The 243,793-nt window shown below is 41.4% G+C and overlaps 3 protein-coding genes and 1 long non-coding RNA gene across 20 annotated transcripts in view; 2 read left to right on the forward strand and 2 right to left on the reverse strand.

Moving 5' to 3' along the window:
* Positions 1-67,152, forward strand: part of CSRNP3 (cysteine and serine rich nuclear protein 3) — a 142,905-nt gene extending 75,753 nt beyond the window's left edge. The window contains exons 1-5 of one of the 3 annotated variants that reach the window (XM_007056627.3): positions 11,248-11,493; positions 21,647-21,817; positions 48,238-48,497; positions 62,287-62,583; positions 63,540-67,152. In XM_007056627.3, coding sequence (XP_007056689.2) covers positions 21,670-21,817; positions 48,238-48,497; positions 62,287-62,583; positions 63,540-64,586 — 1,752 coding nt within the window. In that variant the 5' untranslated portion in view covers positions 11,248-11,493; positions 21,647-21,669 and the 3' untranslated portion in view covers positions 64,587-67,152. Of the gene's footprint in view, positions 1-11,247; positions 11,494-13,290; positions 13,427-21,646; positions 21,818-48,237; positions 48,498-62,286; positions 62,584-63,539 lie in introns of those variants that run through there. The other 2 variants (XM_043525383.1, XM_043525382.1) reach the window with 2 other exon arrangements.
* A 9,796-nt stretch (positions 67,153-76,948) lies between these two features.
* On the forward strand, positions 76,949-108,589 carry LOC122462389. Its single transcript, XR_006284903.1, has 3 exons — positions 76,949-77,215; positions 99,517-99,753; positions 106,787-108,589. It is a non-coding gene; the product is annotated as an uncharacterized LOC122462389 (long non-coding RNA).
* GALNT3 (polypeptide N-acetylgalactosaminyltransferase 3) lies at positions 88,510-136,025 on the reverse strand. Of its 5 annotated transcripts, none has more exons than XM_043525379.1 (11): positions 135,925-136,025; positions 111,088-111,699; positions 106,484-106,656; positions 104,598-104,747; positions 102,604-102,838; positions 100,398-100,515; positions 99,450-99,650; positions 95,594-95,725; positions 94,517-94,618; positions 90,173-90,325; positions 88,510-89,565 (listed from the first exon to the last, which is right to left on the reverse strand). In XM_043525379.1, exons 2-11 carry the CDS (start codon positions 111,600-111,602, stop codon positions 89,443-89,445), a joined length of 1,902 nt encoding a protein of 633 aa, XP_043381314.1. In that variant the 5' UTR covers positions 111,603-111,699; positions 135,925-136,025; the 3' UTR covers positions 88,510-89,442. The 5 variants fall into 5 exon arrangements, with proteins under 5 accessions (XP_043381314.1, XP_037768895.1, XP_043381313.1 ...); XM_037912967.2 differs by lacking the exon at positions 135,925-136,025 and adding an exon at positions 135,716-135,855; XM_043525378.1 differs by lacking the exon at positions 135,925-136,025 and adding an exon at positions 135,615-135,756.
* A 959-nt stretch (positions 136,026-136,984) lies between these two features.
* On the reverse strand, positions 136,985-242,500 carry TTC21B (tetratricopeptide repeat domain 21B). 11 transcript variants are annotated; one of them, XM_037912956.2, is made up of 29 exons: positions 242,404-242,500; positions 241,853-241,982; positions 238,917-239,027; positions 236,200-236,366; positions 233,069-233,191; positions 228,482-228,639; positions 226,389-226,473; positions 221,759-221,857; positions 220,261-220,453; positions 207,811-207,908; positions 207,052-207,252; positions 204,759-204,888; positions 203,201-203,358; positions 200,906-201,130; positions 199,196-199,434; positions 191,690-191,762; positions 190,469-190,579; positions 184,353-184,491; positions 182,394-182,500; positions 178,949-179,137; positions 174,182-174,292; positions 172,763-172,844; positions 171,910-172,060; positions 171,308-171,469; positions 170,741-170,936; positions 169,669-169,893; positions 157,398-157,518; positions 148,020-148,087; positions 136,985-145,835 (listed from the first exon to the last, which is right to left on the reverse strand). In XM_037912956.2, the coding sequence occupies exons 1-29, from the start codon at positions 242,422-242,424 to the stop codon at positions 145,758-145,760; spliced, it is 3,951 nt and encodes a 1,316-aa protein (XP_037768884.1). In that variant the 5' UTR covers positions 242,425-242,500; the 3' UTR covers positions 136,985-145,757. The 11 variants fall into 11 exon arrangements, with proteins under 11 accessions (XP_037768884.1, XP_037768889.1, XP_037768885.1 ...); XM_037912961.2 differs by lacking the exon at positions 157,398-157,518 and having other exon boundaries at positions 242,404-242,489; XM_037912957.2 differs by lacking the exon at positions 148,020-148,087 and having other exon boundaries at positions 242,404-242,489.
* Positions 242,501-243,793: the final 1,293 nt, after the last annotated feature.

Raw genomic sequence — 243,793 nt, forward strand, 5'->3', positions numbered from 1 at the left:
ACATAGCAACAATGGGAGCTGTAGTAGAGACAGGTTCAGTTGTTTGTTATCCACCATGTCATCTAACCTTGCTCTGTTGTCGGCCTACAGCAAAATACTTGCAACTATGAACTACAGGGTAGTTGAACTGTACACCTCATACTCTTTATCTCTACAGCTGATAGGATGATTGTCCACTTCAGACAGGACCTAATTTTATATGACAATAGAAGCGTCTTAGAATGTGACTAGATTTGAGTACTGTGAGCATAGTGGTATAAGTCAAACCTGGGGCTTTATAGATTAGATATGGGCTGGGGCTGCTCTGTCTTCCAATATGTATTAAAAGTGGATACTTACCCACTATCACAATCCTTTGATGAAAAGTGCTGTAATTTGGTGGTTCAGTTCAGAGTTTAAGTAAACCCAGATGCATTCCTGCTATTTCTATTCCATCAAGTGTACCCAATTGCTCTTTTATTTCTTTATTTAGGCTTCCCTACCTAGTAGTCTAATGAGGTCAGAAAGGTCAAAACAGACAAGCAGGAAAGGTCACAATGGCTTATGCATGCATCCTTTTCTGTAGGCTGAAATTCAGCATGCTAGGAACGGGAGAAATTATACTGTTTGGATTGTGCAGCAAAATAATGACATGACCAATTAGACAAGTAAGTAGCCTTCGTTACCCTTTCCCACAGAATGTACTACTGTGCCTTTCACAATTAGCAGAGATTATCTTTGAGAGAGAGGAAATAAGTGGTTTTTTAACTAATTCATGTAAATTAAAATAATGTTTAGCTTTTTAATTTATCTGGTCCAGGGAATTTTTTTTTTACTTATCTTGGCAGGATATCACCCTATATTCAAAGAAATGATACATTTCCATCCCACTCCCTCCTGTTACTTAGACATAAATAAAAGTGAAGAGTGTAAAACTGGCATTAAGCTTAAATGTGCAGGATTCATACTGAAATCCACATTTTTTACAGTAATGCAAAAGAATTCATGTCTTCTCTCCTTGTCTCTATTTTTGGCTAGTTTGCCTTATCCAGTAAGAGTAATTATTAGGGATCCTTCGTATAGCCCCTTTCATCTGAGGATCTTAAATTACTTTATACATTTTAATTAGCTAAGCATAAGACCACAACAGTGAGGTAAGTAACAGTGGGTGATGGTATTTGCCATGTTACAGTTGGCAGAACTAGGGTACAGAGAAGTTAGTAACTTGCTAAAGGTCAGACAACTAGTCATTAAAGACAGGAACAGAATCGGCTCCCAAGCCCACTCAATAAGCTTCCTCCCTTTTATACTCAGAAGTAATATTTTGAACTGTAACCACTGCTAAAGTGTTAATGAAATCTGTGTAGCAAAAATAAATATTGTGCTGGGATTCACAGAAAAGGCTTGGCCCATACTTCATGGTTCAAACCTTGTTTGCAAGAATACTTAGCACAGCTCTCAACCTCCATTCCTAATCCCATTCTCTCTCAGAACTTGATGTTATAGAATGACAGTGTAATTCTCTTTTGATACATACCTACAAGGAAGAGTCAGAAATTATTAAAACAGATATACTTGTTCTCTCCAAACTTTACTGAGTGGCATGAACCAAAGATTCAATGCCTTGACCCCACGATCTTAGTTTCTTTTTGTCAAAATCAGAGCACAATACCAAATTATGCATAAAAAGGATTTGTCCCCACCTTTACCCATTTAACATAAAGATTACTGTCATATGGTTATGACAGACATTGTGCCAGGTCCTCAGCTAGTGTATACTGACATAGCTCCATTTAATTTGATTTGTACCTGCTTAGGATCTACTGTAGTTCATTAAGTTAATGATCTGGGTTCAAGTTAATTTGTGAGTCCTTTGCTGCATGAATATGCCCTTTTTACATTCACAGTGAGATCTGACTCTCACATTTTAGTTTTTCTGGTATGCTATGAAGTGCACACACTGAACATGTGTTAATATTGCCTTAACACTGCATGTGATAAAATGCTCACATGATTTTACAAACATGTTGGTTTAGTCTGCCAGACACAAGTTATATCCTTGCTTAACTAGAACCTGGAATTCTTCTGAAAACTCTATTATGAACATAAAGCTGGTTAAGAACAGTGGCTAGAACTGCTCCCTGCACTGTTTCCAAAACTGTCTGCATGTGCAGCCTCTTTTCCATGCAATCTTCAGTCTTGCACTAGACAGATCTCTAACTGCTGGAAGGTCAGACAGCTTAAGGGAAGGATCTTAATTCTGATTCTTTATTAGAGTTTATAACAACTTCTGCATTCAAATAGTATGTACATGTTTTACCCTTTAGATGGGTAATGGTACAGACAAAATGTACAAATATAAAAAAGATTGATTTGATAGAACAATCCATTCATACAAGGTTCAAAATTAATTCAGTACTTGAAACTTCTGTACAAACCACAGAGATTACTTAGGAACAGTTTCTTCAAACTGTTCTGTGTTGAGATCAAAAGGGTTCTGTGTGGCCACAGAAATCCCTCTGCACGTAGCAGTTTGCAGAATCAGAGCTAGCATAATCTTAATGCCACAAGTTACTAATAAATTATAATATTTCTAACCTTGGGAGCTCAAAACTTATGAGACAGACCAGAAAAAATGTGAAATTGGTTTTTAAATCATAGGATTAATAATTAAAAAAATCACATTTCACTTCTGTAAAAAGAAATGATACCTTAGAGTCGAACAAATTTATTAGAGCATAAGCTTTCGTGAGCTACAGCTTACTTTGTCGGATGCATACAGTGGAAAATATAGTGGGGACATTTTATATACACAGAAAACATGAAACAATGGGTGTTACCATACAGACTGTAACAAGAGTGATCAGGCAAGGTGAGCTATTACCAGTGCGGGGGGAGGGAACCTTTTGTAGTGATAATCAAGGTGGGCCCGTTGCCAACTGTGTCCACATATCTATTCAGGGGACACCATCATAGGGCCTAATCACATCAGCCACACTATCAGAGGCTCGTTCACCTGCGCATCTACCAATGTGATATATGCCAACATGTGCTAGCAATGCCCCTCTGCCATGTACATTGGCCAAACTGGACAGTCTCTACGTAAAAGAATAAATGGACACAAATCATACGTCAAGAATTATAACATTCAAAAACCAGTCGAAGAACACTTCAATCTCTTTGGTCACTCGATTACAGAACTAAATGTGGCAATTCTTCAACAAAAAAACTTCAAAAGCAGACTCCAATGAGAGACTGTTGAATTGGAATTAATTTGCAAACTGGATACTTTTAATTTAGGCTTAAATAAAGACTGGGAGTGGATGTGTCATTACACAAAGTGAAACTATTTCCCCTTGTTTATTTCCCCTCCTACTGTTCTTGTAAAGTGCTGGAAATGGCCCACCTTGATTGTCACTACAAAAGGTGTCGTTTCCCCCCCCATACCCCTCCCCGCTGGTAATAGCTCACCTTTCCTGATCAGTCTTGTTACAGTCTGTATGATAACACCCATTGTTTCATGGTCTCTGTGTATATAAAATCTCCCCACTATATTTTTCCACTGTATGCATCCGAGGAAGTGAGCTGTAGCTCATGAAAGCTTATGCTCAAATAAAATTTTTAGTCTCTAAGGTGCCACAAGTACTCCTTTTCTTTTTACGGATACAGACTAACACGGCTGCTACTCTCAAACATTTCACTTCTGGTTTCCCTTTGGATTTTTTAATTTATAAAAAAGAACACACATTCATGTTTTGGTTGAAAATTCAGAGTGAAATGCACACAAATGAGGGGGCCTCTTCCTTATTTCCTGACTGATTGGGATGGCCTTTTCCTCCCCTCATTCATTTCCCCTAGACTCGCTCTCTTTCTGGGCATCCTCCTCGATCTTTCTTTCCATTATAGGAGCAGCTCATAGGAGAGTAGGTGGGCAGTTGGTCCTGCAAGATCCTTCTTTCTTGGAAAAAACTGTTGGGATAATTTTCCCAACAGGGTTGGAAGTCCGTTGTGCTAGACACTATACAAACCAGAAGAAGTCATGGGGAGAGAGTGGTCTCTGATTGGGGGAGGTTGGAATTGTGTCCCAAACAAACATATCCAAGATGCCAGCAGCTGTTAGCGTGGACCCTAGTAGCCTGGAGAAATACCTCAAAATATTAATAATTTCCCACTTTTCCAAATATATATTATATTTGTAAGCTTTCAATAAACAAAGTAAAGCATTCAGTATATATTATGTATGTTTTTAAAAGTATGTGTCTTGCTCACAATTCCCACCTGAACTCACTATTTCGCTTGCAGAATGTAGGATTGCATTTGTCTGTCTAATGTGGACCTAAAATATATTTAATACAGTAACTCCTCACTTAATGTCATCCCGGTTAACGTTGTTTCATTGTTACATTGCTGATTTATTAAAGGACATACTTGTTTAAAGTTGCTCAGTGTTCAGTTATAACGTTGTTTGGTTGTCACCTGCTAGTACAGTACTTTGTCCACTACTTGTGAGATTCTCTGGAAGAGCAGCCTGTTGGAGCTAGTGGGTGGGGGCTTGGAACCAAGGTGGGCCAGCAGCCCCCCATCAGCTCCCCAGCACCTCCTGCCTCCTGGCGGGCCCTGCAGATCAGCGCCTCCCTCCTTGCGCCTCCCGCCCGCTGCAATCAGCTGTTTCGCGGCATTCAGGGGGCTGCGGAGGAGCATGGACGCAGCACGCTCGGGGGTGGGGATGGGGGTGGAGCAGGGGCAGGAAGAGGCGGAGCGGGTCTGGGGCAAAGCCAGGGGTTGAGCACCCCCAACACTTCGGAAAGTTGGCACCTGTGCAGCTGTGTATGTGCCGTCGGAGGAGGGAGTGGTGTGCTCCAGCGGGATAGCGTGGGTTCATCATCGCGATCAGTTTCTGCAGGGAAGTGTTTGCAGCCGCTGTCATGCGTCTATTGTGTCTCCTCCCTCCTGCCTCCGTCAGTGCTGCCTTGTAGAGTGTGAGGCTACATTAACAACAATGTGTTAACCCTGGAGGGCTCAGCTGAGTGCTAGTTCATCATTTAGCAGCAAGGCATTCCCTGGAAAAAAATTTCCCTGGAACCTAACCCCCCCATTTACATTAATTCTTATGGGGAAATTGCATTTGCTTAACATCATTTCACTTAAAGTCACATTTTTCAAGAGCATAACTACAATGTTAAGTAAGGAGTTACTGTACTATAGAGTGGCAGGAACTGTTCTGTGTAAGTGCCTGAGGGGAGTTGTATGCACAATGCATGTGTCTTTCTGTTACTTCACGTGTTCACTGAAGGTCTGGCCTGTCTTATTTTAAGTCAATGGCAAATCTCCTGTTGGGTTCAGTGGAACAGGATCAAGTCTCATCAATAGAGGGGAGAAGAGGAACTTCCTGACAAACACACACCATCACAGAGATCCTCCCCTTAGCCTGGGCGGAGGTCCTTTAGTAGTGGGTGGGCAGAAACCCGCTCACCTCCTGGATCCCAACAGGAGCGCTCTCTTCTATTCTTCTGGTCTGAATCTGTCACACTGACTTCCAGCACTCTCTTCTATTCTTCTGGTCTGAATCTGTCACACTACACAAACAAAAAAAATTAGTAAAAAAAAAAATTAGGAAAAAAGGTCTTAATGGTTAAAATAAATAAATAACTGTAAAATACTGCATACTGAACTGAAGTTTCCATTTCTGTTGCCCCACGAACATAGAATTAGGCATGGTTCCTACTGAGAGGAATTATAATCTAATACAAACAAGACAAAACACAGGACAGCAGTTCAAGAAAGAAAGGTTACAGAGAGATCATTGGAGAGGAACTCTTTATAAGAAGGATTCATAGCAGAAATGAGTTTTGACGGGATGATTTGAAAGAGATGGATGGCATTTGGTGAACAAGATGTGTTCAGTAGGCCAGGCTAAGAGGGGGCCATCAGTACATTATTAACTGAAAACTTCCTTTATAGTTCCTCCTTTTAGGTCCTGCAATGTCCATCCCTGCTGTGTAGCTCTGAATGATTCCCCAGCATGCATTATACTCTGATATCTGAGCTGTCATGGAAACTAGCTGGAGCATGGAGCTGGCTTATGAAGTGGATACAGGGATGTGTCAGGCAGCCTGTTTTAAATGTATTTGGCTTTTTTCAAAGTCTCTCTTTAAACAAAACAACATCTTATCTCTAAAACAAAACTAACATGATCCCTTGTAGACACACACCATGCTCCATTGGGATTCTCGACATTTCATGAGGGCGCAAGAGTCATATCTGGCTGGCTCTGAAGGGGATGGACATGGTTGTACCTTTTATTTCCTTCATGCCTGATTTATGTAATTTTTAGACATGATCTGTTCAGGTGATTGCATAGTGACTGGAGAAGGCATAAACCTCCACATTTTTTCTCCTGGTCACATTACAGTCAGAATTTGTTAATTCGTTAAAATAATTAATTTTATTATCTGATGCTGCAGCAGGTAATAGCTTCTTTGTCACCTACTCCATGTCACTCAGTACAATAGTACACCTGCCACGTAGCTAACGTGCACTATTCAGGCAGTCTAACCACCTGTGTTTAGGGAGCATGTGAGAGAAAACAAAGTGTGTTTACAGAAGAGAATCTGTTCATTGTCTGAGTATGCTAGCTCTCCAAGCTCATACAGCTTCCCCTGCAGTTTGCTGGATTAGGGTGCACAGTTCTCCCTTTACATTTGTCTCTCAGAAATCAGACTGGTGGGAAGAGCAGTTTCATTTTGATTTATGGTACCTGAATTGATCTGAAGTAAGAAATAGCACTTCCTTTTTTGATAAGTAAACATAATTGAAATTTTTTTGTGTTCAGGAATCACAGTATAAACAACAACAAAATAAACTGTATGGTTGTGCATAACTTATTTTTAATGTTTAATTCAATTAATATCTTTACATAGCTTTTTTTGGGGCCTATCGTCAGTCTCCACTCTGTCACTAAGCAAGTTAACAATTCCAGTAGTCTCTGCAGTGTTCTTCATGGAGACAAGAGGCAGGGTATAGTTATAATGAATGTATTGAAAGATTCTTTGTGGAGACCATGTGTATCTCTCTATCTTTCATGGTTGTCTGAACACAGCCTGGAGAGCTGACTCTTGCTCTGTGACCAGATAACCGGTACAAAAGGGGCTACAGACCCTTTGGGGGAGTAATCCCTGGTGCAAGAGATCTTTGCAAGAGTCACAGAGGCAACTCCGCTGGGTCCATGATCCCCTGCAAGAGGTCCTGGTACTAGGTACATGTCAAGGCAGTGTCAAGAGCAGGACTAACAGTGGCCAGGGCTTTCCCAGAGACCACATGGAGTGCCCTCCATGGGAATAAGATCCAAATAAAAGAAAAGGTGGGGCAGTCTGAATGACCCTGCCTTGGGTGACAGCATTGCTAGCTGGAGGCACATCATCACCCCATTGCTGTCACAGACATTCCCCCGGAAAAGTAAGTACAGCCTAAACTGTATTTTTTTTCCTGATAGCACCCCTTCCATGATAGAGGATTCCTCTAAGGGGAGTGCCTGGTGCAGTCATTATCAGAGGGAGTCCTGGTAGCACTGCTGCATTAGAGCTAGGGTTGCCAGGGGTCCAGTGTTTGACCGGAACGCCCGTTCAAAAAGGGACCCTGGCGGCTCTCGTCAGCGCTGCTGACCGGGCCGTTAAAATTCCAGTCGGCGACGCAGCAGGTCTAAGGCAGGCTCCCTGCCTTCCCTGGCTCCGCATAGCTCCTGGTAAGCAGTGACATGTTCCTGCATGCGCGGCCAGAGAGGCTCCATGAGCTGCCCCCATCCCAAGTGCCAGCTCCACAGCTCCCATTGGCTGGGAACCACGGCCAGTGGGAGCTATGCAGGTGGCTCCTGCAGGCCAGGGCAGCATGCAGATCCTCCCTGGCCACCCCTGCGCCTAGGGGCTGCAAGGACATGCTGGCTGCTTCTGGAAGCCACCTGAGGTAAGTGCTGCCCCCTCCTGTATCCCAATCTCCTGCCCCAGCCCGGAGCCCCCTCCCGCACCCAAACCCTTCATCCCTGGCCACACCTAAGAGCCCAAACCCCCTCCTGTGCCCCAAACCCCTGCCCCAGGTTGGAACCCCCTCCACGCACCCCAAACTCCTCCTCTCCTGCCCTACCCCAGAGCCCTCACCCCCCTGCACCACAACCCCCTCATCCCTGGCCCCCCACCCCAGAGGCCGCACTCCACCTGGAGCCCTCATCCCCCCTACACCACACCCCTGCCCCATCCCTGAGCCCCCTCCCACACCACAAACTCCTGCTCCAGCCTGGTGAAAATGAGCGAGGGTGGGGGAGAGTGAGCGACAGAGGGAGGGGGTGGAGTGAGCAAGGCGGGCCTCAGAAGGGGTGGGGCAGGGGCGAGGCCTTGGGGCAGAGGGTGTGGCAAGGGTGTTTGGTTTTCTACAATCAGAAAGTTGGCAACCCTAACGAGCTTATGCTACCATTGAGTGACAAGGGATGCCAGGATGCCAAAGCCAATGCAGGTTCTGTATTCAGATAGCTCTAACCTCCTGTATGTATTTGGTAGCCCCACAATGCCTACTGTGGGGGCCCAGACTCCACTTCCCCAATGGAATGATCAAGAACCAAGAGGGGGCCTTCATGGAGACTTTCTCCTTCCTAGCCCCGTCTCCAGAGCCATCCTTAGGCATACGCAGCTATGTAGGGCACCCAAAAATTTGGGGCACCACCAGGACAGCAGGTAAGAGCGGGTCAGCATTCTGCATGAAGGAGAGAAGGTACGGGGGTCTCTGCGTGGAACTGTGACTCTCCACTGCCGGGCAGCTTGGTATCCTTTGCTGCCTGCACCCCCCTCCCCCCAGGCTGCAAGCCTGGGCTGCCACAGCGTCTGCTGTGTACAAAGCTCGGTATGTGTCAGCAATGGACGGGGGGTTCTTCTGGAGGTCCGCGGGCACCGGTTTAATAATACTGCATAGGCCCCATAAATCCTAAGGACTGCCCTGCCCATCTCATATATTTTTACTATAGGAGGGAGAGTTTTTAGCATCTTAATTGTAATTTAACCTTTTGAGAAATCCCAGCGTTGAGCATAAAGGGGTGAAACATTTTTTTGGAACCTGACAAGAAGGGTTGACTGATGTTATGTATTTTGTGTGGTGTTAAAGACAGCTTGCTGCTATTGTCTCTTTGCAGAACCAAATTATTCTTGTTAAACTATTTAACTGTTTATGTTTCTTATTTATTTTTGCTCTAACCTCCTGTTAGTTTTTGTTTTTTTAATTTTCCATTTTGTGTAATGGTCCCCAGGAAATGTGACAATAACTTTCCTTTGTCTTGCTTTATTATTGTTCTTCTCCATCTGGTAAACCTTTTTATTTTTCTGTTTTCCTACTGCTGCAGCAGCAAAAATGTCTGCCTTTTGTTTATTTCTCTCTACACTAGCATCATGACCTCATCAATTGTATTAGCAGGGGAAAAAATAGGCATAGCTGTAGCTAAACCAGTTGTTCGTTAGCAACCTGTCTAGTCTGCCTTCCTTTGTACTTATTAATGTATACAGCTATAGTGTTTCCTGCTTAAGAGCTCTTGAAGGGTCCTCGGCCATGAGCCATCTGCTCAGCCACTGTCTTTAGGTGTGTTGGTGTGACGATATCAAAATGGTGGCTTTTAAAAAAAAATTGCTGACAATGGAATTCTGAGTTTAAAGAAAATGTTTAGAATCTGGATGCGATTCATCACCAGTTTAATCTTTTAGTCATGAGCAAATTTGGGTCATATCCCAGAAAATCTTATCTTTCAAACTTTAATCAGTTTGATAGTAAAATTTCTGTATGTGGAAGCTTTTTATTAAACTAGATAGCCAGGTTATTTTATTTGCGTCTTTAAACATTATTCTGATTGAGATTTCATTATAACTCACAGAGACTGCCCCTTGGTTGTATTACTTCAGGTGTGTGTTTGTCACAAGATGGGCCCATTTCTGATGCCAGTGAAGTCAATAGGAGCTTCACCATTAGCTTCATTGACTTGAGTGGCGGGAGGATCAGATCCATGGTTCTCAGTGTTCATAGGTGCCAGTCTCGTTTCTACAGAAGTCCATCACAAAACTTCCATTGAGTTCATTAAGACCAGGATCGGGCCCTTACTAAGCAACAAACTGATAATTATGTATTCTAAAGAGGGAGTTGTTGAAAAGGATAACAAGTGGGTATTTTTCATTTGTAGATTGTTAATGAATAAACAGCATTCCTGTTTACTCAAAGTGCAATAAATAATTCTAGCGTTAATTAACTACTTTTATAGAAAACCTTTACCTCTGCACTATAGATGTCATGATTAATTATTTATGAGTTACTAGTTTTCAGGGAAATAGAGAGGAATTCTATCATCACTTGCACTATGTTAAAATTTTAAATTATATAGAGTAAGAATGTCTCATGCACTCTTTTCGAAGTAGAAATTAGGCTGTCTCAAAATGTTCTGAAATTAATCATCAGTAATAATAATGTTAAGAATAGTCATTAACCATGTATTTTTTTTTATGCGTATGCTTTCCTTATTTTTTAAAATGTAATTATCAGCCCCATGTAAAATGCCTTAGGTAAATGGCCAAGAAAGTTAACAAATACAAATAAATTTATTTTATTTCTTTGTGTAATTATATTTATAACTAAAATACAGTAACTGGATATCATCATAAAAAGTAAAATCTCCATGGTGGAGTACAATTTATCATTTAGATTTTCTGAAAACTTTACTTAAATCCTTACTCACCTGAGTAGTGCTATTTGAAATCATTCAGACTAGTTGCATGAGTAAGGGTTGCCGGATCAGGCCCTTGACTGGTGACATAAATTTGAATTATGATGTCTCTTTTGGGGGAAAATAATCATTCAGTAGCTCTGGTCTCCCTAAAGGAAGAAATATTGGCAGCCTAAGTATTTAATAAAGTGTTTTGACAAAATAACAATTAACAGGAATATTATCTCTTTTTAGAACATTAATAGAAATGTATGTTATATGAGGCATAACGTAGTGCAAGATTAGCACCACAAAAATTATAATTCACTTTTAAAAATGCCTCTCAATTCCACCTTTTCTGTAATGGAAAAAAAGGTTGTGAGGGGATTTCCATAATTTTTGCTGCCTTAATGAGTTAAAGCAGCTTTATAATTTGTTATTCCTTCCTCATGGTAGACACCTCATCTGATAAAAATATCCATAGATAGTGAAATCAGTGGCATGCCTGGCTTTCTCAGACAAAACTCCCATGTGATCATATAGGCAGCCTCAGTGAGGCTGAAGCTGCTCAGCAAGCAGTAGGTAATGAGTCTTTGTGCAGAGTGAAGCTCTTGTCGCTGAACAATAAAGCATATGGTACCAGCAATAAAACACAGTGCTGGGAAATTTAAGAAGATTCTGTTGGAAGTAGGAAGACAGTGAATATGTCACACGTTATAAAATGATGATCAATCTATTTTGGTTCCTAATTAATAAAAAGAGTGCATGGATTGGAAAAACAACAATTTGAACAGGTCAGTTATTTTATAGATTATTAAAATGCTTCTGTGTTTTGAATTTAATCAGTGCTTTGGCTACTTTTCCTTTTTTTTTTTAATACATTTTTTTTTGCATTTGGAAAGGTGTGGCTTGAGTGATTCACATCATTTTGATACCTAGCTAAATAAATTGGTTAAGTACTGTAATCTGATTTGTTGTACAAATATTTTTACTATAACTCCACATCAGACTTCATTTATTCATGGAAAAACGGAATAGTCAGTAAAAATAAAATGAATGCTAAAATGGATCTGTTGCCAGTATAGAAATATAAAATATTAAATAGCAACATCCATTATTCTGATATGTCTTCAAGCTCAATATTTTCTTGATAGGAAATGTGTTGCATCACTGTTGTTTATTTTATTTTAAAATTGATTAATTTTGGAACATAAATAACAATGAACTTAGATTTTTCAGTGTTTTTTCTGGAGTATCTTAAAAATGGTGCTTTTAGAAATAGAAGTGTATATATACACACGTGAATGATTCATTATGAAACTGCATTCAACAAATTCTGATGGGGTTAACGAGATGGATTATATTTTACTTTGTATTTTTCAAACAGGTATTAATTTCAGTTAGTTATTCATGTAGTTGATATACTTTTTATTTTCAAAAACGGACCCAATGATCCTAATGGCCTATGATCACCTTAATACACAGTATAGATATAGTTTCTCTGCCACATTAGTGGTCTAGAGATTAGCCTTATTGAAACTTCTTTGTTTTTAAATGATTTTACAGTAGTGTTTTTCTCATTGCTCCAGCACTTTAAAAGGCACAAGATGCATATACTGGCAAATCTGAAAGAATTTGAATTGATAATTTTTAGAGAGCATTTCAGCAATAGGGAAGTTGAATGTTTGAATAGGGAGGATGCTATCTGTAGGAAGAGAAGGAAAAGAAGCAGAAAATAAAACATTGAATTTCTTCCTAGAGCCAGATCAGCATTTTACGTTCTTTGATATAATTTTAGTGATTTAAACTGAAATATGTATTTCTAAAAATAACATCTCAAATGGTTTAAAAATTTTAAATACTTTATATCCAGGCATCCACAGTTTTGGCACAGTATTTGATTGTGATTTATACTTGGGAGGATTAGCAGTCATTTTATTGCTGATTATTAGTTATAGTAATGATCCGTAAATGTAAATCATTCTGTATATTGCGTCCTTACATTAATACAGTTTTACTATTGTATCTGTAGCTGATACTAATTCATATTGAGGCATCTGAATCAAGGTGAGTAGGCAGTAAACGCCTGAATTTCAAAATACAATATTGAAATAGATCCTTTTTAAAATAAAACATCTGGTGAGCTATATTTAAAAAAGCAGAGGGCAGTTGCTGAGAATTGCATATCAGCCTTCTACATGTATTTAAATGAAGCATTTGACTCTTCTGGTCACCTTGGAAACTAGCTGCTGCAGACTGATTTTGTTTTTTGGTGGGTGCTTAATATACTTGAATTAAAATATCTGCCTCCTGATAATCACGATAGGAGACATGCTTTTGACTTATCACTATGTAGTGGCAATAGCCTTTTCTCTCCAGCATCCCCTCCCCACCCCCACCCCCACCCCACCCCCAGCTCTCCAGTGATTCAGGTATTCCGGCTGAACTGCAGCTCTACAATTTCTTACCCAGCATTCCCTTTTTGTTGCTGGCAGGCCTTCACCAGCCTTATGTAAATGAGACAAGCACAGTAGCTTTAACGGCAGAGGGGGGAGAAATGAGTTCAAAGGTCACCGGGCTGGTGGAAGGCTGTAACAGTTGACTGAAAAAAAATGTACTGGATACTGCAGCGGTCTGTAGCTGCTATAAAATGAAGCAGACTTTTTGTTTTCTGTGTTAAGAAGTTCTTACAGCTTTCCTGCAACAATTGTAGTACACTGTCTACAGGTATGGGTTGAAAGATTACATGTTCTGCATCATTTGCTTTGATTCATACATGAAGTTTTTTAAAAATTTTAATTGGTTTGCATTTGTTGCTTTGGTTTTGGAGTTGTAATTCTTCTGCTGTGCTGCTTTCAGGTGAAATACTCATACTTTGTTGTCTTAAATATATGCTGTTTTTCTCCTAATTTGAAAAACAAAGTTTAAAAATTTTAAATGTAATACACTCTAATTTGATTTAATGGTATTTAATCATGTATAAAATATTTCTTTACCTTTTGAACCTCTTGGGTGAGTGGGGGGAGGGAAAACCATTCGTTAACTGGATGTGCAGTTCTTTAATTATAAGACATATAAATCAAGGTGCCTGTGAATGGTTCTCATTTGGCAGGAATTTTTTAATACTTATTGTTTGTTTTTAAATTAGGGAAAAATATTCTAATTTCTTGGTATTTCTTTGACAAATATAGAATTCCCTTGTATACATCATTATTATTGATAAAATTTAAGTGCAGATGCTGTGAAGTCATCAAAGAAATCATGATTTTCTTTTGCTTCATATAAAATCAGATTTTTTTTTATTTAAACATTTCCTTAGAGAAACATCTTAATTTTGGAAAGAGTTTTCTGTATGCTATGTATATTGCTTTTAGTTATACAATATAGAGAGCAATGCCATTTTATTTATTGTTATACTGTCTACCTTATTAGTGAAACCCTTTTTAACTTTGAAAGACTGTTAGTGGTTTCCTCATAACCATTTATTTATTCTCTGGGAACAGACCTTGTTTTCATCTTAACATTTTAAACTTATCATGACTTTTTAATTTATCTTTGAGCTCTGATATGTTTGCTTTGATTAAAAACAGGTGAACTCTCATGGCTAATTTTGTGTGGTATGCTAACAGAACATTTAGGGCCAAATCCTGCTGTCGTGACTCAGTCAGCTTCAGTGGGATTCGGACAGAGTCTTTCTTGTCTTGTAAACTGTAGCCATACAAGTAGTCCTTATTCAGTGGTCCCAGCCTAAGGTGGTTTTATGAGTAAGCACTGCAAGATCAGGATCTACTTGTCTGAGTAAAGTGAGGAAAATTCTGCCTGAAACGTAACTTTTCATAAAATACCTGACTTAATTTTACTTAATATGTGCCACATCCTGTAAAGTGCTTTTCAGTCTGGCCCTGTCCCAGGAAAGTCATGTGTTTAAGTGCTTTCCTGGATCAGGACCAGAGTAATCAGGACCTTGCAGCATCAAAATATATGTACTATACATCATTTAGAATCCAATCCTGCAAGCATTCTCACTGGGATCTTCAAAGATGCTTTAGGAAGGCAGATGCCCGACTCCCATTAAATTTCAGTGGAAGTTGGGAACCTGAGTCCCTGAGGTGTCTTTGAAAATCCCAGCATCTACATTTGGAGCTCCTATCAAAGCCAATTTGGAACCCATGCAGGATCAGGCCCTGACATTTCTTTCTCTTTTGTACTACATCTTACATTTCAAATAATCTTTGAGAGTAGTGCATATATTTTAATGAATAGAACTGAGTGAGAAAAAATGCTCTAAAGAACTGTCTCAAAATATATTGTGTATATTCAACCATCACTTTATATGAAGCATAATACTAATGAACAAATAGGAGTGTTGTCTGCCCTGATCATTGGCAATTTTATTGTACAAGATTGAAAGAATCTGTTGCACAAGAAGTAACAGAAAAAATAAAGTTTTTTCTAGCCATATAATTCCCATATTGGTAATTACCATATTTGTGTAAAACAAACCTGATAGATTTTAAGATTAGATTTATGAGGTTAAGTACCTACAGTAAACATACACTCATATAAATTTAACTGCTTCCTCTAAAATTACAAGAGGAGCATCACTGTAGAACAGCATCCCCATAGTTCTAATGAAATCATAACATTTGGGTATGTGTCTCCTTTATTTATATATATATATGGAAACAGATGCAAAACAGTCTTCCTTTGGATACAATCTAAAGAAATATTGTTTTGTATGTTCTAATAGACTTGGTCTTTTATTCCTATTTTGGATGTTAGCTTAGAAAATGAAAGAACTTATTTCAGATTTTGTTCTGTTTTTGTTTTGTTCTGACTAGAGCTCACACAAGTGCCATGTTTTGCTGACAATTCTGATAGTTTCCAAAACATCCTACATTAATAATTTGGGCCTAGTGAAAGATAGATAGTTTATTTATATTTTGAATGCTAGCTAGTAAGATTTTTTTAAAATCATGATGGAATACAATATTTTGTTCACTATAGTATAACATTAGTGTGAATACAGAGGTTTGATTCTAATCGCAGTTACTGTTTACACTGTAATACCATTGACTTCAGTAGTTTTATTCATGATGTATACCAGTGTGCAAGAGGTCAGAATCTGGCCCAGAATGTCTTAGACTGGGTATTCATAAACCAAGAAAATAATCTAATCTAGTCCAGAAATGGCCTCCAGAAATTTGACCTGGTTTATTTAACAAAAGGATGAAACCACCATTGTTTAGAACTATCTATCTGATTTGGTCAGATAGATGGATTAATCAAACATAATTTACAGTTTCATGATTAATTCGGAGGCTAAAAGCCAAATTTTAAGGTGCATCATAATTAAATTTTTCCATATTTTTAAACACACTTCGTTTGCAATAATATTTACTAGAGAATGTCCCTACTTGTTGGAAGGCTCACCCCCTGAAAAATGGACATGTTTTCCTTAACAAAGCAGTAAATGAATTTGCTGTGTATAAAACTTTTTCTTGTTCTCAAAAGATACTTCTAATAACTGAACCTTAAAGTTTAAGCACTTATCTCTTTGAAGGAACAGATGGCAGATCATGCTGAAGTGAGACAGGTGTAATCTTTTGTGATATTAGTAAAGCTTTTTGAAAGATAAATTGTCTCGTTGTCCGTTAGCCGTCTATCTTTGTCATCACTCTGAACCAGTTACAAAGTTGAGACAAATTGTGCCATCCTCTCAGCAAAATATCACAGAACACCAGAAAATCTATACAATTTTGTTTCTATTTGAACAGTCTTACTAAGTGATCTTAGATTATTGTTATCTCACTTCTGCTATGTTGCTCTTGGTTCTGAAGAATGGTTGAATATAGCTAGAAGACAAAAATGACCTATTTACAAGAATACACAAATAGCAAAAATGATTTGCCAGGTTAAAATGGATCCAGCAAAAATAATATGGCTTTTATTTCTCCTGCTCCATCATATTTTAGGGTTCAACCCACAACCGCGAGAGATTGTATCACCACTTGTCCTGAGTGCCTTAAAATGCTCTGCTGCTGTAGCTCCTTGTCTGGATGCTCCCAGCTAGCAGACACGCATACATTGTGTGTCTGTGTTGAGCAACCTAGATTTAGCAAATCTGACTCCAGCAGCCAGTTTGTTACACCACAGTCGCACTCTGGTCTCTACCAGCTTTGGTTATTACTAGTCAAGTGACCCCAACACAGTCCTGAATTTCCCCAAACCATCTGTCCTGAAATGTCCAGCACTCTCCTGGAACATTTAAAGGAGTAATAAGGTCAATTGCTCCTTTAAGGAGACAAAAGCACAGCAGCTTGTTGTTTTTACTGGAAATAGTAATCATTTCAAGTTAAACACAGCACTGAGTTGATTTAGAATAAAAGTAAAACAAGTTTACTTCATCAAAAAGAGATTTTAAGTGAGTTCAAGTATAAGGGGTAAAGTCAGAAATGGTTACAAACATATAAAAGTGAAAAACTTCCTAGTGCCTAAGACTTAACAAAACTACAGTATTGGGTCAAGGTAAGATTTTTACCACATCTCCTTCAACCAAGATGACTGACCCCTGCTGTGATCAGTATCTCCCATGAAGTCCAAAGTGCTTGGTTCCTTTGTCATCTTAGGTAAAAGGTAACTTGGGGTTCTCTGCCCCAGCTTTATGGTCCAGTGAACTTTTGAAATGTATTCTCAAAGTCCAGTGGCACAGTTGTGAGGAAAGGTGCCTTGGAGTCTGATGGAGATGGTTCCATGCTGGGTTCCTCCCTGCTGTTGCTTTCTATAATGCAAACTGATTTTTCCCTGCAGCCTCCAATTTGCCATTGAATGTCCTCTTGACTGTGATTGCCAGTTGTCTGTGATTGCACCTGGATGAAGGCATCAACCTTTTCTTTGTCTGGAAAAAACCTGTTTACCCACTCCCCAAACTTGTGTGGTTCAAACACATAAGAATGGCCATACTGAGTCAGACCAATGGCCGGTGCCAGATGCTTCCATAGAAGTGAACAGAACAGGGCACTTTATTAGATGTTCCATCCCTTGTTGTCCAGTCCCGCTTCTAGAGGTACCCAGACCATAGCGTTGCATCCCTGACCATCTTGACTAATAGTCGCTGATAGATAAATTCACGGAGGATAGATCCAACTCTCTTTTGAATCCCATTATACCTTTGGCCTTTACAGGCTCCCCTGGCAAGGAGTTCCGCAGGTTCACTTTGCTTTGTGTGAGGAAGTACTTCCTTATGTTAGTTTTAAACTTGCTGCCTATTAATTTCATGTGTTATGTGGAGGGGGAAACAACACTTCCTTATTCACTTTCTCCATACTATTCATGATTTTACTGACCTCTATCATATTCCCCCTTAGTCTTCTCTTTTCCAAGCTGAACAGTCCCAGTCTTTGTAATCACTCCTCATATGGAAGCGTTCTATATTGGTTTTCCAATGATAACTTGCATGATGCTTATTAGATACAGATTATGACATAATTGAATTGGGGTACAATGAACTAGTCAGGCCAGTTGAAACTCACTACTTGACACCAGTGAACCTCTTGCCCTCTGGCACTTGGGATGACTAAAGTGTGACTCTTAGGGTCACACTTCCCCTAAAATAGCTGTATCATACTAATGAGAGCTATGATTAACATAACTTGTGAATAATTAAAAAAAAGAAAACTCTGGAAAATAGCCATTGATTTCCTGCTCCAGGCTTGGATGTAATTCTTCCCTGCACCTCTTCCCTCCACTCTTACCCTCAAAAGAAAGCTGTAATTCCAGTGCCTCTGCTTCTCTCTTTCCTATCACTTAATACCGGTTTTACACAAGGAAACAGTACAAAAAGAAAAAGAGAGGCAAATAAACCTGGGTCAGCATAAAATTTGCGATGAAACATGTCCAAAATGTAAGTTAGAGGGCATCTATAAGGGAAATTTGGATGTACCCATCAAAAGATACTCAATTTGTTTAGCTAAGTTTCACAAATCATTTCATAAATCTTTTAACTAGGTTTCTTTACTTAATTTGGGGCTGGATTGTAGTCTCTTCCCACAAAAGGAGAAGCTAGGGAGTCAGTCTTCCTTACTGGCTGGTATCAAGTAGGGAGTGCTAGTTCCAGAGTATTGACTGTGGAAATCTGATGGAAAGCTATTGCTTCTTAAAGTACTACCCAATTGAAGCAGCAAGAACTTCCCACTAGGCTCCATTGCCTCTGCTGCCACACAACAAAGAGGGAGTTAGAAAATGAGTTGTGTTATCAGGGGAAGAAAAGTAGCACAGAGGGCCCCAGCCTCCATATTGCTGCCTAGTTCAGAATGGGACTGGGGCTGAATTTTTGAGCAGATCCACGGCACTGGGAGCCTGTACATACTAACCACTGTGTAACCTTAATTCTTGGAAGCTCTGTGGGTTCTTACTGGCCCAGCTGTGGGCTTCCCTGTGGGAGGAGATTATTCCTTTAATAGGAGAGGCAGTTTTCAAAGCTTAACATATCTTTTTTCGGTTCTGTGATTTTTAGACTATTATTTTAGATTAATTTTCTTTTTAGAAATAAATAGTGCATTTAAAAGAAAATGAATATTCAAAAAAATCAGTTTTGATTGATTGCAAACATTTTTGGTTTCTTTAGCTGTGGGATAGCACTTCTTAGCAAATTTCATTTCTTTACAAGTAAAGAAAAATATAAATAATTACATTTTTTACTTTTCACATCCACAGAGAAATTTTAGTCATGGCAGACTTTCAAGGAACAGTTACTTGAAAGTCATGGTGAAAAGGAAAAAAGTCATGGACTATAATAAAAGAAAGTCAAAGCAGTAAGCTTTGTCTTGTGCCAGTTTTTTAAAAAATCTTTTCCCCTTTATTAGTGCAAATGACAAAAACAGTGATACCGTTTCCAGTGTGTGGTTTGACAGCTGAACTCTATAATCTCAAACTAACCCTCTGTATTTTCAAAATATTTTCCTGGGAGAGGGGGAGAATCTCATGACCCCTTGGGAAATTAAAGTTCTCACAGAAATTCCATTCATGTGCTCTTTTGTGTTGCCAGAATCATTGCAGAGCTCCTGCTGGTTATTAACTTCCAAATCAGCCCAGGGTTTAACTTTGTGGCTTTCAGTTAAGTTGATTCAACTGCTTATCATCACATCCTCCCACAAACACATTTACTCGCATATGGGAATCACATTTCTTGTCATAGATCTTTCTTTGTAAAAGCAAAATGAAACATGAAAATTACAGACTATCTAACATGCATGACAAAAGTTGAGCCCTTTAAAGGTAAAATTGACATGGGAATTTGAGAGAGAAAATACAGAAAAATAAATATGAACAAAATATCTAAAGAGAGACTTAAAAGTACAGCTTTTATAACTAGGAATGGCAGAATTTTATATTTCATAATTTCAACAAATAATATCAATGTTATGTTTAAGCTTTTAATTTTATTTAAATTTGCATAGTTGCACAAAATTAAGCATTTTAAGCATTTTAAATTTTGTTATTAATTTAAATTTTCTCAGTTGTGGGAAACTATGAGGGGGGGACAATAAATCAGACAATTATTTAATAACAGCAGAGATTAAGATTCAAAAAGTTAAAGTTTATAACCATTAAAACACAAATTGTCAACATCACAAGTCAAAATATACAAAGTAAATATCCTTAAATCAACTCTGAACCTTGCAAGCAGCATTTTTCTTTCTTTGCCTATCTATAAATTTCAGCTATTATCACTGGAAATATTTTTTCACTTGTGTATGTACAGTGAAATCAATGTGTACTGACATTTACCAATTAAAAAATCTACTCCTTCCAAGAGTACCCTACATACTTCCACAGTAATGCTTTTCACCATGGCATGGTGTAGATAATTAATTTTGTCCCAGCAGAGGCCTCTGAATAAGATGATGTTGGGCGGTCATAAGGCAGTTATAAATCAGCTAACACAGTGGGGAATGGGTTAGCTGTTTAGTTTCTATTCATCCCTGGTGAAAACACCGTCTTTTAGGAATTGGGTGAATGCACACTTCTTATTCAAACTGAGCCTCCTCTGTAAGCCCTCTGAAAAGGTTTTCAGCGTTGAGTTTTAAAACAAAATGAAAAGGATTGTAAAACTTTTTTATTTTCGAGCTGCCAGCTCATTTGAGCTACAAATATAAGATTTTGCTCTTTATTGCAACAAGGAGGATCTCAACATTCACATTCTAAGCAATTTGGGTCTACGGTACTTCTAAGTCAATCTCCTCTTGGTCGCTAACTTTGCACATGCACATCAGGCAAATACCCCTGTTTGTACATGTAGTTGCATGTCAGAATGGGAACTTTACTCTCCTTTCTATACAGTACCTTGTCTGGCAGTCATGGGATATTAAAACAGATGCATACACTACATCTTACACCTGAAACCTGAGGGTCATCTCATTAATCTGTGAGTCCCCTAGCCCTAGGCTAGTGGCATCTCCCTCTAGAGCCTGTCAAGGCCACTCATTCAGTCAGCCTGAGGAATTCTGAAGAGAAACTCAAGGCCCAATCCTAAAATGTTCTAAAATCAGTGGAAGTTTAGGGTGCTCAACACCTGAGGATCAGGCCCTTAATGAGATGCTTTCGCATTTCTGTGTCTCTTTTGGCCTGAGAACAGCCTGTTTTCAAATTAGATTTTAGTGCTTTCCACAAAGGGGGTAACTGTTGTAACAAAAGCTACCTCTCATCATGAAAAGAAATCTGTTATACTCCTTCTTCATGGATAGCAAATTGCTACTGGGTTTGGTGTTGTATTTCTTTTTACTTTCCTATAATGTATACAATACATCCCAATAAACAGTCATTCAGAAACAAAAGTGATAGTCTATTTTGTGAATAAAAATCCCCATAAAAATTACATTGTAGACCTTGATTGCATGGTCAGTGGTCAAATTTTTCAGTGCTTCATTGCTCTTGTTCCTGTTACAGGTACATGTGACAGCGTTGCAGCTATGAGTGGAATTTTAAAGAGGAAATTTGAAGAAGTTGACGGCTCCTCACCCTGCTCCTCTGTGCGGGAATCTGATGATGACATTTCTAGCAGTGAAAGTGCTGACAGTGGTGATAGTGTCAATCCATCCACTTCTAATCATTTTACCCGTAAGTACTAAAGTTGTATATAAGACACATTGTTTTTCTCTATAAGAGAAATCATATTACCTGGCTTAATAATAATTCCTAGCGCTTATACAGCACTCTTCAGTAGATCTGAAAGCACTTTACAAAGGAGGCCAGTTTCATTATTCCTGTTTTACAGATGGGAAAGCTTAGGCATAGAGAGAGGCAGTGACTTGCCCAAGGTCACTGTGATGGTCCCTGGTTTACAGTCACCCAGCAGGCTCAGGCATTTTGTCTTCATATTTTTAATTCACTTTAATATCTGTACAAATTCTTTATTAGTCTGATATATTTTGACTAATATAGGAACATAAGACATAGGAAGGAATCATTCCAGGTCATTGAGTCCAGTATCCTGCTACTGCAGGCAAACGTTATACACTGCAAGCCCTTTAAAACATGCCATTTGTCTTAGATAGCTACATATTAGTAGTCAGATACACTGAAATACTGCAAATTCTGAGGTTATCTTACAGCTGGTATAGGGAAGTACAAAGGGATCGTTTTGCAAGATACTGCAGGTAACCCTATCTATTTGTCTTGGATAAAATTGGCAAGTTTTTAAGCGCCACATTCTATGCAGCCAGTATCATGAAATATAGTGCTTAGTATCATCTGCTTTGGTGTACTATATATAATAATACTTTCTTTTTAAATCAGAATGGTCACACTATAAATGACTTATTGAAATATGCTGCAGATCAGACAGTGATCCTGGCAGCCACTGGTCACAACAGTAGTTTGCCTGCTCCAAATAGGAATATTCTTCTATGCAGTGAACAAATATTTTGCGGAGATAAGTATTTGCTTCAAGGTTAGCAAAAATGGGCAGATTATGGGATTAGAATATCTGATGAGAATGAATTTGTTTTTGGCAGTGGAGTGTTGGTTGTATTGAGTTTTTTTTTTTTAATACTGAGTTGAATATTTTAAACAGTCTAGGGCCAGGTTCTGCAACTCTTTGCACAAATAGTCCCACTGAAGAAGTCAATTGCTTAATTTTTAATTGGTTCATTTAACTGAACTGGAGATACCTGCATGAGAAACAGTCGCAACTCCTGATTTATTCAGGTTTTGTACATTGTTCCCCTTTAGTTTATACACAAAAAGTGCATGAAATTCCAAATTTACATAGATCCTAAACCAGTACATTGAACCTTGAGTTCACTGTGTTCACTTCTTCCTCTTGTACAATATAACCCATAACCATTTCAGAATATGGGAATTAAATTACTGTATGATTTAGAGACGGCATTCCTAGATCTCATCAAATCTTTATGCTAATTAATTAGTGGGAAAAACTACCTTACAAATTACTGAGATTTTTTAAGTGCAGACATATTATTTTATCCTGCTAAAGGCTATCCATAATTTATCAATTTGCCTCATATGCAGAAATTAACTACATTGTATATATTGTATCCTAGCTTTTTCAAGAAAACAACTCCATTGTGTCTTGATCATATGATGTGAAACACCTTTCTATAGAAACATATCTGTCTTTTAAGGAAAATATAGGTTATACATTCCTTTATCATATGGAAGAAATTACATATGTAAAATGAAAAAAAATCCCAGTCATCGTGTCATTATGTCCTATCTATAATTATGTCTATTGAGTGAAATGGATTACTATGACTTGGTTAAATATAATCATTCACCGAACTGGTGAAAAGCATTTTGTGTAACTAATGTGAAGAAAAGAGGGGGGGGGGGGAGGTGCGCGCATGCGCACACACGTGCAGACATACAATTTAAACACTTTTTAAGAGAGAAAATTTTGTGGGTTTTGACTTTGTGATAGCTATTGCAGCCCTGAATTATAATTCAGATGTTCTGATGCTGTTTTTTGATGGCAATACTCATGTTGGCAGATTCTCATTCATGCTGGCAGGTGACAAAGATGTGCAAGTGTTTTTGTGCTGAAACTGCTTATTTTCTCCTTTCCTTCATGCTTTTTACTTCTGCTGACGGCCATCACTCATCTCATGTGAACATGTGTTCAGCTGGCTAAATTAGACTTAGGAAAGGTATCCTGTTAACTCTGGTCACATATTTTCACTTCCAGCCACTTTGCTCATTAGAAATGTAGACACCTTTGTTGTATTTAGGTTCCTTGGAACGCTGGTGAGCTCTTACATCAACAATATACTTCAATTGTCCGGCAGTTCACTGAAAGGAAATAGTATACCTTATTTTAACAATATATATATTTGGTTATATTTCAATAAAAATATGTGTGATGAGTGATGGAGTGAACTGTCCTGTGGATGATTTTAACCTACTAATAAATCTCATTACCACTACAGGGTCAGAAGTGGTTAGTTACATTACCTTTTTCCTACCAATTGTCTCACAAAGGGCAGGAAAAATAGTGGGCAAAATGTCTTTTTTATTTATCTTGTTTTCCAATTAATTTAATGTTAATTTTAGCACAAGGATACTACAGCCTTTTGACCTCTTAAACACAAGAAGATATTAAATGTTATGCTACTTAGAACAATATGCTAATTAGAACAATAAAACCCCATAAACCTCATTGCTCTATATCAGTGGTTCCAAAACTGGGGTTCGCGAAATGTTACAGGAGGTTCTCGGGAAAAAATTCCCTAATGGCTACAGAGCTTTCCCTAGGGACCCCAGGCAGCACGGGGCCAGCAGCCTGGAGCCCCTGGACTTCCAAGAGCTAAGCAGATCAAAGCAAGCATATCTATCACACTGAGGAGATTTAAACTTCAAGACTCCTTATAAGAAATGGAAAGGGAGGTGGATATTTTTTGCTCTTTTTAAAATTAAATAGGCAGGTAGTATTGTTTTTAAAATTATTATGAAGAACAAGTTACAAGCTTTGTTGTAATGTGCGTTGTTTGCCTGGACTGCTCAAGACCTGAATGCTTGTGTAGGAGGAACTCTTTGAGTTGGCTTCTTAAATACCTTCATGCTGTTTCACATCTGATACTCCTTGATGAAACATAGGAGCCTTGTCTTATAACAGGCTTATTCAAAGTGATACAAGCTACAAAAGTGAGATCTTGGAAGAGTGTTGCTGTTTTCATAATGTAATAAAAATACTGTAATGATAAATGATAATTCATAATAAATAGTGTGTAATAAGCATGTCATAAAAACAAGTTGTATATTTCCAAGATCACTGCTTTTATAATTTATTCTCAGGTAAAGGAGAAAATCCATGGAAATATTCATTTTTAGGAAGGGGTTCGCAAGACTTGACATTTTAGTGAAAGGTTTCATAGGTTGTTAAAGTTTGGGAACCACTGCTCTATACCTATTTATAAATTTAATTAAATCAGACATTTTAATCAACTAAAAATAGCAAGATATTAAGTAAAAATGTTAAAAGTGGTATCTTTTAAGAGTATTAATATCCCCTACAACTTTTGGACATGATACCATGAAACCCCCTTCTCGTGTAAGTAGTCTTCACACAGGAGTCAATGATTCCATTGTGAGCTTCAAGCAGATAAGCTGTTAAACCTTCTACGTTTATCTTTTACTAACCCCAGGTCTGTATTAAATACAGTTTTGTGGTTGCTTTTAATTTTCCCACTGTATCCAACTGATGGAACATAAAACTCCTCTCAGATGTAACCTTCAGAAAATATCTGCCAGTCAGCAAGAACCCATTTGCTTGGTCAAAATTAACAGTAATAACCAGATACCTTTGTAATTTACTGAGGCATCCCAAAACTTCTGTTTCTTACTGTAGTTTTTTAAAAGCCATGACAGTTTCTCTGTTTTACAACAGAAACCCTTTGTATAATTCTACAGTTGTGCACAGCTTTTTTGTAAACTAAACTGATATAAGACATTCCTAAAATAAGAGTTTCCACACACAGATTTGTGCCAGAATAACAGAAAGTGTGAATCACAAACTGTGACAGAGTAGTCAGCCCCTTAAGCATAGAGGTGCCTAAAGGTTGCGTGGTGTGGCCATTTTGGGTTTTGAAATGTCTGACCTACAGAGTTGGCAATAGGCATAAGCAGACTAAACAATTGCTTAGGGCCCCAAGCAGCTTGGGTGGGGGGGCACTATTAATTGTTAGTATGTGTTTGGGGGAGGGGGGAATATTCCTGCTTAGGACCCCCGGTCGCTAGCACTGGCACTGATGACAAACAAGGACCTAGGAGATATTGGTAGAAAGGAAGCAGTCCTGGGAATAAATGGTGTTTTGGAAAAAGTCCCATCACTGTTTCTTTAAGGACTCCAGACCTAGAGCCTTGCAGAGTGGGTGGGACAAGGCTTCGCTCTCTCTCCTGACCAATGGAGATACGCTGTTTCCCCTTCCTTAAAGCTCATATGCTGCCTTCTCCCTCATAGCAGGACAGACACCAGCAAAGGAAGGTTTGTATGCTGAACCCTCAGAGCCCAGGGACTGATTGGGAAAGGAGACAGCTGAAGGAGAAGCTAGTTAAGGCCCTATAGTTGGCCTAAGCTGCAACCCAGCTCCAAGGAAGAGAGCTGGAGAGTCCTGTGTTAAGGGGAGAGACTATTGAAAGTACAGGCCAGCTCCAAGGACGAGAGATGCAAGAGCATTGTCTTCAGGCATTGCTTTTCTGAATTTGGTCAACAACAGTACAATATTACTGACCATATCAGGGACCAGATTCTTAGCTGGTATAAGTCAATATAGTTCCACTGAAGTAAAGGGGATGACTCTACCAATTTACCCCCAGACTTGCTTTTTGCCCATTCTCAACCAAGCAGGATTCAAGCACAGCTTAGGGTTAGGGCTTAGGGCAATATTGGTAGTATTTCACTGATATGCATATATTACATTTAGGGTACAATGTTGATAAGCTAAAATGCAATAGTTACTATTACATAAGACATTATTTCTGAGTAGCCCCATAGGAGAATATTGAAGTGACATGGTAACTTTCTCTACTGGTAATATCTTGATGACTGTGTACCTGTAAGCTGATTTGTGTTACCACAGCATCTACTTTAGTGTATGTATGATTCATCATAGACTGGGTTTGAAACAATCTATTTACATCAGATAGTCACCAAAACAGAAAATAGCAATTTGATTCCGAGTGCACCAGTTTATAAGACAGATTGTCACTAGTGTTCCTTATTTCTGAATATATTAAATTGTCAGACTTAGAAATAGAAACTTGAAAGTTTTAACACAAGTGCATAACATTAAATCTTGATTGTTTTTGAAATACTGTTCTAAATATTGTTCTTTAGCTTCAAGAACAATGTTTTTAAATATAGGCATTGGAAAACTACAGCTTTTAGTTAGTCAGTAACAGCAGATCTCAGAAATATTTGGCCAGAGCTACTGGCAATATGGAAATATGAAAAGTAAGTTGAATGTACATGCTTTAATTTTACTTTTACAAACAGTGCCCTGAGTTCATATGGTAAGGGTCTCAATTCAAAAAAACATATGTACGGTATCTTCAAAACAGCTTTATGCAATATTGTGAATAAGCACGTATTTGACAAGCTTCATTACCTTCCAGGTTAGGTTAGAATCAACACAGCTTGGAGACCCCAGAAGGAGGTGGTTATTGTATGCTAGTACATAGTCAGAAAGTGGCATATGTTCAATTTCTAGAATTCTGGTATATGTTTTACTATATACCATATATTTATACGGCTATAGGTACAGTATATTTGTAGTGGTTTGATAGGGGAGACAGCATATTTGTTACTAACAGGAATACTGGGGACATTGATCTTCTGTCAGATGAAATATCAGATGGAAGGATGACCTTGAGCCTGCTCAACTGCTTACATCTCATATTCAAAGCCCATTCAGTTCTTCTTTGTTGTTTGTTAGCTTTATCAATCAAACATAATTTAAATCATAGTGTAATTTGATGGGAAAATTGCATTTTCCCAACCTAACAGTAAGTTGCTAAGACTAAGATATTCAGAACTTTAATTTTTTCACCCTTAGTTCTGATTTGGATCAGTTTTCACTATATTCAGTCAATTAAGGTCTAGCAGTTTCAGTGTGCTTCAACATCATTATTGGAAAGCTGAAACTAGCAGAGCTCCGTGCTGGCCTTAGACATGTCTTTTACATGTTTGCTATAGAAAATAAGCCTGTCTGATGATGTGTGGTAGTAAATATAAACTGGGATATGAGGAAAGAACTGATAATATTTTTAGAAAAGAACCAACTTAACTTTTTTTCTAGCACTTAAAAATAAACATAAACAAACCTTTTCCTGTCTTGCTATTTAAAAGTGATTTACATTTTAGATAGTTACTCTGTGCTTAAAAACATTTGATTAATTTAAATATGCCAGTAAAATTGCTAGTTTTAGAAAAAGCCAAGATACTCTTTTCCAAAATTTTGTATTTCAGTGAGAAATTAATTTCCTATATTTTATCACTTCCACAGTTTCTAGGAAGAACCTTTATGCACTTTGGTTCAAGAAAGAAAATATGTTAATTGGGACAATTGGTGAAACAGGTTATATGCATGTAGAAAAAATTTTCATTTTAGTCAGCTGCTTGTGTCCTTGATATTTCTACTTTGACTTCCGTACACTCAGTAAATTTCCACTGGTGGTCATCCAGTCACCTTTGGTTGTCTTAATTAGATTGTAAGCTTTCCGGAGCTGGGAACATTTCTCTTTTTGTGTGTTTTAAAATACGGTGTAAATTTACAATGCTATATAAATTATTTAAATATGAAAACACTATATTATGGGCTTTAGATTGTGGTTTAAAAAAAAGCAATTTATTTTTATTGTAATGTCTGGCCCTTTCTCTCTTGTCACTCCTGCATATTTATTGCTTTTACATTTTCCATGGTCATATAGGTATATAGTTAAATTTTATATAAGAGATTAATTTCCATGTTTACTTTTGCTGCTTAGTACAATGTCATCCCTAATGTACATCATACAGCCTTTCTGCCTATTAGGAGATTACCTGGGTGAGGCAATGGGGGGAGTTGACATAGAGCCAGCATAACTGCCTAACACCAAGGAGAAGCCACTGCTGCTTCAGAAAGGGCTTTGAATAGGAGCCTCATCTAGTTATTAACCCAGACAACAGGGGGACCTTTTCCCCCATGGGAAGCAGTTATAAACCCCAGGCACTTTGAGTGCATTTGGTTGTTGCATTTCAAATAAGCTTGTACGCTAAAGTAGGAGAATAAAATCCAGCACTGTATAAACTGGAGTGTTTGGTCTCTCTAACCCAGTCTGACTTATTTCACTTGACTCACCACTAATGTAGATGTTTTACATGTACAACTGATACATTAAAACCTTCCAGTAAAATTAAATGATGGTTAGTTGGTAGCTATATCCAAGCGTGTATAGTAACAGAGTGAGGTCTCTTTAAAATATACATTAAAAATATATTTCCCTCATTCTCTTAACCCATCCATCTACACGAAGAAATAATGGAATATTGCACCAGAGGGTTGTATGAAACTCATTTGAACTAGGACGTACACTGAAAATAACATGGGCACATCATACGTCAGCCAGTTGCACTGCCTCTGTCACACTTGCACATTTCCTCTTCTCTGATCCCACGGAAGCCTTTTCCTTCCTTGATTTTTTTTTTTTAAAATATTCAGTTGCTACTCATTTTTCTGTCATTTCTTGATACCTTATACCGTTTCCTTTCCTCTTCTTCTGTTGGATCTTTGATCATCCTCCTGCATGCCCTTTGTCTAGCGCTCCCACCCCCGATGAAGTTTGATTTTAGATACAAATTGTCTTTCAAAGACCAGCAGTTTGGGGATTGTGGAGCACCTCGATGGCTTACAGTCAGCAGGCCCTTCTATATACTATTTCTATTACGGTAGCACTTAGAGACCCCAAGTGGAGATCTGGACCCCATTTCTGAAACTTGTCTTCTTTTTCTAATTAATCCCATGAGTTCTGAATAGTAGAGAAAACCTTATGGACTAATTCTCTTGCTCCTCTGAGTTAGAACTGGAGTAGATTAGAAGGAGGTAATTTTTTAATCAATAATGGAACTACAGCATATCGGCAAGCAGGCAATGTGTATACCTATGCAGGGTAGCTAATGTATCTCAGTGGCCCTTAAAGTACATATTGGATCAGATTCACCACCATATTCCAGCTGCTCTGCTCCACTAGCTATAAACTTAGTTTAACTGGCCAGTGCCAAGGATGCAGAGCGCCAGTTAAACTAGGTTTATGGCTGCTCTGCATCACTGGAGTGGTGCAAAGCAACCAGAGCATAGCAGTGAATCTTGAACTATTATGCCTACAGGTGAAATTCTCTAGTGTGGTGCCAAGGAGCTTCAGCTGGCTTTAGTCTCTAACCACTGCCTATGAATTAGAAAACAGATTATTATTTATGTAGTTGGTTTCATTTAAAACATCTTAAAAAAACCAAAACACTAGCCCAAGCCATTCAGATCTTTGCAGGAGGGAAAAAAATCATAAACTATCTGGAAATAAATGGACAAACAATGAAATTACAGAGTGCTGGTACATTGTGTTTCCAGAAAGATGCACTGCTTAATAAAGGGCTTGATGCCTGCTGCATGAGCTTCCATTGCAGGGTTAATTTAAGATGAAACCCAATGCATAGAACATCCAATATTTTGAAAAAGAAATCCAATCCATCCAAAAAGCATGGGTCACAGTTACCAGGTACATAGCCAAAAGAGATGGTTGTATTCCATTGGCCAGACACAGATGGGAAAAGACCTTTGTGGTCTAATATGATTGGGCTGGGCAGAATTCCATATTTATGTTTTTTATAATTTCAATGGGTACTAGAGATGTTTGTATTTTAACAGTTTTTAAAAATTATTTTTATAGACTTTAAAATTTTTGAAGTTGAAAGAAATTATGGGGGAAGTCAAACAATGGTGGGGGGTGTCAGACAATAATTGGGGATATGATTTTTTATGTTAAAGTTATGTGTAATTCATGGCATAGTCATGATAAAAAATAGATGATTTTATGCTGTGATTACAGCAACCTTGTGAACCCTGCTGCCGCTCATTAACAGTTCATTAGTTTTCTTTGATCTAGTCTTCTTTTGAAACAGGCTCAGAACTAAATCAAAGCACACTAACTGTTAATCAGTGCTCAAATTATGGGCAGGGTTCCCCTACCTCATCTGTCCCCCCATTCCACTCCGTCTCTCATCATAAGAACATAAGAACGGCCATACTGGGTCAGACCAAAGGTCCATCAAGCCTAATATCCTGTCCTCTGACTGTGGCTAATGGCAGGTGCCCCAAAGAGAATGAACAGACAGGTAATCCAAGTGATCCATGCCCTGTCACCCAATCGCAGCTTCTGGCAAACAGAGCCTAGGGACACCATTCCTGCCCATCCTGGCTAATAGCCATTGATGGACCTACCTTCCATGAATCCCCACTCTGCAGATCCTTCTTCCCACTGCAGAGCTCCTAAAAGGGGCAGGGCTGGGTCTTTGCCCCTCTCGTTTCCCATATCCTTTGCGTTGACAGCTCCCATTCTTCGCCCTCTTTTCTCCTTGTAGGTGCCCTAGTCCTCACCCTACCTCCCTCCTCCATCCCTGCTCACTACTGGCTTGCCTGATCTCCAACACACACACCCAGCCACCCCCAACCCCTTTTCCCATCTCTCTCCCCAGTCAATTGGTGGAGAAGGTGTGGTCTGGAGGCACACAGCAGGCACAGGATAGTACCAGTCTCTGCTAATCAGTGGGCCAGGGTACTGGGCCATGCCTCTCACTTCCTGCTGGGATGAAGGGATTCTCCATCAGAGATCGTCAGAGCCTGGGTTTTGCCAGTCAAGGTCCAGGCCTGGGCAGCAGGTCCCACCGGTGGGCTAGGGAGAGAGATGGAAAAGGATGATGGGGAGCTGGAAGCAGAGGGGACCATGGGAGTTTGAGGGCCTGGGGACCTACAAGGGAGAAAGAGACTGGGACATGAGGGGGCAAAGACCCAGCCCTGCCCCTTCTAGGAGCTGCACGCTGAACAGAGGGGTTTGCAGGGAATCAGAATGTCAGTGGGGGACAGAGATGGGGAGGGTCTAGAGCAGGGCTGGGAAGGGCAGAGGGGGTCTGAGATGCCTGGAGCTAGTGGATGTTGGGTAAGCGCAGAAGGCTTGGTGGGGAGGCAGTGGTAGGGGCAAGGAAGCAGATTAGAAATGGGGGCGGGGCAAAGGCAGACAGGATTTAAGGGTTAGTGCTGGGTAGGGGTGGAGGCAGCTGATGAAAGCAAACTAAGGAATTGTTCATATGGACCCTGCTGCCACACATCTTTCAAAGAGGACTTGATCAAAGCAAACTAATATTCTGCATGCATGATATGGCAAAATTCCTGGTTCTATGACAGTGGTGACCACTGTGACACAATTGCATCCCTAACAACAATTATTTAGTGACAGTAGATGTTGAGATTGAAAATGTTAAAACTTTATAACCATTAAAACACAAACTGTCAACATCACATGTCAGAATATACAAAGTAAATATATTAACATCAAACTCTAATAAGTTCTCAAGCAGCATTTTTCTTACTTTGCCTATAGGTAAATTTTGATTATTATCAATGGAAATATTTTTTGTCTGTTTGTGTGCGCACAGTGTATCGACATTTACTGCTAAAACCCTAATCTTTCTAAGCCTATCTGTGATCAACTAACGACAGCTTCCCTACACTATCTGCCGATTATAAACTCTAGTAACAAATGCCCCTTATAATAACGGGCAGGTATCTCAGTTACTTCTGCCAACAGCATCGTCTCGTTCTTATCTGGATTAAGTTTTAGCCAACTGGCTCTCATCCATGACCCCAGTGACACAGGTGTCACCATCATACTGAAAACGGCACAACCCACGTCTCCTCATTATCCCTCCTCACAGCCCCTAATACACATTGAAAGGAACGGTTCCATTTGGTTTTCCTGCAGAACTCCACATGTGAGTCCCCTAAGGGATGACAAGCCATTGCCCCAGCCCTGCCTTTGAGATTGCTTGGTTAGGACGGCGCATTAGCAGTCCTGTCCACTCCTGCATAGACCTGACACGTTTTTTTCCATATTTAACTGAAACTTTGTAATTTTATATATGTTTTGACCAATTATATAACTGTTCAAAACATGGGTGGGGAAAAGTTCTAGCAAAAAAACCTCCCAACATTTTCTGCCATTTTTCTAGGAAATTTGGAATGTTTCTAATTTTTCTCACCAATGTTAGTTTTTAATATGGCCTTTGAGGGTGCTAGAATTAATAGCATCCATTAATACTATATCCCCACTGCATATCTTTTCCTTCACCCAGATGATACATGTCCTCATGGAACATGCTGGTTACATGTAACCTCATACTGAGTGTTGTGTTCCACTTCCTTGTCTTTGTGGTGGATTGAGAATGTTGAAGAGTAATATCACGTTCTTTGAAATATAGGAGTATCTAAATTCTTCCATATTCTGTTTATGTAAAGGAAACAATGCATGTTTTATTTGGTGAAAGGATCCATAGCACTAATCATTACCTGAACCTACAGCTTTAACTAGTTGTTTAATACCTCTTAAAATATTTACGCTTAATTGTTGATCAGTGGTAGCAGTTTAAATTGGTTAAATGTGGTGATGCTGGTTCAGTATGGGTTTGAAAATATTTAGAAGGTGAAGCTGAAAACCAGGAACTTCTTTTCTTTTTAATGGCATTGTGCAATCATCTATATTACCTGCAGCCATGTTTGGTAATTGATAACGTCTTGTCATTAGCATTGGTGCAAAATGTATTAGCGTGTTGTGAAATCCCAATATTTTGAAGTGTTTTCAAAGATAGAGCAGATTAATATGATTGTTTTTAAAACAGTGGGTTCATCTGGATAATGTTAGTAAGTAGAGGAAATTCAAGAAAATGACTGCAGATAAATTCAGTGAACTGAAGAAGCACTCTACTAAACTTAAACACTCCTATAAATTGAAAGAAGATGGGATTCCCTTCGGGAATGTCCTGCCTGATATCTTTTTTTTTTTTTTTTAAATGATGGACAATAAAGGATAGTTAGGCACCCAACTCCCATATATTTTCAAGGGGATTTGTTTGTCTACTGTTGTTATTATTATTATTAATAATATTTTCATTATCATAGTACCTAGGAAACTAGTCATGCAGCGGGACCAACCCCATTGTGCTAGGTGCAGTACAAACATGGAACAAAAAGATGTATTATGTCCTAAAGAGCTACAAGCTACCTAGACAAGAGACAACAAATGGATACAGACAGAAAGGTGAATACAACGAAACAATGAGATGACGTTGTTCGACATGATAGGCTGCAGTCTCAATACAGCAGCAGAAAATCTCCCCTCTAAAATATTAGTGAATTTCACCACTTTGTGTGATCATAAAGACAGTTTTTGACAGAAATCAGAGAGGGTTTTGTTATTGTTTGCCTTAAATAACTTGCAACAAAAGTCCTGTGATGGAAGTATAACAGGTGCAACGACATGTTTGAAAATGTACATGAATGGGTGGCTAAATGAATTGAGGCATCCTTGTATTGAAATAAGTAATTACTGAGGTTACTGAAATGTTGGAAGAGAAGGATAGATCACAATGCCCTAGGAAATGTACAATATACAACCATAATGATATATTGCAGGACTAGAGTCACATGAGAGTAGCCATTGCCAATCAGACCTGTAGATTTCAAGTTGCACAGTCTGTTTAGACATTCTTTCACATGGAAAAGAAAGATGCTGCAAAATCTGATTTGGTTAAAGTAAAAAAAAAAAAAAAAAAGAGAGAGAGAGAGAGAGAATATACTATTGAGAAGAATAAGATGTTCTGGAAATTGAGGTAAAGGTTTGAGGAGGATGAAAGGTTTGAGGATGAATGGATCACAACTGTATTTAAATGGCTCACATATGCTAGCTTTTAGTACATTGCCCATTCTGTAATATTAAGATCTCCCATACTACTGGGATTCTGAATCTTTTGAAATCTGATCTAATGGTCAGTTGAAGCATAGAATATAGTACTGTATTTTTTTTTCTCAACAGGCCTCACTGAAGAATTTTTTTTTATTTGTGTTGTAATTAATAACTTGGTACATTGTGCTTGAGCAGACATAAGCCTATAGCGCATATACTGGCCATTAATAATCTTTTTAATAAATAAAATGAAACATTCACATTCCTGCATCTTTAGTTGTGTCTATAAATGTCACACCAGATTTGTTATCATATTATTTTTCACACTAATTAAAGCCCAAATGTGACAAATATAAGAATTCTTAAACTTTACCTTCAGATTAATCCCACTAGGATCCATGGTGGTAACCTGTTTTCTTACTCATCAGGAAACTATGACCAGGACAATAATAACCATCCAGTAATGACAGCTGATGCTTAGAATAAGTGGTGGACCTGTAGGTTGAACACATTTTCAAAGTGAAAAACTGGAACAAAGGGGCACCCTCTTCCCTCTCCCACAGTATTTCCCGTTTAGAGTAGAAATATTGAGACGCTTTACTGTAAAGGCAGTGTGGGAGAAAGTAGTTTTTATCCCTTTGTGACCCCATCACTGTCCTTGTCCCAACTGCTCTCACCCTATCCGCACACATTACCACCAATTCACTCTATTCTCCCCACCTCCATATTCAACCATGCCAACCCAACCCCACCCCCTCCCAGCTCTGCATCTCTCCATGCTCCCTCCAGCCCAGCTCAATCCCCTCTTGCTCAGAAATACCACATTCGCTATCCCACAGGCTGAGAACAAAAGCTGTTCAACATTTTTCCCTTTTTGGGGGCAGAAAATTCCTTTTTTTTTACCTAAATTAATTTTTTCATGAAAAGTATTTGCTTTCTATGGAAAATTTCAAGTTGTCATCAAAACTTTTCAACTGAAAAATTGGTTAGTCTATAAGGTGCCACAAGTACTCCTTTTCTTTTTGCGAATACAGACTAACACGGCTGCTACTCTGAAACCTGAAAAGTTCCAGTTTCGGCTGTAAAGTTTTGATTTTCAACTAAAAAGGTGAAAGTTTCTGCAGAAAATGTTGACAAAAATATATTTTTCCACTTTTGTCAAAGTTTTCCACAAGAGGGGAGAACCATTTCTGACCAGTTCAAATGAGAACTTGTCTTATTTCTTCCTAACCTCTCCATATTTCAAACTAGCCCTCTCAGCCCCAAAACTTTTTCCACCTGACACCCCCAGACTCAAGAGCATCACGCACCAGAGACACATGTAGCTTTCAAGCCTCAGAACATCTAAAGAAAGGTCCTTCTTTATGTAGGAGCCTGGACTATATGTTTTCAGAGGACCTTTCCAAACTTAACATCTGTAACTATGACATCAGGCAAACATTTTCATGAAGAACCTCTCTGGACTGAGCACATCTTGAACTTGGCTGCATAAGAGAGGGGAAAGTGCATTAGGGATATGAGAAGCCTGCTCTATTTGGTGTTGACAATCTTATTAGGTTAGAGGTGGAGCAGTGCAGTGCTATTAGAAGGAGCAGAAATGGTTACATTTCTATAGCATGGATGAGGGCTTATCACCATTGCCTGAGTCATGCCCAGTTTCTTCCCCTGAGCTGGCTCCCTTTTGGGTCCTGCACAATCAAGCAGTAATGGATATGGCCTTCTTGATGTGCTGAACACAAATCCAATTTCTCTGCACTATGTAGTTGATGCCTCCATGGATGCACAGCGTCTGTCTACACCACCACTAACAACAGGGAAGGTCTTGCGGGCTCAAGCCTCTTCTCAGAAAATTATATTGCCTTTCTCTAAATCAATATATATTTTTGAGGTGGGGTAGGGTTGTGCTGCAATTTTTCTTCTATACTTAGATTTTGAAGCCCAAGCATGTCGGAGAAGTAATTAAGGATTCCCTCAAGGATTTGGTATTCTGAAAAGAGTGTACAGAGAGTAGTAACTTCAAGCAGAAGCCAGACCGAGGCAAGGTGTTCGAGGTGTCCAGCAAGTGGGATGCCAGCAACCACTTCCTCCCCGGTGGCAGTTTCACCATGTTCGCCGACTGGTGGTTCGGTCCACTGGGCCCGACTCAACGGAGCCGTCCGCCATGGCAACCGGGACAAGCGGTGCAGGAAGAGCGGCTACACCAACGAGACCCTGCCTCACGTCCTGTGTGGATGCAGACACCACTCTGGAGCCTGGTGGCACCGCCACAATGCCATCCAGAACCAGCTGGTGAAAGCCATCCCACCATCCCTGGGGAAGATCACCATTGACTCCGCCATCCCCAGGACAGACAGTCGACTGCGACCTGACATCGTCGTGTCTGATGCAGAAAAAGAGAAGGTCCTCATGGTAGACATCACGGTGCCATTTGAAAACAGGTCACCGGCCTTCCACGAGGCCCAAGCATGGAAGGCGTTGAAGTATACCCTGCTGGCCGACACCCTGAGAACCCAGGGCTACAAGGTTTAGATCCATGCCCTGATCGTGGGAGCCCTGGGTGCATGGGACCCCCCACAATGAGTTGGTGCTGAGAGCGTGCAGAGTTGGTCGACGCTATGCCTGGCTCATGAGACAGCTCATGAGACATGACACATCATCAAGTGGTCCAGACACATCTGTACGGAACACATCATGGGACACTGCCAGTACCGGGTCGAGTAACTGAGAATGCCGACCAGGGCAATAACCCACTTCCTTCCCTGAAGAAGTCAGGGATGCATCCCATCCATGTACTTATTCTGTACACCAATACTGACTTGGACTCTTAATACCTTCCATGGGTGGCGTACCAGAGCCCACTTATCCACTGATACTTTAAAAACTCCCACACCCCAATCTGGAGCTATGCTGGTTATGTGATATGTATGTACCTTGTGAACCTTGTAACCAATACTTGCAATCCCCCATAACCCAAGCCCGACCCCAGATGTACAGTACCTTCCCTCTTAACTTGTGTCAATTTGATTTGAAACATTAACTTTAATAAAAATTTTAAATCTGTTCTTATCAAAACATCTTTTTGTGGGGTGGAGGGAGGGTAGGGGCAAAGTTCAAGAGCATGAACTCTTGCCCAGTTTTTCTTTCTAGGGTGATTGCTAAAAAGACTTGGACTTTTTAAAAATTTATTATTATTCTTTAAAGTGATATTCTGACCTGGATTATCATGATATGTTAGGCTTGACAGTTCTATATTGTTAGACTTGATGAAATGCTGTGTGGGAAAGTCATGGAGCAGGTGGAGAATGGTGTTAATCCTTTTTACCATAGTGGCTCATATGGCACTGAGAATATGTAAAAAGCACGAAAATAAGTTAGTGGAGTTTATGAATAGCAATGTCTCCTTCTGTCACTATGCTAGAATTTTAATCAAATGGGCTTTATATAGTTTTGAGATTTTCATGTCCCTAAAATATTTCTATGATGGTGGTAATGAATTGCATTGCCCTCTTGATTGTAAGAGTGCTAGCATTCTGCTGAGGAGCCATATGGTTAACATTTTTTTAATGTGTCTTTGACATCAGGAGAATAGCTGAGACAGCAGAGGAAAGTGCTTATGCCTTGGATTTCAGCCAGAACAGAGACTATTTATGTTTAGTAACCAAAGAACTACTCCTTTTTCAATAAGAAGTGTTTGAGAAACATTATAGGCTGAAAATGTCATTCAAGCTAGGATTTTGTAAAACTAGGAGGCATGCTTCACAGTCCCTATCCAGAAGTTATTTTTAGTTGAAGTTAGAATTCTCTTCCTGAGTGTGGAGTTCCGTGTTCTATCTTTGGGAAGTTTCTAAATATACACAAGGGCTCTGTCTTAGACCTGTTTTACATAGGCATAATCTCACTGACTGGTGAAAAGCCACAGACTCCAAAATCAGACTGTATAAAGGTAGAGTTGTGTGGGTGTGTAGCGTATTATTTGTCTACTGAGGTCCATTGAGGCTAATGCTGTGTAACAGTCTCATATTCCATTATTAATTTATCTACAATTTAGATCATTATTTAACAATTACAGTTTATTTCTGTGGCAAAGGAGACTTGGATCTGTATGGTAGGCACGTTATTATTGGTATTGGCACTAAACTGGGAGGAGAGGTAGATACGTTGGAGGGTAGGGATAGGATATAGAGGGCCCTAGACAAATTAGAGGATTGGGCCAAAAGAAATATGATGAGGTTCAACAAGGACAAGTGCAGAGTTCTGCATTTAGGACGGAAGAATCCCATGCACCGCTACAGACTAGGGACCGAATGGCTAGGCAGCAGTTCTGCAGAAAAGGACCTAGGGGTTACAGTGGACGAGAAGCTGGATATGAGTCAACAGTGTGCCCTTGTTGCCAAGAAGGCCAATGGCATTTTGGGATGTATAAGTAGGGGCGTTGCCAGCAGATCGAGGGACGTGATCGTTCCCCTCTATTCGACACTGGTGAGGCCTCATCTGGAGTACTGTGTCCAGTTTTGGGCCCCACGCTACAAGAAGGATGTGGAAAAATTGGATAACGTCCAGCAGAGGGCAACAAAAATGATTAGGGGACTGGAACACATGACTTATGAGGAGAGGCTGAGGGAACTGGGATTGTTTAGTCTGCGGAAGAGAAGAATGAGTCAGCGGAAGAGAAGAATGAGGGGGGATTTGATAGCTGCTTTCAACTACCTGAAAGGGGGTTCCAAAGAGGATGAATCTAGACTGTTCTCAGTGGTAGCAGATGACAGAAGGAGGAGTAATGGTCTCAAGTTGCAGTGGGGGAGGTTTAGGTTGGATATTAGGAACAACTTTTTCGCTAGGAGGGTGGTGAAACACTGGAATGCGTTACCTAGGGAGGTGGTGGAATCTCCTTCCTTAGAAATTTTTAAGGTCAGGCTTGACAAAGCCCTGGCTGGGATGATTTACTTGGGGATTGGTCCTGTTTTGAGTAGGGGGTTGGACTAGATGACCTCCTGAGGTCCCTTCCAACCCTGATATTCTATGATTCTATTAGTTTCTTTGTTCTGGGTTCAGTACTAGATTCAAATACTCCCCAGATTCTTGTGATTTAGGATTTGGGTTGCAGTTTAGAATTGTTACAAAGGCAATTCCAAGTCACTGACCTGAACTTTCCCAAAATTGGAGTGTGTGGGAGGAGGAGTGGTTTTCACATCCGTTTTTCTGAATTAGCCCATCTCTGTTTGCAGTTAATATTTCTGCCTGAAGGTATCCCTGTTGTTTTTTTGTTAATGTGAGGATTTTTCTGTTTCAGTATTTAATATCAGTAGAAAAAGACAGGTTTCAGAGTAACAGCCGTGTTAGTCTGTATTCGTAAAAAGAAAAGGAGTACTTGTGGCACCTTAGAGACTAACCAGTTTATTTGAGCATGAGCTTTCGTGAGCTACAGCTTACTTCATCGGATGCATAGCATATCATGGAAACTGCAGAAGACATTATATACACACAGAGACCATGAAACAAAACTTCCTCCCACCCCACTCTCCTGCTGGTAACAGCTTATCTAAAGTGATCATCAAGTAGGGCCATTTCCAGCACAAATCCAGGTTTTCTCACCCTTCCCCCCCCCCCCCCCCCCCCCCACATAAAAACTCACTCTCCTGCTGGTAATAGCCCATCCCTCTTTGAAACCTCTCTTTATAATGCGCATGATAATCAAGGTGGGTCATTTCCAGCACTAATCCAGGTTTTCTCACACCCCCCCACACACCCCCCTCCAAAAACCACACACACAAACTCACTCTCCTGCTGGCAATAGCTCATCCACACTGACCACTCTCCTTACAATGTGCACAGCAATCAAGGTGGGCCATTTCCAGCATAAATCCAAGTTTAACCAGAACGTCTTGGGGGGGGGTTTGTAGGAAAAAAACAAGGGGAGATAGGCTACCTTGCATAATGACTTAGCCACTCCCAGTCTCTATTCAAGCCCAAATTAATAGTATCCAATTTGCAAATGAATTCCAATTCAGCAGTTTCTCGCTGGAGTCTGGATTTGAAGTTTTTTTGCTTTAAGATAGCGACCCTCATGTCTGTGATTGCGTGACCAGAGAGATTGAAGTGTTCTCCGACTGGTTTATGAATGTTATAATTCTTAACATCTGATTTGTGTCCATTTATTCTTTTACGTAGAGACTGTCCAGTTTGACCAATGTACATGGCAGAGGGGCATTGCTGGCACATGATGGCATATATCACATTGGTGGATGTGCAGGTGAACGAGCCTCTGATAGTGTGGCTGATGTTGTTAGGCCCTGTGATGGTGTCCCCTGAATAGATATGTGGGCACAGTTGGCAACGGGCTTTGTTGCAAGGATAGGTTCCTGGGTTCGTGGTTCTGTTGTGTGGTATGTGGTTGTTGGTGAGTATTCGCTTCAGGTTGGGGGGCTGTCTGTAGGCAAGGACTGGCCTTTCTCCCAAGATTTGTGAGAGTGTTGGGTCATCCTTCAGGATAGGTTGTAGATCCTTAATAATGCGTTGGAGGGGTTTTAGTTGGGGGCTGAAGGTGACGGCTAGTGGCGTTCTGTTATTTTCTTTGTTAGGCCTGTCCTGTAGTAGGTGACTTCTGGGAACTCTTCTGGCTCTATCAATCTGTTTCTTCACTTCCGCAGGTGGGTATTGTAGTTGTAAGAATGCTTGATAGAGATCTTGTAGGTGTTTGTCTCTGTCTGAGGGGTTGGAGCAAATGCGGTTGTATCGCAGAGCTTGGCTGTAGACGATGGATCGTGTGGTGTGGTCAGGGTGAAAGCTGGAGGCATGTAGGTAGGAATAGCGGTCAGTAGGTTTCCGGTATAGGGTGGTGTTGATGTGACCATCGTTTATTAGCACTGTAGTGTCCAGGAAGTGGATCTCTTGTGTGGACTGGACCAGGCTGAGGTTGATGGTGGGATGGAAATTGTTGAAATCATGGTGGAATTCCTCAAGGGCTTCTTTTCCATGGGTCCAGATGATGAAGATGTCATCAATATAGCGCAAGTAAAGTAGGGGCGTTAGGGGACGAGAGCTGAGGAAGCGTTGTTCTAAATCAGCCATAAAAATGTTGGCATACTGTGGGGCCATGCGGGTACCCATAGCAGTGCCGCTGATCTGAAGGTATACATTGTCCCCAAATGTAAAATAGTTATGGGTAAGGACAAAGTCACAAAGTTCAGCCACCAGGTTAGCCGTGACATTATCGGGGATAGTGTTCTTGATGGCTTGTAGTCCATCTTTGTGTGGAATGTTGGTGTAGAGGGCTTCTACATCCATAGTGGCCAGGATGGTGTTATCAGGAAGATCACCAATGGATTGTAGTTTCCTCAGGAAGTCAGTGGTGTCTCGAAGGTAGCTGGGAGTGCTGGTAGCGTAGGGCTTGAGGAGTGAGTCTACATAGCCGGACAATCCTGCTGTCAGGGTGCCAATGCCTGAGATGATGGGGCGCCCAGGATTTCCAGGTTTATGGATCTTGGGTAGTAGATAGAATATCCCAGGTCGGGGTTCCAGGGGTGTGTCTGTGCGGATTTGATCTGAGAAAACCTGGATTAGTGCTGGAAATGACCCACCTTGATTATCATGCGCATTATAAAGAGAGGTTTCAAAGAGGGATGGGCTATTACCAGCAGGAGAGTGAGTTTGTATGTGTGGGGGGTGGCGGGGGGGGAAGGGTGAGAAAACCTGCATTTGTGCTGGAAATGGCCCTACTTGATGATCACTTTAGATAAGCTGTTACCAGCAGGAGAGTGGGGTGGGAGGAAGTTTTGTTTCATGGTCTCTGTGTGTATATAATGTCTTCTGCAGTTTCCACGATATGCTATGCATCCGATGAAGTGAGCTGTAGCTCACGAAAGCTCATGCTCAAATAAACTGGTTAGTCTCTAAGGTGCCACAAGTACTCCTTTTCTTTTTAGAGAAAGACAGAAACCCAAACAATGAAATATATATATAGAGAGAGAGAATATGCATTTCCCAATAAAGATCCAATGATGCTGAAGTCATCTGAGAAGGGAAAGAATTTAGCTGGTCTCTTTCTTGCACTGGTGTAAATAAGGAGTAATGGAGTTAATCTGGATTTATACCTATGTTAATAAGATCAAAACTTGCTCCTTTGGAGTTTGTACTGGTGCATTTTCATGTAGCTCAAGGTGCCTGGACATAGTTCTGCTTTGAATAACATATAGAAGTACCAGTTAGTACTCAGTTTCCAAGCAACCAACAACTGCCAACTCTTTCACCATCCCTAGTCCCAAAAAACTAATATACCTAAACACCTGTGTGAATTTTTAATTTTTCCTGCAGATGATCCCAACACTTAAATATATGGTGTTGGAGGTGAGAGATGTAGTTGGTTATATAGTTAAGCACAAAGTTATACTCTGTAGTGATGTACTATGGTTCTTATTCTGCCTTTTAACAAAAATCTGACATTCCATAAAAATATATTTTTTCTCTTTTTTTATATTCACAAGAGCTAAAGATGCTTGTGATACTGGAGTTAGTTGTATAGTATGAGCTGTTGTCTTTTTTCATTTTCTTTTAATTATTAAGATGTGTTTAACTGTGGATAAAACTGCACTTGGCATCACTGGAGGTTTTTAAGAACAGGTTGGACAAACAGCTGTCAGGAATGGTTTAGGTTTACTCGATCCTGCCTCAGCATAGGGGGCTGGACTTGATAACTTCTCAAGGTGCCTTCCCGCCCTACATTTCTGTGATTGTATAAGGAGGTGAAAGTAGACCAGTTGTGCTTTTTCATAAAGAGGACAACAGATATATGAAACAAGAATAGTGTCACTCCTGTGAGCCACTCATTCAGTATTCTTGCCACTAAGCAATAATGTCAGGAAATCCCAGTGCCCATGGGTAAAAGCATTTCCTTAACTTTAATCCCCTGATACACTGTAGTTCCAGTGCTTAAAGACTGTGTTGATTTGGGGGATCTGTCTATGTACAACTTACGAATTCCGTTCGATGTTGGGGCCCCTGCATGTCTGTGTCAAACTGCAAACTATTTGGAATGTGCAGTATTGCTGACCTCAAAACATAAAAAATCTAAAGTAATAAAAAGTCAGATTGGTCCAAAAATCATGTTGTTATTTTGTGTGTGTGTGTGTGTGTGTGTGTGTGTGTGTGTAAAAAATGTATACATTTTTGGTCTCTTTATTTTTGAACTACACCTGCCCTTCCCCAGTGTGTATGTGACAATTAGTATTGCCCACTCTCCCGGATTTATTGGGTGAAGTGATTTAGGACCTTGCTGAAGGAGCTCTCACTCCCACATCTCCCCAGTCCCTGCCCAGCAATTAATTCTGCCCTCCATTCATTCCCCTCCCCCTTCAGTTCAGCCCACCCATCAGGTAAGCCACCCAATCACATCTCTCCTCCTGGAGTTCTTCACCCATCTCTCCTAGGCCTGGAGAGAGGGCTGCAGCAAGCCCACCCCGTTCTGCCCTTTCCCAGGCAAGGTACTACAGGGCAGGGGAGGAGCAGAGGTGCCATCCTATTCCTGTTGCTCAGGGGGATAGGTGGCAGAGCCCCTTGAGTTGATGGACCCATTAGCTTTCTCCTCCCCCATCCCTTCCTACAAGAATGACTTCAGATAACTAGAAGGGGGTGGGGAGGAAAGCTCTGCCTACAGCAGCTCTGATTGGTTATTCAGCCCCAAGATGTGGGTAGGTGGGACAGTTAGAGGAATCAATTTGCTAGAGGGCTGAAGCTTCTTTTGTCATCACAAGACTGGTTCCAACCCCAGCCAAAATCACGTCACTTGTGAAAAAATCATGAGGGTTGGCAACACTGTGCGTGGGGCTGGTTGCTTTTTCTGTTGTGTTTTTACCTCCATGCTGGACTGAAATTCTAAAAGGTGATGACACAGGGAGCAGAGCCTACAAGTCTGGTCTTTGGAAGAGACTGTCATTAAGGACTATTTCTTAGTGATCAGACCTGACCCACAGAGAACAATAGGATTTCTGAAGGCTGGGGGAAGCTAGTTTGCCCTAACTTTTCTGCAGGAGGTTGAGGACTGGAGAATGGAATTTCCCCAGCAGCAGGAAACCAGATGGTGGTGGCGGTGGGATACATAAACTTGTGTGGGACACAGAGCAGTGACTGATTCACTCACTTCATAATTTGGAAGTGAAGGCAAGTGCAGGAGGAGAGATCCTGGACTCCCTTAGAGGATTCTGCCCAGGCCCAAAAAACTCTCCAGAGTGGTGAGGAAACTGAGCTAGGGAAATGTATTTATTATTTTGTCTAGATCTGTGTATCTCTTGTGCTATCTAAGTAAAAAGTAATTGTGTTTAGGAGCCCTTACAAAGCCAATTTGCTTTTTGCTATCACATGTCCCTGAAACATAGTGTAAATCAGAGTGCCCATGTGGATGGAGTTCTGGGAGAGGGTGTGTGAGAGCTATTAGGAATCTGAGGAGTTAGCACTGATCCTCGGGGCCTAAGGCTGCTGGACCACGTGGTCCCATTTCTGTGAAAGTATAACAGACAGAGCACCTGTGCTCAGGAGATGTGCCAAAGACATCAAGGGGAGAAACAGTGCTGCAGCCTAATGAGAGCACACAGATCCTGCAGATTGGACCCAGCACAGCAGCCTGGTGTGTGTCCAGCAGAGCGTGCTCTATTAGGGATGTGTGTGACAACCATGTAATCAAATATATTTAGTGTATGCACTTTATGGACATGTACATTTTCTTTTTTCATTTTGGACCCCTAAAAAATGTCAAATGGAGGTGCAGACCCCTTTGGAAAACATAGACATAGTCTGTGGACCCCCAGGGGTCCGCAGACCACATGTTGAAAACCACTGTTCTAAGTCATTCATTAAGTAAAATGTTTTTTTTCTTTCCACCTTATATCTTTAATTTTCATTCTTTCTATTTTATTTTAATCTTTAACCTAGCCTGTTGTTGTTTCATTCCTGTGGTAGCTGTAAACACTGCATTTGTTTACTTGGTTGGGAGGCAGGAGTGCAACCACTGCTAAGGATGAAAGATAATATCAGTGCTTCTCCACTGATTCCCTGCCACCAATCCCAGAACAGCCCACATGACTCCTCCTTTCATTGTCTGAGAGCAGGATTTCCGGGATGCTCCAGCCTGATAACTAGCGCTGGTTGGAAAACGAAATGTCCATTCTGCAGGAAATTGTGACATTTCAAAATTTCTTTTCATTTTGAATCTGAATGAAAAATTTAAATTTCAAAATTTACTGTTTTATCTCTCATTAAACAGTTTTATCTCATTAAACAGTTTTATCTCAGTAAGGCAGAGAGTTTTGTTTTGATAATGTTTAAACATGATTTTAGATAAAATTCTACATACAATATAATGTATAATGTAATATAATGTAAAGTTAAATGCAATGGATCAGTTTGATAAAAGTTAAAATGTTTCAACATTATCAGAATTATACTAGAAAGCTAAAATGATTTGTTTCAACTTTCTCCAGTCAAAAATTTTGTTAAAATCAACACATTCCTGCAAATATTTTGATTTCAGCAAATATTGCATTTCCTGAGGAGGAGTGGAACTATCCCATTGAAAATTTTTTGACCAGCTCTACTAATAACAGAGATCTTCGTATTTGCATCCTACCTATCTTTGGCATAGCACTATAAAGTTGTTTCAGAGTTGCAATTAAAAAAAAAGTAATAAAATATCCTCTGTAAAATAATATAGGGCCTCTTGCATTGTACGCAGTGGTTATATATTATGCCAATTAAATGTAGCACATCTGAAGAACATTTCTTGAGAAGTGTATTTTACTGGACCTCACGATATTTTGGGTCTGTGTGTGAAATATGAGAGGTTTACTTTTGTTAACAAGGCTATTAATATTTTTAATAAAAGTCAGTTTTTCTTAGCACTACTTCTTTAAGCAGGGTGAAAAATGTTTTATTTTGTTGTCTGTTAATTTCCTCATGTAGAATTGTTCTGTTTTTATTTCTGATCACAAATGTTTTGTTCCATAACAAAGGAGTTGTGGTGAGGAGGGGGGGTTGGGGGCTGGGAGCATCACCAGGCCAGCAGCTGGAGCCAGGGGCGGGGCCAGAGTGGAGCTGGGGGCAGAGCGGGGCTGGGTGGCACTCCCTTCCCACCCCCATGTGGGGGTGGCCTGGGCTCCACTGCACTCCCCTGCATGTTCCTCCACTCCCCACTAGGAGGGTGCGCACTACAGTTTGAGGACCACTACTCTATTTTTTCTGACAGATAGGTTTCTCATATCAGACCTCGTGCAATTGTTGTATCTAAATTGCATGGCTGTAACACATCATCTAGTTTCTTGCTTTCCTATAGCCATTTTATAATTCAAATCAAATAAACGGTCATATCTTAAAAAAGTCAAGGAACTAGTTTGTTGCTCTTATTTTGCTCTAACGGCCAACCACAGCCACTTGTGAGTGTCAACTACTGAATACCATTACTGGAATCTCTAAATATCTGTACAACAAAGAACAAATATTTAAAGATAGAAACAAGACCTGTGGCACCGTTTTTAAAGTAGTGCACATCGTGTAGAGCTACATTTGTATGCAAGTGAATTAAGGAAGGAGGAAAAGGAGAAGAGTGTGAGGGAACGGTGAAAAAAGAAGAGGGGAGATAGGCTTAGCACTGACTTCACATGTAACAATGAGCTGTTCACTGGGCAGCATCAGTGGGATTGGTGGAGAAAAAGGAGAGGAGTGTAGCTGTAAATCAGTATTATTTATATAGTATCATCCTGTGACAGGCTTCCCATTATTATTACGGATTTTTAGGTCCCTAGGTGACAGTAAAATGTTGCTTCACAGTGTTTTCTAAAGCTCCGTTCTCTTTTTCTGGAATACTGAAAGTGCTTGGCATTTCCCCTTACTCCTAAAAAGAGGGACAATAATTCCAACTATAAAATACTAGAAATCTTCAGCTAGACTCTTATAGACACAGTGGCAGTAGATCTATATTACACTGTCTGAGAAATTGGGTCACATTTCCCCTGCCTTGTGTCATGCAATCCTACTGACATCAATGGGATTTTATCATGTGTAAGTCAGTGGGCCAGTGTCTTTCAGGTGCTAAGTTACACTGAGATGGTTTCTTCCGATCTTCATTTGTTTTCCTGGTGAAAGATAAAACATTGTGAAAAGAGTATGGACTAACCGGAGTGTCCTGGCCAACACTATCTCCGCTCTTAAAATAGATGACAGCGTCCACAAGTGTATGGTTTTGTAATAGTGAAAGCAAACACAGAAGCTGTCCGACTCCTTACTTTGTTTAAACACTTTGGCTTAACTTGAGTAAGAAATATGTCGTATATTTATTAGCCGAATTCTGTTGTCTCATATAAAATGTTTATTGCAAATGTTTTATCTTTACTGTTATTTTTTAATAATACCCCTCTCACAAGAGACCTAATCCTGCAAAACTTTGCTTGTGTGAGTATCCCATTTGATTTAAAGTTAATTGGACTACTTGGAGAAGTAAAGATTTGCTATGTGACCAACAGGTTTTTCATTAATGTTATAACTGGCTTCCATTTTAGCTTCATCGATCCTGAAGAGGGAGAAGCGGAAAAGGACAAAGAATGTTCATTTTAACTGTGTTACCGTGTACTACTTCACAAGAAGGCAAGGCTTCACCAGTGTCCCGAGCCAAGGAGGAAGCACATTGGGCATGTCCACACGTCACAACAGTGTGCGCCAGTACTCCCTTGGAGAATTTGCAATGGAACAGGAGAGGCTCCATCGAGAGATGTTAAGAGACCATTTAAGGGAAGAGAAGCTTAACTCTTTAAAACTGAAGGTAAGAATGGCAAGGAGACCTTGCTTGCTCCCATCTCTCACATTTTAAATGGATACTGTCAAGACACCATAGGCCCAACATTTAACCTGATCACTTTATCTGACTTTATCAAATTTAAATTCAATAGAAATGTTCCTCTGATTTAAAAAAATCCAATTAAAACAGGTTTTTGTTTGGATTAGATACGTTAATCTACAGGCAATGCAATCAAAAAGTGGCAGCATGGTGCTAGTGATGAGATATGGAAAGTGAAACTGACCGGTTTCTTTTCTTGGCCAACTTGAGCTAAATGCAAAAAGCAAACATTAATGGTGAAAAGTACATTCCATTTTTGAAAAAATCAGTTTAAATTTCCACCATGTTATAAGCAGCACAGGTATGGATGTTTATTTTTTTAAAATATATTTTTAACCAGAAAGTATGCCTTTAAAGAAGAAAAACTTGCAAAATTTCAGCTCTTTGTTTGAGATAACTGCTTGATGCAAGTGCTTAGCTTATCAATACCAAAGATTTCTGATCATACTAATCCGGTCTCTACAAATTGGAGATATCGTCCTGGGTTGGCTTTTAAATACAGCATAGTAGATGTTCAACAGGTGTATGGTTTTTACATTCAATGTATCATTGAAAAATTATGTTTAGAAACACTCGTCCTATTCCCGAATCGTATTAAAATTCGTGGGAAAACGCCCATTGAGTTAAATAAGAGCAAGATTGGGCAAACTAAGAATATGTATTAATTGTTTCTGTTGTTCATTTATTTATTTTGGCATGGTTGCAAATTAATCTATGTAATTAGCTTTGAATTATTTTTAGAATTGTAGCCTAACTGCAGTCCTTTTCCCGCTATGAAATTATGCTGAGATTACGTCTCTCTGTTTCAGATACCACTAGAAGGCAGATTCCCAAAGCGACCTGGCATTATTCCCGGTTTAGAACATTACTCCTATTGCCTCCCAGGCATTTTTTCACAGGTTTCTGCCTCACCTCCTTCAGAAGTCTGTGTGGCTCTTGCTACGCAGACACTGTTGTAATTACTCCGCTGTCTACTAAAGTTTCTAGTTTGAACAGTGAACAGGTTGTTTTTTTTAATAGCTTCTAACCCTCAACTATCATGGTGATTAGGACACATAGGTGAATGAAAGACAGACATTGGAATGGATTTTAGGCGGCAGGCCACAGCTTTATTGACATGGGTAGGAGCTATATTTTCCCTCCCTCTCATACACCAGGCATTTACCTGGATCTGATGTGGGATTATGGGGCTCCCACCAGATAACCAATCATTTGGGATAGACCCCTTGCCCCGTCTCTCAGGACTCAGCTCACTTCTGAGTCCTCTAACCCTCCCACTGCCCAGATAGTAGAGGTTACCAACAAGGGCTTCAGGCTTCCCCTTCTCCTTATACAGGCACAAGATCCACCATGAAAATCCCAGATCTCATTTACTTCTAGTGCTCTCATCCCTTTTCCTCCCTCCTGGGAGTGGCAGATACTCGGTTTTTGGTCCATTGAGCAACATGCCCCCAGCCGGATGAAGCAAGAGGGGAGGCACAGTTTTTTTGGGGAGTACAGATTCTCTGACCAGCCATATCCTCTCCTACTGAGACTAAGTGGGGATGGTGGGGAGGGTTGTTTAAAGTAGATAGTGACCTGTAGTCAGGATTTTAAATTCCGGTAAATTCCCTTTCCAGATACTGGTGTGGCAATAAAACTTTGATTTCCATTCCATGCACCCCCTCCTCCCAGTCTCTAACTGCTGGATTAATTCCTGCAGCCAAATGGAAGGGCCTCACCTACAGATGGAAGGTTCTTCTCTCACTATTTCTTAGCAGCTGGTGGTGACTGTGAATCTGTTTTGGGGTAGTAGGTTTACTCTGTATTGGCATCCCCACACATTCAAAACTCATGAGTCAAGCCCCCAAAATCATGAGACTGATTTAAAAATCATGAGATGTTTTTTAAAACTGGTACTTTTTATTTGCCTTCTGATTGTTGAGCCTTTGGGGTATGTTTGGGTTTGTTTTCAAGCTTTTCTCTGCAACCATGAGAACTAGAAAGGTGAGATTCTTCCATAATCAGTTTAATTCAGGACCATGGCTTTAAGAAAATAACAAATGTTGTGATATTTACAGTAAAACCATGAGAGTTGGTAACACTTTCTATCACAGTATGTATTCCAGATAGTAGTTCTGATTCTCTTCTCATTTAAACCAGTATAGATCACTGAAGTCAATGGAGTTACTGATGTTAAACTGTTATCAATGAGAGGAGCTTTGAGCTTAGTATATTGGACTCATAATGGGAGCTCCACTCCCATTGATGCTAATGAGCACCATGTTGAACACTTTACTCCAATATTACTCATTCATGCCAGCTTCCTTTTTTCAAAAAGTGGTTGTGAGAAGGAAGAGGAGAAATAATGTTGTCAATGAGTCCCATTCAGTCACAGTCAATGTTAGAAGTTTGAGGGAACTTTTATTGTCTAGCCTTTTAGGCAATCATTGTGAAGCATCAAAGATGTTTTGTTTACTTATGACAGCTGGACCTTGTTGATTTCTGTTTATGGAGATGGAAGAGCTGTTTTGCCCTTTGAGCTGTGTCTCAGTGAAAACAAGGAAGAAAAACATTATGGTTCTTAGGTAATAATGTCAGTGATTATGATCTTGATTTGAGGTGTTCTGCCCAGGAGTTACACGTAAATTGCTATACAACTGCACAGAAAGCCATTGCATAAAATGAAGTAGGGAAAGCTTCTGTTTGAAAAGTTTTTTAAAAATTACTGTAAAAGCTGTGTGTTAAAAAAGAAAGTGTTATACCAATAACATAAAAACTAGCAGGATCTTATTAAAGGGGATAAGACAAAATGTCACATTTATTGTGAATACAAAAAGAACCATAGTAGGCAGTCAGTTATAACTATAACATTTCATTCAGTTTCACATTCATTCACACGTTTGTTCATATACACACACAGGTTCTGCAGATGCTGTAGAGTTATCCGTCCTGAATGACAGATTTCAGAGTAGCAGCTGTGTTAGTCTGTATTCGCAAAAAGAAAAGGAGTACTTGTGGCACCTTAGAGACTAACAAATTTATTTGAGCATAAGCTTTTGTGAGCTACAGCTCACTTCATCGGATGCATGTAGCTTGAGTTCGTGGCTTGGGTTCGTAGCTTGTGGCAGCTAACTGTCCAGGAAAGCCAGGCACAAGGAAGAGCTCGGTCTCTGTTGGGCACGCACCGATGCCCTTCCATGTTGGCAGCAGAATGTTACCCTTCAAAGTCTTCCATCTCACTCATCCTTTTTGTAGGCTTTAGTCTGAATCCAGAGTCTATAGGTTCTTGCTGTGTCATGCTGCCTCTGGGTTCGGTATGATTGATCACCCTTCAATTGCAGACATGACTTTCAGCCTAGGACCTGGCTTTGATGTTTCTTCAATTGTACTTTTGCTCTTTTCTTTTGAGGGTGGACTCCTCTTACTTTGTCAGGGCTGTTGTCTGCATTCAGCCGTTGGGTGTTTACACTTTATTTCATCAGGACAGGCTGGGGCTGGAGGTTGATTTCATCATCCATCCATACCTCGTTCACACATCTAAACTAAACCAATAAGATTACAGCAGGGTTTTGCAAAAATGAAGGTTGCAGCAAGCTTTTACAAAACGGAGTGAGCATTTTAAAATGGAGTTTGGGACAAGTTAAAATGGAGTTTGAGTTACAATATGGACAAGTGTAAGGAATGGCAAACAGTGAGCAGAAGTTACAATGTTGAAACAGTGTAAGTTTCAGCGATTTAAGCAGCAATTGGATTGAAAGTGAAACTCAATTAGCCAGTTGTTGGGGTAACCGGTTTTATGAATGAATGTTGTTTCATTCATAAAAGTTTGCTTATGAAGTTATATTAATAAAGTGAATAATTAAAAACAATTTCATTGATCAGTTCTACAAAATAAATTAATAGTTTTTATTTCAGTTCTCCTGGTTTGTTAATTTCTACATTGCATTAAATATGTGGACTCCTAGGTAGCAAAGGTGACTTATTTCATTCCAAAATGAAAATGTCTGATAATGAGTGACTATCTATGTTAGGTACTTTGTTTTCTTTTTGTTTTACTTGCTGGGAATAGTAGTTTCTTATTTAGCTCCCCATATTATTAAAATCAAAGAAGAATTTTTAAAAAGACAAAGATTATTTTAACGATTTAAGCACTGGGCAGGTTTGGCACTCCAGCATTGTTAACAGATCAGCAGTGGTTTGTGAAAATTCTAATTTCTGAGTTGGAGCATAAAAATCATCCTGCCTACAAGAAAGGGACATGGGAGGATTTACTTTAACAAATTGTCATTTGAGGAAACATTAGTAAACTTAATAAATTCACCAGCATGACCTGAGTGAAATAAAAGTTCACAGATCTGGGAACCAACATGTGTCAGCACATCTACCTTGCACCAAGCTAGACTTGGCTTTACACATTGCAGAGGTGTACCTCCTGAAAACAAGAGAATCCAAAGCAAAACCACTAGAAAAGAACTTAGTTGTCTACTGTACCACAGTATAGGAATAGAATTATTCTAGCAGCCCTTTTCCCCCTTTAAAAAAAAAAAAAAAAAAGGTAAAACCATTATTCCAGGCCTTCTCCATCTTTTTATGAGTGTCTAACAGACATCAGAGAATGTACTTAAAGAATAGCTGACAAGGAATAGTATATGTTCAAGTGCAATTTTCTAGTCTCTGAATATCTGTAGGGAAGATCTCTATGCTATTTTGTAACTGCTATATAAACTAGGTAAAATGGATAAAAAAAGACAAAATGGTATGAATATGGTGCATTTACCTTTAGCTTGTGGAGATACGTGTTTTAGCACTTTACTAGGAGAGCTATTAGCTGCATAGTAACTACAATAGACAGGTTTGAAAGGGTTCAGTTCATTCAAATCTGTCTTGGAAATGTCAGTAATGGGTGAACTGATTTAATATTTTCAGTATTTGGATTTCAGCATTGCAGCTCTGCATCTCTAGAAATTTTCATTAACCCTTAAACTCAAGGATATATATATTCTTCTCCAGTAAGCCCAGTTATGGACAACTCCTGTGATTTTAGGAAGGTCTGTTAGATTCCTTTGATTATGAGTGTCCCTATTTTTCAGCCATTCCCCCTCACTTTGAGTGTACTGTGCGAATAGATGCCATTAGTTCTAGCAGCCAGAATCAAAAGAAAAGAAATTCACCTGCATTATTATTTTGCCCTGTTTGCACTCTGGTGAAACCTGATGCAGAAACTAAGTTTCCTTTACCTACTTCCCTTGTGAAAAGAAGTTTTCAGCTAGGGGGACGGAGAGGAGTGTGGCATAAAGTTCAATTTTTCAGGTTTTATAGAGGCGAAGTGAATTTCACACCAAGGCCTTAAGTGTGCATCAGCCCTTGTTTGGTCCTTTGCACTGCCATGAATTTCACTCTGATAGCTTTAAAATATAGACTGTTATTTCTCCCTATACCATATTTTACTCAAATTAGCAATATTGTGACATTCACAAGAGGATTTAATGTTCGTCTAAATTCTTTCATGAAAATGTATTTTGTGACAGTTAATAGTCTCCAGCTCCCCTTTATATTTAGCTGATAAATTGCTTATTTAGGAAGTGGTCTACAGTAACTGGGAGAAAGTGTGTCACTTTTTATTCTGTGGTTATTCTGTGCCAACTAATTCAGAGTTGCTGTCACCACATAAGAGAAAAGATAATAAATTTGACTATGAACCTTGATTATTAGCAGTTGACTGTAAGTAAAGACTTAACTGTAAGTAAGAAGTCACTACCTTGCCTGAGGTATAGAACTGACTTTCGTATGTCAGACATGGGATTATATTATAAAGGCTATGATCCACATGTTGCAGATTCTGACTTGTTTGTTGACAAAAACACAATCCTGTTAGGAGCATGTGCTGGTTACCAATCACCTAGTTCAACTTCAATTTCACTTGCAAGCATTCTGAGCATATGAAAACTATGAAAATATTGGCATGGAGGCAACAGGTTACAACTCAAAGAGAGAAATCAAACTGGTATGAGCATAATCTAATGGGATGAGCACAGGACTGGGATCAGGAGACTGGGTTTAAATCATGGCACTGCCACTGCATGTGATCTTGGGCCTAATTTAAGATGTTTTCCCACCTGTAACTGAGAAGAAGTCTGGACACCATTGTAATATGGGAATGTTTAGCAGTATTAAATTAATTAGAGTCAAATCAGTGGTTTTAGGACTGATGAGAAAGCAGAGGAAAAATTAAACAGGAATAAAATCTTTTTCAGCAATTTTTCCATATACTTAACTTTTTACCTGTCACTGGCTAATTGAATTATTTATCTTTTTTTGCTAGAAAGAAACTGATTAGCATTTGATAACTGAATAAACCATGGATCATCATCAGTTCTTTGTTGGTCTTTGGAGGGTGCTAATCAAAAGTTGCCAGAAACTAACCCAGATAAGAGAGATTCATTCACCTGGGAGGAGAAATACGAAGATACAAACGTCTTCAAATCCCCCACATGACACAGGAACATGTTTGTGGCTAACGTGTTGCAGCAAAGAAACAGATTTTATTTTTATTTCTACTAAACATGAACCCAACCTACAAAATTCACCTCCAGATCCAAAGTCTCTGAATGTTCAGATCCAGGGGCCCACAGAGAATTTCTGTATTTTATCATTTCCTACTCTATTGTATTCATCTCCAAACATATACTGCTCTATCAGATACAAACGTCTAGGTAGCAGCTTGAAAATATTTCTCTTTCTGAATAAAAAACCTTATTTTTCTACTGTCATATCTTTGGACTCAGAAGAGGCAGAGGAAGAGCACCGCATTTTATATAATGGACACAGTTAATATCTGCTTGTTGTGGCTAACAAAATTAACAACGGGTTGGGGGCAAACAGAACAAAGTACAGATTTCTATCACCTCAGGTAATGTAAAAATGTGTGATGTTCCCTACACCAGCATAACTTTCTTTATTAAATTTCTCCTTGTATTATTTGTATTAAACTGCTTTTAATAGCCTTTTTTTAATTGGCTGCCACGAGCAGGAACTAAGTTTTAAATCAAGAATTATATTTTAATTTCGTACAGGCAACTGAGCAACAGTGCTCTGCTTGGTAAGTGGTTTCAGGGGGGAAAGGAAAGTAACTGTAATGTGTTAATGTAGAAAATTCTGTATGTGCAGGTATAGTAAGACAAGTATAGATGGGTCCATAGCTGGGCAGAGAAAACGTGCTCGCACCTCTCTAGCAAAAAATGTGTTAAAGCATAGTTCACAAGGGAAGTTTTATCTTTTGCTAGCTAGTGCGGAAAGGGCAGACATCTAGGGAAACAGAAAAAAAGAAGATTATGAAGGTTTTTCAAGAGAAGTTTTAAAGATGCCTATATATAACTGTGAAAAAGAGAACTGGAAATATCTGAGCATAAAAGATTTGAATATTATGGAAATAACAAACACGGCAGCTGAAATGCAAATCACTGGGGATTAAACTCTGAAGGTTGCAATTTGTTTATAAAAGTCAAAATACATTGGAAAGAGGAAGAAATAGTGTGTCGTAAGGGAAGTTCTAGAAATGGCACTCTAACTGTGTAAGAAGCACAGATAGTGATGAAATATTAACAGAGGACATACTACTGTACACTAAGGAAATATCTTCTTGTTAGTATATTAGTAAGTATGCCCACCTGCCACTCAAGTAGCGGGAGTCAGCTCCTTGATTGGGGCAGGGAGTTTGAGTTTGCAAGGAAATGGATGAATGATCTGTCAGGTCTTTTCTATCTTTAACATCTATTATTGTTACTACTCAAGACTGGAGGCCACAAAGACAGTAAACTTTTGATAGGAATTCACTCTCTAGACCATTTGAACAATGGCATGAAATGACAGCTATAATCCAGAAGGTTGTGCAAAAGGCAAACTGTTAACAAAAGTGGGAGACTTAAGGTACCTAAGACAAAGCAGAGCATATAGTAAATAAATGCAGCAGTAGTTATATGGATATGATACAGGACTGCTTCCTTATCCAGTATGTAAAAGAAGATACAACTAGAAAGAGAGTAACAGCGACGTCAAGATTAAGTAGTTGAGAAGGGGGAGTATCACAGCAACAATGGTAATATTAACATATATAAACATAAAAAACCATAACAGAATTGGAAGCACATGCACTGACTGTGAATTTAAGTGTTCAACAAAAATTCAAAAGTGATAGCAGAAAAGGATGAAGAATATCTGTTGTTATAATGAAAGTGCAGGGCATGTATTTCAATATATATTTCCTTATGGATAGGAAAATATTCAGATAAACTCACTGGGTACCAGATCTTGAGGTCCTTATGCTGATTTTACTCAATCCTTACTCAAGCATGCTCCCGTGGGAGTACAGAATAAGCTAATATGGACAAGGTTTGAGATTTAGTCTGAGTAAAATTGGAATGGGAACGTCAGGATTTGGCCCTGAGTTTGTTTATTGATGCCTCAAATTGTGACATTGGAGATCAGAAATAATAAATCCAAACAAAAGGTGCTGTATTGGTGAATGTGTGATCAAAGTTGTTTCCTTTACATTCACTGTTTTTTTATTTGAAAAATACAGTAGTGTGTAAATGTGACATTAAGTGAGTAATTAAACCTACAGAAGTCACAAATTCAGAGGTATGGGCCCTGATCTTCTGCGAGTGTAAATCAACACACCTTCACTGAAATCATTGTGCTTAGGAAAGATAAAGACTGGGAATATCTGCATTTGGTTTTCCACTTAAACAAAATGTTTTTTGATAACAATAGCAAAGGAAGCCTCACTTGACAAAACACATTTATATTACTGCACTTGCTGGAAATGTTTATGCTTTGTTTGTAAAAATATATTGAATATCTCAGTAGTATACCACAGTGTTCAATTTGTTTAGCTTGAAATTGGAAGGAATGTACAATTTGTGGGATCCAGATGTGCCCTCCTTGGGGAAATGTTTTTAAATACTTGCCATTTGGTCCACTCTCAAGTCAAATAGTTTTCTCTTCAGAAGTATTTTTATGAGCCCCAGAAATGTACTCTCTGGTAGTGATAACTAAGCAGTGAGCTCCATCATAGACAGAGAAATTAGTCCAACCCTACCTTCAAACTGGGAAGCCAGCCATATGTTAGAGCAGTCTAAAGCGCTGGGCTGGTCCTTGGATCCTGGGAATGTTAAGGTGAATTAAAGCCACCTTTTCCCTTACAATCCCAGTCGTTCACCTAGGCAGCTTGGCTGGAACAGCGAATCTGGCCCAATGCTCTCACTTGAGGCGCACTTACTCAAATGTGTTGCTGGGTTGGGGTGTTATAAATTTAAGACAATGAGTGCTAGTATATGAAAAGGCGACATTTGGATGCTTGTGTTAAGTCCTGCCAGATATCTTATTCTAAAATGATGTATTAATGAGAGGAAGAAGATACATTAGAAAGTAACAGAATATCATCAAGAACTCTTGAGTTTCTTAACAATACTTCTCCATCCGAAAGGATATAGCATGGTTTCTCGAGTCTTTGTATAACTGAGTTCTCAGAGGCATATATAATTCAGAAAAGAAGAGAAATTTAATATATTTATCCCTGAACCTTACACCATTGTCCTTGAATGTATACAATTGCATCCAAAGGGCAGGTATTGTCAAAAGGCCAAACACTGAAGTTCTTACTCAGCCTTTACTAATGTAAAACTATCACTGAAGTCAATGGTATCTTTGCCTAAGCAAGGACTTCAAGGTATCTGTGGCCAAAGATACTCCTGGACTCCACTACTGTCACTTTATCTTTCCTTCTGCAAATTGCTCAGTCAAAAGATTACTTCCATGTCCTCCATCATCTGCCAGTCCAGCCTTGAAAAACACATACAGCCAGAACCTAACGCTTAGCACCCTGTTGTAGCAAGAGGAAGAAAACATTATGAAAACATTAATACAAGTTTGTTTGTTTGTTTTGTTTGTAGAGAGGGGCATGAACTTTGGGGAGGGAAAATTGGTAAGGGATCCCCAAGCTCAAGAAGTTCAAAGCACATGGAAGTTTGTAATACAATATGAGAGGGTATAGCCAACACGGTTTCTGCAAGGGAAAATTTGTCTCTCACCAATCTCTTATAGTTCTTTGACAAAGAAGAACTGTTTGACATAGTTTCTTTAGGTTTCCAGGGGGGCTTTGACAAGTTTGCGCAGAAGAGGCTACTAAAAAGGTTAAGTAATCACAGGATGAGAGGCAAAGTATTAACATGGATCAAAACTACCTAGGAGACAGAAAACAAAGAGTAGGTTTAAATTGTTAAATTTCATTATGGTAGAAGGTTACCAGCAAGAAGCCTTGAGGTTCTGACTAGTCTTGTGTTGTTTAATATAGTCATTAATAATCTCAAAAGGGGATGAGTGGTGACATAACAAAATTTGCAGAAGACACAAAGTTTAATTAGGCTAGTCAAGACCAGAGAGTACTGTGAGGAATTTAAATCAGGGAGACCTAAATAGCCTCGGTTAATGGGCAGCTTGGTAGCAACAATGAATTTTGAAACTACTTGTACTCCTAGTAATGTTTTAAATTAACTGTATCAGCTCAGGAAAGGGACCTGGCTGTCACTGTAGACAGCTCAATGAAAACCTCTGCTTAATGTGCAGCTGCAGTCAAAAGAGGAAACAAGAAGTTGGGATGCATAAGGAATGGGATGGTGAATAATATGGAAAATATAATGCCATTATATAAATCCATAGTATATCGAGATCTAGAATATTGTGTGCAGTACTGGTCATCCCCTCTCAAAAAGGATATTGTAGAATTAGAGGGGGCTCTGAGAAGGGCAGCAAAAATTATTGAGAAAGATTGAAAAGATTGGGATTGTTTGTTTTAGAAAGGAGATAAATAAAATGGGACTTGATAAAGTATATAAAATAGTGAATGGTAATGAGAAGGAAGATCAGGAAATTCTGTCCTTCCTGTTTCATATCAACAAAAGAGCATACAATGAAATTAAAAGATGGCAAATTCAAAATTGATTAAATGCTTTTTCACACAAAGTGTAATTAGATTGTGGAACTCACTGCCACAGGAAATCATTGAGGCTTAGTTCTTAACAAGATTCAAAAAGGGATTGGACATTTATATGGTTAATAAGACTATCCAGAGCTGTTATAATTAATGATGATAAATTTTTTGGAAGGGATTTTAAATCTCATGCTTCAGAATTTAACAAATTTCTAACTATTATAGATCAGGACCAAATGACAGGGGCTGATCACTGCACATCTGTATATTCCAGGATTCTTGCACCTTCTTCTAAATTATCTGGTACTGGCTACTGCTAGAGGCAGCATACTGGATTAGATGGACCTCTGGTCTGATCTAGTACAGTAATCCCTGGGTTCCTATACAGCAATCTCTGTGTTCCTAAATGTAAAGCACAGTACTATATGCTTTGACCTTTCTCTGATTCCACGTTGTGACGGGATCCCCCCAAGGTGCAGCCTGGAACTGTGGAAATAACTGTGCCCCCTTAACTCTCTCCAGCCTGGGCTGTCTCTCACAATGCCTTGCTAGTGACCAGCAGCAAACCCCTCCAGGCACTGTTCTCGCTCAGAACAACAGCATGTGGAGCCCCACACCCAGAGCCACTCATGAATCACGCAGAGAAAGGCACCAGAGCCAAATCTCCCCCCCCCAACCCCCCAGCTCCCAGCACTGTACCTCAGGAATATACTGCCTTGCACTGCTCAAGATGGGCAGTGCAAATTTATTAATTGGTTCACCACTTCAACAATGGAAAGTGGATATACACCAGCCTTTGCAAAACCTGAGCAGATTTGTCCCAAACTTCATACAAACTCACTGGTAAAGATAAACAATTAAACAAATTATTTTAATCCGGCCCTCAAGCTCCCGCTGGGGAGCAGGGTCTGGGGCTTTCCCTCGCAGCCTGCACCCTAACCCCCTGCCCCAGCCCTGATCCCCCTCTGAACCCCTTGGTCCAGCCCAGAGCACCCTCCTACACCCCAAACTCATCCCTGCCCCCACCCTGGAGCCCCATCCCACACTCTGAACTCCTCATTTCTGGCCCCACTCCAGACCCCTCACCCCCAATCAGAGCCCACACCCCAAACCCAATTTTGTGAGCATTCATGGCCCACCATACAATTTCTATTCCCATATGTGGCCTTCGGGCCAAAAACTTTACCACCCCGATCTAGATTAAGCAGTTTTTCTCACCCCACTGGATATTGCCGTCTTTAATATGCAGGTTTGTTCCTTAAACCTGGGCCAATCTCCTCTGTTGGAGTTGTATCTTCTTCTCAGTGTCTTAGGACATGGCTACACTGGAAACTTCAAAGCGCTGTCACGGGAACATTCCCGCAGCAGCGCTTTGAAGTGTGAGGTCTCCCAGTGCTCCTGGTAATCCACCTCCACGAGGGGATTAGCTCCGAGTGCTGGGAGCATGGCTCCCAGTGCTCGGGGCCTGTCTACACTAGCGCTTTAAAGTGCTCAGACTTGCTGCGCTCAGGGGGCTGATTTTTCACACCCCTGAGCCAGCAAGTTACAGCGCTATAAAATTTAAGTGTAGACAAGCCCTAAGTTGCTTGTAGCGTAGGTGGGGGCAGGAGAAGGGCCCAGCATATGGCCTTTGTGTCTGTTTTATACCCTCAGTCAATGTGCTTGGAAAACACAAGTCCAGGCATGTCTGGGTGCATTGCTGAGTCTCCAGGCAAAGTTGAGCAATTGCCCTGGGGTGGCCTCATGCAGGAGAGTCATTGCATTGTAACTCCCTTGCTGGACAATGGTTGTTGATAGGTTGTTTAATACCCTGCCTGGGTGTTGGTTTCTTTCCTTGCTGTTGCCTCTGGGGAGCTAATATCTGGCTGATTCCCCAACATACAGATGTTTTAGTGACAGCCATACAACACAGTTCTCATAATTTCATATGCATTAATGATACATATATATGGAGAGAGAAATGACTTTCAGCTGGTCATAACCTTTCCCCTGATACCTTACAAGGCATGCTTTATATGTAAGATCACGATTATATAAAAATGAGGAATATGGGGGTTACAGGACGCTTCCCCAAGGTATAAAATGTCACACACATACTTTGCATCCAAATTCTAACTCTGGTAATGTTTTCCTTGGGTAGTTGTGTCTCAAATGACAACAACACAGTGCATAGTAGTATTTTTCTTCTGGTGTGTTTCTCCATTTTTTCTCCACTGATGGAGTAATTATTACTCCTGCAAAGACAGTTTAGTTTGTGAATAGCTGTCATGATTTCAGCCATGATTGTATTGTCTATACACAAAAGGGCATATTGATCCTAACACTAATGTTTCCTGTTGGTTTTAGTTAATCCTTGTCCAGCACTTTGCTGTCACCAGGAAGCACTGATGAATAATATTAAAATATCAACTCCTAGCAATATGGGGGATAATATTATTAATGTTTTTTCTTCCATATTCTGCAACTATTGGTGAAAATCTGAATTCTCAATTATTTATTTTTATTTCCATGACTATTCTGAAAGGAATGACATCTGAAATAAATTAGTCTCTTCAGAAGAAAATTATTAAGAATTCTTGACTCACTGAATATCAGTTTTACGGAACCATGTATAACACTCTATATTCTTAGTGTTCTTATAATTCACATGCAAACAAATAAATTATAACGAGTATGTTCTCACTAAAAGTTTTCGTTTCAGGAAGTGTATAGTCTTAATACTGTGTCAACTGCTCTGTATCACAGATGACAAAGAATGGTACAGTGGAATCGGAAGAGGCTGATACTCTGACGCTGGATGACATTTCTGATGATGATATTGATTTAGACAACACAGAAGTAGATGAATACTTCTTTCTACAACCCCTACCAACAAAAAAACGTAGGGCACTGCTACGAGCCTCTGGAGTGAAAAAGATCGATGTGGAAGAAAAACATGAGCTGCGGGCTATCCGCCTGTCCAGGGAGGATTGTGGCTGTGACTGCCGAGTGTTCTGTGATCCAGAAACTTGTACTTGCAGCCTTGCAGGCATAAAATGCCAGGTAAAAATCTATATTACAGACACTCCTTACTAGCAGGGCATAAACAATCCAAAACAGAGGTATTATGGGTAATGAATTACTAAGTGCTGAAATTTGTGGGTCTCAAAACCAATAAAACGTAATTTATGGTTTTTATTGTGATTAGTTTGAAGACATGCAGTAACTGGCATTTTTCCCTGTGAATACAAATGCTCAGCTCCTCATATTCTTCTATGGGCCTTTAAACAAACATTCTACAGAGGAGTGACTAACTTATATGACTGCTGATTTCATGAGATTAATTTTTATTTTAGGAATACTGTACATCTTTTCCCCTGAGTATAACTCTGCAGTTACTTCATTTGTATGTTTCCTACTTTATAATCACAAGCAGTTTTGAATCAAATATTAAAATCCAAACTCCTTTTGTCCCAGTTTCTGTTTCTAACTTCTGTGGTCATTTCTCCCCTTAGTTATTGTTTTGTCAAGCTGTCTATATTTCATTCAAAAAAAACACACACCTTTCTTCACAAGCCATTTCCTCCTAATCAGTAATCATTTTGGTTTCTTTCATCTGATTTCCATTCAGTTTATCAGCCTCTTTCTGGTAATGAGGGCCCCAGGAATGAACACAGTATTTCAGGTGTGGTTATAGCAGAGCCATAGAAAGATAAATCATTTATCCCTTGATCCACATTGTGATGTATCAAACTTAAAACTGTATTGTCTTTTTTTTCTGCTACACTGCATTGTAAATCCATGTCTAACGTTCTGTTTTTTTATGATATTATTGCTTTCCAGGGTTCTCCCTCTCAGTGAATATCTGTGCTTTTGGTTATTTTTCCATATATATTGTACTGTGCACTTTCCCCAAATGAATCTCATTTTGTTATTTTATTCATCTAGTCTCTCTCTAGTGTCTGTTGCATCATTGATTTTATTGTACATATGGTTAACCTGTATTCTCTTTTTTAAAGGTGGATCGTATGTCTTTTCCATGTGGTTGCACTAAAGAAGGGTGCAGCAATACAGCAGGTAGAATTGAATTTAACCCCATCCGTGTACGGACTCACTTTTTGCATACAATAATGAAGCTTGAATTGGAGAAAAATACAGAGCAGCAGGTTCCTGCACTAAATGGTTGCCACAGTGAGGTAAGTGCTCACACTAGTTCTCTGAGTACAGCACCCCACCCGGTAGAATATTCACTTGCAGAGAATTTTGAGATTGAAACTGACTCTCAGGCTGCAGTGATGCACCTGCAGTCTGCTGAAGATTTGGATTGTCCTGGGGAAGAGGAAGAGGAGGAAGAAGATGGAAGTAGCTTTTGTAGTGGAGTTACAGATTCTAGTACACAAAGTTTAGCACCCAGTGAATCTGATGATGACGATGATGATGAAGAGGAGGAGGAGGAGGAGGAGGAGGAAGAAAAAGCAGATGATTTTGTGGAAGGCATGGGATCCCATGCCGATGTAGTGCCTCTTCCTTCTGTCCTTTGCTATTCTGATGGCACTGCAGTACGTGAAAGCCACTCTAAAAATGCTTCATACTACACTAACTCTACAACTCTGTATTACCAAATAGAGAACCATGCCCCTGGCAGTAATAACCAGATCACTGAGACCTATTCAGAAAGGGAAACTGTTAAAAATGGTAGTCTTTCTCTGGTGCCTTACAATATGACTTCAGAGCAGTTTGTTGACTACACACGGCAATCAGAGGAAAGTTACAGCAGCTCTCATTACCCTTCTGCAAACCCCTCTGTGATAGTCTGCTGCTCCTCTTCAGAAAGTGATAACAGTGTTCCATGTAATAGTTTATACACTGAACATAGGCCAAGCCACCCTCATGTGGAATTTCACTCATACTTGAAAAGTAACTCTCAAGATGGATTTGTTTCAGCTTTGAATGGTGACAGTCACATGCCAGAGCAAGCTGCTGAGAATTCTATAAGCCTTTCAGAAAAGAGCAGACTGCATGAAGAGTGTATCAAATCATCTGTAGTGGAAACAGTCCCTGTTTAATTTATTAAGATATTCTAGGACTGAATCCATTTATTTAAATGCACTCCAATTGGATTTCCTAGAATCATAATTTTTTAAGCTGTGGACTAAGAAAACTTGGACTATGGTTAATATTCCAGACATATTTTGTTTTTTTTCTTTCAAGCTACATGGCTGTGGCATTGCACAAAAACAGTTCGTGTAAAGATTAAAAACAGAAATCAAACTGTCTTTTGATAGAAAATGTATAAATTAAAAATATATACATATTTCAAAGTAGCCTACCTGTCAAACTATGTGAAACCTGCCAAGCTATCTGAATCAAAGCTTCATGTTTTTGATTGTTGGGCCTGTGCAAGATTGTTAAATCGATACTTTGAAATAATCATGTTTAGAGTCCTAAATTTTCAACATATCTGAAAAAGATAGTGACTTTTTATGTAAAAGTAATTAATGTATGAAAAAGGTTTAAGTGTTCTGTACTGTATTTTATTTATTGTAGTTTAGTACTCATGTTTTGATAAAGATGAACAGCATGTTCATTTGAGTTGAAGATCCATAGCTAGCTCTGCAGAGCATGCCCACGTAAATTTCATCTGGTGTACCATATACATTTTTTATAACTACTCCTAGCAACTGACCTTAAAATACATTAGGTCTGTTTTTACTGTTTTTGACAGACAAATCTATGAGTAAGGGGGCATTTATATTTTGTATAAAGGTGAAAAGTAGGACAATCTTCCATTAATGTCTGATTCAATGACAAGCCACAGTTAACTTCCCCTGGAGAAAATTGATGTTGTGTATAAGGACAAAGCAGTAGTTTATAAACTTGCACAGCACCTTTTAGCCCTACAAATATTCAGCTTACTAATGCACTTTAGTGCCATTTTGCAGTACCTTATTAATTGTGGGAACTGTGAACCATTTTGGAGATATGCCATAGCTCCAGATTGTGAGATCTATATAATAGGCATCTTAAAATTCAGTGTAATAAAACTGATACAAGTTTTCCCAAGCCAGTATATGAATGCTTAAATAAGTAATTAGTAAGAGCAAAGAGTCATTCTGTTAGGAGGTTAAAGCAAGCATGGAAAACAGTTTTAAGTTTTTCTAGATTTTTCTACCTATTTAGCAATCTTTACAAATTAAGAGCCTGATCCAAAGCCCAGTGAAGCCATTCAGTGGGCTTTTGATCAAACCCTAAATGTACAAAGTCACTTAATTACTCTGATAATAACAGTATTGGGTACCAGAATCTGTATATTCAACAAGGACACGAGTGTCAGAAGTTTTATACTTGTGAAAATTTGTAGGCAAATTCTAATGCATTACATACATCATTCATTATTACCTGGTTTTCATTTTACTTTTTAAAAGGGACAATGAGAATTACAACACATTCTGCATCCCAACCCTTAAATTATCTGGACTTGGTTTTTCTAGAGAAGAACTTCTTCTAGGAGTTCATTTTCTACACATTTATTAGATATACCTAGCTGTACATTGCCTTATTTTAAAATTCAATAGGACACTTCTTAACCTGTTTTGATATTTTTGTCCTTCTACTGATATTGAAGTATCATTGTATAGGTGTTAGTTTGAAATGATTGTCTTTTTTGTCAAATTACAGCGTCTGCTGCTTAATTTTTATCTCTGTCAAATTTAGTTGTTTTAGGGATACAGATGTAAGCATATTGTAGATTTCAGCTCTGTACCAGTTACTCTTCCGTTGAGTCACTTTTTATAAAGTCAGCTACAATATTCCAGGTAGAAAAACTACCATGCTAAAAAGATGTTCTCTGAAAAAGAAGTTGTGACTTAATGGCTCTTTTATGAAACCACTGCACACCATTTTCAAGTCAGTTGTTTTACACTAAATTGGCAAAATATTTTTATATTTTCCACATAACATGAGCTGTTTTGTTTATTTGTTCCCACATTGATTCATGAATGCCTTCATTGGGATTCCTTTGAGATAAAAGTTCTGGTTCAATAAGAATTGCATACTTCATTTGCATGGCATTCCTATCTCCTGGGAAAGTGCAGCCCACTTTGACTTGCTGTCTAAAGTAGCCATTCTAGCAATTCATCTGGCCCTTGTTTGCCGTAGAAACTTCTTTTCTTTCCCCAAAGGGTGTGCAGTCAGTTAAGACAGGTGTTCTTCGCTTTTACACAGCAAATAGTATTCTTTATTTTTAAAGAGAAACAGATTAGAAACATTTGATAAAAAGAAGTATGCAGGTTACTGATAATATTGTCCTGATAACAGAGCTCTCTTAATTTACAGAGCCCTTGCAACAAATCACTGGGCACATGTGTACACATCACGGAAACCTGGCACACACCACACCAGCACTAAAAGCACAAACCTCTAGCTAACGGAGTAGCTGTGAGTGAGTAGCAGGTTCTTAACTTCAGTGTGGATTGGCCACTAGAGGGAGACATAATTATGCACATTTAACCAATGTATTAAGTTCAGGTGAAAATAAGATTTTTACTTCATTATTTGCCCTGCTACGGCGCAATAAGAAATTATTTTCTTAGTCTCTAACTTTCCACATGAAGAACATCTTCAGTGACATTAGAAAGAAAAACACTCAGAAAAATAAGTAATTATGTAAAACACATCTCAACTAGCTTTAAAATAATGAGATGGCTATTATTATTCTTGTTTAACATTTATATTGCAATAGAGTTCAGAGAATCTGATCGAAATTGGGGCCCCTTTGTGGTAGGTGCTGTATTACCATATCTAGGTACTGTGTCCTGCTGTTGTAGTACTAGAACTAAACATGGGCCCTGCCTGCAAGAGCTTACAATCTAAGTAGGGATGGGGTCAGGGAGGTGATTAAATAATATTTTGCTATGATGTTTTCCACAACTAAAGTGGGAACAGTTATGAGGAATCAGAGGATATGGTATCTGGAGTTAAGGTAATAATGGCAGTTTTTAACTTCCTTTAATTGTACCTGATCACACTATTTTGCAAATACCAGCACACTCCTTTGGTCATTCTCTCTCAGGCCTAACACTTCTTTCCCCAGAGTTTGCTCTCATGGTTTTACCAACATGCACATACCAAAAAGATCTTGCTTGCTTCTTGCTCAGAGTAAGGTCCAAAGTCAAGGCCTTGTCTATACTGGAAAGGGCTTGCCAATATAGCTACACCAGTAGAGGTATACCATCAACCCCCCCATATAGAGATGCAGTTCATACAGGCAAAATAATTATTTTGCTAGTATGGCTTAAACCAGTTCCCTGAACAAAGTAAGCTAGACCAAAAAAAGTACTTTTTTGCTGGTATAACTGTGTTGACAGCAAGGCTTTTCTGGCATAGCTCTGTCAGTCAGGGGTAGGAAAAAAATCAACCCCCATCTAGCTGGGCTGGCAAAACTTTTTAAGTGTAGACCAGGCCTTAGAAGTCAGAGATGAGTCAAGCTTACTTCCACTTTGCCATCCTTTAATGTTTGAATTTGGAGGAAAAGATGCCATTGGCTTAAGGCAATGCTTTTCAACCTGTGGTCCGTGGACCCCTGGGGGTTCACAAACTCTCTCTTAAGATTTCCAAAGGGGTCCGCACATCCATTTGAAATTTTTTAGGGGTCTGCAAATGAAAAAAGGTTGAAAACCACTGACTTAAGGAAAAGCTCTGTTTAATGGTTTGGTAAACCTTGAGATTTGTGAGTGCTTTTCAATCTCCTTCCCTTGGCCAACCTATAGTGCCCTACTGCTCAGTTAATTAAGTAATATATTTCCTGTGTTGGTTGCTAATACTTTCACTTTTGTGAACCTTATTTCTATGTGCTAAAAGGGTTATGTTGTTAAATTACAAATAGCCACGCGTGTCTTCTGTACAGATTTGGCACGTCATTTGTTGCCACATTTATTTTAATGATTGGTCTCCATTCCTTATTTGTGTTTAAAAAGCTTTACATCCATGAGATACTTGATGTCTGGTAATGGTCATTGACGAGAAGCAGGATAGTTTTGAAAGTCATTCTGTAAACTGAGACAAGGTGGGTGAGGTATTGGTATTTATTGGACCAACTTCTGTTGGTGAAACAGACAAGCTTTTGAGCTACAGAGAGCTCTTCCTCAGGTCCTGAAGAAATGTCCTCAAGAAGAGCTCTGTATAGCTCAAAAGCTTGTCCATTTCATCAAGAAGGTTGATGAAAGTTTCATCAATAAAACAGATTGCCTCTGTCACCTTGTCTCAGCAATATCCTGGGACCAGCACAACAACACTACAAACAGTCTGTAAGCTGGCAGGCAATTCTTTCTTTGGAAATGTGTTCCTAGTACTCTTTTTCCCCAAATAATGTATGTACTTGTAACCCTAAAACATTTTCTTCTGGTACAACATAAAAGAATTTGCACACTGAAGATTAGTAAAAACAGCACAGAACTGACTGCATTTTTTCCTAATGAAGTAAATCTTGCCTCTCTTGGAAGATATAACCAACTAGCTTGCATATTAAGCTTTAACTAAAGTTAAATATGAAGCTAGAAATTGTCTGGCAAAATTATGGCAATTGTAGTTGTTTCCAAGGAGCTATAACTCATGCCAAATGGAACATTCACTTAAAAAGAGAATTGGACATGAAAAAAATGCAACAATTATCTAAAATTTTATTGTTGTTTTTCAGAAAAAAATTCTGATTGAGTGCATGCCAAACAGATGAGTAAATTTTGATTTAAAACTATTGATAAAGACGGTCATTTAAAATTGTACAGATTACTAATTCTTTGTTTAGTTTCAACAACAATAGTTCCATTTTGTACCTTTGCATTTGCCTTGGGTCAGGTTCTGATCAAATTCTGATCAGTTATCAACAAACAGCACTCACACCTGCAAAGCCTATTGCTCAAAGAAACCTGTTATTAATAGTTATATTTGGTTCAGTCCTCCCATTGATTTTTTTAAAGAGCTCTGAGTTTCTTTAAAATGTCATACTAGTTGTAATAACATTATACAAAATGTCCAGTATTCATGGTTTTGTTACTCACTGGAATGCTGATAGATTGGGGGACAAATGCCCAATTTAATTTTGTGTAGCCTGCATCACCACATGTCTTGAGAAACTCATTCCCGCAACAGTAACCACTCATCTGGGAGCAGACTCTTCAATAAACCAAACCCGGTTGTTACAGGTTACGTACAAACCTCAGCAAGACAGAGAATTTATTTTGCCATGGTTTTTGATATTTAAAGTTGTGTTTGGCATTGTGGGAGGCAGCGTTGCCTAGTGGAGCACTGGACTGGGATTTAGGCGACTTAGGTTCTGTTCCTAGCTCTGCCAGTGGCCTGCTTTGTGACTTTGGAAAGTTACATTACCTCTTTGTGTCTCAGTTTCCCCATCTGTAAAATGGGGATGATGATACTGAGTCTTGACTCTGCTCCCCCTCCCCAATACGCTACCCAGCATACCTGAGCCAGGGCAGAGGGGGAAGTCATCTGCTACAGGTATGGATCACTAGCAGATTCCTGCCCCCTTGAGCAAGGGAGGAACCAGCCAGGGCAAGAATTATGTCTCTGGCTCAATTCTTTCCCCGGACTGCTCTGGGGCAGTGCAGCTGTGCACCACCCCTTACTCAGAGCTAGAAGGAAAGAGAAAAGGAGTACTTGTGGCACCTTAGAGACTAACCAATTTATTTGAGCATAAGCTTTCGTGAGCTACAGCTCACTTCATCGGATGCATACTGTGGAAAGTATAGAAGATCTTATTATATACACACAAAAAGCATGAAAAAATACCTCCTCCCACCCCACTCTCCTGCTGGTAATAGCTTATCTAAAGTGATCACTCTCCTTACAATGTGTATGATAATCAAGTTGGGCCATTTCCAGCACATTTCCACATTGTAAGGAGAGTGATCACTTTAGATAAGCTATTACCAGCAGGAGAGTGGGGTGGGAGGAGGTATTTTTTCATGCTTTTTGTGTGTATATAATAAGATCTTCTGTACTTTCCACAGTATGCATCCGTTGAAGTGAGCTGTAGCTCACGAAAGCTTATGCTCAAATAAATTGGTTAGTCTCTAAGGTGCCACAAGTACTCCTTTTCTTTTTGCGAATACAGACTAACACGGCTGTTAGTCTCTTTCCTTCTGACAGGTTTCAGAGTATCTGGCCCATTGTAGTGTTTTAAGAGGATCTGCTGAATAAAGGATTAGCCTGGTGGGTTAATGATAGTGCTCTACATTGTAGCCTGGTGACCTGGGCTTGATTATTGCTCTGTTTCATTTCCTGAATCATTCAGGGCTGAAGGCTGTGTACCATGGGGATAATAAAAAAGGCAAATCCTCAGGTCTTAGTCAGGGATGTACAGCTCCCCTGGTGGGGCCAAAGAGTAAATATAGCCTTTACTGTGCTTACAAATCATTTGATGTAAAATATTAAAAGTAATAAATGGTAGAATTAACTCAGATGATAATATATTCTATAGAATTTATTTCTAAAATATAAAGTCTGAGCAGTATTTTTTTAAAATTAATAGTAGAAAACTACTGTTATTTTCAGAAAATAAAACAGATGTAAGCAAAGAGCCCAGTTCCTTAACATGTTCCATAATGAGAAATCTCAAAATTTGCTTCTTAAAAAAAGTTTCCAACATTCTTTTTAAAAAAATGCACTTTGTTTAATTTTGCTGTTCTCAGTGATCACTTGACATGCTAATAATTCTCTTTTTTTCTCCAAGAAAAGGTATGCAATCCAAAGCAAGAAAGTTGTGATGTAAGAAACAAGTTTTCTTGATTAGTTAAGAAAATAGAGTATATGAAGTACAAGAGCTCTCCGGGGTCTTCAAGTATTTTTTTTCCTAGAATCTCAAGGCAACTTCCAACTTAACTTGGTATTGATGTGCCACAGGTAACATTGTTATCTGGGGAGAAGGGTTTTAAATTCCTTTCATGAGAGCTGCCTCAGTTCCCTGTCTCCCAAGCAACCTACATTATGGCATTTACTATAGACATCTCCGGTTCACCTGACACACGTTTTGAAGAATTTAGTGTTTGGTAGCTTTGCTCTGTTTGTATCTTCCCTGAAAAAGTTTTGCTTTGAGATGAGGCTTTACATTAAGGAAGAGCTAAAATGTGGGTCTAAAATGAGGTATGTCTCTCTGAAAAGGGAAGGTTGAAAGGCATATTGAATGTTAGTGTTCTGGAGGACCCAAGGTTGGCAGATGGTGCATCAGGGTGCACAGTAGCACAGAGGGGACACTGTTGTTTGGTCATGGAGGCTAAAGAGCCACACCCAGGAAGCTTTACAGCTTGGCTTCTCAGATGGGAAGTCTCCAGTTTCTCAAGTAGGCCCAGAGAAAATGAATGAGGCAAATGTATTATTTATTTGTTTAATTATTTTCACTTAGGCCTCAGCAGTGACTGAGTCTGTCAAACTGTTCATATTGAAGAATGTTCAACAGATGCTTTTGTTGAGCCTCAAGTGGTAACAAGTCCACAAGAAAATGAAAAGAACATGTTGCGTTGTGTTTAATATATGTACTTCCTTTCCCCCCCCTTCCCCACTCCTCTATAAAAGGTTTCCACAGCAGCCCAAGGAAAGCCTAAATAGTTTTCTATACTGTCTGGAGGAATAATGGAAAATATATTGACAAACATGGCTCCAGTTTTAACCGTGCACCCAGGTTAATGCATCTGCGCTGACATGGATTTTTTTGGAAGAAGGCCTTCATTATCTTGATGGCAAAGGAAAAGTTTCATAAAAAGGACAAAAATTGAGGTAAAGAGGGGCCCAGAGCAGGCACCATAAGTCTGTCTTCACTAGAAATTAAGTTGTGTTAGAACATGACATGAGTTGTGTTAACTAACGTCAAACACAACTTTGCAGCAAGTATATACAGGAAAAAGACATGTTTAACATCCTGTCAGCTGGTCATGAGCAAACATCATTGAAACCATAGGTTTAATCACAACCAGCGGATACAGTGTGAAACACAGCTTATCCCTGCCTACCCTGACTGCAAAGTCATGTTTAAGATTGAGTTAGTTAACACAGCTCCTCAGGATCCTGTTCTAACATGACCTAATTTTCAGGTAACAACACACTGTAAGAGTATGGAAGAAATATAGGGCCTCCTGAATAGTGACTTAGGTTGGGAGCCTAAAGGAGTTAGGCATTCAACTCCCAGTAAGAGTCAATGCTAGTTGGACATCTAACTCCCTTAGGCTCCTATGATCCTTATTTTTTTCTGGATTACTGACATGGGCCTACAGTTTTGTTTTGGATTATGGGTGAAAGCCAGCCCTTTTGGTATGCTTGGGGTTTACTGTGAAACCACCCACCGACAAGTGAGTCTTAGCTATGCAGGCTAAACCTGGCATTTCAGGCTTCTCAACAGGGTTATATTTGTGTGTGCACTGCCAGCTGCTCTTCTTAAACAAAAAAAGTCTTGCTGTTACGTGAACATGCGCCGCTGTACTTTATTTTCAAATTGCTCCACACAAAAGTACTAGAACTATTAGGGTAATTTTATGTGTCACTATTGCAAACTATGAAGTGTTGTAGTGAATGTTCAGATACCAGCAAGACTTCTTTTGTTTTATATATATATTATCTATATAATGCCCATAACTGGGCCCTTCTTTTAATTGACTGACTGTAGGCACTTCTATGGAAATATGTCTGAAGTGTAGTTTGTGAAAAATGTTTTAAAAGTGTTTGATGTAAAATAAGCGCTAGACATTTAACAGTGCAGAATTAGTCAAAATCTGTAGATTACAAATCTGTTCCTAACAGCCTCAGCCTGTAATAGTGTCTTAGTAAAGTTGATCTGCTTTATTTTAGTTAATCGCATTTCTGCTGTAATAGCCTTTTGAAAATAAAATTATTAATACATATGTACTGGTTAATACCTGTTAATATAGAACATGGCACTTTGTTATTTTGATATGGTTTCACTTAAAACTGATAGAGTATATAAATTTTGTAAGAAAAGTCATTCAGCATTTATTATAAAGACATTTTTCATGTTAAAAATACCTTTGGTTGGTCGAACAAATATCAGCTATGTGAAATTTATATTGTCTACCTTGGCCACATATTTTAAAAGATTCAGAAATATATGTGCAAGAATATTAACAGTGCTTCTGAAACTCTGTGAGCTCACAATTGGTGATAGAAAGACAGTAAATTAATATGGTTAATATTATATTAAATCACAGTTTCAAAAGCACTTTGAGTTATTTGTCCTTCAAACAGATATAACCAATTCAATTGTTACATACAATGGGAATTGCAGTGTAACAGTATAATTACAGTAGTTGATTTAAAAATTCTCTGTAACTCCTAACTAGCAATTTTTGAGAAAACTAGTTGTACGGCCATGTAGTTAAAATATTTTATTTTCCATTATAACTGGTCTTACATGCTAAAATTATGAGGCTTTCAACAGTAAAGCACCATTTTATTTATGTTTTCAAACTGAGACGTGAATGGAAAGAGAGTTCATCTTAAAATCAAAATACATACATACATGAAAATCATTGAACATTACAAATTCATGATGAGTTACACGTTTCCCTGATTGATTTCCTTTGTTTTATAAATTGTAAAATCAAAGATGCCAAAGGGTAATATAAGCTACAATAACATTCAACAGAACTTAACCTGGACCTTATGTTGTAATAATTTATTCAAATTACCTGTATTCTTCTGTATTTATATTTTCAGTATTTATTATGAATGATATGGAAATTGATGTATTTATTGTGGCTTATTACTGCAATGTACATATTATAAAATTAGCATTTTTAAGTCTTAACATTAGGTTTCTTTTTGTTTATTAGTGACACTCGTATTCTCCTGTATTTTTATTATATATTGTACAATATATATTGTCCATTTGTTTGCAACACAGTAAAACAGGTTTCTACGTTACATCAGCTACTGACATTTTTCCACGTGCATCTTATTTCTAATACACAATTTCTAACAGTTTTCTCTCCGGCTTACTGGTGCCATAATTAGTGCTGTATCTCCTTTCCAAGCGGGAGGAGCAGCATAGGGAACCTTAGAATCTGCCCTTTTCACGCTGATTTGTACTTCTTCCTTTCCTTGTGTTCTGAATGCATGTTTTCATGAGTTGTTTTTAAACCTTTAGGCCTTGGCTACACTTCCACGTTATACCGCAATAAAGCCGCCCAGAGTGCTCTAACTCACTCCCCGTCCACACTGACAAGGCACCTAGAGCGCTCTGACTCCCTGGCTAGAGCATGCTGGTACTCCACCTCCCCCAGAGAGGTAAGGTTTGCTGTGTATTGGGGGAGACGCTACAGCGTCAGTGTGAACGAGGAGTTACATGACAGCGCTCTGATTGCCCTCCAGTAACGTCCCATAATCCCATTAACTGAAGTGGCCTCTCTTGTCTTACTTGTGAACTCCGGCAGGAATGTGGAAGTGGCCCTTTCAAAGCTCCGTGCTGGCTGCTTATCAGTGCCAAGAAAAAAACAAACAGCTAATGTTTGCTTTGAGTGAGTGTGAGAGAGGGGGGCGTGGGGGCGGGGTCTGTACTTACAAGACAGCGTGCTGACACTCTCTCAGCACCCCGAAACCCCACTCTGTTCCCCCCCACATACACACTCCACCCCTCCACGTCCCCATTTGAAAAGCATGTTGCAGCCACTTGAACGCTGGTATAGCTGCCCATAATGCACCGCTCCCAGCGCTGCTGCAAGTGCCGCAAATGTGGCCAGGCCAGTGCAGTGTGGACAAACTGCAGCGCTTTCCCTCCGGCGCTGTACGAAGGCTGGTTTAACCCAAAGCGCTCTACATCTGTAAGTGTAGCCAAGCCCTGAGTGTAAGCAACCTTCAGATGTAAAGAAAGGGGCAGGAATGCCATATTTGGTATATCTGTTTGCATCTTAGTGAACAGTAGCACATACTCTTTAATTAAAATGGGCAGAAGGAGAAATTGCATGATTCAGCTGTACTTATTATCCTGGTAACTTTGTCATGCCAGTTTTCTTTGGGCTGAGGAAGAAAGATTTTTCAAACGCTGCTCAAAATAATTTTGCAATACTCCCTCTGTTGGCCATATTGCAGTAATTTTATACACCAAACAATTTAAAATAGATGAAGGTAGGTAAATGGCAGTGTTAATTTTTCAGCCTATTGCCTAATTATTCTGAAAACTACCAACTAACAAACATAGCCCCTTTAGGGAATTTATATTTTTATCATAGTGTTTTCTCTGATTATTCTATTATTATGTTTAGAAAATTTAAACTAATTTGAGTTTTATATTTTTAAATAAGTCACCTGTGGATCTGAATTTATAATATTTAAAATTATTGTGAATTGAAAGATCGGCTGTTGTTCTCTAGTAAAATCTGCTATGAAGGCCTTTTCATAAAACATCATTTTATCTTCGGAGGAGTTATGCAAAAGAAAATAGAGATGAACATCTGTTACCGGTCTGTGGTTTGCTTTTCCATGAACTATGATTAATTGCACTCCAGGGCTTGCCACTATAGTCAAGACATACTGACAGAAAAAAGGATAAACAACCTTTAAAACTAGTACTGTCATTAAAGAAGGCAGCACTCCAGTTTCACAAGTAAACTAGATTTAAGCTTGTAAAATAGGATTTGTATTCATTGTAAACATATAGTCTACACTTACACTGGTGTAAATCAGAAGTAATTCGATTCAAGTCAATGGGTCAGATCCTCAGCTACTGTAAATTGTCATAGTTCCATGGAAATTAATAAAGCAAGACCAATTTACATTGACTAAGGATCTGGTCGGTGTGATTTTGCTAATGTCAAACTGGTGTAAGTGGGAGGAGAATCAGCCCACATATTTTTGTAACAGTTCCAGCCTCTGTTGTCTTGGAGTAAGAGTGAGCCTTCTATAACTTAAATCAAGCGTGCTGCAAAGCCTGTTGTTTTCCTAGATGTTTGGAAAGGTGGGTGGGTTAACAGAGAATGGTGAGAGAGAAAATTACTGTGGATGTTAGTTTTGTTGGCAAATGTTAGTGGCTCATATAGCAGCCTGATCTAGTATACTTCCATCTGAATACATTGTGTATTTGGTAGTTTTAATCCCTTTTGGAGAGCAACAAACCCAAGTTAAAGTGCTTTAAATTAAATCAAAGGAAATAAAGAGCCCAACGAACCTGTCTGACATATGCTGAATTTCAATCCTCTATTTCAGAGGGGGGCAAACTACGGCCTCCGGGCCACGTCCGGCCCGCAGGACCCTTCCCTCTGGCCCCCGAGCTCCTGCCAGGGAGCGGGCTCAGGACAGGCTTGCGAAGGAGCCAGCCCAACTCCCCAGCAGCGTGGGGAGCGGGGCGGAGGCGAGCCCCTGACCCCTCCCCTTCTGCTCCCCTCCCTCGCAGTCGCAGTTCCCCCAGCGCCTGGGCAGCAGCTCTGGCGGGGTGGCCCAGCTATAGCGCGGCCAGACGTGGTGCGTCCCGGGGAGTTCCGGGAGCAGCGGGAGGTCGCAGGGGGGTGGCCAAGGGGCCTGGTCCCTGCTGGCGGGGAAAGGGGCAGAGCAAGCCGGGGACCCCCTCCACGTCCCTGCTTGTCCCTGCTCCCAGCAGCCGAGCCCAGACAGGGAGAGCAGCCAAACGAGCAGGGGAAACGCACAGGGAAAGGACTGAGCCCCCCTTTCCTCCACCCCACAGGTAACGTGGGGCGGGGAAAGCAAGGAGGGTTGGATAGGGGCGGGCGTCCCGGGGGGGTGGTCAGGGGGCGGAGAGCAGGGGTGTTGGGAGAGGATGCAGGAGTCCCGGGGGGCAGTCAGGGGTGGGGAGCGGGGGTGGATGGGGATGGGAGTTCCGGGGGGGCTGGCATGGGGGCGGGGGCCAGGCCACGCCTCGCTGTTTGGGGAGGCTTAGCCTCCCCCAGCCTTGCTTACCCGGCCCGCCCTACAATTTCTGTACCGGATGTGGCCAAAAAGTTTGCCCACCCCTGCTCTATTTAAATGAATCCCTATACTTAGCAACAGTATCCTGTTATGGAAAAGAAAAGCAAAGTAGCTAATGAATGGTACATAATGACCTTTTATTTTGTGCTCACACATTTGTTTTATGATATACTTAAGCATAAAAATCTATGACCCGGAGGGAGCACTGGTATAAGAATTTACAATAGGCGCACAGCCACATATTTTCAAAAGATGGTGTAGTTATTTTAAAAATTGCCTACTGAAAAAGCTAGGCAAAAAGGATTTCCAAAAATATTTGACCTGACATAACAAGTATTGAGAGGCCAGGAGTAAACTTAATACATCCTAGTGAAACCTTGCCCATAGTCAAATTGCTTATTTGTTCTAGGTATATTTATTTCCTGCACTATAGCATGTGTGTGTGTATATATATGTATGTATGTATAAAAATAATATATACATGCTAGAGAGGAGTATATCATTTCTGTACTTTATTACCTCATTAAGTAATTCAAAGCTCTATTTAGAAACCAATATTTCCTGGTTTCTGGGACACTAAGCATGCAGTCAGACTGAGGAACGCTGGTTCATTTTTGTTCATTGGTTTGTTTTATATGGTAGTATGATGTGGGTAATGGCAGAGCAGCATTAGAGAAAGAAGTCCTTTCCTGCTGTAGGCTACATTGCAAGTCGTCATGCAACAGTATTTGTAATTCTCTCTTGGGTTTGGATATTGGTGAACTCAGGTTTTAGGATTAATTACATGGCTTCCTGTGCTGGAAGAGATTATCACGTTGCCACAGAAGATTTGAGGTTGTTATGCAGAACAAGGGGATTAAAAGGGCTACAGCAGTGGTTCTCAATAGTCCACAATCCTATGTTACAACACTGAAGTTTCACCTCTCCCTTAGTTTTAGCACCTCCCTCCCACCTGGCCAAAAGGAGAGGGTAGTCCTGGTTGCCCTGGCCCTGCTGGTGACTGTCTCACCAGCCATGGTGAGAACCTGCAGGCACACATAACTGCATAATAGCTTTCTAAACGGGAGTGTGACCAGGCAGAAGAACCATAGTACACTTAGTAACTCCTCCTAGTGCTGGCATATTACAATTAGTGTTTTAAATAAAATATAATTGACTGTATTGAAACTAAGATTTAGCTATACTGTAGATCTCTGTTAATTTCACTAACCTGATAAAGTAATAGAAATGATTTAATATCTTAATGTTCTAAGGATTTAATATTATAAACTGGCTGAATACCAAGGTAATTTGTGAGGACAGAGTCAGGGCTGAGGACCGTTAGTAGCAACTCTATCAATAGTAAAGGACAAATGCTTATATTAATGTCTTTTCAGGCCAGTGACAGAATGGACTGTCAGCAAAAGTAGCGTTATGCCTCTGCTAAGCAGTAATAGGTCAGCGTTAGAACCTGGTGAAGGTGACTCTGCTGTTGCTTTTCTTTCTCCTTGCCTTTGCGCAGGAGGGATGGTTTGGGGTGAGGGGTGTCTCACAAGCAGGGTGTCTACAGTGCCCTGGGAGGCAGGGAGGTGATGGATGGATGTGAGAGATGGGTTTCAGAAGGAGGCTTTATGTGCCTAACTTAAACAATTAGCCACCATGGCCATTTACAAAACCCCAAACTCTGGAGGTTCCGAAACCCCCTCAGTGGCTGTTTTCATTGTTAAAGTCTTGAGGGGCCTAAATTGCAATAGGCAGCTCCTCAGCTACCAACAGTGCCCTGCAGCTTGGTGCCTAATTCATGTCTAAGCTCCAGTAGCATCCCCCTGTCCATCGTACAATTATGCATCCTTCCTCCAACCCCGCCTACTGGAAGGGAGGTGAATGTGAGTCTCGCATCACTCATGAGCGTGCCCTGACCACACTTGTAGGCTGGAGCAGGGTGTTCAAGCTCTTGTGTTGAAACTTTCCTACTGTGTATATATAATTAGCTGTGTGTTGGAGAAGCAAAGGACACTAAAAACCTGATGCCCACTGGTTAGTGCACTTACATATGCTGTAGAAGAACCAGGGTCCTGCAGGCCAGCTAAGCCATGTCACTCAGAAAGTGTTAGGTAACTAGCTCTACTTTGGTTTCATGCAGGCCCGCCTTCTTGTGAAGTCAGTCTTTTTTCCTTCAAGAAAAATGGAGATAGCTAAGTCCCATGGCTCGCAGCTTTTAATACCATCCTTTACTTAAGTTATAGAAGACATGGTGTGAGTGCTCCAGCCATCTGAAGTGGTGTAAGACCTTGACCATGAGTGGCCCTGGTCCCAGGAGAATGCCCTAACCACATGGCTATGGGATAGGCCTGATGCAGGAGCAGCTGCGGGGCAGGGCCTCCATTCCACCTGGTAAAGCTGTCACACCGTGTATAAGTAATTAAATATGCCTGGGACTAGCTACAAAGTACTGAGCCTGCTGTACCCCAGTTGCTGCAGGGGAGTGGGAGGTTCACCTAAGACAAGGGCAGGCAAACTTTTTGACCTGAGCAGGGCTGGCCTTACCATGAGGCAAACTAAGGTGGCTGCCTCAGGTGCCAGACTGGGGGGGGCACGCCACTAGGACCCAGAGTGTAGAAAAATGTGTCTGCTGCTGGTGCACATGTATTCTCTCTGCTCTAGATGCACAGAGATGGTGGAGTGCTGTGCTGGAGGAAGGAGGGCACAAGACACATAACAGGCAGGCAGGAGAAAAGGTGAGAGAGAATAACAGAAAGCAGCAGGAGCTGCAGGGACAGAGAGGAGGAGGAGCCTCTTATGTACCTCTCTCACGCCCTCAGGAGCCTGGACTGATTAACACCAGCTTCTCAGGGAGCTTCCTGTTTCCGGCTGCTTCCCTGAACCCACTTGAGGAGAACAGGCAGTCAACTGAGGTAGTAGGAGCCAGTTAGGCCCTTAAGATGCTGATATCTTCCCTCACTCAGGTCCTGCTACCAGCCTGCTTATTTGTCCCCTTCAATTGAGTGTTGAGAGCCACTATAGCTGGCACAGAACAGCAGTCATGAGTGAAAGAAGAAAACGCCCTTCTGGGGCAGCATTCAGAAACAGAAAGAAAGCAAAGGAAGCTTTTCTATCTAAGCAGGAAGGGGCTCTCCTGAGATACATAGACACAAGCGTTCACGGTGAGCCTTCCGGCCCCAGTGAGAACGTGCAGGTGACCTGGCAGCTACTGCAGCATCCATATCTCCGTCTCAAATGGATGTAACTGTGGACATTCCTGAAGAAAAGTATAGATCAGAGAAGAGTGTGGTGGAGGCACCAGAAACAGCTGCTGCTGAGTTTAGTTCCTTAAGTCTAGATGATCCAGGACTGTGGACCCACTTGAGTAGTAGCCTGAGGGACTTCCTTGTACCGCATGAGCCACAGCAAGTGAAAAACTTCTTGTTCCACAAAGACAATGAAAATAAAAGTTTCCATCCAACACATTACTGGCATGAAATCCCCAACGGTGACAAAGTGGAGAGGCCATGGCTTACGTACTCAAAAACCCAGAATGCTGCATACTGTTTTTGTTGCAAACTCTTCCAGTCTAATGTTCCAGCCACATTGGGTTCTACAGGAACAAAGGACTGGAAAAATCTGGCTAGAAATCTGGCATGCCATGAGAAGGCAGCAAATCACCAGAGAGCATTCCATAGGTGGAAAGAGCTTGAGATGAGACTAAGGTTAAAGGCCACCATAGAGGATCAGCATCAAGAGAAGATTGCATCAGAGTCTCTTTACTGGCAAAATGTTCTGAAAAGGCTCATTGCCATTGTGAGAATGCTTGCTACCCAAAACCTAGCACTGCGTGGCATTTCAGATCAGCTGTATGTGCCAAGCAATGGAAACTTCCTTAAAATTGTGGAGCTGATGGCTGAGTTTGATGCCGTACTCCAGGAACATCTAAGAAGAGTCACCACCCAAGAAATGTACACACACCACTACCTTGGAAAAACAATTCAAAATGAGATCATACAGTTACTGGCAACAAAAGTCAAACAGAAGACTGTGGCAGATCTGAAGTCAGCAAGATATTGCTCTGTTATTCTAGACTGCACACCTGACATCAGCCATATGGAACAAATGACTTTAATGGTGCGTTTTGTAACAACAGAACCTAGTGAAAATGTCCCTGCAATGGTGACTGTCAGAGAGCATTTTCTAGAATTTATTGACACTGATGATACTACAGGAGCTGGTATGACAAATGTTCTTCTTAAAAAGCTGGAAGATACAGGAATTGCGATAGCTGACATGAGAGGTCAGGGCTACGATAATGGTGCTAACATGAGAGGAAAGAACAGAGGAGTGCAGACACGGATCTGAGAGTTAAACCCTTGAGTTTTTTTTGTCCCATGCAGTTCTCATTCATTGAACGTGGTGGTCAGTGATGCAGCATCAGCTTCTAGTTAGGCTGCTGAATTTTTTAATGTAATTCAAAGCATCAATTATTTTTCTCTGCATCAACTCATTGATGGCAAATTTTGACACAACAGCTGGGAACATCCTCTCTGACACTGAAACCACTGAGTGCCACACGACGGGAAAGTCGAGTGGAGGCGATAAAACCTATCAAACACCAAATTGGGAAGATAGATGTTGCCATTATGGAGGATAATGCTATGACAGGAACTGTTCGTGGGAGAACAGTGGCAGAGGGAAATGGAATCATCAGAAACGTACATAACTTCAAATTTCTGTGTGGCTTAGTGTTGTGGCATGACATACTGTTTGAAATAAATGTTGTAAGCAAGAGACTCCAAGGTATTGACCTTGATATATCTAGAGCAATGGAATAACTGGACACAGGAAAGTCATACCTACAGTCTTACCGGTCAGATGAGGGATTTCAAAACGTTCTGAAGAGTGCACAGAAGTTGGCAGAGGAACTTCACACTGAAGCTATTTTCCCACCCATTCAAGAATACAAGAGTCACCGAAGAAGACATTTTGATTACGAGGCACGGGATAATCCCACAAGAGACCCCAAACAACAATTCAAAGTTGAATTCTTTAACCAAGTGCTAGATTGTGCAATACAGTCAGTTGAAGAACGTTTCATGCAGCTCAAGGAACACAGCAGTATATTTGGGATGTTGTATGATATGCCAAAACTCCTCACTATAGCTGAAGAAGACCTACACCAGCAATGCAGGGCACTAGAGACAGTGTTGACATATGATGACATGAGCGATATTGATGCGAGTGATTTAGGTGATAAACTGAAAGCCCTTTCAAGATACATTTCAGCAGGATCAACTCCAAAGGCTGTTCTGGAATATATGTGCACAAATATGATGACCACCCTCTTTCCAAATGCTTTTGTTGCTCTGCGCATACTTCTAACACTTCCTGTAACAGTTGCCAGTGGAGAACGCAGCTTCACCAAGCTGAAGTTAATAAAAACACATCTACGCTCCACAATGACACAGGAGAGGCTGGTCGGCCTTACAGCCATCTCAACAGAGCATGAGCTAGCCCAGACTATGGACCTTCATTAAGAAGCAGTTCAAACCTTTGCAACCAAGAAGGCACGGAAAGCACCACTTTGATTATTCGAACAGATAAAAATGCCAGTGTTTACTATGCAGACAAGAGAAGTTACATTTGCTGTTCAGGCATTTGAAAGTTAAGTCTTACTTAAAATTTTTGAACAAGGCATTTTAAGTTGTTCTCCTTTAGTGGGGTAGGTAGCAGAGCAGTAACATGAGAGGAGTAGAACAGGAAGAAGGCAGAATTGAGACCTTTCAAAGTTTTGGCCCCAGCGAGGGGGCGGGGGCGGGAGGGTCATTTGAGCTCCCCGCCTCAGGTGCCAAAATGTTGTGGGCCGGCCCTGGGCCTCATCGGGTTTCCAAAATTGTATGGAGGGCCGGTTAGGGTGCCTGGCTCTCCACCCCATCCAACCCCCCCCTTGCTTCTCACCCCCTGATGCCCCCCCGGGACTCCTGCCCCATCCAACCCCCCCGTTCCCTGTCCCCTGAGGGCCCCTCCAAACCCCCACCCCTGACTGCCCCCCACCACCCCATCCAACTCCTCCTCTAACTGCCCCCCTGGGACCCTTGCCCCAGCCAACCACCCCTGACTGCCCCCCACTACCCCATCCAACCCGCCCTCTCCTTCGTAACTGCCCCCCTGGGACCCTTGTCCCAGCCAACCGCCCCTGACTGCCCCCACTGCCCCATCCAACCCCCCCTCTCCTTCGTGACTGCCCCCTAGACTCCTGCCCCCATTCAACCCGTCCCCTATCCACACCACTGCCCCCTGACCACTATCCCGAACTCCCCTGCACTCTATCCCCCCTTACCACGCTGCCTGGAGCACCAGTGGCTGGTGGCGCTACAGCTGTGCCATCCAATCACCAGGACAGGCAGCCGTGCCGCCCGGCGGCGCAGTGAACTGAGGGGCTGGGGGCTAGCCTCCCGGGCCAGGACCTATGGGGCCGGGCAGGAGGGTCCCATGGGCTGTAGTTTGCCCACCTCTGACCTAAGAGACCTAGCATCCAGGTCACGGCAGAATATGTCAACTCTAAGCCTCACAGTGCTGTAGGTGCTTGTAGCCACTTGGGCTACACAGCTGTGAGCCCTCTCCTGGAGTCAGGCCCCTTAGCCAGTCATTTTTTCCTCCAAGACAAACAAAAGCAGATGCCCACTTCCCTCTGACCCCCAGTGTTTACAACTTTTAGGTTTGTTGTGCAGGCATTCCCCCAGAACATGGGGTAGCCACATTCAAAGGTGAAGTGTGGTGTGGTGTGGGGTTGGTCACGCCCTAGGAGACGGTCCTATCCCCCCACCTCTGGGAGACTGATCGTAGTTGAAGCTGATCCACCGTTTAGAAATAGGTAACTATGCATGTGAGAACAAGTTGCTCTGCTTTTTTTCATCACCCTGGTGCTAGTGCACCGGGCTGGCTTGTGCAAGATCTTTGTGCCACTTTCCTCTAAGAAAACTAAACTGTGCCTGCAAAGGGCATTAGGTGACTGCAGTATGTTGCTGTCATCCATCTCCCAGACTTCAGTTTCTTAGACCTTTCTGGGTTTTTTGAGAAGACCAGAGGAGGATGCAACAGGTCCCTTTAAACATCGGGTTAGAGAAGTCACACGGGATCTGAGAAACCTGCAGCCAATTGGCCTGTGCTTAGGGTTGCTTAGGGATTTGAACTTGAGTTTCCCACCACTCATCAGTATGCTCCATACACTGGGCTAGAGCAGTCTAGAATGCAACTTTGTAGCATTATGTATAAATAATGAACTAGGCCTTGGGCTAGAAGAGGGATTGACAACCTTTGGCACACAGCCACTCAGAGAAATCCGCTGACAGGCTGGGATGAGTTGTTTACCTACAGCGTTCGCAGGTTCGGCCGCTCGCAGGTCTCACTGGCTGCAGTTCACCATTCCAGGCCAGTGGGAGCTGTGAGCAGCCGAACCCGTGGTTGCTGCAGGTAAACAAACCATCTCGAGCTGCTAGCGGATTTCGCTGAGGGGTCGTGTGCCAAAGATTGCTGATCCCTGAGCTACACAAAGACAAAGAATGATGCTGTAGCACTGTGGGGGAGGGCTGGTTTGGATCTTAGAAGACAATTTTCCAGGTTCCTACAGCACATCCCCCTCAGAAAGGGGGCCGTGCCTATCTGACCTGGTGGGAGGTGCTCCTCGATACTTGGCATTCATAGCGGAGAGATCTTTTTCCAAGAAAAGGAGAGGCCATCAGTCTTTAGTACATTTACCCAAGCTCTTTTAGGGATCCACCAATCCTACACTGATGTGTAGCAAGACATTTACTGAGGGTTAGGACACCCATATTTTGCATGCCCTAACTCCAGGGCTATTTAATACCCCTGACAGGTGGGGGTTCCCTCTCTACTGTTGAACCTGAGCCCCTGTGTGTAAATAATTAAATATACATTGGGCCAAAGAGGCTCACACTATAGCCACGGGATTAGAGCGGAAACCTGGGTTTCTGTTTCTTCCAGGAGTCCAAATCCTGCTGGCACAGGCAGGTATGTGCCTACACCATTTGGGATGTGGCACTGTGATGACCCCCCTCTTCCAGGCTTAGGTGCCACACTCCTGCTGTTTTTCCATGGGGGTATTGAAAGGGCTAGAGCACCCTGATAATATCTCACGTAAGCGCCTTAAAAGGGCTTTTATCCCACAGTCCACGCCACCCTGTACATCTATCTTTATATCTCCCACAGCCGTGAACTTATCATTACCCCATTTTCCTCCCAGCCACACCATTTCCTGAAACACCTTGAAACCCTCACCTTCTGATGGTGAACTACTTCCTATCCCCAATCCCCAGCAGTTCTCCCATGAATGCCAGACTGCTAAATTAACCCATTGTTCTTTTGCTCCAGACCACCTAGCATGTTCCCCAGTATGTTTTAGCTAAAAGGCAAATGCTTACTTCTGCTGCCTGAGTTGTTCAAGTGTCTGTACTTTAGTGGTTAAGTGAAGTGCCTGCTGCTTTCTGGTTGTGCTGAGTCATGGATTCAAATGGCAAACAGGCCATCACTTTAAACCCAGGCTTGTAAAGCCATTATATGGCAATAATTGTAGGCTCTTTTAGGATAATTCTTTCAAAAGGCCACAATACACTCATCCAAGATGTTACATAAAATAGTGCTTTTTGGGTGGGGTAAATACTGTTTTCCTCGCCTCATGTTTCCTTTTCTGCTACTTTGAGCATACTAACACCGATGACCTATTTTGAGAAACCCACCAAGCGAGAAATAGAATCACAGTGAATTTATTTTATCACATTACATAAGAACGGCCATACTGGGTCAACCAAAGGTCCATCTAGCACAGTATCCTGTCTTCCACCGGTGCCCCAGGGGGAATGAACACAACAGGCAATCATCAAGTGATCCAGCTCCTGTAACGCCAATTCCCAGCTTCTGGCAAACAGAGGCAAAGGACACCCTCTCTGCCCAGGCCCGCTAGTAGACATCGATGGACCTAGCCTTCAGGCATTTATCTAGTGGAGTTCCATAGGGTGACTGTGCGTTGTGTGAAAACAACATTAAAATGACTACTAATTGGACCCTATTTTGAGGAAATTGTGAAAGTGCTATAATAAACTGGACTATAGAAACCAACTGGAAAAACAGAATGTAACTATTTGACCGGCCTGGCCCTTTTTTAATGGATTTGCCAGTTGCAGAAAAATAATTTAATCTGCTGGGATTTTTTTACGTGGATCTAAAGATTTGCATTACCATCACAATACACTGGGATATCTAATGTTAAAAGTTCCTGTGTCCAGCTAAAGATGTTGCAGTGTTCCCACGTCCATGATTTAAGGAATAACAGATCAAAACTGTTGAAAATACAGCAGCTGTCTGAGCACAAGCACACCGGGCATGTGTGAGAGAGGGTCTGAGTTACACCAGTGTAAGATGTATGATATTATCAATCTTATCTGTATGTGGGATCACTCTAGATACTATAAGTGGCTGTTGAAGGGGAGGGTTTGTGGAGTTGGCCTGTGATTGGGGTTGCAGTGGGCTTGCCTTGGGAGGGGTGGGTAAGAGCAGGTGGGGATGTAAATACCACCTTATTTTGTGGCAGAAAAATAAAAATGTCAAATTGACTGCACTCATACTATGATTGTGGTTTCAGAGTCAGGGCAGTGCTAGTGGGGCAGAAGAGTAATGTTTGGCTTGAATGTTGAGTAAGAACAGGAGGTGAAAGCTGTACTAGAAATGGTAAGTGCTAGAAGAAAAAGATACTGAACTAATAAGAGGAAGAAACAATGGTGTTATTTAAATGTCTGACATAGTATGAAATTAATTTTTAACTTTTAAGCCAACAGCTACACTAAGGTTTTGATATTAACCATTTCATAAAACAAAAAAGGTCATGCTTCCCCCCCCACGCACCCTGTTCAATGGTACTTTGTGTTTTTGTTTTCAATACAATGTAGCATTCACTGAAGGGCCAGAAATAATATTTTTATCCACAAAATAGGCACAGTACTTGCAAAAGCAGTGCAAGCCCTCCCCCGCTGTATCTTAATCCTGACGCACAGGGACGTCTGCTTTAGAGAGTACTATAATTTATAGTATCAGAGGGGTAGCCCTGTTAGTCTGGATCTGTAAAAGCGGCAAAGAGTCCTGTGGCATCTTATAGACTCACAGACATATTGGAGCATAAGCTTTCGTGGGTGAATACCCACTTTGTCGGATTCATGTAGTGGAAATTTCCAGAGGCAGGTATAAATATGCAAGCAAGAATCAGGCTAGGGATAACGAGGTTAGTTCAATCAGGGAGGATAAAGGCCCTCTTGCAGCAGTTGAGGTGTGAATACCAAGGGAGGGGAAACTGCTTTTGTAGTTGGCTAGCCATTCACTGTCTTTGTTTAATCCTCAGCTGATGCTGTCAAATTTGCAAATGAACTGAAGCTCAGCAGTTTCTCTTTGAAGTCTGGTCCTGAAGTTTTTTTGCTGCAGGATGGCTTCCTTTAAATCTGCTATTGTGTGTCCAGGGAGATTGAAGTGTTCTCCTACAGGTTTTTGTATATTGCCAATCCTAATATCTGATTTGCGTCCATTTATCCTTTTATGTAGGGACTGTCCAGTTTGGCTGATGTACATAGCAGAGGGGCATTGCTGGCACATGATGGCGTATATTACAGAGGCACCGCATACTGGCTCGGCTTACTTTCACCTCTGGAAAGGGGCAGTACAAGTAGTTGCAAGGGGAAATTTGGAGGCAAATGCTGATTTAAAGGTGTTTAATACCAGTTTATGTAATCTATTACCCAAGGGAGAACACTGGAAAAAAATGCTGTACTTCTAAAATACTCACATATGGAAGAATATAAATAAAACAGCAAATGTGCATCCAGAGTATCATCAAACTATATTTGCAAATTTATTTTCTATTAAAAGACAATATTTCATTATAAAATTCTGTAATGCAGTTGGACTCTCCTTCTGAATGATTAAAAACAGAAATCAGACACTCAAGGGAAAAACATAAAAGGAATTGCATATACGCATTAGAAACCCGAACAGTAGACACTACATGAATCACTAAGACAGGCAGACAAAACTGTAACATTTATTGACAGAATAAAAGAACAGTAATGAACAGAGCGCTAGCAACAAATAATAGGTTTAATTTATGAGAACTATGACAAATACAAAAAAAATCTGCAGTTTAGGAAATCTCTGGCAAAAACAGTAACGTGTATTGGATTCAAATAAAAAAAGCATACAAGATTAATACCAGGACAATACATATTTTCCATTTAAAGAATATATGAATTACATACTTCAATAAAAATTCTGAAGGATTTTTTTTCTTGCATTCAGCAAAGATTGATGTGCTAGAAATTGAGTGGGTTAAGATTTCCCATTGGCTTCATCTCGGGGGTCCAAATATTGTTTTAAGTGTGTAAAACTGGAGAGAGAAGTGCTAAGAATGTTTTTAAATTTTTCCTTTCTCATTTACTTTTAAGTGAAAATGTCAGCAGAAGTCAAACAACTGAGTGCTAAAACAATATTACCACTTATAAAGGCACAATAGTTTCCAGACACTGTACGAAGATCCATCTCCTGACCTTCATTGACCAGTTTTTCTGCAGTCATTACAAAATGAGAATATATAAAACCCTACACATTATCCCAAAATAGAGGAGATTACAGTATCTGTAAAATCAGTGGTTAATATAAAAAGCTAAGCTTATTGTGGAAATTACATTTCCAACATATTGTAAACATTTTTGTTACCTGTGGAGACCTCAAAATATTCTTTGGTATTTTTTACACGGATGCTTAAGGGATCTTTGCAACTGTGCAATTTTATACTTTTTTAAATAAGAAAATTGCTCTTGGAATATTTTACATTAGCTAACTTTGCATCATTTTAAAAAATGAAGTGTGCATATATGGTCACAGTTTTAAAGTGGATATATCCTTTTAACAAAGCGGATGTATCTTTTTAACCAAATATTTCCTAGTTATAAGTAGCTGTACTTAATTGTTTTGGCCAAAAACCCATTTTTGGAATAGATCTGATGGATTACAGGATACCAAACTTGGATGTTCTCCGTTTCCCGTAAGGCACATATTTAATGCTGCATTATGTAACAGTTGATCCTAGAGAGGAGAAGGGAGGGAAACAAAACAAAACAGCACACAGAGTAAGTTTAAATATTTGTTTGTAATTTTTTGTGAATTTACTGCTAGTTTTTTAGGGTGGGGCCCAACAGGTAGACTCAGAGACTGAAACCCTATTTATTCAAACAGGTAAAGCAGCATGCAATGGCACAACAAACTGCCCCACATTGTCCCACAAATTTATATCAAGCTGTCAGGGAGGGGCCACTTCTAGGGATGAAAGAAAAGTCCATTCTCTATGCCCAGTTGATCCTTGGCATTTCCGCCAAGAGAGTTCAACATGGGTGCTAGTGCACCAATTGTTTAAGTTTTTTGTGATGTGGACATTTCTCCACTGGGACGGGACTGAGGCCGTCATTTTACATTTGCCACAGCATAGCCAACAGAATGGGCTGTATTTCAATCTGCAACCTGAAGGTGAAAATGTCTATACACTTTTTTCCCCAGAGCTGAGCTATCCATTCTTGTCTTTTGCTATAAATAAAGTCATGTTAACCCTGTAGCAACTCGTAATTGATCAAAAACATCTTTTCTTTCAATTAAAATAGATACATCTTCATTTACTGCATAAATTGCTTGGAAATACCTTTCGAAGTTCCCACTTCTCTTCTCCAGGGGTGAATGTTTTTTTACCTCTGTAGTTACAGACCTGAAGCTGCACTGATCCTTGAGAAGCATACAGACAAAGCTCCTTCTGAATGTTATGTCGAATCTCAGAGTGTTCAGAGTATTCAAAGTACTATATAAATAAAAATTAAATACGTTTTAACATATATTAGGTGGGAACAAGCAACCACAGCAACTAAATTAATTCCTTGAAATTCCATGACAAAAACAAGTCAAGTTTAAAAAAAGTTTCAGAGTAACAGCCGTGTTAGTCTGTATTCGCAAAAAGAAAAGGAGTACTTGTGGCACCTTAGAGACTAACCAATTTATTTGAGCATAAGCTTTCGTGAGCTACAGCTCCGATGAAGTGAGCTGTAGCTCACGAAAGCTTATGCTCAAATAAATTGGTTAGTCTCTAAGGTGCCACAAGTACTCCTTTTCTTTTTAAAAAAAGTGTATCATTCTAGAGAGACATGGTGGGTGAGGTAATATCTTTTATTAGACCAACTTCTGGTGGTGAGAGAGACAAGCTTTCGAGCTACACAGAGCTCTTCTTCAGATCTGGAAAACTAACTCAATAGCTTGTCTCTCTCATCACCAGAAGTTAGTTCAATAAAAGATATTACCTCACACACCTTCTTTCTCTAATATCCAGGGACCAATACTCCTACATCACTCTTGCATACAACATTGTATCATTCTGTTATCTAACAGTTTAAATATAGAATCCAGGTTCAAATATTTATCATGCAAGTTATGCAAATATTTACATAAGTTAAATATTCATATACATTTGCTTACATGGAAACTTAGTAAGTATTACAGCTAGTATTTTTAATTATTACACAAAAAACTATGTTACAACCTTAATTCAGCCCCCTGAATTATAAAATCTTTTATTATATGATCACATTACTATTTTTCCATAGGCCCCTGCCTCATAAAAGGGGCCAAATTAAGGTTGCATGCACTACTTTAATTTTAGCATTAAAGCATAAATTTAGCACTTTTGATTACTTGACTTTTAATGTATTTCTTCTATGTAATTTACTATCATTTTTTTAAAAAAGCAACTGAAAAACACAAATTCCATCATGTGGAAATGTATTGATTCCCACTTGGTTCATTAGCAGGGTTATAACCTTTATGTCCACAGCACAGATCTCAGCCACTTGACTTCAGAGAGCAGGGGTGGGCAAACTTTTTGGCCTGAGTGCCACATCGGGGTGCCTCCCCAAACAGCCTGGCCCCCGCCCCCCATCTGCCCCCCTCAGAACTCACAACCCATCCAACCCCCCCGAATCTCCGCCCCATCCAACTGCCCCCTGCTCCCTGTCCTGTCCCCTGACTGCCCCCCGGGATCCCCTGCCCCTTATTCAACCTCCCCGCCCCCTTACCATGCTGCACAGAACAGCAGGACTGGCAGCTGCGCCGCCTGGCCAGAGCCAGCCCCACCGCCATGCTGCCCAGTAGGAGCTCGCAGCCCTGCTTCCCAGAACGCTGGTGGCACGGTGAGCTGAGGCTGTGCGGGAGGGGGAACAGCAGAGGCATGGCCAGGGGCCAGCCGGGAGCTCAAGAGCCAGGCAGGATGGTCCCGGAGTCTGGATGTGGGCCGCAGGCCATAGTTTGCCCACCTCTGTCATAGAGGAACTGATACCAATAGTAGATTGCTGTCCTCTATGGAGGCTAGTCACTAAAAGGATATGTAGGCACACATTTTGCCAGTGTGTTTCACAACCATTTGCTGACCACAGAGGAATGCTAAGATTCAGGAATCCCGGGTTATTATGGGAGTGCACTCTAGTTATTCCAGAAAATTCTGTCTATGTCCCCACCTAAAAGCTAGCCCTTCCAGCTGGTGCTTGTTACAGTTCCAGCCTCCTCTATTCTCATCTCCCTCATTATACCAGTCTGTTCATCAGCGCCAAGTCATGATCTCCCTCATCCCTTCAACTTCAGGTCTCCCACACCCACATCTCCCTAAGGCTCTTCACCCCAGTCTCCCCCACCCCAACCTATACCACTAAGTTTGGTTCTTCACTCCTATGCACTCCAGTCAGTCAGCTTCCTCCTCACTATCTGGACCCTAGCAGGGGGAGCACTGAGAATACAGACTCCTTGCTCTCAGCTCCTGAGCCCAACATCACGAAGGCCCCTGATCTCCAGGAGGAACAACTGCAGAGAAAGTCCTCTTCGGCCCCTGCTGACCTGGGATGCAGCATGCTCAGTGTACATGGAATATTCACAGAATTTAGCTCACAAACTCTAACATATCTCTACTGAGCATATGCTTAACAGAGATTTTAGACAGTCAAAAGTCAGCCAAATTTTGGCAGGTTTTTACAGGGATGGTAAAGGCACATCCCCAATATCAGTATGACCACCTTTCCAGATTTTAAGTCCCTACTCCAAAACACAGTTGCTAAATATAGAGTTTAGTATTTTTCCCTAATCTTTCTGAGATATAGCTGTACCATTTTTGCTGAAATAAAAAAATCACCTTGAGGCAGACACCCAGCATGGAAAATTTCAACCCAAACCAATAAAGTTTGGCAAAGTTTATAAGCAACAGAAAATGCATTGTTATAACAGGAAGTGCTGAGCATCTTTAACTTCATTACCAGCACCATCTATTATAAATACGGATCTTAAAAGAATTTTAACAAGATTCAGAATATTATGATTGAACAGAAAAAAAATGTGCAACTTTGCTTCACTTCACCAAGACAAATTGTTAAAGTAGATATGGCAGACTCGGCCTTTGTGTGGCAGATCTTTTAATACCATGCTTTTGTACCAAGGTTGGGTAAATCGCTAAAGAGATTAATATAGAATCATAATCCCTCAAGTAACATAGTGAATGGGATCCAAAGGAAAATGCTGTGTAACATAGCAAGTCAGCTAGCCCAGACCTACAACTGCCCTTTTCTCATTTAAATAAATAGGGAAAATTTCCATTTACTTTAATGGTGCAGGATCAGACCCCTCGGTTGTGCAGCTGTTAAATACTGTTAACAACTGAATATATCATAGATAACATCAATGATTTTACTGAGAAAAAGAGACTTATAAAAAAAAGATTTGAGGAAAAAAAACAGGTATCAAATCAGCAGTGAGATAACTTTTCAGTTACAACTATTTTTATTAAACATGTACTGATGTTTACAGTGGTTTTAGTAACATTTACTACTACTGAGTGTGTGAGGCAGCATTTAAGAAAGCAGCATAGACAGTTCTTTTTTGTTTTGTTTTTTAACACTACAGTAGTGGCTAGAGGACTCAGGATCAGAGATGCACTGTGCTGTATGCTGTACAGACACACATTAAAAGGCAATCCGTGCCCCAAGAGCTGTGTGTCAAGAAGAGCTCCTGTTGGGAAATTCAGCAATTTAAAATGTTATATTTCTCAAAATGCTAGATTGGCACAGGGCAGACCACTCTGACCTCCCACTATGAAGCTGTAAGCATGACAGGGCAGGTAGCTCAGGCCTGGCTGTTCGATCATACACTGACAGTTTCCCACCGGCTTCCTCCTTGACAGCGTGAGTCCTGGTGACAGAGAAAGAAGCAGTAGGAGGAAGAATAAGAGAAAAGAAGAGTTAAGGTAACATTTACAAAGGAAAAGCGGGGGAAAAGAAGTGTTTCTGTAGCAGAGACGTCAAATGAGGAAGAACTGCAAGTTGTGTGACAGAGCCAGTGAACTGGTGTCATGTGGCTGAGACATCTATTCTGTGCACTTTCAGAAATTTTTTCATCCAACTGCCCCTGTAAATTCCACTAAGGGAACGCTTACTGAGTAGCCCAGTAACCTCAGAAATGGAGGTTTAATCCTTCCTGAGAATACAGTTATACTAGAAATTTGCACCAACAATTTTCTAAATTCAAAAGAAATGGTCCTCCGTAATACAGTTTGCAATTATTGCAGTGTCAGCTTCTGCTATTATAGGTGAAGACACCCAAAGCTATTTCTTTTAACTAATTTCGAACCACTTCTATGGTAAAAATACCATTGTAAGTGTATGCAATTTCTCACTTGCATGAATGCACCTGGGTGTTTGTCTGTCTAAAGTTTCATGTGCAGTTTTTGTGCAAGCAATTTTGAAGAATTGAACCATAACAGCGAAAGATCACAGAAACTTCCTTGCAATTTTTACATTTACTATCCTCTCATGCAAGAATAATATAGGTAACAAAAACCATTAGCTTATCTTCATACTAAAATATGTATGCCAATACTACTAGAAGGAAAATTAAGCTTTAGATAGGGATATGTTATAGCTGTGTGGACTAGCTGCGAAAGAAATTAAGTACAACAACATTTTACCTGGTTTCCCCCAAGTCCATGACAAGTATACATAATTAATGGTTTGCCACCATGGTTATTTTCGCCAACATCCAGACATAGACGTCTACCTACATTTTTTAACTGAAGAAAACAGGTTATATTTGCATATAACTAAGTTATTTAAAACTTGCCAACAATTAAAAAGAGTAAACAGCTATTTTACTTAAAGTTCTATCTTTAAATGTACAACCCTGTCCACACTAGAAGTTAAATCTTTGCTAGACAAAACCTCATTATTGTATTCTGATAGTACCGACAATAGGTTAGGCATTGTGCACACACTCAAGTAGACATATTCTATATTCTGAACAGCTGGCAATATAAGAAGGCAAGCAACCTATTAAGGTTGTAGGAGACAGCTAAAACAAAATAGTTTACAATAAACATTCACTACTCCCAAATGCACCTGACCTTAACCAATATTAGTAGGCTAATATAGGACTATAACACATGAGGAGTAACATTGTGGCCTTATAGATAAGTGCTGAGAAGGAATCCACATGCAAGAGACAGTGTGGAAGGAGCCAAAGACAGTTGTGGGAAAAGCTAAAACAGGATTCTAGCACAGTTTCCCTCATCAGTTTGAGCAGGGATTTCTCTCTGAAAACCACGTTGCAGACCATCTAAAGTTGCCTTTATACTGACAGTTTCTGGAAAAATCTCTCACCATTTAACTAACACTGCTGCTGCAGCCGCTTCAAAGCTAGAAAATATAGGAGTACTAATGTTACTACCATCTGAACAGGGTTGTCAGACAACAGTCAAGTAAAAAGGGCACCTGTGGAGCTACATCTGTGCTAGTGATGAGGGAGATTTTCATAAAAAATACCAGTCTACACCAGGTTAAAAGAATCAGTCTAAAGAATGTTCTTCTAGCAAAATTTTGAGAAAAGAATTCCCACGCTAGTCAGGGAAATTCTAGAACCATGCTAACAATAACTGAATTAAACTTGCTAGTACTATTTTTTATTCTACTTTAGGGTTGAAATCAGGCAAACTTTAGTGGTAGGATTATATAGTGAAACAGAAATTAACCAAAATTGGAAATACACTCACAAATCCAGATAATGGAGGATTCAGGTCTGGTACATATGCCTCAGGATAAACATTATTTAGATACCAAGTAAAATTTTTACACTGTAGCCGCTGCCTCAAATCAAGTCTTTTTGAGATGTCTCCAAATGTTCTCTGTTGGGAAAAAACACCCCAAAACAATAATAAATCAGATTTAGATAACTAATGAAGATGCCCTGTGGAGTCGCACTAAACAAGTGCTTGAGTTTAACATTTAAATGTAAAACTATAAATATCTTTTAAAAAAATACTGGGTTGAAACAGAACACAGCAATACATTTAATAATTTAATACATAAAAATTGCATCTATTTGACTTATAGAGACAAAGTACCATTGACTTCTTGCACACACTTCCAACTACTACAGGCAGAGCAAACCCATGCTTCTTCTGAAGCAGTGCTGTAAGGGTCCTCAGTGGCAACAGGGAGCAGAGAAACATTGGCTTATTAAGGCAGACAAGTTGCTATTTACGCAATATATAAGGCCCTTTGTTTTCAGTTTTTACTGATTTTTACTGAAAATTTCCCAAGTTGAACAAAAAGCTAGTTGGATTTTATTTTTTTAATCAAATTTTCACCTAAAATTTGGACCACATAAGTTATGAAAATACCGATTATGTTAAGAAAATCTAACACATTATATTAGGTTAACAATAAATTAGTCTAAGTGTAAATGTGAGGCTGTCAAAGTAAGGCAATGTAGTGGAAGATACACACATATGCAGTGCAGTTTAATGCTGTGTGTATGTACCGTCCGTGTACCGTTCATGAAATAAAACACAGCATTAAACTGCTTCTGTTCTGATCTGGGATACAAAACTAATGAAGGAATATATTCTATTCATTGCTAAGCAGGGCTTAGGGCTGTTGTCTATCTGCGAAGGCATATCTAGCGGGGCCTGCATGGGGTTAGTCTTGACTTGGATAATAAAGTGGAGAGCGTGCTTATAAAATCTGCAAATGACACCAAACTGGGAGGAGTTGCAAGCACTTTGAAGAACAGAATTAGAATTCAAAATTACCTTGACAAATTGGAGAATTGGTCTGAATTCAACAAGATGAAATTCAATAAAGATAAGTGCAAAATACTTCAATTAGGAAAGAAAAATCAAATGCACAACTATAACATGGGGAATAACTGGCTAGGTCAGGGGTGGGCAAACTTTTTGGCCCAAGGCCACATCGGGGTTACAAAACGGTATGGAGGACCGGGTAGGGAAGGCTGTGCCTCCCCAAACAGCCTGCCACCCGCCCCCCATCCGCCCCCTCCCACTTCCAGCCCCCTAACTGCCCCCCTCAGAACCCCCCACCCATCCATCCCCCCTGCTCCTTTGTCCCCTGACCACCTCCTCCCAGGACCCCCACCCCTAACCACCCCCCCGGGACCCCACCCCCTATCTAAGCTCCCCTGACCGCCCCGACCTCTAGCCACACCCCTGCCACTGAAAGGCCCCCCGGGACCCCTGACCCATCCAACCCCCCACTTTTTGTCCCCTGACCGCCCTCTCCTGGGACCCCTGTCCCTAACTGCCTCCCCAGGACCCCACCCCTATCCAGCCCCCCCACTCCCTGTCCCCCCCCACCAGGACCCCCTGGGACTCCACCCCCTATCCAAACCTCCCTGCTCCCTGTCTCCTGACCGCCCCACTTCCCGAAACTCTGCCTCATCCAACTGCCCCCTGTCCCGCCCCCTGGGACCTCCTGTCCCCCCTCCCCCACCCCCTTACCAGGCTGCTCAGAGCAGCAGGACAGGCTTATTGGAAAGCCTGGGAGGTGGGCGGGCACAAGCCGCGCTGCTGGCATGACTGCGGGGGAGGGGGGATAGTGGGGGAGGGGCTGGGGGGGGGCAAGCCTCCCCCGCCAGGAGCTATGGGGCCAGGCAAGACGGTCCCACGGGACAGGTGTGGCCCACGGCCTGTAGTTTGCCCACCCCTCGGCTAGGTGGTTTACATCAGGGATGAATTTGGCCCAAAAGTTACTAACCATGGTTTAGTTTACAGCCTAAAAAGGTACACATGGACAAGATTCAAATCTCACACTAGATACTTTGTTATAAAACAAAATTAATAAATGTGAAAATGCATCTAAACAGATTATTCTATTTTAGATGTTTTACTGTATATTTTGATGTAGTACAGAGATTCTCAAGCTGTGATCTAGGGACCGCTGGGGTTCACAAACTAAGTCTAAGGGGTCCACGGAAGACAGACTGAAAACTGACTGAACAGAATTCAACTCTATATACAGACAACAGATTTCCAAAGGGGTCTGCACCTCCATTTGAAAATTTTTAGGGATCTGCAAATGAAAAAAGGTTGAGAACCACTGATGGAGTAGTTACAGTAGAAAACAAATTTCAATTAAGTGTCAGTGTTTCTTCTATCTCAAGGCAAAGAGATTTCAGTAGCCTGATGGTTGCCTAATAAATTTCCACTGTTCAGGAACTTAGTTGTAGTTTTTCTACAAACTTTCTGTTCACAAATCATTTGCTTAACAGCAGCAGCAACAAAAGGCAGCTTTTTGAAAGTCACCAAATTTTGGGCAGTGAAACCATTTACCAGTTTCCAGCATTTTCATAAAAATACACCAATTCAATTTTTTTTTGCTTACAAAGGGCTTTATTAATGAGCTGTATAAATGAGCAAAAACATTTTTTGTGATGTAAAAATGGAATTATGCCATTTGGTAAAATGAAAGGCCTGCAAAAACTGTTTTTTGAAATAGATCCATTTTTTTACTTTTTATTACTCCACCAAAAACATATTTTTGATCATCAACATTTTTCAAACAGCTCTGTGATGCGGCTTAACCCCTTCTCTAACAGGTGATAGGCGTAAGAGCCAATTAGTGCACCTGTGATTGATGGATTGATTGCCTCCTGAGCTGAGGGGGCAGACTTAGGTAAGGATCATTAGGCACCTGAATCTTATACAGAATCCAAGGAATTCAGTAGAAAGAAGACTGGACTCTTCTGTGGAGAGAAATCCACGGGGCTGGGGGGGGCAAAGATAGGGTTTAAGCAGGCAAGAGGCTCCACAGGGAGGAGGTTACGTTTCTGTGTGGGAGGTTCTAAGTTAGGGTAGTTAAAAGCACTTCAATGGAGTGAAAGAGGGATTAGTTCAGAAGAAAAAGGAGAAGCTGGGAGGATCTAGGAAAAAGCTAGGGGCCTGAGAACTAAAGGGAGGCTGTATTAAGCACAGAGTGTGGGGAAAAGGCACAAGGAGGCTTAGAGGTAGGAAGTGGCGCAGGGAAACAGCAGCATGTCTGAAGAAGCACAGCTAGCTGCTTCATACAGGGTCTCTGGGCCAAAAGCCAGAGTAGAGAGTGGGCCTGGTTTCCCCTAGTAGCCCCTGAGGCAGGGGCATGAAAGCGCAGTGGAAAGAATATTAAGCCCAGGGTGTGACTGAAGACTGACCCCAAAAGACAGGCTTAAGAATAACCCCAAGAGGTTTTTGGACTTAGTTACCCTGGAAGGGGACTGAACTTTATGGGACTTGGCTGGAGGACTGAGCCACAGAAGACCCAGTGAGAGGTATAACTATCTACAGGATAGACTGGTGACAAGGATCACTTGCAGCATTGTACTCTGACGTAAAGGTGTGGTGAGTATGCTACTTTACAAGCTCTAATTATAGGACTTTAAAGAGCAAACAGAATTCAAGAGTAAGTGAAACACCTATCTTTATTTACTGGATATTTGAGCAAATAAAACATTGTCCTGCCTACTACTTTTGATTAGAATTTCTAGAAGTCTTACATACTTTTGTCAATAAATAACTTTTGCTCACCAAAACTTTCAGTGCAGCAAGAGTGATTTCTAATACCACCACCACCTACTTGTTTCACAATTTTTGCTGCTTCTATGTTTCTCCGGTAAAATATTTCTTTATATTCATCCATCCAGACTTCTGCAAGGCGAACTTGATTACGTGTGATCACTTGAGTGCCTTTTGGAAAAGTATGGGGGCTCTTGCTGCGAAAGACATGGCCAACAACAGAGCAAGGCATGATCTCCAATTGTCCACCACATTGCCATACCTGGTGATAGTATTTTTGTATAAGTCCATTGAAGTTAGAATTTTTACAAGGTCTAAAAACAACATATACTTTACAATTTTAATGTTTCATCTTAAGCACCCAGGTAAGAGCTCTAGTTCATATAGCCGGTTTCAGAGTAACAGCCGTGTTAGTCTGTATTCGCAAAAAGAAAAGAAGTACTTGTGGCACCTTAGAGACCAACCAATTTATTTGAGCATAAGCTTTCGTGAGCTACAGCTCACTTCATCGGATGCATACTGTGGAAAGTACAGAAGATCTTTTTATACACACAAAGCATGAAAAAATGGGTGTTTTATAGTGGTAAACACCCATTTTTTCATGCTTTGTGTGTATAAAAAGATCTTCTGTACTTTCCACAGTATGCATCCGATGAAGTGAGCTGTAGCTCACGAAAGCTTATGCTCAAATAAATTGGTTAGTCTCTAAGGTGCCACAAGTACTCCTTTTCTTTTAGTTCATCTAGCGTTAGAAAGTGGGGTTTGTTAATCAAAATTCAAATCCACAGGTGAATGTTGGAAGCATAAATTTTGGATATCAAATCCAAATACACTTTATTACTATAGTGACCAAGCCTATTATTTATTCTATTATTTTCTGCCCATAGATTACTGATAGCTCAGTCTTCATGTTCTTTCAATCCATGACCTCTCTGGTGAATCAGTCAACTAGGGGGACACATTTACTGGACTGACGTAAGGCCAGACATAGGATTATATCTAAACTTACTCTGAAAGACATTTCTATATTTTCTCCTCCCCATATTTCCATTTCTTCATCATAGCTTCCAATATATTCAAAGTAGTCTTTCGATATTGAAAAAAGACCTCCAGCAAAAGTAGGAGTTCTGCAAAAAGAGAAACCATTAAGTAAGTTACTGATGCAAGGTTTAAACTGGCTGAAGGCTTCTCTACCAGGGGAGCTTCACTAGCATAATTATACCACTGCAGTTATATTAGTGTAACTCCCTGTGTGGATATGCTGATTCCAGAACAAACTAAACTGGAAAAAGGCACTCTTATGCCAGAATAAGTGTTCATACAAGGAGTTATGCTAGAATAACTATAGCTGTATATCTATATCAATACATTTTCCTATGTAGACAGGTCATTGGTAAACGTTATGCATTTTTCCATCCCTGTAAGTAACTAAACTATCTTGGCAGCACCTTGTGATCCAATGAGCAGACAAAAAGTTGCTGAAAGGGTAGAGGGCATCAGTAAAGATGTCTGGCCTCTTTCCAATGTATTGAGATATTGAGATCAACTACTATGTGTGTTATTCCATACTGGTGCTTAGCCTAAAGCCTGGCCAGATATGACTATTCACTACCATGATACTAAGCACCCCAGCTGTTCTGGAATTTGGGGGAGATTCACCTTTCTCTGTGGGTATTCTTCTAGCAGAATTCAGTTATATGGTCTCTGAGAAGGATTGCTCAGAAAAATTTCTTAAACCATACTAAAAAGGGTCCATTTGCCATCTTCTCAGTGACCCTTAACATTTTAATTCTGGCTTTATTCTCAAGGGTGCAACATCAGTTCAGTGTCACTCTGCGAAAGATGTAAAAAAAATAGTCTTATGCAGATGTGGAACTTCCTGGATCAGTAGCCATAAATAACTTTTAGGCTATTTCCCTCATCAGTTTAAGCGATTCTTGAAGTATATCAAAGCATTTGTGTAGCATGTCAACTTTTATTTACAAAACCTTTTGAAAGTCAAAAAAGACTTTCTAAATATAGAAATTACTATTATGGACATAGTAGTCGATAGATATGGGTGCCTGCCATCTTTGTAAGATGATGAGCAGCACACACAACAAGCTTGTTTTCTCAGTTTGGACATTTTAACAAACTTGCCACCATCCATAAAGTCCCCACTTAGGGTTTTTTTATTTTTGATTCTTGAAGCATTTCAAGATGTGAAATATGAACAAACAGAAAAAGCTGATGCCCAGGTAGCAGAGCTAATGAAAAGTATGTATTTCCTCCCCCCCAATCTCCCCCTACACTTTTTCAATGCACCTATCATTCAAGTCTATTATACGTTCCCAAGATGCAAGATACAAAACACTATAAATAGGCATATAATAATTAGTCATTACTAATGAGTTATGACAGACAAGAGATCAAGAGTTCTTTAAGATATCAGGATGGATGGCACTTAAACAAACCAATGCAATGAACTTTAGAACTAAACACCAGAAAAAGAGAGAGAGAGAAAACAGAAAATGTGCTTGCATTCCAGGAAAATTGTTTTCACTCCACCCACATTTATACACTATTAGTCCTCCTTTGTCTAGTTTTTCTGGTAACATACATGGGATGGTTCTGCTATATTTTTGTTACCTTGCTGTGAAACAGTACTATGCCCCAGTATGAGTTTAAATAAGTGCCTGACAATGAGACAGTTTCAACCAGTATACTTTATGGAGACTAACTGTGTCTACACTAGCATTTTTTCTCTCTGAAATTTCTTGTAGCTGCAGATCCACTATTGGGAGTGCTAGCGTAGACAGGCTACGGGCATTCTAACCACCACATTATCTAACTCCATTCAAAATGGAATTAGATGATATAGTAGTTCAAAATTTAACTGATAGAAATGCTCCTATAGACAGACTAACACTGCTTCCACTGCTGGAAGCAATTATGGGAAATTATGAACAAAATCTAGGGGAGAAAGACAATGTGTTTATATTTATATTTTAAAGTTGTTTGTAAAAATTTGACTTGTAAAAAAATAAAATCTAGAGAAAATATTTCAATAAGTGAAAGAGCTCAAATCATAAGACATTAAGACTTCTGCTTCCAGTGCTGCTATTCCCATCCTCAGGCAAAGAAGTGCTTTGTTCAGAAATTACTAATTAGAATTTTTTTAGCAAACAATTTGCAAAGTGAAGAATTTCAAATATTCTACGAGCTCAACTGTTTACCTAATTGGATAGGTTTCATCTTTTCTTCTTCTATTTTCATGTTCAGGAAGAGATTCCCATCCAAATGATAAACTCCAGTCAAAATTTCCTCTGTTATGGTTATGTCCATAAGGAGAAGGCTTGCTGAATTCAAAAGTATTAAGATCTATGGATGCAATGTCAGGGCTTACAACAGCAGTGTAGTTCTCAGCTATTCGTGCCAACAATGGCTCTAACCAGCCATAAAAACATTCACCTACGGGGATGAGGGGGAGGGGGAGGAGAGAAAAGAATTAATTAAATGAAGCACTGGAATTTTTCTTCACAATGAAAGTATAATTAAGGGACTATTACTGAACAGAGTCATGTTTTGTAGAATCCACACTTTTTTTCTTTAAAAGATTAAATGTTAGCTTAGAGGCACCTAAGTGGACCTTGCTGAGTGGACTTAGATTCTGGCATAAGTGATCATGTGTCTGAAGAAAAAAACAAGTGCTGGCATTAAAAAAAAAAAAAAAAAATTAGCAAAACAAACTTTTACTAAAAAAAGGGACCAGGAGGAGGAGAGACTGAAGTGAAGATTGGGCTAGGCCCTGGGATGACAACAAGCATGAAAAAGAGACACAGTGAAAGATAGTCTGCAATCAAAGAGCTAAGACTGAAGATAATTAATGAAAGATTCAGCCCTATAAATTGTGACTTCAAGTGTGATGTGAATCCAAAAATTTTATTTCGAACAATACAATTCTAAGTAATTGAGAAACAAAATATACTTTTAAGCATTTTGGAATGATTTTCCATAACAATCATTTTAGAATTTGTACTGTTTCATGAACATGAAAATACTTGGTAACTAATTCTTGACTATGCTAGAAATTGTTTTTAAAAGATTTTCCTACTCTTGCATCAAATTTCACTAGTATGATCTAGCTGACTAATGTTATTAATGTGACTATTTAAAAAGTAAGTGTTGGTTAGTGCTTTCCTAATAGTTGACAATTCAAATGGGAAGAGAGCCTTAAATGTAAGGCAACATAAACTGATCATCATATATGAAAGTTTGTCAGTGTTAAAATTTATAAATTACTTACTCACCATATAGCTGCTCATGGCCTTTCAAATTTGTGAAACCCGCACAGCCATGGATCTCTCAGTTTTAGCAAGACCACAAATCAATTCACAGCAGTAGTAGGCTGTGCTATAAGTGGTCGATGGTATCCAAGATCCACAAGAAGCTCCTGCTCAGCTACCACCAACTGCCTACAACCTTGCTGCTTCCTCTGAGCTACCACTAGGGTTGCCAACTCTCCAGGATTGTCCTGGAGTCCCCAGGAATTAAAGATTAATCTTTAATTAAAGATAATGTCATGCAATGAAACCTTCAGGAATTCATCCAACCGAAGTTGGTAACCCTAGTTACCACTGGAGCCTAGGGTTCCAGGGAGAGTTAGCTCCGCAGTATGAGAGCTCTAGTGAACTAGCAAGGACCAATAGCAAGAGCCTCCTGGGTTCAATCCCAGCTCAGATACTGACACCCTCTTACGCTAATCACTTAATCTCTCTCTGAAACTATTTCTATATATGTACAATAAGAATAACTGTACTTAGCTACTGCACAGGAAGGTTATGACAATTAATGTATGTTTATAAAACACTCAAATGCTATAGTTCAGAATGCACATGCAAACCCTCCAGAGCCTATGCTCCCCATTTCCTCGTACCAACTCCAAGCGGAGTTAGACAATTTTTTTCTAAATTTTGTCAACTCTTTATAGTCCCTGGCACAAGCAACTAAACATTTCTTCTAGACAGCATTGCATTAACTTTAGCCACACTTATTTTATATTAAAAGGTAAATTTGGCAAAGTTTACATTTCTAACACTGAGAAGGAAAGAAATGAGAAACAAAGTAAAATTTAAAATGATGGTTTATAAAATGAACACAATACAGTTTCCTAAATATCTTATATTTTAACTACTACTATAGATCATACACATAGCACAGATGTACTTACAATGTGCATCCAAAAAAGTAAGCGTCTCTCCTGTTGCTACTGAAGCTCCTAATAATCGTGCTGTGATTAGACCTTTTCTTTCCTTTTGTCGGACTACCTTAACTATTTGAAATTGTTTCACGTATTCATCTAGTTTATCATGCAAGTATTCTGAAAAAACAAATCAATTTCAGAGTATTCAATAGAAACCCATTGCCTGAAATTCCTTTGATTTTTTTTCTTTAACTGTCAATGATCAACTTTGCATGTTAGTATGTTAAAATACAAATTTTGAAAAGGTTAAATTCTGCTGAGTAGCCTATGATTAAACATATTTTTGGAATTTGAGGTTCATAAAATATGTATTTGAAGAGAAACCATCCCAATTCTTAAAGCTTTAAAAGATTAAAACAATAGGTACCATTTCATTTAGATGAGTCTAAAATAAAATCAGTATTTCTGTCACAGGTAGACATAATAGTAATAAAATTGAATGCAGGCTATGTGATTATTAAGATTCTATAGTAGGCATCAAAAGCCAATGTAAGTGTATGCAAGTCCAAATAAAATACATTTTAAAGGATTTTGCAATGTGGAAGCAAGACTTTAAAAAAAAAAAATAGAACAAAACTGAATTCACCTCTGGCAGGAGTGACTTCTACTAAAGAGCAGTTAAAAAGCAGTTCCTGTTGGTCATTACTGATTCTACTTTACAAAAAAATGATAAAAGTATTCACAGTGCAAGGGACATTTCCAATAGGCCTGCATTTTGCATTTGTATCACTTAAGCACTCAAAACCCTAATGTTGCAAGCAAACTGAGTAATTGTGCACCTAGCCACCCAAATTACATAAACAAATAACGTAAGTGCAGGTTTTGCATGTACATATGGGTGCCTGTGCACATCTTGCAGGCATAAACAATCGAGCTACAATGTTTACCTACAGTAGGAGCTCTAAATATACAAATGGGTAAAGACCTTTAAGAAGATTTATTTCCCTCTCAGGTTTAATTTTGCTTCTAAGTTTTTGTATCTTCTCACTTCCATATTAATATTAAGTGGCCTTCTGCTTCTGAATGCACCTTATATCCAAATTTGTTGATATTCCAAATACGCGGACTTGCAAACAACCATAGGTGCATTGATCTGAATGTGTGTTCTTTCAGAAGTCTGCCTCGGTATCTCAGTGTATGCAAGTTTGTAAAACTGGCTTTGTAATCATCAAAAGTATATCCACCTGTGATTATTTAGACAATTACCTAGAGCTCCACCTTTTAATACGCAATCATTTAGTACTTTTTTTTATTTTGTGGGAAAGAACGTTTCTTCTCATATTGTCCCTTATCTTCAAACACTTTAATGAGACCATTTACAGTCCCTAAAGAGGGACACATGTATAAATGTTTGCAGATCATTGTAAACATTGCCTATAATCATAGGTTAGTAGTAGGTTGCTTTATCCTAGGACTTCTTGTTCTACAAAGTGCAATATAAACTTGGTTCCCCAAGGGTTACCATGGTCACTAATCACAGTGGCACTGTTACGCAATTTAAACTGTAAAAAACCATTTAAAATATATAAATTTTGTGTTAGGGAGGTATAAACTTAGAACATTGGGATGAATAGACAAGAAATCCATATTTGCCAAATAGAGTTAGAAAATACAAGGTTTTTCTCCCTTCTGTTTTTATCTTGCATGAGAGTATTAAAACTAATTAAGTAAATTTAATTACACACACACGTGTTTACAAACTTAAACACACACTAAGCAAAGAGATAACTGTCTCTCTTATTCTTTCTAACCATTAATGATGCAAAACATATCACTGACTGACTAATCACAGGTGTAATCTTAACGTGGATTAATTAGAAAAGTAAGATTTAAAAAAAAATTTTTTTTCTTACCATCTACACTGGCATCATCCACCAAAATAACTTCTTTGAGGAGTATGGCAGGGGAAGTATACATCACACTGTGTACAGTTCTTAGCAGAGTAGACCATGCTTCATTGTGAAAAACTATTATGATACTTGTAGTAGGCAGTGATGGGCAACGTTTAAATTTTTGCTCAATACATCTAAAGATTAAAAGAAGTTTTAGACTTTATATAAAATTTAATATGAACTCTAATTCAATCTTTAAAAAACCACCCTTTTTGTAACAGAGAAATTACTGACATTTTATTTTTTCCCTCTTATAATTTCTAGTTCCATAAGCGTTGGAGAATAAAGAAATGGAAAGTGTCATACAGCATCTCAAATAAAATTCTTGATGGCCAATTCTTAATACCTCATGAATATCTATTTGGGCAGTGAAGTCACTTCTGATCCCAGGAATGTCAAGTTCCTTTGAAGTAGAGTCCAGTTTTCCTCTTGGATACAACCATATATCACCCATGGAAGTCAATAGGAATTGTGCATGCAGGTTTTGGCTCATCCAGTTTCTACTAGGTATTATTATTACTTACTAATCACTGAAGTGAGCATTATAGATTTAAGGGGACATTCAATAAACTGGAAGGTGGCATATTCAAAGACAATACTTTCTGGAATGCAGTCACTCAGACTGTGGAAGTCATTGCTACAAGATGTCATTGAGTCCAAGAGCTTAAAAGGGTATAGCATAATAAGAATATCCAGAGTTATAATAGTAAATACTGGAAGTGAAAGGAGAGGAAAAGTAAAATGTTTTGGAGGGAATTTACACTCTCCTTCATAACCAGGCTCTAACTACTAAGGATTAGGAGAAGACTTTCCTTGGGGGAATTGTTGATAACTGCACCTATACCTGCATACCAAATGATTTCTTGAACCTTCCTCTGAAGCATTTAGTACTGGCCGCTGTTGGAGACAGACTTCTGGACTACACAAACTACTGGTCTGAGCCAGTACAGCATTTCTATGTTCCTAAAAATTTGGGCTGTCTACATGACATTACGGACAAGATGTCTTAACAAGTCAAGGCTAATATTAAAGTTCATGTGTATACTATCCAGAAAGAAACTAACTCCTAATTTCAAAACAATACACCCACAAATAAAGCCACGTAACAGTCAACATCTCAGCAACAAAACAAAAAAGAAAAACTTTTAATTTGGTCTTTTACCCAATAAAAATGTTTGTATTGAAAATAAGAATGGTCTGGGGCTGAAAATTGCCAAACTGGAAGCTAGATATGGGTTCATTCCTGCCTGTGCCACTTATGTAGCCTGTATTTCAGCATCCCCAGCTGTAATCTGTAAGTCTGCTTAGTTCATAGGGGAGATGAAGCTTAATGCATTGACATTTTAAAGTTCTTTAAGATACTTAAATGGAATTGTGTACAAGTGCAAAGCAGGCGCACAAGTCCCAGATCTGCTGGCCTACAACATTTGAGGGCTCAGTGTACCCAGCAGACAACTCCCAATGATGTAAGGGAAGAAAAGATTATGTTGCATGGTTTATCCATGACTGGGAGGATTGAGGAGAAACAGGAGGAGAGGGCAGAAGCTACGTAACTTCTGGACAACGGAGAAGAGGAACTACAAAGAAAAGGAAGCTGCAAAATCCTTTCATGCTCCAGTCTAAAAAAAAAAAACCCAAAAAATCAGTTCTACTACTACTTGCTTGAGAGGAAAGAAAGGTGGGTGGCAGCTATTAGGCAGCCAGGTGGAACAGCACAACTTCATTTTTGCCACGCATACACATCGCATCTGCATCTAAAAAACATGCCTCAAAGACCATGTAAATGGAGGTCTTAAAACTTCATGAGAACAGATATAAACATTTCAGAATGGTTCACCAAGCAACACAGAAAACAATTTAAAGCTTTATTTTTCCTGTGTTTAGTTATTACATATCAGCCAGATAATTCTTTTTGTTCTAAACACCAGCTGCTTTCCAATATGTATGCCATATAGATACTATAATTACCTATCAAGTAGGAGCATAAAGGTTAGGGTCTTCCTGTATGTAAAAAAATGCAATCTCTTTGACCTTTGCCTTAGAGCTTTAATGTCTAGTTTAAAAAAAGGCGGGGGGGGGGGAGGGGTCATGGTTATTACAACTACCTCGACTAAGTCTTATTTTCAGATTTTTTTTTCCCCAACAAAAGAATTGGTCTTTAGAATTTTTTAACATTATGGCATTTCAAATATACTTCTTTGACTGCCAGTAAAAGTACCAACGTTGTCCATGAATTGTGTAACAATGATAAAGGGCACCAGGAAGTGGACTGAGATAACTAATTCATTTCACGTAGGCCACTAGCCACTAATCAGTTGAGGACAGCTTTCAACTACTGTCATCTTGGGCATGATTATAACTAGTGACCCAAATGAGAAAGAATCCCTATCTTATTACCAATTCCCCAAACCCCTACAAATGTCATTTTATTTAAAATAAATAAATAAATATGCTTTTAATGATTAGTCATTTTTTCGATCACCAGCCTAGTGAAAGTGAGTGAGGGGGTGGAGGGTTGGGGGGGGGGGGGCGGCAGGGCCTTGGGTAAGGGGCATGGCAGCGGTGTTCGGTTTGGTGCAATTAGAAAGTTGGCAACCCTACAACTACTGTTTCTCCACACAGCTTTGCCACTCCCAGTGCCCATTTGAGCAGAGAATAATAATTCTGTTGAATAGTACCAGTTCTTTTTAGTAGTTATATGATGAACTCCTGTACTCTGAGGACTGAGCTAACACCAAACTCACTCATTTATTTTGTAGATGAAGGTGGACCCCTGGTCGTACATCTGAAAAAATAAATCAAGATTTTTGTTTCTCTTTGTGACATATGTCACAAAATTGTTCTGAATCCCACTGCTAGATTCTGTGTACTTCAATAGGGAGGCATAAGCATTTCATTTATGGATGTGGTGGTAATCCCCTGAGGGCATCTCAGAATGCCAGTTTGTTGCTCTGTCTGAACTTTAAAAACATCTTTGAGAAACTCTGCATTTGTTTTATTCATTTGTTTTCACTGAGGTTTAGGGTATAGAATTTGTTTCAAACAAAAATGGATGGCTAGTTGTTGGAGTTATTTCTATAATTATTTGAACCTCAGAGCTCTAGTGAGGCCTTTGCAGACTTTATAAACTTCTTAATATGTTTTGTGGAGTTTGTAAGAAAAACAAAACAAAAAAGCATAGATCTGATTCAAAGAAATTAGACGCTTTGCAGACAAATCCTCTGAAAGTTGTAATTTCTGGAAGCCAATCAGATTCTGCTCAAGGATATTAGAATTTTAAAGCTATGCTTCTTCCCGGATCTGCAAGCACTATTCAGAGCTTACAAGTTTAACAAGACTATCTCTGTGGACCTTGTAAACTGTGTACTTACTGTTTATTGTCTATAAAGTTTACAGCTTGTGAACACTATCAAGCTCTGAGCCAACAAGTAAGGCCTCTTCCAAAGTCAGACATGGACCTCTATATTTTGTAAACTTGTTTTTACCTATGACAGTGGTTCCCAGCTCTGGTCCACCGCTTGTTCAGGGAAAGCCCCTGGCACGCCGGGCCGGTTTGTTTACCTGCTGCGTCCGCAGGTTTGGCCGATCGCGGCTCCCTCTGGCCGCGGTTCGCTACTCCAGGCCAATTTGGGCTGCAGGAACAGCGGCCAGCACATCCCTCAGCCCGCGCCACTTTCTGCAGCCCCAGTTGGCCTGGAGCAGCAAACCACGGCCAGTAGGAGCCGCGATCAGCCGAACCTGTGGACGTGGCAGGTAAACAAACCGGCCTGGCCCGCTAGAGGCTTTCCCTGATCAAGCGGTGGACCAGAGTTGAGAACCACTGGCCTATGGATATTGTAAACTGCATGGTCATAACACAAATCTATGAGACCCATCACACCAATATTAATGGCTGAAGGAATTTAAAACCACTACAGACACGCTCAAGCAAAGAAGATGTGTTCTAGAAGAGAAATAAGGGCTTGCTCAAGGAAAGTATGGGCTGTGCTGGCAAAACTTTTGCATGCCATAGGATTCCAGAGGAAACCTACGGAATTAAACCCACTATTCTTGCTCTCCTTTCAATGACCTCAAAACAGTCCTTGCTGCTTCTGCTTTATCAGAAAATTTCTGCTTCTTTTATTAACACATAATTTTCTTCACTTTTTCTATAAGTTTTTTTTAAAAAAACTTAACGATATTAAAGGATTTTTACTTATAAGTTTTAGTTTTCTTTTAAAAAATTGAGGAAGTTCCCAAAAAAGGTCATTAAGGGAGAATTAAGGTTAGAGGCATACATCATAAACAAAGAAACTCATTGGATTGTTACTTAATGTCTAAACACCGGATAACGAAGAAATGCAGACTAAGCCTTCCTAAAAAACTTTTCGTTTTGACTGTATCTCAACACAGCCACCACTGGTAAATCAGAGATTTCCTATTCTATACCACAGACTGATGACATTACAAGACATCTGTTTGCAGTGTTAGGTGTATTTAAATGCTGCCCAAGTTGCTCTGAGAATATGCTGGGTCTCTATATGTTTGATAAGTATGTTACTCTCAAAGTATGGATTTCAACATACTCAGGAGGTCGAGTGTCTGGTCCAAGATCCCGGTGCAAAGAAATTCTGTCACTTGCAAAAGCATTAAAACAGTGTTTTTCATCCCCACGCTCCTTCTCCTTCTCCTCTTCTGGGCTTAAATTGGTAGCTTTGAATGCTTTACCAGAAGCTCCAGGGGCATTGGGGTCCTGAAGAGGTCGCTCTAAGAAGGGTTTCAGTTCTGCTAGTGTATAATGTCCTGGCAAACAGTGTCTCTCTCCAGGAATATTGGTTTGCCGAACAGGTGCTTTTATCTGCATTTTTGGCTTTGCACCTTTAATATTGTTCACAGCATTTAACATGAAACCGAGTACATCACTTTTCTTTCCCACAACTGGTTCAATCCCTGGTTCATGTTTAGCATGTTGAACACCTACTTCTCTTTGTAATAAAAACAAAAATACTAGAAAAACAAAAACAACAATGCTAAACTTCCAAAGCTTCCAGTGGGAAAATAGTTTCTTACACAATTGTCTTAGTATTCTTAAGTGAGCCATTCTGGTATTAAAAGTTTATCACATCTATAAACACCTCTGTTAAAGATGTTCTTTAGCATCAAACTGGTCACAATAATGTTTCTTGAAATGGAAACACCTGTAAATTAAAAAAAAGTATTAATATGTATGCAGTTAAATGTGCACTACAATGCAAAAGTACAAAACGTGAAAAATCAATAGTAACTGATTTAACAAGGGAGCCACATTAAGGTTAGATAGGCAACCTTAGTTCTGGCATTGCCTCACTTTTCAGTGTTCGACTTTGCAACCTTAATGTTCTCTTAATGTAGTATTTTATATGTAGTTAGGCATATGTTGAAGGAATAATTCCATACCCTAGCCTGGGTAAAATTAAAGTGTGTGATACTCCCCAATTCTCCCCCTCCCCCCGCCATTTTACTCATTATTGTTTTACTTTATTTCCTTACACTAGACTGACACAGGTTCACTCCCACACTCCAAACCCATAAATCAATTCTGCCCCCTACCTCTTTGCAGAGGTCCTCTTTTCAGCCTGCAGTCTAGGACTGGGAAGCCAGTTGCTGTCTTCCTGGTAGTGCAGGAGGCCTAAAGCTTCCCAGATTCTCCTCCTCTGAACCTGAGCATTTTGTTCTCCAGCTCCTCGCTCTTGTTCTCAAAGGATCAGTGTCTTTTTTGTTCTTCCATCCCTCCTCCCACCCCACGAAAAATAAAGCAGCTTCGACAGTTCAAGTCCCCTTCTTGAGAAAGAAACAACAACTGGGCTGCTCTGCTCCCTGCCTTCCCTATATTTATTCTCTCTAGAGAGGGAACCAACAGCTTTCCTTGTCCCACTCAGACAAAATTTCCATTCCCCATAATCGAGTGGGTGAGCAGGTTTTTGAGGCCCTGGCATTAGAGGCCAAAAGAATCATACCAATAAGTTGGCTAAACTCAATATAGTGTTATTCACTGTCTAATGAGGGAAAGAGGTGCTATTTTTTAAATAAGAAAATACACAGATTTTGGGACCCCTTGTTTCAACACTCAGTAAACTTAAAGTTAAACTAAGGATTCAAAAAGAGACCAATGTAAAAAAGGTTCACATTTTCCCGCAATTGATGAGGTCAGAGGTTCTTAAACTGTGGTATATGGCTTGCAATCAGGTGGTACACAGGTGTGAACAGTGTGGGAGACAGTCATAAAAATATTAGCTATTATGTAATCCTCTGCTTGTTTGTTTTGGTTATTGACACTTACTAAAGTATAACTAGGAGTCAAGTCAGTCTTATGTTGTTTTGTGTGTCTGCTGAAGCCACAGTCAATAGCTTCAGAAAACTCACTCACCAGTATTTAATACAGATGTCAATTCATTTGGAATTTTACCTCTATCATGCTCTGATCAACAGACTGGTTTGGTAACCACAAGGGTTAGGAAGCCAAACAGGGAAAATGCAACAAAGAACTTTGGAATGATTTAAAATCTCAGCCCTGAAGTTGAGAGAGACAAAAAGAGTCCATGACTGCTGGGGAGCAGACTGACCATCCACCCCCAATATTGGGGTGTCTGGGATAAGCTCTACGTAAGACAAAAGTGTGCAGGCTGTTTGTTTTAGCCTTTTTCTCTGAATGCTATTTTGCTACTGATGTAAATAAATACTACTTTGTTTTGGAGAAGCTATTCTGAGTCATCGCATCATCTACTGTGTACAGCTCCTGAAAAAAAATTTGTGCAAATGGCCAAACGCAGTCAGGCATTTGGAGTAATTACAGTTGGTACATGGAGGTGCCAGAGCCTGGAGACCCAGTCTAAAAGCGAATTGTGGGATTCCACCCTGAGAGAAGTGCAGCACTGGGTCTATTGCTTCAAAGGTTCCCCATGGAGAGAAAGAGAAACGAGGAAAACAGCTCATTCTGTAACTCTAAGAGAGCAGGATTTTTTTTTTTTTTAAAAGACATGTCAAAATAAGGATCTATGATGACTACACCTAACTATAAAAGGTGGTATTTGGTGTATCAAGTACTTCTAAGTTTTAGAATTGCTAGATTAGCTCGTTCTCAATTGGGACATGAGACCCACATACCTGCCTTTAAACCACAAAATAAAAGACTAGTATAATTGTGCTACTTAACAATCTTATGTCTAACCTCTGAACTCTTCAAAAAACAAACATTAACTTCTCCTTCTAGGAAATACTATTAAACAAGTTATAACACCCAACAGTAAATGCCTGGACAAAGGGACATTTGACATCCCCTGAAAAGAGAACTTTGTGGGAGCAGATTATAGGAAAGAATGCCACTACATGTATAAATTATTTAGTGAAAAGTAGTTTCTAGAATTTTATACAACCACAAATGCTGATTGATATACCAAGAGATACCAGTAAGGAGTTTTTGTTGTGAGAGGGGAGTACAGTTGAAGGACATAGTTGTTGCACCTGTACTATTTCTGCCTCATTGCTGCTACTATCAGAAGCAAGGCAGAACCAATCAAGTTTTACGTATTGCTTAGTACATCCTACTACATCCTGTGGTACAGCATTAAGATAGCAAGCAGATAGGTGCCTCAGAATTACATCAAATAGATTAGATGGGAAGTACCATGCGCTTCTAGAACAAAAGTCTTTTACAAATAAGATATATTATAAAGTGGTGGTAAAGAGATAAGCCATATAGTTCTAAAGAATTAAGAATTTACGCAGGAAGGACTAGTTAAATACACACACACTTTACACATTTGAGAATAAATTTAAAACTATACTAATAGCTGTGGAAAGACCAAGAAAGGAATAAAAAGGGGCAACTTTGACCTGTTCTGATGACTAACAAAAGAAGAAAACAATTTTAAAAGATAGATCAGAACTTAAGAACATAAGAACAGCTATACTGCATAAGACCAATGGTCCATCTAGCCCAGTATCGTGTCTTCCAACAGTGGACAGAGCCAGATGCATCAGAGGGCATGAACAGAACAGGGCAATCTCAAGTCCTGCTGTCCAATCCTAGCTTCTGGTAGCTGGAGGTTTAGGGACACCTGGATCCATGAAGTCATGTCCCCATCATAGCTAATAGCCATTGATGGACTTTCCTTCATGAATTTATTTAATTCTTTTTTGCACAAGTTATAATTTTGGCCTTCACAACATCCCATGACAACAAGTTCCACAAGTTGCCAGTATATCGTGTGAAGAAGTACTTCCTTTTGTTTTAAATCTGCTGCCTATTAATTTCATCAAGTGAACCTCTAGCTCTTGTGTTACGTGAAGGGGTAAATAACACTTTGCTATTAACCCTCTCCATACCATTATGATTTTATATCTATCATATCTCATCAACTTTTTCTTGGTTGTTTAGAGTAATATTTAAAAGGAGACTGCATTTAGTAATTACTTAAATGCATGCAATACCGGTAATTTGTGACTGACAATGCTGTTCAACTTGTCTTCTATTACTACTAAGTAAACATGCTGGAATTATTTATTTAGGATTTAACAGAGGGGAGGGAGGAGTTAAGTAACTAACTATGCTTATAAACGTGGCTGCTTTTTAGTGGCCTGAAATAACAAATGACATTTTTCTCGACTTATTTTCAGTAACTTTTAAAGTTTTTCTATGAAAAATTTTAACGAAAAAAGTACTTATTTTTAAAAACCCCTACGAGCCACACATAGTTGAAAAGCTGAACTAAGTGGTGATATAAAGGTGATCGGTTTCTACCGGTGCCCAAAAAGTCTGGCATCTTTAAATATAGATAATGGTTTGTGTAACTTTAAAACATTTTTCCTGGGTTTCCTATGGGGAAATTAGGAATGATCACAATTTTAAATTCAGGAAAAAGTTGATTAGATGTTAGAGTGGACTTTTTTGCATTTCATCTGGAGACCTAATCTTGTGAAGAGGGTCACCGTCTGTTGTAACGTTGTTCGACATATTGGTGCTTTTAGCAGGCAGTTGTCCATGTATGGGAATATCATGATTCAGTTTCTGTGGAGGCAGGCCACAACCACTGCTAGTGCCTCTGAAAAAACTCAAGGGGCAGCGAATAGGCCGAAAGGAAGAACCTTGTATTGAAAATGTTTCTGTCCAATAGTAAATTGGAGAAATCTCTGATGTGAGGGATGGATCGTTATATGAAAATACGCATCCTGGAGGTCAAGGGCCGAGAACCAATCCCCTCTTTCTAGTGCTGGAATTATGGTACCTAGTGTGACCATTTTGAAGGGCTGCGTCCTCACGAACTTGTTGAGTCACTGTAGATCGAGTAGGAGTCTCCACCCACCCAACTTTTTCTTCATGAGAAAATAGTGGGAATAAAATCCCCTCCCCTCGGTGTCTTGTTGGAACGGGTTCTACTGCTTCTAGATGTATGAGGTGGATTACCTCCTCATACAGTAGATGCTTGTGAGAGGGGTCCCTGAAGAGGGACGGGGAGGGAGGGTGGGTAGGGGGTTTGAAAAGAAAGGGGATGGAGTAACCAGTTTGTATGATTTCTAGCACCCATCTGTCGGATGTGATGGTTTTCCAGATTGGATAAAATGGAACTAGGCGATAGCCAAATGCTTGGGAGAGAGTAGATGTTTTCAGCACAGAAAGACATGGAGTTCTCAGGCCCTCGACTAAGGCTTCAAATTTGTTGCCTGGACACCGATGGCTGTGACGCAGCTGGAGGAATAGGCTGTCTTCTCCTCGATGGCCTGTGTTTGCGACCCTGTGACTCGTACTACCATTATTGCTGTGAATACAGAGTGTGGCAGTAGCGTTGAGGGGCATAGTAACTCCTCTGTCTTTTCTTGGGTCTAGGTGTAAAAATCCCCAGTGATCGGAGTGTCACCTGTGAAACTTTGAGCGTATGAAGATTCTCATCAGTCTTTGTGGCGAAGAGTTTGGGCCCCTCGAATGGTAAGTCTTCAACGGTAGATTGCACTTCTCTAGGGAAGCCAGAGAGATGGAACTATGAGGCCCTTCCCATCACCATTGCGATCACCACTGATCTTGTAGCTGTGTCCGCAGAGTCCAGTGCACCTTGGAGGGCTGTTCTAGAGAGGAGTTGTCCCTCTGCTACAAGTGCTGTAAATTGTTCTTTTTTATCTTCAGAAACAGTTAATAAATTCAGAAAACTTTGTGTAGTTGTTGTAATCATACTTCGCCAGCAAGGCCTTATAATTGCCTATCCAGAGACGCAGTATAGCCAAGGAGTAAGCCTTGTGGCTGAAAAGGTCAAGCCTTTTCCAGTCCTTATCATAAGGTGTGTTCTTGGGCTGCTGTTGTCTGCCATGTTCATGGACTGCGTCGACCACAAGTAAATTGGGTGCTGGATGGGAGAAGAGGAACTCTGTGCCCTTTGCTGGCACATATTTTTTCGTCAGACCTTTTGCAGGTTGGAGGAGCAGTTGCAGGGGTCTGCCAAATAGTCTTGACAGGTTCCATTATCACATCGTTCACAGGTAAAGCGATTTTGGAAGAAGAGGATGTATTCAAAATGTCCACTAGTTTGTGCTGTGTCATCTTGACCTCTTCCAGAGAGGTCCAGAGAATTCGCCACCCTTTTAAATAGGTTCTGTAATTGTTTGAAATCATCCCCCGTATTAGGGAGAGGAGGAATGACCATGTCATCTGGGGAGAATGACAACGGGTGGATAGGTGGTGCCCCTTCCTGGTTTGAGGGCTCTTCCTCCTGTTCATCTCCTTCCCCTGCCGGTTCTGAAGGTCCAAGTACTGAATGTGCAGGTGATTGCTGTGTGCTTAGCCTCGATGTGGTAGGCAGTTCCTGTTGTGTGGGGTATGTCGTGCATGGATTCCAGTATGCCTATTGGGGTGGAAGGGGCATAGGTGGGCCCCAAGGCTGGTCGTACCACTGTGGATGTCTGGGATCAGTATAATATGCCCCCTCAGGAGGTCCTGATGGGCAGGAGATTTTGGAGGAGAATCTATTTGTCCTTCCTTGTCCTCCTCATTATTTCTCAAAAAGGATGGAGCGGAGCATGATGGAGTTGCAAGGAGACTCGGTGCCAGGGTTATGTTGGTGCTGAGGTCACATCGGTGCAGAGAATGGGAGAGTCAGGTGTTGATCTGACTAAGAGATCTTTGAGCCATAGGAACTGCTGCAGTGTCTGCATGATCTGCACCGTAGGCATGAGCGTCAGTGCCGGGAGCCGTGGTGTATATGTCGGCACCAGAGCCTGTGCCAGTGTGTGCACCAAGCGTGCAGTGCGGGTCGAAGAGTGAGCCACAGTCTGCACTAGTGCCTCGCTGCTGTGTGCTAATTGTGGCTCTGGCTGAGTCAGTGTCGAAGCATGGGGTTTCAATTTCCCCTTAGCGCCTGTGTCCAAGCTGGCTCTTTTAGAGTCCTTAGCTCTTGTGGTACCAGCAGTGACGGATGGTGCTATCATGGCTCCTGGCACTGTTGGTGTGATTTGTGCCAATGATATTTGCCTGTTCGCAGAACAGCATTTCTTGGCCGATTCCTGTGTTGGGGACGTGGTTACCCACTTTTTAGACACTTTTTAAGGGGCAGGGGGTGATCATAAGCCTGGATGGTGGAGGAGGGAATCCTTGTCAGAAGCCATGGTTGGCGAGATCGGTCTGAGAGACTTCTCCATGAGAAGGAGTTTTAGTTGTAAGTCTTTAGCCTTTCTTGTTCGAGCAGTTAACTTGTGGCAATGAGGACACATCTGTGTTATGTGTGTTTTGCCTAGGCAGCACACACACTGAGCAAGTTCGTCCAAAACTGGTACGGAGAGCCTGCAGGTGAGGCAACGTTTAAAGCTCGGGGAATCAGGCATTCCCATCAGGAAAGGCTTTTGTCTCCACAGAGGCTGACTATTCTAAAAGGTCAACTGAAACATAGCTTCTAACAAGGAGAATAATTTAAAAGAAAAAAATCATTTTTTTTAAAACGTGGCGACGGGGACAAAGAGAAACTAATGAACTAATTATCCTAACTAAATAACAGTAGTAAATAGGCTAAAAGAACTAAGTAGCGAGGTGCTGCTAAGTGCACCGACTTGAAATCAAAGGTGCTAGAGAAAGAACTGAGGGGGGAATTGGTTGCACAGCATCAGTTAACTGCCTGAAGCAGCGCAAGATGGGGACCACACATGTGCGACCCAATCTGGCACTGCTATCACAAATTTCCGATTACTAGTGCAGAGGTGCACAAACACCTAAAGTGGAGTACCCAGAGGGACAGCATTCGAAGAAGAACTAGCCCTTTCTGTTTATGTACTCAGAGGCTAAGTGGGCTGGTTCCACAATAAGGATACACATGCCATCTATTGCCCCAGCACAGTTCAGGAATTCCACTGCTGCAAATCCATCCATTATTTCCTGTTCATTACCAAGATTCACAGTTCTATGAAGCAGGAAACATTTAATCGCCTTGCATACTTGGATCACAATGGCCCCCCTGTGGATTTTGCAACCCCAAAATGATTGCCCACTGACTGATAGCAATCCAGTGTTGCAAATTTCCAGAGCATGGTTGCCACTCATTTCTCCACTGTCAATGCAGCTCTCATTTTGTGTTCCCAGGCCAGAGGGCTAGGGCAAGCTCTGTACACAGCTACAGGAACCTACTCTTTTGCATCCAAAAGTTTTCAAGCCACTGCTCCTCATTCCAAACCTGCACTATGATACTATCCCACCAATCAGTGCTCATTTCTCAGGCCCAGAAGGTGTGCTCCACTAGGTGGAGCTGTTCCATGAATGCCAGCAGCAACCTGGCAATTTTTTTCTGTTATGTCCATCAGCATTCAGTTATAGTGCTCAAATATGTCCACATCTTCCTCATCACTATCCTGATCATAGCAGTACTCCCTTAATATCTGCAAATACTCAATCATACATCCTGTAGAAGCAACACACATGAGGACTGTCCTGAGCTCTGTAGGGTTCATGCTTCTGTCAAAATAGATGGAGGAGATCAAAAAGCACCATATGGGATTGTACGAGTTTTTTTAAAAAGAGCACAAAAATTATGGGATGTGGCAAGAAGAATGGTGGGAACTTGACCCTTAGCTCCCAGAAATCTCTGGGCAAATTGCTATCATCTCACAAAGCACTGTGAAAGCATCCTAAAAGGCATTGCGCCATATGCCAGCATGGGGCATACTGGGATACATGCCTATGGTGCACCACACTTTACATAGATGCGAGCACTCCTGGGGAGTACACGCAGCATCTACACAAGTAACCAAGTACACACACCACACGAGAGATAAAAACTTCAGTGGCTGTATGCCAACATAAGTTGTGTCAACCAAACTTTATAGCTTAGACATGGCCTATGTGTTTTAAAACTATTTGGGACTATTTCTCTCACAAAAAGAGTATACACTAAAAGCCTAGGGACACAAGTACAGCGCACAAAATATCAATATTCAGTGCCCAAGAACTTTGTTAACAAACAATTCAAGTTGGCTGGCAGTGCCTCCTCCTCTTCCAGAATGTCACATGCACCTGTACTTAAACCTCTGAAAAACAGGAAATAAGAGTTAAGGTACAAGGGCAAGGATCCACTGAGGATATACTGTCTGTTTCAGCCAGGGCTACCCTATAATAAATAGACATGAGGAGTGATAAAGTAAATGTGCCATTTTATGAAATATGTTAGTTCCCACCAAATTGTATTCTCTCATCTGTTCTCATGCACTCCAAGCCTTTCACTGTGTTAGGGACCGTTGCATTGATTGGTACAGGGTACCACAGCTCACAATGGGATATTTGGAGGGGTGCATCTGCCCACCAAAGGCATGAGAGGCTCTTCATTTCAGTGCTGCATTATGTGGGTTGTGCAAATAGAGGAACAAAATATTCTTGGTATGAGGATTTGTAGCAGTCTCATAGCAGTTCTATGAGTAGAGGTAGGTGCAGGTGACGATGAGGGAATCCTGAGGCCAAGGTTTAAGGAGTGGTAATTCTGGTTTGGTTTGTGTAAAGCAAGTGAAGTGGCCGAGTATAGGCCAGCTGTAGTCAATTGGTGTTCACTAAGCTCACCCTAAGCACAACTTTTGCTTTAATAAGGACACAGTCTGACAGTTTCTCCTACTGTACTCATGTGCTGTGTCCCCACAGTATTCCATATCATCTGGAAAGATAGCGTGCTACAATGTCTGTCAGGGGCATCACTCAAGAGGGCAGAGTTCAGGTTACGGGGAAGACTGGTATGTACCTTAATTCTATGTATTGGTTTTCAGAGATTTAAGTATAGGCATTAAATATTCTGGAAGGATCTGAGGCACTACCAGTCAACCTTAATTCTGTGTTCAAGTTTTTGGGCAGTAGCGAGACAGACAGGCACTACTGCAGAGCAGCTGTGTGGGGGAGGAGGGCGACACAAGGTGGCTTCCTTCAAACACCACTCAGCCATCAGCTCTGCCCTCCTTCTGTCATCTCCATGGCCCCGGTAGGGCTAAATGGGCCTCAGCATGAAGGAAAGTGAAGACTAATGGGCTATGAAGAGCACATCTACCAGCTGGAGGCATTAAGGGGGAGTGAAGGGGAGCCCCAGATTCCACACTGCACTTGGAGAGCTAATGTAGGGGGAAGAGGATCTGCCCAACCCCCTACAACACAGGAGGACTGTAGAGGCATGAAGTGACCCATTCATCTCAATGGATGTTCTCCTCCTCTCTCACCCTAGCCCTTGTTATGGAATCCCAATTTACAAGACAGTCTCTGAATGCATATGTACGGTTAAGATTTTGTCACCGTTAGTTTTAGCAAAAATCAGGGAGAGGTCACAGGCAATAAACAAAGATTCATGGAACCCTGTCCCTGACTTTTATTAAAAATAACTGTGACAAAAGGGGGCTGATGGTTGGATGAGAGCCTGAGCCCTGCTGCAGGGAGGGAAGCTGGGGGTCCAGCACACACCACCCACAGGGCTGAGAGGCCCCCCACCACCACCCACAGCGGGTAACTTGGAGCTGCAGGGGCCTCCCCACTGCCCTTGGCGGCTCAGAGCTCCAGGGCCCCAGACAGCTGATTGCTTCAGCCCCGGAGCGGTGAGATTGTAGCTGAGAATGTCACGGAGGTCTCCGGAAAGTCATGGAATCCATGACTTACATATAAGCTTTCTAGAACAATTTGTATATTAAAATCAGCTTCTTTTTGACAGGGCTGTATCTGAGGAACCCTTTGACCAAATGACCTTAAATTGTACTAACTTAGGGCTCCTGCTTTTAAGATTTAATGAATATACACCAATAAAACACTTCCAATTAAAAATAAAATAAATAGATAAATTGGTGTTTAGTCAATAAACACCAGAGAAACATCAGAAATTGCTACTTGTATCTAAGGGCTTGTCTACATGGATGGAGTAGAAATACAGACTATGGGGGTGTGATTTCTAAAGCACACGAATGTTTCGTGCATTAATTGGTCTATGTAGACCCTGCTGATGCACACTAAAGTGTATACAATTTGAAACACTATGTCAAAGAACTCTAGGGAACATTATGAAAAGATGACTCTTTACAGTATATACTACTGGAGTAATATATTACTGTATATACAAAGAGAAAGCCCTGAAAAACCGCAATTTTTGAACATCTACATAAAACTCACATTTCTAAAAATAACATCTCCACTTCTCACCCTGCCCCAGAACATGCCTATACTAACTCTAGGCCTGGCTCCAATGTGGCCATGGTGGAACAGTAGCACTATCCATCAGCTATCCTTCAACACGAGGATGATGTCTGCCAGGAGAAAAAGTCATTGATGAGACTTAAGATGGGTGAGGAGTCCAATTCGTTCTCTACAGGATTTTCTACATATGACAGGTGGTTGCTTGGAGACAGCGCAACTGCTGGCCAGGATGCTGTACATTTTCCTTCCTCCTCTGCCATTTCTCAGCCTCTTGAGCAAGGCAATTCTCTTCAAAATGGGATGAGGCTTGATGTATGATGAGATGCCATTACATAAGAACGACCATACTGGGTCAGACTAATGGTACATCTAGCCTAGTATCCTGTCTTCTGACAGTGACCAATGCCAGGTGCTTCAGAAGGAATGAACAGAACAGGTAATCATCAAGTGATCCATCCCATCACACATTCCCAGCTTCTGGCAAACAGAGGCTAGGGACACTTCAGATCATGGTTTTACATCCCAGTCCATATCCTGGGCTAATAGCCATTGATGGATCTATCCTCCATGAACTTATCTAGCTTTTTTTTTTTTTTAAACCCTGTTATAGTCTTGGATTTCACCACATCCTCTGGCATTGCAGTCTATTGCCAGCAGCTTTTCTCAATTCGTGGGGTCAATCCCTCCCTTCTTAAGACATACTACAAGGACACCCTGGAAGTGTTTCCTCCGTCCCCCATGGGTTCTCTTACCATGACTAAGCTGAAAAAAGAGGACTTGCTTTTGAAGATTAGTATCAGCCATCCACACACAATGACCAGCCCAGCGAAGCTGATGTTTCATAATCTTTGCTCAACACTGGTGATTTTAACTGCAGAGAGAACGCTGACATTGGTGCGACGATATTCCCATCTCATATGGAGAATCTTCTTAAGGCAACATTGTTGGTACCACTCCAGACGCTTAAGATGGCTTAGATATGCCATCCATGTGTCTCAACCATAAAGAAGAGTGGGGATGAGTACTGCATTGTAGACCAGGAACTTAGTTTCCATACACAGATCTCTATCAATAAAGACATGACTGAGCAACTTTCCAAAGGATACACTGGCACAATGGAGCCTATGTTCAATCTCCACATCAAGACTGGCTGTCTGGGAGAGGTGGCTACCAAGGTAAGGGAAATGCTCAACATTTTCCAGGGCTCACCACCGATGACAATTTGTAGGAGAAGGGGGGCAGTGTGCACTGGGGCAGGCAGGTGGAGCACCTCAGTCTTCCCAGTGTTAAGAAAAAGTCCCAGGCTATGCTAGGCACCTAGAAAAGATCTAGGGTGGACTGCAAGTCAGCACAATCACAGCTCAAGTAACACCAGGATTTCCATTTTAACACAGGTGAAAAAAAGGTGTACAAAAATTGCATTGGAATATCATTTTAAAACGTTTAATTGACAACCCTACAATAATCACAGTTAATTCATGCGATTAACTCAAAAATATTAATCACGATTAATTGCAGTTTTAATTGCACTGTTAAACAATAGAATACCAATTGAAATTTATTAAATATTTGGGATGTTTTTCTACATTTTCATATATATTGTATTCTGTGTTGTAATTGAAATCAAGGTGTATATTATTTTTGATTACAAACATTTGCACTGTAAAAATGATAAAAAATAGCATTTTTCAATTCACGTCATACAAGTACTGTAGTGCAATCTCTTCGTGGTGAAAGTGCAATTTACAAATGTAGATTTTTTTTTTTTGGTTTACATAACTGCACTCAAAAACAAAACAATGCAAAACTTCAGAGCCTGCACGTCCACTCAGTCCTACTTCTTGTTCAGCCAATCGCTAAGACAAACAAGTTTGTTTACATTTACAGGAGATAATGCTCCCCTCTTATTTACAATGTCACCAGAAAGTGAGAACAGGCATTTGCATAGCACTTTTGTCATCAGCATTGCAAGTATTTATGTCCCCACATATGCTAAACATTCGTATGCCCTTTCCTGCTTTGGCCACCATTCCAGAGGACATGCTTCCATGCTGATGGCGCTCGTTAAAAAAAAGTGCATTAATTATATTTGTGACTGAACTCCTTTGGGGAAAATTGTATGTCCCCTGTTCTGTTTTACCTGCATTCTGCCACATATTTCATGTTATAGCAGTCTCAGATGAAGATTCAGCACATGTTGTTCATTTTAAGAACACTTTCACTGAAATGTAAAGAAGGTACCAATGTGAGATTTCTAAAGATAGCTACAGCACTCAAACCAAGATTTAAGAGTCTGAAGTGCCTTCTGAAATCTGAGAGGGATGAGGTGTGGAGCATGCTTTCAGAAATCTTAAAAAAGCAAAACTCCAATGCAGAAACTCCAGAAACCAAACCACCAAAAAAGAAAATCTACCTTCTGCTGGTGTCATCTGACTCAGATAATGAAAATGAACATGCGTCAGTCTGCACTGCTTTGGATTGTTATTGAGCAGAACCCCTCATCAGCATGGACGCATGTCCCCTGGAATGGTGGTTGAACCATGAAGGGACATATGAATCTTCAGCGCATTTGGCACGTAAATATCTTGCGACGCCAGCTACAGCAGTGCCATGAGAACGTCTGTTCTCACTTTCAGGTGACATTGTAAATAAGAGGCGGGCAGCATTATCTCCTGCAAATGTAAAAAAATGTGTTTGTCTGAGCAATTGGCTGAACAAGAAATAGGACTGAATGGACTTGCCAGCTCTAAAATTTTACATTGTTTTATTTCTGAATGCAGGGGTTTTTTGGTACATAATTCTACATTTGTAAGTTCAACTTTAATAATAAAGAGATTGCACTACAGTAGTTGTATTAGGTGAATTGAAAAATACTATTTATTTTATTTTTCTACAGTGCAAATAATTGTAATAAAAATAAATATAAAGTAAACACTGTACACTTTATATTCGGTGTTGTAATTGAAATCAATATATTTGAAAATGTAGAAAACATCCAAAAATATTTAAATAATTGGTATTCTATTGTTTAACAATGTGATTAATCGTGTGATTAATTTTTTTAATCACTTGACAGCCCTAGTTTATTGTCATTTGTGCACCGCTTGATTTTTTTTTTTTTAATACCAGTATGACTGTTTTAAAAATGGCCATGTGACTAACATTTTTCTAATATCAGACTTTTACTTCAAACCCCTTTGTCGAAGGAACTACAACACATAGGACTGGTCTACACTAAAAAGTAGGTCAACCCAGCTACATTGCTTCAGGGTGTGAAAAATCCACACTGCCCAAGTAACGTAGTTAAATTGACCTAATTCCCGATGGAGACAGCGCTAGTCAATAGAAGAATTCTTCCATCGACCTAGTTATCGCCTCTCTGGGAAGTGGACTGCATAGGCCAATGGGAGAACAACTTCTGGGGTAGATAGTGGTTACAAAGCACTACAGCAGCACAGCTGTGCCACTATAGCATTTCAAGCGTATACAAGCCTTTACAGGGTTGAAATTGAAAGGTGTGAGCTCTTGATTTGTGGAGACTGGATGAATTATTGTGGAAAGTTTAAATGTGTTTTCTGTGTTTATTTTTCATGATAAACGTAAGGTACTGCTTTCACGGACAACAGTATGCTCACGCTGAATTTGTGAATGTAAACCTTATGCTAGTCCTTAAAACAGTGCTCTGTATTATAGGTGCATTTCTTGATGCTCAGCAATCAGGGTGGATAAAAATAGATTTTTTAAAAATAAAAAAAAAAATTAAAAATTTAAATAGGGATTTTTTATTTAAATCAGTTTTTTATTGCATTTATTTTGATTTTAATAATAAACTTGTTTACAATGAAATCTGAATTTAATACAAAATATGCTAAAACCTACATTTATAATCTCTTAAAATGTTTAAATAAAAATAAGTATGCTGAATCCATGAGCCTCCATCAAAAACTTTGAGTTAAAGATTGCTTTTTAATATAGAGAAAGAATTAGGAAACTTTTATGGTCCAGCTTTATAAATATGGCACAATAAGTATTAAGGGCTTGACCTTGTGGGGGACCCAAGGGCTGTGCTAATGGGTGCAAGAAACTGGCAAAGTCATCACAGACATTGTGACCCCGTCTCTGACTCCAAGAGACACCATAAAGTGTATCTGATCAGGATTATCTGCTTAGCCCATCATTTTTGTGGGGAAGGGATTCTGCAACCAAGCATACTTTTTAGCCTATAGCTCAAATATATATACTGTTACTGAATGTGGAAATCAAGACTAGAAGTTACTTTGTGTAAGAGCTCTGAGCATGTGCTTTTCAACTGAAGAATGAATGGTATGGTTTAAGGAGTCAAAATATTTTGCAATATAAGAAGCTTTTAGTTGTACTGTAAAATTAGTGCAATGAATAAGTCACACCCAAAAGACAGTTTTAGTACAGAAGGCCCATCCCTTTGTCAATATTGTGATACACATGGATTCACAGCTCTGCATGTTTAAATATCCATTAATTCAGGGCAAGACTTAATTTTATTTCATTTTGATATTACTTAAATGGCTAAAATGCATCTACCTGAGTCACATTGCTATAGTGGGAGCAGTAGTGACCATAATAAGAACATAAGAATGGTCACACTGGGTCAGACCAAAGGTCCATCTAGCCCAGTATCCTGTTTTCCGACAGTGGCCAAAGCTAGGTGCCCCAGAGGAAATAAACAAAACAGCTAATCATCAAGTGATCCTGCCCATCATCCAGTCCCAGCTTCTGGTAAACAGAGGCTAGGGACACCATCCCTGCCCATCCTGGCTAAGAGCCATTGATGGACCTATCCTTCACGAACTTACCTCTTTCTTTTTGAACGCTGTTATAGTCTTGGCCTTCACAACATCCTCTGGCAAAGAATTCCACAGGTTGATTGTGCATTGTGTGAAGAAATCTTCCTTTTGTTTATTTTAAACCTACTGCCTATTAATATAATATGGTCACCCCTAGTTCTTGTGTTATGAGAAGGAGTAAATAACACTTCCTTATTTACTTTCTTCACACCAGTCATGATTTTATAGACCTCAATCATATCTCCCCTTAGTTGTCTTTTGAAGCTAAAAAGTCCCAGTCCTATTAATCTCTCCTCATACAGAAGCTGTTCCATACCTTTAATCATTTTTTTGCCCTTTTCTGAACCTTTTCCAATTCCAATACATCTTTTTTGAGATGGGGTGACCACATCTGCATGCAGTATTCAAGATGTGGGCATACCATGGATTTATATAGAGGCAATATGATATTTTCTGTCTTATTATCTATACCTTTCCTAACGATTCCCAACATTGTTAGTATTTTTTACTGCTGCTGCACATTGAATGGATGTTTTCAGAGAAGTAGCCACAATGACTCCACGATCTCCTTCTTGAGTAGTAACAGCTAATTTAGACCCCATCATTTTACCTCTATAGTTGGGATGATGTTTTCCAATGTACATTATTTTGCATTTATCAACACTGAATTTCATCTGCCATTATGCTATCCAGTCACTCATTTTTGTGAGATCCCTTTGTAACTCCTTGCAGCCTTCTTTGGACTCTAGTAGTTTTGTATCATCTGCAGATTTTGCTATCTCACTGTTTACCTCTTTTTCCGGATCATATATGAATATATTGAACAGTATGGGTCCCAGTACAGGCCCCTGGAGGACACCACTCTTTACCTCTCTCATTCTGAAAACTGACCATTTATTCCTACCCTTTGTTTCCTATCTTTTAAACAGTTACTGATCCAGGAGAGGACCTTCCCTCTTAGCCCATGACAGCTTAAGAGCCTTTGGTGAGGGAACTTGTCAAAGGCGTTCTGAAAATCTAAGTGCACTATATCCACCGGATCATCCTGGTCCACATGCTCGTTGACCCCTTTAAAGAAATCTAGTAGATTGGTGAGGCATGATTTCCCTTTACAAAAAACAGATTAACATGATTTGTTGGGGAAGAGCGAACATATGTATTTAGTAATTCTGTTCTTTACTATAGTTTCAACTAATTGCTGGGATCACCTCTGGAGCCCTTTTTGAAAAATTGGCATCATATTAGCTATCCTTCAGTCATCTGGTACAGAAGCTGATTTAAATTATAGGTAACACACTACAGTTAGTAGTTCTGCAATTTCACCTTTGCGTTCCTTCAGAACTCTTTGGTGCATACCATCTGGTCCTGGTGACTTATTACTGTTTCATTTATCAATTTGTTCCAAAACCTCCTTTACTGACACCTCAGCTCTGTCACCTAAAAAGAATGGCTCAGATTTGGGAATTTCACTCACATCATCAGCCGTGAAGATAAAGGCAAAAAATTCATTTAGTTTCTCTGCAAGAGCCTTATCATCCTTGAGTACTCCTTTAGCATCTCCATTATTCAGTGGCCCCACTGGTTGTTTAGCAGGCTTCCTGCTTCTGATGTACTTAAATCTTTTTTGCTCTTACTGTTTGAGTCTTTGGCTAGCAGTTCTTCAAATTCTTTTTTGGACTTCCTAATTATATTTTTACACTTCACTTGCCAGACTTTATGCTCTTTTCTAGTTTCCTCACTAGGATTTAACTTCCACTTTTCACAAGATGCCTTTTCACCTCTCACTGCTTCTTTTACTTTGTTCTTTAGCCATGGTGACACTTTTTTTGGCCCTCTTAGTATGATTTTTAATTTTGGGTATACATTTAAATTGAGCCTCTATTATGGTGTCTTTAAAAAGTTTCTATGAAGCTTGAAGGGATTTCAATTTTGCACTGTAGCTTTTAATTTCTGTCTAACTAACTTCCTCATTTTTGTGCAATTCCCCTTTCTGAAATTAAATGCTACCATGGTGAGCTGCTGTGATGTCCCCCCCCCGACCTCCACAGGGATGATAAATGTCCTCTTGTGGGTTCCAGGACAAGCTGCTCCAAGAAGCAATCATTTAAGGTGTCAAGAAACTATCTCTGCATCCCATCCTGAGGTGACATGTACCCAGTCAATATGGAGATAGTTGAAATCCCCCATTATTATTTTTATTAAGCTTTTTATTTTTATAGCCTCTCTAATCTCCCCTAGCATTTCACAGTCACTATCACCGTCCTGGTCAGGTGGTCAGTAATATATCCCTACTGCTATCTTCTACTTCTTATGTCTCCCACCTTATCCCCATAATATGCAAGTTTACATTTCAACTTTACATTACAAACCTTCTACTTGCTCCCCTTTTCAGTTGCTTATACCTTCTCAGATAAGTTACTTTTGGGCTGAAACTGTTTGCCCTTAGTTCAATGACTTCTTTCAAAGGATCGACAAAACTCAGCCAGCCATTTTGGTCTGCGTATGTAAGAGAACGTCTCAAGAGTTAATGCTACATTTGTATGCATATGCAAGTGGTCAGCAGTGGAGGCTGGATTATTCTTAGCTACTCACTTTTAAGCCCCTACTCCTAAAGTCTTTGGGAACCTGATCTTCATGGTGCATCTGTGGATGGCAGGAGTGGACAATGCAACAAAGGTAGCATTCTACCTCCTTTCCTGCTTTCGAGAGGAATTCAGCTTGAGTTGTGTCTCCTCTTCATTGGATTTGGGGGAATTTTGTGGCCTGATCCTATGAGATTTGTATGGCTACGCCCTGACATTCTCACAGCAGGTCTCTAAGGCAGTGGAGTTATTATCTGTACATACAGATATGTTTTATGGTTGGGCCCTTAATAGCCAGTTTGAACAATGTTAGTTCTTCTGACTGTTGAGGCTCTTAGTCATTGCCAGAGAAGTGTAAAGGTACCTTAATGTAAATGAGAATTCAGCCCCACATATCAATGAATTGTGTGTGTATATGTATGTATATATTTGAGATTTCAAGCTTTGACCTGTGATATACAGAAGGTCAGACTAGATGATTTGGTGGCCTCCCAGATAAGGGATTCATAGAAAATTAATATTGTGGGACACCTCCAGTGTAAAAGCAAGCTGGACATAATTTTGTATTTGAATCAGAACCAATTTTAGCATGATACGTTACAGGATGGATTTGATTTAAATCACTAGTCAGAAAGACTCGACTTAATCATGGATTTCTACATAAAAGTGAATTCTAGTTGGTTGTTATAATCTTAATACATATTCTTCACAACTCAGAGATAGATGAGACCCAAACTGGGTCTCTCTTATGCCCTGCTGCCATTATACGTTTTCCCTTCTAGTGAGAGAATGGTATGGTAGATCTCAAATCAATGAAGGCTTCACTCAGAAAGACCTCAAGACTTCTGGAATATGCTGCTCAAACAGTTTCACTTTTGTTTCTACTGCCTGTTCCTCCCGTCTCACGTTTATCTTCAGACTTCTTCTCCTTGTCCAGATCTATTCCACCCCCAACAATCTTCTATTCATTGAACTTTTTGAAACTTTGCAGTTTTAGAGAGAGGTAAGGGATTGACTCTGTATACACAAATTTGCAGAGGGACAATAGGGTTGATGTCTTATTTCTCACCTCTATATATTATGTATGTATGTATTTATTTAAAAACATTTTTGCTGTTAACAAGCATGTTATCTCTGGGGACACAAATCCACAGTTTGAGAACAGCAAAACTAAACATCTCTGATGGTCTCTTCTAGACTGAGCACTAAGTCCCATTGGGTAGATAGAAAGATTAACCTAAATAATCTATACAGAAGCCCCTGGAACCCCATAAGATTGGGTCCCTAATCCATGAACTATTGGAACTCATTTGCAAAACTTTTCTTACAGATTCCATGAATATATTGTGTCATACTATAGAATTAGAATTTATAATCCCTATTCCATGATGAGATACCTTTGAGCTATAATGTATCTTAATTAAAACTATCTTTAGATAGTTTTTTTCCTCAAAACAAAAAGCATTTTATCAAAAAAATCCAATTTAAATAAAAAGATCCAATTTTTTAAAAATTTTTTTAAATAATTGATTTTTATCCACCCTGCACTTAACTTAATAGTCTAGATCAGCACCTATCAACTAAATACAAAGGAGACAGAACAATGGACTGTAAGAACCGCTAATGCTCTTGCAATGCAAGATAAGGCACTCCAACCAACCGTCCCGGGCGGTAAGAATGAACCGGATCAGCGGCGTTAATATACTGACGCATGAGCGTGGCACTCAAGGGAGTGCCGCAACCGATCTTACTGATACTGCCGAGGCAAAAGTCTCTAACAACTGTGCATGTGGGCACGCACACACTTAGAATGGAATCGACATGAGCAAGCACTCGAAGTAGTACAGCATCAGTAAGGGTTTGATCCTGCAAAGTGAAGACTGCTGAGCACACTCAACTCCCAAGATGTTCAGAACCTCAAAGAATTCAACTGTAGCAGCACAAAGTGAGTAACGCCATTAGTTTTCCACTTCCAGCCACCATGTCCAGAACAAAGAACAGGCAAGGCAGATACTATGCTTAAGGCTACGTTTTAGTCACGGGTATTTTTAGTAAAAGTCAAGGACACAGCCCATGACCTGTCCATGGGCGCTCTGGGGAGGCGGCACGTGGCTTGGGGACCCCCGCTGCTGCTGGGGATGGGGGGAGCGCGTGGGTGGCAGCATGTGGCCTAGGCTCCCTGCCTAGCTCCTGGAAGCGGCCGGCATGGCCCTGTGGCCCCTTGATGGAGGCATAGCCAGGGGGGCTCCACACGCTGCCCCCACCCTGACTGCCCGCTCTGCAGCTCCCATTGGCCGGGAACCATAGCCAATGGGAGCTGCTGGGGCAGTGCCTGCAGGTGAAGGCAGTGCACAGAGCTGCCTGGCTGTCTGCACCTCTGCCTAGGAGCCCTAGGGAGGGAGGGACAGACATGTTGCCGCTTCCGGGGAGCCCCTTGAGGTAAGCGCTGCCCCGAGCCCTCACCCCCTCCCACACCCAAACTCCTGCTACTGCTATGGGGGGAGAGCAGTTGCCCAAGACTGCCCCAGCAGCTGTCGGTGCGGCTGTCCCAGGGGCTGCCTGAGCAGCTCGAGTGGCCCCCGGGTCAGTTGCACCAGCAGTCATGGAGGGCCCGGAAAGTCATGGAATCCGTAACTTCTGTGACAGACTTGCAGCCTAGCTATGACATTAGCATTGAGAGAGAGAGAGAGAGATATTTTTTTTTGAATCCTGGAACTAAACAACAGATACCAAATCTCAAAACACATATTTCAATTATTGTGTTTCATCCAGTCTGTACCTCCCCCACCTTAGTCTGTCTGTTTGGGCCTTCACTGAACCCTTTGTAGGATTGTGGCCATAGACAGCACGGTGACAGGTGCCATGGCAATTAGGGAGGTTGCACTAACCTCGATAACTCAATAAATCACACATTTGGCCTAAAGTACCTAGACATAATCCAAAGGATATTTTTAAGTAAATTCTTTTCTAACTGATGCAATACTTTTAAGGTAATATAGGTAACATTAAAACTAAAACATGGAACAAATGCTGTTATTTAGTGTCAGAAGACTACTGTGCAAAATAGCATAAATATATTAGGAGCCATGTAGATAACTTTAAATACTATACTGTGGGTTTCACATGTTTGATACCGCAGGTATGTTAAAATAATCATTTTTCATTTTAATAAAATATTTGTAAAAACATGTAATGATTTTGATTATACTTATACAAAATGTTTACAACAAAAATTTGTAGCCTGGGAGTTTCAATTGTGTGGACTTCTAAGTTTACCTCATAACTACAATTTTTATAAACCAAATCAACTCTGAAGGCCACCTATCGAAGACTCAAGACAAAACTTGATAAATCATGCAACTCCTTTGTCCAGTGCCTTAAAAGTATAAATGAGGCTTCAGAAAGGGAAACATAATTCAATAACAGGTTTTTAAGAAACAAATCATAGAATATCAGGGTTGGAAGGGACCTCAGGAGATCATCTAGTCCAACCCCTTGCTCAAAGCAGGACCAATTGCCAATTTTTGTCCCTCCCCCCGAATATAAATCAGATGTGAATTATATAAAGATAGTGAGAGGGAGCTGATTAAATGATGCACTGAACACTATCTTGTTATAAAAACAGAGTGTTGTTACTGTTATGAGCTGCGTAAAGCCTTTTTATGGGTCAAGTTAGATGGATGTCAATTAACACAACTGTAAGGATATATTAACCTACCTATGGCAAAGGGATCATGTGAATGCCCTGATCTGTTCATTCCTTCTGAGGTTATGTCTACACTCAAATTGCTAGTGGCACAGCTGCAGCAGTGCTTCAGTGTAGACATTCGCTATAGTGACAGAAGTTCTCCCTTCACCGTAGTTAGGTTATAGCTACACTTAACGCTTTAGCAGCACAGCTGTGCCACAGCAGCGGTTCACTACCTATGCTGACCGGAGTTAAGCCAACTTAATTTTGTAGCATAGACCAAGCTTTTATCTATCTCCCCGAGCCACGGTAGATAGGTCAACTGGGGTTACTTTGGCATCTCTCAGCCCTGGACTATGCTGCGGGGCAGGGGTCCTAGCGAATAGCGTAGCTGAAGTTGGCGTATCTTAGGTTGACTTACCTGGCTCTGAGGATGGCAGTGGCGAGTCAACCACCACCGCTCCCCCGTCGACTCCGCTTCCACCTCTGGCGAGCTGGAGTTCCGGAGTTGATGGGGAGCGCGTTCGGGGATCGATCACTACCCGCCGACCCAGCGGGTAGTGAAGACCTGAAGTCAGTGGTGTGAAAATTCCACAGCTGTGAGAGACATAGCTGTGCTGATGTAAGTTTTCAGCGTAGACCAGCTCTGAAGCATCTTGCACTGGCCACTCTCCGAAGATAAGATGGACCATGGGTCTGACTCAGTATAGACATTCTTATATAATCCATCCAGAAGTTTTGGAATGTTTTGGAGGAGGGGCTTTGCTGAGTATTGTTTTGGATAAGTGTGTGTTGGAGAGAGAGAGAAAAAATTAGCAGAACAGAGAGAAACTGAGAACAGACAAGAACAAAGAGGCAGAGGCAAAAGGCAAGAAAGTCAAGCATTAGCTTCTGAGCACAGTATGACCCTAGAAAAACCTAGATAGCAAGTTCTCTGGGTCTAATGTTGCCTAAAGAGGCTTGATACTGTAAGCTAGGAAACTGGACGTTTTGTTCTTTCATAGAATATCAGGGTTGGAAGGGACCTCAGGAGGTAATCTAGTCCAACCACCTGCTCAAAACAGGACCAAACTGCAACTAAATCAAGTTTTTTCCTCCTGCATTCACAGAAGCAGGACTTTGTACATTCCTTGTAAATAAACAAGACTGCATAAAACAAAAAGACTCTGCCCACTTCTACTTCCAACTGGAACATCCACAGCAGTGGCACCAACTGCAGGTGGGAGAGGAAGGGCAAATGCTCCCTCCCCTCACCAAAGGTTTCTTGGTCTATACTACAGAGATAAAAGGGTCATGATCTGACCTCTTTTAAGCAGTGTTGCCATACTAAATCAGTATGGCTTCTGTCAGAGAGGTCTTGAAGCGTTTCTCCAGCTGTATAATCATACCAGTACTGAAATCTGATCTGGCTGTCACTCCAGATGGAATGGCCAGGCCAAATTTCAGGGAGTGGCCCTGTGGACCGGGTCACACCACTCAAATTTGGCCTACTGCCAGCTGGAGAAGCATTGCAACTTGGTGCACAGGGAATCTGTTCCTGTACAGCAATGTACAGCACAGCCTAGGGAAGTCTGCCAAGAACTCTACTCCTGGTGGCACTGGCTCATGCACTGTGTGGATAAGAAAGAGGGAAGACTCCTAGTGGAGACAGACACAAGGTCCCAGACCAGAACAGCTTGTGTGGATGGGCAGGGACGATAATTTACATATCCCCCCCCACAAACACATGTATCTGATTTGGAGCCACTGGTTCCCCAGGGCTCTAAACTCTGACAAGCCACTTAAGATTAGAAAGGGGCAGCATTATATTGAGGAGCAAACAAGTTGCCGGCAGCACCTTAACTGAGTCATGAGACTAGCCAACCCAACCAGGATACGCCTCCTTTAGTCAACAGGTCTGTTTGAGAAGCTGTCCGGATAACAACTAGCGTTTCCTGGAGACTTGTTTGCCCTCCGTCACACAGCAGCAGCAGCAGCAGCAGCCGGCTTCTACTTTCTAAGCAGCCTTCAGCAGCCGCTTGGCTTTGCGCCTCCCCGGGAGCGGGCAGACACACCCGGCCGCTAGACGCAGAGCTGGGCTGAGCTGCCGGGGGCTGCGCTGGAGCCTTTCGCAGAGGACCGGGGGTGGGGGTCCGTCCCCGGGCGGGGTGAGATACCCACGGCGCTCCCGTTTGTCCGCCCCGCACGGGACAGTTACCGGGGAGCTGCGGCCACCACCCCACCCTGAGGAGATAGGGCTAGGCCCTGCCAGCACGCAAGCGGGGGGCCACGGCCCGGGAACCAGCCGCTACCACACGGGCCGGGATGGTGGAGCAGTGGCGGCCGCCTCAACAGGGCTCCTAAGGGACGAGGCGCCCCAACTTACCGGCCCTGGGGTCCTCGCACCGCGCCCTGAATAGCTCCCCCCTCCCCGACCCAAAGGGTCGGCGTCGGCGTCCAACACCGCCAGCGGCGGGGACAGCTCACCTCGTGGGGCGGGAATACGCGGAACCGGCGGCCGGGCTCTCCTCAGCGCGCCTCTCCGGCGGCGGCGTCCAGGTGAGCTCCAGGGGCTGGGGCCCGGGCCCGCACTGCGCCTGCGCACCGGCCCCTCCCCGGCTTTACCTGGGCGCCCAGGTGCGCGAAGCAGGGAGCCTGAGGGAAGCCTGCGTGCCCCAGCCGCCAGGGACACTCACCGGCCGCGGCTCCACCTTGCCCCACGGGCCTCGGCGCTCCTTTGCTCCTCAGCATCTGCTGCTGCCAGGAAGGCTCCTCCTGGGCGCCGACAGCAGCCGGCGGGCGCTGTTGGCTTGAGATACGCACCTGGTTTTCCCGAGCCCTGGTCTCAACTGGGGGGAAGCTCCCCCGGCCATCGGCCCAGCCTAGAGGTGGCAGAATTAGCCCTAGGAAGCTCTCACCTCCACATGAAATGTATATTAATCTACCTACCACTTTAAGAGGAGGAAGAGGCTTCCCACTTCCATGGCCAAGGAGCACAGTTTCAGCTGTACCACTCACACTTTCCCTCTTCTGCCATACAGGAGAGTTTATTTTATTTCAAGTAAGTAGCCATCGACCACCTCTGTAGTGGGGTAAAGTTTACATATTGTCGCCTTTGCTTTGAAACACTCCTACAAAGCGCCATGATCATCGGTCCGCTACCCCACTTTGTCAGACTTGCACAATCCCCTGGTAAGTTACACCTGACCAAGCAGTGCTGCATAAACAGTTCAAACATTCCTCAGGACTCTATTTTTCTTAGTTTTACCAGATTTCTGCTATTTAAAATTCATTTAATTCTTTGGGATTATATTACAGGATTTACATAATATAAACATTAGGGTAGGGACTGCTACTCAGTGTTCATACAGCACTTACTACACTGAAGGCCACAGCTGGTGTAGGGCATATGTCACACTACCTCTAACAATACACTGTTGTAATAGTATAAGAATTACTGTCTTTTAATACATTTTAGTTTTTTTGGCTTGCCCTATCGTTCATCAATTGCATTTCACAGTAGATTCTGCAGTTCTTTATAATTATATAATTAATTAAAGCAATCTTCACAGAGGTATGACTCATGATCTGACATGAAGACTGATCCATATTAAGAATTTTTTAGTTCTGTACAAATAAATTTGAAGGAATGAACTGTGCCTTGTCTAACTGCCTTGTTCTAATGACGGTTCAGACAAAAGACGGCAAACACACTTGAAGTTAGATTTATATAATGTTAGAAGCAGCTTACTATAATGAAGGTTCCACAAGAAGCACTACAATTTTATTATGATCATATTGTTTGCATACACATAACACACAAGAAATATCAAAACTGTACAAATCTTAATATTTAAACCTTGTACCTCACGAACATAGCACATTTGGTAACATTTCCCTTAACTTTCTTTTGCCCTTGTTTTCTATAAATAGTTGCATGAAGTGAGTAATTTTTAGGAAAATTGTGTAATTTTCTACCCCCCCCCCTTGTTTAATTTCCAAAGTGTAGATGTGTTTTCTCTTGCAGGTTTCAGGGCTGACATTTAATTGAGCAAAAGGATAAGTGCTGCATGTAAGCTTTGGTTGACCAGGTACATTCAGCACGTGTTACTGGGGAAAAAACATTTAAAAAGCCCTTAGAGATAGGATCACAGTGAGTTCCTTCCTTTTATAATGGCAGAATAAAATGTCCTCTCGAACAGTGTGTCACATACTGCAGAAAACTTTCAACTTTACATATAATAAATTCAGAACCAAATTTGAGCTGTGACTCTGTTCTGAAAAGTGATTTGGTTGGGAAAAATGACAAGGGGATGTCCTATATTTGTGTCTTTCAGACTTCCAGATCAAATGTTCTTTATATATAATTTTTTAAAAAATTAAACACAGAATCTCAAAGTCAAGCTGTCTTATTTGCTGGCTCACTGGTAAGTATTCTATTAGAATTAAGATAACTAGTTTTGCTGAGCCAAAATGGAATCCAGCTCATTCTCCTATAGTTATACTGACTGCAATGGTAACAGGAATTAAAAAAACCCTACAACTAACAATTTTAATCAGGAAAGCAAGCACCTAAGATTCCTGGTTCCACTGCGTATGCAATCTGGATCTGGGCTTAATCACACTGAGCCACATGCTTACCATGATTCATACTAATCTATGCTGATTATTGAGACCACTTCCAGATTATGAATACGAGGTGTTCCCGTATGAGTTCATCTAAGTAAACTCTAGTCTACCTCCTAGGCTTTATCTCCACCCTGTAACAGATGTTAAAAGTACAACTTGCCTTGTCTATAGTAAAATTCCACCAAATGTTAAAAAACACTTTCTCCTAGTGAATACAGTCTAGTCTAATGTGTGGTGAGCATCATGTTATCTAACCCCATTCTATTCAGTCATGTTCAAATATGGCAAAAATTTGTAATGTGCACACCACCTAAAAAGATGTCAATTTTCAGAGGAGGACTGCATTAACTCATTTCTCAATTTTCTGCTAGTTCGCTAATTATCAATACTAGTGTTATGTATGTTTAAACAAAAGGCTGAGCAGGGGAAAACCCATTTTCTCTTCAGAGTTATTTCTGCAGTGAAATAAAAGTGGTTCAATTGTAAAAATAATTTCTATTTGCACTCTGACTCCGATATTACAAAATGAGTTTATGATTTCACAGCAAGATTAAGAAATAAGAAGCTGGCCCTGAAAGACCTTTTTCAGGATGTGAAATAATTGCACTAGGAGGAACACAATGTGGCAGATGAGTTACACGATTTTATCTAATTTTTTTTTTAAACCTATGGCCCACTGTAGAAGTCCTGTAAGTAATAGAAAAAAAAACCCAGATCTAAAGTAATAGCTAGGGCTATAACTTTTTCAAATAACAAGGGTTAAATGTGTTCAGACAATTGAATAGAGGTAGCAGGTAAAGTTCTGTTCATGGTGTGTTTATAATCACCACAGGAGTAGAGCTTCAGGGCTGTGGTTTTTAGGGGCAGTGAAAGGAGGGAGTTTCATTAATGTGGTTGACAGAAAGGGGGGGCTCGAGGTCTGGAATGAGGAGAACACCTGGTCAGGAGTGAAATATGGCAGAGACAGATGGATGGTGATGTTTCAGTTCCTGCAGAGGTTAGGAGCATCACCTCAATCCTTATTTGGGAGGTTCAGTTTCTGCACCACTGCAAATCCCAAAATGGTGCTCCTAATATCAACAAGACTAGAGCATCAGACGCCCCTTCCTCCAGAACATACTCTTCCTCACCAGCTTCTATGACAATTATTTAAAGCTCTCGGGGTTGTTCCTACTATCTTGCACTCTCTGCCATACATTAGGTTAAATACAACCAGAAGTACATGCTTTCCATTTAAAGTACTAGTGTACATTACTAATAAAATTTTCTTAAGTCAACAGTGAACAAAATAAAGATTGTGTTGTTCTAAAGGAAGCATTGTTACACAGGAAAAAAAAAATGGTTTCCTGAGGCTTCATCAATTCCATAGGTCACTGCAAATCTTAGAGCATATTGCATAAATACCGGAGAAGGCACAGCAATTTGGGGCCACTGAAATTTCACTTGGCCAGCCAAGCAAAGAATTTGTAAAGCAAATAGCCAAAACCCAAAAAGATGTAGCACACCATCACAAGTAGACAAAGAAAGAAAGCACTAGAGAGGGAACACTGGTTTTGGAACCTCTGCCAACTTGAAGAGGAATGCTTTAGTCTTAAGCTAGTGTCCTGATTCTCCTCCCTCAGGAAAAAAAAAACCAAACACAGAAAAAAAATCTTTTCACCAAAATGTAGAAAAAAACCAGGAATTTTAGAGACAGAGCATTATAAGTCCTCTTGTCCACCCCATACTAGCATAAATTGGTCCCTACTGTATCCATTTGAATTTGAAATGACTAATATGCTGTATATTATTTTATATTTTAATAGCAGTCACTTAAAATTTGTTCTGCTCAGTTTCATCGCAGCATTCCTAGTTACATGCCTCAGGCTCTCTCTAAAGAAAGATACACATCTCTTCCATGATGTGCGTATCTTTCAGGTACTTATAGTCAATATTTTATACTTCCTGTTGATCATCAGTTAGCAAAGCCATACAAATTTACTTTCTCCTCACCCCTCAGGTCAGTCCCTCAAGGCCTTCATTTTTATTTATTTAGCATTTAACAAAATGGGAAGGAATTCAGAATCTTTCTGGTACTGAATTTCCCAGAACTATATCAGTATTCTATGTGCAGTCTCACCATTGCTGTACAGAGAAATCAGTTCCCTAGTCCATGACATAATGCCTTTGCAGACAGCTCAAAATAGCTTTTGCTTTCTTTGCCACCATATCAAATTACAAGCTCCTATCCAATTTCTGTCCATCATCACTGTAGGTACCTTTTGGCATTGTTTTCCAAGAATCTCCAATTGAATATCCGTGTTTACAATTATTTCCCCTAGATCTATTTGTTTGTATTTTCCAGATTTAATTTCATATCTCACCCATATTTTTAACATCTGACTTGGTAATTTTTTGTCCCTGCTGATATTTGGAGCATCTTTTAATTTAGTACTATCTCTAAATGTCATTAGTTTGCCATTTACCATTTCTTGCAGATCATTCAAAGCTATCCTGTTTTTGGATGCTATCACACTGATTCAGAATATTCAATAACCAGAATACGGAGTTATCTTTTACTGGAATATGCAAAATGTTCAGTGTAAAACTATTCTAACAAAAAACACATGTTTACTGCTTTCTCATGTTATATTTATCCAGATCTTTTCACATGAGGCCTGGGCAGTTCTGTCTTGATAAAATGACAGAAATTTAAAATGCTGGCATTCAGTATTTGTTTACAATACAAGGAACCATATTATCCAAAACCAGTTTTAAAAAACATTGTTCCCAGTAAGGTGTCTGTGAAAGTTTCTACAATTTCCCTGGTGAGCATAGGCTAGGTGTAACCATCTTCTGGACGAAGGCCCTGATCCTGAAACTTTTACGCATCTGAGCAATTTTACACATTTAAGGAATCCCACATGCTGCAGTGATAATGGATTGTTACTACTGATGAGTCAAATACTGTATTTTAAGTGTAAAGTTTTCTTAATTGAACATCTTAATGTTTGATGCTTAATGTTTTAGTACATGCTTCAAGGGTAAAATCCTGGCCCCACTGTTCAATGAGTTTTGCATTGATTTCACTGTGGCCAGGATTTCATCTCTAATGTCTAATCTACAGTGGAAAAGCTCTTTTCAAAGACTGTTCTTGTCAGAAAGGTTGCTGGCCAGCACAGGCTTAGTCCAACGATAACTTCATATGAATAAAATTACTCATGTTTCAGTGTTTGCAGAATTAGGGTTTAGGTCCCTAATTTAAAGTTGTCCCTATTATGGACCCTCCTTAGTGTGGCTACAACAATTTGCAAAGTGGTTCATAACATAGTTAGACCTAGTCTAAACTGGCCAGTGCAAACATGTTGTACTCTTATTTTAAAATTATTCAGTATTAGTTTGATTAGTCTGCTCATTTTAGCTAGTGAAATTATTGCCATTTTACCTCTAAGATAATTGTTATGGTCTTAGCATAGTGCTCAAAACAGAGAGAGAAAAGCAGTCTACCAGAGCCTGTTCTGCTTACAGTCAGAAAAGCTACCCTATGGACATCCTCCTAGAAAATATTTCAGGGATCCTAAACCAAAAGGAGGGGGTAAGAAGACACCTCTGGTTTGTGTTGCTATAGCCACAGGACACTTAGATCTCAAGTGAATGAATCAATAGAAAACACACTCACTCCCCTCCCTTGTTCACCAAAGGCAAGAATGGAAGATGTGTTGCTAGGAAACATCATACTGAAGATTGGAGCTCTTTGAAATTAACATAGCTGACTTCCCTCAATCTCAGGAGCCTCTTCTATTCAAAACCGTTATTAGGAAGGTGGCTTGGAAAAAGGCTGCAAAAGAAATAAATACTAAAATAAGAAACAGCAGATCAGGAATCAGCATTTCCAATTAACTGGAATAAACAGAAATGAAACAAGGTCATTCAGTTAAAAAAAAGCAGCTTGAGAGAGAAAGTAAAGAATACAAAATGACAAGAGTTTGAAGTGGTTCATATGTACCAAAGAGAAAACAATATTTAATTCATCTGAGAAAAGTACATTTAAGCAACACTTAAGACAGACTGTCTATAATCACAGCATACTTTTTCATCTTTAGATTTAAAGGTTTCTTCCCTCACTTCCCTCCTAAAAAGATTTCATCCTTAACAAGACATTAGGGACGGGAAGGCTCAGGGATTCTTAATGGAAGATTGGAAGCCTTTTACCAGGGTTGCCAATATGAATACAGCCCTGTTTGGTAAAGACAGGAAATTATAACAATCAGATAGATGGTAGTTGCGTGCAGAAAAGGACCTAGGGGTTACAGTGGACGAGAAGCTGGATATGAGTCAACAGTGTGCCTTTGTTGCCAAGAAGGCCAATGGCATTTTGGGATGTATATGTAGGGGCATTGCCAGCAGATCGAGGGACGTGACTTCAACATTGGTGAGGCCTCATCTGGAGTACTCTGTCCAGTTTTGGGCCCCACACTACAAGAAGGATGTGGAAAAACTGGAAAGAGTCCAGCGAAGGGCAACAAAAATGATTAGGGGACTGGAACACATGACTTACGAGGAGAGGCTGAGGGAACTGGGATTGTTTAGTTTGTGGAAGAGAAGAATGAGGGGGGGATTTGATAGCTGCTTTCAACTACCTGAAAGGGGGTTCCAAAGAGGATGGCTCTAGACTGTTCTCAGTGGTAGCAGATGACAGAACAAGGAGTAATGGTCTCAAGTTGCAGTGGGGGAGATTTAGGTTGGATATTAGGAAAAACTTTTTCACTAGGAGGGTGGTGAAACACTGGAATGCGTTACCTAGGAAGGTGATGGAATCTCCTTCCTTAGTAGTTTTTAAGGTCAGGCTTGACAAAGCCCTGGCTGGGATGATTTAGTTGGGGACTGGTCCTGCTTTGAGCAGGGGGTTGGACTAGATGACCTCCTGAGGTCCCTTCCAACCCTGATATTCTATGATTCTATGACCTTAGTCTCAGTTCAGTTCCTAGCAACTAGTGTTTACATCACAAAATGGCCATGGATCAAACCTTCCTTACTCCTTCCCCATAGTTTGCTCTTTCAAATGAGACAGCCAACATTAAATGGACAAGGTGGATGAGGTAATATCTTTTAGTGGACCAACTTCTGTTGGTGGGAGAGACAAGCTTTTGAGTTTACACAGAGCTCTTCAGGTCTTGGAAATGTACTCAGTGTCACAACTAAATACAAGGTGGAACAGATTGTTTAGCATAAGTAGTTAACACATTTCGAGTTCTGTATAAGCTTGAAAGCCTGTCTTTCTCTCACCAGAAGCTGGGCCACTAAAAGATATTACCTTACCCATCTTGTATTGCTAATATCCTTGGACCCAGCATGGCTACAACAACACTATATACGAAGATTAAATGGATACAGAAACAGAACTACTCGTGCCTCTTTTGAATAGTATCTTCTAAGTAGCATCATGGAATAGACCATTCAATTTTCACTTTAGACTTAAAAGCCAAGAGTTGATCCAGCTCCCATTAATGCAAATGGAGAGAGGCTGAGGCTGAGGCTGGCGGAACTGGGTTGGGTGAATCTGTGGCTCCCCTTCAGTGATTCAGGGGCTGTATCTACACTATCAAAAAAGAGACCTGTGATTCATTAGTGCCCTCTGGTGCAGTTCTGATGGTGGTAACAACTGTGGAAGCTGCAGAGAGTCCAGGTCTGCTTATAAGCCTTTACCATGTCATCTAACCCCACTGTTAGACAATACACTACTAACAATGCCTGAGTCCCACTTAATACAACATGTTTAACCACTACCCCCACGAGTACAGCTGCATTAGTGAATTATAGATCTCACTTTTGCTAGGGAAGCAAGGCCAGGAGTAGACATACTGCACCATAAAACACATCTCTGAGCACAGCAGATACAAGATCTGTGTGGCAGTCAATATTGTTCCATCTGAGCAAAATAATCATTCACAAATGACCTCAGGGGCCAATCCCTCCACAAGACAGCAGCTTTTCTTCACCCATGATCTACAGGATTTGGAACCTGCATACGTCCCTTCCTCTGCAGTCCTCCCAAACAGTCCCTTCAACAAGAACTGTCAGAGGAAACTACGCAAAGTTAACTTTTCAATTTCCTGTGTTGTGTCCCTCACCCACAGATTTTACTGCAAAATGCCTTGATATGGTCCCTGTTAGTTTAAAGAAAGTCAACCTGGATATTGTACCCCAATTACTGGTAGCTGTGTCAGATATGATTTTTAAGTTGTCTCCTTTATGTAGGCTACACATCCTTAACAGACATTTTCAAGTGTCATGTCTTTTACGGACCTTACAAAATGTCAACATAAGAAGCCAGAATTACTTGAGGAAACTGACACTGGCTATTTTAGGAAGTTAATTACTGTTTTAAAAAGTTCTCTTTTCTTGCCAAAATAGCTTTTTTGAGAAAGATAAACACAATGTGCTATTTGAAGACATAATGCTGTAGTGTAACAATTTCTGTAGCGTAAGATATTAGACCAGTCAAGAGAAAAGCATTCAGAACCCACTCACTAGTCAGTCTTTCCCATTTGTGGGATGAAACTGTTCTTATAGGACAGCCAGTATCTTGTGTACAGAGTACAAAATCTTTGATTGCTATACCCAAACTTCTCTCTCTGCAAAACATTTATAGACTAAATGAGACAAACCATAATTTGCTGCACACACATAACTATTAGTTATACATGGATGTACTACATAAACAGATGGACAATCAAAAACAGAAGTATTTCAAAATGAAATACTTCTAGTTTGAGCGTTAAGAATATGTCTCACAACTGGGAATATTGATTTTCCTAACCTTTTAAAAATCAATTATTTAAATACCTTTACCAAATATTACAAAAAATTAATCTTTGTTACTAAATGCTAAATCTCAATTAAAATGTCATTTTCATTTAAAACCATATTAAAATATAAACTTACTGCTTTCCCAGTTTAACCATATAGCTCAGTTAAAAGTGAATGTAAAAATAAAACCTCATTTACAAATATCTCAGTAGCAACAGTATAAAGAAAGCTTACATTGAGATTGCTAATTAAGTCCATTTGCTAGAACTGAGAAATCTTAAGTAATCACTAAAGGAGAATTAAGGACAGGTTTCTTCTTTAGTGATGAACAAAAACAGTGACCTCCAGAGGAGGAGAAAAATTACACTGAGTTTAAAATGCTGTGCCACAAATGACAGCACTTAAGAGGGGAAACATCTTATTCTTGTTCCATTCATTCCCTGCCTCTTCTCTGATCAAAGATTGCTATATGCTCAGGAATTAGAGTGTTAGTCAATTTTATTTTAAACACAAGTTATTTACAGTTTCTGTTATCTTCCAAAAACATTTTCAAATTATATTTGAAACTTTTTGATAGTAAGTAAATCATCACTAGCAGAAGATGATGAATATTCTAGTTGCGGGTGAATCCATTTGTGAGAAGTGTATTCAATCAGTACTACATAAACGCATGTGGCTTTCACTGTAGCTATTTGTATTTTCAAATGTCACCTCTTCACACAGCAAAGTAGTATTTCTTCCTGTTGTGAAACAGGACTGCAAGATTGGTTATTTGTTTACAGTTTAAAGTTAGTACCTTCTAGACGATAGCACTGGAAATCACTTGTCATTTAGTTTCCTGTCTAGTACAAAATTGTAATTCATACATACTATTTCTTTTTAAGTTTATTAAATCCTGATGTACAAAAGCCTCCTCTACTGGAGAAAAGATAAATCCACAGCTCTGAAGAAAAAAATCTCTTTTGTCCTTGAAGAGTAACTATATATGAGATCTGGATGATGTGTACAATATTGCTAATATTTACATACTGAATGGCCATTTCTTCATTGTAATATCCAATACACAATTTCCAAAATTGGATAAAAATTCAGTGATTCATACAAATAAGGTTCAAGTCCTTAAGGATGCACGAGCCTTGTCAAGTATTTCCTTTCTGATCTTTGGGTAGTTTGGGTGTGCTTTTAGGACCTGTTAAAGGCAAACAATACACACAGTTTAAAACCAGTTATAAAGCATGCTAAAATGAACAATTACTGTCAGACATTTCGATCATCATTTTGAGCTTCATTTTAAGCCTTCTAATAAATCAGTAACAGTTTGATGATTTTGTTTATAAATACATAAGATATTTCATCACAGCAGATGTACAATGGTCATAAATAGCTGTATCATAAAGACAATCTTGTCCCTTCCATCCACCACATGGACTTGGGGGAAAACTGCAGGGAGAAACTAGCCAGTGACTCAGGCCATTAGGAGCACCTGCAGAAGCAGCCAAACAGGGACCACCAGACATTCAGAGAACTTTCTAATTTTGACTGGACTTTCTTTGCTCTGTGCTGACTGGCTGTTTGCTCCAACCCCCTCTCTCTCTGCCTTCTAATAGGTTAGGTCTGCTCAGGAGCTGGAAGGTGTAATTTCCAGTTTGAGAAAACATACCTGTGCTGGCTCTGATCGAGCTAACATGCTAAAAATAGAAGCATGGCTGTAGCAGTACAGGTTAGCCACCCAAGTATGTACCTACGGTCTTGGACAGGATTGTTCTTTGGGCATCTAGCCCATCCCACTGCTCTCACACACACTTCATCTCAGCTTCATTCCACACCAGCCCCTTTCCCTGTTCTCCACTGCACTGTCCCCCTCACATCCTTGCCTTTAATATCCCCCTCCCTTCACTTTTCTTTCCATTTAGCTCATCCCTTCCTAATTAACCTCCCCCCCACCTCCGCAATAACAAAAACAAAAAACATGGCTTTAACATGAGCTTTGCATACATTATTCACTTGGCTTCTCTGTTATATTCCTTTCCTGAGTCCTGTGTGTGTCTCGACAGTTTAACTCCTTGGGGTATGGACTGTCTGCTAATCTGTTCAGTGCCTAGCACAATAAGGCCCCATTCTTGCTTGATGCTTAGGCATGACCATTATAAACATAATTAATAACAGATGATTAGAAAGATAGTATTTGACTGCACTAATATTCAAATATACATTTTTTTCTCATAACCTCCAACCTCATCCATTTCACCCCTCAGATTTAGAATGTTTGAGTCAGTCACAGTAAATTAGAACAGTTAAATAGAACTGTTAATAAATGTTAATTTACACCAAATTTCAAAAGGTTGTTGTGGTCATATAAAATTTATTTTACAGAGACGCTACTGAAAAGTTACTCTTCTACTAGCCTTTCATGTGGCATTAACATTGGAATTCTGCTCTCAAATTTCATTAACTTGAGTTAAATCATATAGAACTGTACCAAGTTGCAACCCACAGGGCAGCAGAGGATACTTTGCCTTGGCTCTGATATACAGTGGGAGACAGCCTAAGTTCCCTCTAAGCTGTGCAATCACGCAGCAGCCTATTAAGCACTGCGCAGGCACTCAGGGCTGCGGTGGGGAGAGATTACTCTCCCCCTCCCCCAACCCAGCCAAACCCTGGACCTGCTGCAGCTGCGGGAGATGTGCCCCAACCCAGCCTGGCCTGGACCTGCCATGGCTTGGGGAGAGGCGCCCCTCCCCCAGCCCCAGCACGGACCTGACATGACCCAAGTACTGCTGCGAGGCGAGAGAGCTGCAGAAAGTCCTCCCTGCCATCACAGCCCCAGGGCAGCCCGCACCCCAAACCCGTGATCCCGGCCCCACTCAGAGCCCGCACTCCCAGCCGGAGTCCTCCAGCCCCAGCACCCCAACTCTCTGCCCTAGCCCCTCATCCCCAGCCCCAGCCCAGAGCCCACACCCCCAGCTGGAGTTCTCACCCCTCTGCCCCCAGCCCTGGGCCCCCTCCCACACTCGGAATCCCTCGGCCTATGAATTTTGTCATGTTCATCAATATGGAGGTGATGTGGGTCAGACATCATCTCCATGTTGGTGTACATAACAAAATTCATTCCACACATGGTGGGAAAAATTAGAGGGAATCCTGGTGACAGCTACTTTCTCAGTTATTCCTTGATGATCTGAGGAATTTAGGAAAAAACAGGCTGAACTAAACCAAGTAACCTGAACATCTACCAACTTTATGAAATTAAACAATTTCCGAAGCTAAATGCTACATAATTTGTAATTTGTGAATCTGAAAAATACAGAAATAACTCAGTTATAAAAGGAAGTTATAGTAGTGCAAACAGTTAAAATATGAATTAAAAGCCTACCTTATGACAAATATCAATTGCTTCTACATATCTCTTTCCTTTCAAGTAATTAAATGCCAGCTTGTATCCTGTAAGCAGTGCAAATACCCATGACATATTATGCTTAAAATTAAACAAAGAATAAAACATCACATTCAAGTTGAAAATATCCCAATGGTCAAGTTTACTTAAAAGAAAAAAGTTGGAATAACTGTTTGCTAAGTGGTCTCCAAAACACCCTTCTGAAACAGGCAAGTTAGGTAGAGCTCTAAAATGAGTTTTGAAGGCATTTTAAAATTAAATAACTTATCACCAGATATATTTACACACAGGAACGAAGATTTACATTCTAAAGAATATATAGTGGTAACCCATATTAAATTAAGTTGTCACTTCATCCTTCATGACCTCTCACACTGGGCTAAGAATCACTATTTTGATAGAAACCACCCTTTTGATAGTTTAGTTATATTAGGTGAGGACACAAAACTAAATAAAAAGATACAAGAACAAGAATGGAAAACTTGTTTAGCTGATTATTTTCTTGGTGGAACTCACTTCTCCCTCAATCAACATATTTGGACTGTGCCCCTTGCAGCAAATATCAGAGGCAGTTAACATTTGTCTCTGGGGCACCAAGATTTGGCCACACCTCTTCTGTACTCACCTCAAATTCTCTACCAACAGTACTGAGAGATGGTTCTATGGCTCTTGAGAGCATCTTTGTCTTTTACCTACCCCATTTTGTCAGCCATAACATGATGGGGGAGTAGAAAGCCAACAGAAAGGACCTTGATGAGTTGGCCTTGTTGGGGATATAGATATATGAAAATTCTTGTCCCCCAAGAAAAAGAACATGGGGAATATTCTGCATACTGCTGCCTCAAAGAAAGCCTTAAAAGTCTGGCCTGCATTGGCTAAGACAGGAAAGCTGAAATGTTATTCTGTTTGTATCTCTGCAGGCAGAGAAGCTAGCAAAAGGACACAAGGAATAGCCAATATCCATAATGACATGGGGACTAATCTGATATTTGCAGGAAAAGAGGCACAGCCCAAATATCTCAGTTTGGGGAAGAGGTCAGAGCCCAGAAATAAAAAGTCTATGATGAGTAATTTCCAACAGAGAGCCATAAGAAAGTCTATAGTTCTGAACAGTCTCTATAAAGCTATCCTACATAAGCAAATGGACAATAAGATGACCAATGTGTAAGGCTACAATTTAGTCATGGGTATTTTTAGTAAAAGTCATGGACAGGTCACGGGCAATAAACAAAAATTTATGGCCACGTGACCTGTCCAGGACTTTTAGTAAAAATACTGGTGACTAAATCTTGGGAGGTGCGCACCAGGGAGCCGCTGCTGGGAGGCTGCTCCGGCCGCCCAGGGTAGCTGAACAGCTGCTGCTCTGGCTGCCCCCGAGCAGAGGCAAGTGCAGCAGGCTGCGGCGCTGCTCCAGCAGCGGCAAGTGTGGCTGTCCCTGGGGCCACCTGCTTGGGTGATGCTGGGGTCAGCCACACTGGCCACTGCAGAAGTCACGAAAAGTCTCAAAATCCAAGACAGACACGGAGCCCTACCAATGTTTACAAGGTTTACATTCAAGCTGAAGTTTCTACCATTTTTTCTAGCATTAATTCTACTGCATGAGGATTGTAACCCTAGTATATGTGTACACAATGAAAAATAGAGGCATACGACAATATTTTCAATTGGCCATGATTCTACCGTATGCAAAATTATATCTACTTTACGTTTTTCAAGACACTGTGGTATAGTATCTAGATGCCAAATGACTTAAGTTTGCATGTTTGCTCCACAAGCCCCCCAAAATGTTTCAAGAAAGTTGAAGGGCAAGTTCTGTGCTGGCCTCATTGAAATCAACATTTCTCTTGGGCCTTGGTCTGTTGAGGCAGCTTCTTCAAAACAGTTATTTGAGCTGCAACTTTATGACACCATCCAGACACTTCATAGGCCAGCCCCTCAGTGTGAAACCCATAGATATAATTCACTGTTCTACACTTTCTCCTCCTAGGAAAAGATCTTCAAGAAAGATTAGCTCAGAAGCCTGGGCGAAGGCCAGTTACCATTTGATCATTCTTGTTCATTACGAGCATGCAAAATGAACACTTTAGTAATCTCGTTCTCTTTATGGAAAGATGTTCCCAGCTTCCTATCTGCCTCCTTTTCCTATTTTGTTTCCCTTCCAACCTTTAGACCCTTAAAAGCTTTTCTTGGTGCACACTGACCTTCCTTATTTTCTGTAGACAAGTACACCTAGGAACTAGTCTATTTTAGGTAACTGCCTAAACTTGTAGGTTGTGTTTTAAGTTGGTAACAAATGTAGTTCCTTTACAGACACTGTAGTTCCTCTCTAATATACAGTTCACTTAAAAACTATTTGAACCTGAGACATAAGGAGATTAAGGAACTGCACCTACAGAAATAAATGATGCAGCAATTTATTGTATATAAGGTAGAGCTGTACATTATGAAAACCGTTTTCTATGCAATCTAGAATACCATTATCATTCCACACCCTTTAAAAAAGTACAAGAGAAGCCTGTAAGAGGGTGCATTGTAAACAGTGTTCATTTTTTTGAGATGCCATCAACACAGTCCAAAAATGGGAATTGAACTTTGGAAACCACCATCCTGTGAGTGTGGAGGTAGGTTTTATTTCAACAAAAAGTCTGCCTCCTGTGTATAGTTTTTGTACATTCTTCTGTATAGAATGGTCTAAAAGTAGGAGACCAAACACATATTGAAATAGTTGAATTCACTGACTGTCTTAAGTGGAACTTTAAAAATATCCCAAATAGTTTTTAATTGGTTACCAATCTTGAGTCGGAGATAAGAATTTTTAATTTACATAGTTTAAAAATGATATGCATATATCTGATCAAAATTAAATAGTAAGAACAAAGTCACAAAGCTGAGCCACTAATTCATACATAAGTAGCATAATGCATATTCAAAATGAATACTATATTTATAGGCAATATGCAAGTTGCATATAGAAACAGTGAACCATAACGGGTTCCAAAAATCGAAGCTTGTGGGAAGTCCACTAGAAGAAAAGGTTACTTACCTTGTGCAGGGACACATCTCAAAAAAACTACAGCCCACTGCATAGGGTGAGTAACAACTTTAACAGTGTCTCTTTGCTTGCTCTGCTTGAGGTGATTCCTGAGCAGTATACCCAAAGGGAAGAGGGAATTTCAGAATTGAATCCAGGACTGAAGACAGTACAGAATTACCAAGCTCAGCATCAGATCTGACAGTGTAGATCAAGACATAGTGTTTAGTGAAAGTATGCACTGAGGCCCATGTAGCAGCTCTGCATACATCAGACACCAGAATGTTCTTGAATAAAATTTCGGAAGTTGCCTACAATCTGGTAGTGTACGCAATTACCCTTTTTGGGAGGGGAACGGGGATCACCAGCTGCATAGCATGTAACACACCCAGAGATCCTCCTTGAAAAAGTCTCTGTGTAGAGATCAGGGACCCCATGGATCTCTTTGCTGTGAAGACTGTCTAGGTGATTTCCGAAACTGCTTGTTTCTATCTGATAAAAGGCCCATCTAACACCTAATGTATTAAAGAAGGTCTCTCGCTGAGATTTACTTGGTTTTGTGAAAAATACAGGTAAATAAATGCACTGGTTAAGATGAAAATCTGACAGCGCTTTAGGTAAGAATTTAGGGTGAGGCCATAAAGAGAACCTGTCTTTGAAAAACACTGTAAATGGGAGCGGGAAGGGGTGGGGGTCTGCCATCTCGGCTACAATTTCCCCACCCTGCAGGCCAACTTGATAGCTACCAGAAAGGCCACCTTCATAGATAAGTGAAGCAAGGAGCAGGCTGCCACGGGTTCAAATGGAAATCTGATGAAGTATTTAAGTACCAGGTTGAAATTCCCAAGTAGGAACAGGATCTTTAACCTGGAGGTAGTGGTTCCCTAAATCCTTAATAAATCTTGAGGACATAGGGTAAGCAAATATGAAAAACCTTTCTAGTGGGGGATGAAATGCGGATATCGTGGCCAGATGAACCTTAATAGAACTAACTGATAACCCTGGTGTCTTCAGGCTCAGCAGGTAAAATAAGATGGCTGAAAACAAAGAGTATTCAGGTACAACACAGTGATACCAGTCTGAAGTAATTTGAGCTGACTTCCTGCTAAGGTTTAGTAATAGCCATCATACTCCTGTTGAGCAGGTGGATTCTAATCCTGTGAACCATCTCAGAGATGGAGGACTTATAGGTTGGGGTGAAGCACAAAACCTGCACCTTGGAACAGGAGATGAGGGATGATCGGAAGCTTGAATGCCAGTTGGACACGCAGATGAAGCAGGTAAGGCTACCAAACAGGTCTCAGCCAGGTCGGTACTATAAAGATAACTACCTTTGTCCTGTCTGATCTTGTTCCTCACTCTTAGTATTAGCAATGTTGGAGGGAATGTGTAGAAGATGACCTTTGTCCAGGGAAGCAGAAAGACATGTTCCAAAGAGTGGCAACTTAAGCCTCCTCTTGAGCAGAACAGGAGACACTTATTACTGAATGTTGCAAATAGGTCCACCAATGGAAGTCCCCACTTTTCAAATATCCTGTGAAGAACTTGAGTCTCCAATTCCCATTCGGAGTCCTGAGAGAAGTGCCTGCTGGTAAGAAGGTAAATGGCTGAGATCGGATTCTGATGGGCTGTACCACAAGTTACACAACTTTATAGCTTCAGTGCACAGGGAGGGGTATCTTGCTTTTCCCTGTTTGTTGATACAGAACATGCAAGCAACACTGGCATGATCCTGATTGAGTTGCCCCTGGTGAGGGGTAGGAACTGAAGGCAAGTGTTCCTGACTGCTCTGAGTTCCCACAGGTTGATAGGGAGACCAGATTCCTGAGATGACCAAATGCTCTGTGTTGTGAGAATACTGAGGATGCTACCCATGCTAGCAATGAGGAGTCAGTTGTCACAGTTATTGTTGGAAATGGGGAGACACACGGATAGACACTGAGTTGATTCTTCCACCAGTCTAGAGAGCTCTTCACCTAGAGGGAAACTGTGACCTGTTTGTCCAAGCTGTCTCTGGTCAAGGAATAGGTCCTTTTGAACCAGCACTGAAAGCAGTGGAGGCATAATCTTTCATCCTCTGTTACAATGGTGCAAGTTGCCATATGACCTCAGACCTATAAACAGTTCCTTACTGGGGCTTCCTTGAATAGACCAGATGTGCCGAAATTATGAATCTGTCCATGGGAAGGAAAGCCCTGGGCCCCATGAATTGTATTACCTGTACTGGAGCTAACAGATTTTTTTTTTTAAACAATCCAATTCCTGAAAGAGAGCAAGAGCCGTCCGAGTGGAGGTCAGCACTGTTTCCTAAGATTGGCCCTTGAGTAGCCAGTCATCGAGATACTGGAAGAATACAGTTGCTTCTCGCTGAAGATAAGCAGTTACTACCACTAGAATCTTTGAAAATACCCTGGGACCAAACAGAAGTAATCAGTACTGAAAATGCTCTTGGCCCATGGTAAAACATAGGTATTTCCTGTGAGTGCGGTGAGTCACTATATGGAAATAGGTGTCCTATAAGTTGAGGACCCAAACATACTTTCATGCCTTTAGAAAAGGATTACAGCTGCCAGAGACACAGTCCTGAACTTTTGAGACTTTACAAATATGTTCAGTTGTCTTAGATTTAAGATAAGTCTCCATCCTCTGTCCTTCTTTGGCGCAAGAAAATACTTTGAGTAAAACCTTTTCCCCCATGTGAAGGGACAGGATTGCCTCCATAGCTCCTAAATGAAGGAGTGAGTGCACTTCTTGACTCAGGGCTTGTCTACACTGCCTCCCAAATCAGCGGTGTGTGATCAATGCAATGGCATCGATTTAGTGGGTCTGGTGAAGATGCGATAAGTCGATGGGAGAGTGCTCTTCCGTCAACTTTAGTACTTCACCTCCCCCAAGGGCAGAAGCTAAGTTGGCGGGAGATTTTTTCACACCCCTGAGTGACATAACTTACATTGACTTAAGTGGCAGTGTAGACCAGATCTCAGTATAGTCTCATGAGAGGAATGGAATAAGAGGGAAGATGTGAGGGATACCAAGTGGATGGTATAGCCTGATGTTATGACCTGTATGACCCACATGTTTGTTGTAATACACCACCAAATCAGTTGCAAAAGGAAAAGGCAGTCTCCAAAACTGGGGAGATGGGCAAAAGGTTGCATCTTGTAAACTAGAGGCAAGGGGGGAATCAAACCCTCAACTATCCTGTCAAAATTGTTATTTCAGTAATAGCTACTTGCTGAAGGAGGATTATTAGCTCTCTTTCTCTGGGATTTTTGTCTCTTCCTCCCAGGTTTAGTGGTTCTGTGAAAGGTAGTGAATTAGGTAAATTATGCTCTCCGGCAATTTGAGACACACAAAATCTCCTCTTGTTCACAGGGGTGTATTTACCCAGAAAGTTCAACATGGCCCTGGAGTCCTTCAGTGCATGCAAGGACTCATCCATGGCCCCCCAAGAAGAGCTTCCAACCATCAAATGGGAGGTCTTCAACAGTACTCTGAACCTCCTTCAGGAACCCTGAGAGCTGGAGCCAGGATGCCTTATGCATAACAACCTCTGTGGAGATGGATCTAGTGATGGTGTCTGCAACAGCTAAGGCTGCTTAAAGAGAGGTTCTGGCTAATAACTGACCCTCTGTGATGATAGTGTGAAAGTGTTCTCTGTGCTTCTGTGAAATATGTTCAATAAAGGCTGTAAATTTATTGTATTTCATGAAGTTGTACTTGGCCATGATCCCCAGACAGTTTATGATCCGAAATTGGAGGGTCACAGATGAGCAAGACTTTCAGCCAAAAAAGTTTAACCTCTTCTGATTTTTATCATCGGGGTGAACCCTGAATAATGCTCCTTACCCTGCTCATTTACAGCACACCACCAGGAAATTAGGCAAGGAGTGGACAAACAAAAATTCAGAGTCCCTGGGAGAAACATAATATTTCTTATCTGCCCGTTTACAAGTTGGTGAGATAGTAGCAGGCTTTTGCTACATAGTCTTCCTTGGATCCAGGAGCGCTTCATTAATGGGTAGCACCAACCTGGGTGGATGCTGCTGACTGCAGAATGTCCAGTAGCTAGAGTTGCGAGTCTTTGATCTCCCCAAGAGGTATCTGAAAGTGGCAGCCACCCCCCCACACAAGACCTGGAATTGACAGAAATTGGCAGCCATTGATGGTGGCAGAGGCATGACCACCTCTTCTGGAGATGAGGATGAAATATGATTTTGCGGGGTGACCCCTTTATCTGCCCTAACCTCCTGTTCTTCAAACATCTCATGCTGCGGGGTTGGTAGAGGGGACTGTGCAAACCTAGCTTCTTGGTGCAATGGAGCTGGAGATCTGGTAAACTGCTGCCAATACAAAGCCCAAGAACCCTGATATGGCCAATGGTGGGAGCCCATACAGGACAGGGGGTGGCACCCAGGGCTGATCCCACTATCCCGGTCATGGACAAAGATCCTTGTTGAAGTACGGGTTCCTGTATGGATGTGGAGGGGAACACTGAACTGATATAGAAGAGACTGACTGAATCGCTCCTTCATCCTCCTCAATGTCCTCCAGTGATGGGGCCCCAGTAGAAAAAGGCAGAACGACTTGCAGTATCGGGAAGGAATGGTAATCTGGAGATCGGGGTATCAGTACCAAGAGTCAATTGGTACCCATAAATAGTGGGTATTCTGGCTCGTCTAAGACTGACTAAGTCTCTGGAGTAGCCGAATTCCTGCAGCACTGAGTGGGTCGGTACCAATGCAGCAGTTGAGCTAGACTGTGTCAGTGCCGAGGCAGAACGTGCTTGGTGCTTCAATTTGCCCAGTACTGAAGATGATGAGAAAGAAGATGCTGATGGTAAGTGTGATGTAGACAGTGTAATTCTAAAGGAGTGTATATATCCTAGGCATCCCTGTCCTTTATAGATGGGACGTGGGGCCTGCTGAATCTGTGCTTCTCCAAAGCACTCTTGGATCTCCCAGACTTGCTGGTATGGGAGGAAGGAAGTCTCTTGCCTCCACAGTACCAAGCTGAGAGGTTGAGGCCTCCGACACAGTGGACTAGCACGAGATTGGGGCCTTTTGGGAGCCAGCTCCTTGTGATGAGCTCTTCTCTGGAGCTTTTCTTGAGTCCTCCAAAGTCTTCCCCTTCTTAGGGGAGACCTTGGCCTAAGTCAAAGGATGCTGGATCCATCCAGAGACAGATGTATAGGGGTAAGGTCTACTGACCTCACTCAGAAGCAGGTCTAAGGGAGTGCTCCATCATCAGAAGCCTCAGTTCGGTTTCCTGGTTCTTCTGTGCTCTAAATTTGAGAGCTAGGCAAAAGTTACACTTTTGGGAGTGATGAGACTCTCCCAAGCAATAGACACACTTAACCAATAGTGTAGACCTGCCCTAAGTTGATCTAACTTACGTCACTTAGGGGTGTGAAAAAGACCACCCCCAACGAGCGCTGCAAGTTACAGCGACCTAAGCACTGACCACACTGGCACTACGTCGGCGGAAGATGCTCTCCCGCCAACTTAGCTTCTGCCTCTCGCAGAGGTGGAGTAATTATGCCGATGGGAGAGTGCTCTCCCATTGGCATAGAACGTCTTCACCAGACACGCTACAGTGGCATAACACTTCTAGTGTAGACCAGCTCTTAGAGTGGCCATCGCTGACTGAGATAGCCTCCTAACAAGAGAGGCAATCTGAAATGTTATAAGCCAGGGACACCCAGCCAGGCTGATAGGGCTCCCCAGAAAAATAGGAGAAAAAAGGAGAGGAAAAAAGGTCAATCCTCTCTAGTATCTTAAGTAATTCTATACTAAAATAACTAACATTAACTAAGAACACTAAACTAACAGAACAGCTGTAGAACACACAGAGGTATGCACAAGGCAGACACGATCGAGCTCTGTCTCTCACTGAAAAATTAAGAGAAGGAACTGAAGATGGTTCATCCACAAGCCCTATATACCCTCAATGTGCAGCATAAAGTTGTATAGAGCGCATGCGCAGGCTGAACAGACACTTCTAATGGAAAATCTCCAATCAAGGGCTCAAGAGGCGTATGCACTCCTGGAGAGGAGCACCTAGAGGAACACTACTCGAAGAACAGTAGCTGTAAATTGCTGAGAGTCTTGTCAAAGTACCAACTCAAACAGCTATATCTTGCCATGAAGGCTCTCTCATATGTTGTAATGTAGATCTCTAAACAGCTGAATTTTCACAGGAAGACAGACAATCGGAGAAGATATTTTACTTATATAGAAAATTAAATGCAGTCTTACCAATAAAGAGTCATTGTTTCTGTTCTTTTGTATTACCACAGGATAAAAATGTAGACTGTGTAAACATACCTATTGTTGGATTTGTTTGGTTTCCGTACTTCCAGGCCATCTCATAATTTACTGCTGCATCTTTATACGCTTGCTCCTTTTCCATTATGTATCCCATATATTCGTAGGCTTTGCAACAGGACTACAAAATATAAATGTTGACTACATGTATTTCAAAACTTTATTTAGAGAAACATATGCAGTACTGACAATCAAATAATATGAATATACACAGCTTGGAAAGCGTATACAATTACATGATGTTACTAACTTCTGTGACAAAACATTCTGGATTAAAGTCCGGACAAGACAAATCCCATTTGTGTAATTCTGTGCATGACTGTTAGTAAGATCCTCAACCAAAGTAAGAGGCTGAGAAAAAGAGTTGCTCAACTGGGGTGGGGGGAGGAGAAGAGGTGAGTAGGTTAAGAGGAAAAGAAGGAAGTGCTCTACGTAAAAGAATAAATGGACACAAATCAGACGTCAAGAATTATAACATTCAAAAACCAGTCGGAGAACACTTCAATCTCTTTGGTCACTCGATTACAGACCTAAAAGTGGCAATTCTTCAACAAAAAAACTTCAAAAACAGACTCTAACAAGACTGCTGAATTGGAATTAATTTGCAAACTGAATACAATTAACAGGCTTGAATAAAGACCGGGAGTGGATGTGTCATTACACAAAGTAAAACTCTTTCCCCATGTTTATTTCCCCCCCTACTGTTCCCTCACACATTCTTGTCAACTGCTGGAAATGGCCCACCTTGATTATCACTACAAAAGGCTTTTTCCCCCCTGCTCTCCTGCTAGTAATAGCTCACCTTACCTGATCACTCTCGTTACAGTGTGTATGGTAACACCCATTGTTTCATGTTCTCTGTGTATATAATTCTCCCCACTGTATTTTCCACTGCATGCATCCGATGAAGTGAGCTGTAGCTCAAGAAAGCTTATGCTCAAATAAATTTGTTAGTCTCTAAGGTGCCACAAGTACTCCTATTTTTGCAGATACAGACTAACATGGCTGCTACTCTGAAATCTTACTTTGTCCTAGTGGCTCTTGCTAGAAGCATTTTTCTGATTAGAACTGCCTGAATGTATTAGGTCCAGAGGACCAGGATTAGGTATATGGCCCCCAATAGCATTGAGTGAAACATCTTCCCAGTGATAGTTATTATGCCTGTCACCGCTCTGCAGTGCAAAGCATTTTACGGACACTTTTCTGGGGCAGTTAGTTGGCTTTCCCATTGGGTGAAGCACTGGCTACCACAATAGGGCCAGACAACATGCAGAAGGAGTACAAGATGATCAGAGTTTGCAGGAGAGAAGGGACCCCACACTCCATGCTGAGATAACCAAAGTTTGGCTACTTAAAAAATATTCATAGTCTAAGAAAACAGCTTTCAAATAAAAATGGATACATTTTACTGACAAATTATAAACATTAAATATTTTCAATAAAAGCTAATTTTATTATTCTTAGTCTCCTAAAAATGTTTATTACCATGTATGCTTATCAAAAGCTGTGCTTTAAAGTAAAAACTGGAAGGGATTCCATGACTTGATGGTTTTGTAAATGATGCTCCATGTAACTCGCAAGTTGCTTATCAGTTTGCAATACCATGAAACAAAGCTAAGAATGAACCCACATAAAAGTAAATAGCTAATGAAAAATAACTTTTCTAGCAGCATGATCAGTCAGTCTGATTATTTTCTTATTAGTTGTTGCGGGCTTTATTTGCATAAAAGACATTTTATAAAATTCACCACTGCCACCCAAAACGGGCTTCCCCAAGACCAGTGGGAGTGAGTATAAAGGGAATCCCATCAACCTTCATCTTCTGCAGTCCAATGGAACACTGGTGAAAGGACCGTCACAGCCTGCTTTCATAACAAGTATTCACCATATTAGCCAGACATGCAATCCTTACCATTAGCTGCCTAATCATGATGGTGCCTACCAAGAACAAGTGCCTGTCCAGTTTCTATACACAAATCTATTTAAAACAGTTTAGTAATGTAACTGTATTTCAATCTATATTGTGTGTGCACGCACGCACACAAACACCCACATACTCTATATGAAAAGAACATTAAGGTTGCAAAATCAAGCACCCAAAAGCTAGGAAATGGCAGAAATGAGATTGTCTGTGCAACTTTAATTCAGTCCCCTTGTGTATTTGCCTGATAATACAGCCCTTGATTACCTACGATTTTTCACAGGACCCCGCCTCATTCAGTGCACAGCATAGACTGCTCTAGGGATGAATCAGGATTGTGTAGTGAAGGAAGCTGTTGGCTGTAGGGCAATTTCATTTGTTGCAGAGTTCATATATGATGCTAGGCAAGTCATTTAAATGAAACTCTTCACAGGTGGTCATTAATTGCGTGTTCCTCATTTTCTGGGTGCCTGACTCGAGACCCGTGGTCTGATTTACAGAAGTGGTATTCCCACACAGCTGCACCAGAAGTCAATGTAAGCTGTGCTTTGAACACATCTACCTACCTACATAGGTGGGCCAACTTTTTGGCCCGAGGGCCACATCTCGTTGAGGAAATTGCATGCAGGGCCATGAATGTAGGGCTGGGGCAGGGGGTTGGGGCAAAGGAGTGGTGCGGGGTGTATAAGGGGGCTCAGGGAAGGGGGCTGGGGTGCAGGAGGGAGTGCGGAGGGGGCTCAGGGAAGGGGGCTGGGGTGCAGGCGGGGTGTGGCAGAGGGTTGGACACTGTAGGCAGGTGCAGCTGGGGGCTCAGGGCAGGGAGTTAGGGTGCGGGGTGCAGGAGGGGTTCAGGGTGCAGGCTCCGGCCCGGCACCGCTTACCTGGGGCAGCTCCGGGGTGGCAGTGGCGTGCATTGGAGCCAGGCAGGCTCCCTGCCTGTCTGCCCTGGCCCTGCCCTGCTCCTGGAAGGGGCCGGCACCACATTCCTGCGGCCCCTGAGGGAGTGGGAGCAGAGTGCTCCATGCGCTGCCCTCACCTGTGGATACCTCCCCCAAAGCTCCCATTGACGCGGTTCCTGCAGTTCCCCCCCAACCACTCCCCATTTTCACTGGCTCTCAGGCCTAATCTCCTCTCACTGCCCAGGCTCCTCATTTACCTCAGTGTTCCCCCACTCCTTGTCACAGTCTCTGCTCAGAAAGTGCCACTCTCTCCCGGGCTCATCATCCAACCTCAGTCCCCCTTTACCCTCCCTGGGCCCTTTATCCTCCCTGGGCTCCCAGTCCTACCTTCCACTCCAACACTCATTTCCAGTTTCTCCCTCACCAGGCTTTGTCCCAATCTCCTCCCTGACACCCACCCAAAGTCCATCACTTGTCCCCTCTACATTTGAATCAAGCAGTTTCTTCCTCCAGACTGCGTGGGTCCACCACGGGGGCCATTGAAAGCACAGGACAGATTGGCCCCCTGTTCTGAGTTCAGTTTCCAGACTACCCACAATGCTTACATCTGCAATTGCAGGGAAAGTCCTGATCAGTACTTGTTGGAGCAAGCTTAGTGCAGATGGAATCTTTGGGGAAGATATCTCAGCCTTGGTCTACACTAGGAGTTGAGGTCGAATTTAGCAGCATTAAATCGATTTAACCCTGCACCCGTCCACACGACGAAGCCCTTTTTTTCAACTTAAAGGGCTCTTAAAATCGATTTCCTTACTCCACCTCCAACAAGGGGATTAGCGCTGAAATCGGCCTTACCGGGTTGAATTTGGGGTACTGTGGACACAATTAGATGGTATTGGCCTCTGGGAGCTATCCCAGAGTGCTCCATTGTGACTGCTGTGGACAGCACTCTCAACTCAGATGGACTGGCGAGGTAGACAAGAAAAGGCCCACGAACTTTTGAATTTCAATTTCCTGTTTAGCCAGCGTGGCAAGCTGCAGGCGAGTGCAGAGCTCATCAGCAGAGGTGACCATGATGGAGTCCCAGAATCGCAAAAGAGCTCCAGCATGGACTGAATGGAAGGTATGGGATCTGACCGCTGTATGGGGAGAGGAATCCGTGCTATCAGAACTAGGTTCCAGTTTTCGAAATGCCAAAACATTTGTCAAAATTTCCCAAGGCATGAAGGACAGAGGCCATAACAGGGACCCGAAGCAGTGCCGCGTGAAACTTAAGGAGCTGAGGCAAGCCTACCAGAAAACCAGAGAGGCAAACGGCCGCTCCGGGTCAGAGCCCAAAACATGCCGCTTCTATGATGAGCTGCATGCCATTTTAGGGGGTTCAGCCACCACTACCTCAGCTGTGTTGTCTCCATCTCCATTGAAGGAGTCAAACAACACAGAAGCGGGTTTTGGGGACAAGGAAGATGATGATGATGAGGCTATAGATAGCTCACAGCAAGCATGTGGAGAAACCAGTTTTCCCGACAGCCAGGAACTGTTTCTCACCCTGGACCTGGAGCCAGTACCCCCTGAACCCACCCAAGGCTGCCTCCCGGACCCGACAGGCGCAGACAGGACCTCTGGTGAGTGTACCTTTTAAAAGACTGTACATGGTTTAAAAGCAAACATGTTTAATGATTAATTTGCCCTGGCATTCGCGGCTCTCCTGGATGTACTCCCAAAGCCTTTGCAAAAGGTTTCTGGGGAGGGCAGCCTTATTCCGTCCACCATGGTAGGACACTTTACCACTCCAGGCCAGTAGCATGTACTCGGGAATCATTGCAGAACAAAGCATTGCAGTGTATGTTTGTTGGTGTTCAAACAACATCCGTTCTTTATCTCTCTGTGTTATCTTCAGGAGAGTGATATCATTCATGGTCACCTGGTTGAAATAGGGTGCTTTTCTTAAGGGGACATTCAGAGGTGCCCGTTCCTGCTGCGCTGTTTGCCTGTGGCTGAACAGAAATATTCCCCGCTGTTAGCCATGGGGAGGGGGGATGGATGAGGGGTTAGCCACACAGTGGGGGGAGGCAAAATGTGACCATGGAACGAAAGCACATATGCTATGTATGTAATGTTAACAGCAAGGTTTACTGTGAAAGAGTGTACCCATTGTTCTATAAAATGTGTTTTTTTAAATACCACTGTCCCTTTTTTTTCCTCCACCAGCTGCCTGTGTTTCAAGGATCACAGGATCTTCTCCTTCCCAGAGGCTAGCGAAGATCAGAAGGTGAAAAAAACGCACTCGCAATGAAATGTTCTCTGAGCTCACGCTGTCCTCCCACACTGACAGAGCACAGATGAGTGCGTGGAGGCAGACAATGTCAGAGTGCAGGAAACCACAAAATGACCGGGAGGAGAGGTGGCAGGCTGAAAAGAGGGCTGAAGCTGAAAGGTGGCAGCAGGGTGATGAGACGAGACAGGATTCAATGCTGAGGCTGCTGGAGGATCAAACTAATATGCTCCAACGTATGGTTGAGCTGCAGAAAAGGCAGCAGGAGCACAGACCACTGCTACAGCCCCTGTGTAACCAACCGCCCTCCTCCCCAAGTTCCATAGCCTCCTTACCCAGACGCCCAAGAACACAGTGGGGGGGGCCTCCGGCCACCCAGCCACTCCACCCCAGAGGATTGCCCAATCAACAGAAGGCTGGCATTCAATAAGTTTTAAACTTTTAAAGTGCCATGTGGCCTTGTCCTTCCCCCCTCCATCACTCCTCCTGGTGCTTCTCTCCTCCACCACGCCTCCTGGGCTACCTTGGTAGTTATCTCCCTATTTGTGTGATGAATTAATAAAGAATGCATGAATGTGAATCAGCAATGACTTTATTGCCTCTGCAAGTGGTGATCGAAGGGAGGAGGGGAGGGTGATTAGCTTACAAGGAAGTAGAGTGAACCAAGGGGCAGGGGGTTTCATCAAGGAGAAACAAACAGAACTTTCACACCGTAGCCTGGCCAGTCATGAAACTTCAAAGCTTCTCCGATGCGCACCGTGCCCTCCTGTGCTCTTCTAACCGCCCTGGTGTCTGGCTGCGCGTAACCAGCGGCCAGGTGATTTGCCTCAACCTCCCACCCCGCCATAAACGTCTCCCCCTTACTCTCACAGATATTGTGGATCGCACAACAAGCAGTAATAACAGTGGGAATATTGGTTTCGCTGAAGTCTAACCGAGTAAGTAAACTGCGCCAGTGTGCTTTTAAATGTCCAAATGCACATTCTACCACCATTCTGCACTTGCTCAGCCTGTAGTTGAACAGCTCCTGACTACTGTCCAGGGTGCCTGTGTACAGCTTCATGAGCCATGGCATTAAGGGGTAGGCTGGGTCCCCAAGGATAACTATAGGCATTTCAACATCCCCAACAGTTATTTTCTGGTCTGGGAATAAAGTCCCTTCCTGCAGCTTTTGAAACAGACCAGATCTCCTGAAGATGCAAGTGTCATGTACCTTTCCCGGCCATCCCACGTTGATGTTGGTGAAACATCCCTTGTGATCCACCAGTGCTTGCAGCACTATTGAAAAGTACCCCTGGCCGTTTATGTACTCGCCGGCTTGGTGCTCTGATGCCAAGATAGGGATATGGATTCCGTCTATAGCCCCACCACAGTTAGGGAATCCCACTGCAGCAAAGCCATCCACTATGACCTGCACATTTCCCAGGGTCACTGCCCTTGATATCAGCAGATCTTTGATTGCATTGGCTACTTGCATCACAGCAGCTCCCACAGTAGATTTTCCCACTCCAAATCCCGCCTGACCGGTAGTTGTCTGGCATTGCAAACTTCCACAGGGCTATTGCCACTCGCTTCTCAACTGTGAGAGCTGCTCTCATCTTGGTATTCTTGCGCCTCAGGGCAGGGAAAGCAAATCACAAAGTTCCATGAAAGTGCCCTTACGCATGCGAAAGTTTCACAGCCACTGGGAATCGTCCCAGACCTGTAACACTATGTGGTCCCACCAGTCTGTGCTTGTTTCCTGAGCCCAGAATTGGCGTTCCACCGCATGAACCTGCCCCATTAGCACCATGATGTCCGCATTGCCAGGGCCCATGCTTTGAGAGAAGTCTGTCTCCATGTCTGCATCACTCTCGTCACCGCGCTGACGTCGCCTACTCACCCAGTATCACTTTGCCAGGTTCTGGTGCTCCATATACTGCTGGATAATGCGTGTGGTGTTTAATGTGCTCCTAATTGCCGAAGTGATCCAAGTGGGCTCCATACTTGCCAAGGTATGGCGAGTGCACAGAAAAAAGGCGCAGAACGATTGTCTGCCGTTGCTCTGACGGAGGGAGGGGCGACTGACGACATGGCTTACAGGGTTGGCTTACAGAGAATTAAAAAAAAATCAACAAAGGGGGTGGCTCTGCGAGAAACAGAATGGCCCCCTCAAGGATAGAACTCAAAACCTCAAGGATATAACTCAAAACTGGGTTTAGCAGGCCGTTGATTTCACGGAGGGAGGGAGGAGAAAATGAATACAAAACAAATCTGGTCTATTTCTTGTTTTGATCCACTTCATCTATCTTTATAAATCTTGCTGGCAGCAGACTGTGCAGTACGACCGCTAACCATCGTCATCTCTTGGGTGCTCGGCAGAATACGGTGCAGTATGACTGCTGGCCATCGTCTTCTGCTGGCTGCAGAAGGGAACTTAAACTTAAAAGGGAAATGACCTGGCTGAGTCACTCCCATGTTTGCCCAGGCACCCCTGACCTCATCGAGGTCAGTTAAAAGAGTACCGTGGCTTAAGTGGACGACAGCTACCAGTCATACTGCACTGTCTGCTGTCAAAAGGCAGTAAACTGTTGCTGTGTAGCAATGCAGTACTGCGTCTGTCAGCACCCAGGAGACATGCGATGACGGTTAGCTAAGCGGGCTCCATCTTGCTGTAGAATGGCGTCTGCATAGGTAACTCAAGAAAAAAGTCGCAAAACAATTGTCTGCCCTTGCTTTCACGGAGGGTGGGAAGGGGGGCCTGACGATATGTACCCAGAATCACCCGCGACAATGTTTTAGCCCCATCAGGCACTGGGATTTCTACCCAGAATTCAAATGGGCGGTGGAGACTGCAGGAACTGTGGGATAGCTACCCACAGTGCAACGCTCTGGAAGGTGATGGTTGCCTCGGTACTCTGGACACACTCCGCCGACTACATGCACTTCGAGCATGTGTGTGGGGGGACACACAATTGACTATAAAAACGCTTTCTACAAAACCGACTTCTATAAATTCGACCTAATTTCGTAGTGTAGACACACCCTAAGAAACTACAACTGAGCACAGAATCATAGAAACGTAGGGCTATAAGAGACCTCAAGAGGTTATCCAGTCCAACCACCTGTGCTGAGGCAAGATTAAGCATACCTAGACCATCTCTGACAGTTATTTGTCTAACCGGTTCTTTAGCAATGGAGATTCCAGTCTCTCTACATAACCCATTCCAATGCTTAACTATCCTTATTGTTAGAAAGCTTTACTTGATATCTAACATAAATCTCCCTTGCGGCAAATTAAGCCGATTGCTTCTTGTCTTACCCCTCATGGACATGGAGAACTGATTCCCATTCACCTTTAGTGTGACACAGTACTGCTGTTCTTGTGTTCTGTTCTCTTTAGAACACTAAGTCTTTCAAGACTATTATGCCCCCCCTTTAGTCTTCTCTTTTTTAGACTACTATGCCCAATTCTTTCAACCTTCCCTGAAAGGCCACAGTTTTCTAAACATTTATTTTTGTTGCTTTCCTCTGGACACTCTCCAGTTTGTCCATATCTTTCTGAAACTATGGTGCACAAAACTGGACACAGTACTCCAGCTGAGACTTCACCAGTGCTGAGTAGAGTGGAACAATTACTGCATGTGTCTTACATCTAACACTCCTCCTAAGACATCACAGAATGATATTTGTCTTTTCTGCAATAACACCACATTGCTGACACTCAAATTTGTGTTCCATCCCAGATCCCTTTTTGCAGTACTGCTGCCTATCCAGTTATTCCCCCATCTTGTATTTATGTATTTGATTTTTCCTTCTTAAGTTTTATACTTTGCACTGGTCTTCACTGAATTTCATCTTATTGATTTCAGACCAATTCTCTAATTTATTAAGCTGGTTTATTTTATTTAAATTTTAATACCGTCTTCTAAAGAGTTTGCATCCCCTCAGCAGCAAATTTGTAAATGTTCTCTCTACCTCATCATCAAAGTTGTTGATGAAAATACTTAACAGTTTCGACCTCAGGACAGACTGCTGCCGGTCCCCATTTTGTAAGTCCTCCCAGTCTGACACTACATCACAGACAACTACTCTGAATGGTTTCTCAGCCAGTGACTCCCCATTTAACAATTTCATTTAGACCATACTTCCCCAGTTTGCTTACAAGACTCATGTGGGAATGTGTTCAAACCTTACTAAAGTCAAGATATATCATGTCTGCTGCTCCCCCACTATTAATTAGTCCAGTTAACCTATCAAAGAAGGAAATTAGATTGATTTAGCATGATTTGTTCTTGACAAATCAGCGTTGGCCATTACTTACCCCTTATTATCCTGTAGCATGTGTGAACTGCTATTTTTCAAAGGTTTATAAGTAGGCCAAATTTTGGTGGATTTTCATGGGCACAACAAAAGGCACATCCCTGACACAAAGGCCATTCCCCCGCCAAATTTCAAGTCTCTGCTCACAGGAATGCTAGAGCTTTTCAAAGAAAGGCTGCTGCCAGGATTATTTAACATGGGCAAAACAATGTATTTTCCCCTAGCCTCATTCCTGAAAAAGGCTAAACTGCTTTGGCTAAAATTTTCCAGAATTTTTTTTTTTTAACCTAAGACAAACACCTGCCATGAAAAATTGCAGCCAGAATGGTTAAATAGTCTGGCAAAATTGTAAACAACTGAAAATAGGATCTTCTAATGGGACGTTTCAGGCAACCTGAATAGGCAGTGCTACCAGCCCTGCCTGTAATGAAACTGACAAAATACAGAAAGACAGGAATCTCCATATTAAACATATAAAGCAGAGCATGCTCACAATTAGCAACAATTCCAAAAAGCTTGCTTATTTTCAGAAGTCTCATTTTGAATGGTTTATAAAAGATGTATTGCCCTGCCACTAAACTGAGTATTTTCTGTAAAGAAGTTACAGAATTCTACTTAATGTCCTAATTATCCATTTAGCATGCTAATTATTTACACTAGGGACAAGACAAATGCAGATACCTGTATTATATTCAACTTCATCTTAACTATTCAAAACTGTTTTAGATTGAACTTCCTATGTCTGAGAGGAAATGGTTTCAATTTATAACCTACAAGACCAACCAGAGATCTGGAAAACTGGAATACAAAATCGTCCAAGATTTCTCTTACGAAGAAGTCTGTGGTCTATAAGTGGTTCTTGAATTGTATTTTTTAAATAAATATATAAAAAAGCCCTTGATTCTATGGAAAGCTTCTAGCTTTGGAAACAAAGCTCTCTTTGACTTTGTAACCTAACACAGAATATGGTCTGCGATCTGAACCAAATCTACATGTTTTAAATGGACACAAACCCATGTTGCATGACAAAGTGTTTACATAGGCGCTCTCATTCAAAATGTACATACATCGTTCATTTCCGATTGTAAAAAGCAATCCTAAAAACCTGTTCACCAAAATAATGTATTTTGTCAGTCAAGTTTGTAACTCAGAATGCTTGTGGAAAATATTTCCATAAACATACAAGTGATTTAAAAAAAACCCAAACCAAAAAACTTTAGCAACCATTTTTATCTGCACAGTACAATTCCTGCAGGCCTTCTTCACTGCACATGGATTGGAGGCCAATGTGGGAATGGGCATCTCTTCCTTGTGCTCTGGCGCTGGAGACCTGGAATGCAATCTTTTTGTATCCTTCCAGTTTACTTTCCCCTCCCTTCCATTATTCAGAACCTTATCTATCTAAATATTTCAGAGGTACAAAGATGTTTAAAGAAAATAATTTGATATGATCTGTATTTGTCACCTCTAAACAGAGCTGTAACTTAATCAACCCAGCTACTATAGAATCTCAGCAGCAGCACGACATCCCCCTCCCCACCACACTGGTCCAGGATCTGCTCAAGTTACCTACTGGTTTTCAGAGTGAAAGGCACTAGATTTAGACCAGCCAGTGCTGTTACTGTGACTGTAGGAGAACTAATAGAATCTACAGAGTGTGGGAGCTGACAGTTGGAGCAGGCAGCTAGTTTTAGGTTAGACTGACAGATTGACCTGAACTAAAATGCTCTGTATATATGTTAACTATGTATCTAACAAAGACTGTTAAATTACTAGAAATGAATTATTATGACTAGTGGATTACTTGCATATAAAAACAAATACACAGCCTACTTGAAAGACCACCTCTGACCCAATGTCATCCTGTCACAACTGTAATCAGAAGAAGCTCTCATGCTTAACCCACTACGCGTAAAAGAGGGAGCCTCTGCTGGCAGGACATTTTTGATTAGAGGAACATTATCAGTTCCAGACCTAAACTAAGCTTCTAAGCACAGCAGGAGATTTGACAGGAGAATGAAACATAAGTTCTACTTTGATGTCTCTAGAAACATGAGGGTGTAGTGTCTTGCTATTCAGCAGATGAAATCTGAAAGATACCTAAAAAGCAGCTACATGAACCTGCAGGATGCTGAGGCTGAACCCTGCGGTGTGGTCTCTGCAGAGGAAAAAGCCTCTTAAATTTGCCTCATCTGAAGGAAGGTGAGATGTATATAAGTAGAAAGGAAAAGAAAGCTCTCAACCACCAAGGAGAAACAAAATAACGGGAAATATTAAGCAGGAGAGCTAAAGCTGCTGACTTCCTACCATCCAAGCAGAGCTTCTGGCAGCTTGCCAGGTCAGAAATCCCATGTGCCCAATAAAAACATTAGAAGCTTCAGAATCCAGAGAAAAGCAACTCCTCAGTGCAAGACGGGTGAAAGAATCAGAAAAACTAAAAATTTATGTAGATTAATTTGTAAAATAGGGCTTATAAGACGTGTTCTGTTAACATACAAAATTGTATACGCAGCTACAAATAACGCATTAAAAAATGGGGAAAATGTCCACAATTTATATTTGTCTGCAATTTTCATTAGCCCCGAATCAGATTCATAATGAGATGCATTCTTGACATTCCATAGACACCTTCAGCACATAGTGCCTCAACACAGCTTAAACTTGCATAAATTACTGACAGCTCATTAGGTAGCATCTGCAGATGCATTCATTTTCTGTTCTCAAGGGTAAACGGCTAGTCTTTTACTCTTTCCAAGTTCATTTCCCCCACATAAGAAAAATCAATTTTGAAATAAAATACATTTTCGCAGGCAAATTTAAAAATAAAGCATACAGATAAGTATATGGAAGATTACTCTTTACTATTCTGTCACTTACCCTGTTATGGCGAAGACACCGTTTTAATAGTTCACCAGCCATATCATATTTTGCAGATTGAATATAAATATCAGCAAGAAGGAGCCAACTTTTTTCAAACTCCTCTGCATCTATGGGATTCCAGTTCATTTTTGAAATGCGTTTCAACTGATTTCTGGCTCGTGGAGTTTGTTTTAAAATCATGTAGGCTGTGGCCATTCCCAAAAGTGCTGGGATATGATCCTTCTGCAATAAAACATTTTAAGAACAAAATTAAGTTTTTAAGTTATACTGTTACTGAGCAGCTACAGAAAGATAAAACTAGAAGCTAAGACCCAAACCAAAGGTCAATGAAATGCCAATGAAAATACATAAAAGCATCCAATTTTGAAGTTATTGGACATGGAATGAATTTAGAATTGATGTGTTATTGGTCATGCAGTTTTAAAAACACTGGGAATTAGATTACATGAAAGCTACATCTACACTATGAGCTAGGGGTGCAATTCCCAGCTCACGTATGCATACTCATGTGCTCACTGAACTATTGAACAAAGAACAGTAGCATAACCATAATGGCACACGCAGCAGCAGTATGGACTAGCTGCCTGAGCATGTACCCACTGGGTTTATACTTAGGGAGGCTATCCCATGCTGCCGCTGCCTGCCCTACTGTAGGTTCACTACTATTTTTAGCTTGCTAGCTCAGATGAGAGATAGCGCAAATATGTGTATGTGAGCTGGGAATCATATCCCAAGCTCATTATCTAGACTTAGACGAAGTTACTAAGCAAAAAATCAGTTTAATTTTAAGAAGCGTGGTAAGCCTAGTTACCAATTTCTTAATAAATTTGCAAATTCAACCACAAATGTTTGTATCAACAAGAGAGAATGCTTCTTCAAGCATGTTTTGTTGCTAAATTTTCAAAAATCATTCTCTACCTAGTAGGGAACAAATTCTCAGACCTGATAATATTAAGTATCTCATAATATTTCTTAACTTAAACTCAAGAAAAATTATAAAAAAAACCAAAAGTACTTTTTTGTGGAGGAAAGGAAGGAGTGGGGAGTGGCGGGGAAAAAAATCACCAACCTCAGTAACAACTACTTCAGTGAAAGTATTTAGTGCTTGTTCAACATTTGATTTCTGTTTGGTTCCCATTAGGCAATAGTTTTCCATGATACGAAGCTGAATGTGACCCTGATTGGTCTGGGGCTTGAGTTCCTTCAAAAGTTTTTCTGCTGTTCTCACAGCCAGCTGCACAGACTCCTGCTTCTCTGTGGAATTACTATACATTAGAAAGAAAGAGTTTACAAAACACCCAATTGCTATGCAATACTACTATTAAATAAGCTACAAGCTGTAACTGATAACATACTAAAATCGTTACACTGTTACATACAATAGTTACCTTTATATGACTATTCTATATTGGTTCTCTTCTGTACTGAAAGTTATTCTAAATTATAGGCAAAGGCATCCTACAAATGTCTAGGGTTCCAGAACAGAATTCCCTTAATCGTCTTGCTGCAATTTGGTAGCTTTCTTATTTTAATGTGCCACACTGAGGCACTCTCTCTCTTATTGTCTATTCAAATTTAGACTAGGATCCCAAAGTGTTATCAAGAAAAAAAAAAAAGTATTTATTTTTAAACTCACCCTATGTCACCATCCAGATTTTCAAACACTTCACCACCTATAGTTTCATTATCTGGGTTCAAACAAATTTCGATCATGTTATAAACTGCATTCTGTCCCCAGTCACTGTCTTTCCGGGCTCTATTAAAATGTCGAAGTGCATCATTTGGTTCGCCAGTATACCTAGACAAGTTATGAAAAATACTTTCAGTTTGGACAAGAAGTTAAATAAAATAAAGAAGAAAAATGTAGCCTTCAAAATAAACTAGGTACGTATTTTTATTGTGTACATATTAAGTTCTGAGAATGTAATTACTACTTGCATTAAAACAGCAAAAAATTCCACATGAAATAGCATCAGATACAGTAGTGAAAGGAGTGTTAGAGACAGATACAATTAATTAGCTACATTTTCTAGAAATGACACATGCAAAGTGTTTTTCAGAAAAGAAAAGGAAACCTCTCCTAAAATCCCAGTAACTGAATCTAGACTTCCTAGCCAAGTAGCTACCAATGTAATAAGAAGAAGTTCAGAGTTGTAACGAATTTCAAAGAAATTTTTTCTCTCTTTTCATATATAATATAGTTACCCAATAAGTGTTATCAATTATAACTGTACCTACCAAAGATACAGTCCTTTGCAATAATGAAAACCCGGCTCGAGTTTTGCTCTGGAGGAATGTTTCTCAGCCATTATGAGAAATCTTGGAACTTCTTCTAGCTTCCCAGCTCTTCTTAACAGATCAATTAAACGGGACAGAGTTGCGTAATTATCTAAATACACACATATATTTAGAACATTTTTAAATTAAGTTACGTATTTGCTGGACAAACAGATTAGAAATAAAGTAAATCCCTCTTTCAATTCGTGCTACAAATTAAACTAGAGTACATGAACTATTTAAAATAAAAAAAACGTTTGTACCTGTATGTATTATATTTACAATGCATTTTAAAAGGTCTAATGGTCTACTAAATGGTAGATGGTCTAAAGATCTACTGGTCAGATTACAGTAGGTATGGGCTCAACTGAATGGCATTTTAAAAAAATCAAATATCATTTGCTACATATACTCTTGACTTTTTTCAAACATATTCCCAATAGCAAACTTTACACTCTCTCCAGTATCACTAAAACTTACAGTTTTATATGTACCTCTACTCATATTTTGCATATAAACAAATAAACTTTACAGCACACTCCAGTTACTTATGTTAGCCTTGAAATCCTATTTCTGTTTGTGTACACACAAACTTTGGCTGTGTATTTGAAACAAAAAAAGTTAAATAATTCTGTAACTATATTAGGTCCTATATGAAATATGCACATTTCATCTAGATATAATCATTTCTTAAGCTTCATAGAAAAGACGCTTTAAATATTTGTGTCTATGATATCCATTAGAACTAGGGGATGGCTCGTGTTTGACATTCATGTATCAGAAAGAAATTGAAATATCATTACTGAATACACACCTGGTTTGCGCTCTAAGAGCTGCTGGAAATGAAAAACAGCTTGTTCATAGTCCTGCTTCCTGAACATGAGGTCAGCCATCATCTACATGATCAAAACATTAATAAAAAAATAAAAATTAAAAAAAAGAAGTTACATGGTATGGAATGGTTGTTTGATTAATCCCCAAATCTACAGAAATGAAAATGTAAACAAGAGAACGAAAACAATGAAATCTAATTTTCTATAAAAGGGGTTCTGAAATTAAATATTTTTAGAATTATCTCAAAGTATGCATAATAAGGAGACTTAATATTTGTTTGGGAATATACTGAAATTTATATTAACAATTTAAAAAGAACTAGTTTACTTCTGTTTGTACCATGAAATCCTGCCCCTGACCCTATGGGTTCTTCCTTGTTAATGTCAAAATATTAAACAAAAAAAGCCATATGTTAAGAGCAAGAAATATGTTTTTTTCAGTTATGTCTTCCATTATTTTTCAATTACGTATTAACAGAAATTTTAAAAAAATTAGAAAAGCACAAATTCCTTCTAGCATGAATTGTGTTTTTATTAGAAATCCAGGGTGAGTATATATAGAGAAGAACACTCAGTTATTAAGACTGAGAGGAAAAATATTATAACACAGGCAAATAAGGAGAAATAAGTCCAAATTATTCCAAATTTCAGTTTCTTTTCACTAGGAGGTGGATGGAAAAGAACAGATTTATCAAGTGCTCTTCTGAATGTTATTTCCTCCTGGTTCTTCATATAGTATCAGAATAAAATCCAGGCATGATCATGACCTCCAATGAGCAGGGAAAAAAAGCAGTTTGTTTTTCTAGTACAGTAAAATCTTTCAACTGTTTGATCCATAACTTAGTAGGTTCTAGTTTCCAGAGGAGGATGCCCATCCCATAACCAGTATAACTTGAGCAGCTTGTTAAAACCCTGTCCACCTTAAGGTTAAAAGGAGCTTTCCCAAACAGATGCCAACCTAATAACACAATCCAGTAGGTAAAGTACTCTGGGCTACATCTCTTGTAGGCAAGCAGTGCAGTGGTAAAGATGTGGTTTAAGAGAAGAGTTTTCTCATAACTGTTTATTCTGTTGGCATCTAGCCATATTCTGACCAGTGTTTCTCTTACAATTCCCTCTCCACTTCTCATGTTTCTGTAACATGCATTCTGTATCAAGATAGTAACGCTATGTATATGAATAGTTATAAACTATGCTGGATAATGATCTGATGCAAATGAACATCCAAACAACACTCAAAGATAGACTGTTCATCTTCATTTACTAAATCTCCTCCAAACACTTTTTTTTTTAAAATATACATTATTCTCTAAACACATATTTTAGACAGTACATATTAAATAGTTTTCTAGCATGAAGTACTCTTGATACAGCAAATCAAATTAGTACAACTCACTAACCATTGTAGCTGCTTCATTATCTTGGTCATTCTTCAGTAACAATGCACACTGATGTTGGCAAGCATCAGTATCATCCTGTGCAAGGTACAAATGTGCAAGTTCCAACATTACCTGGAGATGAAAAAAATATAGAAGTATTCCTTTTTATGCAAGTAACAGAGAAAGGATGGTTTAGTGGTTAGTGTTTTAGCTTCGAATTCAGGAGACCTGGATTCAATTCCCTGACTTCCTGTATATTCTTGGGTAAGTCACTTAGCGAATCTAACCTTCAGTTCCCACATCTGTAAAATGGGGATAATAGCACTTTCTCTGCCTCACAAGGGTGTTGTGGGGATAAACACATTAAAAACGGTGAGGCACTCAGGGTATGTCGACACTTACATTTTATAGCACTCTAACTTGCTGGCTCAGGGGTGTGAAAAATCACCCCCTTGAGCGCAGCAAGTCTGAGCGCTTTAAAGCGCTAGTGTAGACAGGCTCCGAGCACTAGGAGACGGACTCCCGGCGCTCGGAGCTAATACCCTCGTGGTGGTGGATTACCAGGAGAGCTCTCTCCCAGCGCTCACGTGCAACCACACTCACACTTCAAAGTGCTGCCACGGGAGTGCTCCTGTGGCAGCACTTTGAAGTTTCCAGTGTAGACATACCCTCAGATACTATGGTGATGGCTGCCATGTTATACCTTAGATAGACAGACTTCTCTCTAAACAAAAATAAATACAAAAAGTTTTAAGTCTTTTCAACCAACAGAAGGAGAACTTCTCATTAATATACTTTGATTATAATTAGAGTATAAGCAATTGAGTCAAACTACATTTTTATAGACTAGCACATTTGACACTCCAATCCTGATCTATTTCTGAAGATGCATCAGCTATATAAATATTCTCTAACCAAAGCTTACTTAGGGGGAAGTTCATCATAGGGACTGAGGTTCCATCACAGACAATTTTGGATAAAGCCATAAAAAGTTCATCAGGGGAAGAGCCCTACAGGCTGGACAGGAGGAAGGATATATGATCCTGTACCTGCGACCCGGAGCTGCCCTTGACCAGCCAGTCGTTGAGGTAGGAAAAGATCTGGACCTCCCCGACGTCTGAGGTAGGCCGCTACCACAGACATACACTTTGTGAATACCCTGGGAGCTGTGGACAGGCCAAATGGGAGGACAGTGAACTGGTAGTACTCCTGCCCAACTGTGAAACGGAGGAAACGCCTGTGTCCCTGGAATATATGAATTTGGAAGTACCTGTCCTGTAGATCGAGGGTGGCGTACCAGTCCCCGGGATCTAGGGAGGGGACGATGGAGGCCAGAGACCATGCAAAACTTGAGTTTTACCATGTACTGGTTCAGGCCTCACAGGTCCAGGATGGGCCTGAGTCCCCCTTTGGCCTTCGGGATAAGGAAATAGTGGGAGTAGAACCCCTTGCGCCTGAACTCCACTGGCACCACCTCCACCGCTCCTAAACTAAGGAGCCACCTCACCTCCTGCTCGAGTAGGCTCTCGGGAGAGGGGTCCCTGAAGTGGACGGGGATGGAGGGTGGGTGGTTGGGGTAGAAATAAACTGGAGGGTGTATCCCTGAGAGACAGTGTTGAGGATCCATCGGTCCAAGGTCAGCCGTGACCGCTCCGGAAGAAAAGCACACAACCAACTGGAGAAGGGTAGTTTTAGTGCGAGTGGATCCCTGGTATAAACTGGTAAGTAGCCCCTGGGCATCCAGTCAAACTGGCGCTTTCCCACCTGTTTACTCTTAGAGGGCCCAGGATGTGATGCAGGCCAGGATTGCCTCTGCGGGCGCTTTTTATAGTCCCTTGACTTTTTATAAAGGGGGCTCATATCTGGAGTGGGTGGCCTGACTGGGAGTCTGCTGTGGTTTGAACTTGGTCCTGCCCGAGGCTGGGACATAGAGGCCAAGGGTCTTTAATGTCATGCAGGAGTCCTTCAGACTGTGTAACTGCACATCTGTTTGTTCCGCAAACAGGGCCTTGCCATCGAATAGAAGGTCCTGTAAGGAGTTCTGTGCCTCTCTGGACAATCCAGACAGCAGGAGTCACGATGCTCACCTCATGGAGACCTTGCAGCCGTACCCGTGGCATCCGAGGCTGCCTGAAGGGCCGCCCTGGCAGCAGCCGGGCCCTCCTCAACCAGAGCCTTGAACTCTTTCTTATCACGCTCCTGGAGGGAGTCCGCAAATTTGGGCAGGGAGCCCCACCAATTGAATTTATATCTACCCAGCAGGGCTTAGTGATTCGCCACCCTCAGTTGGAAGCTCGAGGACGAATAAACCTTTCAACCTAGATCTAGTCTCCTCAAGTCCTTATTTTTAGGAGTAGGAGCGGGTTGACCTTGCTGCTCCCTATTGTTGACTGACTCAACCACTAGAGAGTTGGAGGCAGGGTGGGTTTACAGGTATTCATGCCCCCTGGCAGGCACAAAATACTTCCTTTCTGTCCCCTTAGAGATGTGGGGCAGGGAAGCTGGGGTTTGCCACAAGGCGTTCGAGATCTTTGCCACCCCTTCATGGAGCGGGCGAGCTGCCCTGCCTGGTGCCGAAGCCGAGAGGACGTTGAAGAGGGAGTCCGAGGGTTCCTCCACCTCCTCAACTTATAGGTTGAGGCTTGATGCCACCCTTTTCAACAGCTCTTGGTGGGCTTTTGTGTCCTCCTGAGGGACAGGCGGAGGAGGGGCCATGATTGCCTCATCTGGGGAGGATGAGGGTGGGGTACTCTGCGTCTCCACTGGTGCCGGAGATCCCACCACTTGGTCCCCTTCTGAGCACAGGACTGGAGATGAACGCTCCACTGACTCCTTTCCGGGAGGCCGAGAAAGGGAGGCCAACGGTCTTTCTGAGGCTCTGGCCACTGAGTGAACCACCACCAGGGGCTGTGTCAGGGCCCATTGGTACCATGGTGCCGGCCAAGAGCCTGGTGCCTCCGCACGGCGTGGAAGGCACCCAAATGTGGCCACTGGCATCCGGTGAGGCCAGCCTGGAGTGGACTGGACTAATCTGCTCAACCTGAGTCGGAGGCCACGAGGCTGATGGGGACCGAGAGCTGCCCAACGTGGGTCTAGCCTCCCCCTGTCTTGCTCTGGTGCTTTGGCAGAGAAGACCGCATCTTTTCCTTTTTGGAGTGTCCTGTGGACGGGGAGCGGTGCCGACTTGTGGAGGGCACCATTGGGTCACTGTGCACTGATGCCGCGGTGCTTGGTGCCGACTTGCAGCGGTGTCAGGGTTAAGGCCAATTTCATCAAAATGGCTTGGAGCCAAATGTCCCGCTCCTTCTTGGTCCGAGGTTTGAAGGATCTGCAAATCTTGCAGCGATCGCTAAGATGGGTTTCCCCAGACAGCGTAAACAGTCCACGTGCGGGTCACTCACGGGCATCGGCTGTTTGCAAGTGTCGCACGACTTAAAGCCCGGAGCACGCCCCGACTCAGGCACACTTAACTAATTCTAATTAAAACTTTTTTTTTTTTTTTTTTTTTTTTTTTTAATTAAAAACTACAGGCACTACTAACTATGAACTAACAGAGTCCAAGATGGAAAGCTACAGCAGAGCTGGAGCAGAGCAGTTCCGAAGCACCTTCACTAGCGGCAAGAAGGAATTGAGGGTGGGAGGAGCGCACAGCGCCCCTTATACCGCACCATCGTGGCACCACTCCAGGGGTCACTAGGTCGCTCACCTACAGGGGAGCACGCACACACGCACACCTATTGTGGAATGCACATGAGCAATCACTTGAAGAAGAATGTATTACCACATCTTTGAAACAAGTTGCCTCTGAATACAAGAAATCAATTTTTTGTTTTGTTTTACATTTTGTTTAAAGGCTCATTTTTCCATTAACTTTTTTCCTTTTGCATTTCTTCGCTATTATGTGAAAAAGGTGACCACATTTTGTAGGAAAAAAAGGATTTTTTCCTGCTTGATTCTTCCTTACATATATCAAGCCATTCCTACTGTTGCTGGAAGCCTCTCTGAAAAATAGGATAGTTGCACCACAAGAAACTGAAATATGAGCTGCAGCTTTCCCAGCACTCAACTGAGTGGAAAAGGGATGTTGAGTCACACTATTTTTCTTCAAACCTTTAACTCCAACAAAACACAGTGTTCTAATCAATCTGACTAATCACCTTCTCTGTCTCTCAAATTAGGTATAAAAAACCACAGTTAAGGTTTCCATCTCTTATGATATTACTATCCCAGTATGATCCAGTCAGCTAGGAAAAACAGGAAGCTAAAGACTTGATATTTCAAAGGGCTTATTGTCACTGCAACAGTTAGTGTGAGTTACTCCGCTTGAACTAGCCGAGTTCAACTTAGAGTGGTCACACTGTGGAATAATACTTGAACTACACAGAGTGACTGGATTAGCAATTGAGGAGCTGTGAAAACTCAAGCTGTAGCCTATGGCTGCATTCCCAATTGCATTAGCAGCTCAAGTCTCAGCAGCATTTAAAATTCAACCCCTACCTCCTGACAGGTCAATTAGGTCATGCTGAAAGCACCACTTAACTTGAGCTATAGATTTGTGCCAGTGGATGGGAGTTGGGTTAGGGGCAACACTATTTGCCATTGCAGTGAAGATAATCCCTAAGATAGAAACAAGTAGAAAAAGAACTCACATGGTCTCTACATCTTAAAGCAGCAACAAAGGCATAATTATTTTATTTTACTTTGTAGTTCAGCAGTAAAAGTTGTTAGATGACAAGACCCTTTCAATAAAAAGTGACATAAAATAGTTATTTTTGAGATAGGACTGACCTTGTTATCTGTTTCACAATGAACAAGAGCTTCTTTGTAAAATTTAATTGCTTTCTCATAGTTTCGCTGGGCTGTACAATGTTTTGCAATCTCCGCACAAATCTCAGCTACTAACTGTTTCTGTGCAGGAACTGCATCCAGCTGCTCTATTTGAACCCGTTTGAGTACTCTGGCTTGCAATTCCCGAGCCTAGGAGAAAAAAAAAAGGGTGAGGGTAGCAGAAAGTTAATGTGATAATAACAATCACTCTTACGTATGCACTCTTGTTAATATAATTAGACAAAAAATGCACAAGTTGTGAATGCAGAGGTTGCATTCACAAGTTTGTTACCGGCTCTCCCTTAGTTGGAAAAAATGCTTCAAAGGAAAATTCTTGTCCCCAAACTCACAATGCACTCAAACATCAGGTTGGTATTTTACTTCTTGTTTCAGTTTTTCTTAAAATACACAAGCTTTTTAACATTTATTATTCCAAAAAGATGGAGATATCCTATATCCTTGTCCAGTACAGACCTTCTGTCCATTTAACAGGGCTTCGTTAAAAAGAAAATATTTTTATTTTGTGTGCCAGCACCATCATTTGTCACCTACATGCCAAGAAAGTAGATGTATTCTATACAATATAATTGTGTTGGTTTCTTGAAAAGTAGATTTTCCACCAGGGTGGAGTGGAGGAAATTAGAAAGAGATCTGGGCAATATTTCTAATTTTTTGTTGGTTTTTTTTGGACGACACACTAAAGGTACATCTATACTGCATGCTTCTTTCGGGAGTGTGTAGAGAACACACATGGGTAGTCCACCCCCATCATGGGAATAAACAGAAGCGTAGGTGGTGAGGAACAACTTAGGTAAGTAAAGACACACCTGAAGGGTGTAGGTATGTATTCGAGTACATACCCTGCATGACTTTCTACTCACCCAAGCCAGGCCTCCTCACCAAGGCTGCTATTTTTAGCAATGCAGTGTCCCGCTACCTCTCCTCTGTTGGAGCTCTTCCCATGTTGGCAGCAAGGAAAAGCTCTGCCAGCTTCCCATTGATGGAGCCCTTCCCCTGCTGTGGGAAAGACACGGGCAGCAGGAAGCTGGAAGAGCCTTTGCTCATCACAGTGAAAGATTCCAACGATTGGGAGCTGCTGGAGCACTAGCGCCCCCTCTCCTCCCACACACCGCATACCCTCTGCCAGAGCCTTTCACTGACACAAGTAGCTACACACAGCAGTGCAGATGTCCTTTTCACCATGGCATGTAGCTCCACGTATACTACACACCCCCACCAAGTGATGTGTAGTATAGACATAGCCTAACAGTGAAAGTGATTTTTTTATTAAATGATAAAATCTGCAATTTTAGTAATATTAAAAGTTTCATCCAATTTCACTAATCTGCAACATTTTCCTTACATTTTACCTAACTTATTTAAGATCTGACCACTTGTGAAAATAAAACCAAGTAATACTCAGAGCATTTCATAACTATTTCAAGCCATCATATGATCATAGTTAGCTCAAAATTATAGTTGTATAAACTTAAAGTAAAAAAGATTACTGCTCCAGGACTCTTCTAAATCACCCCCTCGTCCTCAGTTCATTCAGTAATTTCCTAATCCATCACTGTGACAGGAGCTGTGATGGCAAAAAGTACTGGCACAAGACATCACTGAAGGATTCTGACAAGAGCAGCTGTCTACTTAAAGCAGCAGCTTTCTGTTTACAAAAAACAGTACAAGTAATCGACAGTGGGAAAGAAAATTGATTTTTTTGTACTTAAACACATATTCTTCATCTTTTTTCCCCCTATAACCACTGTCAAGCAATGTTGGGACTTCTCCCTTCTCAAAGTTCTGCCTATGAAGGCTGTTGATTACATGTGAAAAAACATTCAGCTCAAGCGTCACATCAAGTCTTTTTTTAAGCTGCCTTCTCTTGTTCTGTACACAAGCTTTGTTTGTTTCACTAAGTACTGACAAAACCTGACTACTGGTTTCAGGTTGTGGAGAAGTGCTGTATCTTCTCTGCCAGTCCCCAACTACATTTCCTCTTCCGTACATCCACTTCTGGCAGAAGAAAGAAACTACAGATAGTGTGTATAGGGGATGAGGGGCAAAGAGATCCAGAAAAAGAGCTGTAAGGGCCAATCCTGGGTCCCCTTCCAAGAGGCAGGAGTGGGAGGGAGAGAGTGGTATAATGAGTGGCAGGTGGTGAGTGAATGTATAGTTGGGACTAATAAGTTAATGCAGGGCATTTTAGTAGCAAAGTGGGAGGGAGGCATGGGCAGACAGGCAGAGGGAGAAAGGAGAGCTTCAGGGGAATGGAAGCAAGCAGACCCAGTCAGTGGCAAAAGAGAATGAGACACTTGAGAATATGTTAGAAGATGGAGAGCAAAGAGGGAGGAGAGTAAAAGAAGAGAGTAAAAGAATATGAAGGAGCCAGAGGAAATAAAGGGTGAAATGTAGAAATCAGTTGGCAGGGAAACAGTTACTGAGAGTTGGGTGGACAAGATACTGAACTCTAAAAAGAAAAAAGCTGAAGGAAGAGAATGAGACAAGGAAGGACCAAAAATAAGAGATGGGAGTAAGGTCGACGTATTTCTTATTAAGATACGAAATACCAAAATGTTACAACAGATTAACATGTAATGTTTGGGTTTTTTATGCAAACATCCTTTGGGCAATACACCTGGTTTAATTTTTCAGACTGCTCAGAAGATATTGCCAAGGCTCTCTGCATCTGCAGTCCAGCCCTAGGTTTTTGTGCGTGTGGTGGAGGAAATCATTGGAACCCAACACATTGAAATTAGGTCTTTCAGCAAATGAGTGGAAAGGAGGTTCTTTCAGGTTGTGGAGAAGTGCTGTATCTTTTCCAAAGCTCCAGACTGTCTCTAGCTACCACAGTTTTGTCCTTTTTCTCTAGCCATTACAGCTCTCCCCTCAAGCCCCATTCTAGGTCTTAACTTTAGACTTCCTAGTTCACCAGTCCTTATCCTTAATGCTGCCCTTGGACAGCAACTGAAATTCAATTACTCTATGCACAGAAAGGCTACAGCCATAGCTTCCACAAACTCCCCATATTGCTCAGCAGTGTGCTTTGGACCTGAACGAAGGCAGCCACTACTAACTGACTCCATGCCTGGTCTTCAGCCACTCTGCTGAAACTATGGTGGCTTTTACATGAACATGTGGCTGCGACTTGGACTTTAGACCTTTAATTCATAGGTCACCTAAGAGCTAGCAACAGTAATACTTTCAGTCAGTATCAAACCACTAACCTAGAGGTTAAAAGGTCTGTATCCTCTTACCAATCCTCTGAGCAATTCAATCTCTAGTTTATTTTTATTTCTTTTCTTTCTACTTTAGCCACTTTGTTATCCAATTTATTTCTGCAGAATGCTAGAAGTCCTTCTCCTCCCCACAAAATCTTAGTTTAACATACTTATTTTTTCTTTACCTGCTGTAAAGAAACAATAGCTTCATCTGTCTTCTCCATTTTGCTATAAATTTTTCCGAGAAGAACATGGTAACGTCCATCTTCCATTAGAGAGGACAACTCATTCACTGTTAAAATATTAAAATATGAAACAAAAAGTTAAAGTAGGAACTGCCTCCTTTGGACAGTTTAATGACACCTTGTGGATGAGTCATAGCTGAAAGATGAAGTTGTGCATGCACATCTTCAGGGTTAAGGAAAAAATTGGACGGGAGATCGGCATAAGATTCAACCAAAAGGAGTTGCATGTTTAGTTCAGCTCATGTTAGTTTCAAATACATGAGAGAAAAAAAAAAAAAAAACTTTCCAACATGCCTTGAATAAGATACGCAGATCAAGGTTCTAATCCTGTTCCCATTGAATCAATAGGAATTGTCCTACTTATATCAATGGGAGCAGGACTGGGCTGTACAGTGCTTTCACTTAACTATTGCTAAACTCTGAAGAACCACCTTGTTTTGGATGGATTTTTGATAGAAAAGATACAGTTCTGAAAGCACAGCTTTGGTTATTTTAACTAAATGTTTCAAGGGCTACTGAAAAAGCTGCAAGCTACTTTTATTTAGTGGTTGTGAAAGGAACTATGGAAGAAACAGCTTTGAGGAGTATAAGCACTTCCATTATATACTATAATTTTCATCTGCTTCCCAATTGACACAGCATGGCTGCTTTAAAGTTTGGTATATCTAGGGCCTATTTATATCTCTACTTCTTTACCAAAGAGATCTTATTACTTCCAGATAAAAACATAGTTCTGAATTAAATACACAGGTGCCTAAAACTAAAGTGTATTTTATAAAACACAGTACAATGAGCAGCACTCTATAAGCAGGCTGTCTCCAAGGAGCTCTTTGTGTAAATAAGGTAGGTTAGACGGCTTAATAAGTTTTCTGTCTCTATTTCCCATATAGTGGACAATTACTCCCCACAGTACATTTTCTAGTGTTCTGCAGATTATTACAGAATATTTTATTTCTGTTTTGGATAAGAAAATACAGAGCACTACTACATTTTATAAAAGTGCTATTTAACTGTTTCATATCACCTAATGGAATAATAATTTGTCAGGTAAGGACATGAAGAAAATAAGGAAAAAAATTCTTAAAGAGGCTCTACAAAGAAAATAAGTTTGACTTGTGCACTTTTTTGCTTCCTTGTGATATACAGAAAATGTGAAAGGTGATGGTGGGGTAGTTTGGCTAACCCAAGAGTCACATTTTATACAAATTGTGATTTTTCTGTAACAGTAAAAACAGAGCCAGAAAACAGGCCTTGGCTAACTCAATCAGATTCCAAACAAGTAGATTAACTGTACATGTGAAGTCCTTTCCAGCTTGTTTTCTGCATTTAACATTCAGATCCTGTGTGGGCTGGTAGACTAGTGAATTAAAGCAATAGTGACATCACAAAAACCAAGAGTATGAAAGTTGAGCTAATAAGGGATTTTTAGTCAGTCTTAAAATTCTATTTCTGCTATTTAACTTCAATGACCAATAAATATTTTGAATAAAGGAAGCCTGTGTTAAAGATTCAAACACCTTCACCCCTCTAAGTTGTGATGAGCGCACAAGAAACATATCTTATACCTCCTAGTGTTCTTCTAACAAAACCAGGAAGACTATCAGATTTCACTTTTAAAAAGTTATTTCTAAGACAGATAACAGACTTTTCAGGCAGCCTTTATATATGATAAAGCAGTAAGGAAGTTTGAACTCCATATTTTAAAAATCCTTTGCTGGTCACCTTTCAATGAGTTAAATTTAATTTACATGCAATTCTCATAGTACAGTGCCAACACAAGTTTGGAAGTTCATAAGATAAAATGTCTACACTATACCCATTTATTCCTAAAAATCTCACAGACACACACATATACCCTAATATTTCTGTTTTGTTGTAAATAAAACGACTAGTTCATACCAGGCTCATGGTCTAAAGCTTGCTGAAGTACTTTTTCCGCCTTTTCATATTGCCTCAGTTTCAGCAGGAGTTCAGCCAGATCATAGCAAAGGATATTCTGTTGACCATTTTTCAGTCCAGCTTCATAATAACTTATTGCCTGAAACGAAAAACTTAATAAATATATGGAAATCGGCTTTCTAAAATAAATCTTAATAAAAATAATACCTTGCACTTCGGTAATTAGTGAAATTTTGCTTAATGATGCAACTACCTGCTCCACTCTCACCCTAATTATACACTGAAATGTCCTGTAAAAACACTAATAAATTGATAACAGCAGACATTTATTTCAATCTAGAATTACATAGAAAAACTATGTTAAAAGAAACTTTAGGTTGCAAAGTCAATGACTCAGAAGCTAAGAAGTGTCAAATGTAAGGTTGCCTGTGCAATCTTAGTTCTGTTCCCTGGGCCTCCGTGTTTTGATAAATCTTTAATTATATGATCTCACACTATTTTTTAAATAGCACCACTCCCTCATTCAGAGTTTTGTTGGTTTTTTTAATCCAGAGAGCTGATAACCAAATCTGAATGGATTTACAGACAGAAGAACCCACTTTTTTGACCGAAGCATTATCTCTTTGCCCAATTTTGAAGTCCATTTGCAAACAGAGGGGATGCTAGTGCTCTTAAAAAAAAAGTGGCAAGAATAATAAATATAAATATAGATATATGAAGTATCTTCTGCTTTCCCTACACTTTTAAATAAAAAATGCAATTATAACTAAAAATAAAACTCTCTTAATCACTCAAGGAAACAACAAAAATAGGCTCTTAAAAAGGACAGCCCTATTAAAGTGATGCAGTGGTTGTATGAGCCATTACATGTGGCATCAGGATTTGGTCCTTTGTACAGAAAAGAAAAATGAAGGCTAACAGTTTAAAAAACCTTCTGGATACCCTCATATGGGTTGCTTTCAGCGCCACTGAAGTAGTCACAATTAGAGCAGATTGGAAAATTTCTGTTTAGAAGCTTTTTTGACAAAATATAAATGCTTTCTCCACATTATCTGTTTTCCAAACAGTGATAGTTACAGTATTTGAAAAATTAAAATATAAGCTTACAGAAAACTTAATTTTCAAATGTATGACTTTATATGTTACAAGGAAAAAAACAGACTAAAATTAAAACTGGAATTAAGTACATTGATGTTTAATTTTTAAAATCTATTTTCAAGGATATTTTTAAAAAATGATTATCTTATATCACGTGTAAAGTATGCCAAAAACGTTAAACTGACTACCTCTTTCAGCTTAAATATCGGCAGCACTGTAGAGCACCTGCCTCAAAAAAAGCAAAAGGATTAAAAGAGGTTTTATTCACTGAACTCCCAGCCAATCCTAGGCACTACTCTCCTTTGGGTTATTCAGCAAGAAATGTTAGAGACTGAAAATCTCTGGATACATTGGGGTAAGAGGAAACTGAACATGACTGTACCAGGGGAGGGATGGCATGCCAAAAATCACTATAAGGTCAACATTAACAAAACTAAATGAAAGTCCAAAGTGTTTCAAAAATGTAGAATATAATCAAGGATTATAGGTCTAGGAGCCTTCAACGGCTGTCCAAATAGACAGTCTTTCCACTTTTCCGTGTGGACAGTTTTATGCTTTGCAGTGGGATTTCTTGTCTTTGTAGTAAACAGTCAGTTGCACCCAACTAGCAATAGCCAGGCTATTAGAAAGACCAGGTGGGGAGGGAATATCTTTTAATGAAGCAACTTCTGTGGGTGAAAGACAAGCTTTTGAGCTTACACAGCAACACTTACAACACTGCAATCAACATCAAGACCGTCAGGTGTAGCAATTTTGGGCCTGAGTCAAATATCTGATCTTGGTTCCGAGATATAGTGTCTGGACAGATGAGAGGCACTATTGGAGGCCGAACAGACATTCTCAGGAGATCAACCAGAATTGTCTTAGCCAATGTCAAGCTATCAACAGCGGCATGGTTGCATCCTGTCCGATCACCCTTAGCATCAGAAAGATCAATGGAAATGTATACATGAAATCTTGATCCCAAGCTATGAGAAAGGACTCTTGAAAGGATCCCATGCTCATGCCTCTTAGGACCAAAAGACTGGACACTTCATGTTCTTTTTGCCACCAAAGTCCATAATGGGATTTCCTCAGCATTTCCTCAGAAATATTGGGCTGATGAAGCACTTCAGAGACCATTTGTGGTTGGTGATATTCAGCAGATGTCCAAAACAGGCTAACTGCTGACTCCAGGATGAGAAGAACTACTGGGGCTATCCCACGTTGTTGATACCATGCCAATAAATTGACTGCCTCTTGGCACAGGGGCCTTGCTTGTTTACATAATACAGTGCAGATGTGTTGTCTGCGAGAATCTGCAGTGTCGAATTCTTCAAAACAGGTAGGAATGTTATGCAAGCTAACCCAACTGCTCATAATTCTGGAATGTTTGAGTGTACTTTTGGAACCAAGTTCCTTGTACTTGGAGATGGTCTAAGTGTGTGCTCCAACCTTTTCCTGATGCATCTGCGGACAGTGTCTTTATATGAGTGGGGGTGGAAAAGGGTACTCCATTCCAAATGTTTTGGGGATCTGACCACTAGTTCAGTAATGATAAAGCACAAGCTAGAACAACAGTGTGCATGTTCATTTGATATTCTGTAAGGATACAATAACTTCAACTAGCCTTTTACGGAAGTAGGTTAAGTCTGGTTAGCAGTGTCACATATGCGCAAGCTGATGCGTGACCTACGAGTTTGAGGCAGGTTTTACTCGGATTCATTTTGATACCGGTGCTGATCTGTACAGAACAAAATCTGTTCTCAGGAAGATACGCTTTTGCCAATTTGGAGTTCATTAGGACTCCTATGAATTCTGTCATCTGTGATGGGTGAGAAACTATTTAACCATAAGGCCCAGCTGTCTAAATAGGTGAAAGACAGTTCAGGGCTATAGTGACTTCCTGATCAGACCTGCCTTTGATTAGTTAATCACCTAGATACGGTTGTCTCCTTAGATGTGCTACCACCTTAGCTAGGCATTTTGTGAAGACGTTCAGAGCTCTGGAGATCGAATGGTAGCACTTTATTGACATTGATTGGGCCCTACTGTAAACTGCAGATACTTCCTATGGGCCAGATGGATCAGAAAATGGAAGTAGGCATCCTGAAGGTCAAAAGCCACAAACCAGTCATGAGCCTGAAGAGAAGGGATGACAGAGGCCATCCTGAAACCAAGACAACATACATTTGTTCAGTCTTATCCTAGACGTAAGAAGACTAAGACCCCCTTTTTTCTTTGGAAGAAGAGAATACCACTTCTATTGGTTGATTTTCACGAGAAGGGTCCCACGAGAGGGATGAAAGAGGGGTAAGGACTAGAATTGGATGATAGCCACAAGACAACTTCTCTCACTCACCGCTTGGTTGTTATTCCAGTCCCAGCTGATAGAAAAGAGAAAGTAAGCATTTTGTCCAGTTTGAATGTGGCTCATCTTCCTCATATCAAACCTACTGTCTAGAAGCAGGTGAACACTGACTAGTGACTGAGAAAGATGTTAACTTTCTCCAGAACAACCTCAGGTTCTTCCTGAGTGGATACTCAGAACGTTGTTGCTGTAAGTAGCTGGGTATTTTCTGTAAGGCTTGCCCTTGTTATATGAAAAGTTTGCAATCTGGTACAGAGATGTAAGTGTCCAGTGTTTGCAGTATGGCTCTGGAATCTTTTAGGAAGTGTAAAACATCATCAGTACGTGTGCTCAATAAGTCCGTATCCCAAAGGACAAGTTGTCAGTTGCATTCTGCATCTCTCTAGGAATACCAGAGTCCGATAAACATGATATTCTTCACATAGTTGCTGCAGTGGCTATATGTCTAGGCACCATGTCTGAGGTATCCTTGGCTGTCTGTAACAGTGTCTGACACTAGCTGTCCTTTAGAAATAATGACAAACTTACGTAGAACATGAGAGGAGTTAATAAAAAAAAGGGGATTATCTTGTTCTAGGTTAGATAACTGCTTCACGAACAAGGCTTGAAAGTTCACTCTTTGTAGCCAAAGTGACATTAATAACCTTTTGTCCCAAATGAGGATAGTTTCTGTCTCTTTTTTCTTAGGTGCACTCTTAGATTTAAGTTTTTTTTCCCATTAACTGTGTAGGAGGAAAGTAGAATTGCTTACAACTAATTTGGGGTACATGGTACCTTTTTCCCTACTGCTCTTTTAGCTGGAGGTAATGTTGCTGGCCAAAAGTTTTAGTCCCCTCTAAAATGCTTTGTTAATTTGCAACGCTCTTCTGACAGGAGCAGAAGAATGTAGTATGTCTAATAACTTGTGAGCTTTTTCCTCCCTTACTGATGTTTCTAATTTTTAAAAGAGAGACCAGCACTAGGGGAAAGCGGCTCCTGGAAGGCTATAAAATCATCAGGAGACTGCCCCATCAGAAGAAGCCAATGACGGATCTTTGGGAAAGGATGAAGGATATCGTTCTGGTGGCTCAAAACCTGCCTGTTTTTTATCTGCCAACTGTTCATGCTCCTCCTCTGTCCATATTCAGGGGACCAGCAATCATCTAGGTCAAACTCTCCTACTGCGTTTTCCATGACTGGTAGGAGGGAGATCTGCTCCTAAATGGAGGTCCCCAGGATGCCCAACGTGGAGCACTGTAGGAATAAGGCTGGTTTTGGTAAAGCTGATTAGGCCATTGTCATGCCTGAGGTGAAGGAGTTGGGGTCATGCACTCAGGTTCGAAGAGCAAGACCCTCTCCCTGATCTGGTTGAATGGTGGAGCAAGAGCTCTCTGCTTGAAGATGAAGAGAAGATGTGCCCTGGTAAGAAATGAGACTCTCTTCAATGACGGTAGTGATCTTTGAGGCAACACTGGTATCATAAGCCCTAAGCATGTACCATGCTGAGCACAGTGCCTTCAGTGCAAAGGGGAGCATTGGAGACTTAGAGGAGTTTGCTAACATCAGGTCAGCACCAGAGTTAATGATTATTGGTGCTGATGCTGGCAGTTGGCAGTCACCAACACTGTTAGATATAGGCGCTGTTTTAGGTCTCAGATACTGAGCCAGAAGTGAGCCGGCATCATTTTCCCCTGTTGCATGAGCTTACTGCTCCATTCCCAGGAGTAGAACGAAGAGTTAAGCTTCTCCCTCTGGGAAGAGGAGACTTATCGGAAATTACATTTGGCAGAATGTTCATCTCCTTTGTCTTGATCACTGGTCCTTGGTGCCAAGAGGGCACTGTCTCACTGTCACAGTTGGTAAGAAGTAATTGAGGGGCAGCTGTGGCCTCTCTGCCCATTATGCTTTTGGATGGGAGAGTGTGAGAACATGCATGTTGCCAATGCAGCCCAATCAACACTGCTATTTAAAAGACTCCAAGATTGTGTTCATGATATGCATTCATACCTAGAGTGGGATCTACACTGACATACTTCAAGAACTGCTAAGAATTTTTGTCAAAGTAATTTGTGCTGATATACAATACTGTTGGATTACTGTAACAGTAAGAAGCGTCCAAAGAATATTTTGAGAGATATTTGTTCCACATTCGTAGCATGGACTGTTCTTGTTTACAAGATGACAAATGAAATTAACTGAATCTTGTAATTCTGAAACACGCTATACTAATAATAAAACACAAAAAACTTTTATTAACGTTTTATTATGCATTTACTTATTTTCAACCCAAAGTCTGGATCCTTCAATTGTGACATTATTTGGTTCCGATGAGCTTCATAACTTCAGGAAAGAAATAATCAGTCTGGAACAGATGAATTCCTTAGCAACAAAGACCTTATTTTTATGTAGCTGTCTTCAGCAGTGAAAAATAAGGAAAGAAAAATATTCTACTTAAAAATAATTAATGGTTTTTAAGTTTTCCATTTGACATAATCAGGGCCAAACAGACCTGCTAAAGAGAAAAAACAACATTCAATACTCCAGGCATTTTGAGGAGTATGAAAGACCACTTTTTTGGAACTTTCATAGGAAAATGCTTCTATCTGCATGTGTACTAGAAAAACAAGTTAACATTGAAGTAGACAGTAATCCATTTATACAGCATGTCTATGAACTATTCATAACATACCTTTGAATAGTTATGAGTTTTGATTAGGGCTTTTCCAATTTTACTTGCTAAAATTCCATCTCTTGGGTTTTTCTTTAAAGCCTGCTCGTAGACTTCTATGGCTTCTTCAGGCTAGAACAGTAACAAAGAAAAACAGATGATAAATTCACAAAACTATACTAAAAGGCCTATAATGAGCTAACAGAGCAATCTGTTAATGCCACAAAGCGAGCTTCAATACTACTTGTTTCACAAATTATGGGACTTCTCAGGGTGGTCTCTACCAGACTGTCTTAAGATGACAGCAGACTCAAAAATAACACACTGATTTACACATTTTTGTGCTGAATTCCCGTTAAGCTGTGAGAACACAGCACAGAAACAAAAAGTTTTAAATTAACCTTTATCTTTTCTCTGTCCTCTGAAATTCTTTTGGCGTTTCCTGGTTCACTGAAGTTATGAAAAAGCACACGCAAAAACCTTATTGCTGTACTCATTGTCCCCCCTTTCCCTTCCATTCAGACTTGTCAGTCAGAAAGTTCAACACAAATCCAAGCTGAACTCAAATTCCATTTTTGCTTCCATTTTTTAAAAGGACAAATGACCAGAACAAACTGAAGACAAATGCTTATGCCCTAGGGTATGGTTCATCACCTACACTTTGTACTGCAGTGACCTATACTTTCAAGTTTTTCTGTCCCACAGACTTTGACCCAACCTACTGCTTGAAGATTTAAAATCAAGTGCAAGCACTCCACATGCTGTCTGCCTTTCCAAGCACTGAAGGGGTCTCTTGTGGTAACCTTGCTTTTCTAGAATTTACACATCTTTCCTTCAAGCTTGAATGAACTGTTCCAACCTTGTCCAACTTCATTTCTGAAGTGAATTTACTTCAACTTTCGACCCACAGATCTCTAGTCAATATTTGACTTGAAAATGCTTGATTGTTCACTGAGGTTGCAATTCTCCTCTTCCCTGACCACCCCAAATCTGATGCTCATCCCTGAGGTGCCTTTTATTTTGAGTATATTATTTAGTGTCTAAATATTTAAGTTAAATTAAAATTAATATAGTATTTATATACTTTAAGCCAGTAAACAGACCTTAAGTTTTCCTTAGCATACATTTTGTTTCCTGATCACCTATTAACAGAACCAGAAAGCGAGACTGTATCAAAACTTGCTAATGACAGCCAATTACTCAACTATACTGCTCATCTTTTATCACGATGCAGATGCTCACCTCTTGAATATTCATGTATGCATCACCAAGGAGAAGAAAAGTATGTGAGCTTGGCAGTTTGTCCACCAGATCTCTGAAAACAAAAAGACAGAATCTAGTTTAATAATTAAGTTGATATTGGTACTTTGAAGAATATGTAAACAATGGTTACTTACACTACAGTAATCATAGTTCTATGAGATATTGTAGTCAGTGAGGATCCCACTGTAGATGTGCATTGCCTCATGTGTGTGACCTGAGGATCTACTGAACAGCAGTGTCATGCATGTGATCTGTGACTCCCATGCAAGGGCATAAGGTTAGGGGGCAGCTGCCACAACCCTCCCTCAGTTCCCCTGTAATTGGAAGCCCAGGGCAGCCAAGGACTCTGAAAACATAGATGGAGGCTAGGACATGGGATTCACACTAACTACATCACCTTGAAGAACAACAGTTCTGTAGTGTAAGTTACCATTCTTGCTTCCACTTTTGTCAGTCAGGGGTGTGGAAAAAAAAAAAAAAAAACAAGTTTCACTGGCAAAAGTGCTGGTGTGGACAGTGCTATGTCAGCTTGAGAGGCTCTCCAGCTGACTAACTAATGCTGCTCATTGGGGGTGGTTTAATTGTGCTAGCTGGAGAGCTCTCTACTGCCAGCAAAGAGTGGCTACATGGGAGACATTACAGTGGCACAGCTGTGCTGCTGTAAAATCCATAGTGTAGACCTAGCCTAGGTGACTGGCAATCACTATCCTCTTCAGGATGGGGGCATGACCAGCATCAGTCAAAGAAAGATTGGAGTAGTGCTCTCTCAATTTGGCATCTGATCTACCAGCCAAGTTCAGTGCATAACGCTAGAACATGAGCAGATTGACACATTTCTGAAACAGACTGATGTCACTTGGTCTCTACTGGAGTGATGGGTACATCAGCCAGGTGGTAGCAAAGCGAGATACAAGGTGTGTCTCATTTTGATAGTCTTTGGGCTGAAATAGCCTGCCCTTTTGAGTGGCTGGCTATAGCCACATATAGACACAGAGACAGTCTGAAATATTTGGTAATGTCAATGTAAATATAAGAGCTCTGGTTATGTCCAGAATGTGCAGTTTCTTCTCCCCTTGTGTGGAATGTGGTTTTGGAAGTGTAGCAGGGTGGACACCCGCTCGGGCCCAGAGGGGTTTAAGATAGCCCTGGGAGAGAGCTGGGGCAAGGGAAGAGCTGGGCTGATTGGCAGAGCAGCCGCAGCTGGGGCCCACGCCCCAAACAGACCCAGCGGACCTTATAAAAGCCAGGATCCAAAGAGCACTCTCTCTAGCTCTGAGAGGGAGGGACCTGGCTGCAGAGACCTGAATAGAGGACCTAGTTTGGAGCAGGGCTGGTGAAAGGCCAAGGAAGCCTGGGAGCTTCGGCCTAGGAAAGCCCCAGGCTAAGGGCCTGGTAAGGTCTATTAGTTATGGGGGTTGCAGGAGCAACCATGGGTAGGCAGAGGCAGCAGGTCCAAACCTAACCTTGCCGGTAATGAGTGGCTCATCCTGCAGTCTGCCCCAGGGCACAGGGGCTAGCTGGTGACTGGCAGGAGCCTACGACTGAGGTGAGGTAGGGATAGTGGGTGGGGGGTTCCCCTGGGAGGAGGAGACCCAGAACTGGGGGGTACTGCCAGGGGGCAGTACCCGGTCAAAGGGGCACCAGGGTCCTGGGAGGGACCCGGGAGCCAGCAGCAAGGCGAGACACCGGCCTGAAGAGGGCGCACCGGAGGCTGGGACGCTAATTCCCAAAGACAACCAGCAGGAGGCGCTGCCAGGTGAGTCTGCGTCCGGTTACAGGAAGGAACACAGGTAAGCTGACTGACAGGTTTAAATACAATTCAGAAATGACCCTGGGAATGAATTTTGCATGAGATATTAATTCCACTTTGTCTTTATGTAAGAAGGTATACAGGGATTCTGCTATGAATGCTTCAAGCTTGCTCATCTTTGTGGCTCAAGTGATGGCCATCAGAAAGACTTCCTGAGAATAAGATTATAGATGGAGCACTGTAAAACAGGCTCAAGTGGGGGGTCTTCATAAGCCTCAGACAGATGATGTTGAAGTTCCAAGCTGGAGTGAGTTCTGTAACCGAATTGATAAGCATTCCTCAGGCCCTTAAGGAATATGGATACCATGAAATATGACAGGTTTCAGAGTAACAGCCGTGTTAGTCTGTATTCGCAAAAAGAAAAGGAGTACTTGGGGCACCTTAGAGACTAACCAATTTATTTGAGCATAAGCTTTCGTGAGCTACAGCTCACTTCATCGGATGCATACTGTGGAAAGTGTAGAAGATCTTTTTATATACACACAAAGCATGAAAAAATACCTCCTGGGGGGGAGGTGGGGGGGGGGTGAGAAAACCTGGATTTGTGCTGGAAATGGCCCAACTTGATCATCATACACATTGTAAGGAGAGTGATCACTTTAGATAAGCTATTACCAGCAGGAGAGTGGGGTGGGAGGAGGTATTTTTTCATGCTTTGTGTGTATATAAAAAGATCTTCTACACTTTCCACAGTATGCATCCGATGAAGTGAGCTGTAGCTCACGAAAGCTTATGCTCAAATAAATTGGTTAGTCTCTAAGGTGCCACAAGTACTCCTTTTCATGAAATATGAGAACACCGTAACTGACTATTGATGGATGATCTGGGGATATTGCTGCTAGATGAAACTTGACTGAACTAAAATGAGAGTCCAGAATCTTTGGTATTGGGATCAGTACCAGCTCTAGACCATGCTGGGTCACACATATTGAGAATTTATTTCTGTTCGGACAAGTAGATGATTCTCATGGATGGCTTCCTGCTCCACACTAGGATTTCCTGAAGGTGGAAGAAGCAGTCTCTTTCCATGACGCTCAGACAGCCAACCAGCCAGGCTATCAGTTGGTGATTTTCAGGTCTAGATGGAATACTTGCGACAAACAAGTCTGCATGGTCTGGAAGTCTGATTGATGGTTGTGTGAACATCTGTAACAGGTACATCAGACAAACTGCTTCAGCCGGGAGGGAGTATAAGGGATGAGCTTGGCCTAGTTTCTTTTGGCCTTAACAATAACTCTGTAGATTAGCAGAATCACTAGGAATGGGTAAAAAAGGCCCCAATTCCATTGCAGACGGAAGGCATCAAGCAGGGATCCTGCACACGTCTATAGTAGAGTGAATAAGATTTTTTTTTGGTTTTGCTTTTGGCCACTTTGCGTGTTTACCTTTTTTGTAGTAAATTAGCTGAATTTGAAAACAAAAAAGACAAAATGAAGTAATTCACCTCTAAAAAAAATTTCTAGCAAATTATTCGGTGAATAGTTTGGGGGCCTGAAAAATGCACTTTTCTGCAAAAAAAAAAATTCATAAAAAAATTCACTCAGTTTTAATCATGCCTCTTCTGGAGCAAAAGTTGAGATACTTGATGTTTCTGTGGTAGTAAAAGAGGTCTATCACATGATTCCCCCACTGATGGAATATTGGCTGGGAGATCAATTTAAACTGTGACCACTTATGGATGATACCAGCCTGTCTGCTCAGGAAATCTGTCAAGTCTTTGCTAGCTCTCAGAAGGTTCATGGCTCTCAAAGGTATGCCTTGAAGATGGCATCATTTACATAGCTTGATTGCCTCCCTGCAGAAGGAGACAGAGTGGGCACTCCCCTGCAGGTTTATGCAGTACATCACCCACACTCTGTCAGCATGTGTACTACACAGTGTCACAGGACCAGGAGGAATGCCACAAACACCAATCTGAGGACTCAACTCTAAAATATTTAGTTGTAGCTCCTCTGGTGACCATGTCCTTTGTATCTGTAGCTGTTCCAGCTGGATGCCCAGACACATCTGTGACTAATGCACTGGATGGCTACAGGGCCATGAATGGTATCCCTTTTTGGGCATTGTCATGATGCAGCCACCAGGTCAATGCTCCAAGATTATGAGACGGAATTAAAATGTTCTTGCTCATCAGATGCTTCACAGGAGAATAGGCTGATCTGAGAAAAAGCTGTAGGGGACTCGGGTGAAGCCCAGCAAATGGTGTAAGGTATGCACAGACATATGGCTTAATAATGTGAAGCAAATCCGTACTGTCATAGCTGGGTGCGATACCACCATGTTCAGTAACAACTAAAGTGAGAAGAATCAGTCCTGTGGTAAGTATCCCTCGCTGTCATGGAGTTTATTCTGGCTCTGATGAACTCTATATGTCTGTGATTGGGTAAGTGACAATTTCTCATTGCTCAGGAGAAGGCAAACAGAGAAAGGGCATAGCTGAAACAGATCCAAGTTCGCTGGTGTGATCTGCTATTGATCAGGCAGTCATCTTGACATAGGCAGACATGGATGCCCTTTTCCCTTCAGCATCCAGCCACAACAGCAAGCCATTTTGTAAAGACTCTTGGTGCCATAGAGAGTCCAAAGGGCGATACCATGAACCAGTAATGGTTTGGCCCCCACCATAATTCTCAGCTACTTCCTGTGGACCATGCGTAAGTACTCACTGTATAAGTCAAGAGCCAAAACCAGTTCTTTGAGCCTGAAGTGATGAAATAATGGAGGCAAACATTACCATCCTGAATCTGAGATGGTACATATATATCTCTGTTCAGCCTCTTCAGCACTAAGATAGGCTGGAGATCACCTTTCTTCTTCAGAGTAATGAAATATCAGGAATAGAAGAATCTTTCTCTGCACTCCAGCAGGACCCCTTCTGTGGCTCCTAGGTGAAACAGGGACACTTTTCTTTGGGTAACAGGCTCTTGTAAGAAGGGCCTCTGAAGCAAGAAAGTGAGAGAGAGGACAGCTAGGGGGCAAGGAAAGGAACTGGACAGGCAGCCATAGGTGTTAATGGCCAGCCTTAGCTTCTCGTCATGCCTGACGGCGGGGGACGAAATAGTTTCTGAAGAAGGTCCACTGTGGGATAGTTCTGATGCGGCTCTACACCACCTCGTTAAAACAGTAGCTTCTGGGAAGGAGCTTAGTTTGCAATGGAGGAGGATGACTGGTGCCTCCTAAAGTAGCAGGGTTGCTTTCTGAGCAGGTATTCTGATTGCAGACTGTGGGTAGAAGATGGGGGGGAGGGAATAGCTCAGTGGTTTGAGCATTGGCCTGGTAAACCCACGATTGAGAGTTCAATCCTTGAGGGGGCCATTTAGGGATCTGGAGCAAAAACTGGTAATTGGTCCTGCTTTGATCAGGGGGTTGGACTAGATGACCTCCTGAGGTCCCTTCCACCTCTGATATTCTATGACTGTGTTCTCTATCTTTGTGGGGGGTGGCATAGTAAAGGCTTATGGTATGATGTTGAAGTGTAAATACTCACATTTACATTGAAGGTGCTCTGACTATCTATGCCTACAGTGATCAGGATCTCCACCCTCTGTCAAGATGTGAAATGGGATTCCATTCTGGGGCCTGTGGGAAGGTGGAGCCCCAATAGGGCTAGTATGACCATGGCGGTAGTTAATATTGGTATTGGCCAGTCATGGCAGAGCCCAGTTAGAGGCACTCCTGGAATAATCTTTAGGGTACCATTCCTGTTTTTTCCTTGTAGTAGAGGAGGAGTGTCCTGTAGATGGTGAGTAGTACATCTCTCGGGATGACAGTACTGTTTTATGCAGTTCCAGCACTGGATCAAGTGTGGTGCCTAGTTACCAGGGCACCTGCTGAAGATGTCCTCCAAGCTGGAGCCGAGGAGACTATCTCCTCTCTGGGATAAGACGTTCTCCAAGCAGCACAGCTTAAGTCTTGCATCCCTTGATTTTCTGGTGCAGGAGGTGGCGGCACGGCAGACAGAGTACTTGTCAGGGATGTGCCCTTCCCCAAGGCAGAAAAGACATCTGCTGTGCCTATCAATGAAAGGCATCAGACAGTCACAGGAAGGACAGGATTCACATGGCCCCTGCTCAATGGCTGACGAAGCACTTCACCCTGCTATACAAGGGAGTGTACCAGGGGCCTCCCTCATATATCCTCTTTTTTTCTGGCACATGCAACTGAAATTTTTAAGGAGGAAAAATAAAAATAAAGTGAAATTCAAAATACAGATGCAAGACAGGCACAGTCAAGGTTCTCTCTCACTGGCAGGAACATTAAGAGGGAACTGAGGAACGATTGTGGCTGCTCTGCCCTTTTCACCCTTGCAAGGGAGCATGAAGCAACACAGGGTGCCCATGCAGCCCTGATGAATGCTGCTGAAATGATTCAAAACTCACATGCATGGGGTGCATGCGCATCTACAGTGGAATCCACTCTAATACTTGAAGAATGGCTATTTCCAAGAATAATCAAAATTAATACTGTGAGACAGCCTTAACTTTCCTAAAAGATTCTAATCTGCAAAGGTTATCTTGAATCAAGTATCTTCACTTAAAAAAATAGCTTGAATCCATTCAGCGTTGTTGAAAGTTCATATGGTGAGAATCAGATATCTGGATATTCTAGTTGAAATTAAAGCTTTGTATTAAAGTAGGCACACTTGTGAGGGGCCATTCCTCGCTCCAGTGAGTCCTCTCTCCAAGAGTCATTTTCCCTTTTCCTCAGCCCAGAAACCTGCAGATGGGGACCTTCTTGCCTACAGCAGTTCCAAGCTGAATATGTAGCCAGCAGGTTAGCACTGGCAGGAAAAGTAGGGACAAGATTTTCTGCTTGATGGGGAAAGCTTCTTTAGCATCATACAGGGGGCCAGAGGGGTCAGGGAGGAGTTTTTTTGGAAGAGGAGAGAGCCTGAAGTGCCCAGAGTAAGTATACTTTTGCCCTTAACACAACAGTGCTATTTACTGAATGTATTTGCTCAACCTCAGGGTACCAGAATTTAGACCTTCACAACTTTGTACAAGGGTTAAAAAAAACAAACCATAAATATTTACCTGACATTCCATAAGCCAACAACCTGCTTATGGCAGTTGTGATGTAACAGTACAGTGATTGCTGGAGTATCTCAAGAAGACTGGAAATCAAACTGTTGATTTCAGGAAGCCTCAAAAGATTTTTTTTTAAAAAAAAACAAGTGTATATGCTAATGTTCCTTGCTATCTGAGACTTTTAGTCAAAACCTTAAACAGAGTACAAATCATTTACTGTTCATTTTCAAAAGCCCTTTTAGTATCTGCTCTTTTTCTAGGTGTCTTTGTATGATGTGGCAAAAGTTATTACTATGTAATATTGCAGGAGTTTAAATATTAAAATAGATTTATCTTGCAGATTTAAATTATTTAAATTATACACTTTCCTTAATACTCAGAACTATTAATGTTTCTCCTTTCAGACTGAGTCTATTTTAAAAAATTATTGCTGATATATCAACCATTCATTCGGTTATTTTTTATTCTGAAAAGTTGCCTTGGGTAAATAGTGCTTTGCATTGCTACTTTAGTGGATTATACTACCAAGATAAATTTCATAATTTGACGTATTTTGGGGGGGAGGGAAACAAGCACTGCACAGAATATCAATATTTCACACACAGAAAGGTTATGGTATATACCACAGGTGGTGGTGGTTGTTTTTACCTATAGCAGCTTGCATATAACTTTTTCTCTTTTCTGTATTGAAGATAAATGTCTGCCATTTTTTCTTTGGCTTGTACAAAGTACAGCTGTTCAGATGTAATATTTCTGAGCATAGTTAAGGCTTGTTCAATATCTCCTTGTGCAAGAGCCAGGTCTGCATTAGCAATCACAACTCGTAGTTCTTCAGGGGTGCCAGTAAATTCATTGATGGCATCTTGCAGCACTTTAGCAGCTTCATGCTGTAAAACACAATTATTTTTTTTCTTGACCTCAAGTTAATGCATCCAAGGCGGCCTATATTGCAAATAAATGGAGGACAAAGGACCACCAAGGACAAAAACATACTTGCAACATACTTTAAAATGTTTAAAAAGGAAAAAGAGGATTGTACTCATGATTAGCTGAAAGCTACACAAGGCGAACAAGTAGCAGAAAGACAGTAACAAACATTACAGTTGCATACATAAGAATATACCAGAGTACGCACCACTATAAAATACACTTTCAATCAAATGTAATTCCAGGATGGAGCTAGAGATCCAGCTACACTGGGTAAATACATTAGCCTAAATGTCTAAAAGTGGGGAATTTTCTTAATGTTTTGTATCAAGGTTGTGTGCGCCTCAGTTTCCCCTATGTGCTGCATGTTTAACGAGGTGGTGGGAAAGGGTGAAGAGGACCAGGTGTGACTCCACCGAGCAGCCTGGACACTTTGTAACCTAGCAACCGATGGCCTGAAGGCCCTCCCCAGCTTGGGAGCCAGCCGAATTTGGTGAGCAGGAGAACCAAGGGCTGAAGAGAGAGACATCAGGTAATCTGTTTGCCTGGGAAAGAAGAAAAAGGATGGAGGAGGGGCCCTGGAGGTGAGACAGAGTAGGCCATAGGAGTGGTCACTTCTGGACTGAGACTAAGAGACCTGGATGCTGGACAGTCCCAGCTGGGCTGTGCTGAGACTTTCTATGGTCAAGGCCTCCGAGAACCTGCTGTGCTGTGTTACAGACATACAATAAACCCTTTCGTTTTTACGCTGGCTGGGAGTCACTGCAGTCTAGAGATTGGGGCTGCATTGCTCCCTCTGGGTATAGAGGCCCCCCAGTGGGTCCAGAGCTATTGGATTCACTGAAGGGAGCTCATGGAGACAGACATGCTGAAGGCTTAGAGGGGCGATTCCAGGAGACAGTGGAGTCTAGTGCTTAACCCCCGAGAGTGAGACTCTCAAGGTGGGCTATTACACTGAAGGGGGTTCCTCCCAAGGACCATACAGAGCCAGGAGCACTGACCCTGTGATTCCATGACAGTCTCATACTATGAACAGCACAATGGTTGATCATGGCATTTAAGTGATCACAGATGGGCTTTGAAGTTAACTCCTCACAATTAAAGGAGAGATGGGCAAGTGTTTCATCCAGTCTGCAGCCTCAGAACAGTGTATCTACATACATTCTGAAAACTATCTCCACTCAGAGAATGGCAAAGAATTTGTATGTGTCTCAGAACAGCCTGAGAACCAAACTCCAAAAAACCCTGAAATTCAGATATTTCTCTGTCTGTAGAATTGTTAAGTCTCCTAAAGTCAAGACTTCCTGTAAAGTACTGCAGGGGTTTGTCATGGACAAGCTCAGGGGTAGATGCTGTTGTTAATGGAATAATTGAGGTTTGTATTCCACCTCAAATATACACTGCATTTTATTAAACTGCTCATTGTCATACCTGTTCTCCATTCAAACGATGAGCTTCTACCAATTCCAGAAAGATAGATACACGATTACTTGCATCAATTTCATTTCTTTTTGCTTTTGATTTTGGGAAAGCCACAGTGCCTCTCATTCCAGGTAAACTCATTGCCATCTGCAAGGTCTTAATAGCTTCTGGTATTTCTCCCATCTTCTTTTGGGTCTGGGCTTTAATTAAGTGATACAAGGGATGTTCTCTCACCTGAAATATAATAAGTTATTAATCAGTTTCTATATTCTGCTTTACTGTTAAAAAAAAAAAAAAATCAAGCATCCTGAGGAATAAATTTGTTAATTTAACTAAAATATTTAGAGAAAGGCATAAAAATGCTAATAATTAAGGCTCCATTTTAGTCACAGGTATTTTTACTAAAAGTCATAGACAGGTCACAGGCAGTAAACAAAAATTCATGGCCCGTGACCTGTCCATGACTTTTACTACATACCCCTAACTAAAACTTGGGCCAGGGGGCTGCGGGTGCTCAGGGGGCAGTCCGGCGGTGTCATGGGTGCTGGGGGAGGGTGGCCTGGCCCCCCTGCTGGTGCGGGGGGGGAGGGCAGGAGAGGCGGACAGCAGCACACGGCCCGGGCCCCCTGTTTGTGCTGGGGAGTGGGTTGGCAGGGCTGGCAGGAACCCCGTATGTTCCTGCAGCTACCTACGGGGAGGGGTGGCCAGGGGGGCGCCACACTGCTCTGGCCACAAGCTCCAGCTCCGCAGCTCCCATTGGCCAGGAACCGCAGTCAATGGGAGCTGCAGGAGCTACGCAGAGTCCCCTGGCCCTTCTGCCTAGGAGTGCCGGGACATGCCAGTGGGAGCCGGGGAGCACCCAGAGATAAGCGCCGCCCTGCACCCCAACCCCTTGCCTCAGCCCTGAGCCCACTCCCAAACTCAAACCAGTGCTGGCCCAGGGGCTGCCCAGCTCGAGCCACACCAGCCGCTGAGCCAGCCACACCAGCTGCTGCAGAAGTCATGGAGGTCACACAAAGTCACAGAATCTGTGACCTCCATGACAGACACACAGCCTTACTACTAATCCATGTTATACTTGTGTCTAGCAAGTGTAGTATTACTTCTATTAGTAATGTTGTCTTCAAAGAATATGCAAGACAATTTTTTTAATTAAAACCCCACAAACCATACAAAGGAAAGAATATCATGAGTCAGAACCCTGATCTAGAGACAAAAGGGCATGCACTAGACCATTACTTAAAATGAACCTGCTTGTTACAGGTGTTTTCTGTGTCTCCTCTCCTAATCATAGACAAGACAACATATGCTTCAGTAAGCTGGTACAGCAGTTTCAAAAAAGAGTCGAACATTCCAAGATATACGTAATTTGGCAATTAACTTATATACACAAACCCACTGTGGCATTCATCCACTCTACCTGCTTGAATAGGTCTGTTTTTATATTAAGGGGAACAAATGGCAAGAGTAAGTGTGGCTCCATACAAAATTTCAGGGACATCAGTAGGTATTTTTTTCATTCAGCTTCTCTATGCCAATGTTTGGAGAACAGAAGGTGGGCAGAGGAATATTTTAGAAAGGAAATAAAGACCAGCTTGTCTCACACCATCCACCTTCCAGCAAAGCCCTATCGGGATACTCACTCAGAATTCAATCGTGTAAACTGCTGAGCGTGCTGGCCCTGACCCAGCAAAGCACTTAACTTTAAGTAGTCCGATTGACTTCCATAGACCAGAGTTCTCAGTACCTCGCAGTATCAAGTACTGAATCAGCCACAATAGAGGAGAGTGGGGAAAGCCATTTTAGAACCACCACTGCTTAAGTGTGCTGGCTTTGCTGACCAGGGAACAAGGAAATACTGACAGAGGTTCCCAGGTTTCTTGAAAGGCAGTAAGGGTTTGGACCACCCTTCTTATATTCTTTTATGCAAACCTTTCACAACTTTGTTGCAAGATTTCTCTGGGACTACAAATCCTGTTTATATAGTATGTCCTTATACATTGTAATACTTATTTCTGTTAACAGTTCTCTATATAGAGAGAGATCAGAAAAGAAAAGCTGTTTCTTTCTTCTATACTCCTCAAGAAAATTCTGATACTTTGGGGCAAGTTAATAGGCAAAATTGGAGTCCTCACTTCATCACACTCCCAATTTGCCTTGCAATTAAAATTATTCACCTGAAAAACGTGTTCAGATGCCAAGCTTGTAGTGAAAAGATAAGTATTAAAATAATGCATCTTGCTGTGCAAGCTGTCTTGCAAAACTGATTGCATAAAACAATTTAATTCCTTTGATCACACTCACCTCAAAATTGTAGCTCAGACAGAGTTCCAGGGACTGAGAACAGAGCTTAAAATTGTTTTGGGACAAATGAACCTGAGCCATAAGTAAATGAGCATCTGCATAAGAAGGATTCTGTTCCAGGCAATGCTGTAGGACACTGTGAGATGCCTCAATATCACCTAATGATTTAAACAAAATAGCAAAAAACAAGAGAAAAAAAATCAAAGCCCAATATTAAATATAAGTGCCTCTTACTTAGGTCTGGTCTACACTGAAAAATTCACACCACTGACCAATGTAGTTAACCTAACTCCCAATGTAGACACTGCCTCTTGAGAAGGAGGAGTGCTGTAGCATTTCAAGTGTAGACAAGCCATTAGCCTCTCTATATTTTAGATAAAGGCTTCACAGCTTGCTTTTAAGATATACATATATTTAATAGGCTGCTAATGACCTCAAATAGCAGCTACTAAATCAGGAGCAGGCAAACTTTTTGGTCTGAGGGCCGCATGGGGTTTCTGAAATTGTATGGAGGGCCGGTTAGGGGAGGCTATGCCTCCCCAAACAATCAGGCATGACCCGGCCCCAGCCCCCATCCGACCCCCCTGTTTCTCACCCCTGACGGCCCCCCCAGGACTCCTGCCCCATCCACCCCCCTGCTCTCAGTCCCCTGACTGCCCCTAGACCCCCCCCACCCTAACTGCCCCCCGCTGCCCCATCAAACCCCCACCCATCCTTCCTGACGGTCCCCCCAGGACCCCTGCCCCATCCAACCCCCCCTTCTCCCTGACCGCCCCTAACTGCCCCCCACCACCCCATTCAACCCCCCTGCAGGACCCCTGCCCCATCCACCCCCCTGCTCCTTGTCCCCTGACCGCCCCCCTGCTGCCCCATCCAACCCCTCCTCTCCTTCCTGACTGCCCCCCCTGGACCCCTGCCCCCATTCAACCCCCGTTCCCCGCCCTCTGACTGCCCCGACCCCATCCACACCCCTGCCCTCTCTCCAACCCCCACCCCCCCACCGCACTGGCCTGGAACACCGGTGGCCGTGCAGCACAGCACACGGGGTCAGGCCAGACTCTGCAGCCCCACCACCCAGAGCATTGTGCTGTGCAGCGGCGTTGCTATTGGGGAGGGGGAGACAGCCTCCCGGGCCAGGAGCTCAGAGGCTGGGCAGGACAGTCCCACGGGCCAGATGTAGCCCGCGGGCCGTAGATTGCCCACCTCTGTACTAAATACTTCTCATCAGTGTCATTGAGAGTTGAAGACAAAACTACAGCATAGACAGAAATTTCTCCATTATCCCAGTCCCTGAACCATCCACTCTAGTCCTGTATGAAAGACTTCACCTTACTGAAAAATCAATGCTACATTTCTGTTTTTTCGGAAGTGCATTTTAAGGGAACAATCAGGTAATAAACCCAGAGGAAAGAAATAATTTTAATACTGCGTTGTTAAAAAAAAGAACAGAATATAAGAAATCAGATATTTGTTACAGTACTTTACAATGGAAGAAAAATATTTATTTAATACAAAAAAAAATTTTTTTTTTTTTTTTGCAGCCACACACATATATTACCTGATAAGTATTTCACCTTTGCAACTAAAAAGACAGCATGTAGAAGACCTGGTACAGTTTTTACCACAGTTTCAAGAACTGAGGTACAGTGTTTGAGCAGTGGTGAAAGGGGTTGTCCTGGATTTGCAGGCTAGAAATAAGAACAGATCAACTGAAAAATTCATTTTAAGAACATGAACTAGTAAAGAAAAACACTGCTAATTTTGCTCAGCCTAAGAATCTGAAAGTTCAAAAAGTGAAAAGCATGTGTCACCATGAAGAAACAGTGAAATGTATTTTAAATATAAGAGGCCAAATTCTACTCACATTTATACCGGTGTAAATGCAGAGAACTGTTATTAAAGTTTGCGGGACTTGACCAGTGTAAGATTTGTATAAATGAAATCAGAATCAGGCCTTCTCTCTCTGGTTGTACACAAACCAGTCCATTACACTGGGGCCAGATGATCCCCAAATAGCAATAATTTGGCTTCAGGGGAATCTAAGCAGGTACAATTGGGGGAAGGTAAAGGTAAAGGTAAGTAGGAGGCCTGAGTCAACAGGAGCTCTGCTTTGTTCTTCCATCACTCCCTGGGGGGCCCAGGGACACCCCTTCACCACAGCACCTCCATGTTGTTGGGGCTCAGCAGAACACAGAGCAGGAGTTGGAAAACTGCTGCTTTCCATAGCATGATCTTCTGTGAACCTGGCATAATTATACTAGGAAAATCTGCAAGGAATTTAATGTTAGAAGCAGCCTTAATTTCCCTTCACAGCTTCAACTTCCTCCATACCTCCTAGTCCACAAAGACAGCTGTAATGTGCAGCCCTGGGAGGGGAACAGGCTGAAAGGCTGAAATATTCCTTAGGATATCTGATGCGGTAGAAGAGGGATTCCCTGTAAGGTCCCAATGTCTACCCAGTTGGGTTATGCAGGCTGCATTTCCTCTTCCTCACTAAGGTAACAAACTCTTCTCCGTGAAAGGGAAGACATGGCTCTCCTTCCAGTTTTGTCATTTCCCCTTCCTATAGGTTCTTCTACAAGAAAACATGTCCGACCATTAGTTTCCATCCTCCTTTAATTCTTTGAGAGTGCTCAGAGTGCCAATGTCATTGATAGAATTACCTTTCTGGACGACAGCTCCCCCCAGCTGAAGTCTCAGAAATAAATAATTAAAAAAAACCCTTCAGTTTCAAATATAGTTAACATGGTGGCAATTGCTTTGTCATCTTTTCCATTTTCCAATTCCCCAGCTCAATAAAGCATGCACCTTTCTAAGAAGAAAAAAAATCAAAATATTTTTTTCAGATGAGATGCCACTTAAAAACAGATTTACATTTCTTTTGGGTGCTATTTTCTTTACTGTTAGCCTTGTAAGATGCTGCAATTGTTAGTGTCTTTTTGGGCTTTAAACACTGTCATTTCACTGCAATTTTTGCCACAGCAGTTGTGAGGCATTCCACTACCATGGAACTTACAGTCTGTTCTTGAGAAACTAAAACACATAGCAAATAATTATAGGACAGTCATATAGCAAACTGTCAACATTTGCTAGAAGTCTGTGGAACTGTATAATATCTGAGCTAATGCCCAACAATTACTTGTTAAGATCTTTCCTCTGTAACATACTTGAAAGAGTTTTTTCAGTTGTTCTCTTTCTTACTGATAGCACTTGGTGCAATATCTTAACTTACTATCTTGAAGGCCCTTTCCTTGGTATCCTGAAAATACTTATGAGGGTCAAATATTCCTGTCGTCAAGCCCAACGTATGACCGGATGCCATCTTCAACCACAAAAAATAACCCACAATATGGATAAATTATCTTTTTGTTTGAGATTAAAAAGTAAAAATACCATTATATACATTTATACCTGTATTTATACGTAGAAGAGAAATGAATGCACGTATGTGGGAAAACATCCTGAGCAGACAAACTGCATGTGTGTGGATGACCACGTGATCAACATCTAGCCTTCACATTTAGTTATTTAAGTGAGTTCTACTCTGGTCTATTCTCCAGATCAAACAATAGACCAAATAACTGTATATAGAGCACCTTGCACTTACATTTAACCCCTTCTCAAATATAACTGCTGCATTTTGTATGAAGAAAATGAGATGTCAATTAGCAATTATTCCAGCACAAAGTTGCTCAATATTTAAAACAAATTTTTGCTTCATGTGAAAAGTAAATATACTTTTGGTGATTCTTCTCAAAAAATCCCTTCTACTTGTAACTATTAAATGATATTAAAAATGGAGTCCTTGGATAAATTCTAGTTTTCAGAGGAAGAGGTCTAATACTACTAACCTGTGTTGGGCAAAAATTAAGATATTCTCTAACAATTTCCAGCAAGAAATCAGGGTTCAGTTTTTCAAAGTACTGTATGCCAAGAGGTAAGCCATGCAACGATGAAAAGTGAGTATCCAGAACATCATTCAACAAGTGAAAAACTTCTTCTTGTCTTTGAGGTTTCTTCATAGCTAAAACTGCACGCAAGAAAGACAGTTCCTGCAAAAAACCAAAATTTAACTCCAACTATATTAGTTTTGTTACTTTTTTATTATTTATCTTGCACCATACAAAACTTCACCATTTTCAAGGCAATAACTAGATGCAATGACCTGAGCAAAAGCTATACTTAGGAATATTGTAACAGTTATATAATGCAATTGAAAACTTTTAAGAATAATCACTGTAAGGCGTACATAAAGATTTGCTATAAAATGCATTTCTTTTTCAATTTATATAGTGCAATTATGAGCCAGTCTAGGCACATAAATAAGTTAAATTTATCAATGTCAACACCACCATTTAAAAAAAAAAAGGGCCCTTTTTCCCCCATTCAATCCAGATTCAGAAAAAATCTGAGTAAACAAATAGTCCTCATCTTGCAGGCCAACATTAACTTTGCTTGACCAAAAGACAGAAAAAGCAGATTTCTGAGTTAAAGCATCCTCCATTAAGAATACTCTGCTCCAGAAAAATAAAGGTTTTAAACTGTAATAATCTCAACCTGGCCACAACTTCAGATTAGAATCAAAATACTTCAGTGAAGTAGTCCTTTACCCCAGATTTCCCAATTGAGTGCTGAATTTCGTTAAGGAATTCCAACTGCTGATCTGCATCTTCTAATTGCCCTTCAATTATCTGACATCGGATAATTCCTGCAACAGTAAACATTTAATTTCAGTTTCAGCTTTATAATAACTACACAGTGTTAAATTTTCCAGAGGGCCGGCTCCCAAAAATCTAGTTTTCTTTACCTCTGGACTATCAACTCCTCAGCCTTTTGTTAAACAGGGTGATGAGAAAAAACAAAGAACTAAGATTTGAGACAGATGTACAGGGTTTATCTACAATGTAAATTTTCTCCAGCTATGTCCTTCCTTCATAAAAGCCATCTCTCCTCTCCCTCCACACCCCATCACATGCTTTAAACTTCATCTAGGAAAATACCTAAATTGTTTCTTTAAGCTGTATTTGTTAAAGTTTCAAAAGTTATCCTTTTGACATTTCACAGTGTGCCCCAACACACTTCCCTTAAGTGTCTGGGCGAAGTCTTTATATTCATAACGGTTTGTCATGTACAATTTACTAATAATTGTTAAACCATGTAGTATCATCCATGACCTATGGGAAAATCATCTGTGGAACCTCTCTCTCTTCCTCCATTCTTAAACTACTCAACAGAGTAGACACCTGACAGAACAGTGTTTAGCAATACTCTCAGAGGTTTGTCTTTATCTAATGTCTTCTTACTAAATAGCAATACTAACTCACTGCATCCAAAAGCTTGTTTATAGAAGTGTGCCTACTAGTCAGTCTTTGATTCACAGTCTTGTTTTAACTTGCAAGTTTCCACCATGGTATCCTTATAATCCCCTTATACCGTTCCATGCTTGGATTCAAGAACATGGAGAAATCAAACATGCTTGTGTCCCTTCTGCGAACGAAAGGCTGACAGGTCTCTCAATTCTAAAAATAGTTTTTTTTTAAAAAAAAAAGACTATGTGTGCAGGTGAGACCAGAGTTTCTTTTCTCTCCAAACATTAAAAATGTAGATCCCCTCCAGGCTGGAAGACGGATGACTAGACAAGATAAATGAGGATAAAAAATAATTTCAATCTTTCAATTAAGGTAGGAAGAGCTCAAAACAAATGTGCTATACCTCCAACAAAACCAGTGAAAGCCAGACTTTATATTGCTGTTTCTTAATAAAATAAATAAATAAAAAAAGCAGAACACTAAGAAAGTAAACATCTTTTAAGTCTCTTCATACATCAGAAAGGAAAAAAATGGGCACAAGCCCATTCTTTCAGAAGCAATGTTGCTCACTGAAGTTTCAGTATCCTGCCTGCACCCAACACATGCATGACAGAAAAACGGTACAACATGAATGATAAAGGTCATCAAGTTTCAGAGTGGTAGCCATGTTAGTCTGTATCTGCAAGAAGAATGAGGAATACTTGTGGCACCTTAGAGGCTAACAAATTTATTTGAGCACAAGCTTTCATGGCCTAAAATCCACTTCATCGGATGCATGCAGTGGAAAATACAGTAGGAAGATAGATACACACACACACCATGAAAAAAATGGGTGTTGCCATACACACTAACGAGAATGATCAATTAAGGTGAGCTATTATCAGCAGGAGAAAAAAAACTTTTTGCAGTGATAATCAGGATGGCCCATTTCTAATAGTTGACAAGAAGGTGTGAGTAACAGTGGGGGAGGGGGGTGAGAATAAGCATGGGGAAATAATTTTACTTTGTGTAATGACCCATCCACTCCCAGACTTTATTCAAGCCTAATTTAATGGTGTCCAGTTTGCAAATTAATTCTAATTCAGCAGTCTCTCGTTGGAGTCTGGTTTTGAAGTATTTTTGTTGTAATATTGCAACTTTTAGGTCTAATCGAGAGAGACTGAAGTGTTCTCCGACTGGTTTTTGAATGTTATCATTCTTGACGTCTGATTTGTGTCCATTTATTCTTTTACGTAGAGACTGTCCAGTTTGGCCAATCTATATGGCAGAGGGGCATTGCTGGCACATGATGGCATATATCACATTGGAAGATGTGCAGGTGAATGAGCCTCTGATAGTGTGGCTGATGTGATTAGGCCCTAGGGGTGGCCCCTGAATAGATATGTGGACACAGTTGGCAATGGGCTTTGTTGCAAGGATAGGTTTCTGGGTTAGTGTTTTTATGCTGGTAAGTATTTTCTTCAGGTTGGGGAGCTGTCTGTAAGCGAGGACTGGCCTGTCTCCCAAGATCTGGGAGAGTGAGGGATCGTCCTTCAGGATAGATTGTAGATCCTTGATGCGCTGGAGAGGTTTTAGTTGGGGGCTGAAGGTGACGGCTAGTGGAGTTCTGTTATTTTCTTTGTTGGGCCTGTCCTGTAATAGGTGACTTCTGGGAACTCTTCTGGCTCTGTCAATCTGTTTCTTCACTTCAGCAGGTGGGTATTGTAGGTGTTGGTCTCTGTCTGAGGTTGTATCCTAGAGCTTGGCTGTAGACAATGGATCCTGTGGTGTGGTCTGGATGAAAGCTGGAGGCAAGTAGGTAAGTATAGCAGTCGGTAGGTTTCTGGTATAGGGTGGTGTTTATGTGACCATCGCTTATTAGCACTGTAGTGTCCAGGAAGTGGATCTCTTATGTGGACTGGTCCAGGCTGAGGTTGATGCTGGGATGGAAGTTGTTGAAATCATGGTGGAATTCCTCAAGGGCTTCTTTTCCATGGGTCCAGGTGATGAAAATGTCATCAATGTAGCGCAAGGGGCGTTAGGGGACAAGAGCTGAGGAAGCGTTGTTTTAAGTCAGCCATAAAAATGTTGGCATACTGTGGGGTCATCAAGTAACTATCACTGACTGTTTTTTGTTTTCCTTATAGAAGTTGGATTTTTATTAAGGATACATTTTTCCAAGACTCCAGTAACATTTAAGTACTTTAAACTCTTTTAGATTAGGGTAAATATTGACCTTGATGGTATCCCTTTATTCCTATTTTGAGTAGAAATCAGAGCAACATATTAATTAATCTTAGCCATGAATGCTCAGGGGAGCTTGTTCTCTCCACATTCTTTGAAAAAGTGTTACTTATTACTGGCTTTATTATAGCACATAGTGTCCTGGTCCAGGACTAGGACTCCTGGACCAAGACACTGTTACATTAAATGCTGTACAAACACAGAACAAAAAGATGGTCCCTGTCCCCAAGGAAAATGGGATACAAGGTTTTATAGATATTTGTGATTTGCAAAAATGTTACACTGCATCAGAAAAAAGCTCAATTCAGACTTCATAAGTGTCAAAGCACGCAGTAGGATTCCTAACAGTAGTGCCATCAGGCACTCAGCATCAAGAGAAGCTCTGAGGGATAACAACAGCTGAAGCATAAAAGAGTTAAAGGATGACAGAGCAATAAATCTAGCTGTGCTCTCAGCGCAACTAAGGCAACAAACAGACAAAAGACATGTAAAAAAACAAATGATGCCTTGATTTAAATTTTGAATCTATTCAACCCTCGGGTGGAATAAAGTTGCTGACTATTGATATGATACATAATTTTTTACTTTCATCTATCCCGTGTGGGGTAGGGACAGGTGAGCCAACTGCACTGAAGACTAACTTCCTTCCTGTTAGTTATGGAACACACAACAAACATGAGCAAAGTAAGCATACTGTGCCACTCCTGATCCAGAGCCCAGCAATGGCCATTCGCAGAGCTCTAGCAAACATACAGGAACATACAGTGCTACCATAATACAGTCAAGCCTCCCACAGAGATACCTGCCCCATACAGACATTACCAATTTCTCAGCCTTTGATAGTTTCTTAAGCAAGTCAACTATGATTCAGGTAGGTGTGAGAATGGGAGTTTACCCCCTACCCCCATCTTCAGACGGTTCCTAGGGAGCATGCACAGAGACAGGAGTCTGAAAGTGCATGATCCTGATCCCTCATCCTTGGAAGAGAGAAAAAATGGTTATCCATCTTTTTCATAACTGTTGTTCTTTGAGTTGTGTTGCTCATGTCTATTCCATTCTAGGTGTGTGCGTGCGTTCACATGCGTGGTCTTCGGAGATTTTTGTCTTAGCGGTATCCATAGGGCCAGCTGTGGCACCCCCTGGAGTGCCGCGCTCAAATGCCAGTATATCAGGCGCCGCCAGCCCTATGTCCTCTCAATTCCTTCTTGCTGATAACTCCGACAGAGGGGCAGGAGGACAGGTAATGGAATGGACATTAGCAACACATCTCGAAGAACAATTATGTAAAAAGGTGGATAAACGTTTTTTCTTCAAGTCCTTGCTCATGTCGATTCCATTCTAGGTGACACACAAGCAGTATCAATGGCGGTGGGCTCAGAGTTCACAGTCTTGCAGCACTGCTCTGTCAAAGCCAGCATCATCTTGAGCTTGCTGGGTAAGTGCATAATGAGACATGAATGTGTGGAGAGACGATCAGGTAGCGGCTCTAAGATCTCTTGGATTGGAACCTGTGCCAGGAAGGCCGCTGACAACGCTTATGCCCGAGTCGAGTGTGCCGTCACGATTGCCAGTGGATGCACTTTCGTCAGCTCATAACAATAGCAGATGCAGCAGTGATCCAAAACGAAATCCTCTGAGCAGACACTGGGTGACCTTTCATTCTGTCTGCCGCCACAATGAATAACCATGTTGACTTATGGAACAGCTTTGTTCTATCTATATAGAAGGCCAACGCCCTTCTGACGTCCAGCGTAGGTAGCCTGCGCTCCCCATCTGACGCATGAGGCTTTTGAAAGAAGATGGGGAAGTATATGTCCTGGCCAGTAGGAAACTGGGAAACTACCTTGGGCAGAAACGCTGGGTGCAATTGCAGCTTGGCATTATGTTGGATCATATTAAAGAAGTTCTGTATTAAAACCACAAATGAGTTTGATTCCCCATAGTTTAAATTCCAGGGTATTACTAATTAAGAGGTCTCTTGGTTTTTGGTACTGTTTCTCTCCCTCTGTGTGTGAAACTTGCAAGCTGCTAGTTGTGTTAGTACATTCTAAGACAGAGTCTGTTCTCAAAGCAATTCACAGAGACTCAAAGCAATACTCTAACAATAGAAACAGCACCCAGAGACTCCCCGCCCTTTTGTTGTATTAACAATTGTGATTAAAATAGAGATAGAGGATGTATGTGGATGGATGCTTGGTGTGGATAATAACTGAATGATCAGGGAGGTGCCAGCCTAAGAATCCAGTGTCCATCGGCTGAAGAAGGCGTCAAGTGGAAATAACCAGAGGACCCCCGGAGGGCAGACTGGAATCCACCCAACAGCCTCAAGAATGGGAGAACCAAAGAACAAGATAACATCTTGGAGCCGTCAGGAATGTGCCATTTGCTGATTCATTCAGCAACAGCATGATGCAGCAATTCCCATAGACTGGCATAGGAAGAAATTCCTATAAAAATAGACTCTAAAAAGTGAGAACTTTGGGGTCTGATTCTGCAAACCAACTTCCAGGAGCATCAGATGAGCATCTGACAAGGCCCTGCTCCCTCCTCATGTCCAGGCCACCTGGCCAGTGGCTTGGCATGAGCAACTCTAAGGCTGGTAACTATGATAACAACTTTGCAGAACCTGTGTGTGTATGAGTGAATGTGTGAATAAATATGAGATTGAATGGAATGTTATAGCTATAACTAACTGCTTACTATGATAACAACTTTGCAGAACCTGTGTGTGTGTGTGTGTGTGAATGAATGTGTGAATAAATATGAGATTGAATGCAATGTTATAGCTATAACTAACTGCTTACTATGATAACAACTTTGCAGAACCTGTGTGTGTGTGTGTGTGTGAATGAATGTGTGAATAAATATGAGATTGAATGCAATGTTATAGCTATAACTAACTGCTTACTATGATAACAACTTTGCAGAACCTGTGTGTGTGTGAATGAATGTGTGAATAAATATGAGATTGAATGGAATGTTATAGCTGTAACTAACTGCTTACTATGATTCTTTCTGTATTCACAATAAATGTGGTATTTTGCCTTTTTCCCTTTAATAAGATCCTGCTGGTTTTTATTTTATTGGTACAACATTTATCCTTGTAGAAGACCATGCAAGGCGGCTCCGAAGTAAGAGCCGTGATCTTGGACACCCTACAGGCTGACATCATCAGAATCAGGAATGACCTTCCAGGAGAGAGCAGGAGGCCAGAGGCTCAAAGGGAGACCCTCCTGAGCCTCGACAGCACAAGATTCAAGTCCCAGGGGGGATGGGATCCTGGACATACAGATAGAGACACTCTAGACCTTTCAAAAACCATACCGTCATATCATGAGTGAAGACCAACCTGCCTTGGAATGGAGGATGAAAAGCCAAGTTAGCAGCCAGGTGGACCTTGATCGATGAAAGGGACAAACCTTGGAGTTTGAGGTGCAGCAGAAAATCCAGGATCTCCTGCAGTGTGGCCTGCTTGGCCCAAATACACTGTTCTGACTCCCAGCACATGAATCTTTTCCATTTGGCCAGGTAAGTCACTCTGGTGGAGGGTTTTCTGCTACCTAGCAAGACCTGCTGGACACAGGCCCAGCATGCCTGTTTGTCCACGCTTAGCCATGCAGTAGCCATGCCGTCAAGTGCAGCGCCGCCAAGTTCAGATGCAAAAGGCTGCCATAGTTCTGGGACAACAAATCCGGCCAGAGAGGCAACTGCAGCAGGTTGGCTACCAAAAGCCTCAGTAACATGCCAAATCAGTGCTGGCGAGGCCACGTGGGGGCTAATAAGATAATTCTTGCACTGCCTTTTTTGATCTTCACAAGGACCCTGTGAATCAATGGCACTGGCGGAAAGGCATACATCAGTGCCCCGACCACGGAATGAGAAAGGCATCTGACAGGGAGCCCCTGTCCATTCCCCAGATCAAACAGAATACATGGCATTTTCTGTTCTGCTTGGACTCCACCCGGGGAGTCCCCCACCTCTAGAAGACTATGCTGACCACCTCTGGATGGAGCGACTACTCGTGGGGAGATGAGAAGGTCCTGTTGAGATGATCTGCCAGGATGTTCCTGGTTCCAGGCAGGTGCGCGGGCTATCAGATGAATGGCATGCCTCTCACAAAAATCCCAAAGGCAGAGAGCTTCTTGAAAAAGGACCGAAGGCCTAGCACCACCCTGCCTGTTGATGTAATACATTGCGGTGGTATTGTCCGTCAGGACCTGCACCACCTTGCCCTTCAGGCAGGGCAAGAAAGTCTAGCAGGCCAGGCGAACCACTCTGAGCTCCCCGACATTGATATGGAGGGCCAGATCATCCCACAACCAGGGGCCCTGGGTGCTCAGCTCGCCCAGGTGGGCTCCCCAGCCCAGGTCTGAAGCATTGGAGACCAGGGTAAGCGATGGGGATGGGGTCATGAAGGGGACTCCCTCCGACACTGACCCCGGGTCCAACCACTAATCTAGGGACGACCTGATGTGGTCCGGCACCCTGACTACACAGTCCAGGTCATGCCTGTTGGGAATGTAAACCGATGCCAGCTATGCTTGCAGGGGCTGGAGATGGAGCCAAGCATGGCTGACCACATATGTACACACGGCCATGTGACCCAACAGCTGCAGGCAGGTGTGAGCCATGGTGAGCAGGTAGTTCTTGACATGGGAGATCAGGTCTGACATGGCCTGATAACGCACTCCTGGAAGGAAGGCTCTGGCTCATGTGGAGTCGAGAACTCCCCAATCAACTCTATTCACTGGACTGGCCTTACAGTGAATTTTCTCTCATTTATTAACAGGCCCAGGTCACGACAGGTGGAATTCACCAGATCAAGGATCCTCTGCACCTGCTTCCGAGACCTGCCCTTGATGAGCCAGTTGTCAAGCTATGGAAAGACCTGGATCCCTGGACGTTCTCAGGTAAGCAGCCACTGGCGCCATATATTTTAGGACCACCACTGGGACCGATGAGAGGCCACAGGGCAGCACAGTGAATTAAAAATGGTGCCCGCCCACTATGAAATGAGGAAACATCTGACCTGGGAATATGGAAATAAGCATCCTTTAAGTTGAAGGCAGCGTACCAATCTCCCAGATCTACGGAGGGGATGATGGAGGTCAGGGACACCATGGGAAACTTCAACTTTTTGAGAGACTTGCTGAGGTGACGCAGGTCCAGGATGGGTCTGAGGCCCCCTTTTGCCTTCAGAATTAGGAAGTAGCAGGAATAGAACCCCTTGCCTTTCATGTCCCGAGGGACCTCCTCCATCGCACCCAAGTGCAGGAGGTTCTCGACCTCTTGAATGAGGAGTTGCTCGTGAGAAGGGTCCCTGAAGAGGGACGGGGAAGATGGAGGGTTGGAGGGAGGGGCGGCTGAAAATTTCAGGGTATGACCCAGAGATACTATGTCCAACACTCAGTGGTCTGAGTTGATCAGCAACCAGGCTGAACGGTAGGGATGAAGACAGTTGAGAAAAGAACAAGGTAGATCCGGGAAATTGAACTGGGGCTTCATTCTTGAGCACACCTTCAACATGAGTGTTTCTGACCCCCAGGATGCATGGGTGAGGGGGAGGAGGAAGGGCGGCAATGACTAAAACTCGTGTTTCAATCCCTTCTCCTTGCAAGCCCAACGTGGCTGCCAAGGCCTTGGCAAAGGGGGGGGCCGGCACTGCTTCCGTGCAGACTGCGGCATATGCATGCCCAGAGAGCGAAGGGTGGCTCGAGTGTCCTTTAACCCATCCAGCCTCGCATCCATCTGTTCGGAAAAGACACTGTTCCCATCAAATGGGAGGTCCTGGATCGAGGTCCGCATCTCTTGGGAAAGGCCGGCAGTCTGAAGCTACGCGCTGCACCTCACAATCACCACCGATGCGACCACCCTAGCCGCTGAGTCTGCCATGTCCCATGCCATTTGGAGGCACCACCTAGCTGCCGCAGTGCCCTTCTCTACCAGGGTGACAAATTCTTGGGCCAAACTCTGCAGGAGGGACTCCTTTAACTTATAAGTTAAAATTGTATCTGCCCAAGAGGGCCTGATGATTCACCACCCAGAATTGCAGGCCGGCAGTCGAATAAATTTTTCTCCCAGAAAGGTCCAGTCTTTTGGCCTCTCTATTTTTGGGAGCTGAGCTGGTGTGCCCCAGATTGTCTTTTTCGTTGGTCGCAGAGACAACCAGCGAGCCCGGAGGTGGATGGGTATAAAGGTACTCGAACCCTTTGGCCAGGACAAAGTACTTCTTTTCAGCCTTTTGTAGGTGGGAGGGATAGATAACAGGGTTTGCCAGAGGACATTGGCAATTTTGAGGACCCTGTCATGCATTAGTAGTGCAACACAGGCAGGGGTAGAAGCTGAGAGGACATTGGAAAAGGTGTCCGCCTGCTCGGCCATCTCCTCTACTTCTAGGTCCAAGTTCTCAGCCACCAGTTGAAGCAGGGCCTGATGTTCTTTATAACTGTCTGGTGGGCTGGCCCACAAGGGTACCGCGACCGCCTTGTCCGGGGATGAAGATGACTGTACCACTGGGGGAGGCCCCTGGGCATCGTCCACTGGTGGGGGGAAGGAGGTTTAGGGGTGGGTGCAGTCCCCTCTACCCCAACCTCCGAGCATGACTCATGCACCGAGCCCAGTGCCACCAACTGTTGCTCCAAGGCAGTGGCAGACAAGTGGTGCAAAGGGGGCATGCCCCATGCCCTCCAATAAGGCCACTGCGCTCGCCACTCACTGTGCTGCCAAGGCAACGTCGATGTAAACACAGCCTCGGGTGCCCAATCACATCGTTGGAGTGTGGGTGAGAGGCTGAACTGTCCTTCTATGCCAGAGGAATCCCCTTTAGGTGACCACAGTGGGGCCCTTGACGCCTGCGTCTGCCTGCTGACTGTCACCGCTGGAGACCGGTGCCTGGAGTGAGAGGATCGGTGCCAGGGGGACCAGAGCAGTGACAGGGAGTGCTCCCACTGAATAGGCGACCAAGATCTGCGCCAAGAGGACGACCAGTGGGAGGGTGAACAGTGCTGGTAATACGGAAACCAGCACCTCTGCCTAGGCAATCTGCGTCAAGACGGCAGGAACCGCGATTGTGGTGCCAGTGACTGAGGGCAAGCCCCAGAGGAAGTTGAGGGTGGAAGTGGAGGGTGCTGCCTTGTCTCGGGGGATCAGTAGCACTCCACTTCCCAAGTGGTTTTAGTGGCTGGCTTGCCCTCGTAGGGAGTCTTTGCCATTTCCTGTGGTGCTGACGGTGCGTGTGGAGGCCTCTGCTCTCTCAGTGCCGGGAGAACTTGAGAAGGCATCGATGCTATCAGGAATTTGGGTCCCCTACTGCTCCTGGGAGTTGGTTGTGGATCCTTTAAGATCCCCAACCGGGCAGGCATGTACACATGGCTCCGGAGTGGCCAGGCAGCCTGAACTGGGTCCTTTGCCCAGTGTCCCATGGCCCTTCTTGCCCAGTGCTGGAGAGACATGCTTCTTTGTTTTCTTTTGGGGCACCGGCAACGGGGAGCGGTGCTGGGCAGAGGCCGGTGCCGGAGGTGCGTTGTGCACCAGGACCAAGATATTAGATGAGTCTTGGCAGGACAGCTCAGAAGGCAGATGAAGGGCAGCCTCCATGAGGAGAGCCCACAAATGAATAACCGACTCCTGGATCAAAAATGTTTACAAATAAGACACTTGACCTTCACATGTGATTCCCCCAAGCACTTGAGGCAGTTGCTAGGGAGTCACTTAGCATAGGCCTGTTACAGTCCATGCAGGGTTTAAACCCTGGAGACCGGGGCATGCCCCGCCTGGGGCAAAGTACCTGCTGGGACTAACTTCTAACTACACTTAACTACTTAGCACTAACTACTATAAACAAACTATTTACAAGGCCCTAAGGCTCAAAGTCAGAAGAGAGGAAAGTGCTAGCCCTTGCTATGCAAGGAAAGGTGCTCCAACTAACTACCCCGGGCAGTTAGAAGGAACTGAGAGGGCGTAGGGCCAGTGGCGCCTGATATATGGATGCATGAGCACGGCACTCAAAGGAGCGCCACAGCTGGCCCTACGGATACCGCTAAGGCAAAAATCTCCAATGACCGTGCACATGGGCGCATACAGACCTAGAATGGAACTGACACGAGCAAGCACTCGAAGAAGAAAAATAGGATTACGCTCAGTATCAGGCATGCCACAAAAGCCTGACAGCTTTTGGGGCTGAGGCCAAAAGGAAGTGTAGTACAAATTCTAATTAAAACTCTTTCATAATTTTTTTTGTATTGCAGTAGCAGCTAAAGGCCCCAACCACAGTCAAGGTTTGTTTGGACTATGTGCCGTACAAACATGAATCATGCCATATACTTCAGTGAGAGAATCTGACTCCTTAAAATAAATACAAAGGACTAAGTATATCACTAACACTAGCAAAAATAATTAAAAATATCTAATACAGATTTCTTCATTTCCAATGCTAAATATATATTTTTGTTGATTCATAGAGCCAAGAACACTGCGTGAAATTATTATAAAGCTTCACTGTACCAAAGCCAGCAAATAAGTCACAGAACATTTTAAAAATAAAGACCATCAAGTGTTATTGGCTTCAGTCATCATCAATTACAAGTTACAGCCTCTTCCCCCTCAACCTAATTAGCCTCTGCAAGCTGTTTTTTTCTTCTGGGAACCCGAACAAACATTTTCAATTCTCAAGTTATACCACTTAACGGTCCCTCTTGGCATGGAAGCAATGCCAGTATCTTGTAGTTGCTTTTTGATGGCACAAAAAATTGTTGATAGGGTATGTGAAAGGGGAGTTTCTTGATAGTCTACATTTCTTGTTAGAGTTGCAGTCTTTAAGAGGATCCTATTCCTCATGGAAATGTTGTACACCAAATGTTTTTGATTTGTGAAATAATTTCTCTAGTCAGAGTTATCCTTGCAACAACCAATGAAAGCAAAGAAATTTAGAATTTTACTATTTTTTTTAAACACACAACTCATTTATTGCTCCAGTTGTAATTCTCCTCAAAGACATTAAAACAGCTGTATAATTAGGAAAAAAAACAAGCTTTTTGCAAAAGGCTTAGAGATATTCTCCTCCACATGTATCTTATGTTTACCCATTAATGTTATAAGGATGATTTTATCTTTTCAAAAGCTTACAGAGCAAGAGAAAAACCAGTTAAAGAAACACTATCAACTTGAAATCTAGCCAGTTAAACATATTGAAAGCACTGCCAAGTATATACTTCTCCCTGATTCCTTCGGCCACTTTGTGTTTTTTCAAATTATGTTTTATTTAAAAAAACCTCTTGCTCTCCTGCTGAGGAGTGAAAGACCCACCCAAACAGGAGGAATGATCCTATGAAGAAAATAGTGAAATCAGCAATAAAGGGCTGTCAAATGCTCTGAGAAAATAAACTGAAAATAAAGTCTTAATCTTTCTGTTATAAGTAATCTCATGCATTATCTGTAAACAGTAGATAAAACAAATCAGAGAGAAGTACTTTTAAGTTGTCTGTGTCCTTTAAATAAATGGTAAGTAATAGAAGAAGTCTCATGCCATACCAGTTAGCGCAGAAACACTTGTCTCATCAAGCACCATAGCAGTCTTGTACCATTTTAAAGCCTCTTTCACCTTCCCTTGTAAAATCATCTGGTAGCCAAGTTCTGTAGCAATTTCAGAATCATGGGATGCCAGGTCAAATGCTCTTTCAACTAAGATCTGTGTCTGTTGAAGAATGAGTTGGTTCCGGCCACACTAAAGTTAAGAAGAGTTTTACATCTGAAAGCTCTCTCTCTTAATCAGTTTCACCACATTTTGAGAAAAAAACTCTCAAAGTTACAATGAATCTTTAAATGAAGTTGCACATTAGATTTTAAATAGCAGCACTGAGTCCTCACTCATCTCAAGGATGGAGGAGCAAAATGCCATATCTTCTGTAATCACTTATTTCTCATGTATTCCTGTGAATGGGAGTTAGTTTTAGGAAATCAAAATTGAGCACCCAGTTTTCAAAACTATTGGATAATATGCTGATATTGTACCAATCAATGACTGAAAGTAAAACACCACTGTCATATTGTTATTTCTTTTGGCTACAGATGGGCAAGAGAACTCTCAAAGATCAATCTGTTCTCAACTTTATACTGTCACCCACCCCATAGCATCTCAGGGCCTCAGATGTCTAATAAAAGACTAATTTACCCTGCACTGATTTTCTGATATTTGTGCTTCTATGTAAGCAATGATGTCAACAGGTGCTGTGATGTATTTATTACAGAGAAGTGATTTTAAAAAGAGTTATAACTTCTGTCAGTAAAATTTGTTTCCTTATTACAATTAAATGGAATAGATGCTACAAAGGCTTTGGTCAACAGCAAGTAATTTACAAATAACCTGTGAAATGTACAATTATTTGAGTAATCTTATGAAAACAAGCTTATACTACACATAGAGGCATTTGTTTCTCACTTTGGTAGACTACCGAGACTAGGTAATTTGGTAGACTAGGTATTTTTTTCTGGCTGCATCATATTAACTGTCATCCCCTTATCAAGAACTTTATAAATAAAATTTATTCTCCAGTAGCAAGTGGGAAGCTCCTCCTGGTGTATGCTGTGACCCAAGCCATCCATGGAGAATTTATGCTTTCATTTTAAAAATTACGTACTTAGCCCTTACTGTTATAAACATACCCTTTCAAATGTAATTCACTTCAATGCTGTCCTCCTAAGTCTGCAGACAACTCCAAGGGAATTGCCATGGCTCATGGGTTTACCAAACAAAAGCAGAAGCAAGAGCATGAAATTAACAAGACTATTCAGCTTCACTGCTATTTAGAACTCATGTGAGCAGCAGAAAAACTGATTGGCTAATAGGTGGCTCTTTTCTCAGCCCATACATTGAATTTTCAAATATAGAGACCAAGTTATACAATCAATCCACTTTCTCTCTCTCCAAGTGAAGATTTTAATTGACACACAACACCTACTACCAAAAATCAAAAGCGGGATGTATAGCTATTATTTGCATTTTGTTTAAGAAAAAAAAAAGTACACTCACTGTTCTGCTGAAAGCTAATGCCATTTTACAAAATAGTTGAGGATTATGTGGTTCCAGTTTGTCCAGTGCATTAATTAGGTCTCCCAGCTTGGCTGTAGCCTAAGAGAATGGAACACTATGATCAATATTGAAGGAACACAACACCTCAAGGAACATCATGAACTCCAGTAGCATGACATCCCATGAGCCTTATTCCAAGTATCTTAACTATTCAACCCCAACATATGTCTTCAAGTGTTGGAAGTAACTTATATAGAAGTTGGAAAAACAATACTCTGGAACTGCTGTAGCAGCAAAGGGACAGCAAAACAAATTTACTCCTACACCTAAAAGGCAGATTATTTCAAGAACCAGTAAATAAAATCAGCTTGGAAACAGAAGAGGGATCAACAGTTTTTTGGACATGTTTTTCAAATATCAAAAAAAAATATATAAAGTTTTTTTTTGTTTTTTTAAGTTTTTAAGATTTCCTCCAGAAATCACACTGAGCTTCTTATCTACAAGGCAATTTTACCCTGAGAACAAAAAATTTAGTTAAACATCTATACTGAAAGATTTGGAATAATACATGGTTCTCAAACCATAAAGCAGAAGAATAAAGGAAAATAATTTTCAAAAGCAACTAAGTGACTGACACCCTCTACCCATGTTCACCACTTTTATAAAGTTTGATATACTTTGTACAAAGTATGCTTTTTGAAGTATCATTTGAAAACTCAATCTGCTGAATACTGTTGTCCTGATAACACTTATGTAACAACACTTAAAAATTATGAGGTTTTGCTATATAATGTTACTCAAATATATTATGGCTCTGAGGAATGCCCACAGACTAGCTCCTCAGAGACAACAAAGGACTGACCACAGGTCTTAGAAAACTATTAAATGCTTAAGTGGCCATCCTCCAACAAGGGAGGTGATGTAAACAAGAACTTTACAATTCCTCTAAAAGGACAGTTTGGAGCTTATGAACACAATGAAACTACCTATCACTGTGTCTCTCTATGATGAGATAACTGACTCTGTGGATGAGGGGAAAGTAGTGGATGTGTTATTCCTTGACTTTAGCAAAGCTTTTGATAAGATCTCCCACAGTATTCTCGCCAGCAAGTTAAAGTAGTATGGGCTGGATGAATGGACTATAAGGTGGACAGAAAGCTGGCTAGATCGTTAGGCTCAATGGGTAGTGATCAATGGCTTCATGTCTAGTGGAGTGCCCCAAGGGTCGGTCCTGGGGCCAGTTTTGTTCAATATCTTCATTAATGATCTGGAGAATGGCATGGACTGCATCCTCAGCAAGTTTGCAGATGACACTGAACTGAGAGGAGTGGTAGATATGCTGGAGGGTAGGGATAGGATACAGAGGGACCTAGACAAATTAGAGGATTGGGCCAAAAGAAATCAGATGAGGTTCAACAAGGACAAGTGCAGAGTCCTCCTGCACTAGAACGGAAGAATCCCATGCGCTGTTACAGACTAGGGACTGAATGGCTAGGCAGCAGTTCTGCAGAAAAGGACCTACGGGTTACAGTGGACAAGAAGCTAGATATGAGTCAACAGTGTGCCCTTGTTGCCAAGAAGCCCAATGGCATTTTGGGCTGTATAAGTAGGGGCACTGCCAGCAGATCGAGGGACATGATCATTCCCCTCTATTCTGCATTGGTGAGGCCTCAACTGGAGTACTATGTCCAGTTTTGGGCCCACACTACAAGAAGGATGTGGAAAAATTGGAAAGAGTCCAGCAAAGGGCAACAAAAATGATTAGGGGGCTGGAGCACGACTTATGAGGAGAGGTTGAGGGAACTGGGATTGTTTAGTCTGCAGAAGAGAATGAGTGGGGATTTGATAGCTACTTTTAACTACCTGAAAGGGGGTTCCAAAGAGGATGAATCTAGACTGTTCTCAGTGGTACCAGATGACAGAACAAGGAGTAATGGTCTCAAGTTGCAGTGGGGGAGGTTTAGGTTGGATGTTAGGAAAAACCTTTTCACCAGGAGGGTGGTGAAGCACTGGAATGCGTTTCCTAGGAGGTGGCGGAATCTCCTTCCTTAGAGGTTTTCAAGGTCAGGTTTGACAAAGCCCTGGCTGGGATGATTTAATTGGGGATTGGTCCTGCTTTGAGCAGGGAGTTGGACTAGATGACCTGAGGTCCCTTTCAACCCTGATATTCTATGAAGGGTTTTTTCAGCACAAAGAACTGGGACTATAAGAGGAGGGGGAAAACTGTCTCGTTACCCCTCTCCTCCTCCCAGCTGTCTGCTCATGACATCAACAACACTCAAAAAACTGAAGTAAGCGGAGAAACGGTCCCAGGCTGGAAGGAGACATAGCCTGTGAAACATATTGCAGCTTATGGTGAGACAGACCTTTTTGCTTTTAAACCTGTTAGCCTTGGTAAAGTAAGAATTAGCTTGCGTTATCTTTTTATTTCTTTTGTAGGGCTCCTGCCTGGAAGGCACTGGAAACCCGGGAGGCTGCTGAAGCCTGAAATGCTTCAGGCAGCGAAGCATGGCCCTTGAGCCTTTGAGGTGTGAAGCTTGGAGTCCATCTGTTCGGAGAACAGGAAGGTACCCTGGAAGGGGAGGTCCTGGATGGACTGCTGCACTTCATTAGAGAGGCCCGATGATTGGAGCCACAAACAGCGCTTCACGGTGACTGCTGATGCCATTATTCTGGCTGTTGAGTCAGCTGCATCCAGAACTGTCTGAAGGGAGGTCCTGGCCACCGTCTTGCCTTCCTTCAAGTCTGAAGCCCCTGCAGTTCTGGCACTTCTCTTTAACATCAGTTTCTCCAAGGCACTTTAGACAGCTAGAGTAGAAGCCACTCACTGGCATGGGCTTGCCACACGAGGTAGACGGCTTAAAGCCTAGGGACCGGGGCATGTCCAGCCCCTGGGAAAAAAGTCCCTCGACGACAAGGACCATTAGATACACTAATAACTATATACACTAACTACCAAACTATATAATAGACTACAAAGTCCAAACCACTGGGAAAGAAGTCTTGCAAGAACAAGAGGGATCATTCCAAACGATGATCACATGTGGTAAGAAGAAACTGAGAGGATTTGGCTCTGGCAGCATCCCTTATGTCGGCGCATACATGCACAACTCCAGGGGTTGCGAAAGTTAGTCCTATGGATACAGCTAAGGGAAAAATCTCCAGCAACTGTGCATGCAGCGCACACACACTTAGTATGGAATGGACATGAGTAAGCACTGGAAGAACTAAGGGGACGCAAGTGTCCAGCCTGTACTTTGAGGAATGTCACAATGACTCAGAAGCTCAAGTCCCATTTTCAAAGTGACTTGGGCTCTTAAAGTCTCACTTAGTTGCTTTTGAAAATTTGTCCCAAAGTCTTAAATTTACACTTTAAAACTTTAAACTAAATTTCACTGAGCTCCTGAAAATCTCTCGTGGCTGAACTGATATGCTACAGTTACACACTTCCACAAGCTCTGTGACTGTGCACCAGTGAAAGACCATTACCAGAAGATATCTTTTCACATAAAATAAAGATGGTTAGGAATTAATATGAGACAACCACTCTGGTTATCAAGAGATGTGCCAATGTCCACAGACTTATGAACCGATTCATGGTGCTTTTATTTAGATCACTCTTGCAAAATTCTACTTCCACAGGATATCTTTCTCCTTTTAGAAATGTGGTCAAAAAATAAAATCCTCTTTTCATTGTTGCCCAAGGAAGTTATGTATATATAAAAGGAAAAAATGCAAAGGGAAAAGGAAAAGCAGCTAACCCCACCAAGCACTGCAGGACTGATCTCAAAAACTCCAGTTCCGGGAGTTTGGGAAAACCCCACCTACCTCATTTACTAAGTCAATCAGAAGGTCCTTTTTAAATCATGTGATCTGTTGTAAAATTATACATCATAGCATATTAAAATGCATCATTAAGTCTGCACCATTTAATTTCTTTAAAATGTGCTAGTAGTCGTATGCAATTATTTATTTTGAATTGTGCTAATAGCATGAAAATATTTCTCTAAAATGAGAAATGAAATATATAAACACTTTCCATTTATGTCATTAAACCTTTTTGCACTTAATATAGTTAGACTTACTAGCATTTTTGTATCATTTTAATTTATTTGGCTTTCTGGTAACTGTATTAAAGCATATTTTCTTCTAAAAATGTGAAAAGGCATAATGTATACAAAATATACATAATGTATACAAAATATTTAATTCTTATACGAATTAAATAGAATTTTTAAAAGTATCTTCAAAATAGCTGAACAGTGCTATAAATGCACACATATCCAAACTATGGGGCCTCAGAAAGGAAGAAAAAGGTAGCAGAGACTTTTAGTGCCACACAACTAGTCCATTAGACAAAAAGGGGACAGGAAGAAGGATATGTGGTCTAACACAGGCTTCTAACTGGCAGAGTATTACAGTGCACAACAAGGCCATCTATGAGAAAAATACATAACGAAAGGTACAGAATTACTAGCAAGACCTCATCACTTCTCATTTTCTGTTAATAAAATGCTTAAACTGCTCAAAATACTTACTGTACTCTACAAAATAACCTCAATCACTGAATGCTTTAATGATTCAAATACAGTAGTTTGATGCATTAAAAAAGTGCTACACAAAGACTCACCTCAGGTATATTACCTTCCCTACACAAAAAATGTAGAGCCTCCATCCTTATGGCTTCCAAGTTAAGAGTATCTTTCTGCAACAGCCTGAGGAAAATCAAGAGTAAGTTTGCTTTATGATCTGCTATTTCCTTTAAGGGAACACTATTTACATAATAGAAAGTTTGGTGAAATTGGAGTTAAGACCAGCTTTTAAACAATTTAGCAGAAAAGCCTTTTTTTTTTTTTAAATTCCAACAGAATCAGCTAATTTGATACTAAAACACTCTAGAGTTTTGAGAATCAAACCTAAAGAGGAATTGGACTTAGCTTTAATTGTTCAGGCTTACAAACACAACAAGTTAAAGTGCACACAATGTGAAGTGGGACCATTAACACTGGAACTATGTTATAAACAACAAATATATTACTACACATTTTTATCTCAATATTGTCCCTTTTATTTGCTGACTTAGGAAGAATTTTAGTATAAGATTCTTTTCATACTTAGATGACAACTTTAGTTTAGAATTCTGTTAGAATCTTAAATAAGGGTGTGTTTTTTTTTTTAAAAAAAAGGATTTTAATGACTTTCAAGTAGTTTTTGCCATACAACTACAAGTAATAGACACTCCATTATCTGAATTTCCCCTTTATCTGGAACAGGGCCATATAATCCAGTTTCTGATAATACATCATCACAGCCAGGAGCCAGTGTATTACTAATGCCACAGAAAAAAGATTCCCATCTGCCGATCTTATAAAACATTCTAAAATTTTACTGGCTGAGATCTGAACAAACTGTCTTTGCACACTATTTAAATATGGCTTATCAACACCAGTGCTTTGCAGACTTAGAAACTAGAGGACAGAATTAAAGGTCTTTTCTTTTGGGGCTCCTGAGAGGTGCAGCATCTACTGTACCTAAACTAAACTAAAACTAAACTAGTCCCTGTGGATCTCCCAGAGGCAAGCAACTTCAAATTATCCTACAAAACCGGAATACCCATATTTTTGGCCAAGACTTTTAAAACAGGAGCCTAAAGTTAAGCTCCTAACTCCACAATAGGAACAGCTGAGTGAAAAAATCAGGAAGACGCCTACATATGGATTTAGGAATCTAGCTAAAGGGTCACGGGAATTTGTTTTGTAATCTTGGCCTTAGTACTCATTAAAGATTAGTGACTGAAATGAATTCGGGGTTCCTAAGCCAAGCCAGTTTTGAGATGTAATGTTACAAAAAAAGCCATGAGAAAACATTTCAAAAATGAAAATTATGAAACCTCTCCCCCTAACAATCTTGTCAGAACCACCTCACAATTTTCTCCACTAAAACTTTCTTTAAGCAAGAAAGCACCAATGACACAGTGAAGTTGTAAAAGAGGAGGTTTAGCTTTTTTGTTTGTTTTAAACTTAGAGGGGGGTCACAATCATAACTGGGATTACAAAGTTAAATATGGAGATCACATTTCTATAACGAAAGTTTACGGACTTCACACCTACCGCAGAAAGGTTAACAGACAGTTAATATAGCACTGTGGTATTTCCCATATAACAAGATGTGGGAGGTTTAAATTTGCAGAAGTTTTCTAAAGTTTGGACATCATGCACATACCATAACTGTCTAACATGATTTGGGTTAACTTACTAGTCTTACCTCACAATATATCACTGGCAGCAGACTGAGGCACAAATGTTTTAAAATATTTAAAACACAAGAGTACAAGTTCATAAAAGGTTGTTACAAGGAGGAGGGAGAAAAATTGCTCTTCTTAACCTCTGAGAATAGGACAAGAAGAAATGGGCTTAAATTGCAGCAAGGGAGGTTTAGGTTGGACTTAGGAAAAACTTCCTGTCAGGGTGGTTAAGCATGGAATAAATTGCCTAGGGAGGTTGTGAAATCTCCATCATTGGAGATTTTTATGAGCAGGTTAGACAAACTTGTCAGGGATGGTCTAGATAATACTTAGTCCTGCCATGAGTGCAAGAGACTGGACTAGATGACCTCTCGAGGTCCCTTCCTGTCCTATGATTCTAGCAAACCCAACTAGTGCATTTGCCAATGTTCTTAACAACTGAAACAAAGCAACACCATGGACATATATGTATACTGAACCTTTGTGCTGTTTCAACTGCTTGCTCCCAGTCCTGCAAGGCTAGTTGTAGTTTCATTTTCTTTATAAAAGCAGGAAGAAAGTCTGGGAAGTTTGCTATTATCTGGTTCACAATTTCTAAAGCTCCCGAATAATTCTGGCGCACCTCAAAATATTGTGCCTAGGGAGAGGAAAAAGAAGTCCTATCAACACTGTACTCTTGCAAAAATGTCAAGATTCATAAGTATTTCCACACAGACACTGGTAAAAAACATTCAATAGAGGGAAATTCTTCCCTTTACTAATATTTTTACTCCAGCCTTAAGCATGACAGAAGGTGTAAATAGAAAGAAGAAAGTCAAAAGCTGCAGCTTTTGTAAGCACCTTTATAAAGGTTACAGCAACGCTGCAGTTATAAGTTATTGATAAGGCACACAGGAGAATGAAGACAGACACATGAATGGATTTAAAGGATAGATACAACTTTTTTAACTTTCATATTAAGGGGTGGAGGATGTGAATTCTTACTCTAAACCACTATGAGACATTCACTGCGTCCGATGCAATAAATGTTCTCTTACCATATGACCAAGGAATATAGGTTGGCTCCTTAGTCAGATGCCTTGCTAGTAAGAGGAATGGCCGCTGAATGCCCAGAAATGCTTAAAGACGAAGAGTGTGTGGAAGTTCACCTGAAGGCAATCAGCTTGTGAGTGTCATGCTGTTGTGAGGATTAGTGTTTGCAAAGCACTTTGAAGAAAACAAGTACTACACAAGCACAGTGTTTTCTATTTTTTAATAGTGGTATCTAGATTATCTTGATTTTCTTTTTTTTTTTTTCCTATTAGAGACCGTCATGTGCAGAAGGACTGGATTTCCAGCTACTGCTTTAAGTTATGAACCAACATGAACTATACTGGTGACTGAAGTCAGAATAGGGTAAATCTCAACCTACTCCCTGCACGCATACCTTTAACATTACCATTAACATATATGCACAATATTGTGCACAATTTTCTGAGGTTTAACATTCTTTTTATTTATTTGTAGATTACCATTAAGCAATCTTGCTTCATATTCTCTACCGTGAGTTCTTTTGCAAAAAGGGAAAACAATCTTCAAAATTAATACATTCTTCATAATGGCCAGATGACTATTTGTACATTGCAAGGGGAAAAAAAAAAGTGGCCAAGACAAAAGTTATACTACCTAAACAAAACAAAATGAACAACCGAAGTACAATGCAGATCGTAATTTCTTGTATTAAAGCAACATGAATATTGTTTTTATGCACGTGACCATGCATATCATAATGCTTAGGAGATTTTGTATATCCCTCAATTATCTGTGAAGAGATACGGACATCTTACCATCTCATGTAGGTTTAAGATCTCCATTCATACAAGTATTATTTGATTGTTTGTGTGTGTTAAGGATGTTTATATGCATCAAAATTTAAATTATTTCACAAACATTTTTAGATGTTTTTCCTTCGGCTACTTCGTTTAGTTTAGTGCACATGAAAGTCAAGGATTAAAAGTTGAAGTTAGACATACAGCAGTATGGTCAGGTGTTGTGCAAACTTGCCAATGCACAATAATCTTGGACCACTTATTAGCAAAGATTTCAAGGGGCACCGTCAACTTTAGGGTTTTAGAAACTGACTATTTTAAAAAGAAATCTAGTTTTTGATAGAGCACTCTTTAATAGTATATTCTGAATATTTTTTAAAATTCCTTCATTAAAAAAAGTTGGACATTTTTCTGCTTTTATAAGGGCTTTTTCAACAAGGCAGAAACTAAACAACATACTGTTAGATTGTTGTGCCCAATTGCTGCCCCATTGAAGCCAAATTGTTGAGAAGGGAAGAGTGAAACTGATTCTATACAAGGTTTCAGAGTAGCAGCCGTGTTAGTCTGTATTCGCAAAAAGAAAAGGAGTATTTGTGGCACCTTAGAGACTAACAAATTTATCTGAGCATAAGCTTTCGTGAGCTAGAGCTCACTTCATCGGATGCATTCAGTGGTCTCTAAGGTGCCACAAGTACTCCTTTGATTCTATACAAAGTGCTGTCATATACAGGAAGCAGACTAATTGAAAAACAGCCTATTTATGGGATTTTCCTACCAACAGTTCAATTCTAATAACCTTGACATTACTTGCAACTATAATTAGCACAAAAAGTTTTAGACAGAAACCAGTTGTATCTTTTTAATTGTGCTGAACTTTGCCAAGTTGTAAGATGATTGTGTAATGCAGACAAATACCTACTTCAACTAGAATGTACTCCTGCGGGAATTGTGTACCACTATGTAGACACAGAATTCATGTCCACCTCAGATTTCTTTGCTTCCCCGCAGAAAAATGACTTCTGTCCCCCTGTACCCAGACACATATCCCTGCACCCATAACCCTCCCACAGAGCCCCATTTCTCCCACACCTGGAACCCTCCCAATGACCCCCTGTGCATCTAGGTCTCACCCACACCCAAACTCCCTCATTGAGCTACCTGCACCCAGATGGTTCTGTGTGGAACATTCTCACCCCATGTCTGGATCCTCCCACCCACACACACACTAAACCCCTCCACACTTGGATCCTGCTGGGCTGAGCTTGCTTGTCTCAGATCTGGATTGGGGGCCAGGGCTTGGCATGCATGTGAGACTCTGTCCCTCTCACTCGCTATCTCAGTAAGTCTGGCACAGAGGGGTAGGGCCCCTCGGTGTTTGAGGCAGGCCCGACCCTTGCACTGTGTCAGGGTCAGGTGCAGCCTCACCACGGAGTCCAAGAACCAGGGGGTCAGGTGAGAGGGAGAGTGCACAGGCTGCAGGGTGATCTCCCGCCTCCATGCAACCAGTGGCCTGTGTGCCCCACTGTTATGCTAGAGCCTCCACATTTATTTACTGTCAAATAAAATTTGCAGAACTTTAAAACATTGTGCGCAGAACTTATTTTTTGAGCACAGAATTCCCTTAGAAGTACAGAAGGATATCAAATTTGCTTTTAGTTTTTTAAGGGATTTCCTCAGAGTGCAAAAGTTAGTTTACTAAATAAATGCAATAGCCTAAGACACCTTGAGTGTGCTTGTATTAAAATACTTGGTCTCAGTATACATTCACAGTGATCATATTTAGACCACAGCATACATTTTAGGATGGTATCTAATGGGCAGAAAAGCATATTAAGTTTTAATTTGGGAGTAAGAAGGTTACACTCTAAACACGCTCAAGTACTGAAATACACTTAAATGTGCATGAGTGGATACTAATTTTCACTAACTGAAGTTTAGTCTTTGATATAGTTAAACTAAAGTTTGCAGACTTCAAAATCGACAGGGAAAAAATAAAAGGGAAATCAAAAGGACAAGAATTATAGTACAGGAATGTTAAGATTAAACAAATCCACATAAACAAATCCATAATTAAGAATCCAATACATACAGTAGCTAAATTAATAACTCCTCATAACCCAATTGTGCCCCCTTGTGCCCATCTATAGCCAGAGCAGATATTTTAATGAATCTCTGATACCCTTAAAAGAACTGTATGTAGTTCAGTTGCAGTGTTTGTCCTGTGGGGGCCCGTGGCAAAGCTCAATTCCAGAGCCCTTACCTGGACTGAGGCAGTAAGGGAACTGGGACAGGCCTAGGGAAGCAGCGGGTGACTCCCACAACGCCTGTCCCTTTCCCCCACTGACTGTGCCACCTCCTGCTCTTAGCTGGGGGCTTCACTGTCCAGGCAGCCCCACTATCCAGCTTTAGCTGGTTCTGGGCTCCTGGCAGCTCCAGCCCTTGCACTCCCTGGCTACCAAGTGAGCACTTTTCCCTATCCTCCGCCCCCCCGCCCCAGCTGCAGAGCATTCTCCAGGCTGGCCAAAGGACTCACTGTTGGGTCAACATGGGAACAAAGCTGTCAGGGCCCAGCCAGGGCAGAGCTGGAGCGAGCAAGCAAAGCTGTATAATGGACGCCTCCCCGCCCACCCCACACCCCCGGGGGTGGGAGGGGAGGCAGGATGGAGCAGCTGACAATGGGTGGGCAAAATGGAAGGCTCTTGCGGGCCAGATCTGGTTTGCCCCCCACTGTCTTGGTGGCCCCTTGTGACTGCATGGTTTGCAGGTGCCTAACACTGCCACTGATGTAGCTTTGTTGTATGACATGTCTAGGTAGGGTTTAGTTTGATAAATATATATTAAGTGGGCTGTCTCAGTAAGAGCTACAGAAATGTTAGTACCCGTTATAAAAATCACTATTAACATGAAGTTTATTTTCATATCTTCTGTTAATTATGTTAAACATGCCCTATATGAGAATTGTTCTTATATTACACAATCTTAGAAAAGTATACAAGGTATTTTTGTTGTAACATAAAACAGCTGACTCATTATCACCCCAGAACTTGGAACAGAACAGACTAGTTATTTGAACAAACAACCAAAGCAGCAACTCCTGAATCCCAATGACTCCCTCTGTGATCTTGGGCAAATCACATAGCGGTTCTTTCTAGTTTCCTTACAATAGTTACTAACTTCACTGAGGTGCTATGGATAACATGTTTCAGAAAATATTTTGAAATACACTGTGGAAGTGTTAAAATAATAAAGTGAACTCACCTTACCCAGCAGGGCAAAAGGGTCATTCCCATCTTGCATTCCTTCATCAAAGTATTTCACAGCTTTTTTAATATAAGCTTCTTTTCCACAGGTGAGATCAAGCCAAGCTTTCAAAATCAATCCCTTAAAGCAAAATTCAGCTTGAGTTCATGGTTAAGGTAATAAGTATATTGTAATATGGTATTTCATACTAACAAGGATAAACATAAACAGTAGTCTATAACATCTCTCTTAAATCCACTATAGCATTCAAATGGACTATAACAAAAAGGCAATGGTTAGAGCAGGCGACAACTGGGAGTCAAGAAATGCAGATTCTATTGCCCCTACTGTTAATGGCTTTATGTAATCTTGTATTCTTGTCTCATATTTCCAATCTGAAAAAATGGGTATAGCACTATTTGCCTACCACTATAAAGCACTTTGAGATCTTCTGAGGAAAGATACAAGTTCAGATATGGAGAAACAGCAGCTTCTCTGTAGTTATGTTTGCAACCAACTTCCATTACGCATCACGATCTACACAAGCCAAACACTTAAAAAGCGTGGCTAGAGATCTCAATCTTACACTCTCACATAACAAAGCACATTCTTATCAAGTTGAATATTTCACCACAACAGAACAACTTTAATTGTAATGTAAAATTGTTCCCACTATTATATTAAAACAAACACAACTCCTTATAGGTGCACATTAATGATATATTGAATGTACTTATATTTGAAGCTGATATGTACAAAAGCAATACATTGTACCTCTTTTTTTTTCTTTTTTTTAAACCAACACTGCAATTTCTGTTTTTAAAGAGATCTGATTAAAAACAAGAAAAATTCACTGAGAGTTAAGAGGAAGACACTGTCACAAGGAATGTATCACAACAAAGTTCCAGATGAAGGACTCTAAGCTCAGCCATCCCTGAAAATTGTTAGCAAATCCAAGTGATGTTCCTTTGTACATTACTGAAGGAGACTATAAAATAATTCTATATTATATTTATGACCAATATTTTTCAGTATTAGCAAAAACTATGTAATACTTTTCTCCATTCATAGTTTTGAAAGCCCAGTTGCTCTAGAGCAGGCGTTGGCAACCTATGGCACGCGTGCCAAAAACGGCACACACACACGAGCACACGAGCCAATTTTTAATGGCACGCTGCTGTCTGCCGGGGACAGCAGACAGCAGCGTGCCATTAAAAATCCTGCCCGGCTCGGCCCACTCTTCTCCACCCCCGCTCTCTCCTTGCAGGGCAGGCAAGCTTCCCCCTCCCCCCGCCTCTTCCCACAGCGTGCTGGGTTCCTGCCCCTTCTTCTCTCCCCCCCCCGCGGCTAATCCCCTTACTACGGAGGGGTAGAGGGAAAAGCAGAGCTGCAGCGCACTCGCGCTTCTGCTCCAGGGACCTTGCGGAAGGGGTGGAATCGGCATATCCCCTCTAGCCCCCTGCCGTGCAGTCAGAGCAGGGGGATGGGAGCACCCCCACGACCACACCCCCAGCCCCCTGCCCTGACTCCTGCACCCCCCACATCCCCATCCCCACCCCCACCCTGAGCACCAAACGGGAGCTCCTGCACACACATCCCCACATTCCCACCTGCACCCCTCGCACCAAATGGGAGCTGCCCAGGTAAGCTTTCCACACCCAAACCTCCTGCCCCAAACCTGAGCCCCCCTCCCTCATTCTAGCTCCTGGCCAGACCCTGCACCCCAACCCCAGCCTGCTCCTTCACCCCCAGCCCTGTTCTCAGGGCACTCACACCCTCATCTCAGTGCAGAGAGAGGAAGAGAATGGCTAGAACCAGGGAGAAGGTAGGTATCTACTCTATGTGGACAGGGCCGGGACCCCAGACCGGCAGCAGGACTAAGCGGGGCCGGCAGCCGGGACCCTGGCTGGCAGGAGCTAGCGGATGGACCCCCAGACCGGCAGCAGGATTAAGCGGGGCCGGCAGCCGGGACCCTGGCTGGCAGGAGCTGGCGGATGGACCCCCAGACCGGCAGCAGGATTAAGCGGGGCCGGCAGCCGGGACCCTGGCTGGCAGGAGCTGGCGGATGGACCCCCAGACTGGCAGCGGGCTGAGCCGCTCAGCCCGCTGCCAGCCCCGGGTTCTGGCTGCCAGCCCCGGGTTCTGGCTGCCAGCCCCGGGTTCTGGCTGCCAGCCCCGGGTTCTGGCTGCCAGCCCCGGGTTCTGGCTGCCAGCCCCGGGTTCTGGCTGCCAGCCCCGGGTTCTGGCTGCCAGCCCCGGGTTCTGGCTGCCAGCCCCGGGTTCTGGCTGCCAGCCCCTTGCAGCTGGGGTCCCAGCTGCAGGCCCCGCTCAGCCCACTGCCAGCCTAGGTGAACGGAACCCCAGGCCGGCAGCGGGCTGAGCAGGCCAGCGGTGTAAGATCAGCATTTTAAATTTAATTTTAAATGAAGCTTCTTAAACATTTTGAAAACCCTGTTTACAAACAACAATAGTTTAGTTATATAATATATAGACTTCTAGAGGGAGACCTTCTAAAAAACTTAAAATGTATTATTGGCACACAAAACCTTAAATTTAAGCAAATAAATGAAGACTCGGCACACCACTTCTAAAAGGTTGCCGACCCCTGCTCTAGAGGTTTTGAGCTTGCTCTTCTTTTTTTTAAATAAATATATCACCCTCTGTAGTCAGAGTCATACTACTCCATACCATAGCTCAATTTCTTACTAGCAATTATATTTTGCTGACTATCAAACTACATAAATTGAAAAAATGTTCTCAGCTTGAATAAATATTTTCTGGAAAGTCCCAACATTAATGGAAGGCAGGTGGCATTTTCCAGTAAACATTTAAACCAAGAACCAGAAGCCTCAATTATACACAGCCATTTAGATTTACTTTGCCTGAAGATAAACGTATTTACTTAATTAAATACTTCAGTTGGCCACAGCAGACCTTGCTTTTCAGTTACTGGATCAAAGAGATTTAACAACTTACTATTCACAAATTGTGAGTAGTACCAGCCACCCAAAAATGCTTTTGAATCATTACATGAAATATTATAGCATACAGCAGTTACATTAAAGGATGACAATGTAGAAGAGAGCTAGTACATCTAGTTTTATAAACAGACAGCTATACTTATATTTCATATATAGAAGACTAGTTACCTCTTTATTACCATTAGAAACTTTGATCATTCTATCAACGTATTCACGGGCTTTGTCCTGACGACCAAGATGCCACAAAAACAACCCTGCAAAGTACAAGGCCTGATGTCCTGCAGTCTTACGTTGTTCCTTCATTTTAGCATCCAGTTCCAAAATAGCGTCTCGATCTGAAAATAGCAACAGTGGGAATTCTTTTTTAAAATTTTGATCATATCTTATCAAGGTCATTGTACAATAAGAGCAGATGCCGCATAAATGTGGCATCCCAAGGCAAAGCACACTGCCAAACACTCTGGTATTCCCCCCACTAGCTGGAGTTCTAAACAGGTTTTCCAGAGGTAGATACAAAAGACTAGGGTAGAGGTGCTACATTAGATACAAAAGACTAGGGTAAAGACAATGCTCCGGTGAGAAGCATTTCGTGCTCACACATGGCCCCTGCTCCCCAATGCCCACGGCTTTCTAACACCCTGCACCAGATGAAGAGAGTGGTGGAAACTCAAAGACCAATGGCAGATGACAACGGCCAATTCAAGCAGGATGAAACATGGCCATTTCCTCAAAGCCTATGATAAGGCTGCATTACAGGCAAAGAGAACCTTCCTATTAGCCTCCATTGAGGCGGACAAATCCTGCCCCAAGGAGCCATACAGGGTGGTAAATCACTTAGGGTATGTCTACAAAGCAAGCAGGATCCCACAGCAGTGAGTCTCAAAGCCCAGATCTACACATTCAGGCTTGCAGGGCTCACGTTATGATGCTAAACAAAGCTGAGTAGACATTTGAGTCAGCAGTCCTGCACCCAATACTAACACACTGCTAGCACCAAGACGGTATAGAGCTTGGATGAGATCAGCTCCTGGATAAAGAACAACTGGCTGAAGCTGACGAAAACAGGTGACAGGGGAAAGCATTCTGAACGATTTGCACCCACAGTGCGGTATCCTTTAGCTGACAGTTCACACCCACCACTGGTCAAATCAGTCCATAGTCTAGGAATACTCTTGAATTCCTCGCTGGTGTTTAGCTCACATCACAATGACTGTGAGTAATGTTTTCTACTATCTCCAACAGGCTAGGAGACTTCACCCTGTCCTGGTCAACAAAGACATAGTCTCAGTTATTCATGCCTTTGTCAGCTCTTGCCTGGACTATAGCAAGGCAACATACAAACTAGCTGGGCATAAAACCTTCAGAACCCAGAAAATTCCAAGTATTTCAGAATGCTGTAGTGCATCTCCTAAGCAACAAAGGCTACCATGAACACACTACACCTCTCCTCCACTCTCCAGGCTGGCTTCCCACAGAATTTCAAATAAAGTTCAAAGTCTCAGTCCTTACCTTCCACATGCAACCTTGCCTGGGCCCAGGATACCTAAAAGACCACCTAAAACTCTGGAACAAAGACCGTGCTCAGCAACCTCTCTCCTCTGGCACAATGGAATTCTCAACAATGAAAGAGTAAAATCTATGCAGGAGATAAAAAAAAACTTTCTTTGGGGATGGTTGGAGACTGTGGAATGAAGTCCCCCAGGATAATCACAAACCTCACCACTTTCCAGTGCAATATTTTTGACCTTGCCTTCTCCAAGAAAAACACATTGCAATAGATTTTATTTAATAAATAAAAATACCCTATCAAAACAAGACACATCACTACATACGTTTCTCCTTTGAGAAGATGATGAGACAGATGCGTAGACCCCCACGTTGCTTAATGCACTACTAGAATGAGCTCAGACACTCTGGTGATGAGTATTGTATAAAAACCCATACAGAATACAAAGCTTGTCAGGTGACATGGCGAATGAATTTTTCAAGATCTGATTTTGAGTATCATATCACAACTTTTTTTGTTGTTGTTAGTCTTCCTAGCACCTGCTCTCTCCAAAACCCTGCAGATTCTCTCCTAGATTTTCCAAGTCACCACTGCTTTTAACTTTCAAGTTTTTCAAGACACTATACCCTCTCGGAAAATGAAAAGCATAGCAGGATTGTTTTCATGTAGCATAAACTCCAGAAATAAGTTTTTTAATAAGGTGGGAGAACCTGGATAGGAGTATCAAGTAATAAGGAGTTTTCAGTCCCATTACTTCAATGGCACTCTATCCTTCATACGTTATGTACACAAATACTCATTGGTCAGGTCATCTCATCTCAGTTCACAGTCCAATGGATAGGGCAGGGACAATGAAGTGTTCCTAAATGGAACTGAAGTTGGCAGTAGAAACTATAAGGTAAGTGAGGCTACACAGGGAAATAAGAAATGCATATCTCTGAAAAGGAAAAATATTTTCTGACTGGCCTTTTGGACGTAGAAGAATTAGAGGCTGGCAACAGTAAAGAAGATCAGGAGATCAAAAACAGACAGAGGACAGAGGCAGCCAGGAGAGTGGAGGTCTACAGCAGATGGCCATTGCTTAAGGAGAAGAGAGATTTTTAATATGTCAAGAAACATAGCTCTGTAACTTTTCAATATTTTGTCTGCAAATACACCCTTATTTGTTATGTAATGGAGATTGTTGTATATAGTTTTGTCAAACTTCATCTAGTTATAATATTAAATTTCGAGTTATGTGTAGGGCTAAAGCATGCATTTTGGTTTAATTGAGATTCGACTATATTTTGCAGGTTAGATTGCCAGCAGTTTTATTAACTGCAAATATTATAAGACTATGTAAAACACAGAAAGACAACAGTATTTTCTGTTAAGATACCTGGATTAGAGCTCTTTTTATGGGCACAGATCAGTGCCATCATTGTGCAAAGGGACACCTCCTGTTTGTTTTTAATAGACTCAAGTTCCCGAATAGCCTCCTGAACATGACCTAAAGAATACAAGAAGAGATAAAGGGACACAATTATCTTTAAAGAAAAAAAAAAAAAAAAAAAACCACCATGCTTCCCTGAAAGTGTTTTACCTGCCACCATTAAGATTAACATTTTATATATTAACACTGTCCAGTATATTCACTATTAGGGCTGTCAAGCGATTAAAAAATAGTAATCGTGATTAATCGCACTGTTAAACAATAATACAATACCATTTAAATATTTTTGGATGTTTACTACTTATTTCAATTACAACTCAGAATACAAAGTGTACAGTGCTCACTTTATTTTTTTTTATTACAAATATTTGGATTGTAAAAAAAACAAAAGAAATAGTATTTTTGAATTCACCTAAAACAAGTACTGTAATGCAATCTCTTTGTCATGAAAGTTGACCTTACAAATGTAGAATTAGGAATAAAAAAAAACCTGTATTTAAAGATAAAACAATGTAAAACTTTAAGGCCTACAAGTCCATTCAGTCCTACTTCTTGTTCAACCAATCGCTCAGACAAACAAGTTTGTTTACATTTGCAGAACATAATGCTGTCCGCTTCTTGTTTATGTCATCTGAAAGCGAGAACAGGTGTTTGCATGGCACTATCGTAGCCAGCATCACAGGATATTTACATGCCAGATGCCTTAAAGATTCATATGTCCCTTCAATGTTTCTCTTACGTTTGGCTGAACAAGAAGTAGGAGTGAGTGGACTTGTCGGCTCTCCAGTTTTACACTGTTTGTTTTTGAGTGCAGTTATGTAATAAAAAACCCTACATTTGTAAGTTGCACTTTCATAACAAATAGATTGCACCACAGTACTTGTATGAGATGAATTGAAAAATACTATTTCTTGTGTCTTCCATTTTTACAATGTGAATATTTGTAATAAAAAATAATATAAAGTGAGCACTGTACACTTTGTATTCTGTGTTGTAATTGAAATAGATATATTTGAAAATGTAGAAAGACATCCAAAAATATTGAATACATTTCAAATCCTATTCTATTGTTTAACAGTGCAATTAATTTTTTGAGTTAATCGCATGAGTTAACTGTGATTAATCGACAGCCCTCCTATTGACATAATTACCTGAATAATAATTGAAGAAATTGTTTTTTCAATTTGTTTATTTTGTGTATAGCTAACCTCTCTATTCACAATCATTTTCACTTGTTTGTGTAAGGGCTTGTCTACACTTAAAATGCTGCAACAAGACAGCTGCTCTGCTGTAGCACTTCAGTGAAGACATTACCTATATGACAGGAGAGGTTCTTCCCTTGGCATAGGTACTCCACCTCCCCAAGAGGCAGTAGCTAGGTTGACAGGAGAATTCTCTATACTGTCTACACTTGGGGTTAGATTGGTTTAACTGCATCACTCAGGGTTGTGGATTTTTCATACCACCAACCGATGTAGTTATACTGACCTAATATCCTAGTGTAGGCCACTACACTAGTGTAGTGTAGGCCAGTATCTGCCATACAGTAACAGGAGAAAGAAAAGCATGCTAATACTGAGAGAACCTGGAAGTGGTCTTTATTTCCACCAGTCACCAAAGGTGAAAACCACCCTCTATTCCACGGGAGGGCAAACTACACTCCAAGGGCTGGATCCAGCCCGTCAGGGCTTTCAATCCGGCCAGCAGGATTGCCAGCCCCGTGGTGCAGCGAGGCTAAGGCAGGCTCCCTACCTGCCCTGGCCCCGCGCCACTCCCAGAAGCAGCCAGCACCACATCCCTGCAGCACCAGGGTGCAGCAGAGGGCTCTGTGCACTGCCCTTGCCTTCAGGCACCACCACCCACAGCTCCCATTGGGCGGGAATGGGAAACCACGGCCAAAGGGAGCTTTGGGGGTGGTACCCACAGGCAAGGACAGCACACAGCAGAGCCTCCTGTCCCACCCCACCCACCCACAGGAGCCACTGCTTGACATGCTGGCCACTTCTGGGAGCGGCGTGGGGTCAGGGCAGGCAGGGAACCTTCCTTAGCACTGCTGCCACCCCAGAGCCGCGCAAGGTAAGCAGCGCCAGGCCAGAGCCCCCACCCCTCCTGCACCCCACACTCCAATTCCCTGCCCTGAGCCCCCTCCTGCACACCCCACCCCCTCCTACACACCACACCCCTTCCCGCACCCCAACCCCAGCCCTACATTCACGGTCATGCATACAATTTCTCCAACCAGATGTGGCCCTTGGGCCAAAAACTTTGCCCACCCCTGCTCTATTCATTTTATATTGTGCTTTTAACTGCACTTTGGGCACTGGTTTCCTTTTCCAGGCATTTTCTATATCTGCAACAGGAGAGTGCTTCCAACTGTTTTGGTTTTTTTTTTTTTAAGTTCCATTTTCCAAAACCTACTCAATAAGTAGGTCTAGTAATAGTAAGTCTAAACAAAGCCCTATAAAACAACTCAAAGTACATAAAAATTATTCTAATTTATCACAATTTGGACTGAATAGCTAAATAAAGAAAACAAGCTCCAACAAGAAAGCTTTAGAACAAGTTACTTTTGTATACCTGTTTCACCTCCCACCCTTTGTTGGTCTTATCTATTTAGCACGTGCACTCTTGGGAGCAATGACTATCGGTTACATTCGCACCCTGATTCAGGAACCCTGATTTCAACCGGGGTCTCTCCAGGCGCTTCTAAAATTCAAGTCATTAATAATAACGCTTTTTAAAAAAAGGTTTAATAGAGTGTTGTAAAACCGCAAGAGCTGGTGGCAGGTCTCAGGCGAAGGGTTAGTGAAGCGGCTTGGATTTGAAGCTGATGGCTTCTCGTTCAACTTTCATCACAGACCCAGCGACAAGCAGTCAGTCACCTTCCATCATCATGCCATAGGCGCGGTAGAACAGGAACACGGGGTCGTTGCCAAACTTCTTAAGACCATCATTAGCGGCCACCTGGACGTGATGGAAGTACCCTTCCTGGCAATAGTAGCTGACCAGAGCCTGAAAGGGAAGCGTCACTGTGGCACACAAGGAACCGGTCCAGAATGGAGAGCGACCACCGCCTTCAGCCACTTGCCCGCGGCCCCCCTGCGCCCCGGCAGGCTCCCACTGCCCCCGCCTACACCAAACGCTGTAGCTGCTGCCGCAACCGTGCCGGCTCCGTAGCGCCCCTGCGCCTTCCCGGCGGCGCACAGCCGATCCCCCTCCCGCCGAGCAGCGCTTACCCCCCGCAGCCCACCCTCCTAGGAAGGCCCCGGCCCGGGCGCTGGGAGCAGGGCCGTTGGCCGCGGAGAGAGCGAGGCGGCCGCCGCGGTCTGGGGGCGGGCAAGCAGCCATGAGCCCGCGGGGGGGGAGGGGGCAGCGGGGTCGAGCGCGTAAGCGGGGGGGAGGCGACGGCGGCACCAAGGCCGCCATTACTGACCCGCTGCGCCAACGACTCCATATCCACCGACCGCAACCCCCAACTACCACAGCGGTAGCCGGAGCGACGTGGAGCAGCGTTTCGGGCACGGGGCGGGAGCACATTTCCATTGGTTGTTTCGCAACGAGGAGGGGCGGAGCCAGGGGAAAAAAGCCGCCTCGATTGGATAGTTGAAGAGGGGCGGAGTCCGGAAAATGACGTCCGTTGATTGGGCAGTTGAGTAGCGGCGGAGGGGCGAAGCTGGAGAAAGGCGGAGAGTGATTGTTCTAGGTGACGGAGGCAGGCGGGGCACGGCACGGCACGGGACGGGAGACAGTTAAAATGGGGGATCCAGAGGGGGACGCTGAGCAGAGAGAGCCCCAGCCTGTGCCCACCGCTCCTCAGAGGGGTCCAGGGAACCGGTGGGCAGGCGGAACTCGGCATGGAGAACGAAGGGGCCAGTGCAGAACATTGAGCCCTGGGGTCCTGATGCCAAGGGCAGGCAGTGGGAAGAGATCCCAGGAGCGCGCAAGCCAGGCATGTTGATTTGTCCTAGTGGGGGCCTTGGGCAGAGAGCGGGTCCCCGTTTGTCAAGGAGATGGAGGGCAGAAGTTGATTTCCAACTACAAGATATGAGAGAATGATCACACATTTCTTAAGCAGGACAGGTTCATGTATACCAACTGGTGCTAAAATACCAAATACCAGCCCCTAGCTGGTTTTGCTTCAGAGGATTGCTTGACTATCTAATTAGAACTGTAGCCTTAGGCTATCCATTTGAAGTAATACAGGTGAATTATGTAGCTCTTTCTGGAATAAAGACTTTTGATAAAGGACTGTTTCAGCTAAGCAAAACAAAATTGCTCACTGCCACTTTTCTGATTTTTCCATTCCACTATCAGATAAATTAATGGACTTCTGAGTAAATTTAGAGAAAATGTGAAATTTTTAGAGCCCAACAAACTCAAACTCTTTCTAATATTCCTGTTTGTTTGGCATATCTCCAATGGAACTTATTACACCTGTATTTCATATTCTGCACTAGCTTTGCCTCAAGTGGTCAGTTTAGCTCAACTGGGATCAGCTCTGGTGCCCTCACATTTATGCAATGGGGGAGCAGACATTTTTAGTGGAAGGTCCTTTGCTCTGAAACTTTCTCCATCTCGTGGGTCTGACAAATCCTGAGCTTAATGACCTTCAGTTCACACTGCAATGACCTTGTATTTTCACAGGTTTTTGTCTGAGGAGGTGCTCAGACCAAGGCTTTGGGGATTTGTGTTAGGTTTTCTGAGGTCTTGCTAGCAGACACTTGCCAGATTAGTTACTAGTTAATTTAAGTGGTTTTGCATAAATATACCTAGAGGTTATGAAAGACACATCTTCCAAAGTTGGCAGAAGTGAACTGCCCCTC

Source organism: Chelonia mydas, chromosome 11, assembly GCF_015237465.2.
Source record: "Chelonia mydas isolate rCheMyd1 chromosome 11, rCheMyd1.pri.v2, whole genome shotgun sequence".
In the NCBI taxonomy this organism is placed as follows: domain Eukaryota; kingdom Metazoa; phylum Chordata; order Testudines; family Cheloniidae; genus Chelonia; species Chelonia mydas.

Coding starts and splice junctions, on each gene's coding strand:
- GALNT3 (XM_043525379.1), bottom strand. CDS start 111,602: ATGGCTCACTTAAGAATACTAAGACAATTGTGTAAGAAACTATTTTCC. Junction 104,748..106,483: donor GGATGATGCCAGTGTAGATG/GTAAGAAAAAAA, acceptor TTGTTTTTTCAG/AATACTTGCATGATAAACTA. Junction 102,839..104,597: donor TACTTTTTTGGATGCACATT/GTAAGTACATCT, acceptor TCATCCCCGTAG/GTGAATGTTTTTATGGCTGG.
- TTC21B (XM_037912956.2), bottom strand. CDS start 242,424: ATGGAGTCGTTGGCGCAGCGG. Junction 221,858..226,388: donor GGGAAGGTAATATACCTGAG/GTGAGTCTTTGT, acceptor CCATTCTCTTAG/GCTACAGCCAAGCTGGGAGA. Junction 170,937..171,307: donor AATCTGGATGGTGACATAGG/GTGAGTTTAAAA, acceptor TCTAATGTATAG/TAATTCCACAGAGAAGCAGG.